This window comes from Sebastes fasciatus, chromosome 6, assembly GCF_043250625.1.
Source record: "Sebastes fasciatus isolate fSebFas1 chromosome 6, fSebFas1.pri, whole genome shotgun sequence".
NCBI lineage: Eukaryota > Metazoa > Chordata > Actinopteri > Perciformes > Sebastidae > Sebastes > Sebastes fasciatus.
In genome coordinates, this window is record NC_133800.1 from 23,172,378 (window position 1) to 23,412,279 (window position 239,902).

Sequence of the window (239,902 nt, forward strand, 5' to 3'; positions counted from 1 at the left end):
TTATAGGGGGATACCATTCATGAACAAAACACATGAAATAATGCATGAGTAATGGACCCAATACACTCGAGCCAGAGGTCGGACGATCTAAACGCACATGCCTTTCCCACATGAAAGCAGAAAAGGAAGAAACCGCTAGCTTTTATCCACAGGCACGAGGCCTGCAGACAGCGAGCATCAACCAAAACAACATGTATTTTATAAAGCAGGGGAACTGCCGGGGGATAATTGCGTCAACATGTATGAGAGGGGATACAGCGTATGTATGATATCCCACAGTGTGGGAGGTGAAAGCAGGGACACTTCAAAAGCCTTTCACGTGAGACACTACGTCTCTGCGTTGCCAGTCTCTCAGGAAAAGACTCTCCTTCTTTGCCAAAGATTGTTAGATCCTCTCCTGCAAAACACCGGATTAGTCACGGTGTGAGTTGAGAAGAGCCATAAAGTCGCTTCCTGGACCTTGAGAAAGGTCTTCACTACTGTAAACCGACGCTCCAAACAGAGGAGTAATCAGCAGAGTACAGTGTGAGCGGCTGGGCAGGCTGCTACTGTCGTCACACCGAGTGGATCCCAGTTCCTATGACTTCCTGAAGGGCCCCTGGGTCTGCAACACAGAGCTGTATTGCACACAACCAGTCATTATTACACTTTTAGCTGCAAACACATCCGTCGGACACACGGTATCTCATATGATGCAATTCATGTGGAGACATAATTTACACACAGCTTTCTTAAGACATCCTGAGGGAATCAGAGGGGAAAATATTGCAGTTTTAAAACCTGGATCCTTTTAGTTTCATGAATGCTGAATGAATACATTTGGAAGCAGGGCCTGAGAGAAAGAGCCTTGTTGCATATTTCTTTCTCTCCCCCACTCAACTATCTGCAACCTGTGACATCTTCACCTCCACTCAGAGGTGACGAGGGCCTCCGTAGCCTCTCCCATGACATCAGAGTGCTATCTGAAGCAGCAGGCAGGCCAGGGGAGGAGAGCGGTGGAGCCCCAGCTGGACCGCATCCACCTCGCCAGGGTGCGGGCCTCATTACTCAGCACAGACACACGTGTGCTGCAGCCGCCGCTGGATTCATCCAACCAACACTGGATTATTCATACTTTAATGAGCTACTGTATTTTACACATTCTGGCCCGTGTATGACTGCGGAACAAGTGGTAACTGATGAGATTTTGCTAGACAGGTCAGAGGTCATGTTGATGTAACTCTAAGTGGGATTTATAATAGTTAAAGGACACTTAACTACGGCCAATTTAGTAAATCCCTTCAAGTATCAGATAACATCTAAATGTTATTGCTTTTCTCTCCCTGCAGTTAATCTTTTGTATGAATGAAGGAACTCAAGTTATTGGTTGTGACCACAGCTCATGCATCTCTGAAGATTGACTGACCGTTTGCTAAACCCCTCCCCAAAACAGCGATTTTCCCATCGTAGCTTAGCAATCATGACACGGTAAAGCTTTAGATTTCTCCACATGCAGAAGTGATGAGTAGGCTATGAGTCTGCAGTACGATACAAAGAGTTTGGAGGGTGGTGTCTTCTGCTTTTTACTTCATGAAAGTATATTGTATACTTTAAGTTATAGTACTTAACCAATAATGTATGTATTACATAAAGAGACTTTCTCCTTTTTCTATTTGACTTGATGATTTATGATGAGATTAAAACAATTAAAAAAAATGTGTTGTTCTCACGTGCCTCTACGGTGAACAGATAATCCAAAACCTTGATGAATTGAAGTAAATTCATATAAAAACATCCTTTTACAAACTCTCACACACTTTAATAGGCTAATCTATCAAAAAGTAAGCACAACTACAAGTCAAGTATTCTTTTCTGTAGGCCTATAAGGCAAGAATACTTAATTATACTTTTCCTAAGTATATCTTGATCAAAAGATTAAGTAAGTAGGCGTATAAGCCAAATATACTTAGACTTTTCTGTATTCTTGTCAGTATGAGCCAAGTATACTTAGACTTTTAAGTATACTTGTCAGTATAAGCCAAGTATATTTTGACTTTTAAGTATTCTTGTCAGTATAAGCCAAGTATACTTTTGTTAAGTATATCTCTGATAAGTATATAAAAGTAAACTGAAAGTATACTCTCATTTTAAGTTTAAAAGGAGTATAGTAATAGCACACTTGAATAAACTTAATTTTGGTAAGGGGTGTGCATGCTTTCACGTAAACTGCAAATGTTAGCATGGCCACCCAACTAGCTTTCTACCTATAGCAGCTAATAATCTAACTTCCATAGCCAAGGAGCATTTAATGCTTCCGTGACAGACAAGAATAATTAATTTTCAGGCGTAATTCATTTATTTAGAGAAATGCTAATTTCTCTGTTGTCTCAGCCATTACTGGGTAATTTTATTTGTTGCATGTAAATATGTGTCTACATTGGTTGAGACTATGCAGCACAGATGCAGTGACACAGAAAGAGGAATAATGCAGAGAGAGGTGATGCAGATCCTGCCTGTGTGGGCTGATCGTGCGTTGATCTGTTGGTAATGCCTCGGGGCTCCAGCAGGGGGATCAAATCGAATACAGATGCGAGTAAAGGCAAGAGCTTCTTCATCCCTCTCCCTCACTATTTACCCTGTATAAGTTAAAATAACGTCCACAAAGCACTATAAAGTTGTAAACACATGTTGTTAAGAATCTCTAATACTTCGTTGTTGTTCATTATGAGAGGAAAAGTGCACATTTTGTACTCTGTATTGTGTTTGAAAGTTTCTGTCTAACTCTATCGGTATTAAAGCTAGCTGTCTGTAGGCACTGTTATATTCATATCTGTCTATGCAGCTGTTTGTTTTATCACTGTTCGAGGTCAATTCATGTGTCAAGTGAGCTAAAAAGTTGAAATGTATTTCAGAAGCGAGACTTTATGCTGTAGTAGAATTAAGAACATTTAGAGACGGTTAAAATATGATTTAAAGGGACTGTTTGTAAGAATCAGAATTGCTTGTTAACAGCGACACCTGTGGCCGTTAAGCAAACGAAAGTCAGCGCCGGGCTCGCGCTTGTGCTTGCTCTACATAGACATGAACGAGCATCGCTCAAAACAGTGAGGCGACACACGTCAGCTAAAACCACAATATCACTCTATATTTCACCTGCTTGGCAGTAATGTTAGCTGACCAGACGAAGGTCTCTCCATGAATCAATGCTGATCCTAGTGTTGGCTTTTCCTGCTTCAGCCTCCCGATCGCGTCGGAGGGAACAGAGAAGACGATGACGTTTCTCTGGCGGTTTTCACTTGACCTCAAGATATGTGAATGAAAATGGGTTCTAAATGGTATATTTCTGGTTTGTTCTTTATTCTATGACAGTTTTCCTAAAACTAAATAAAAAAAATTGCAATATATTACTTTGCTTACAGTATCGCAATATATTGAATCGTTACCTCTGTATCATGATACGTATCGTATCGCCAGATTCGAATCACAGTCCTATAGGCTACTATATGAGAGTGAAGGGTAATGTAAGAGCTCTGTCCGGCTCGGACTAAGTTGCACTAAGTTACAGCAACCCTAGCCAAACTACTGTAGTTATCTGAGATAGTATTACATTCGCCAAACACATTCATGTAATGTTAAAAGTTAAAATACTAATGCTAAAGCATAAATCAAAGTATGTGTGCTAATCATCCAAACAGGGTTACGCTAGAAAGAAATTATAGTCTTGTAATACATTTTTACTTATAATACCTGGGCTAGTTTAACATGCCATGTCATGTTGGTCTTTCACTAATTTGAAAAAGCAACTAATTTGCCTAATCTTCGCAGGTCTTTAGACAGCAGTGGAACTGCAGACAGCAGTGGCCCGGGAACCTTTGTTGGAAACCCAGCTTAAGACAACACTTCAATACAAGAACACTGATCATTAACTGGTAAGGATGCTTACTTTTCGCCTGGGACATGTAGCTTTAGCCTCAGTCTTTTAGCATTATACAATGTATGTAACCATCACATTTATTTTAAAATGAGTGAGCATTGAAACATAAAGTCAGCCGGAGATGACGCTCTAAACTAACTCGGCAACGTTAATTAGCTACAGCTGATCAAATCTGCTAACATCATTTCACGTCATTTTGCTGGCTATAATCAAAAAGCCTGCTTCCGTCTACCTCTGTCCGAAATCAAGGACCCATATTGTTTCAAAAATGACTGAGAATTTTGAGCTGTAAATATGCCACTTTATCATTGTAAACTGACTTATGTGCCATGTGAGAATGTGTGGCAGCGTAAAGCCTGATGAATGAAGGGGGACGGGGCTTAGTGGTCAATTCAGGGTATACTACCCAGTATTAACAGCTTACTTTCAGTATTGGCTCTGCACCGTCCGTTCCATCACATCTAATCTTCATCTAATCTCAAAGGACCTTTGCTATTATACTTCTTTCTTCCAGCATAGCTTTTCCTGGGTGGCACATTCTCTCTAAGATATAATCATTCACAGCAGGCCAGCGCTAGATACAGGCCTGTAATATGTCACCTGTTGCTCACACAGCCAAACATCTATACCAGGCCTGTTGCCCCCCCGACTCTTCCTGTGCCATGTCTTTGATCAATAATTCTGTGGCCATCAATATGTGCTCCAGAGAGGGGCCCATTGTCATCTAATTACAGGCCTGCTACTCTCTGTGACTGAGCCAGTGCCTCGGTGAGGGTGATTAAAAGTCAGCTGGGGCATGCTTTGGTTCTTTCAACTGGAACCAACAGCTTGGAAACACAGCACCGCCAAACAAAGCTTTCCTCAGCACGCTCCGGTCGGGGCTGAAATTTTAAAGACTATTGGGGGTGACGTTTCTCTGTGATGGGGGTTCACAGGAGTTAGAAGTAACGTGATTGAGCATCTGAGTTTGTGATGAAATTGAGAGCACCTGTGACATCTGGAGAGGCCAAAGCTGAATCACACATGAGTTCATCTCCAGAGCGAGAGGAGCGGAACATCCGGACAACAGCTAATAGCATCAGGAGCAGGACGGGCAACCTTATGAGTCAGTGAGGAGCCAAGGCCATTGTTTGTCTTGACTGGGGTGAAGGATAGCATACACAATAGGATCTTGAGAGCTTACATGTGTATACTGTATGCTTGCATATCCATCTGTATGTACAGTATGTACCACCCCCTCCCTTCCTGTGATAACAAAGATCAGTAAAGTTTTATTTGATTTGCAAGCCTACAGCAAATCAGTTCAAGATGGTGCCCGAGGATTTAGCCGGCATCTAGAATCCACAATAAACCCACAGTAGTGGATGGAAGAGGACTTTTCCTGAGGGGACACTCACAGGAAACACCTTCTGCTTTATTATCTTTCCTGCTGTTATCGCTGGCAGCGCCTGCTTGCTCTCTCCTCTCTATTCTAATCTCCATGACCGGCGCGGACTGCACGCCATCACGGCATAATTCCTCTTTCTCAGGGCCCCACTCCCTCATGCATCCTTCTTCCAAGGCCGACCTCCTCCTCATATAACCTTCATTTAAAAGCACAGATCAGATAGCAGAAATGATGACTTCTTTTGAAAAAGTGCAATCACATGTGACCTTGCTCAGCTGCTAGTTAATAAAAAAGCAATGCACTGTATCTACTTGTTAGGGCTCCTTATAATTGCACTTAAATGCAAAAGGGCAAACTCAATAAAGCATCTCTGACTCTCTCATCTCCTCATGTGTTTCTCAGTGATTAAGAATTAGTGCTTTCCTCTCATCTGCAGTAATCATGTTCTCACATCTATCATGATCTGAGGCCCCGGAGCAGATGTTAGTCTGGGGTTGAGTTTAGGTGACAATAGCGCACATATGCAATCATAGCCGCAGCAAGATTTATGATATGGCAAGATGAGCTCATATTAATGCACGAACAAAACCTTAAAACTCCAGATGTGCTCTTATGTGGCTTCATTGAGATATTTAGTCCTGTGAAGAGGCTTTTTATTTTCATTACAGTAAAGTTCAAAGGTTACTGATGTGGCAAAGTTAATTAAGTTAATTAGTTAATATATTTTCTTTTGAAATATATGTTAACGCATCTTGATATAACCTATTCTATTATAGTGGTGACTGCTTAATATGATGTGCTACAAATTTACAATGTACAGATGTATGTGAACACAAGAGACGGAACAATCAAAAGTGAGGGTGAGCTGAATGCAGGTGCATTAAAGGTCTTATTGATAACATTTTTATTTAGACGAATATTTAAAAAACAAAACAAAAAAACATCCACAGAGCTTTTAGAAAGGTGCTGAATAAAAGTTTGACTTTTCCCCCCTAAAAAAAAAATATGATTGTGAAATAATCATTTTAACAAATGTTTGCGGATCCAAAATTAATCTTTTGTTTATTTCTGTGGAAGATATCTGATGTTGGGTTCCCACTTCTAACAAGGCTTGTGAGCCAATAGTATAACGATGTTGTTATCACGTGTTATCTCTGGGTCACCAGTTAGGGTGGAAAAAACGGATAAATGGCTGAGACTGACGATAAGTGCCTGGCAACGACTTGTTGTGAAGTAAATTAAATGCAACAGGGGAGGGAGAATGCGAAATCTAGTGGCTAAATGTTATCAATGTTATCAAATAGCACCTTTAACTCTCTAAATCCCTGTTACTATTGCTTTCCAGCCTCATCCTTCTCTGAACCACCATCTCAACTGACGCTTTTTTGTGTTACATAAAGAAACCTGTGTTACCTATAATAGTTTGCACCTACAGTATAAGACTTGTGCATATATTTAGGATTAGGAGTTTAAAGAGTCCTGCAGCTGAACCCTCCGCTACTTCCTTCATGTCCACAGAGAACGAGCTGGCATAACAGAATTAATCAACAATCAATCCCTGTGAGTCGTAATCCGGTATAAACCAACAATATTTAGCGTCCAGATCCAGCCCGCTGGCTAAAACTGAAACCTGCGGCCAGCGGTCCATAGTGTTAACAAGTCCCACCGCTGTGCCCTGATCCTCCTCAATCATACCCCGGACCTGGAGATGAAGGGGCTTTGTCCGTGCAGCTCTGAAGACACAACACCCTCTGTGCTGATACATGAGCCGCTGTTTCATCCCCACGTCTCATTGTAAATAACAAAAAAGCCAAACTCGAGCTCTTTCCATGGGAAACAAACCTGCTTTGTGTTCCTGAGGCTGTACAGTATATCTACCCTTCTCAAGTGCTGTACGCCTGTCTTCCTCACAGTACTGGACTCCAGGGCCAGTTCTTTTAGAGAGGCCCCATCTACATAGCTGAACATCAAAATTATTGGTTAGGTTTATGGTTCCTGCTCTGCAACGCTCAGGTTTCTGCTCATCTGGTCTGTATAACACACAAGCTGTGAGCCTCAGCTCCAACTTGTGAATCTGTACTGTCTGATTTAGAAGAAACCAAAGAGTGGCTCCACAACTATTACAACGCGTCTCTACATGTAGCATCAGTCGCTGCTGATTCTTTCAATCATTACATCCACCAACAGGAGCATTCAGAGTGACATAAAGGTAGATTATTCTGCATTTATTACTGCTCTGATGAAGTGGCAATAAGACAATAAATTACCAAATCCATTTAAAGGAACATATTGGAATATGGTGAGTGGTGTCAATAAGGGGGAGACTTGAGCTCATCTGATTGGGCTGTGAGCGTACGTCAGACAAAAGTTTGGTCCCACTGATGCTTCAGCGAGGAGTTTTAATGACTACAGTAGATTACGTACACACAAACCCTTAAGCTCAGTTTCCCTGCAGCTGGCTTGTCAGCAGCCCTGCAGTGTCCTGGCACAGTGAAATAGTTCATCTGTCTGACAGCATCACTGTTGGGAGCGGTTTTCAGCAGCCAGCCAAGAAAACATTTCTCAGCTAGAAGGTTGATGAATTATGTCAATGGTGTTTTGAAATTGTTGCTTTTATTTGGATTTTGATCGGAAGCCAGCGGTGCTCTGCATGGTCGATCGGTACGCACAAATAAAACGTTTCCAGGTTTTGGGGTTTGATTTCCCACTGGGGGCCTTCAATCCTCAAATATATGTATTGGTGGTACAGTTAGGTGCTTTGGGCGACAGCATTTAAACCATCAAACAACGGGGTGTTTGCGTAAATCCTGAAGTGTCGAGAGAGACCCATCAGTCCAGCCGGGCGATGACAGTTGGAGTCATCATAGTGACTGTGTCGCCACTGCATCTCACAAAAACCCCAAACAATGGCAGGAAGGGGCTGTGAGTCTTCAGGAGATGAGCCACACACAAACATCTTCGAGCTGGATTCATTAGACTGGCGCTGAGGTTGTGGGGGGGTCCGTCCATTTCCTGTTTTTGCCTCCCAGCTAAGCGGTGACAAGGGCATGCGTGTGCCAACACCACTAATGACTCAAAGGTAGTGAGCCGCTACTAATACAATCATTCAATACTCTATTATGCCCAGAATGGAAGTGGGGCAGACCATGCATCCTTGAGTCTACACGTGTGTATCAGCAACAACATCATCTCATCATTAGTGGTGACCAGAAATGATGCCAGTGACTGTGTGTCTCCGACTATGAACACAAAGCCTCCTAACACAAGAGGACATCCTCCCCATATGGCTGAGGGAGTCTGGCTCCAATACTAATCTGCTCCCACTGTTTATAAAATAAACAGGCCCCCAATGCTAACCTACAGGCTGCCCAGTTTCCCCCCCTCCTGCGCCCTCTACATCGCATCTGGCTGACCTTTGACCTGCACTGTTTGAACTGTTCTTCCTGTCCAGTGTAACATGCATGTGGCATTATGGCAAAATCTGCACTGTAGGCATTTTTCATGCAGCGGAAGAGGGGATTACCAACGCATCCCCAAGGAGGTGGCACATGTGGCAGCCGCCATCCCACACATGAGCACTTATAGCCAGACCTTTGATTATGAATCATAAAAAGGCTTAAGTAGTTAATGAAAAAAAGAAGATTTAACACCTCCATGCTATAAAAGTGCAAATGAGTATGCGTTTAGATAAGGCTCCATTTAGTGGTGTGAAGTTACTTCTAATTACGAAATTGGTGCCCCTTAAAGGCAACAGCATTACCTTTTCAAAACAAGGCTGTTTTCACACAGACACCCCCCACCAGACACCCCCGCCCCTTCTCTCTGGGAGCCCCGAGCCTGCTAGGCCCGTTGATGGTGGAATGAGACGAGATAAGCCCATGGTCGGCCTCCATCAACACATGAGGCTTGCCAAAGCGAGTAGAGTTACAGACAGGCACTCCTCTGGGGGCTCAGTGGGAGTGGGAGCGGGCCGGGACGGGGCTGCTCAGACACGGGAGGCTGCTAATCTGCCCCCGGCCAGCCTGCTGATGCCCACCATCTGTGTCTGTAACTCATCACCCACCGGCCAGGAGCCTCCGCAGGCACACACACAAGTAAACAAACACCCAGAGAGAGCCATTTAACGGCTAATTCTCTACCTGGCTCTGTTAATTACTGATTATCAGTGCCACCCAAAAAGCAGCGGACAAGAGCCGGTGGAGAGAGAGGGGATAATGGGGAGCCAGCGGTGAATGGGGGGCCCAGTAACTTCAGGTTGTTTCATTGTCCTCATTATGGAGGGAATTTGTGAAAAAGAACTCAATCAAGGATATGAAAAAGTTTAATTAACTCCAGTAGGGAATGAAGACCAAGTCAAGTCAACAGAGTATCAGGAAAAATTCAACTTATGCTTCATTTACCTGACAAGACTTCACAGCCGTAATTGCGCCTGCCTCTGGCACTGCTGAGCCAGGGGATGTAGAGGGTTAAGAGGTCAGGAGGATGGGTGCGGGTGGGGGGGCGGGACAACTGATGGAGATTAAATGAAACGCCTAAAACTCCTCAAGGTGTATAACAGACACGCAGGTGTGCAGCACTTACCTCAACATAACCCCCACACACCCGTCGTTTTAGAGCTAAAATATCCTGTAGGCGTAGCAGCGGGCGGGTGATTAGCAGACACAATTACTATGCCTCACTTACCTTTTTACCACTCAACCCGCATGTTTGGATCTCACCTGACAGAGACGGCCTTGTTGCTTCATGTGATTTGAACCCCCTAAAACCACTAAATGGCTGTAGTTTTTAACTTCTGCTAAGGGACTGTAGGAAAATTGTTAGGCAGGGTCAAAAAGGCAGAGGAGGAGATATTGTTTGTTTTTGCTGAAGGGAGGATGACCTAAAATTTTGGGGCATAGAAGTTTTTTACTTTTCCATGCCCCAGATTTGTGTTTTATTTCATCCTTTCCTTATGAGGTAGGCTATAAATCAAAATAGTTAAGAAAACAATCATGTCTCTGTATCAGGGTTTTATTTTCTAGTTGCTAGTAGGACCAATATGTCAGTTTTGAAACAATGGATGTGGATCTTTATAGTTACAGTCACCTTCACTTTATTCGGCATTATTACACGGCTTTGTTGAATACTCGATTCTGATTGGTCAATCATGGCGTTCTACGGTCCGTTGTTTCTTTATAACAGAACGTTGCTATGTATAACAGACTGTTGCTATGGGAGCAGTTCTGACGTTGGACTCTGGCGGACCATTATTGTGTCAAATTATTGATTTCTTAAGAAAGTAGCCGTGTAATGAGTGGGATAATGTACAGCTAGCGGGTCATTGTTGTGAAATAAACCCGTCGAATCGCCCTGCTGTACATTATCCCTTACTTAGCATTATAACAGAACTATGCTATCCTATAATATAATGCACGTTCAACACATCCCATTTTGTAAACGTTTTACAGTGCTGAAGTCCCTCGGCCTGTGCCCCCGAAAACAGAATTACTTATTTTTGCCATCATTTTGGCTATTGCTAATTCCACTCCTGATGTGTGATCTTTAAAAATTATTGTTTCATTAACATATTAAACTTAAATTCGGGGTTGAGTTGAGAAATTATGGGGGAGGAGAGGGTCCAACCAAATGATAATAATAACCCCGAAGAGGGTCAGAGTCAAACATGAAGTTCAGCCCCGAATCATTTTCATACGGTCCCCTAATGCAGGGCGTGTGTGTCCTCTGGGAGTAGCTGGAATGAGAACTGTGATGACATTTAAAGCATGTTGCTAAATGCACCCATGAGGATTTTGGGTTGTTATTCTATGTTAAATTTACCAGCTAAGTATTAACCGTTTATATTAAGTAGACTATAAATGGAAGCAAAATTATACAGTGGAAACAGCATAGGTGCCAAAACTACATCTCCAAGGTACACAGAGCCTTGTGTATTGTGCATGATGGAATAGCTGAGTCTGCAAGCACTGCTCCAGACTTAAATGATGTTATAAATGCCTGCTAATGTTTTAACAGTAGTCTTTGTTTAGGGTGGTCAGACATAGCTGACAGGAGCCAGAGTATGGAGAGTATTTATAAAGCTATGTCTGGAAAGAGCTGTCATGGCAGGGCGAGAGACTGAGGACAAGTACAAAGCTGTAGAGATGATTAGTTTTAGAGGTCTAATGGGGGAAAAGAACACAGTCATCCATAATGCTATGAGAGGATTAGAAAGGTGAGGGCTTTTCCTTTGGCAGAAGAACTTAAGAGGTCCACGCTGAAAGAACAACACAGGGATGATTCAATTATCCACCCTGGCTCTCGCACGGGGATCCCCCCTCTTAATGCCACAAAGACTAATGCTTTCCCTCGGTGCAATAAATAACTTTTTATTCCCACTGCCACGGAAAGTTCACCTGCACGGACGATCACAATGTCTGCCCTCATATTTGTTACTGCGGCCTTTTAATTTGACCTGAGCCAACCTGTCATGCTCCATCAAACGTGGGAATCGGATACCTCAGGAACACAGGCGCCTTTGCTTTGCGTTATGCCATCCACCCCCTCTGCGCCTTAACACACCGAGCTTATGGGAGCAGAGAGAAAGTCACCCGCATCACATGAATCAAGCACTGTGACAGGGGTCCGTTGGGTCCGGGATCACACGGAGGATCACAAGTCTCTCTTTTTACTGCTCCCTCTCCCACATCGGCTAGCTGGGGATGAGAGAGGCGGGATGGCCCTCCAAAGGCATATATTTCCGTTGATGAAGAGATAAATCAGATCATTTCTGGAGTAAGGAAGGGAGCACAGAGAGAGCCTTCTTGGTCGTCGCCCTTTGAGATGTAAATGGCACGGTGGCACTGAAAGAGGGCCAGGTGTCCGATGCAAAGAGGGAAAGCGTGACGGTGCATGCATTCCTTCGGGACCTAGGCAGTTAACTGTTGCTGTGCCTCATGTGGGCAAACATCAACACAGCCCATAATGGTCCATAATGACTTGTTGGAATGACACAATGGGAAAGTATGATTAATAGCTATTGACAGGTATTCTCTTTCATGTGAGATACTACTCATATCTACCAAACCTACCTGCAGTTTGACTGATAATATAAAACTATTGTAAAGACATTGATTCCCAAATCACGTGCGACTTTCTGCCTTCTCTTGTAATCACCGCTCTGAGCCCCTGATGACCAGAGGTCAACAGCTGCAGCTCACGCCTTGCCGGACGATTAGAAACGAGTTAGCAGGCTTTCTGAGGTCATCAAGGTAGCAATTTGCAATGAACTCTTTCAAGCCTTAGGCAAAACCTTCAAATATCCCACACCTTGAGGTGGGGAAAAGAGGCATTTGGCAGTTCAAACAGTGAATTAAGAAAAGAATAGCAACCTGTTATTAGTCGAAACGAGGAGAGAGACAACGAATGACCCTTTTAGGGTGGGAGTTGTTGGAGCTGAAGAAAAAGCCTTGGAGGAGAAAGGTCAAATATTTGTCATGAGTGGATTCACTCCTACAGTGGCTACACTATCTTTTTTTCCATTTGCAGAATACCCAGACAGATATACACCAGACCACGGACTCCCATTTGATAAGATTTTGTACCATGTAGTCCCATCTGAAATGATAGATTTGACAGGGCAGAATTACACTTTGGAGGAAAAGTAAACTGACTGTAGAGTCTAAACTCAATCATTATACTAACAGTGATAGTGAAATTGAACTAATCACCGTGTATTTAAATGGACTCGCATTTATATAGCGCTTTTCTAGTCTTCCGACCACTCAAAGCGCTTTACACTACATGTCAGTATTCACCCATTCACACACTGATGGCAGAGGCTGCTAAGGTGCCAACTTTGTCCATCGGGAGCAAATCTAAATACTCATTCACACACCGATGGCAATGCTTTCGGGAGCAATTTGGGGTTAGGTGTCTTGCTCAAGGACACATCGACATTTGACCTGGAGCAGCCGGGTATCGAACCACCGACCTACCAATTGGTGGACGACCTGCTCTACCCTCTGAGCCACAGCTGCCTGTATTTAGGAAGCTCTAAAACCCCAGAACCCACTTTGGTAACCACTGGGCTACCATACCTCCACTGGTTCTCAAAGTTTTTTAAAGGAAAACTCACACATCTTTGGGAAATAGCCTGAATTGCTTTTTTTTTGCTGAGAGTTCGATGAGAAGATTGATACCACAACGCTAAATATGTATCTCCATGGAGTGAGCAGCCGGTTAGCTTAGCTAAACATAAAGACTGGGAACAGGGGAAACAGCTAATCTGTCAAAAGGTAACACAATCCACCTACCAGCACCACTAAAGCTCACCAACTAAGGCCAAGACATTTTCCAGCACATATCCGATGTTTTTTGAATATATTAAACAACCGAGATAATGTTAACGTGTTTAAAGCATCAGTAGGCGAGATTGGAGCAAATACGATTAAAAAAAGTTGTTTTTATAAAAAGGTCGCTATATCGTGACAGTAGTACATGAAACAGCTAACCTGAAAAAGATCATGTGCCTCAGTGTCCTCCAGTGTTCCTAACGGCATCTGCAAGATTTCACTTACCGTAGGAAAACAATTAGTCAGAGCTGACCTGAGGTCCGCTGTCCAGCTGCCGTCTATGAGAGCCGGCTGTCAATCACTCGCAAACTCCGACCAAACGGTCAAACTAGGCAGCGCTGATCAAATATGAATCAATATTCTGTTACTGTAATACCTATTTTCTCACCTCAAATGTTTTCAGAATCATCTTGTAGTGCACGGTTTAGCTGTAAAATGAGAAAGTTTGTGACGCCACCGCCATTGTGAAATCTGGTGAAGGAACGCCAAGTTCCGGTGACATGACCGGAGCACAGCCAATAGGAACGCTCTCTCAATGACATGACCTGTGATTGGTCAAAGTCTCCCGTCACGGGCTAGATTTTCTAAAGCCTGAAAACAGAGCCATGAGGAGGAGCAGTCTAGTTATCTCTCAGAACACTTGCTGAAAGGTTATTATGGAATTTTTGCCCAATGATGCCAAAAAGGTACTGCCTACTGCCACTTTAAGTGGCGTTTCAGTCTTTGTGCTGAGCTAACTGGCTGCTGGCTGTAGCTGCATATTTACCATACAGACATAAGAGTGATGAAGAGTCAATCTTCTCATCTAACTCTCAGCAATACAACAAATAAGCACATTACCCAAAATGTCAGACTATTCCTTTAAGCCATGGCACCTACGTGTGCAAGACTGTGTGTGTTGTTATAAGAATTTATTTCAACAAACTAACATCACAAATAACATTGACGTAAAATATGTGTCCTTGACCTTGTGACCTTGCATGGTAGCTTGGTCCATCGGTGTGTGTCTGTGTGAATGAGAGGCAAAGCGCTTTCTATAAATCCCTATATAAATAGCTAAGAGCTATTAGGTTATTTTCAGAAATAAAAGAAGCCAGCAGTTTTAACCTATGTTGCTGTGCAGATAAATATTGAATTTAATATAAACAATGAGCAAGAATTGAGTATGCTAACTGCTTAAATGTATTTCTAGAATTGTGTCATGTCATTAATCTTTACTGCCTGTCTAACAGGTTTTAAAACAGTGTTTTTGATTCATTCAGTCATTGCTTACATCCTCTGCTTTGATATGTTTGAAAATGTAATTGATGTGACTCTTGATTCATTTTTTAATGTGGAATATTATGAAAAAATCTACAGTAAAACATAAAATTTAACACATCTTGAGGATGTTCCTTTAGACACCCCAGTGTGCCAAAGTACCATGCAAGTAAACCACAGTTTAACGTTCAAAGTGATGACTCTGGAGCTCTATCTAGTGTTGAAAACAAGACACTTACACAACTAATGGAAATCAATAAAACATGCAACAAAAAATGTTTGAAGATGGCTTTAAACAAAAATTTATTTTGTAAAATTTTAACTCATGATGATGATGTATACTGTCCCAACATATCTTTTATAATCCTAATGTGAATGGTAAAAATAATACCAATCCGTCTTGCAAAAGTTGATCTAAAACATATTGACCTACACTTCAGTTTATTTAGAGATGTCTCCTCTGCAGTTTATGTTACCGCTCAATAAAATACAGCATTACACATTGAAAAATAGATTTCATTACAAAACAAATTGTTATTTTACATGTCGTATCTACACAATGAGCATTAAATTAAAATATAACACCAGCGAAATGTGAGGTGCGTAATATAAGCGACTAAAAAAAAACCTACTGCATACTGGCAAGTGGCTGCTTGAAAATGTGTTATCCTTTTAAACCGCATTGCTTTTTTTATAACTGACCCAACACATGCATTTTTTAGCACAGACTTTTTATATTAATTACATACACAAACACATCTTACACGTGTGCTTATGCTTGTCAAAACTCCCTTTACCTTTTATGGTGATCAAAGTTAGAAAACAGACTTGGACCATCACAAACAATGATTGTCCAATATGTTATATTTCCCAAAGAAATGAGCAAAGTTTTCAAAAGAGAAATGCTACAGATATCCCAACGAAATCTTGATCCTCTTGACTGTACTAACAACTAATACGCCTGGTCACAGGTAGCGGTCGTAGGTCATCTCAAAACAACAGTCTTGATCTGCTTTGGAAATTCTAGCAACATAAACAAAAAAAACAGACCCTTCACACGACAGGATCTGCTTCATTCCAATTGGATATTTGCGCAAAGCCAAGAGGAAGGTCAGCACCAGAAGGTGATTTGCACTCACTTGCTGTCACAGGAAAACACATGCATACATTATACAGAATTGCATTTGGCAAGAGAGACAGCTTTTAGACTGATTAGCTTTTATCAAGGCAGGAATGTGTCTTACAGTGAGGAATGTCCCGTGCTCTCCTCTCTGCTGCTAACGTAACGTGAATTACTGCTGCTCTAAAGTGGCTGGAAGTGCCTGGCGCCAGTCAATATTAGAGTTAAACCACATCAATTCAACAGACTCTGGAAAAAAAAGTAACCATTTGTGCACTACCAAAGCATGCACAAAGCGACAAATGTCATGTTTAAACTGTTCCTTAAATAAATAGCGCTTGTAGGAAAAGACACAGTGTGGTGTGACTCAATCTCGTGGATTCAGGAAGATAATTTTCAAATTTAAGAATATAAAACATGAAATGCACAAGTTTCCTTACAGGAAAAAAAACTGAAGCTCAATGTCAGAATAATACCTCCCAAAGTCCTTAAAAGGAATCCCATCCCTGCTGTGATCTGCTTTACTAACAGGGAATGTAAATGAATGAAACCTCTGCCACGCTGCCCTCTAGTGAACAAAACCCCTAATGAAATATAATGGCTGAAGGAGTTGAAAAACATGGAGTCGTCCACTGCTGCACAGTATTACTAATGAACTCAATGGTGTTGAATTTGAGTGGAAATGTATAGCAAAACAGCATAAGCTATGGCAACTCATTGTTCTTTAAATCCCATTTAAACTGCTCTGAAGAAACGACTTTGCTCCCAATAACTCAGTGACACGTCTCCCTTGCAAACAGAATATTAAGGTCTGAATAAGAGCATGAAGCATCAACAACAGGAGGCAAATCAGCTTCACGTGGAGAAATGGCGTAAGCATCGATGCAATGATGCTTTAGTGTATACAAATAATATCATAGGCATAATGGTGTCTAAAATGAATAAACAGTCCAGTTAGAGTAATAGGCCATGGGCGAGGCTCGCTGGTCATTGGCTGAAGGGTGCTGGTGCTTCGTCCACACACACACACACACACACACACACACACTGGCTGCTATGGAGTTACAGGTATGTATCCTGGTCTGTGCTGCTAAGGCTTTGTGTGGATCGCTGAAGAAGAGATTCTTTGGCAGGGGGAAGCTCTGTAGGAGGCTCTTGCTGCTGGTGAAGTGGGTCTGTTTCAGTCTCTGGCACAGTCTCTGGCTCGGTCTCTGGGACAGTCTCTGGGACAGTCTCTGGCACAGTCTCTGGCACAGTCTCTGGCACAGTCTCTGGGACAGTCTCTGGGACAGTCTCTGGGACAGTCTCCGGCACAGTCTCTGGCGTCTTGCTGGCAACCATAGGTGGAGCCGGTGGATCTGAGGGTGGCGGCGGCGGTGGAGGGTCACTGGGAAGAGAGTACGGATTAGGGATCACCACAATGGGCTGCGATTTCCTTATGCTGCTCCTCTTCTTCTTGCTTTTCTTCTCCTCCTTTCCGTTCTTCAGCAGCGGGGTGGGCTGAGGCACCTCCAGTACGATGGTGGGGTTCTGCTGCAGGTCCTGGCGCCTCGGCGGCTCGGCCAGCATGACGATCCGAGCGCCGTGCATCCTCGGGGGGGATTTGAAATTCAGCTCTCCGCGGTTCTTCTTCCAGCGCTTCAGCTGGGTGTGATTCTCCCTTTCCACGTCTCGCGCCGTCACCGGCACCTCCAGAATCTGCAACAGGAAGAGACGTGTCATGAGGTCACGGCTGGAGTAAACACAGATCATTTTCAAAGGAACAGCGTGGAGAAAAAGACCAGCCATCGCTGGAAAATACAGCATGTTCCTTCCACGTTTGGCCATTGTGTACAAAATGTGATCTTTTTCAGTAAATGCCAAAGGGCCTCAGGGTGGTCATCCACAGTCAAGACAACCCTCCATATAAGAGGCGGTATTGTTAGCCTGGACAGAGACTCACACAAAGCTCGGCAGGGGAACCAGACACTGACCAGCCAGCACTCTGGTCAATTTGTCTCTGTATCACTTCAATTCACGCTCTCAGAGTCTCTGCCGTTTCCTCGGCTGCATATCTGAACACCCACTGTTCATGAGGGACACAAAACTCCACTACATCTTTAAAGGATTATGCCAGTATAATATGACTTCTTGTCACTAACAAAGACTGATCTTTTCTTTCTAGACACTGCAGTAGAAGACCTAAACAAAAATGGGTCTATGTAAGGCAAAATATCATTAAAAAAACAACCTACATTTTTCTGTTTGTCGCATTTTCTAACTAATCGTAACTAATGTTGACTCCGTAGGTAGATTTAGGTTGTTTATAAAAGTGAATAGCCACCCAACCATTGAAAAAAAATATACAAAATATAAAACAAATGCACTTTAACGTGTGACAAGTCATTTGCTGTAAAACCTGCAACAATACAATCTAATTTGGGTTGTAGTTTTCATTAACCGTCATTCCAGCCTTACATGAGCCAAAGGTAAATATTATAAGGTAGGGCTGTGTATTGGCAAGAATCTGGCGTCACGATTCGTATCATGATAGAGGGGTGACGATTCAATATAATTGCGATATTTTGAGATACTGTAAGCAAGGTGTTGTGACTTTTTTAAAACTGTCATAGTATAAAGAACACACCACCATATGCATTAAATCTACTTTCTTAAGCAATCAGAACAGTGGGATCTGCATTTGCATTTATCACAGTCTCTGTAACATCAATCACCATAGCACTACTTTGAAAGGACATATACACTGAGAGGATGCATCTCTTTGCAAATGAAATATAGTATTAACTGAGTTCATGTTTGCATGCAAACTATTAATCAAGAATTTATACAGTGTGTTTGAGAATTAATATAGTATCACAAAACATAATATCATGAAACCATAGGGAAGTATTTTGCATGGCCCGGCCCTTTTGTGACATAAATCTTTTAGTTTTGGGATATATTCAACTAATTTATCTCCTGCAGCTGGCGGAGATTGAGAACTGCATACATGGACAACTAAGCAGGGTGAATGTGTGACTTGTAACACATGCGTTCTGGTTAAAGACTCGTCTCCCTTGTCACTGCACCATGTTGCTGCTGATCTGCCGTTACCTCTCGGACGAGGAAGCCCTCCTGCATGTATCGTGGCTCGATGGCCCTGAGGAGCTCCATGGATTCATACTGGCCCTGGCAGGCCTTCAGCTTCTCCCGGGTCCCCATCATGCACTTCAGCAGCACCAAACCCACACGGAAGATTATCTTCACTCCTGGGAGAGGGAGAAGAGCCGGTGTGAAGACGTTCTACAACATCTGGTACCACTGTAACCACAGCGCTATAATAAGCCATTGTTACCGTCACAGAGGAACATGTCCCAGACGCGCAGCACGGAGGCCCAGGGCAGCGTCCTGGAGAAGGCACACATAAACCATTCAGTCATGTAGAGGATGGGGTCGATCTTGTGTTTCTCCAGATGGCGGAAGGCTAGCGGGGAGACGCGGCGCAGCAGAGCGAACAGGATCTCTCCATCCAACTGTATAGCTTCCTGAAAGAGACACAGGTAGGGAAGCATTAACAGAGAAAACAAAAGCCATTGTACTCTTGTGTTGTCAGGGCTGAGACCTGATACACACGTGGATGTTCACCCATTACAAATAAACCAGCTCAAATGCATCATGTTGCTGTTTGCTTTCACAAGGAAACATTTCATTAGCAAGTCCTGTTTCCATTACATAATAAGAAAACAATGATGTTGAACAGTAAACACCAGGAAAAATGAATTACACAAGAGTGTTGTGTTGTAAGCAATTAAGTGATCAAATTACAAATTGTGGTTTGACAAGATTGACAACACCCAGTAAGTTACAACACTCATGCTCACTCTGCAGCAACAACAATACAGTCCAGTTTTACTGTAAAGCCTAGTTGGTTCATCTGGATTATAGTTATTATAACAGCAGATTAAGTAATATTCTCTCTCTCTATTCATTTCCAACACCTGGTGATGTCATCATGCATGCGTGTATGTGTTTCAGTCTCACCAGGCCGGGACTGTAGTAGCCAGGAAGGTATTTCTCACAAATTTGGACCAATCCCCAGAAGGCATCCTGTGGAAACACATACAGCTGACGTCAGTGGAAGCGTTTATTTTACAGGACTTTTCCGTGTGTTAACATGGGAGGTAGGTTAATACTGGAAATGTTGACTTTGATATAATATATATTCTAACATTCTAACATAATAGAGCACTTTGGATGTGTAGAGCATAACATGTACAGCAGGTGAAAGACAAAAGCATGTTAACATCACCTCATAGACAAGAACTGTGAAGTTACTGTGAGAAACTAAATCCTTACATTACATACATTAGGACACGAGTAAGCAGGGGTGAGAATCATCAGAGAACCCACGATACCATATTATCATGTTACGATCTTATTGCGACTTTAAACATTATGCGATATGCTGAGTATTGCTATAAGATACATCGCGATTTATTACCTTTTTTCAACTGCAAATTATGCAGCTTGTCAACATCTCTTATTTAACAAGATACAGTTTTCACTCTGATCATCTCAGAGGTTTCATTCACATATCTTGAGGTCAGAGGTCAAGGGACCCCTTTGAAAATGGCCACGCCAGTTTTTCCTCGCCAAAATTTGGCGTACCGTTGGAGCGTTATTTAGCGTTCTTCTAGACAAGATTTTTTCTAGTTTCATATGATACTCCAGCTTAAGTATTGAGCCCGCTACAACCTCTGAAAGACAGAATAGCAGCCATCGGATAGTTAAGAGTTTAATAGTTTATATAATAAAACATCGATACTTGACGTCCGTGTATTGATACAATATTGCCACGCAAAATATCGCGTTACTATGCTGTATCCAACCCATACACGCAATTTAGCAGCATCTAAATCCTCTACACTCTGTTAATGTCCATCATATGCCAGTTGGTTAATTCTAACTTGTGCTGATATTCTTTAATGATGCAGTTTGTTTGCATAATTAACAGGATTTCAGAGAACTTCTTTCCCCTTGACATATTAAATCATTTTGCATTTTTTAAGTCCAATAAACTTCTGCATCTTTAGAGCTCTGTTGTTTTCTCATGTGACTTCAAAAACTCACATATTAAAGTGATGATTGGCAGAGATCAGTAGACGACATTTACAAACCTTAACTAAGCTGGGAATGCTAAACCGCTGTGGATTAGAAACCTTACATCTACACCCCCAAAAAGGTCACAATGACTGCAGTCGTAATGTTCTAACTAGTTTTCAGTCTCTGGAGCAGCTCAAGGATTTATCTCCAGATGACATCATCTGTTCAGGCTGTCTCTGTGCTGCTCAGCTTAAAAATAGACTTGTCCAAGATCAGAAATTAAAACAGAGCTGTAAAAAAACATGTGATTTATTTTTTACGGGGTGGATTTCACTTTTAAAAGACCAAACTATTAACAAGCCTTACAACCAATAACTCCACAGCCAACACAGTATTACAAAGCCTACCAACATATGGCGACGGTATACTTGCAGTGAGGAAGGCAAGTTTATATGGTGTTTGTGGTGGAGGGACGTACCTCAGCAGGCATGTGCATGAGCAACACAGCAGCGATGGGAGCCTGAGCCTGGCAGTATCCCTCCTCGGGTCTGTACAGAGTGTAAGCCTTGAGGACGCGGAACAGGTCCTGCTGCCTGCGGAGCGTCAAAACACCAATACAAACAGTCAAATAGATTGTCAAACAGCAGCAACACCAGTGTGTAATGTCACATCATGTCAGACAGCGTACCCGTGTCCTCCCCGTGACACAAACATCTCGTGGAAAGGAAACTGTCGATGGAGGTCTTTCTCAATCACATCTACCCATTTGGGGTCCCCAGGCTGGCTGTCCAGCTCCTGCCGAAACACATGGAGGAGACTGTGAGGGTCTTTTCATTACACAATAACAACATTGAGGGCAAATTTGAACAATTCAGAAAGTGGATAATCTCTCAACACAGAAATACTTTTAAATATTTGTATTCCTTTATCCTGAATAAGAATGAAAGCTGTATTATTAGCTATTAAAAGCACTGATCTAAAACGTGATCAACACATACATCAGGATCCTCAACCAAAGTGGTAACACCGGTGACAAGGCCACAGTTTCGGTAGCAATTTCTAAAGAAATTTAAACATGAAAAGAGCCCAAAATACAGCATAAAAGCCGTGAGGAGGAAGTGAAAGAGAAACCTCTCTGACCTGAAACTTTCCTTGGTTCTGCTCTTTCTTCACCTTCCCACCCGACAGGTAAAGCCATGCGCGGCCTCGGAGGGCAGGAGGGATTCCTTTCTGACACCGCAGCCTCACCTGAGCCACAGAGGAACAAGGGATCATCAAATAAAGCAGGACACAAAGGGAACTATGGTTTGCAACAAGTCAAGTAGGGCTGGTTTACTACACTATAGGCACAGTCAGTGGTAAAAGCACTGGACCACCTGGTATTGGTTCCTTTTTTTGAATACATGTGAAATGCAAATCACTGAGTAACAGCTCACCGTCTGCTGTGAAAAATGCCTATGAAAATATTTACCAAGAGTAACTAGAAAAGACCTGTTACAACTGTCACAAGCCAAATTTCAAGTTTTACAACAACCCTCTCTAATCTGCAGTAAGAATTTTACCCTGGGGGGCCTCACAGCTAAGGTAAAGTACATATCTACTGTAGTAGTCAGGAGGGAAATAGTTTTGGCCAAAGATACCTGGACACTGGACATCAAAATGACTGAAATTCTACCAAGATACTTGCTCACTTCTTTGCTTGGCACTGAATCTGAATGGAGGAGGAATTAAGAGGCCGTAAAGGACCCAAACAGTATGTAGTTTCTGTGTACAGTGGTGCACAACTACATATCTCCTTGGAATACCTCAAGCATAACTTGGGCACAGTGTCCAAGTAGTGGTGCAGCTATAATCTTTCATATTATAGAGTCACAAGCAACTTTTGACACAATAGATTGGCTGAACTGACACTGAAATGTATTCGCCTTGCATAACCATTTCTGGATTCTTTTGTTTTTCTGATATGAAGCCGGCAACACTTCCCCAAGGAAAGTCTGTTGCAACATTATCGTGAACCAAGAGGAGCACAATAAGGGATCAGAAACTCTGACCGTGTCAGGTATTTCACAGCTCAAATACAGCGTTTCTTATTTCCATAAGGTGCTTTTCACTCTAAGAAAGCTGAGTACAGCTATACTTTATGCAAACAAACACCTTTATTACATGGTTTGTCTCACAGGAAGTCACTACAGCCCCACCCTGAATCTGAGACAGCCGATTTGTCACATGGTGTATGGGGAGATGAAGGGATGGGTCGTGTCCTGCCCTGCTGCTGACTCATGGGAATGAGGTGAAGTTGCAGCTCTGTGCCGAATTGCTGAGAGAGTTTCACACAGAACCAGCTAGACAAGTGAAGCTGCAAATAATGTGGCTATAAAAGTCTTGTCCTTGTGCAAATCAAATTATTGGAGCGATGTCGTTCGCCTTGTCTGATCATGTATACAAACCACTCAGGACTGAAAAACTGCTGCCTGGAGACAATGGTGGTAAAGCTGAGATACCGGCTTTAAAAAAATTTTTAGAAAAAATTCAGATCTGGCCTATCCACATTTGGCTAGCACAATACAAAACATACAAACGAGCCACTTGACATGATATGTTATTGAGTTAATGCTCGGTGCTGACCTTATTGAATCTCTTGATCATCCATTTGTCCCAGTGGCTGAGCATGTCCAGCCACTTCACCTCCCTTTGCCTGAGCACCTGTGGAGGCAAATCCTGAGCTCTGGGGAGAAAAGATGGGAAAGATAAATTTCATATTTTTTTAAACCACATGAGACTGAATAACATCAGGAAAAAAAATGTTTATGAGCAGTTGTTGGCATCAGTATGTTGGGAGGGTGTGGCAAAAACAAGTGAACATCCTCAGAAAGGCTATTATCTTCCGCGTGTACCATCAGATCTGCGTGGGTGGCCATGTGCAGTCTACCAACCTTGTTTTGGGGAGACTATAAAAGACACTAAGTCAGATCTAGCCAATTTAACAGCAAAGTCTGTTTAACCTCAAAGAGCTACAGCGAGGATTTGACTGTCTTGTGATGTAATTCAACTTCAAACCATTTACAGGCCAGAAAAATTAGGAACTGCACATGATATTCTCAAGCAGAAAAAGAAAACGTAGGCAAGTCTAAGCTACATGACGAAGGAGGTCTGATGCTTTACTAAAGTATGTAATTATCTCATCAGCACAAGCCTGTAATCTGTAGTCTTCAAAGATAGCTTTTTTTAAACTTGGGACAGCCCTTTTACAGTAAAAAAAAAGTTGTAGGTTATAGGTTATACTCCAGCTTCTAAAGACCTTGATGAGTTACCTTCAAATCCCTGCCAAACAGTGTAAGTTAAACCCTGGGTTTGTGACCACCTATAAAACTAGGAGCCAAGAGAGGCCCCTCTGGTAACGGGGCACCAGAGCTGTGGCTCCAAGTCTGCCAAAACTGCAGAAAACAGGATGCTCCCAGCCAGCCAGTGCTTGGCACAACTTTCACTCCTTCCACCATTTCAGTGCTGTAATGTGGGCTTTGGGCCCCCAGTAAAAAAAGGGAAGAAAGAAAGGCCTTTATAGAAAAGAAAAAACACTGCAACTTGCTTGAGGCAAGTTGCAGGCTATGAATACATTGATTCAAATGAAAAACAAGATAGTGTGCAGCTTTTCCTGCAAAAAAAAAACAGTAGTAAGTAAGAGGAAAAATGGTTTACATGACATAATGAAGAAGAACTATGCTACATGTTGTCTTCATCTACTTGCCAGCTTTTATATTTGTCAGATTGGGGTGAGGCAAACACTGGACATAAAAAGCACTTTGTGCCACGCAGCTGGTTGGGAGCTCTGTTGTGTTGCAGAAGACAACAACACAACTAGTGGTATGTAATCATAACTAGATTGACTGCTACACTATAACCTTGCTCTCAACTTTGGCTCAAGTGGATTTAAAAAAAATCTTGTTTACAGCCCTTATCTAAGTTAGCTGAGAGTACTCTCACGACAAGTCAATAGGGAAATATAAGTTTTACTTCTACCTACTCCTTTTCAGACACTATTACTCTTGTTTGTTATTATTTTGTATCTGTTTTTATTTATTTTTATGTTCGAAATTAAGTCTTTCATTCATTCATTCATTCAAGATAAGTGTGAATTTTCAGCTTTTCCTGCAAAAAACCCCCAGTAGTAAGTAAGAGGAAAATAGTTTAAATGACATAATGAAGAAGAACTATGCTACATGTCTTCATCTGCTTGCCAGCTTTTATATTTGTCAGATTGGGGGTGAGGCAAACACTGGACATAAAAAGCACTTTGTCCCACACAGCTGGTTGAGAGCTCTGTTGTGTTGCAGAAGACTTTGTTTACATTTAATTTATTACTTCTACCCTACGTGCAATTACCTGTTTACATTACATCTATTTTTATATTTCTAGTGTAACACTTCTGTTTATATTTATTTATTACATCTACTTTACCTGTTTTTTTTTGCTTTATACCTGCGTGTGTGTTTTACCTGTTATATGTTTTATCTGCCTCGTTTAGTCTTGTCAAGTATTTGTTTTAAAGCACTGACCAGAAGAAGTGGCAACTGTGAATCTCGTTGTATTTAATACAATGAAAAAAAAGCTTTCTATTCTAAGACAACAACACAGCTAGTGGTATGTAATCACAACTAGATTGACTGCTAAATCTAGTTTACAGCCCTTATTTAAGTTAGCTGAGTAATAATATATTAAACTTATATAGCGCTTTTTAAGGATCTCAAAGACGCTTAAAAATGAGTACTCTCATGACAAGTCAGAGTAGTAAGTGTGCAGCTTTTCCTGCAAAAAAAAAAAAAGTAGTAAGTAAGAGGAAAAATGGTTTAAATGACATAATGAAGAAAGCTACATGTTGTTTTTTAATCTGCTTGCCATCTTTTATATTTGTCAGATTTGGGGTGAGGCAAAACACTGGACATAAAAAGCAAATTGTGCCACGCAGCTGGTTGGGAGCTCTGTTGTGTTGCAGAAGACAACAACACTAAACTAGTGGTATGTAATAATAATAATAATAATAATAATAGTAATAATAATAAAAATAAACTTTATTTGTATAGCACCTTTAAAAACATAGTTACAAAGTGTTTTACATAAGTTAAAATAGTGCAAACATCAAGATAAAAACAATACATAATAAAAACATAGGCCAATCTAGTAGTATGTCATAACTACATTGACTGCTACACTATAAACTCTCAACTTTGGCTCAAGTGGATTAAAAACAGGCTTATTTAAGTTACTTTAGAGTACTCTCATAGCAAACTGAATCACAGTATAGGAACTTACGACGCCTCGGTGTGCTGCTGAGCTCCACCAATGAATCCATATTTATCCGTCTGTCTGTCGCTGGTGAATCCGTTGATCTCTGAGTCTGACCCCAGAGAGCTCTCATCGTCCAGGTGGCTGCTGCTGATCGTCCTGATGCTCCGGGTGTCCACCGACTGACGGCCGTTTTCTATCCTGGCCATGTTAGCTTAGCACAAGAGAGCTAACTAGCTATAGCTAGGACGAGCTAGTTGTTGACAGCAACCCAAAAGTCAAAACTGCTGCTCCGCATATGTTGTCCAACTAAACGCCATGACTTCTCCACGTGAGTTTAACTACTTTAACTACTTTTTCGGTTATATAAATGTTATCTAATGTTCCCCTACAACTGTCAGCTGGCAACTTAGATTTTAGCATAAGCTAAGCTAACGTAAAGTTAGCCTAGAACACAACCCTAAAAGTATTATAAACTATATACTGACCCTACCGTCAACGAGCTAAGGCTGTGCTGTCAGCTGGTAGTTCATAGTTAGACATTAACTAACTATGGTAAGTAGTTTAGGATGTCTTGGTTCGGCTGGTCTGTCATCCAGATTGTGCTGCTGGACAGATTTCTGCCTCGACCCACTAAAAGTCTGCAGTCCTCCAGGCTGGTTGGTTTCTACTTGGTGTCTACAGTTTACCCCCCTAGTGGTCAGGAAGGGAATCTTATGTCTGGAGAAAGAAACTCTTCTACTCTTGTACTCTTCTTTCCTGCACTGCAATTCATGCAAATTGCAAAAACTAGAGCTAATTTCCTAAACCACCAATTCAGTCTGGACTACACTATTCACTGTTGTGTTTAGTCTATATCAATAATTGTAATAATTGTAATAATAAGGTCAATGAAAGCCCTGGGCCATACAGACACTGAACAAACAATACATCTGTGCAATATTAATACACTGAAAGTGAAATACATTTGTCTGTGCAATATATCCTTGATGCAATATATACCTCAAGTGCAACTACCTTTGTTTACATTTTATTTATTACTTCTACTCTACCTATTTTACAAGTGCAATTATCTGTTTACATTACATCTATTTTTATATTTTATACTTCTAGTGTAACACTTCTGTTTATATTTATTTATTACATCTACTTTACCTGTTTTATTTGCTTTATAACTGTGTGTGTTTTACCTGTTATATGTTTTATCTGCCTCGTTTAGTCTTGTCAAGTATTTGTTTTAAAGCACTGACCAGAAGTGGCAACTGTGGATCTCGTTGTATTTAATACAATGACAATAAAGCTTTCTATTCTATTCTATTCTGACCATTTTGCACACAGTGTTGTGCATCAGAGCATGTAGTCTACATTAATCACATTGTTATTAAAGGTCCCATATTATGCTCATTTTCAGGTTCATACTTGTATTTTGTGTTTCTACTAGAACATGTTTACATGCTGTTATGTTAAAAAAAACTTTATTTTCCTCATACTGTCAGCCTGAATATACCTGTATTTACCCTCTGTCTGAAATGCTCCGTTTTAGCACATTTTGACAGAATTGCAACAGAATTGCATTACTAGTCAACAGCTTGGGTCCATGTGTACTTCTTGTCAGCTGATGACATTCACATACACTGCAACCAGAAATAAACTGGGACACATTTAGAATGTTTTACGTTTAAAATTGTGTCAAGGATCTAAATATTGTATATTCGTGACATCACGAATGGGTATAAATCCTAACGGCTTGTTTCAAATGCAGAGTTTCTGAATACGGGCTGTGTGAATTTCCCTGTGGATTGAGTGTTTCGATACTTTCACAGTATTTAGATAGGATTAAAGCCTGCTTTATAATAAAAAAACATGAAAATCTCACTTTTTTATAATATGGGACCTTTAAAGGGACTGTTTGTAAGACAACTTTTACATTTACACGTTATATCACATTAATAAATGTTTCTTAAGGACTAAAAACAGGACTTTTCTACTCTCTCTCCCCTCTTTTTTGAAGAATACTGCTTCTTCTACAAAGCTTCGATGCTTATGTTGAGCAAATGAGGTGCAGCCACAGGAGAGAACAAACCCAGCAGAAAGTATGCCTGTCACTATGTTAACTAGTTTATGATGTCTTGGTTCGGCTGGTCTGTCATCCAGATTGTGCTGCTGGACAGATTTTGCCTCGACCCACTAAAAGTCTGCAGTCTTGGCTGGGTTGGTTGGTTTCTGCTTGGTGTCTAAAGTTTACCCCCCCTAGTGGTCAGGAAGGAAATGTTCATGTCTGGAAAAAAAAAATATGCACTGTATGTAAATTCATGCCTACTAGAGCTAATTTCCTAAACCACCAATTCAGTCTGGACTAAACTATTCACTACATCAATAATTCTGACCATTTTGCACACAGGGTTGTGCATCAGAGCATGTAGCCTACATTAATCACATTGTTATTAACCTTATGCATCATCATGAAGCAACAAAAGGAGATTTTGATTTTTCTACTGAGATACTTGCTCACTTCTTTGCTTGGCATTGTAAAGGACCTAAACAGTATGTAGTTTCTGTGTACAGTGGTGCACAACTATATATCTCCTTGGAATAGCTCAAGCATAACTTGGGCACAGTGTCCAAGTAGCGAGGCAGCAATAAACCTTCATATTATAGTCACAAGCCACTTTTGACAAAATAGATTGGCTGAACTGACACTGAAGTTTATTCGCCTTGCATAACCATTTCTGGATTCTTTTGTTTTTCTGATATGAAGCTGGCACACTTCCCCAAGGAGTCTGTTGCAACGTTATCGTGAACCACAAAACCACAAAAGGAGATTTTGATTTTTTAAATTCCTTTATTTAGCATTATGGGGCTCTACGTGTTGTTACAAGTGACGAAATACTGTATATAATCATGAACAAATTAAGAGCTGAATCAATAGTGTGAAGCCATGCCTGCCAGTGTACAGTATAATTCACTTAGCATTTAAGAAAAAATAACTCTTCACACAAAACTGTAAGAAAAGCTTATTATAATTCTGACAATTGCCATTTAACTAAAAATGACATGACATGACTGGACTGAGTGACAAAACATCCACAAGTAAAATCTTTTCCTTCTTGCGACACGGCTCACTTCTTTCTTCCGCCTCTCTCCTTCAGTGCCAAGTGAATGACTGAACCGTTGTTCATGTTGTAATAAGCCAAGGAGTTGGAATCTTTAATGAAAATGCCCTAAAAAGGAAAAAAAAAAAATACACAATATTATACAATCAGTCGGGTTAAAAAGGTTAAAAGGAATGTTGTGGTTAAAAGAAAATCTTACCTCATACTGTAACTTCTGTTTCCCTGCTGGCATGCCTGTGGCTTCATGGATTTTGACTTTAATAACAGACACCTGTGGAGATATAGTATTTCCGTAAGAATGCAGTCGGTGCACTGGCTTACACTCACTAAAAAATAAGGAAACGATAAGCCAACATTTGCATACCTGATCTGTGAGCGGGACAGTGAAATTCAACACCTGGCCATTCAGCTTCCATTCGGTCTTGTCCTGCATGTTGGGGACCTGTACTTTAACTGCCACGGGACCCTGGAGAGGAAAAAAAAAGGTTGTTAGTCAGTATAATTAAAGACCTGCCAATAAATTTGTCTCTAATGAAAAAAAGTTTGAATCCTGTATTTAGAATTTTGTCTTCATGCAGATCGCAGATTAACTATTGGAAATAAACCATTAACATTTCGCTGCTCTAACAAACCTTATTTCTACGAAGGAACTCCTCCTCTGGCATAAGGTTGTCCTCCGTCTTCATCTTCTTGTTGGCTGGCTCGTCGTCATGAGGTGGAGGTGGGTGGGAGGGTGGGGCAGGAGCAGAGCTTGGGGGTTGTGGTACTGGAGGGGCAGGGACGAATGCTGAAAGAAAAAAGCAGTTATTTCAATTTTAAAATGATAAAGTGAGGAAGGTTCAGTTAATTTCCTAAACATTTTGCATATTTATTATGAATATCAGTGATAGGTGTTTGGAAACCGTCATCTTACAAGTGGGAACAACCATGGGAGGTGGTCTGGGGGCCATGATGTGAGGTGCTGATTGCTGCATGGAGACCACGTTGATGCGGGGAGCGGGAATCATGGGAGGCATTGATGCTATAACCTGTCCTGGTGCAAGGCGCACCACAGGAGTACCGGGCCCTCTTGGAATTACAGGTACGGCAGAGAGGAGAGTGGTGCGCACCGGTGCCATCTGTTCACATAGAACACATTATTAGTTTTTATTATTCAATTTAATTTAATTATCAATTAACTGTTTTTTTAAGTAACTCACATTGTGGGGTAAGCGAGGCACCGACATTGGGGGATTGGGTTTAGGTAAATTCATAGAGGAGGGCATGGGCGGCTGGTGATGATGATCACTGGGCTTGCTTGGGCCAATTTTCTCCTTAGTGTCATCCTCTCCCACCAGTCCTTTGGCCTTGTGAATGGCTTCGATCTGCTCTTGCAGGGTGATGTTGGCCTGTGCTGCCTGTTGGGTACGAGCCATGCTTCCTGAGTGGCCATCCCAAGTCACCTGTTAAACATGGAAATATTAGAATTTCGTTCATCTCAGGGAATCTTTTAACCCTACACCGTGTAATATTATAAACCCATAAGTGTGCTCACCTTCTCCTCTGGCTTCTGGATTTCTTCTTCACCGATCTTTTTACCGATGGCCGTCTCTTCCACACCGAAGATATCGGTACGTCTCTCTGCCAGTTGTTTCAAGCTGCTCTCGATATCCAAGCCAGGAGCGTAGACTTCATCTTCGGTCTGCCTCTCTCTGATGCTGCGGTCCCTTTGCTCCAGCCAGCGCGGATCCAGCAGACCGATGCGCATGTGCTCTTGCATCTTACTGGCTTGGATCTTCTCACCGGTAATTGGTGAGATGAGGTACTCGTCTGGAGTTACAATTGAGGGCGGGGGCTTGGAAGCTGTGAGGAAAAGATAGCATGAGATTAACACACACTATACAAAGTAATAGCTTGTTATGCACTTGGTATTCCCTCTAAGGAAGCATGTGTTACCTTTGGGATCGTAGTCTTTGCGAATGATAACCTGGTCTGGAGTTGGGGGCAGTGGGGGTGGCATAGGGTTGTCTGGTGGCAGTGGAGCCTTCATGCCATCATCGTCGTCATCAGATCCCTGAAGAAAGTAAGAGGAGGTGGCATATAATGAATGATATGTTATTATCAGCACTTATCGTTACTTTATTTCTTTTCAAGCAGAGGGTCAGTAGGCATATGTTTTCAATTGAGTTGGACGGAAAGAGAAAAGGGCTCCTACCTCATCCATGTCCTGCAATTGTGTGTCTTGATCGGGTTGTGAGGGATGGCCTTCGGCTCGAACCTCCCGTTCATCGTCATCATCCTCACTCTCAACCTCCATCTCCACCTCTTCGCTCTCTCCGTACTTCTCGTAGCGCTCTTGGATGAGGATGCGAGCGCCGAGCTCCTCTGGTGTAGTAGGTGGGGGGAAGTGGCCTGGGGAAATAGAGATGCCAATAAAGATAAATTATTCTAGCTACATTTAGGGGCTTACACATTTAAAGATTAGAATAATTGTGGTTATATTACCTTGTTCGTTGGGCTGGAAATCCACCGTCTCGACCACTACAAAGTCATGCCAGTCGATTTGGGCGTAAGCCACCCGTTCTTTCTCCCTTTCCTCCTCCTCCTTCTTTCTCTCACGCTCCTGGAACTTTGCCCACTCAACGCGGTACCTCACCTGATGGTTGTGCAGAAAGACATCTGATTAAAACGGGGAACATGTTATTAAGTGCTTACTCTTACAGGACAGTCACAGTTTAAGGGGATTACCTGGTCCATAACCTCTCTTGGATTCTCAGACTCTCTCTTCAGCTTGGTCAGAAGGCCTTTGGGAGGGATCAGAATCTACGTGTTGTGAGACAAGATACAGTTTAGCATCACTACCCAAACAAAGAATTACAACAATATCAGAGGGGCACAATTTGTCGGGTCACCTTAGTGTACTGCTCAACCAGTTTGGTGAAGTAGTTGAAAAGGCTGTGCTGTGGCCGCAGAAAGTCAAACTGGTAGTTCCTCTGTTCTTTCTGCATGAGCTGAGTGAGAAACTGGCGGCCATTGCGAGCAACAAACTGTGCAGTGAGTTTGACAACATCCAGATCAAATGCTGAGATTGATGGAGGATCTGCAATGAACTCATACTCAGGAGGCGGTTCTTTGGGGATAACAGCCTCTTGAATCACCTGCACCTATTGACGAACAGAAAATATTAGTTATGAACAAATAATAGCAATTGTAAGAAATTAAAAAAACAACAGCCGACTGGATTGCCATGTCTTACTTTTGAAGGAAGCTGAGACTGCAGCATGGCCTGCTGCATAACCTTAGGCACTGCCGAAGATGGTTCCTGTGCTTTGCCTTCCTTAAATTCATTGACCTTGTGGCGGTAGTAGGCATGGTAGGGGTCATTAGGGTTGAGGAAATTAAACTTTGGATTGTTGATCTCATTCTGACGGATTCTTGCTTCAAACTCGGGTCCATTCCTGTTAGATGACAAAGAATTAGTTAAATCATAGACATAAAATCCAGTTAAGATTGCAGCTGTATAAAACATTATACAATTGACACGTGGAGTAACCAACCTGGCGACAAAGCTGGCTGTCTTGTCCACTATGTTTCGGACCTCAGGAGGTGGATAAATGATACCAACGATGGGTTTAGTAGCTGGGGTTTCTTCTTGTGGTGCATCGTTCTGTTGGCAAAATTTACATTTGTTATGCTGTAATATGCAATATATAAAAAATGCAAATCAAGACTATTACTCTTGACTCACTACCAAAACATTAGCTTCAACAGATACTCCCCCACCCCTTGTAGCATCATGCCATGTATATGGGTTTAGTTTTATTTGTAGATGTTTTGAGCCATCTTCTGATAACACCTCTCTAGGGAGGGGGGGGGGACAAAGGAGGACGGTCTGCAGGACAGATAATAATGCACACAGTGCACTTCCATAGACTAAGCTACTGGAGTTACCCTGCACTATACTCAGTTTTAACAGTCTCTTCTGCACTATATTCACTTTTTTTAATAGTCCTGTATCACAGCTGTTACCCTGCACTATATTCAGTTTTAACAGTTTTCTTCATCTCCTTGTATTTTTATATCTGGTTTATTTTTTTGTACTTTGTACTTTGCACTACTAACCTTTTTACTAACATGTTTTGCACTATGAAACTGTGATGCTGGAAACTTGAATTTCCCTCAGGATCATTAAAGTGACTATCTATCTATCTATCTATCTATCTATCTGATGCTTCTGTCACCATCCCAATATAACGTCACAATAGAGGAAAATGGAACTTGTGGCACTCAAAGTATCAATAATATCTGGAAAAACCCAACAGCCTGCCAACAGACTATTACTTTCTACAAAAACAACATCCGGGGTAACTGGGATAGTCCACACAGATTTGGCTGTAACAGTATAGTAGTGATCAGTTTTAACAGTTTTCTTCATCTCCTTGTATTTTATATCTGGTATATTTTTCTGTACTTTGCACTACTAACTTTTCTGCTGCCTTTTTACTAACATGTTTTGCACTATGGAACTGTGATGCTGGAAACTTGAATTTCCCTCGGGATCAATAAAGTTACTATCTATCTATCTATCTATCTAACTGCTTACAGTTAAACCTGTGAATCATCCTGGGTAATGTAACCACACTCGTGTGTCTGGAAAGAAACATTACTGTGGATTTTTTTTACCCAAATGTAAAATTTTAAATTAATTATGCTTTAAAACATGAATGGCTAGCGACAGTAAAAGTTTCAGCAGCTATTTCTAAACATCATGATGCGTTTTATAGTTCATTTGTGAATTGACCCTGAGGCTAACAACAAGCTAACAAGATTTAGCCTTGTGGTTATTATCCTACATAGACGATACCTACTCTAAAATCAACATACATGGAGACATTTCACAGTAATTTAAAGTGTAAGTTAATTGTTTAATAGCTCGTTTCCCCCACAGAGACAGCATGTCAGCTACGTGGCTCTCATTAGGTAACTAGTCACCTTGTTGTTGGGCTCCGGCTGGACGATCTGAACAGGCCCAGGCGGCATGGCGACGTCTTTATTTGGAAATCTGGAAGTAACCTGCAAACACCCGACCAACAAGAAGAGTTTATGTAGTTTAGAAATACCTAATAGACAGCATATTATGCTATAAACATGAATCTATAAGAGCTAAAAGTCTGAATTTGCCGTAGTTGACCACTCACCGCGTCGCGCTTTCGTTGACCCCAATGGAGACACGTTTTACTTCCGGACACACACGCCGCAATGCATTATGGGACTTGAAGTCCGTTTTTGGCTGGTTGCCCAGGGAGATGTAATGCCAACAAGCTAAACACCTACCTAAACTCTCATTGCTGAGAAGTGTAAGTTAGCTTGTCAGACATGAGTCAGTTCTTGGGTCGTCAGGACTGCATCGAGAGCCTCCGAAGAGACGTGGTCGACCTTCAAGGTGCGGTTCTGGACGTGTTTTCCAGAACCGGACCGGTCCGCTTCTCCTCCTGGAAGTACCCGGATAAACTCTCCTGTAATCTGGACATGGTGGCTCTGCTGGAGGAGTATGACTTTGTGGATGGAGAGGACGCCTTCAATCAGCACTCCCACATTGTGTTATTGGAGCTGGTGATTGACAGGTAATTTACCACAACTTACAATGTACTTTTACATTCACATTAATATCACATTAATACATGTTTCTTAAGGACTAAAACAGGACTTGTCTATTCTCTCTCCTCTCTTTGAAGACTACTGCTTCTTCTACAAAGCTTCAGTGCTTATGTTGAGCAAATGAGGTGCAGCCACAGGAGAGAACAAACCCAGCAGAAAGGATGCCTGTCAGTCGGTCTCGTAGTCAGAAGCTATTGGAGTAATTTAGTTCAATTTGCCAACATTAAGGTAAGCAAACTGCTTTATTTAAAGGGACTGTTTGTAAGAATCAGAAATGCTTGTTAACAGCGACACCTGTGGCCGTTAAGTCAACGAAAGTCAGCGTCGGGCTCGCGCTTGTGCTCGCTCTACATAGACATGAACGAGCATCGCTCAAAACAGTGAGGCGACACACATCAGCTAAAACCACAATATCATGCTATATTTCACCTGCTTGGCAGTATTGTTAGCTGACCAGACGAAGGTCTCTCCATGAATCAATGCTGATCCTAGTGTTGGCTTTTCCTGCTTCAGCCTCCCGACCACGGTGGGAGGGAACAGGGGAGACAAGGCACCCGGTCAGAGACAATAAAGTAACTCGTTGCGGAGCCTCGTCACGTGACAAGACACGGGAAACCTCTGCAGCATTTAGTTCTGCACAATCGTCCACTGTACATTCACTAGATATTCTCTGAGCTAAACTAACTCTTCTGTGTGTAGTGTGCGCGCATGCACGTGAGGTGGAGCGAGCTGTGAGTGAAGGCAAGCAGGCAGAGGAGCAGACACTCCGGCCCTGGAGACCAAAGCTACAGTCTCCCCCGCGTACTCCAACCGCGGCCAACACTGTTTTGCAAGATGGGCTTCACTAGATATAACTTTGCGGTGTTGGTGCTTCCGTGTAGTTTGTGTTGGAGTCTTGTCTGAACAGCGTAGCCACAGGCGAGCGTGCATGGGACACCGACCCGGATTGATTTATACGTGGAAGAAGTTACAAACAGTCCCTTTAAGTGAATATCAAAAACATGTACAAAGAATACCAACATATTAACAGAGAATTGATCTCATTACTTTTTATGCTTTCTTTCTTCTTTTAGGGGACCTACAATGACATTAAGAAACAGACAAAAGCAAAGACATCTGACTGTAATGGGACAGAGATGGTGTCATCGGTCTCCCCCCAAATGAGCACAAGCGGAAGTTGCTTTTCTGCCTGGTCCTCAACAAGCTCCTTAATGTTTTTGCCACAGAATCATCATCACAACACCCCATGCCATCCTAAAGTTGACAACCACAATGTAAGCTGCCAGACCATTGAATCATCCCTTGTCCCCTGCAATGCATGCCACCAAGTGCAATCCACTTTGATAAAAACAGGACACGCTTTGGTGGAACTGCTGCAGAGCGAGAGCCTGCCCTCATCTCTGCAGCCACTCTTAGAAGCTGTGGAGGACACCCTGGAGCCGGGACATATGACGGCAGGCGATGTTGCCCAGTGGGCCAGTGAGCAGCTCAGAGACATGCGCCGGCTGGCAAAACATCTTCAGGATGTGCGGGGTACTGTGCAGCCTCTTAAAGATAGACTAGCGGCGGCAGAAGCAGAGCGGGAGAGGTTCAGGTCTCAGCTGGAAAGAACACAGAAAGAGTTCAAGGAAAAGGTGGAGAAACACCAAGTGAACATAGTCCAGCTGGAGTTTTCACTGAGTAAAGCAAAGAGATCAGAGAAAGAAACAGAGCAAAGGCTACAAGAGGAACAACGACAACTCAAGAGAGGTGCAGAAAAGTCACAAATAAATATAATTGGAAATAATTGAGATCACATTTACTACTATGTCTTTAATATTTTTTGTAACAGAATCATTGTGCTTGGAGGAGAGTAATTCCAGACTGAAAGAGAAAGTAGCAGTACAGCAGGATGCATTACAAGCACTTGGTAAGGACATAATATTCACATTTTGCAGAATTGTATGAAATACATTTGTCTTAGTTATACACATAAAATAACCTGATGTGCTGGATGATGGATCAGTTTTATTATGTGATAGAAGGTGAAACCAATGTGCTGCAGGAGAAAGTGAGGACCTTGCACACAGAGGAAGAGGCCTGTTGTAAACTACAGCAAAGGATCCAGCAGTTAGAGAGTCAGATCTTCGAAACTCAACTCCGTCTTGAAAAAGAAAACGCCAAGTACCACAGCGCTTGTCGTCAGCAAGAGGTCAGTGTCATCACTAATGCAGAATTATTTGTTATTTTTAGCTGGAGATCATGACAGTATTCGTTTTTGTGTGTGTGTGTCTGTGTGTGTGTGTTTGTGCGTCTAGTCAATGCAGGCAAAGCAGAAGTCTTTGTTAGAGAGAGTCGACGCTCTCGACGAAGAGTGTGAAGAGCTGCAGAGGCAGCTGGGAGAGAGCGAGGAGAGACAGATCGACCTTCACAATGAGCTGCAACAGATGTCAGAGGAAAAAGAGCAGATGCAGGCTCAGCTCTCTCAGCAGCAGGTACATTGGAGGTCATTTAGTGCAGCATTTCATGATAATACCTTTTTAAATAGTGGCTCATGCTGTGATGCTTCTGTCCAACAGGACCTGTGTCTGGGGCTCCAAAAGGAGAAGCAGACACAGGAAACACATATAGGCGAGCTGAAGAGCAGCGTGACTGAGCTGAGGGAATACGTCCACGCTTTAAGGGAGAGGGAGAGGCTGTTGGTGGCGTTCCCAGAGCTCAGCCCTCTGGTTCAGGCCCAACCACAGAGTAGGCAATTAGTTGATATTTGTCTATGCAATATTAACATCTGACTGACATTACGCTTACTAACTGTTTGATCATAAAACCTGCTCAGTGCTGTTAACACTCCTCTAAGGGCATCAGCTAGCTCCCCATTACCTGGAAAAACAATGTGTGAATCTTGTATCCAGTCATTTATTTCCCATTTGCTTCTTTTTTGAGCGCTGTAGTTGTGTTGTCAGTGTTTACATGTTGTTCATTGCATATTTTCAAGGTACAGGAAATGTGCTTTTGGATATGGAGCGACAATTGCAGGCGAATAACATTCGTATGAAAGTTCTGGAGCAGGAAAACACTACCCTGTACGCCAGCCTTGTGAAACTGAGGGAAAGAGCACAAAACAATGCCACCAGGGTAAGACGGATGAAAATACTGTATGTGAATTGATGTGTTTTACACATGAATAAACTTTAAAGAAAAAATTACATTCAGATGCTACATGTTGGTTTTGTGGATATTAGACTATGTATTTTTATCCACAGGAAGCCTCACCTCAGCAGACATGGAGCCTCTCTCTGCCCAGCACACCAGTAGAAAAGCAACAGAATCACCTGGCACAAATGCAAAGGAGTCCATTGTAAGTTAAATTTGTTTAAAAATGTAGCATTCTGCATCAATTTTTATAAATGATTAAACATCATGCTGTGTTTCCGGTTTGGCCTTATTTCTCCTTTGTACAACAGGCAGAGCAGCAGTGCAACTGGGCTGGGATACGTTAACAGAGGGAGGGAAGCAAAGCGAGGGGAAAGTGGTCTGGAGTCAGCCGGGTCAGAGGATCGTGTGTCCACTGCCTCCGCCTCCCCTGCCTCCCCCCCGTCCCTGCAACTCCATCTTCAAACCCTCCACCTCAACACTGCTGCTAAAAGCCACACAAAAACACGCAGTGGTTTTCTCCTCTCTCACTCCAGAGGCTCGAATCAGAGGAAAAAAACGAAACCCTGAATGCTTAAATGCACTAAAACAGAAGACACTCTTGCAGTTGGAGAGAGAAAGAACACAGCTCTGTTTAAGGATATTTGGCAACAACCACAGGACTCATAAAAGGCACAATCCCTACATTATGTAATAATGTCTTATTGTACATTATAGCACACTAACACTAATGCTTTTGTACTTTTACATTGTCACTGCCTCCACTTATGACAGTGGATTACCACTGTCATTTATTCAACATAACATTTCTCATTATGTTACGTTGAATATATATATAATAAACTGATATATTTATATATATATAAAGAGGACTGTCATTTTGCTGCTTTTTTAATAGGGTGTTGATGTCTATCGCATATTAGGTTTCTGGATATATGATATGCTGTGTGTATCTGAATAGGTGGCCTTAACATCAGATGAGTCACATGGCTCTGAGTAAATAGGCGGTTTGTACAACCTTGAGTGTCACACAAACAATGACACAAAGAGACAGATGTGTTGCTTTTAAGTGCTATCTGACAAGGAGTTTCCATGGAAACGCCAAGTGCTCACAGGATTCACGCTCTGCTGAATCACTACGGACCTTTATTCACACCGTCCAAGCTAATCTGTCAGTTAGTCCTCATTAGTGCTCCGAGATCAGGAGCAGACGTACTGTAGATATATATGTGAGTTAACGCTTCTCGCTTGTCATCTGTGTGTTTGCACTGCACGTCACGAGGTTTACTTTGCAGTGGTAATTTGAGATGTCATGTGCTCAGGTTTGTAATCTGAGTCTAATAGGTGGCCCTAGAGACTGAGCTTGTCAGAGCAAGTCAAACACATCTTCTATTTGTTCTTGTATCTGTTTTCATAAACAAGTATTGGTAACTAACTGCAAACACCTGATTAACATTACTACATCATAGTAAAACTCTGATTTCTCACCAATATTTTATTACCCGAATGACCACCTGACCTATCATTTCATTTACTTAAAAGACAGCTCATGACCCGAGGGGTTAATCCTTAAATTGGGTTAAATATAAAGCTGTGTCACCAAGCATGTAATTAAAGTTCACAAAGCGATTCATTCATATTAACTTTGGCATTTAGTCAAGTTAAGCAGCACAAATGTACTTATATATATGTAACAGACAACGCTGTATAAGAGACGTGTATTCTTGATGTTTCTTGATGGAGACAGAATTGTTTTTGTGTTGGACACATTTAACTTACACTTATTTGAATCAATGTTTATCTGGTTAAAACAATGAAAAGAAGTTTATAGAAGAAAATATCTCTTATTGTTAGAAAATGTTATGTATACAATCAAGAATTGACTAAGCATGTAATTTATATTACCGTGGTCTTTCTAAGCAGCAAGAGGCTTGCTCACAGATTGTACAAAATAATATCACATGCTACATTTTTGACAACATTAAAATAATTTAATTATAGGGCATTTTAGGACATCAATAAATGGTCACACATAAGCAATAATTTGGATTCAATATTTAGCAGCAAGCCATGTGTATAAATGCCTACTAAAGACCAGCACAGATATAATACTAGACATAGTCAAAATTCCCAGATATTTTATGTGTGGGAGCCAAAGTTTGGCATGCCACAACCACTATGGAAAGAACTTAATTTTTTAGTATTTTTATCCTATGTCATTCTTAAAACTCTATGCATAACACATTGTTTGTGTTATATGCTATTTATAGTTTATTTGATTTAATTATCCATTCGTCCAGGTTCCTTGTTGAATGAATTTGAGTTTTTTGTTTTAGTTTTCTTCTTCTTTATGTGAATATTTAGAAGTATAAGTATGTTATTATGTGAGGATGAGACTTTCTGAAACAATTTAGAAATAATTTTCATAATTTATGTATTCTAACTTTTCATAGGATTATATAAATTATTCCACAATTTAGATTTTTGTAAATGTTGCTTCAAAACATTTATTTTTAATTTATAACACAGTCTTTTGCATTTTATACAGACATACACTATAACAGAAGATTTCAGAACTTAATGTGCAAGTACAGAGTACAATACTATACAGAAGAGAATTGGATCATCTATAACTGTGCTTCCTGGCACAAAACAGACAGAGAAAAAAGTGAGAGAACGTTCAGCTTCAGAAAGCACAACGGTATCACCATATACTGTATCTGTCACTGGCCTCGACATCCAAAGCATAACTGTGAAACAGAAAAATACCAGACGATAGTTTTCAGTGTGCAAAGTTGTACAAAATTCTCTAAAATAATGCCAAAATGCCTCCTACTGTACATTCTCTCGCATGTTTGTGTTTTGGTTTAATATTTAGAAAGCATGAAAGTTTTTATCTAACAGACAAAGAAATGTAACAACTAAATCATTAAGACTGATTAACTTTGGGAATCAGTCTGCATTGATTACAGCACGTTTAAGGCCATTGGTTTGTTGTCTACATGCAAACGCAAACTGAAATGAAAAAAACACACAATTCATTGGGATCTTTTAAAGTACATTTACCAGTATGTAATAAAAAATAAAGCCTCACATCACTTATTGACACTGTTGTTTACATGTGTAGGCTGTGGGAATGTTTTCTGTATAATACGAGTGTTATCACATGTTGTGCCTTTCTCTAATCTAGGTCAAACTGCAGACTGGCGACAGGGACTAATGCAAATCTGCTGGGATTACGGAGGCCTCGGAGAGATGAAGCACATCCCGGGTTTAACATAGCAACCAAAGTCTGCACGTCTGCCAATATTCTACCCTGTGTGTGAAGATTCCCAGGAATCAGTAGGTTTGTGCTTGCTTTATATATCCAATAATGTAATTATCTCTCAGATTATCTCAGGAAATCACAGTAAAATAAAAGGTTAATAATCTATGTGCTTTGATTCCTAATCTCATATACCAACAGGGAGAAAGGGTAAAGGACTGCTGTGTGAATGTGCGTGAGAAAAGACGGCACGAGTGCAAGATCAGTGACACAAAAAAGAACAAGGTCATGGGATGAGATTTAGGAGATTAAGTGAAGCACTGAAGTGTTGTCAGCCATTTAAAAGGTGAACACAAATTACTGATACGGAGATAAATAGAGGTACATGCAAAACATATATAACTCAAACACATTCTCATCCCAGCTCGTCACATACGGTTGCTTTGTCACGCCCCTTGTCGTCATTTTAGATTTAGGCAGTAAAAGCACTTAGTTAGGTTTAGGAAAAAAACTACATGGTTGGGTTTAAAACTACTACGACACGAACGAACAGCTGATTGTAACGTGAAAGTGAAACTTAACGCACTGGACACGAACAGGATGAAAGGCTTGTGTTTGTTGGCCCCATTCACCACCCCTCCCATGTGTGTCTTTTTGGTCTTTAAACTATGTCACCACAGCACTTTCTCTGAGCATTTACTGTTGCTAAGGATGGGTTTACATTGTAGTTAACGGAAGCTAAAGGGCGCTAAAGGGTGCCTTGTGCAGCAGTATCAAACGCCAACGGCCGTGACAAAGCATCGGTATTTGACACCCTGGGAATGAGAATAACACACAGAAAAAGGACAATCACAACTCAGAAAAAATTAAAGCTAATAATATCTGTATAAAAGCGATAATAGAAAAATAAATACATATCGTAGAATATGGGATTAAATAATTGCCAGAAGCCACTAAGGGCAGTCTATGAGTACCAAAAGGAGGAGATGGACTAAGAGGATCCAAATGATTAGAGCCTATAGTTTCTCCTGAGGCTTTGGGGAGAAGAACAAAAGAAAAAGGCAAAAATGTAAACTCACAAAAGTGTGTGCATTCCTCAGTTGAGCTAATAAAAACATGCAATTTATGAATGCTTAATGTGCTCAAAATGATATCTTAAAAATGACTATTTTGGTGAATGTTGATTTTCCTTTTTAAAAAAACAAATTATCCACTGAGTATACTTGAAGGTTCTCTATACGGAATTCAGAGCATTTCTATTGCCTCCACACGGCTCTCAACATGGTGCCGAGAGTCAATAGAAATGCTCCCAATCTCGCATCTAGCACCTTTAGCTAAATGTTTGTCACAATGAAAGCACCATATATAACCTATAACAACGTGGATTCTGACAAACTGGCATGGTTGCAAGAAAAGAGCTGGTCTCAAAGGATATAACACAATTTTGATGCTGGGAGTTTGCAGGACAGTAATAAAGCTCTCTACTGTACATTTGAGTATTACAAGATATACAAATAGGCTTCACAACGAGACAGAGAGCGTGCATCCCATCCTGTGGTGTGCTTACATTTGCAGAGCAACGAGTACAGACTGTGGCAGGCCAGTCACACGCTAAAGGGAGTGAGATACAGAGAGAACACTAGTAATAGTCAAGCGTATGAGTGGGAGACAGCAGACAATGCCAGGCAGTAGTAACGACTATGTTTGGTCACACATCATCTCTTTTCTGAGTACTCCTCAGCGGTCGAGGCAGTGGAGGGGCTGGTGTGGTGCGCCGAGGCGTCCACCACTTGTCCGTCGGGCTGGACAGGCTGCACTGTCTCTACCAGGCTGCCGCTGGGTAGCACCACGTACCGGGCGGCCATGTCTTTGGGCTGCAGCTCCCGCATGCCCTCCTTACTGTGCCAGATCCCATAGCCAAAATACACCAAGAGACCTGGGAAAGGGACGGCACGAAATTAAAGTCAGGGCACTCTGTAAACAGGTGAGTTTTGAGAAAAGTGTCTCCACGTGGGATACAAAGCCTTAGTTTGTGAAATGTTAATGGCTTTCATATTTGATTTTCTATGGGCAAAATCAATGTATTTGAGTTATAAAAAAACAATAAACAGGCTGTTATAATAGCTCTGATGTCATTTTATGTTGTACGTTAGCCAACAAGACCAAGAGTCTGCAGCCATTTATGCGGCATAGCAGTGCTTCAAGATAAATGCTAAAGTCAGCATGCTAACATGTTAACAATGACAATGCTAACATGCAGACGTTAAAGGGGAACTACTCCCATTTTCAAAATTCATACATGTTATTCCTATGGTCTAAGACAGTCCAAAAAATATTAGTAAACATGAACAACTCTCTCCAAAATCCCCAAACTAGAGTGCTAAAACTCAAACTTGTGATGTCATAGGGTATAAAGTGTGGAGCTGCTCCATAGACAATGAATTGGTAAAGATGTTACAGATGACACTGAGAGCACCTAGAGGAATGATCTGAGTATATGGGAACATTTTCTGTTTCACAACTGACAACACTACAATAGAATAAAGCTCATTTGGGTATAAAAAAGAAAACAAACACTCTGTGGGTCCACAAAATCATCAGTCTCCCATTCATTGTCTACGGATCAGCTCCAGTCTTTTAACCTATGTCATCACAAGTTTCTTCTCTGGTTTCTGGCTTTGAGAGAGAGTAGCTCATGGTCACATATATTGATTGAACTTTACTAGACCGTGGAAATAATATATTGGAATTCTTACTTTAGGTGGTGTTCCCCTTTAAGCAGGTATTATCTTTACCATGTTCACAATCTTAGTTTAGTGTGCTCGCATGCTTACATTTGCTAATGAGCAGTAAACACAAATTACAACCGAGGCTGATGGGAAAGCAAATTTTGACCTCAGGATGTCAGACCATCTCCAATGTTAATACAGTTCATCCTGAAGGGGACATGAATGTGTGAACTAAATGTCATGGCAATCCATCAAATTGAAATTGAAATAGTCACCAACTTTACATAGTCAATGAAATCCAGTACCAATATGTATTTACTCTTTGGTGTAATATTCATTTCTTGGCTTTAACTCCACCCAAACTGAGCCAAATGAAGAAATCCCATGTTTTTTTTTCTTCAGCTGCCATTAGGGCAGGTAAGTGGCCGTTACTTTCTCCAGGGAAAGGCGTCCTGAGAGAGAGAGAGAGAGCCTAGAACTAAGACCTTGTCAAGTGTAATATTCCACGCGTGTGCATCTTGTTAACTTGCTGCAGTGTGACAGTATTCTTTAAATGGTTTACCGCTCCAGAGAAGCCTTAAGCTAATGCAGCTAATCATGTTTCCCCAGTGATCCCCCTCTTACTGACAGGGCATTAACGCTGTTTGACCACCATCTACATCCTCAGAGGGTTGATGCTGACCAAAGGGAAAACTTTCTCTATTCCCTTATAGTGCAGACGTTTGTTTAATCTCTACTTATGATGTTGATGATGTTTTATGACGGTGCATTCAGACTACGTACTTGGATAACAGCCATTTCAGGTCGGATTAGTTTGCTTTTAAGTAACCAAAATGCAAATCAGCGTTTGTGTAGGGAGGACGTTGAAAACCCAGAGCCTGAGATCAGGTGCCTTCTTACCTACGGCGATCCAAACGGTGAATCGAATCCAGGTTAGGTAGCTGAGCTTCATCATGAGGAACACGTTAATGAGGATACTGGCAGCTGGAGTCAATGGAACCAAAGGTACCTACACAACAATAGCACATCAGTCATACTCCTATCACAGCTAATGTAGTTTTCATAACAATAACAATTGGCTTCAAACAAATGCAACAATTTAATTGATATTAACTGTTGAGCATGATTTAAATGTATGTTGCTGCCAGGACAGTGAGATGAGTCATGGGGGGAAAATATACGTTTATCTGTGAGGACCAAACTGAGTGAAAGACAGCAGTATTCAATCACCATATTACACATACAGTTGTGTAATCATTCTAAAAGAGCTCACCTGGAATGTTTTTCTGTTGGTTTGTGGCTCGTGCATCCATATGAGCGCCAGGCTGACAATATAAGCTAAGCTAAAAATCACCAGCAGCATTGCGAAGCTCCAGACCGGCAGCTGAAGCTGGTGCTTTCCAAATTCTAACACGGCGCAGAAGGAGACTGAGCTCACCATCAGAGCCAGCACGCAGAAGCCCACCACCTCGCCCGGCTCACAGTTCCCAAATAGCTTGCCCAGGTGCGGTTCCCAGAAGGCCTTCAGCTGTCCCACCCCGCGCGGCTCTCTCGACGCCTGCCTCTCCACCAACTGGAGTTTGTCAGAGAAGGACTCGTACTGCTTCAGCTCCCCGCTGTCCTCGTTTATGGTCTGAGACTCTGAGGGGGCGGGAGAAGGCTCGGCGTTGGGGTTGGGAGACGTGGAAGCACTTTCCTTGGAGCTGATTTTGTCGGGCTGGAAGCGCAGGACAATGATACTCGCCGCCACAAAGGTGTATGCCAGGAGGGTGCCGATGGACAAGAACTGGACCAACGCCTCCAGGTCAAAGATGAGAGCCAGGATGGCCATGAGGATCCCAAACACCAGTATAGCAATGACAGGGACTTTGGTGACGGGGTTGACCCGTGCGAAAATGGAGAAGAACAACCCATCCTCCGCCATGGCGTACACAATCCGAGGGAGGGAGAAGAGATTACCTAGCAGCACAGTGTTCATGCCTAGAAATGGGAGCAGATAGTCATTATCAGACCATTAGTCAGATATAGCACTGTGCAGTCAATACTACTACTTATTATATTTACTCTAACAGCCATTTAAATTGTACTTCTCAATTAAAGGTTGACACTCACCACAGATGGAACCGACTGCCACAATGATTCCAGCCCAACTGTAACCCCGGCGGAAGAAAGCATCTGATAGAGCTGAGTTGGGGTCCAGTGTATGCCAGGGTACCATTAGCGTGAGCACCGTGGAGACCAGGATGTAAGCTGCCGCGGCCAGTCCGAGGGAGATCGCAGTGGCGATGGGAATAGCTTTCTGTGGGTTCTTTGCCTCCTCACTTGAGGATGCAATGACATCGAAACCCACAAATGCGTAGAAGCATGTGGCGGAGCCCGCCAGTATTCCAGACATCCCGAAAGGTGCAAAACCTCCTTCTTTCTGGCTCCAATTGGCTGGTTCAGCCAGCATAAAGCCAAATACCAGGATGAAAACAATGACAATCATGCTTACAGTGGAGAAGATATGATTGAGGTAAGAGGACACTTGAACGCCGAAGGAAATGAAGAACGAGGCAACGACTAAAATCCCCGCCGCGAGGAGGTCAGGGTAATGGGCGAGGATGGGCACGTTCCACTGCATAACGTGCGTTTCCGTGTAGTTCTGGATGGCGTGGTTAAAAATGGAGTCCAGATAGCCACTCCAGGCTCGTGCCACGGCAGCGCCGCCAATCATGTTCTCCAGAATCACATTCCAGCCAATGAGAAAGGCCCAGATCTCTCCCACGGAGACATAGGTAAACATGTAGGCAGATCCTGTTTTGGGAATGCGCGCTCCAAACTCTGCGTAACAAAAGGCGGCCAGTAGAGAGGCAAAACCCGCAAAAATGAAGGATATGATAACAGCGGGCCCAACCATGTCTTTAGCCACTGTTCCTGTCAGGACGTAAAGACCAGAGCCCACCATGCCGCCGACTCCCAACAGAGTCAGGTCCAGGGTGGAGAGGCAGCGTTTCAGTGACGTGGCCATCATGTCATCGTCCAGTGTCTTGAGCCGGTTCAGCTTCTGACAAAGGCGCACCGCCGGGCTGCAGCCTCTCGGACAAGCCGCCATAGCTACAGAGTTAGACAGGCCAGCTGGGAAGGATGGTGTTGAAACAGTCACACTGGATCCATTACCTATCTATCACACTGACCTGCAAGACACAGCACAAGCACAATCGGCCTATTGACAAAGGTATGCAGCGACAGGAAATACTGGAACGACGAGGAAAAACTACTGCAGGTGTTTTGGCGTGTTTACTGTGTCTTCTACATTCAAGTCACGTCAAGTAAACAAAGAATAATGGTTGAACTTAAAGGTCCCATATTGTAAAAAGTAAAATTGTCATGTCTGTTATAGTATAAAAGCATATTTAAGTGCTATATAAATACTGTGAAAGTATTGAAACGTTCAATATACGGAGAAATACGCACAACCCATATTCAGAAATTGTGCGTTTTAAACAAGCCGTCAGGATTTCTGTTCATTTGTGATGTGATAAAATCTACAATATTTAGACCATTACACGGTTTTAAACGTAAACATTCTTAATGTGTGCCAGTTTATTTCCGGTTGCAGACTATGTAAATGACATCAGCTGATAGGAAGTAAACATGGACCCAAACTGTTGCCTAGCGAGGCAATTCCGTTGTAATTCCGTTGAAATGAGCTAAAACGGAGCGTTTCAGACAGAGGGTAAAATACAGGTATATTCAGGCAAACAGTATGAGGAAAATAAAGTTGTTGTTTTTTAACATTACAGCATTTAAACATGTTCTAGTAGAAACACAAAATACAAGTATGACCCTGACAATGAGCATAATATGGGACCTTTATAGCAATTCTCATAGCTTGAAAAAAATAAAAATGTTGTAAAGTTTTGGTGATATAATAAAAATAAAACGTTGGTTAAATAGGACCAATAGATAGTAATAATAATAATAATAATAATAATAATAATAATAATAGCAATAATAGCAGTATAGTAAAAAAAAAAAACCAGCATATTTACTTGCAGATAATCATAATAAATAATCCCAAATGAATCCCACAAGACGTTTTAAGATGTAACCATGTCTATCTGGCTGTTTCACCACTAGATTTGTCAAAGCGGCCTGCATGTGTGGCACTGGGCACTCATCGCAGGCTATAGTCTACGTCATCTAAAAAGGCACTGATGTGTAAAATAAAAGCTCAAAAAGACAGGAACGACAGAAGATGTAGATGATGCATTTGTATTTGTTTGACTGCTGCTTTTCATCATCAGACCCTGTTTTCATCCTCTTGGTCTGGGCGGTGCAACATCCGATTCCTGCCCTCGATACCAGGCATATGGCGACAACAGGACGCCTCCGCTAGAATTACGTAACGCTTTTATTCCCCTCTAGAAATAAAAGCCCCGCCATGAACTACCGAGATGCGTTTTACACTACATCATCTCCAGTATATATCCATGACCACATACCGCACCGCAGACGACGACGGGAATAAATAAATGTCAAATTAATAATTTATAACAAAATGGAAACGGGGAAAAAAGAAAGGATCATTATAGTGCATGACTTCATCTCTCCTGGATAAGGCTGCTGGATGCAGTGTTTTAATTCGTGAGTGAGCAGGTGCGATTATAATTTAAATTCCCTTTGTAACCACAAAAAGAAATACTTCAGTATTAACATGAGAAATATACAATAGTTGCTTTACCTTTGTTGTTCAGGGTCTGTCATTTGTGCTGCAGGTCCGGTGCTGCTGCGGGAAGTTGCCTGGTTGGTTCATCGTCTGGTGATGTGATGATGGGGCAGAGCAGAAGGTGCGCCGACGACTAAAAACCAACATGCGCTGCCTGGACGTCTTCTTAAAGGCGCAGTCACCTTTATTACCTCAGAGGGCTTCCCCACTGCGCCCCATTGCCCCACCCATATTATTACAGCAGAATCATGGGGAGATTATCCGGAGCAGAGCAGGTGTTACAGCGAAGTCTGTGACCGCAGAGAGTCATCAACACATTAGGTCACCATTTCTTACGGCTGTCGTCAGAAAATGTGACCCCACTGTACCGATATTTTGCTTCTTTTTTTTTTTTTAGAGTTTTGTAAATATAATCTTTAAATTAAAAATATTAAAGCTGCAGTGGGTAGAAATGGAGCAAATATGATTAAAAAAAGTTATTGACACCCCAAATATATAGGGTTCTTGGGAATATGTTATGATTATGTATGTATGTACACGTTTGTATGGATATGTACAGTATGTATGTGTATATATATATATATATATATGTGTGTATATGCAGGTATATATGTATGTATATATGGATATATTTAACTTATTTTTTTCCCATTATTTAGACATTGTGTACAGCTAAATGCGATCCTGATTTGATTGGGGGTTTTTTTCTTCTCCTTTCCCTCTCTGCTACTGTAGGTGTGTACCTCACGAATAGGCGGGTGGACACAATGTTTATTGTATATGTAGACTTAAAAAAGGAAAAAAAATGGAAACACTCTTTTAAGTACATGCTGCTCATTACATCATGCTACAAACATGTACATTCCTTGTTCATGTAAAGTGTCAACGTCTCCAAATAAAAATGAATTAAAAAAAAACCCAAAACAGTTATTTTTATAAAACGGTCACTATATCCTGACAGTGGTGCATGAAACAGGTAATCTGATTATCAATAGCTGAACAGGTGCATGTTTTAATTGACTATTCATGGACTGATGAGTTGCAGCCTCCCATTGAAATAATTTAACTAAGTCAGTGCTACACAAACACTGCACTGAAAAAGCTTTACAGAACTCGATTATTTTAAATCATTCACAAAAGCCAAAAAACATTTTGAGACCTTTCAAAGATTTGTTTAATGACAACAAATATTCATGTAATGGGAAATCAACACAACATTTTTTTTTAATGCTACCATCCATACTGGTTTTGCTCATATGTATATCATGTCAACAATTCAATTGTTCATTGTTGCTTATTTCTGTGGGGCGGTAAACATTAAATAAAACTGACATATAAAAAGATATCAATGTAAATGTTAAGGGGTTAGCTCAATATCTTATTTGCACCCCTAGTATTAACACAACTAAAACAAATTGAACAGATCAAAAAATATTATACACAATAAAGGAACAACAGTAGCAAAATTTGAGGAAAAAAATGTCCAATACTGTTCAAATAAATAAAAAATAAAGTGTTCAAAACAGAACCAGAACACTGGAACTGACACTTCAGTCAAAGGCATCAGTGAGAGATCATCTCACTGCAGCAAGTTCACAACAGTAGTCCCAGTTACAGCCATCTCTGTGTCCTTAAGCAACATGTTGACCCTCTACTATTGTATTTCTGGCAGAGTCCGCTCCCTCAATACTCTGCTTAAATATGTATATAATTTGTCAACAACTTCCTAATTGAACAATGTGCGACATTGCAGTTAAGTGCTTTACAATCCATGTCGTCACAACCTGTTACTGCTGTTACATCCAGGACTCCAAACGTCTTACTTGTACCCTCGAGAGCCAGCCTTCTCCTGCAGGTTTTGATGGTGAGTATTACACTTATAACAACATATTGTTACATAGAACGATGCCACACGTAGACTGACACATGTTGAATCTCACCATTACTGGAATGTGAGCATACGCAGTCTGTGGCAATTGTATAATTTTATTCCCCTCTTTTTTGTCACAATTAGGCCTCTTTCTCAAATGATTCCTGATTGGGACTCCTTCTGTTGAAGCTTTAGGATCAATTCAAGTAGGTTCATCTGCATTGTCAGCTCCTGAAATAACACATAAAAAAGGTTGGAAGAGCCATTAGTCAGGACATACATCGCCATCTGCTGGACATTTGTCTGCATCACACAAAGTGAATGTTTTCTATGCTACCCTACCATTTGTGGTGTTAGTTAGTATGCAATTTAAACTACAGTGTAGACAAGTGTGGACAACCTGAGGATTAGTGGTGATATAAAATCCAGGGACTCCAGCTTTCTCCAAAGTGTTCTGCTGGTCTATCACTTTTTGATCCATTTCTGCTACAATCTTCCTATCCATCATCCTTTGTTCCTCTCGCACACGTATTTCCACAGCCTGATGACACAACACACAACTATTAGTAAACCAAAAAACAATATAGCAATAAACCATAGCCCTTTTAGTAATCAAAGGTATTGGGACTCCAATGTCTTACCTCTAGCTCTGCTTGTTGATTAGTTTTGAGAATGGCGAGGTTGTGAGACTTGCATGACTGCAGAGCATCTTTGTTCTTCCGTACAATATCTTGTTTGAGTGCTACAAACAAAAATAGGAATAACCAGTCAAGCATCATATTGACATTTTCAACTACAACCTTACACTGAGGGGCCTGTACCAGCAAGCAAATATAGTTATTGATTTAAGACAAGATAAGATATTCCTTTATTAGTCACGCAGTGGGGGAATGTGCAGTGTACAGCAGCAAAGGGGATAGTGCAGAAAACAAGATGCATCAGCTAACACAGTAAAAAAAGAGCTAAACAAAGTGTAACAAAATATGAACCATTTAAATAGAAGGAAGTATAAAAATAGGAGCAGTATATACAGTATTGACAATAAGTAGACTATTAATAAAATTGCACAATTGGAAAATGATATTGCACAGTGAGAATGAATAAATGAATGAAATTCCACCTGAAAATAACAGGTTATTGTCAGTTTTTTTGAGGGGATTCCTGTTTTTAAAGGGACTGTTTGTAACTTTTTTAGCGTATAAATGTACCGGGTCGGGATCCCATGCGCGCGCTCGCATATGTGCGCTTGAATGTGGCCGGAGTCACTGCTCCGCTGCCTGCCTGCCTTCACTAACACACCGCACGCGTTCTCGCGTTCTCGCGTTCTCGCGTTCTCACTCCACCTCTAGACGTGCATGCGCACACTACACACTGCAGGAGAGTTAGTTTAGCTCTGAGAATATCTAGTGAATGTACAGTGGACGTTTGTGAAGAAATAACTGCTGCAGCTCCTCCAGACCAACAGAGATTTCCCGTGACTTGTGAAGGGGCTCCGCAGCGAGAAACATTATCGTCTCTGACCGGGTGCCGGTGTCTCCCTGCGGGCGCTTCAGTCTAGAAGCAGGAAAAGCCAACACTAGGATCAGCATTGATTCATGGAGAGACCTCCGTCTGGTCAGCTAACATTACTGCCAAGCAGGTGAAATATAGAGTGATATTGTGGTTTTAGCTGACGTGTGTCGCCTCACTGTTTTGAGTGATGCTCGTTCATGTCTATTTAGAGCGAGCAAGCGCGAGCCCGACGCTGACTTTCATTGAATTAACGGCCACAGGTGTCGCTGTGAACAAGCATTTCTGAAAGTTACAAATAGTCCCTTTAATCTGCATTTACTCAGGTTAAGGTATGGGCTTGCTTCTTGGAACAGGCCCCTTTCTTTAGCATGTTTTCCTGAGAGAGAGAGAGAGAGAGAGAGAGCAAACCTTGGTGTGTACAGTGCAGCTTTTGCCTCTGGTTGTACAGATTTTTCTCTGTGAGGTGCTGAATATCCAGGAGCCCCTGCACAATGTCATAGACCGTCCCGTCTATGAGAGCTAGAGCCAGGTCACCCAGAGTGCTGTAGGACAGGCGCTGCTGGAAGGAGCTAAAAAACAGAAAAACAGAACAATTATCATATTTAAATCACCCTAAAGCTCAAACTGACAGCCAGGTGTGTGAAGGTAAGCAGCATCACCTGGGTAAATCTTTCACTAAGGTTTGCAGTTCAGATAACAGGTAGTAATGTCTTTCTTGATGCCTTGTAGAATCGCCGCCAATGACTCCTGGATAAACATCCATCTCCTCATCTAATGATGTCCGGTAGTTAACAACCCGCGGTAAAAGCTACTAAAAACCAGCTTAAAGTATGTTTTGTATCTGTGTTTGTTATTTAGCTCATTAGCTACCATTCAACTCCTAGGAAGGACCCCAAAGCTGCTGTCCGTCAAGATGCCTGTCTGTCTGTAGATAGATAAAACTACCAGGCTTTGTTTTGTTTTTAATTTCAAAATGACAGTATCCATAGTAACAGCAGACAACATTAAAAACATTTACTTACAAAAGAAGCATAGCGAAAACATAAACAAACAGCTGTGACAAACATAAAAGGACAACAACATAAAATAATTAAAAATAAACACTAAAAAAAAAAAAAAAAAAAAATAATAATAAAAAAAAGACCACTTAAGAGTATGACAATAATTTCACTTTAAAACTTTAAAGATATTGCATACATGCATTGCTTTTTTGTTTTGTGAGGAAGAAATTGTTGACAGATATAACTCCATTTCTTTCATAAATACAAAGAAATTAGGCTTTTTTGGGGGTAAATTTACACTTGAATTAAAATTAGATTAATAAGAAAAAATGCATTACTGTCTTTATCACTGTAACCATAGCAACCAAATATAATATTTCTATAGTACAGTGCAAAATCTGAAACCAGTTACTGATTATTACTCTCGTATTTTTGTATTATTATTATTTTTTTTGTGTTTTTTTTAAAACTCTATTCTTTCTTTTTATTATTACTATTATTATTATTATTATTATTATTATTATTATTATTATTATTATTATTATTTCTTTTCTTAATTTTATTTCAATTTTGAATGTTGAATTTGTTTTCTCTAGTGTACTTAATGAGTTTGTCTATAAGATCAACTACTTAAAAAATTGGTTTATAAACTATTGTAATTACGAACTGTAAATTGCACATATGAAAACAACCTCGAAAAAAGGAAAAAATAAAGTATAAAAAAAAAATAAAAGTACCAGGCTAGGCTAATTTAACTATATTATAGTTCTTAGAAACCAGGTAGGTTATCTGTTGGTGAATATGCATCTAATGCTGTCCGTCAAGATGCCTGTCTGTAATGGCGCGTGCAGTATAGTGATGGGAATTCCGGCTCTTTTTAGTGAGCCAGATCATTTGACTCAGCTCACCAAGAAGAGCCGGCTCTTTCAGCTCCCAAACGGCTCTTCATTTTTACTACTTCTTCCATTTTTCACTTAAATTATTCAATTTACATGCTGCTTCGTTTCCAATTGTCACTCATCTTGTCTGCTATTCGCGCATCACACTCCTCTCTCTCCTTCTCTCCTCCTCTCCCTCCTGCTCTGTACCTGTAGACCGTCAGAGCACCCCGCACCCCCGCCCCTCCCTGCTTGATGGTATGATCCTTGAGTGTGTTCCAATCCGCGTACTTCCGTACTTACACTTACTATTTTGAGTGCATAAGTGCGTTCACACTGGGAAGTACGGCATGTTGTACTCAAAGCGGTCAGATCGTTGAGTGTGGTACCCTGGACACTTTCCATACTCAATTGTCGGCTACGTAGCGGAAGGGTCGGGACCACGACCACTATTCAAACATACGTAGATAACAGAATAAAACAATACGTAAACATACCGGTGCATTTTCAGCCAACAGGAGGACACTTCGTAGGCGACGACGTTGGAAACGTAATTTTCACTCTGCTTTAATTTTTTTCTTCAACAAAGCAGGCAGATATTTTGGCGGGTAGTGGACGGGTAAAACCTGAAGGAGGCAGCAGTGCGACACAAAGGATGCCAGCTGCAGTAAATCCCCGAAGAAGAAGAAGATATTTTGGCGGGTAGTGAGCCGCGGTCAAATATTGCGATCGTCATTTGCGGTCAGTGCGCCGCAGAGTATTCGATTTGAGACGACCCTACCCCGTTGACATTTACGCACTACTCAAGTGAGTACAGAGTGCACACAGTGCACTACATTGAAGTGTACTTCTGGAAGTACGTGGATTGGAACACACTCCTTGTCTGTCATCACCTGATTGGTCGCACGGACGTCATTAACACAACATTTAGTCACAGTCAGTACATGGAGTGCCCGTGGCGCGGAGAAGATCGTACTATCATTCTGCCTTGAATTCATAAAAAAAAAAAAAAAAACGGCTCTCGGACGGGAGCCGGCTCTTATCGTTCACTTAAAAGAGCCGGCTCTTGGAACCGGCTCGTTCGCGACAAACACATCTCTAGTGCAGTAGCTCAATGTGTTCGCCAGGTGGCGCATTGCATCACAGCAGGGACCTATTACCAGGTATGACATACATCTAGGGCATTATAAATTAGCAGCGTATCTAAAAAAGAAAAAAAAAAAAGGCAATAACTTCAATTATTAACAGAGAGTGAAGGGTGTCAGATAACAATGCTGTTGTGCAGTTTATTCCACCATGTTTATTTCAGATAATGGACATTGTCCCACTACTACAGTGTTCAACCTGCTGCTGCTGGACTGACTGACTGACTGGGCTGCATGCGCGCCTGTGTCGCGCGCTACTCGTGGGCTGTGCGCCGTCACGCGCCATGAAGGTGCCATGAAATGAAGAAAACTCGGAAGGTGAAGAGCACTATTTATAAGAGCGCCTATTGGAACAGGAGGAATTGGGATTAATAGCATACTCGACTAAAAAAAAAATGGCCAAAAACACATCTCTTTATTTCAGAATAGTCGAGGGCAGGAACCTCCCAGCCAAAGACGTGTAAGTAATATCTGAATGGCATGTGCTTCTTATATGTCTTGGAATATATATATATATATATATAGCCTCAACATTGTTTAATAGCTTTCTTATCAGGTTTATTAGATAAGAGAAAAGTTCAGTCTACATTTGCTTATTATTTCTGCTATCTCCTGTAAATTAGGCTAATTGGAGGAATTAGAGGTGAGATCAGGTCTGTCTACTCAACGGGAAATTAAATTAAGCTATAACCAGCGGGGCAAATTGACCATGCTAATAAGTCTCATGCTGTCATATCTTTTTTCTTGTCACCTTTAAGCTCCGGAACCAGTGATCCATACTGCATTGTAAAAGTTGACAATGAAGTTGTGGCCAGGTGAGTTCTCTCTGATTATAAACTGAATAATATGTGCATGAAAATTATATTTTATATATATATATATATCATATATATATTATTATATTGTATATATATATATGATATATATATATATATATATATATATCTATATATATCATATATATAATTATATGATATATATCATATATATGATAAATATATCATATATATATTATTATATATATATAATATACATATATATATGATATGTATATTATATATATATGTATAATATACATATATATAATATATATATATATGTATATATATAATATATATATATAATATAATAATATAGATATTATATATATAGCTATAGTATATCATATATATAATAATATATATAGGCTATAGTTATAGTATATTATATATATAGCTACAGCTGGAGAATATCTATTGTAGTATAAATGTTCACATTTAAATATCTGTCATCATCACAGTTGGGATATTTGCAGTAGGTTAGTTTCCTGGCTGAGCTCCCGCCACTCTGCACATGTAAACCCGGGTGGAGTGTGTATGATCAGGGTGGTGGTGCCCACAGCGTGGCTCCTCCAACACCGAGAACCTGATACTGGTCTGGCCTTTAAAACACCCGCAGGTAACCATGGAGAGGGTGCATCAATTATTGCAGGGGAGCTCCCGGTGTAAGCGAGGAGAATGCTGGGAGCTGGTTCAGAGGTGTTTTCAGTCTGAGTGCAAAAGTACAGATGATTTCATCTTCCAAAGTATCCAAAAAAATATATATTTTCAATAGAAGCTGCAGTATATTTTTTCCAAATAAGTGCTATTTGACAGCAGCCCAGATTTCTTTCGACATTTTGTGTTGTTGTTGTGTGTTAGAACATGGGGTGAATGCACTGGCTATTGTTCCATCTGGCACGTTGGGGAAAACGGCACAATGATTCACTGCAGACACTCACACTAATTATCTAGTACTTGTAGTGTTACTGGCCAACTGACTCCTCGAGTGTGATGTTCATGGAGTGCTGGTAGATTGTGGTGGGAAATAATGGGTCCAGTACACTTTTAGAAACAGAGAGGTTTATTATAATGATACAGGGTTATAATATATATAATTGTCCCTATAAAGTATTCTTTAAACCTATTAACAATATGATATATGATTGGTATTGATACTAAAACATTACTTTTTTTTTGACGCCTTTTCGTTACGGAATATGAATCAGATTTTCTATAAAGCGTTTTTTATTTAAATGGTCTAAAATTGGCAATATAATAATCTAAATCAGGATCTACTCATCAAAGAATAAGAATACAAAACTACGACTCTGACCAGGCATTCAGTGCTGACTTTCATTACTTGACATTTTTTGATACTTGGTGTTATGGACACATTTCCGTCGATATCAAAGAGGTATTGAGCTTCGAAGCACAGCCCTGCATAGGTCATAGGAGAACCCTTTTTGACTTTAAGAGCCCTTATAGAATGATATATCCCGCCCGTTCTCATTCCCAGGGCGTGAAATACAGACGCTTTGTCACAGCATTCGGCGTTAGATACCGATGCACAAGGCACCCTTTTAGAGTCGGTATGAGATACATCAAGCTTTCCATTAACTACAATGTAAACCTATCCGCGTCAATGTTAAACAGTCAGGGAAAGTGCACCAGGAGTATGGTGACGTAGCTTTAAGAGCAAAAACACACATCAGGTTAGTGGGAGTGTAAGTGGATGGGTCCAACAAACACAACACTTTCATCCAGGAGACCGCTGTTCGTGTCCCGTGCGTCACGTTACAATCAGTTGTGCGTTTGTGTCCCGTGTTCACAACATTCAGTGTCATTTTCACTGTAGAAACGTAGTTTTAAGCCCAACTATGTTGTTTTCTCCTAAACCTAACTATAGTGGTTTTATTGCCTGAACCTAAGCACGTGTTTTTGTTTACTTCACAACATTAAGCACGTGTTTACTGCGGCCGCAAAGAGTGACGCCGAGGGGGTCTGACAAAACGTCAGTATATGACGAGTTGGGATGAGAACGCGTTGATATATCCAGAAAAATGACTGAATCCTACCGGGGGACCTGCAATAGTTTTTAAGCAGGAGATTGGAATTTGGTGCAGAGCAGTGATTCCTAACCTTTTTACCATTATTATCCCTTCAAATGAAGCAATGCCTGTTTATGGCAATGCATATGTCGCTAAGTTGTGAGCAGATTCACCAAAGAGGGATTTTTCAGATTGTTTCATGTGAATCATTTTAAGGGCTCAAACAAGTAAAACTATCCAGACCTGAAAGCAGACCCATGTTTTTTCTTATTTCCTCTGTTGTAAATCATCTTGCGATGCCTTGGAGGGTTTCCAAACCTCAGTATTTTTTACATATTACTGGAAACATTATATGTCTTTGCTCAGGCACACTTATGAAGTGGGTAAGTGAGGGCTTATACTGCTGCCACATTTAATTCTGACTCCTGCCATTACTCTACTGGCAGTGTTGTAGTCAAGACCACCTAAACCGAGACCAAGACCAGAGTGTATTGAGACAAGACCAAGACTTTGAGTGGTTGAGACCAGGTCAAGACCAAGACCAGACCAGTGCGAGTCCCACACCGCATGACACACTTACAATAAAATGTGGACCACGCAAACCGTAGGCACTCTGAAAGATCCACATTCCCATAAAAACACCCACAGATGTTTCATGTAACATGAGAAATGTCCTGATAAAATAATCAAACAGCATTGTAGAGGTGAATTGTCTGTGTGGGAATTTTCCTTTGTTTTCTATGAGCTAACAAAGCAAAGGAAATTTTGTAATATCCCCTCAGTTGTGGTCTTGACCGGTCGTAAAATAAAATCCAGATTTCCGAGTAAAAATGCGGTCTATTTCGAGACGAGCCCTTCAAAAGTGGATATTGAGACCGGTCTTGGGATCAAGACCGATCTCGAAGTACTACAACACGATCTACTGGTTTCTATTGTTGCGTACATTCATATGATGTGATTCTGCGTAAGGTCTGGCTAAGCGAGCATGTGAAACGTCTCTTTTCAGGACCGCCACAGTGTGGAAGAACCTCAGTCCTTTCTGGGGTGAAGAGTACACTCTGCACCTCCCGATGGGGTTCCACTCACTCTCCTTTCAAGTCATGGACGAGGACACGATTGGGTAACTTCCAAAGCTGTATCAAAAATGATTCCATATTCAACCGTTACTGTTGACTGACTAGAGTTTGCCAGATGATTTGTAGTCCTCTCCAAGCCATGGCTGTTTGCTTAACTTGCCTGATGAATGAACCAACATGAACCTTGTGTACAGTTTAAATGTTTTGAGGAAAAAAAATCCAAGCCTTGAATAAACAATCATCATCAGGCAGATGGTCGCCCAGATTGAGTGATTAAAGGTTGTTTTTTTTCTCCTCTTCTCGTGACCACCAGTACTCTAATCGGTCTGTCTCATTTAACTCTAGCATGATCAAACAACGTTGGTAGTATTTTCAATAGCTTCTATCTGATAATCTATTCTTTTATCTTTGTTTTTTTCTGCAGTCATGATGATGTTATCGGAAAGATCACTCTGACCAAAGAAGCCATCGGATCTCAAGCTAAAGGTACGACTGAACGAAAATGTAACAGGATGGGTGCATGACAAAAGGTCATAGGTTAAACACACATGGCTTCCCAGGACCGAGTCAAAAGGTCTGAGTGATTGAGTGAGACTCTTTTAGACGGAGACTCTGGGAATGTTTCTCAGTGCTCGCTCACACATTTAATTTGATTTGCTTACATGTATTTGAGAGTCGAGTTGTGCAAACTGCAGGCAATGAAATCAGCATTCACGCTGATACGTGTGTTATTCTGATGGCTCTCCTGGTGCTTGTCTGTATAAATGCTGTTTTTTTCTCTTCATTGTGCATTACTAACCATCCTTTTGTGCGGGAGCCTGCAGTGCTGTGAAATGAGGAGAACAGCCAAAGCATTTCAAATGGCTTCAAACCATTTAATGTCTGGCTCTCTCACAGAGGCTTTCACATTCAAGAAATTAGTCCCACTGTTTACCTCCGCGAGCATTTTCTACACCGTCTTGGCCAGACATACGGCATTTAAAATACGGTACGTAGTGAGGAAGTCCTAGTTTTATTAAACTGCTCAAAGTATTTACCGGGGTATGTTTGCTGCATACTGATGCGTCTCTCCCGAGAGCCACCTGGCGTGGCCTTCACTCGCGTGATTCATCGCTACATGGCGGCGCACTGAGTCAGTTACTCCCTCACAGGAATATTCTCACAGTCTTCGCCTTGACATTGTGCCCTCGCTTACGTATGAATCATGATGTTTCTGAAATACTAAAACATAACACATTGAATGTGACATGACTGGCAAACAATATCACATAATTTACGTGTTGTTCAGACTATCAAGGAGTAGTTTTTTTTTTGACTGTGCATGCCTTTACCTCGTCATGTACTTGCCAGCATTATAGACATTTTGCTATTTTAAAATATGTAGTTACTTAAATACATAAAGATTATCAACTAGTTAACAAATTAGACAATCAAATGTCAGAAAGTAGTATCAAATGCCCAAGGTGATGTTTTCACCCATCAACACTCAAAATCCTAAAAAAATACTCACTATACTATTGAATAAGACTAAGATCCTCACAACTGAGAAGCTGAATCTAGGGAGTGTTTGTCATTTTTTTTGCTTGAAAAATTAATAGATTATCAAAATAGTTGCAGATTATTTTTCCGTCAATCAACTAATAGATTAATTGACTAAAAGTTTCAGCTCTAAATTCATTTCTGCCATAGGATACCTCATTTTTTCTTGTTCAACTCTCTTCATTAAGTCGAGAAGTATTCGAGAAGTCATTAGTGCTGAAGCGATTAGTTGATTATTTAATTTGTCGATACACAGAAAACAGTTAATTGGAAAAATAGCTAACACTTTACAATAAGGTACACAAAAAATGTGAGTAGTTGCTGGGGAACGAATGAAGATTTAAATGCTAGTGAACCATTAGTTAATGAGTAACTCCCAATCACATTTTATAGAGTAGATAATGATTAGTTAATGATTACTTAATTGAAAAAGGAATGAGGCTCTAAATGCTAGTGAACCATTAGTTAATGAGTAACTCTCAATAATTCTTTTAGAATAGGTAATGGTAACTATTCAGTATAATGTCTCACTTTACTTGGGGGACACAAAAAGGGTGAGTAATCATAAATTAATGATGAAGTAATGAGGAACTCCTCAGTAACTACTCAGTATTATGTCTCACTTTACTTTGGGAGGGGACGCAATAACAGTAACTAATGTTAAAGTAATCAGTAATAATGAGTGGTTACTAGTTTTGTGCCGCTCAGCAGCTGATTCAGAGTTAATCAGGAACGACTCATGAAAGTGGTCAGTATGATCGAGTCACATATATTCATGAACTAATCATTACTTAATGATTCATCAATATAAGATCTCTCAGTCTGTTCTCTTGTAACTCTTCATTATCTACTATACAGTCCTCCATTAGGAATTATTAGAGAAGAACTCATTAACGATACATCAAGTCATTCCTGATTCGTTCCTCACTCGTTTTATAATCATTAACTACTCTATAGAATTTGATTGGGAGTTACTCATTAACTAATGGTTCACTAGTAGTAAGATCCTCGTTCGTTCCCCAGTAACTACTCACATTTGTGTACCTTATTGCAAAGTGTTACCGAAAAATAGGATTTTCCTTATTTTCCGTGTTTATTTTTCTCTCTAAAAGCTTCAGTCAGTAACTTTGATCAAATATGAGATAAAATATAAGAATGTTTGCAAATGCCATTAGGCAAGGCAAGGCAGCTTTATTTGTAGAGCACATTTCAGCAACAGGGCAATTCAAAGTGCTTTACATAAACATTCAAGAACATTAAACAACTTGATGTTTTTAGAGTTGACAGGAGTGCTGTTTCAATGAATAATGTCTCTACGGTCAGGACTGGATAGCTGGCTCAACCTGACGAGGGTCGACCCAGATGAAGAAGTCCAGGGAGAGATCCATCTGAGTCTGATGCTACTGAAAGATGCAGAGAAGATCAGCCTGCGATGTCAAGTCATTGAAGCCAGGTAATATAATAAATGTGTGCCTTAAATGTGCCTTGAAAATGTGAGGAGCTCAGATAGAGATAAGAATGGACAACGATGGCTTAAACAATAGAGTAGCAGGCTTGTGACCAGAAGGGTAGGTAGACTCTAAAAGCGTGTGTAAATGTAGTTGCAAGTGGTGAAACTATCATATCAGAAGTTACATCGCTGTAGCTGAGAGTGTCATCGCTGTTTCTGTGCCGAAATCTCACCACCATCACCCCGCAGGCCTCCACACTCCCCTCCTGAGTTATACTGCCACTATCACACCACTCACTGCCCCATCTGTGCGTCTCTACAATCTCTTCCTCTCAGGCAGGGCACTAATGAGCATGTCAATCAGAGCTTGACACTGTTATTCAAACACGCTCCGATGAATGTGAATCAAGTTTGAAGGAATAAGGTCAAGTGGAAAGTTTTTGCTGTTTATTTCCTCGCCAGCTAATTTAATTTGCAGAACAGGCGATAGCAGTTTGTTGAGCATTTTGAGCGTATTGATCAGTTCTGTTGTCTTTTGGCAGAGACTTGGCTCCAAGAGACATCTCCGGGACCTCTGATCCATTTACAAGAGTTATTTTCAACAACCACAGTGCAGAGACCTCGGTGAGCTCTTTGTGCGTGCATGTACAGTATGTATTGGTTTCAGCAGGGCCAGAAGTACATGTTCTGCCCTTGTAATTGATGGTTGTTTGATGGTCTGTCATATTACTTCATATTACTGTACACATGAGAGGTTTTAGGATTTCCTAACACCCCAACCTGCTGGGTTTTAGATCATCAAGAAGACCCGTTTCCCTCACTGGGTAGAGACCCTGGAACTGGAGCTGGACCCAGAGGAGCTGAGAGAGGAGGGGACTGTCACTGTGGAGGTCTGGGACTGGGATATGGTGGGCAAGAATGACTTTCTGGGAAAGGTGAGGATGCCATCATTATGATAATATTGCATATAAAAAAAAGTGCAATTAAATATTATTTAATTGCACTTTTTTTTAATCTGTTCAAAATGTATCTTAAAAGGAGATTTAAGTATTTAATACTCTTATCAACATGGGAGTGGGCAAATACGCTTGCTTTATGCAAATGTATGTATATAAGTATTATTGGAAATCATTAACAACACAAAACAATGACAGATATTGTGCAGAAACCCTCACAAGTACTGCATTTAGCATTCAAAATATGCTGAAATCAAGCCCAACAGGCAACAACAGCTGTCAGTGTGTCACTGTGCTGACTTGACTATGACTTGCCCTAAACTGCATGTGATTATCATAACGTGGGCATGTTTGTAAAGGGGAGACTCGTGGGTACCCATAGAACCCATTTTCATTCACATATCTTGAGGTCAGAGGTCAAGGGACCTTTTTGAAAATAACCATGCCAGTTTTTCCTCGCCAACATTTAGCGGAAGTTTGGAGCGTTATTTAGCCTCTTTCGTGGCAAGCTAGCATGACCTGGTTGGTACCAAAGGATTCCTGAGGTGTTCTCGTTTCATATGATGAAGACTGAGTCCGCTACTACCTAAAAATCGCAAGTTGCTAAATTGTTAATGTGTAAAAGAAATTAGTAGTGTTAAAACGAATTCCCGTTAACGCGTTATCGCGTAAACTTTGACAGCCCTACTATAAAGTTGTTTTTCCTGCCTGATCCTTGTTTGTTCTTTCTTCCCACAGGTTGAAATCCCTTTTGCTTGTTTGCACAAGACACCTCCGTTAGAGGGCTGGTTTCGTCTGCTTCCCTTGGGAAACAATGAGGTTGACGCTGGGTGAGGATTATGGGTGTGTGCTTGTTTGTCCAATGTGGTGACTTTGTGTGTAAGTGAGACAAGCAGTTTGCTTTTGGACATTGTTTAAGACTCAAATTGAGCTGTAATCAGTGTCCTAAAATGCACTCAAGGAAAGTATTTGCTCTCCTCCGTGCTTTCTTTTTTCTACTTTCACTTTCTTAAAAAAGAAAAGAAAAAGAGAAGTAATGTCATTGCAAAAGATATTCCCTCTGGGATTACCTGTTAAAACTACCCCTTTGACAGTTTTCTTGACCTTAAGGACTCCTTAACATTGTTTTTAGAAACGTCATTCTTCCATCGGCAAGCCTGTGATAATATTTTACCAAACATTTATCAGACCTTTCACAGTAATCCATTTGAAATGCTGTGGTACTGCAGGAGACATACTTTTTAGATTGTGAGATAGCGATATGTAAACAGTGCTCTGATGTCACATCAAGGTTTAAACCTCTACATTTGGCAAGGAAGTGTGTAGCAGGCATTCTATGATTGTTGTATTTCAATTAATTCCTGTTATTAAACTTTACCAGAATAACAGTTATAGGAATGACAGGGCCGGCTCAAGCCCTTTTGGTGCCCTAGGCGAAATTCGGATTTGGATTCCCCTGGCGGTGCCGCCCTAGGGTTAGGATTAGGGTTCAACTCCCCAGAACCCTAACCCTGTAAACCGCAACACACATCAGACATCACAATGGTTTTAAGACAAAAATTAAGATTTTTATTTTAATAAATAACTATCTATTGTAACATAAACAAACAATTGGTCCCTGATATTGTTGGCTTAAAAGTGTTAAGTCAGTTTCACTACAATTTACACTTTTATTATCAAATAAGTACATCCAGACAGATGATAAAGTGTGAGAAAGAGAGTTACATGGGTGAAAGATGTATTTCTTTATTTGTTTTGTTCATTTGTTACCTCAATGCAGAAAATGAGGAAGGGCGCCTAACGGCATTTTTAAAAATAATATATTTTGATTTATTTGTTTTTATTCTCCTCTGTTGCCAGCGGCAAGCTGGGAGCGCTGCGTCTGAAAGTGCGTTTGGTGGAGGATCGGATCTTGCCATCTGTGTACTATCAGCCCCTCATTCACCTCCTGGTGGAGTCGGTCATCTCCCCTACAGAGGTCAGCATCACCATATTTCTTCAGCGCTGATATGCATTTGACTCATTATTTCATAAATTCTGTGTTGGCTTTCAGACAACATGAAAACATATTTTTTCAATCTCTTTCCTCCTCTCACTAGGTGGAGGATAGCAGTGCTCTGACCATGTTGGAGGAGGTGAACACGGTTGAGAGCCGGCAGGATGTGGCGATGACCCTGGTGAAGATCTACCTGGGCCAGGGCCTGGTGGTGCCATTCCTGGATTACCTCAACACCCGGGAGGTCAACAACACCAGTAAGATTAAAGGAACAACATCACAACTGTTTAAAATGTTAGATCATTGCCAGTCAGAACCATTTCTAAGCTTTATGTTGTATATGCAGAAAATTTTGCATTTTGTGTACTCCAGCTTGTAGCTTAGAGCCGTGGTTCTCAACCTTTTCGAGTCGCGACCCCCCCAACACCCAGATGCAAACACATTGATTGCTCATAAACTCTCACCATTTCAAAATCCCCACATATAGCGGTAAATTCTCTGTATGCTGGCAAGTGGTTTAATGCTTTTTGGTGTCTAATCATCTGGGAATATGATTACTGTAAGGCCCACAGCTAAACAAGTCGGCGTTTGTGCTGTGAAATGGGGAAGTAAGTATGGCTAAATTAGGGGGTGCTTGTGTAGGTGCGGCGCTGTCCATAGTGCTGAAACGGAGCGATAGAACACATCACGTCACAGTTTCTTACACCTTTTCCTAACATACAGCGACCGAGTGAACTCTGGCGAATGGAGCGTGAAATATTGTTCAGATATACTACGAGCGATGACACTCCCTATTACATTGAGAGAGTGATTTTGATTGTCAGTTACAGTCAGTGTCGATTTGACCAATGAAAATAGGTTGTAAGTGCGTGAAACTTTGCATAAATAGAGCCAGGGCGAGCGGCACATCGCTAAGCCTGTTCGCTGACGCACGGAGCATGTGAAGACATCTTCATTGGGAAAAACAAAAACAGTCACAAACACACTCAATAAAATCTATTCTAAGACAAATTACAGTATATCACTGGTACAGGCGATGTAATGTAAAAAAAAAACATTCCCCAGTCTAAAATATGTTATTTAATTTGTAATATGTTATTTTTTTTTTTTCACCATAACCTTCTGCCGACCCCCAGAAATTATCTCATGACCCCTTTGGGGGTCCCGACCCCCAGGTTGAGAACCACTGGCTTAGAGAGCCTACTCATAATTTCACAAGTCAACAAAGATGACATTTCATAGCTACAGTCTATTTATTATGTATTCTTGTCAGATAGAGAGCTATTATTTTAATTTTTGCACCATTTAAACCTACAAATATTAGCTCAAAACATTTAGCATGTAACAACTGTGATTACATAATACACAGTGTGCGTAAGTCCTGAGTGTATCTCTATTAGTCAGTATTTGTATTAGTCAGAGAGACCTTCTGAGGGTTGCTTCTATTTAAACTCTGAGTTGACATCAAGGTCTCTGATCATCCATGTGCTATGTGTGGGCAGGTCAAGTCTACAGCACTATATTTACTACCCTGCTGCCAATTATTTACTCACCCAACATTCTTTTCCTGGCTCCTCTGTGGTCTGTATTAGTCATGTTTTTTGCCTCCGCACCACATCCCCATTGCTAATTCACACAGAGTTGAGCTCTGGTCTTTGGGTTCTGTTTAGTTGGTGTAGTTTGAGATAATAAGCATAGTGCCTGCGTTTCCATGGCAACTCCACATGATCCGAACGGTAGCTGCTTGATCAGGAATAGATGGCGCAAGCAGCCAGACATTAAAGTTGGGCAACAGGGGTAAAGAAAAGGAACTGTACTCCCACTGGGCTGCAATCAAAACCCTGCATTTCTCTGCACATCCTTATCTTTGAGACCAAAATATGTTACCTGGCAAACCCAGTCCTGTTGCTGTGGATATTTTAGTATCGCCACCTTGAAGGATTTAAGTGATGCAGCAAGGTCAGCCTTCCTTCACACCGGCCTCCAAAGCAGATCAATTCTTGGTCGATAAACATCCATCAAACAGAATAGAAAGAATGAACACTGCAGACCAAACGCCTGAATTGAGGACAGAAACAGACAAAGGATCCACACACTGTATTAATAGCTCTCAGCGAATTTAATGAAGCACTTTCAGAGATTTTCATCAAGCATGATTATGTGCCTGATGAGGGTCTCTGTGAAAGCTTAAATGTTGCTTCATTACACTCATTGGGAGCTTTTAATACAGTGGAGGGATCCTTTTTCTGTTTCTGTTATCAGATACACAACAGATGTCTTTTTTAGGCATGTTTGGGGGATTGTGTGTCTTTATTAGACAGACAACTGTAGAGAAATTACAGGAAATAGGTGGCGAGAGAGATTTAGGGTGGAGTCAGGGAAAATGGGCCAGATAAGGTTGGAGCGTCATAGTCCTTTAAAATTTTACAGTCAATCACAATAACTGATCTTGCATTGTTGCTACAACACTAGTTGACATGTAACAATAGTTTTAATTGGTCTGAGGTTGCTAATGTGAGCGGGGCATAGTGTTACATGAGGCATGTCAGAGAGATCGTATGGTACGTGAGCATGACATAGCAAATGTCACTCATCACTAATAAGGATGATAAAGCAATTATAAGTAAGCTTACAAATAAAGCAAACATGTTTATGAGCAATGTTTTGCAGGCTCTTTCAAATAAAAAAGTTGAAATTAATAAAAACATTTGTTTAAAAAAGTCATTTTTGGTACTGGCCCATTTTAGCTCAACCAGCTAGCTAAATGGGCCATGATTTTTAGCTGAAATTAGCCACATACACGCACACTTTTACACAGTAGTTACACAGAAATTGAGGGTGCAAAACAAGGGTCTATATATGTATCCATGCAAAATCTTCCCAATCTTTTTTAAAATGATGCTTTGCAGACAGTGTGGCAGAGAAGGTAAAAAGAAAGAGAAGCAGAGAGAGGAGAAAAAGTTAACATCAGTTCATTTTTAAATGCATTATTCAATTAAATGTTTGTTCAACTTTTTATTGCATGAAATGTAGGCTATTTATGGTGTTGTTACTATGGCACACCAAAGACAATAGTTAGTGTTAATTTACTGTTAAAATGAAAATGATTTCAGATGAAATTACTGCGTTGTCCTCTTTTTATATTGGCCCATTTTACCTGAACATTGTGTCGTAGCTCAAGAAGAAACCTGCTGATACTCTAACTCATCATTCCAAAACAATTATAGTTTTTTGCATTTTTTAAACAAATCAATGGATCTCATGCATAGCTTATTTGATGGTCTTATAAATCATTTACCCAAAAGTGGTGCATTTTATCTGACTCCACCCGAGAGAATGACCTGCAACAAAGGTTCCTGGCCAGATGCAAACCAGGGACGATGTGGTTCATGGTCAGCGCCAGTGTCCGCTATTAGGAGATGTTATGTTATTATTTACTATAAACATAATCAATCTCTTTTCTGTTTTGCTCTCATAGCTGATCCAAACACGTTATTTCGGTCCAACTCACTCTCCTCCAAGGCCATGGAACAGTTCATGAAGGTGGGTTGGCGTATTTTTATCAGGAATTGAAAGTAATTGATTTTTCTGTCTCTACTGTGAGTGAAAGCATGATCTGACTGTTAATTATTTATTCTTTCTACCTCTATCCCTATCTCTATTAAACAAACACTGAGTTAGTAGTTACACATCTCATGGTCCCGTTGCTGCATCGAACTGTACCCTGTTCACTGTTTGTACTATGCAGATTTACACATTTAGAACACAATCCCTGTAGCATAGATGCAAATGAGATGTCTTCAACATATGGTATTGTTTTGCTGTCAGGCTGTTGGCATGCTGTATCTGCACGAGGTGCTGAAGCCCATCATTAACCGCATCTTTGATGAGAAGAAGTACATTGAGCTGGACCCGTGTAAGATTGACCTGAACCGCACAAGGTAAAACAAACCTGCTGGATCTCACTATGCACTACGACTTTATCATTCTGACCTAGAAATAGTCCAGATCTGCTTCACAGGTGCTTGTCTCAAGCCACAAATGACAAGTGGGGGGTTGTAGGTTCATGTATATAGTTCACAATCTGTGTGCTAAAATGGTCAAATGGAAAAGCTGTCACAGGAGACTGCCCACTTCCTTTACACTTCACCCCTTGAGAGGAAGAACATCAATGTGAGAAAATGAAAAAAAAGGAATGTAAAAAGGGGGAAGGCTGTTGCTTGGCAACTGCTATGAGCCCCCAGAGATGTCTATCTCTCACATAGAGAGAGATCGAGGATCTAATGTGCTCTCCGTCTGCAGTAGATTTGCCTGCCATCACTTTGTTTGTTGTCTCCACTCCTTGTCTATATATCTCTCCGGACATCTTCAATTCAGCACTCAACCTTATAGCATGCTCTCACATGTCATGACATAATCAGGAACAGAAAGAGGTTATCAGGTATATTATAAGAGTAAATTTGACTATATTATTTTGACCATATACATAAAACGACATGCATTGTCTTAGGATTGTGTGTTTCTGACACAGATTCAGTCATTCATGATATCTTTCTTTCTGTCCGAAGACGAATTTCATTTAAGGGTGCCGTGTCAGAGGCAGAGGTGCGGGACAGCAGCGTGGAGATTCTGCACATCTACTTAACCAGCATTATTGAATCAATCGTGGGCTCAGTCGATCAGTGTCCTCCCGTCATGAGGGTGGCCTTCAAACAGCTACACAAGAGAGTAGAGGAGCAATTTGCTGAACCTGAGAATGAGGTCAGTCTAGAGCAAAACACACGGAAGAAAAACAGCTGGACAATTTAAAGCTAGGGTTGGTAATCTTTTTCCAAAAATGGTTTTGTTATATTTGTTGAAATTCACATTACATCCCGACTGCAATCAATAAATCAAATGCTTACAATAGACATTTTTGTTGTTTACATTCAGTATGATCAGTGGGCAGCTCCAGGGTCTGAAAAGGGAAGCCAAAGCAGAAGTGCCTTAAACTTGCATTATTTCTAATAGCCAGCAGGGGGCGACTCCTCTGGTTGCAAAAAGAAGCCTGATTGTATAGAAGTCTATGGGAAAATCACCCCACTTTTCACTTGATTTATTACCTCAGTAAACATTGTAAACATGAGTTTATGGTCTCAATCGCTAGTTTCAAATCTTCTTCAATACAGCATGATGTTCATTTAGTAAATTATGGTCCCATTTAGAGTAAAATAGACCATGAAGTAGGGTACCTTGTCGCTACCACGTTAATTATAACCTTTTTGGTCACCTAGAAATGTCTTATTCAGTGTTCAGTTGTACTTAGCTCCGCCCTTTGGTGTCACTTCTGATTGCAAAAAACCAAGATAGCGATGGCCAAAATGCCAAACTCGCGGCTTCAAAACAGCAGTCCACAAACCAATGGGTGACGTCACGGTGACTATGTCCACTTCTTATATACAGCTAATAGCTCTATATACTGTATATATAGCTGCTCCTAGCTATTTTCATTGGAGTTTGCAACACTGGGCTGGGTTTTTCGGTTGGATACGTTTTAAAATCTAGTGTACTCTTGTTAGTTTCTTAAGATTACCAACCCTAGCTTTATTGTATCTGCAGGGCTTGTATATGTGAGATTTAAACATTACATTACCATTACATGCTATATATTCAGCTACAGCTGTTTACTTCATTTTTACAGGATGTGAAGTATCTGGCCATCAGTGGATTCTTTTTCCTGCGATTTTTCGCTCCTGCAATCCTCACACCTAAACTGTTCCAGCTGAGGGATCAGCACGCCGATACACGTACAAGCAGAACGCTGCTACTGCTGGCCAAGGTACAAATCACAACGCAGACATACTGTACATACAGATACTGCTATGAATAACTTATTCCAGACATCACAACAGTAAAGAGGTGGGTGCAGAGGATGCAAGGCCATATGCTGTCTGCCAACAGTGAGGAAATATGCAAGTGTTAGATATGAAGCAGGAATGCAACATACAATGTTTATACTATATGTGGAGGCAGCAGCAGATAAAGCAGTAAGTCGTTCCTTGCTTTTTCACCTTGTGAAGTAATTAGATAATGCTGTTAAGTCAGCAATATCTGCCCCAAAGTAACTTTTATGTCAGTATAAAAAGTGTACTTCCTGGAGATTTAATTGGTAAACTATAAACATACAATCAATAATACCCTCCAAATACCCTGTTTCCTTTTTTTTAACGCTGTTTTAGTGTCCCAGAGGCTGGAATTAATTTATAGTGTAGAAATTTGTGACAACTCAAGATCATACACAGCACATTTCACAGCGGATTGCTTTACCTTTTACACCAAGTATGCAAGTATGTTTTTTAGTGACATTGTTGGCTATAAACTTTAAACAATATTTAAATACATTATACCCCAATCAAATTGCAAAAGAATGACACCATCGAAAAAAAAACATTTCCTTGTGACTGAAGAGGTTGGCATACCCCGTTTACTAGGGCTGCACTATTTTGAAAAAATATCTAATTGCAATTATTTTAAATAATTTTTCTCATTTTCATTGAAAAATAAAATGACTAAAGGGATAGTTCGGGTGTTTTGAAGTGAGGTTATTTGAGGTACTTATCCATAGTAGGTGTATTACCTACAGTAGACGATGGTCGGTGCGCCCCCAGCTTGGAGAAGCAGACAGGAGTACCGACACCAGAGCAAAGCAATGCAGTGCTGTGGGCGGGGACAGCAGAAAAATGTATTTTAGCCACCTAAAAGAAAGGCCCAAAAAATTATATCCCTTTTAAGTGTACGCTATATTTAGAATTTTTTCAGATGGCGAACTGAACTGAAAGTGAAACGTATCTATACTATTTTTACTGGATTTGAAAAAAGCGTAGATAAGTTTCACTTAGGAGAAGGAAAGGGCTGTCTGACGGCAAGATAAAGCGGTTAAAATATTCTAAATATAGCGTACACTTAAACAGATATACATTTTTTTTTTTAGGTGAGTCTTTCTTTTAGGTGTCTAAAATACGTTTTCTGTCGTCCCCGTCCACAGCACTGTATTGCTTTGCTATGGTGTCGGTACTTCGGTCTGTTTCTCGATGCTGGGGGAGTACCGACCGTCATCTATTGTAAGTAATACACCTACTTTGGATAAGTACCTCATACAACCCCACTTCAAAACACCTGAATTAACCCTTTAAGTTGTGATTTTTGCTGGGATCTGTACCAAACAAAGGTCTTTTCTTAAGTCTGTAGAATATGATGTGTAGGGCAGGACATATCTGCAGCATGACAATATTTAATTAAATTCGTATTTTGACGCACATTGACACGCCTTTAACAAATATTGCGCCTCCTGCGATTTGAAATGTGCAGTAGGCCACATTGCGATTCCAATAAAATTGATTAATTGTGCAGCCCTACTGTATACCTGTGTATACCCTCCACTACACCACTGAGAAAGGCGTCTCGTGGGTAACTGAGAGCTCACCCTGCTTTTGAACAGAAGTGACCCCCGACTGTCGCTAACATGAACACTCTCGATATCATTAAAAATAGGGGTGTCATGGTAGAAGAAAAGTGAAACCTCATGTCTCACACGTGTGGGTTCTGTGGTTGCTGTCCGTGGTGCTGAAGTGCTGTTGCCATGGGTCCTCTACAGAGAAAGGGAACGGGCTATTTTTACCTCTGTGTGCGCTGTGACCAGACTGCGGTTCAAAGCCGAGCATCAGAGAGGGGCGTAGAGAGGGACTTCCTCCTCGCCGTAGGCCAGGTGTGGGCCGGACAAAGGGCCTCACAGCATGCTTGGCCTCCGGGACCCTTTTGATCTCCGACTTTGAGATATGCAGTCACTCGCACTGAGTTCTGTCAGCTACTGGGGATTTGATGTGCTGAGGGTGTGAGTGTTGAGTGTGTCTTTGTGGTCGCCAGGCGTTGCAAAGCGTCGGGAACTTGGGCCTTCAGCTGGGTCACGGAAAGGAGCAGTGGATGGAGCCTCTTCACCCCATCATCCTGCGCAGCGTGGCCTCTGTCAAAGACTTCCTGGACAAGATGATCGACATAGATCATGACATTGGTAAGGCTGACAACAGTGAACACACACCGCTAAACTTAAAAGGAAAGCAGGTCATGCTGTTGAGCTGATCAGCCACTGGCCATCTGCTAGCCTAGCAGCTCCCAGCTGATGTCAGGATTAAGCAAAACAATGCTGTAGTGGTGAAATATTCATAACTTGCTGGAAGAGTAGAAAAGAGATGACATGGTTAACGAGCTGGCAAGGAGCTGGAGTGAGAAGCCGCAGGTGTTTGTGCACGCCACAGTGGTTACCCAACATGTCTGGGCTGCTTTCTTACTGTCATGTGTCAGCGAGGCTGTTGTTGTGAAACTTCTTCCCCCTCTGATATATCGTGTTTCAGCCGCCTCCTGCACATCACGCCCACTCTTTTCTCTTAAAGGCCAGTTTGACATTTAATGCTCTTCAGGTGGATTTGTTGGACAGAAGTGGACGCTTGTTATGCCTCTTTGAAGCTGTCCTTCACGTGGTGATGAAGGAGGCTGAGGTCGCCATCAATGACAAAGTGCTGAAAATGAAGACTTGTACTGTAGTTTGGCAATAAAACACGCTCTGTTTGTGTATTGTCGCAGCACCACCTTGTGTCTATATGGATGAATGTGCCTTTTACATGTGCATTCTCATACATTCTCTGTTTAAAACTCTCATCTTCATCCTGCAGTGTCCGAGGTGCCACAGAGGTGTGTGTTCATGCCCTCAGTCACAGTTAAAGAGGGGTTCCTCCACAAACACAAGGCAGAGGGGCCCCAACTGCTATCCCGCTTTGCCTTTAAGAAACGCTACTTCTGGTTGACGAGTGAGACGCTGTCCTACGCCAAGACGCCCGATTGGCAGGTTGGTACTGAACAAGTATAGGTTATAGCTTTATATTGTTTATATTTATCTACTTTACTATCCAATTTGGCAACCAGCTACTGTTTCAACTTTTTATCATTTGGCTAGGTAGCTAAGTAGTGTTCTTAAATCTGTCTTCTGCTGTGACATCTGGATCAAAACACGAGTAATGTCTGCCAGATAAATGCCTATTTATTCTCCTTGTCTTATATACAATCCAAAAATAGATGAGTAAACTTTGAATCAAAGTCATGTGAAAGTGACTCATCCATTATTAGAAACTGATATTGCCCTATGATGATGAATTAGTCACTGCGTCTACCCACGGACGTTTATCAACTAAAAAGAGGAAACCTTTCAGTCATCCCCAGTTTGCTTTATTGTGTTCGTGTTGATCTCCTTGTGAGAACATCATTAGTGTTATTACCATGTGAAGCCTAACTTTGCGATAATGATCTCCTCTCATTCACCAGCCGGAGACTGAGTGAGAGAGAGAGAGAGGGGAGACGGAGAGGAGAGCAGGCTCCCAGTAAAAAGCTCTCTCTTTGAGCCAGTCTCGGCTTTGTGTGACTGGAATAAAAGGCGAGGGGTAATTGAAGGCTGTGGATATTCATGCTAACATTGCAAATCAGATTGCAGACAATGTCCTGGCCCCTTTCCTCAATGTTGGAGCACTCCAGTCTCGGTGGAGCGAGCTCCCATTGGAAAGTGGCTGATTTACACTTTAAAGTGGCCTTTCCTGCGATGCTGATCTCATCTTCACTTCCTCCTCGCGTCACACGGTTCCTCCTAACCGAATGTGTGTAAAAGATCTCAGTATTAGACACTGCTCCATTCATTTGCTCTGTGATCAAATGTCACTTTTATTTCACTTAAACCTTACAGCTTTAGCCAAAAGCATGATCCATCATCATTACCGGCCTGCATACTTGTGTTAATTGGTGTTGTGGTTTGTGGCTGAATTGTTGCAGGTGCGCTCCTCAATCCCTATTCAGTGCGTGTGTGCCGTGGAGAGGGTGGATGAAAATGCCTTTCAGCAGCAGAACGTAATGCAGGTCATCTCCCAGGACAACGACGGACAGCTGCACACCATGTACATCCAGTGCAAGGTGCGTTAGTACTGACACCAGTCAGCCACCAACAAAGTTCTTGACCTTTTCCTCGAAAATGTTTATTGAGCACATCATTTTATTTTTCCAGTATTTTGTTGACTTTTGGCTGTTTCATGATGAGTTGAGATCAAATGCAATTTTGCTGACAATTTACTGAAAAAATAGAATCATATTTTTCATTTAATTGATAGTTTAAAGGTACAGTGTGTAGCATTTGGCAGCATCTAGTGGTGTGGTTGCAGATTGCAACCAACTGAGTACCCCTACGCTCACTCCTCCCTTTCCAAGACTACGGTAACATGAGCCGCCGAGTGCAAAACTGTGGTAACGCCTTTATACGCCTCGCTCAGATGTCATCCTTACCATAATAACACTACTTTAAGAGCAACAGAAGTCAGACAGCAGCGTTTTGCACTCTGCGGCTCACGTTACCGCAGTTTCACAAGCGTGTCGGAGAACTACGATGGCCTTCAGGTAATGTAAAAACGCAAATGGCTCTCTCTAGAGCCAGTGTTTGGTTTGTTCGTTCTGGGCTACTGTAGAAACATGGCAGAGCAACATGGCGGACTCCATGAAGAGGACCCGTTCCCTATGTAGATATGAAGGGCTCATTCTTATTCATAGTTATGAATATTATGTTCCATTTCTGCTAATAGATTCCCCACACTGTTCCTTTAAGAAGGCATAAATACTGTAAGACACAAAATGTGATTTAATTTAAACTTACTTTAATTATTGGTGGATTATTAGTAAATTACTTTTGGATTGCAACATTTTTCCTGCTTTGATTTCAGTATGACTTTAATAGAGCACCAAATTAATGGTTCATGGTATAATTGTGTCTGTGCAGAACGTCAATGAGCTGAACCAGTGGCTGTCAGCGATCAGAAAAGTCAGCATCTACAATGAGCGCATGCTGCCCTCTTTCCACCCAGGGGCTCATCGCAGTGGCAAGTGGACCTGCTGCCTGCAGGCAGACCGTGCTGGTAATCCTGCTTTTATTACGTCTGATAGCTGCACAAACTTTAAAATCCTTCTATTAGGACTCAGGATTCAGTGCAACTATATAACCTATTTCTGAATTACACCCAAGACGCCCCCAGAAGGATCATCGGGAATTCCAACAGCATCAACGTACTTTATTTGAGTCCTGGTCGACTAACTTGTAGCTGGCTTCAAAGAGCGAATGAGCTCCTGGCGATCCATATTTAATGACTGAAACCTCAATTTGTAGCTGCCATGTTTTTATTGCATCAGCAGAGAACGAGCTCTGAGAATCATAATGCAATTTTCTCTGACGAATTACATGTAGTCGCTGTCTGAAAGCTACATCTGATGAAATTGTTTCATGAGTCATTGTTTATATCAGTGGTTCCCAACCTTTTTCCTTAAGGTACCTCTTTTCTATCATGGAGTAAACTGACGATCTCTGACTAAGTGACATTTTATTCTTTTCTTTATTCATTCAATTACATTTTTATTTCATTTTCTATTCAATGCATAAAACAACTGCACAGAACATCTGATAAAATGTACAATTAACCCAAGTTTATACCTTGAATAATTATCCAAATTTAATTACAGTTTAATTTAGTTTTCTTCAGAGAAATGAAAAAAATGCTGAGATTAAGCCAACTATAGGCTGTATTTTAAAAAAAAGTTGTCTTACAGTACATCACTTAAAATCAAGAAGGACTTGCGACCCCGCCGTGAATCTTTGGCGACCCCTAGTGGGGGTCGGGACCCCCAGGTTGGGAACCATTGGTTTATGTGATGTGTTCTCTGGTTAATATTGGGTTTGGGGGTTTGATTGCCACCAGGGTTGTTTGCATTAAAAATGTACAAACTTGCAGTACAATGAGACCTCCGTGAAATTGTGAAATTGTCAAGTTGAAGGATATGTGCTGTTTACCTGTGTGAGGTTCATGTGTAGAGCAACACTGTTCAATAAAGGTTGTCTCTCAGTTATAGGCTGCAGTAGAACCCACTCAGCTGTGACTCTGGGTGACTGGAGTGACCCGCTGGATCCCGATGTAGAGACGCAGACCATATACAAGCAGCTGCTCCAGGGCAGAGACAAACTCAGGTTGGTGGAGAAAACGCCAAATATCCGCTGCTGCCGTTATAGATTATAATTTACAGTTTTTAATGCACATTTTTTTCTAATATATGTGCATATCATCTGTCACTTCCAATATAAATCCTACTCACTTTACATACAAGTCCAGAACACTTGACTTGTATATAGACATTTTCTTTTCTTTTATTATTTTCTTATTACTTTGTTGTTGGTCATTATTGTTCCCAGCTGTTATTTATATTCTGTGTAAGTGCAGAGCTGCATAAAACTGTAGTCAAAATCCATGTATGTATGTACCTGGATGCAGTTCATATGCTGTACACTAGAGGCCAGTGTTGCAACACAGGACTGCACTGCTCTGCTGCTCCTTGACAATCCAATCCAATGTTTAACCGTCACTCCATGAAAAGACAAAGCAGCTTCGAGAGCAGGGGTTCTCCAACTTTTTTTTCGGGCCAGGGACCCCTTACAGTGAAGAATATCTTCCCGGGACCCCCTCATAATCCTAATAATTAATCGTAATCAACAATCGTAATTAAGCATATGCTAACTACTATTTGTACTCCCCATTGGAACTATTTGTATTGTAAAACTTTCTAACCAAAATAATTCAGACCTGTTTCATAGTGATAAACAGAAACACATTTCAACGTTAATACCACTTATATACCTTTAAACAGAGGTTCATTTTATTCAAATTGCATTTGGACTCATCTTGACAGCATTTATACTTTTCAAGTAATTGATCTTAGTATAGATATATAAAGTATATCGTGTCTAGAGACATACAAGTCTAGAGACAAGCTTTCAGAAAATGAACAGTAACAAGGCTGGCATAGTCCTAATAATATCCAGATATTTAAACTTACCAGTTTAAAGCTGACTTTCAGTAAGTTCTTCAACTTTAAAGTAATTAATGTCTGGCTCCTTATTCAAATCATTGACAGAAGTTATCATAACCGTGTTACAGAACACATCATAAATTGGAATATTTGCATTAGAGTGAGTGAAGTGATTCATGACAGATTGACGTGATGCGTCACAATCATATCAGAGTTTCTATTGGCCCAAAGCTAACGTGGGTGGACACAATATGCTAATTGTATTGGCACAAATGGTCCCCATCTGTAGATATGCACTTGTTAATGATAAAAGCACTGTTTTATTATTTATAATAAATTATTTTGCGGACCCCCTGACAGAGTGACACTTTGAGAATCACTTTTCTAGAGAATAGTCAGTGACCATATGATAAATGTTTCTGACTGATACTGCAGGAAAAAATATTTGGAGATGCCAGACGCTGATCAGACGTCCAGCAATAAAGAAAAGATCAACTCTGAAATCCGCCCAGGTGAGGCTGCAGCTGCTGTATCTAAACTCTGCTTTTTCTGCCGTGGTGGAAGGATTTTTTATTAATGTGTATGGCCTTACGTTGTCACCATGATTATCTATTTCTGTTTGATAGCATTGCACACTTTCTGCCTCACAGATGGTGCAGAATGCAATGTTCAGCTGATGAAGCCAGGTCAGAGCGTTGCTGCTCGGCTGCTGGCGGTGATAGAGGATCTGGAGCAGGCTCACGCCACCTTCCAGCACAGAGAAAAAGAGGACGGCACCGGTGTCATTCTGAATCCCTAGACTCGACACAGACTGGGATCCTCTACTAATGCCTGGAAATGGGGAAGCCCAGCATCCTGTACCAACATGAGCGAGCATCAGATATTCACTCTTTTGATTGTCAGGGAGAAAAAGAAGCCACAGGGTGCAACCTCTTTCAGCTTTTCAGTACAGAGCAGAGGGAATTCTGCCACTTTGAATCTTTTTGTATTCTCTGAGTGCCACCAACTTCAACATCGCCGGGGAGAGATTATGATACTTGCCGATAAAGGGGGGGCGGGCGGGCGAGGGACTTTGAAGCATGATCTGACTTGATATTTTTTTTTATGTAGATAACAAGCAATCTCTTGCATGGCCTGCATCCACTTGTTGTGAAATGTGAAAAGAAGCTTTTATATTTTGAGATACTGTACAGGACCTCAGTCAGGGTCACACACATTTTTATGCAAAAAGCTTGTTGTAGTGTAATCTACAGTACCTGAATGTAAAGTGTTTTCATATTGCTTTTATCAACGTTTTGTATTTTATTGAGGCAATTTATCACCATGGTTGCAATGTAGCAGTGACATTAACGTTATAGGTCAAACCACCATGAGTTCATGAAATGCTGGTGCACACGCCACAGTATAACGCTGCCTGTAAAGTGAGCAAAATGAATATTATTTTAATTGTTGCTTTGGTCCCTTTATACAAAACAATGTGCTTTTGTTTGGTGCTATGGTCAGTCAACTTAAATGTTTGGTTCTGATGTAATTTGCATATTTAAAATGTCCTTACATTTGATGTAGCCATTCCTGAAGTCATAAAGGGTAATATTTACCTGTTAACAATATAATGTCCATACAACCGAGACCATAGAAGAAACAATTATGTGAGATTTCCCATTTGATAAGTTTACATTTTCTTGAGATTTTGGTGCCACAATATTTGGCTCAAAGGTGTCAGGATATGTTTGATATGCCAAATTTGTTTTTAAAAAAATGTAAAAAAGATAAGAAAAAAAAAAGGCAGTCAAACCACACATTTTTCTTATGAGACACAGACTGTACATGGACATGTTGTAAAGCCATTTCCCGTAAAGGGAGTAGTGTTCAGTGTCTAAACAGAGAAGGTAAGTGAGTGTAGTAGAGATCAGATCTGTGATCTCTCAGCTAGCTTCAACAGGCCACCCTGCCTCTGGAGCTGTTTACATTATATTACAGCTACTGTAGTGTCCGTCTTTCTGCTGGAGGAAGAACCGTGGAATATTTATGTGTGGAGTAAACACTCTTCCTGCCTTTAGATGTCACTATAGTACACATGCCAGACATGACAATCAATATACCTACAATCAAGACTAAACTAGAGTAATTATCAGATGTCGCTTGTGAACTTGATATTCCCTGAATGAGGGCTTTTATTCTGAAAAAAAAGAAAAACACTACTGCCTGTACTTTATTTTGCAAATACACCATGATGGTTTGTTACAAGTGGATTGTTACTGTGAACTAAACACAACTGTATTATTCAGTAAACTATTATTTCAGCTAATAAGTCTAGTGTCACATTTTTCAACCCATGAAAACAAAAATAACACATTATAAATGAAAAACATTGTGATGAAGGTTACACAGTTTATAGTCTAAGTATATAGTATATAAGTAATGCAGTGAGGGCCAAAGTGCAAATGTACTATGGAGTATTAGGGCCACATTGAGGGAAAAAAACAGCCGAGATTTCCAGAAAAAAGTCATATTACGAGAAAAAAAAGTTGTAATATTACGAGAATAAAGTCATAACTTTACGAGAAAAAAATAAAATAACGTGTGAAATTACTTTTAGTAAAAAAATAAAATTAATTAATTATAAAGTAAAGTTATGACTTTATTCTCGGAATATTACAACTTTTTTTTAAAAGACTAGTGATGGAGCTGAAGCTTCATGAAGCATTGAAGCTTTTCATGAATTTTTTCGACAGACTATACTTTGACTTTTTTTCATAAAATTTTTCAACATACTATACTATGACTTTTTTTCATGAAATTTTTCAACATACTATACTTTGACTTTTTCATGACATTTTTCGACATACCAAACTATGAAAAAAAAATTTAGACATACTGACTTTTTTTCATTAAAGTTTTCCACATACTATACTATGACTATTTATCATATTTTTTTTCGACATGTTATAACTTTTTTCCTGACATTTTTCGACATACTATACTTTGACTTTTTTTCATAAAATTTTTCGACAGACTATACTATGACTTTTTTCATGACATTTTTCGACATACTATGACTTTTTTTCATGAAATTTTTCGACATGTTATAACTTTTTTCCTGACATTTTTCGACATACTATACTTTGACTTTTTTTCATAAAATTTTTCGACATACTATACTATGACTTTTTTCATGAAATTTTTCGACATACTACACTGACTTTTTTCATGAAATTTTTCGACATACTACACTGACTTTTTTTCATGAAATTTTTCGACATACTATACTATGACTTTCATAAATTTTTGTTATACTACATGCACACATACTAGGAACACCTTTAACTGTGTAGTTTTTGAATAATCCAATGTCTTAGAGTCTGTTCCTGACGACCAAAATAAGCATTTTCACCTCACTTTGATGTGGGATGAAAACCATTTCTTCCATAATTAGCTCATGAGTCTAATATTGGCTGGATTAGTGTCAAGAAAAGATGGAGGCTGGCAGAGCGGGTATAGAGCAGGGAGGAGAGGAAGGGAGTGAGCTTGGCTAGCAAGATGAGTTGCGGGCAAGCTGGTGTCTGGAGAGGCTGGGCAGAGTAGCAAGCAGACGAAGGGGTATTGGACCTGAGGCACAAGGAGAGCAGGATTAATACAAAGTAAAAAACAAAACAAAAAACACAAGGTACAAATGTTGGACTTTTATTTGGGAAAATGTCTACATCCATATAGTAAAAATGTTTGATTTTCAGTATAGCTGAAGTCAGAGATGTCTTGAACACAAATATATCAGTCATTGTCTGGACTTCTGGAAAAATGTGTTTTGATAGCACCTCAAATATCCAGAAATGAACTGTTTAAAAGGTACAAATGTGGGACTTTTATTTTGAAAAATCTTTTGTTACAGTAAAAATGATTTTCTGTCTGTATGTTGTCAGATATGTCCTCAACTCAAATGTATAATTATCAGGATTTATTATTATTATTATTTTTCCCCAGCATTTCCCCTCACAATTTAGTGGTATTTTTTCCCTTTAATTGATAAGGCACACATGTAGTCTTACATGTTTGTACCAATTGTGAATGTAATCCAATTAATCTTATTTCCATACATGCATTTTCTTATATACATTTTGTTAACACCTTATTTTTGAAAAGCAGAGGCCATTTTCTTCAACACAGCTTGTAACAACCCTGAAATAATCCTACCGTGATTCTTCCAGGTGTTCACTTGTCTGTGTTCAATTATGTGGATTCAGCTGGAACAGAGTTAATAGAGCATGTCCAGTCCTTCAGTGTCATATATCAACCTAATCCATCCATTGAAGTTGAGTTTTTCTGCAAAATGTAAGCCTATAGTGGCAATCTAACAACACAAAACACGGTTGATAAACTTTTGTGGCTTCCTCAGCTCCTGATTCCTCCAGCTGGAGCTGCTCACCTGTGACTTCCCCATATAGACTACGTAATTCTGAGCAGTGTTGCCAGATCTCGCGAGAGAAACAAGCAACCAGGTATATAGAACCCAAAACAAGCGACCTTACCTACCTACCACAATATGAGAGAGAGAGAGGCAGCCACCTGATCACTTATATATACTATCACTATATATATGTATGAATTCATTTTTATATTTATTTCAACTTATTCTTTTTAATCTTGCTCTAATTTGATTTGCACCCTGACTGACAGCCAAGCGCACACACTGTATAGTCTCATGATATTGCTCTTAGCCAGTTATGTTGGCTTTTTAAAGTTTTCTTTATTTCTTTTTTATCCATCTATTTATTTTTCATCAATTAATTGTATCCGTTTTTTTCTCTCCATTTTGTTTTATCCATATTTAATTTAATTTTATTATAAGGAAAAAATAAATAAAAATAAAAATAAAATAAAAGTATATATATATATATATATAAATAAAAATGATATATATATATATATATATATCATTTTTATTTATTTTTTCCTTATAATAAAAATAAAATAAAATAAATGTATATATATATATATATATACATATATATATATATATTATTTTATTTTTATTTTTTCCTTATAATAAAATAAAATTATATATATATAACAAAAAAAAATGACCCTCCCTCCAATGATTGCCTATGGATAGAAAAGGGCAAAAGCCCTACGCTATCAACCAGGCTCACAAATTTACGAATTTATTTTGGATTTTGCATTCATTTTTAGCTTGTAACTTTACATTTTTCTTGTTAACTAAACTTAAAGAAGTTGAACATTTAATTTAATTTTTGTATTCCATTTTTTTGCTTGTATCTTTACATTTTTCTCGTCAACTAAACTTAACCACATTGAACATTTAATTTAATTTTTGCATTTTGTTTCATTTCGGCAGAGGGTTTAGGAACCAGAGGTAGGATACTTACCCGAGCTGCTGGGTCAGGGCTGGTTTACTGTGTTGAACAGGAAGCTGATCTCCTGCAGCATGTGGTGAACTGAACGGCCTGCTTTAGTATGCGCCAACCACAGCTCTACACCACAGAACCAACATACAGCAGCCAGTGACAGAAAATGACCATAAAGCAAATTTACTGCCAGTGAGACCTGTTTCTGCTGCACTCCACAGCTCCAGAGAAGCTCATTTATAACCATATAAAGAGGTGTAGCGCACAGAGCTGCCTGAAGAGAAGGAAAGCTAAATGAAGGAGGACACGCCACCGAGTGGGAGGGAAAAGAAGGGGGGAGCCAAGGGGACAAAAGGTCAAACAAACTACCCCTGTCCAGGGCACATTTATTTTTCCACAAGAAACACACAAACATGCAACAAGGTCATCACAATTCAATAAAGACCGATAGATTAAGAAGCCCTTTATAGTTTAATCAATGTCTCTCTATGTCTTGCTTTTAGTGGATCTCAGTTTCTTTGTGAACCATTTTTAAATAGCAATATGTAGACACCGCTTAAGAGGAATCAAACCACAAAAAATATTGATTTGAAAATGTCAATTAAAATGGGCACTTCAAATGTAAAACTAGCTGATGTTTTACATGTCGTCAAAAGAGTGAGGAGAGCAGCCAAACGCTGCCTCGTCCCCCCAAAAAAAAATCAAACGCGAAAGAGGAAAAAACCTTTCTAACTAACTGGATGCAAAACCACAGTGCTAAAATCCCCAGAAGACCTGGGTGATATCTCTAAAGAAGCTATGATGTTTTCATATGCAAAAAAAGCTATGCATTGTCAATAAACTCGCTCACAGTTTGGTTAACATGCACCTCTCGGAGAACATTACTGTATCTTTAAAGAACACGAACCTAGGATTTGTTTAAGACGCACACTCGGCACACATTCACACGCACTCGCACAGACACACAAACACAGTATATCCACACAAAATCATTTAGAGAGAGAGAGAAGTACAGTTCGCAGCTGACAATATGAGTACAACTGTAAATACTTCATATGTTGGGATAAAAGTGACTTCATCCCACTTCTAATCATATGGAAAATAGCATGGAATGAATGTTAATAAGAGTAATACAGCAATGTTATGTAATAGTTCTTTTAGAGACAATCATCATTAAAAAAAAGACATCAAAAATATATGTTTTCTAATACATAGCATGTGAACATCTTCGGATCGCGACCCCTTAAAGAAAACATCCATTGTCATTTAAAACAAACAAAAAAACAATCTGCCTTCTTGCTACACATAAATCATGTATTAGATCTTAAAAATAGTAAATTGCATAAACACCATCTCTCTCTCTTTCTTAAATCAGACGAATACCAAACCGTGTTTTTATTCATCATTTCCATAGAAGTCTGTACACACCTGAAAAGTCTAAAGGGCCTGCAATCGTTCACACTACAAGGCTGACACACGGAAAGGAAAAGTCGAAGAAGCAAACATTTGGATTTCTCTGCTTAAAATGAAACTTCTCTCAACGTGGAAAAATTCCCTGATAGGTTGGAAGCATTCTCTCTTGCTGTCCCGTATTATAAAGGGAGTCAAAAAGGTTGTGAAGGAGAAAAGTTGACATGGAACAAGAACCGTTTTCAGCGCCTGGGTCCAAAAAAATCTAACTTATAGCCTCCTAGGCCCCGTTTCAGAAAGCAGGTTTAACAAACTCTGAGCCTTTTAGCCTCGACTCTGAGTTGATTCATCCTGATGTGGAAAACTCAGTTTTCAGTTCCCGAACGGCTCAGAGTCACGTTACGTCAAAAAATCCACACTAACATGATATTAAGTATGCTAAAACAGTATGAGAGACTTTTTAGTATGTCCGAAACCTTAGTTAGAAACCAATAGAACACGAATTGCATACTATTTCCTTTGAAATATTACAGTATGCAACACTGGACACTAATGGTTGCATAAATATCCCACAGTGCAATGCAACAACGTTCATAATAGATGTTGACGGGACAGCTCTGCAACACCAATAATGCTTCAATTTAACTGCAACAAGTATAAAATTTCACTTTGCTAGGCGTAATATATATTTTAAATGAATTCAGAATTTGATTCTCACAAATCATCGTTTTGGTCACATGAGGTTAGCACGGGTTACCATGGTTACACGTCTCCAATCAGCAAGGAGGCTCTCCGTAAATTACAGTTCATTGCGTCTGAAAAGATACAAAACTACTGTTTACACACACAAAAGTATGTTGAACGATAGTACACCTGTTGAGTATGTTAATGCATAGCATGTGATTCAGACGGAGTCTCAGTTCAACTCTGAGCAACCTGAACATAAAAATCCATCATCAATGGAGCTCTGATACCACGATTCACCATGGCAACAGGTAAATAAAAGGCAGAGGTTCCATTTTTACATAGAGATATTAATGCATGTAAAGCCTATACAGACTGTGCACATTTATCTTTAAAAATAATATAATAACGCTGAATTCAGTGTTGTCCATTAATTCATCTTTTATCAGACTTCCATTTCCTTAATGGATGATAAAGTGGTGGAATCTGACTGTGTATTAGACTGTAGCATACATTACATTTTAAACAGATTTGTTCAGCTTTAATCTGACGAGGACAAAACACAGGAGCCAGCAACTTAAGATGAAAAATATAAAATATATCAATCAGAGACATAAAGACATGATTGTAAGCTCACAATCTGGTCCGGTAATAATGTGTTTGGTGATTTAAAGGTTAAAATACGGTAGATTTTAAATGGTAGACATCTATTTGGATCTTGGCTCAACAGCATTCAGTGAGTTTATTTCAGCTACTTCAACAAATGTAGTCAATTTAAACACAGCCACTGAAATGCTGTTAAAACACGTTCAGACTATACGCAGCCTATTTAAAACTCTCTTTCTAACTCCATTCTGCTGCTGCACCACAAATATTAACATATAATCTACAATATTATAGGAATTATGTTCCATCAGTGCGACCAGTCACATCATTAGTGATAGAGATCATTACTCATTGATCCTCAGGTCATAACTTCATACAGATTTTTTGTATTTAAACTGAGATTACACATTTTAGTGGAACTGTTCTAACAAACTGACAGCTGTCTCAGTCACAACGTTATAAAATGAAGTTGACAAAAAGAAGGACAACTTGAGTAACAAACTAATATCTTTAAATTCCGACGTGAACCTCCGCTAATTAATGCGTTTAGATACGGACTGAATGAATGTCTCTGTTAGAGGGAGGAGACGGAGAGAAACTCAGGGTTTATTGAAGAAAACCTGCCAGCGAGCAGGTTAGGTTCACAGTCAGTTACCATGGTAACTGACCCAGAGTTACCTCTCTTCCTGGAACTGAAAATCCACAGTTTACCTCATCTCAGGCTTAACTAAATCTGACGTTTTACTAATCCCGCTTTCTGAAACAGACCTCTGTGCAGTTAAAGTTTAACACAGAAATATTGAACCCAGGCGCGTCGTTTTCACCTTCAGACTGAACGAAGATTGCTGACTGCATCCCTTCATGTTCTGGACAAGTAGAAAAAAGAGAAATGGCCCATCTTGGGGGGAACGGACATCTTCATGCTGCTAAAGCTCCCCCACCAATAATAAAGACACATTTACTGTATTTCTTGGAGTCCCACAGGGGGGGTCAACTACACAGATTCTACATTAAGGTAACGACAGCAGCATACGCTAAGACTACTTGTAATATAAGACGTCCAAAACATGTCGTACATATTTCAACAGTCCCTGACGTACTGACAAATTCATCTTTGCCAGATTTTATGTATTCATGTTAACATGTGCCTGCGTATAGATATGTGGGCCAGTCGGTATCTTTATATTCTCTATATAGAAGAGTATAAAAATAAATTAAACTTACACCATCGACTCAAATTGAGCTTGAATTTAAAGATATATCACATCTGTTATATATTTTTCAAAGCATCGCAAGCCGGTTTTATAAACATCAACTTAAAAAAAGACAGATTTCGTTGCAGTTTAAGACATTTTTTCCTAAAAATTAAACGACTGATTAAACAAAACCGTTGCCTCAAAGTGCTATGGAAGACTATGATTCTCTCCAAAATTAAGCTCACAGCTGGGCGCCCGCACGATAAACCTAACATCAACACCCCCTCTCATTAAAATTGATCAGATATATTTATGGAGAATTATGCAGCACTGGGTTATCTTTTATCTCAGAGTATAGAAACAAGATCTCCACCAAGGACCTTCAAAAGCCTTTACCTCGCGGGCATAAAATCTGAGGGGGAGAGAAGAGAGCGTAGGAAAAAATAGTTCCCAGCGAACAAGGTTCCTAGAATGAAGCGCTCTGCTGCTGAGGAGGAACGTGGGGGGGCGAGGCCATACATCAGGATCGGGCCTTGCAACTCTGAGTGAGCTCACACTGGGAATGAGATGGTTCTCTGCTCGCTACAAGCAGCGGAGCCCTGTGCGCTGCCCAGCAGCAAACAAGCTCACAAGAGGCTTGTGGATTACAGGCGAGCAGGATGGATCTCCAAGGGAGAACTGTTGGTGTTTGAACGTCCATCTGCGAGAAGCGTGTTCAGCTTTTCCCCCTCAAGGACCTCAAGCCAGCATATTACTGCCTCAGGGCACGCAATCGCACCTCATTTATGGTCAGGATGATGGATCGTGCCGACGCCTGGGTTTGCCTCCAACAGGGAGAAAAGAACGCAGGCTTTATATTCACAGAGGTCAGCGTCATCAGTGTGTCAACGAAACAAATGAGTCTAACCTTGGGAGCGTACAGCAAATCCCGCTTCACAACCGCAGCTTGTCAAGTCGCAACACATCGTAACAAGCATCAACCTGACCGGTAAGATGCTCGCTTCATCTATTTCAACGTTCCCTCTCGTAGACAGTCCACAAGGTTAACCATACAACATACGTTTATTACCAAACACTAATATTTCATAGCCTTTATCTTTCTGGAATCTACTTGGTGCACTACAGAACACACTTCCATTTTATACCACAACTGAGCTAAGGTATCAGAAGTGGGAAATGTCAGAGATGTCCAGTGCACCAAAAAAAGCCCAAATCCTCTCCTTCAAATCACAAAACCAAGTTTCACCACTTACAGGACAATAATTAAATATTAGAGAAAAAGGGGAATGCAAATAATCGATTAATTTGGATTAATCAAAAGACGGAAATTCTCTTAAATTTCTCTTCACAATATCAAGCAACACTATCGACACCTCAAACGATCGCAGATATTCGCCCAACCTTCATTATGCAGCGTTAGTCTGGGCCATGCATTCTGGAGTTCAGCATCTACAAATATGCCTTTGTATAGTTTCGGCCCCTCATCAAGTGCAGAGGAACAGCTTCGGTTTGAATCTAAAAAGGGGTTAAATGCCATTTACCAAGACAGAAATCTCCCCTCGTCTTTACATTCTTCAACCATCTGAGAAAATTTGGCATGAACACAACATGCTCAAGGCATGGATCAAGAGACAGCGGGGGGCGGGGGGGAATCTTAGGTTATACAAATCAAAATATTGACCGTAACCACGTCATTTATTTTGCTTCCGTTGCTCTTGTGCCACCAATTCATCAGGGTGCTTTTGTTTGTGGGGGGGTAAAGAGTTCGCTGGCCCGTCATGCAGCGTCCTGTTCTCTGGGAGACTGCGGGACATGGTGGGTTGTGTTCCTGTGTACCAGCTCAGCCGGCCGTCAGTCCTTCAGGTTGTCCTCGCCGACCCCCTGGGCCGACAGCTCTGTCAGGACGTTGTCCAGGTAGTTGGGGTCGGGGTAGCCGTGGCCGGTCAGGTTGGAGCCGAATTCCGTCTTGTGGTGAACCTCGTTCCACACCACCGTGTCCGACTCGCCTGTGGTGCTGGAGGTGCCGATGGTGAAGATGAGGCGTCGGTCCCAGGCCATGATCAGCAGCTTCAGGACCTGGAGAGACAAAACAGGGTGCAGAAGGAAGTTATCCCTCTGTTGAAAGAACAAAGTATCAATGATGTTAGTCCTTGGGAGACAATAGGCTCGTTGGAGATGAACTGTGCCTCGCCTGGATAGTAGACGAGATCAGGCGGCAGCAGCAGGGGTCAGCTGAGGAAGTCACAGGAAAAGTTTCATCCCGTTAGATCCGATCTGTAGGATGTTTGTAGTTTGCAGACCACGTTCGGATTTATTTATATTTGTTTGTATATGTGGAAATGTGTGTGTATCTGGGATTAGATTCTACCCTTTATTATTTTGATGTCCGCATTGTAAAGCACTTTGTAATGAAATTTGATGAGTGCTGTATAAATAACCTTCACTATTATTATTATTATCAACCACACAAGATGTTTGTTAGCAGATGAAACCTGCATTGCACAACATCAGCCTAACAGCCTACAATCTAGCGTTAAATCTTACAATTATACAGAAAGTTCGGACTTTCTACAACACGTGACGTTTGTTATCAAGACTAAAAGCCAATTAGCTCTTTGATCAGGTGACAGCCAGACATTTCCCATCATGCCCTGGGTCTTGCAGTCGGTGGAGAGCAACTGCGCATCGATCCCGTGAGGTCATCGTTGCCCACGTGTGCATGACGTCAGAGCAAGTCGGGATCAAGTCGGACACAAATCTAACCATTAATGCATTGTGCACCGATCGCCGGTGATCGATCCTGAGCAGGCCTGGCTCATCTCGAAACGAGCCTATTAGCTCGTGTCTCAATTGGGATACTTCCGTTAGTACACTTCCATGTAGAACACTGTGTACGCTATGTACTTACTTGTGTAGTGCGTGAATTTCGACAGGGTAGTGTTGTCTCAAATTGCACCCGGCTGTTGTGCACTCAACGGAAACTCGGTAGATCAGTTGGTGATAATCAGCCACCGACATCACGCCGTATCGGCCGTAATTCAATTCAGATGGACAAATAAACCCAATAATGGCTTCTATTTGACTGCAGTAGAACGGAAGTACGCAAATTGAGACATAAAAATTGGCTTGAAGTTTTAGTTAAGCAGAATCTTAAAAAATACAAGCACAGACTGCAGAAGAAAGATTTCTTTTGCAGCAATGTGCACTGGAGTATGGAGAGCTTTTAGTGTTATATCACTGTTTTCTTACCTTCCTGCCTTTCTCATTGTCAGGGAGGTAGCAGTGTCGGGGGAATCCTCTCGCACTGAACTTCTTCCCGGGGTTGGGGTGCTCATTGGTCTGGTGAAAAACGTCAAGAGCAAAAACAAACGTTACAACTCCTTCTCTTCCAATTACGACTTAATTGGGCAGGAAATGTCAACAGCACCCACAGGACGAGCTTTAATGTTCACGCTGCTTACAATGGCCCTTTGTAAGAATATAATTTGAGAGACATGCTATAGTAAATATCCAATTATCTCTTTAAATATCATATTTTAGAAAGTTGCTCCAATGTGGAAAAAAAAGCTTGATTAAAACTTGGGAGTCCTCTACTGGTCTATATCAACGACCTCATTATTACTCCTAATACTGACTATGTTTCCTGAGCGGAGCTTTCGGGGCAGGGAGAGAGAGGAGAGAGGGATCTTCACTACTCCTTTCCTACAACCGTCTCTAATTATGGCCTATTACTAATACTAATACGTCTCCCTATAGCTCACTTACCTTAATTTCAACCAATACTATTGTCTTTACTATTTTACGCTTACTTAACGTTACGCTTAACTTAATTTGATTTCCTTTTTTATCTAAAGATAAATTTATTATTGAATTAAATTGATTTTTTTTTGTCTCTTATTATTTTATTTTATTTTTATCTATCTACTTTTTTATTATTTTATTTTATTATTATTAATATTATTATTATTATTATTATTATTATTATTATTATTATTATTATTATTATTATTTTCTCTTTCATGTGACCAAGACCAATATGGGCTGGGGGGGTCCTCTTTCTATGTATTTATTTCATGTCACGGACACTCAGTTATGTTCTGCATTTGATATGATGACCTTTGCCATGTCTGCAAAAAAAAAAACAATAAAAAAAAGATTTGAAAAAAAAAAAAAAGGCTTGATTAATCCAGAGGAGCGTCTGAAGGGAGGTAGAGGTAGAACTGGTCACCATCGAAATCTGCTTGGCAACTCTTCCTGCACCCACACCAGATTACACCCCTTCCTTATTATGAGAAATATGGTCACATAATGTTCCTTATTTCTAGTGAGGTTTAATTTAAATTTACTAACAAGTAGCTGCTATTCCAAACTTTTTGGTGTTTTTTTTCTGCCTTTATTAGGCACACTAATTGGGCATTAAAATGTTGCATTTTTGGCACTATATGCCTTCCCTTCTGTTTTTTAACCCGGGAAGTACATGAAGCCCAGTGAGACAGACCAACAAACCAATCTGATTAGAAAGCAGCAGAACGATACTGAATTTATACATCTCATTCATCCATAAAGTCCATTACAGAGTTGCACATAAGGATGTTTAGAGTGTGGAGCGAGCAGCGAGAGGAAGAAGAGAGTGCTGCTGTGCTGACCTGAGTGGTCAGGTCACCCCCCGTATTCTCTGTCCCCTGGGACACTAAGCCTGTTCCTCTGGTGGAAAAAGGTCAGTTTATTGACTCTATTAAAGCTCCTCTCAGCAGTCAGGATGAAATACGCAACCTTTTCATCTCACCAACACCAACCCATACTCAGGCTGCAAAAACATGCTCTACTCTCCACTGCAAATGTGATGTACATTCAAAATGACCTTCATTGGATTGGTTTTACTTTTAAGAATCTATTTATTAATTTCATATATAGTATATATACTAAATAGTGCTGTCAAAGTTGAACGCGTTAACACAAATTCGTATTAACCACTAACCATTTAGCCACTAATTTCTTTAACGCATTAAGGCAACTTGCGATTTTTAGGTTGTAGTGGGCTAGAGTGAAGATACTGGCATCATATGAAACTAGAAAACCTAAAGAATCCAATGTCATACTAGCTTGCGAAGGAGGCTACATAACGCTCCAAATTTACACTAAATTTTGGTGAGGAAAAACTGTCATGTCCATTTTTAAAGGGGTCCCTTGACCTCTGACCTCAAGATATGTGAATGAAAATGGGTTCTATGGGTACCCACGAGTCTCCCCTTTACAGACATGCCCACTTTATGATAATCACATGCAGTTTGGGGCAAGTCATAGTCAAGTCAGCACACTGACACACTGACAGCTGTTGTTGCCTGTTGGGCTTCAGTTTGCAATGTTATGATGCTAAATGCAGTACCTGTGACGGTTTCTGGACAATATTTGTCATTGTTTTGTGTTGTTAATTGATTTCCAATAATAAATATATACATATATTTGCATAAAGCAAGCTTATTTGTCCACTACCATGTTGACAAGAGTATTAAATACTTGACAAATCTCCCTTTAAGGTACATTTGAACAGATACAAAAATGTGTGATTAATTTTGTATTAAATATTTTAATTGACAGCCCTAATTTACATATACATATTTTTTGTTGCAGTAGCTGCTCCTAATTTCTCTGGCTTCTCTAGCTGTGAGGGTTTCTGGACAATATTTGTCACTGCTTTGTACTACGAAAACTGCAAATTAATAAATGATGGTAAAGAGTATATCTCTGCCCATCTACAACCACTGTGTGCTCTCTAAGAAAGCTGTTTCCTCGGTGACTTACACCAACACACCTCTCCTTCCTGCACTGAGAACCGTCCGTCAAGCTAAAGCGGATAAGCAGCAGTTGTAGAAAGGGCACAGATTTAGAGAGGAGAGACAGTGGATCAGGGCACAAAAGCAGCATGGAGGATTTAGTGAAGTGACACAGTTCTGACCTGGATCCCGGCAGGAATGTCGTAGACGATGCGGATGGTCTTGGAGTCTAGGTAGCCGGGCAGGCAGTGGGGGATGACGTGGTACTCCATCTTCCCAGGAGGCTGGGTGCCTGTTTTCTCCCCATAGATGGTTTTGCATGTTGGACACTGAAGACTGCCATCCTTGTTTGAAGAAAATAAATATAATGGCATGACATTAATAACACAATAAGATGATATTCACAGGTATTTCTTAGTGTCATGTTGCTTTAAAGGGTCAGTTCACCTAAATTAAAAAGACATTTTATTAACTTCACCTCAAGTGGTGTGTAGCCGTGCAGATTGTTTTTATGCTAAATGCAGTACCTGAGGGTTTCTGTACAATATTTGTCATTGTTTTGTGTTGTTAATTATTTTCCAATAATAAATCTATACATACATTTGCATAAAGCAAGAATATTTGTCCACTCCCCCAGAGTATTAAATACGTGACAAATCTCCCTTTAAGGTACATTTTGAACAGATCTAAAAATGTGTGATTAATTTGCAATTAATCACAATTAATTATGGACAATCATGCAATTAAATATTTTAATAGATCCCTCGTAATAATGCCTACATGTATTGTCCCTGTCAAATAAATTAATAAATTAATAATAATAATAATAATAATAATAATAATAATAATATGTCAATGCTGCCCCCAAGTGGCCAAAACAATCAATTAATACCGCCTTAGAGTGAAAGCAGAAATCTCAAAGATGGCTGAAAAAACTATTTACATAGCTAGATACCACCAGAGGTAAGTGAGAAAATATGAATTTTGCTATTTGCATGATTTAGCCTTTTAATATTAATTGACAAATGTCTTTGATGCCATTAGACAAACTGTTGCTGTTAATGTTAACATTGATTAAATCTGCTTGTATTTTCCTCTTCTGCATTAGCAAAGCAGTACATTTGTATTTCATGCAAGCAAACTGAACTGTCCTGAGCAGAATGAATAATGATTTTACAAAGTACTGTGCTGTCAAGACTGATATATGACTGATCTGATCAGACTGTGTGAGATCCCCATCTGTGTACAACAATATTGAAGCCTGATCATCTGCCAGTGTCATGCAATCCGGTAAGACATCGTGAGTTTATAATTTGAGCCTAGAGTGACATCACAACAACGTCTGGCTCACAAGCTTTTACCCACCTTATTGCCATTGTTGTACATGGCCACCAGGCACAGCAGATGGTACATGTGCCCACACTTGCCAAGTTTGCCCACCAGCTCTGGCTTGATGCCTTTGTGCTGCAGGATGCCTTCATAGCCTGACGACATGACCAGCCTCTCCATGCAGATGGTACAGTCCTGGAATAGCCAAAGCAAAATACTTCAGCTGCCATTCGACATGTCTGTAGATTTATGAGACTTTCACACTCGGTTAGGACATCAAACGGTCACAGAGTGCGTCTCTTGGTGGGGCACAAAACCTTTAAAGTCATCTGTGTCTTTTTCTCACCTCATCTGGCACCACTTTAATCTTCTCTGTGTATCTTCGCACCACATCCTCTGGGTTTTTGCCTTGTCATAGAAGAAAACACAAGAGAGAGGAGATGACCATTGAGGAAAACCTAATCTTGACACTTACTTAGACCCACACATACCACAAGTAAATATGAAAAAAAGGGCAAGATGCTTGTCATTTGAACACAGGAGAATAACCGCTAGATCTCGATGGACAAACTTTCATCAGTCTCAGCGGCCGCTCTGGCCTGAGCGTGACTGCAGTGAATGTAGTATACATGTCTGTGATGTTGAAGGGGAGGTCACCTTCAAACTGGCACATAACAACCCAACCATCCCCACACTCTCTGATAATCCCCGTGTGCAACCAGGCTAGCATGGCTGAGAGCACACCCACGGCTTACACCCCTAATACGCTTACAGGCAACCTCTTTTCGCCCGGAGCCTTTGTTTGTTCATTTGAGGGACAGCCAGCGAACAGAGGGAGGGGGAGCGGTGGAGAGAGACAGACTGAGCGAAAAAAAAAAAGGTACATGGGTAGGGAAGACAGAGGAGGCAGAGAGCTGTGAAGAGAGGGAGGAGAGAAAACAGAAAAAAGGAGGAGAAAGACAGAAGAGACTCAATTATGCATTTTGTTTTTTTTAATGCTATTGCTATTTGATGGCTTCATTAGCTGGATCAAAAGCCCCTCTGACCTTTTTCTGTACAGAAAGCAGACGGAAGGATAAGCCTAAATCTCCCTGCATGAGAAAAAAACACATCTCCATTCTCCTCACAGCCCTCCAGTCTCTCGGAGTTCACACTCAGACGGCACAAACAGGTTGCACATTTGGCTGCTGCCTCATTCCTCAATCTATACTGGTGACACATTTTAAAAAGGTCCACAATTTCCTAATAGTTTCCAAAGATTTTTCCCGGAAAGAACTATGTAATTTGGAACTAATTATAAGGGGGAAAAAGAGACAAAATGCTAGCAGCATTAGGACTGTGTATTGGTAATAATCTGGCGATACTATACGTATCATGATACTAGAGTAACAATTCAGTATATTGCGATACTGTAAGCGAGACATTGGAAAACTGTCATTGACAGTCAGAAATACACTATTTTAGAATAGGCAAAAATAACACACGCATGCAAAACAATGCATGGTTTTCGCCCCAGACTGCATGTGATTATCATAAAGTGGGCATGTCTGTAAAGGGGAGACTCGTGGGTACCCATAGAACCCATTTTCATTGACATATCTTGAGGTCAGAGGTCAAGGGACCCCTATGAATATGGCCATGCCATTTTTTCCTTGGCAAGATTTAGTGTAACTCAGGAGCGTAACTTAGCCTCCTTAGCGACAAGCTATTATGACATGGTTTTCCTAGTTTCATATGATGCCAGTAACTTAACTCTAACTTTAAAACTGAGCTTGCTACAACCTCCGAAAGATCGATTAGCGGCCGGGCCCGGCAGCAGGCTTTTTAAGAGGTTAATTAAAACTTGATACAGTGTTTTGGAACATCGATACGATATCGCACAACATATTATCGCAATACTCATGTTTATTTTCTTACACCCCAAAGCAGCATGGCTTCAGGGTATGGCAATGTCGGTCTGCCGTGTTAGCATGCTGACGTTAACATTCAGCTCAAACCATCGCTGTGCCTAGGTAATGTTAAAGCCTCACATAGCTGCTATGGCTGTAAACTCTTCGTCTTCTTGGAGTTAGTTGTGTTGAGTTCATCAGAAGTTATTGATTTTCAGAGGAGATTCCAAGAAGCTCTAAATATGTGGTCATTATTCATTCATCATTGGAATTGGAGACATAATCCTTTGCAGGAATCTTGCTATAAATTTACAGTCACATATCGTTTCCTTCCTAGTGAATTATTGGAAACTATGGGACCTGTAAAACAAAGCGTTGCTGCATCATCATCTGCTCTGAAGGGTTGAAGAGGACAACCGCGGTGCAGGGATGGAAACCCAACAGCCTCACTGATCAATTAGGACAAAGACTCCCTTGGGAGGCTGGCGGTTTCCACGGCTTCCATCGACCAGCACTTATTCAAGCACAAAGCCGTCCTACTAAACACCAGATCCTCTCTCAGACCAGCTCAGTACAACAGCGCCTCGTTAATTACTTTCCTTTCCTCTGTCAATCTGCATGTTGTGTAACACCTATAAAATTGTTACAGTAACACTTTCACAGCATTTGCTCGTAAATCTCAACTATCAATCATCATTACATTTTATAGGAGCTTTCTGAAAGGTAAAGGACTGCTTTCCTAACTAATCATCAGTGAACTCGGGTGATGTTAGATTTATTGTAACAGAGCTTAAATGAGAGGCATTTAAAGAACAATTATGATCACAATAAAAAACAAAAACAGCTTTGGTTTTGTTTGCATGCTAAACAACAGAAATCAGCTGATATGGAAACAGTCTGCAAAGCCTGACAGGACAGAGAAAGTCTGCTGGCTATCAGTGGTTGGTCTATTCCTCAACTCAGAGCATTTCGAATGTATTCACTAACACACAATATACTGTATAAAAACACAACAGTAGTATTTACACTTCTTTGGTCACTCCTTGATTCCCTCCATCAGTGTTCATTTCGTTAACGAAAAACTGTGACGAAATATGTTCGTCAACAACCTTTTTTTCCATGACTAAAACGAAACGATGAAGAGATGGCACCGCCGGCATTAAAAACTAACGGTGACAATATCAAACATGCAATATCGTTGACGAAAAAAGACGAGACTGAAGTGTAGTTTAAAAACATAAAAACTTTACCAAAATCTCTCTTTATTTTTGTCACCTTCCACCTTCTCTTCCCGTCTCTCTGTCACTCTCTCTGTCTCAAACACACACACAACGCGCTGCAGCGGTGGCGCTTAGTCCATTTATGTCCTTCTTGTCTGACACCTCAATCCTGACAATTGTGCTACTATAATGCATAAAGTTGGCGGTTTGCGGGTCGGGTTCGGGTGGTTCGGTAACGCATATTTTCACATGTTGGGGCGGATTGGCTCTCACAACGGACCAGTGGGTGCGACTGACGCATCATTAATGAACGCAGTCAGGAGGACTCAGTAACTGTCTGTAAAGTTGCATTCTGAATCATTCAACCTGCGTTTTTCTGAAAATTTATTTTTCATGTGAAATAAATTTGACTAAAATAATTTAATATTTTCAATATAATCTGATGACTAAACAGGACTAAGATTAAATAAAAATAAAAAATAGCTGACAAAATTCAGAAAGAAAAAGATTTTGACTAAAATCTAATGACTTTTCGGTGACTGGACTAAAACGTTTTGAGTTGTCGTTGACTAAAACTATGGAGGATAAAAATGACTGAAAGGTGACTAAAACTAATAAGCATTTAAGACTAAATCTAAAATAGCTGCCAAAATGAACACTGCCCTCCATCTTACCTCTCCTCAGGTGCTTTTTCTTGGTTTTGCGACGCATGCCATTGATCCCTGGCACAGGCTTCATGTCGCTCTTGTTGATGGGTGGTGGGTGCAGTATGGGCTTGGGGGCCCGAGTCAGGCAAACCGGCAGACCTGCAGCGCACATCAGGATACCTGTCATACCTGATACATATGGACACACACACACACACACACATACACACACAAATACACACACAGAAGAGTGGAAAAAAACACTGATTGTAAATGTCTTTCAAGATCAATAAGAGTTTGACCATAAGAGTTTTTAGTTGTTTTCTAAGCAGATACTGTGAATGTTGACTAACCTGCTAGTGCTGGGTGGACCGGTCCAGATCCAGTCAGGTTCTTTACTGGGAGGGCAGGAACTCTACATAAGGAAAGAAAAAAACTTTTTAGACTTTTTGAAGTACCTCATGGCCACATAATGTGACTAGCTCCCATTCTACAGGGTCATACTACCACCTCTAGTGGCAATTTGGAGACATCAAGATGTACAGAAAACACTGATCATCTCCTCTGTGCGACTATGGGGCACTTCATGATGTTCCAGTCCATTCTTGTTCCTCTTTAAAAAGCAAAATCTCTATTTCACACGTTCTTTAAATGGCCCAGTGACCTCTAAATTGGACGGTAAATTGTCCCTGATCTGGCACCACTGCTTGTTGTGCCACAGCTGAGAAAAGTGAGAACGGCAGCTCGGTCTGCGCTGCATGCCACAAAAAACACTCAAGTTAAAATGTCACATGTGCTTCACCACAGAGACAGAGACAACTGCGATGGGATGAGACAGCTTGACTCATGTACAAAGCACTGCAGCAGAGCCTGATTCAGGATGACATTTGGAGAGGCTGGAGTTCACGGCGAACACAGACGACAAAGACAGTTGACTTGCGCACTCTTCCAGATCTGTGGAGCAGAGCGGAAAAAAAGCTCTTGAGGCATTAATATGAGCGTACAAGTCAGTGAGTCTCTTTTCAGAGGGCCGAGGCCTCGATTCAACCAGCATCACACAGAGAGGGCCACAGAGCAGCAGAGCTCGGGAACAAGTTTCCTTTCCTCTGGCTAAAAGTGTGTGACAAGCCAACTCAAGTAACAATAATCAAAGTTAAGTTATTTGATGGAAATGTTGGGTTCATTAAAACTTCAATTTCATCAATATCTTGTATAAATCACATTACAATTCAGCAAAGAAGCAACAAGAATGATTGGATGTGAGGCAGCCCCAGAGCATCAAGTCAAATCCAGCTTCAGAATAGAGTCACCTCATTTAAACCTGATCATTTCTTACATCCAGAAGCTACTTTGTGTGGTATTTCTAGGTTTTTATAGCATCTTTCAAATCTTTCTGTAAATTAGTGCAGTCTCTGTTTCCGCCAATCATTGTGTCTTTGGGTTGCTGTTTAAATGAAAAAGTTAATAAGCTCTGATGAACTTTATGTACAGTACACTATACTGGGCACCAGGAGCAGACAGACTGTTAGCGACTATCTGGTGAACATAGTGGAGCATTTAGCAGCTTAAAAGGTAAGTTTGGTATTTTTCAACCTGGACCCTATTTTCCCATATTTTTCATGTGCCTCTGTGTCCTCCGGTGCTCCTAACGGCATCTGCAAGATTTCACAGACCAGAGGAAAACAAGCAGTAAGAGCTGATCTGAGGTCCGCTGTCCATGAGAGCTGGCTGTCAATCACTCGCGAACTCCGACCAAACGGTCAAACTAGGCAGAGCTGATCAAATATGAACCAATATTATGTTACTGTAATGTCTATTTTCTCGCCTCAAATGTTTTCAGAATCATCTTGTAGTGCACGGTTTAGCTGTAAAATGAGAAAGTTTGTGACGCCGCCACCATTGTGAAATCTGGTTAAAGAACACCAAGTTCCGGTCACATGACTGGAGCACAGCCAATAGGAACGCTCTCTCAATGAAATTACCTGTGATTGGTCAAAGTCTCCCGTCACGGGCTAGTTTTTTCAAAGCCTGAAAACAGAGCCATGAGGAGGAGCAGAAGTCTAGTTTTCTCTCAGAACACTTGAATTACAAATATGCTGAAAGGTTATTATAGAATTTTTGCCCAATGATGCCAAACATATACTGCCTAATGCTGCTTTAAGGAGATGGTCTTAGATACATTCTGACCAGATCTTGATAAAAGTTACATGAAATGAACAGGTGTAAATGGGGCACTACTCTCTAAGCCACTTGTTGGTTATTTCAATTTATCAACCACACACACACACACACACACACACACACACACTACTGCGCACATACTTCTAAATCTCTCTGCTCTTTGACCATGAAGCGAGCGACTGAGATCTCTGGCCCTGCAGCTCTCAGGCGTTTCACAAATCCGCATCAAGAGACTGCTTTGATATTAGCGAGAGCCTCTGTTCCTGTGCCAGGAGAAGCCCTTCAATAAGCTGAGTGCAATAACAGAAAGGGATGCGGGGCCTGGCTGAGGCTGATGTGTCCTACTGCATCTCTAGTATTGCACACTGTGTCTCACACCAGTGGACCAGAGACCAGGATCGGCTGACTCCTGTCGTGTGCAAGAATGATGTGAGTCGAAATAAATTAAAGTTATTTCATTGATTTTCAGATGCGATAAGCACCTTGTGGCTGAATGTCAAATTCAGGGGTGTGAAACCGAGACAGGTTTGACTTTAGGTGCTGGAATATAGTTTCAAGCAAAGACTACAGTGGGTGATTTTGCACCTTCAACCACAGCGGAGGAATTAACGGGTGAACTAACCTACTGCAGTCGCTGCTTATAACTAACCAGTCGAAACTTCACGGCACTCGGTTGCCCTTCACTCAGTGAAAGCACCAGTATGAGAGCTATTCTGTTTGTTTTCACTGCTAAGGAAAATGTTTAAAAGGTGCAGTGTGTAGGATTTGGCCGACGCGAAAACGTGAATGGCCCTATCTAGCAGTGTTTGGTTTGTCTGCTCTGGGCTACAGTAGAAACATGGCGGCCGACTCATTCTAAAGAAACGGAAAAACACTGGTTCTTATTTTCAGGTGATTTAACACTACAGAAGACATACTTATTAATATTATATTCTTTTTCTACCAATAGACCCCCCTAAATCGGGGGTCTCCAACCTTTTTCCCTCTTAGAGCTAATTTGACAAAATGAAAGTGTCCTTGAGCTACTCATAGCACCCAGTTGTACATCTCCAATAGCAGACATCATTTCTGTCTTTCTTTTATAGTCCTTTAGTAACGTTTCAGCCACCGCAGTCATCGCCTCTATTACAATCCTGCCACAGATGAAGGGCTTTTTGTGTTTCGTTAAGATGACCACTTCAGACCACTAAACGAAGCCTCTGCTGCTGTGTTGGCCCTCTAAACAGACACTGTTGTTTTCAACTCAATGTTACATCTTTTACCAACTGACATGCTTGCACCACAAATGAGACATACAAATGTGTCATTCACACTCGTGAAAAAAATACTCTGTTAGCCATTCCTCAAAAAAACTTTTAATGGCCTGGCTATTTTTTGCGGTCATTGTCAAATCTTGTGAGCTCTTCGTAGTCTGCTAACATCGCATAATGTTACGGCGTCACTGATGTAACAAAACGTGAAAGCAACGTAACTCGTTTAATTAACAGCTGATTGACAAAAATAATTTTGTGTCAGAAGGTATGGAGGACAGAACCTGCCAAAATCCAAAATAAATCAATCAATAAATCAATAAATCTATAAATAAATATGTCATTAAATATAGTAAAAATAATATTACAAATAAATGTAGCTATTAATTAATTGATAAAATGTGACATATATTGATATTTCTGTTTTAATTTGCTTCTTTATTTATTTATCTTAAAATTAATTCCTTTATTTATTTACGATTGTTTAATTTTCCCTTTTATTTATTTATGTATTTATTTTTAAATGTATTTATTTGTTTTTGCATTTATTTATTTATTTTGTATTACAGAAATAAATAAGTTTGGGGAAATAAATAAGGGGTGGAATGCAAAGGGGAAAATTGTGCATAAATAAATAAATACATAAATGCATAAATAGATACACACATTTAAAATAAATAAGGGAATTTATACAAAGATAAATGAATAAAGAAGCAAATTAAAACACAAATATCAATTTAGATCACATTTGATCAATTAATTAATGGCTATATTTATTTTTAATATTATTTTTTCTGCATTTAATGACATTTATTTATTTATCTATCGAGTCATCATCATATTTATTTATTCATTTATTTTTGATTTTGGCAGGTTCCATCCTCCATAAGAAGGAGGCAAGATATTTGTGAATTTGATTGGATATAAATTTAAAAATGTTTTACAAAGTGCCTTTGTGTTATCAAATTTCTGTCAATATTCTTTGAAGCTTTAGTGAGCCACTTAGAAACGGATAGGGAGATACTGGTAGCTCGTACGCTGCTTGTTAGAGACCCCTGCCCTAAATGCTACACACTGTTCCCTTAAGGTAAAGGAAGTGACAAACACATTATCAAACATGAATATGAAAAGTAGAGTGATTCTTTAGTGATTCTAAAGCAGAATCTGATACTCTGATAAAACCAACTTAAGTCCTGCCCAGAGGGAGAGTTCCTCCGTCATTTAAACATGCACTTAAGCCTAAATTAAATCAAAACACACCATGAACAAGACGCCCCCCCTTATGGGTGCATGTATAATTTGGCTTGTTCAGCGAGAGCGCTGCGATCAAACAAATAATTTTCATTAGGAGAAGAAATGAGACGGCAGACCATAAGAGCCCTTAACACCATCTCATTGTGTGCCGTCTGCACAAACCACACACCCCTACAAGCAGACAGTACGGACGATCTGTCAAGGATCCATAGCATAACATTAATTAGGAATGCTTTTCATCTTTATTGCTTTCCAATTCTGGCAAAAATCTCAGCATCAGCCTGGAGAGTGTATTGCATAATAAATATGCAATGTGGATGAAACAGCTGCACGCCGTGTGATTGCACAACCACAAAAAACCCACCGGCAGCAGCTACTGATGATCATTATCTGCTAGACCGAAAGAAACAAGCTAACACACTTATCTACAGTGTTTATAGAGACAGATAGATCCACATCTTGCAAGCAATTTCCCATTGTGGTGTACTACATTATTTCTGTAAAGCGTGTGGTTACAGATCTATGCACTGCAGACATTGCTGTTATACAAGGCTGCGTCCGATACCAGCCAGTCAACCTGTAGCCTGTGTGCAGCAGCTGCCACCCGTCATGTCTTTCTGCGCACTGCTGAGCTCTTTTCCCTTGACTTGTTTTTTTTTTTTTTTTTAGCAATGAGCACCTCTGGAGGCGCTGCTGACCCGGTCTGTCCTGGCTATGCCTGGAGCGCTGGGGTTTAAGACACATGCCACCTCCTCACACTCCACTGACAATCCCTAATGCTGGCTGATTTCAAGGGTACTTATCCATAGTCAGTGTATTAACTTCAGGCGATGACGGTCGGCGCCCCCAGTTTGGAGAAGCAGACAGGAGTTATAGTGCGGAAGCAAAGCAATGTACTGCTGTGGATGGGGCCGGCAGCAAAACATATTTTAGACACCTAAAAGAACGACTCACCTGAATAAAAAAAAATCAATATCAGTTTAAGTGTATGCTGTATTTAGAATATTTTCTCTGCTGTACCTTGCCGTCAGACAGCCCTTTCTGATGGGTAACTGTAGCCGTTGTACCAATCTATGCTCTCGCTAAAGCCACCAGACTCCATTGACAAAAACTGCAATTTTAACTCACAGAACACCGGGGAGTTGTTGGTCTACCGCTGCATCAATCGGTTAATTTGTTTGTGCTATTGTGTGACTTTGGTGAATCCAAACTAACTTAAGTCACATAATAACACAAACAAACTAATTGATCGAGGCAGCGGTCAACCAGAAACCCACCTGCTTCTGCAAGGTAAAAATACTATTTTTTTCCAATGGAGTCTGGTTGCTTTGGGGAGCATAGATAACGGCTTCAGTTCCTCGCCGGAAACATAGACTGTGTAACTGTCTCACAGTAAGGTAAACTAGCAAAAATATTCTAAATATAGCATACACTTAAACTGCTAGATATTTTTTTAGGTGGGTCTTTCTTTTAGGCGGCTAAAATACATTTTGCTGCCGGCCCCGTCCACAGCAGTACATTGCTTTACTCCTGTGCTGGTACTCCTGTCGTCTTCTCCAAACCGGGGTCTACTGTAGGTAATACACTGACTATGGATAAGTACCTCATACAACCCCACTTCAAAACACCAGAACTATCCCTTTAACTCTTCCCTCTTGCTGCTTAATCCTCTCCCACCATCCCCATTGGGAGTGCATCAAAATCCATTGTCATTACTAATCTCTCTCTATGCTAGAGTCAATGCAGAGAGTATCCAATGATCCTGAACAATAGGCTGCGTTGGCTCGTGCTCTCATCTTACAAGCCATTATAGCTCATCGTCAGTGTAAACAAGAGCAGACCTTTGACCTTTCCACCACAACACAGACAAGGTACCTTCAGCGAATCAGACTGAACCTCGTCACCTCCGCATTTCTTTCGCCCTGCCAACTCTAATTCTTCTCTTCCTGTGTTCACTTCTTCGCTCCCTTCTGTCCATCGAGCCTGACTACACTCAAACCTTTGCTAGAGGACAGTAGTGTGCTGCTGAAGAATTTCCAGTTCCTATTGCAGTATTTCACGTGCTGTAATTTCTGACCTAAAACCGATGCAATTACGTGATAAATCCAGCCCACTGCATGCCCAGCCCATTAACACCACATTATTTATGGCCCCTGTCAGGTCAGGGCACGAGGGTCGCTGTCCTTCTTCTGTCTCTTGCTCAGTATCATCCTTCCTTTCCTGGGGGAATCTCCAGCCTGCCTTGAGGACTTAATCAGATTGAGAGCGATGTGATTCCCCAAATAGAGAGGCCACATTAGGCCTAGTTAGGAAAGTGCTGACGGAGGACTAATATCTCCTCATCTGTTTATTATGCACCATAAAGACAGTGAGAGGGGGGTTGGAGAGAGAGAGCTCCAGGAGTGTTTAATTGCATATTGATGTGAGTAGCGGGAGGCAAGCCCTACCCCTGCTACACTGGGGGGGGGGTGGGGTTTACAACGTGGGTAATGCACTTTCCAATGCACCTGAAATGCCCTGAGAATAAGCAATAATGACACCAAGGATTTCCAAATTGCATCAGTTTAGTCCAGATGAGCTCTCATGATTTATTCATTAATTTCAATATTAATTTTATCTTGTGGTGAGCGCCAGAGCAGAGCGGTGCGGCAGCCCGCCGAGGGATAATGATCTCTGCACTCCACACGCAGCCCTCCGGCCAACACTCAGACGAGCAGTCTTAACACGAGCAGAGTGGAACTCGTAAACACAGCCAATGGCAGCATACAAACGCAGCCACAAAGCAGCGCATGTCTCAACCCAGTTAAATACCAAATGTGCACGAACAAAGTGCACAAGAGGAAGTGGTTTGGCAGACAAAAAAAAAAAAAGACGTGAGAAAAATCCCCAGAGATCTTGCAACATTTCTTTCCGCATTCATTCTACTCAAATGTGTTTCTTCATCTTTCAAACAGACAGATAATTCAATATAATCACTTCTCATCACTCCATGTAATCATTAATCTTTATAGCTTCTAACATGTGACATTTTGCTGCTTTTCTAATGAAAAATTGCAGCCCAATACTTTTATGTTTTACAGTAAAATCAAGAGTAAGTAAGAAAGAAGGGGCTGGGGTCGAAAAGTCAAAAACTGACTTCCTAATGTCTTTTCCTAACCACTTTTCTTTGACTTTGAATGGAAAACGTCATGAGGTCAAGGAAAGATGTGAAGGAGAATTCAAGGAGGAGACTGCACTTACACTAGGCTCCGTAATTATGATGCGACGGCGGCGGATGTTAGTGATGCGAGTGGTGAAACTACAATATTCCAAAGATGGACTACAAAAGGTGCTGCTTCCCCCCCGTGTGTTCTTAAATAGCTCTTTCACGGACCGGCTGCTTCAACCGCGGTGTGGGAAAGCGACATACCACAGGTCCTTCTGCTGCTGTAACACTTTACATCAACATACTGTATAATAAAGGATTATCTGACCTAACGTGGACAACCGGTGAAATATTACATCATTACCACGGTTGGAATTGAAATGAAAAAAGGAATATATGATAAATGTTGAGTTAATTGTGCGAGTTATAGAGAAGGGGTAGGACCATGTGTAGGTTGTACTTCTTCCTACTCCTTTTAAAGACATGTAATATTTATTTATGTTGACTATTTGTTAATTGACAGTTTGCTATATGTTTACTGTTCATTTCATTTGTTATTCTTGGTATTCTCATTAGTATATGAGAAAATAATATGCAAGATAAACATATTGTTTGTTTTCATGAAGGGCAGAGTGGTGCGTCGCTTTCAATGTTGCAACCGCAAGGAATTGTGGGGCTGCATTATCTCCTTTCCTTTGGTAAAGAGTGGTCCAGTGTATCCTATGCTAAAGGAGATAAGAATGGAAGCATTGAAGCACCTTTCCTTAGCATTTAGAGCATTCGAACAGCTCTTATCATGGCTGCTACTGAGATAATTCTGGGTCATTTCACTCCGTTAGGAACCTTCCTAAGCAAAAAAGACTTTTCGACCGCAGCCCTGGCCGTTTCCTGTGTTTGGCACATGCAACAGAAGTGTTAAGTGTGTGCTAAATAATTCAAAAAAATCTATAGTAGCATGCATCTGTCTTTACTATACATGACCTTGTTTCACAGGTCTTCAGTTTATAACATTTGAAGGCGGCCGGGTGGTGATATAGAGGGCTGTGTCACCCCAGTAATAAGATAAACTCATGTGTTTACACAAACCAGCAGATGGTGCCACTTCTAATATTTGTGCAGGCAAGACCGATGCATGAAGCAACAACCCCCCCCCGTTTTATAGCTGACAACCAGTGGCTTCTTCAGACAATAAAAAATCAATATTTGAACATCTTCAATGATACCAGGGTCATAAAAACACACTTTTGCACAGATGAAATCAATCCTATGTAAGAGTATTTTTTGAAATGTAAATGTATGGTAGAAATACAGATAGAGTATGGCTGTTAGTGTGTGTAAAGCAGCAACATAAACTCATGTAAACAAGCCACAGCGTGCCAAATACCTTCCTCACACCCAGCAACAGTTATATTAGGGTGTGGGTGTGCGAAAAACACATCTGATGTTTTACATTCTGTGTGGGTTCCTCTGTTATCTGTCTGTAGCACGCTCGTGGGAATGCGCAAGTGAATTCACATTTCAGTTTGTGTGTGTATGTTTGAGCTCTCATGTCCTGCTGCGTGTATGTTAACCACACTCATCCTGTATGTCGAGCCACTCGCCTGGGAACCGACGCACTCCACCTCACCCCCCATGTCGCTTCCTCCCTCTCGCTCTCTCCAACCCGCAAAAAAAACCTTTTGTGCTGCGAGGTGAAAAACTCAGATTTCATCCACAACTCCACGCTCACCTGAGCTTTCACTGAATTCTTAAAATACAGACGAAACGTCCCCGAATAGGTCATCCCATGCTGGTTTTCTCCATCACATGTACTTTTGCACAGATCAATTTCCACCTGCTCGCTGTGTAAAACAAGGTCAAGGCCTGCTATGATGAGCAAAAACCTCATGCACGTTTCCTTTCAGTGACACAGAATTAGGCCACAGAAAGTGAAAGCATGTGTGCCTGATGGGTGAAGGACGGTATTATTCAAACATGCGGTAAGTGTGTCTCTCCCCATGAGCGGAGAGAACAAAATGGAATCAAATTAGATCAGGAGAGGGTTTATTTTAGTAAAAGAAAGCAGGATAGGGGACTGAAGTATCGGTTACAACGCTAGGCACACTTCTTTTTCCTCGGCTCCTTTCGCTGAATCGCTCTGAGGTCAGAGCGCTCAGCTGAAGCTCCCATTTTTCCTTGATCCATTATTCATTCTTCCCCAGTGGAGCTCTGCCTCCATGGCAAATAGGTTTCCACAGCCACACCAGAGCCCCGCTTTACATGCCTGACCGTGCACACACACCATAACCATAAAACACAGACGCGGCTACACACAAAGATCAAGATATTCCACATACAGCGTCAGATTTTTCACATCCCATGACACAACAACCACAGCGTAGAGTGATAGTGACAAATTAGTTCAAAGCGGAGGCAACAGAACGATCCAGAAGAGCTGCAGTATTTCACGCCTATTGGGGCCAACATAAGCTCATTATGGAGCAGCAACCATGGCAGACACACATGTGAAAGAAAGGGGGTTCTTCCTCGCTAAAATCAGCTGGACCCAAGGCTTTTTCTGCCGATCCATTGATCAGCATGTTAATGCGAGTGGTCATAAATCAGCAGAGAGAGAGAGGTTGAGAAAGTCAGAAAATGACAGAGTACAATACACCAGACACATGCAGGCTGGAGCTTTGTGAAGCAGACAAGCAGAAACAGAGATTGTCTCTTTGCTTTTTATATCCGCCCATTGCCTCAGCTGAACTGTAAATTCAACCGAATCAGAGCATTATGCACGCATTATAAGAACAGACAGGCTACTACAGACTCCAGAAAATCCAAATTAGAAAATAAGGGGAATGAGTGATTGTGTTTGCAGACATCATTACCCTGGTGGGATGGCTCCTCTGGCAGTGCCCATGGAAATGCGCTGGGTGCCCGGCCGGTTCAGGTTGTTCTGTCCGTTGATGGTGAGAGCGTGGTGGCCGTGGACGGATGAAAGAGATGGCATCACGGGGGAACAGGGGAAGTTGGCAGAGGACAGCGGCAACTGCACCTGTTCAGCTTTGGCTTGCCCGCCGCCCATACTTATGTTGATGTTGTTGGGGCCGGAGGAAGAGGATGTTGGCGACCAGAGGGAGGTTCCAGCGAAGGTGTTGCTCTGCCGCACTACAGCGAGGGTTCCTGCAGCGCCTGGGTTGCCCGCTGTCCCTCCGTAATGTTTGCGCCGCTGAGAGGCCAGGATAGCATTAGAGGCGGCTCTCGTGCTGTTGACAAGGATGCACTGCTGGCAGGAGCAGGGCTGCCCGGAGCTGGCGCCCACGGGCCACGACTGCGACTTGGGGATGGAACCCATGATGAGCGGATAGGCCAGGTCCATGCGTCTCCGCAGGCGTCGTTTGCGCTGGCTCTGCCGATTGGTCTGACACATGCTGTTGAAGTCGATGAGGTAGCAGAAGCCCAGAGAGGTCAGGTCAAGCCAGGGGTGCTGCTTCTCGTAGGCGTTCTGGATGGTCACGCAGATCTCCATGTCGTACGGCGTCCACGAGCCGTTGTCGTTCTCCCACTCCCACACCACACCTTTCCCCGGGGCGGACGACGGCTCGTAGAAGTTCCTCTGCACTGGTCTCATGGTGCCTAAAAGCACAGGACAGAGGAGAGGGGGAACAGGAGGTCAATCACAAAATAAATGTGTTATTGTCAGCTACTAAATGTGCAGAATAAACATCATTGCATTTTTTTAAGTGCAGATTGTCTGTGTTCTGCATCTTTGACACCTCTGATGACATTACAGATTCAAGTCAATGAATTTTTCCACAGAAAATGGTTCTCATTTTGAAAGCTACTCATTAAAAGAGTCATTAAAAGTTTACTCCAGCAATTTAGTATATCACTTCCATAAAGTTGGGGACTTGCAGGAGACAAAGGAATGGACTTTTAGTCTGTAATGTGGGTCAAGCAGTGGTTTAATGTAACAAAGTAATAATACTTGTTACAGTACTTTAAGTATCTTAGTATTTATAGTATTGAAGTGTGTTTTGGGAGTATCTGTACTTTACTTGAATTTTTATACTTCTGTCAACTTTCACTTTTACTCCACTACATTTCCTCAATAAAATGTGTACTTTAACTCGAATACATTTCCCCTAAGCATCTTCGTTACTCGTTACTATTGCAAGCAAACAGGTTTGGTGAATCAGTGGTCCTAACTTGCAAGTTACATCATTCACGTGATGGGCAAGTGGTTTAGGTTTTAGGTTGTGGGGACCTTGTTTTTTAAGTGTAATATAGCCTCCATTTTTAAGATGGTGTGCATGTTAAAAGGAATAATAAGGGCATGGTCACACATGCGCGGATGCAAGTGAGTGACCATAGCCTGTCACGGTGACTTTCGAACTGAAAGTTCACCAAGGTGAACTTCATAAACTTCCTAAATCTCAAAATTCGGTCTTACTTGCAATTTTATAAACAGCATTTACTTATACTTTTACTTTCAATACTGAAGTACATTTAATATCAGAAAATTACTTTTGATACTTAAGTCCAGTAAATATCAAACAGTAAGACTTTTACTCAATTAATATTCTAATAGGTGACTTTAACTTCAACTAAAGTCCTTTTCTGGTTAGATATCTGAGTCCTTACCGCAGCGGCCCGGGTTTCGAATCCAACCTGCGGCCCCTTGCTGCATGTCATCCCCTCTGTCTATCCCCTTTCATAACCATCACTCTGACTATCATTAAAGGCAGGAAAGCCCAAAAAATAATCTTAAAAAGAAAGATAGAAAATGAGATGATTCTAATTTGACAAGTAAAAATACCAGATCTTTTCTGGGTAAAGCTTTACATATGCAAAACATTGCTTGCTTTTCACCAGTCCATGACATTGAAACGCTGTTAACTTGTGCTGAGAATTTGCCGTTATGTTTAACAATTAATGAAGTACATGAATAATTTTGTAAACGACAACTACAGAAAAATAGCCTGCAGAGGCAAGATGCAGTTTTCACGCTGCTTCAGTTTCAAGCTCATCAAGTGGGCTAACAAGTGTTGAGACGGCAACTTGACCAACTGATGGTGATGAGGTGTAACACTTCGCTACCTGCCTGAGGCTAATGTGGTTGCAAACTGTAGCATTAAGTCAGTGGCTCAAGATACAAACATGAACAAGCTGGGGTGCACACGCTAGTAAACATCCCTCACCTCTAGAAGCTCCGACTGTGTATTAAACTGCATGAACACAGACATCATACCCACAATCCCATGCTGTCTCAGTCTGTGGTCTACTGTTCTGTACGGCGACAGGAAGGAGGGGGACGCGTAGCCAGGAGCTTTGTACCTCTGTCCCTCTGCTGATGGCTACTCAGCTCCCACCTCCATTATAACACAATTACTGTAGTCACATGGGAAATCAGGGCACCTTAGCCTATCCATCTCCCCGCCGCACGTCGGCAAGGGTATCCAGGCACTCCGACCTCCTCCTTTCCCCACCTAATTTAACGGGTAAATGCACACTCCCCTGCCAGGGAGGACCGGGGTGATAATGGAGGGACGGGAGTGCGTGCAGAGGATGAATGGAAGTGGGAATGAGCAGAGGGGTAGGTGGGTAGCGGTAACCCCTCATCCGGCAGCCTGGTGCTGGCTCCGGAGAATAAAAATGCATCAGCAGAATCAGCGAGTCTGACCTTGAGTCTCTGCTGCAGACTGCTGCTAAAGGACTCGGCTTGACGGCTAATTTCATTTGGAGCGGCTGAAAATCACACACACACACACACACACACTCACACTCACAGATGACTGCACAGTGAGCCAGCTGCCTGTGTCTCTCACGTCTTCACTCAGTCAGCCATGCACAACTTTTTCCGCCGTGCCTGCTCACAGCTTGCTTGATTGCTTGATTTTTTTTTTGCATTTCCTCTGAGGATGACAATGAAAATAATAATGATTTCCCTTAATTTCAGAATATAACGCTCATTGATTCCCTAAAAGTCAGTAATTTTCTCTGTACTTTCAGCGTAGCGGTGGAGGGCTACAGCCACACGTCTGAACACTTTATCACCGCGGCTCCTAAGGGATGAATTAGGTTCGTCACTTTCAGCATGGCTGCGTGTTTCTGGCCGCGATCGATGGCGGCTCAGCTCTACACAGTCTTGCTCAGTGGCAAGTTTAACACAAGCTTCATAAATGTTTCAACATGTGGATCAATTTAAAAAAAAATTGTACAAACAACTTTGGTGAGGAGAGATAAACGGTATCTCTATTTGAAAGCCTATTAGTACTGCTAATTGTTCATGAGAGGTCTGATGGAGCCTGATGCATGAAATGTGCTCAGCTGAAAGATTTTCTATAAACAGTTCAGTGGGCTTGGAGGGATGGCTGTTTGGCAGTCAGATTTCTTCACTGTAGTTAAAGTGAGGCGAGGACGGAGCTTTGCTCAGCATTCACAGACCTACCCCTGGTTTGTGACTCCCATGTATTACATTTGAGTCACAGAGCTAAGCACCCAATTTCCCCAAAAAATAAATACCCGGCGATTTTTTAAACCTAGAAGGTCATTTAACAGGACTTACTGCTGTTCTGAAAGTATTTCCAGAATCCTCAAACACTCCTCTAACTATCTGGATAAATAAAAATACATCTGTTGCACAATAAAAAAGTTTCTCAAGATTTTTAAAGATCAACAAATATTAATTTTCAGAAAATCAGATCCTCAGCTCTGTAACTCGAATGTAAGACATGCAGAGCACAAACTGGGGCATTTATTTCTGCACAAACGTCCACTAGATATTCTTAGAGCTAAACTAACTCTTCTGCAGTGTGTAGTGTTTGCGCATGCACGTGAGAGTGGAGCGAGCTGAGTGAATGCAAGCAGGCAGGCAGAGGAGCAGAGTACTGCAGAGACTCCCGCCCTGGAGACCAAAGCTACGGTCTCCCCCGCGTCCTCCGACCGTGGCCAACACTGTTTAACAGACGTGCTTCACTAAATATAACTTTGCGATTTTGGTGCTTCCGTGTAGTTTGTGTTGGAGTCTGAGCTGAACAGCGTAGCCACACGCGAGTGCGCATATGCGAGCGCGCATGGGACACCACCCGGGGGTGATTTATACGTGTAAGAAGTAACAGTCCCTTTAAATATTTGCATTCTTATGCAGGGACTGTATAGGTTGCTGAGCAGGGACCTTGAGAGGAAAGAGCAGAGGCCACGTCAACACAGGAGTCCTGGGGCCTCATGTGGGAAGTTTTACTCAAAACATACAGCCTGACACTCTGCACACTGCCTCCCATTCTGCTGTAATTTACTGCTGTACCTGCGTCTTCCAAAAAGCAGGGCCTGAGATGTTGATTTTCTCCCTGTGACCCTTTACGCTCTTCCTAGCAGGAAACTAAGCGAGAGTGGCCACTTCCTGTTTGACCCTATGTGCCTTTTGCTGCCATCTTTCCTGCCCTCCCTTCACTTCCTTTCGTCCTCTCTCACACGATGTCCTCCAGCTATCCTTGCCCAACGCCAGCGCGGTTCCCCTCGGGTGAGCTGTAGCTGTGTGATGAACAGCCGCGTCAGGCTTCGCAGTGGGACTCTAACCCCACCGTCACACAGGGCCAGGTGGGTTCAGGGTGAGCTTGGCTGCCCTCTCGCATCTTAGCTGGGGGTAAAACTTCCTGCAGTCTGTTCGCCATATGAGGCCGAGGCAGCATCCATCCTTGATAGTTTTGTTTTCCTCTGGAAGTCTGAATCACTCTTTTAAATGGAAGGATATGCAACATTACATTGTAACTTCCTTGACTGTCCTCAGAGGCCCGCTGAACGGAAAGATAGCAGATTGGAAACTGATGCTTTGTAGTTCATTTTGGTGGATGCTTTTATCAGAACTGTTAACCAATGCAAATAATGCACATACTGTATTTTTTAAAGATATACAGTGTGATTTAACTTCAAAGCAGAACCCCAGACTCCTTTAATAAGCCCCAGAAAAATTATTTTCCACATTTTTGCTATTATTATCTACTCTTGTGCGCTGCATTTAAATAATCAAATAACTGATATGAAAATAGGAGTGAAATTCTGGCATCGACATGGAGGGACCAAATCTACTTCTCTCTAGCTAGAACTCATCAAGGGAGTAAAACTGCTTCACTCCACACAGTGAGCAATAAATCCTATCTAAATCTGTCACTGGGGTTATTGATGTGTGTGTTCCACTCACACACACACCTCTGTGGTCGCACAGGAAAGCGTGATGAAACACCCTTAATGGAAAGTGACGGAAAGTGACGTGCACCTGATATGTTACCACACAGGTAATACGTGAACAGCTGCTGCAAAATGCATGAGATCCAGGCTTTGTTGTCACAGAAACACTGAGGAAAGGTTTTTGTTGTCATGGAAGCCGTCCCTGGGGCTGGGAGTAGTGAGAGGAGGACGGGGAGGAGGGAGGGGAGGGGATGCCCGTATGTGAACGTTCCTACTATTCCTTTCCCTGAGCACAGCGCCATCAGAGTCAACTCCTCCTCCGCTCGCTCATCTCATCTGCTGCTGACGCCAGCTTTCCCCCTCGCTCTCCACCGTCTCTCCTGGCTCCTCACCAACACCGTCTCCCTGAGCCATTCTTCACATTTTCCACTCTGTCACTCACTGCACCCCATCCTGCTCTCACACGACGCTCGACACTTGGACAGAGAGCAAAAATCTGCGTCATTGAATTAGGGCCCACATCACCTTGTAGTTAATGCTCTTCCCCGGTGCTGCTGCAGCTGCTGCGGGAGGAACGGCAGACGAGAAGTGCCCGGATCGAGCTCTATAATATATCCTTATAATTGGCAAGCCTCATCAATTTCCCCGGGGCTGCGTTGAGCCTATTAAAACATAGTGCTGCATTTTTTCCTTTTAACTACAGAAGAAGAAAGGCCAGTAACAGGTCCAGCATCATACGGCTCAATGCTGTCTGAGAGGTATTTAAAGATAGCTAATCTATTGTCTCCGCTGGAGAACGGGCAGACCTCTGACAGAGAAGAGACGCTGCATATACAGAACAGAAAGAAATGTATAAACTGTCAAAAAATAGTGAAAATTACCCACTGCAAGTGTGCAAAGTCCATTTTTTTGTTCTGTGGTATAGTTTTCTCACAGACAGTCAAAGAGCTGACATGAGGTCCCGTTTCCTCAGTGTGCAAGAACAATAAACTTTAGAAAATTTACATCTCCAGTAAATTTTGAGCGACAAATTAGGTGAAACAACAGAAAATGTAAAGGCTTCTTTCAAGACTCACTAATTTGCAACAATTTTCACCAATCACACAAAGAGAGATTCATCACAGCAGAGACAGGAACATTAATCTCTACTTGAGTTATAGCCACAGAGAAGCAGCCACCGCTTGTTGCTTGTGTGAAACACCCCTCTCTTCTCGGTGGCTTTTTGTTATGTGAACGACGAGGCAGATTATAAGATTATACCACAGCGTTGTTCTCACCCTACTCTCACTTTTACTTTACATAAACAGAGAAGTCCTCCTTCTCTGAAGACCTGTTGAAAGTTATTCTTGGAAGCAAAGAAAATTGCTACCGTGCTGAGACAGGTGAAGGAGAAAGAGTACGACTGAAATAGCAGCAAGGCTGTATGAATGGCTAACGTTGGTCTGTTGGTCAGTCGGACAATCAGTCCACAACTTGGACCATAGACTGTATAAAAAGATGCGTCTCCACTTCCTTCCATTGTACAGAAGTGAATCCAAAATATCCCGGATACAGCAGCTGTCATCTTGAAATTTGATGTCATTTGGAGCAAGAGTCTGTGCAGTAGTGATTATGCGGTGGAGCCACAGTCTCAATGTCCCGCCCACACACTCAACCGAACCAATCGTGAGCCGAGCACGGCCGCAGCTTGTGAGCAAGAGAGAATTGGAGCTGCCAAACATGACATATCACCCCCTTTTTATAGCATCAAGTCACTAATTAAAACCAAACTTAATAGAAAAATAATCACTTCGATATACATCGGCGTGATGTATGGAGGGGATAGGGATTGACGCATTAATGCAAGTTGACATTTTTAGGCTGTAGCGGACTCAGTTTTAAAGCTAGAAGGATACTGGTATCATATGAAACTAGAAAAACCTAAGGAATCCATTGGTACCAACCATGTCATAGTAGCTTGTAGCGAAAGAGGTTCAAATAACGCTCCAAACTTGCACTAAATTTTGGCGAGGAAAAACTGGCAGGGCCATTTTTCAGAGGGGTTTCTTGACCTCTGACCTCAAGATATGTGAATGAAAATGGGTTCTATGGGTACCCACGAGTCTCCCCTTTACAGACATGCCCACTTTATGATAATCATGCAGTTTGGGGCAAGTCATAGTCAAGTCAGCACACTGACACACTGACAGCTGTTGTTGTCTGTTGAGCTTGAGTTTGCCCTGTTACGATTTGAAAACATGTTTTATGCTAAAAGCAGTACCTGTGAGGGTTTCTGGACAATATTTGTCATTGTTTTGTGTCGTCAATTAATTTCCAATAATAAATATATACATACATTTGCATAAAGCAAACATATTTTCCCACTCCCATGTAGATAAGAGTATTAAATACTTGACAAATCTCCCTTTAAGGTACATTTTGAACATTAAAAATGTGTGATAAATCGTGATGAACTATGGACAATGTGATTAATTGCAATTAAATATTTTAATAGATTGACAGCCCTACTTTAAACTCATCTAAAATGAATCTGTTACTCAAACTTGACTGCCAGGATTAGGTTTCATTGTTTCACTGCTAACTTAAACAAGACGCCCCCACTAGTGCAGCCCCCTGCTCGGTTTTAATGCAGGGCTATTTTCAGTCTGAATCCCCGCTAAGTCTTGTTGAAGATTTTCTTAGCATTATAAAGCCATCTTTGCTGCACATCCTCCCCAGCTTCATAACACAGGCTTCCTCATAAGCCCTCCTCTGTCAAAACATGATTTGGCGCCGCACAAGTTTCAGATTTTTCCGTCAGCGGAAGTTGTTCTTCGTTTCATTTAACAGTTAAATCAACTTTTGTTCAAACAAAAGACCTACAAAGCTGTAAGCAGCACAGCATCAGAGCGGGCACCGACGACCGTGAATTATCATCATACAGCCTTCATAATATCCTACATATGAATAGTGAGCACATGATGAATATGCTAATCAATTCTACAGTATGGGGGAAATAAAATAATTGAAGCGCGTTTGATGTTTTCACATAAACCCCAGAGCACAGCTTGAAATAAAAAAAAAAGGACTTTCATCTCCCAAAAAGGCCTTCACAAACAATACACCCAAGCTAGCTATTACAGATGGTGAAGAGACAGAATACTGCGGAGCGGTTCAAAATGCATCACAGACTGAGAGAAAACATCTGGCTCAAAAAGATCTGATAAGAAGTGAACTTTTCATTTTAACGCTTGTACTGCGGAGGCTGTGGATGTAAAAACTCTCCTGCTCAAAAGGCCTTGTCATACCTGTACATCAAAGTCGGCGAGATCTGTAAGAGTATTATCTGCTCATTAACAAATACCCAGAGATCAGAGACCATAATAATGAGGATGACAGTCTGGCGTTAAGCTGGTTTAACAGCATTATACGTTACAATATCGCAGCTCCCCTGCTCCTCTCTCACAGAATCACACATTAAAGCTCATTTTCTATACTGAGATGACACTTTCGTTTTCCCAGAATGCAGTTCTTTATAATGAGCTGCACTAGTGAATAGCGACTTGGATTCCCTTAAGCGTCCTCGGCCTCTTTGTCGACAAACGTGATGGATGAACAAAAGCGGGGGAGCTGGTCGGGAGGCAAGGGGAGACACTGATGGAGGAGGGAGGAAAGGAGAGAGGAGGAAGGAAAGGAAAGAAAGAGAAAAGGGGATTGGAAAGAAGGTCAATGAGGGTAGAGGAAAGGATAAATGAAAGGAGGGAAGAAGGAAAGGAGAAAGATGGAGGGGGTAGATAGGGGGATGGAGAAGGGCCAAGCAAAGGGGAGGAAGGAGAAAATGAAGGAGAAGAAACGCTACGTGAGTAAGGAAGGAGGGAGTAGATACAGAAGGAAGCATGTGATGAGTGGAGGTTTTCTGCCAAATAACAATAAAAAAAGAGGATGTCTCACTTCTGCCCGAGCTTAGAAAGTGAACACTGCAGTAAAACAGGCCCCGCTAATACAATTTTGCTGCCAGCAAGACAAAGTGGTGAGGAAAAGTGGCTTAACTCCCACTGCAACCGTCCTCATCCTCAGCCCCCTTCAACTCTCCAAACTCTCCAAACTCTCCCACAGCCTGGCCCGGGGAGCTGGCCAGTTACCGGGCTCTTGTGCAGAGTTTGCAGTTACTGGGGTAACAAAAAAAAAAAGACAGAGAGGATAAAAAAAAAATCTCAAGAAAATGAAGTTATAGTCCTGTCTACCTGCCAGCTCCTGTACCGCAGTGAAACAACAGACCCTGAAACAACCTTCTGACTCTGAATGTCGTGACCGTCCTCAGCTGAGGAGCTTCAGCTCTGCCAAGGATGCTCTCTGACTCATTATGTGTGTGTGTGTGTTAGCAGTTCGTGCACATGGGACTGTGTGTGTGTGTGTGTGTGTGTGTGTGTGTGTGTGTGAGAGAACACCAGAAGAGGTACATGCTGAAGAGGTGAGTGTGCCTATGTGTGTTTCGCCGCATCCACTTCACACCACTTCAGCCTCATCACGTCCAGCAGGAACCTCGTTAGCGTGTCAGCGCCGTGCCATGCCGTCACCAAGGCAAGGGAGTAGGAGGCACAGCTCCAGGCACAGTTATAACACACACACACACACACACACACACACAAAACACAAAAACCTGCAGCCTTGGCTACACATGACACAGGCCAGCACTGCCAAGGAGCGGTGTCAGGGTTACAGTGAAACAGGTTCCTTGTTAGCAGAGAGGAGTCACTTTCACACATGGAAAACGAAATCCTGCGATGTTAATTTCTCCAGTAAAGACAGCAGATCTGGCTCGCAGTCTGACAAAACTGAAAACGGCGACAGCTTATTTGGTCGATGCAGCTTTTGACAACATTTCAACGTTTCCTTCTTAGGTATGACATTTTGCTAATTTTCTGGGATTCCTGCCTGCTTATCCCTCCGTGCACTACAGAGGCTTTTTATTTTATCACAACATTTCTTCCCATCCCCGACAGCTGCCAACTGATGACTTCTTATGCCTGGGTGCTACAGAGCTTTCTTATTCTGGCATCAGTCCAATTTGAACAACAGACAACAACAGCTGTCAGTGTGTCAGTGTGCTGACTTGACTATGACTTGCCCCAAACTGCATGATTATCATAAAGTGGGCATGTCTGTAAAGGGGAGACTCGTGGGTACCCATAGAACCCATTTTCATTCACATATCTTGAGGTCAGAGGTCAAGATCCCGTTTGAATTGCGTCATGAATCACACATATGGCTGCACAATTAATTGGAATTTTATCAAAACAACGACAATTTTTAAATCGCAGGATGAGGAAGAAATCGCAATATTTGTTAAAAGGTGAAATGTGTGTCAAAATACCATTTAAAATTAAATATTGTGGTGCTGCAGAGATGTCCTGCCCTACACATCATATTCTACAGACTTAAGAAAACATCTTTGTTTGGTACAGATCCCCGCAAAAATCACACCATAATTATTTTATTATGTTTTTCAATGAAAATTAGAATAATGGTGTAAAAATAATCATACTCTATAATATCGCAAATCATATCGCAATCGCAATATCAGTAAGAATAAACGCAATTCGATTTTTTTTCAAAATCGTGCAGCCCTACCCACACATGATGTTTTTCAATTTAAAAGATAATTTTGAAAGTCGCAGTTTGTCGTGAAACTGTTGAAGTATCAGACTGTGAAAACATGTAATTAGAAAGACGACGCACCCAAAAGTCACATAAGTGACGTCTCTCTCTGATAAAAAGACCAGGAGTCGCTGGATAAAACACATCAGGTAAGATAACATTACATTTGTGCGTGGTCATAGCTATGTGACCTCGCTCGCTAGTGTTGGTGACGTATATTGTACGAGACGAGAGATGTAGTTCACTGAGCAGTTTCACACAAAAACTACATGATACTACAACAAACCTATGACAAACTGACACTTTCTTGACTTGCAAAAATTATTATTTGATAATATCACAAAGTCGGCCACAATACGGTTTCGATCTGATTCAATTCAGGGACCTGCGATTGATATGAGAAGATATCATACGCCCATTTAACACATCAGTTACATTTATATTAACTCACAAAAAGCAACTAAAATATGATTTGACAGTCTTATTACTGGGCTCTGTAGGAGAGAGGTGCGCTTGGACTGAAATGGTGACACGTACTTGACATGGGAATTTCAAAATAAATGCGCATCTTAGTTAAGTTGATGATATGTATCGATAATTTCATTTTGCATCAATGATATTGGATTGATTGATCACTGAATCGATATATATAGATTTATTTTTTAGAAAGTGATTGTGATTTATGTGTATTTGCCATATCGCATCATATATCAACATAATGTGATGTCAATATTAATATTATGATGTTTGCAAGTGATTCCCGACACATCACGGAGCCATACAGCTGACCTTACACCGCAGACTGCATCGTTTAATACAAGAGAAAGTGACACACACACATGTACAAACCCCAACCTGGTGCAGTATTCATCTGCGGCAACACGATATTTCATGTCAGCCGTCAGACCAGCACGACAGACTGTACATCAGTGAAACCATTTTGCCTGCTCAGCGGAAAGCTGATTGATGGGCGTACCACGTCCGAGGAGACGTTGAGGAATAGCTCACGTGGTTCTTCATGAGATGACCTCTGCCACACATGTACATGCAACGCTAACTGCTACACGACTGGACCATGAATCAGTCACACTCGATGAGGTGTACTGCACCGTCACTGAACACAAACTGCAAATGACGGCAGCATGAGGTCGGATTCTATAAAGAGGGAGACCTTCTCAGCGTGGTCACCACCTCATCTCTTATTGTGTACATTTCTGACTCACTTCAATACAGCCTGTAGGTGGTTGCGTGGATATTCTATACTCTAAACTATAGGGCTTAGATCTTATAGAATCTTCAGGAAAAAAACAACAGAAATACCCAGAAATATAAAAACAAAAATACCTATTTCTACCAAATGACATCATAACATCAAGGCTGTTCGTGGGAGGCACCTAGAGGGGAAAAAAACTGCTCAGAATATTACATTTGACAAATAAAAGGAGTCTGACTCATTGAGATGAACAGCATGCATTAAATGAGTTTGCTGAGACAGGCTTTTATAACCCACTCCATGGCTGTCAGACACAGTCAGGTCTTATCAGAGGAAACGTCTGACTACATTACAGCAAATTGTCTCTGTGCCAGACTAAACTGGTCAGCTTTGATCAGCAGTAAAGTGGACACGGTGTGAGAGAGGTCAGAGGGCATCAGACCACCCTGCAGGGAGAGAAATGTTTAATCTAGGGCTGTCAATCGATTAAAATATTTAACCACGATTAATTGCAGGATTGTCCATAGTTAATCGTGATTAATCGCACATTTGTATCTGTTCAAAATGTACCTTAAAGGGAGATTTCTCAAGTATTTAATACTCTTATCAACATGGGGTTGGGCAAATATGCTGCTTTATGCACATGTATGTATATATTTATTATTTGAAATCAATTAATGACAAAAAACAATGACAAATATTGTCCAGAAACCCTCACAGGTACTGCATTTAGCATAAAAATATGCTCAAATCATAACATGGCAAACTCAAGCCCAACAGGAAACAACAGCTGTCAGTGTGTCAGTGTGCTGAGTTGACTATGACTTGCCCCAAACTGCATGTGATTATCATAAAGTGGGCATGTCTTTAAAGGGGAGACTCGTGGGTACCCATAGAACCCATTTTTATTCACATATCTTGAGGTCAGAGGTCAAGGGACCCCTTTGAAAATGGTCATGCCATCTTTTCCTCGCCAAAATGTAGCATTAGTTTGGAGCGTTATTTAGCCCCCTTCGCCACAAGCTAGTATGACATGGTTGGTACCAATGGATTCCTTAGGTTGTGTAGTTTCATATGATGCCCGTATCTTCACTCTAGCTTTAAAACAAAGCCTGCTTCAACCTAAAAATTGCAAGTTGCGTTAATGTGTTAAAGAAATTAGTTAAAACAAATATGCGTTAACGTCAAAGTTAATGTGTTATTATCACGTTAACTTTGACAGCCCTAGTTTTATCCATATTATAACAAACACAACTTCTCCTTAAGTATGTTCCACTTTCCCAAGGAGTTTTTATTATTAGGCCCAGACCTTTTCCCTGCTGACTCACAAGTGTAATCACATCTCCTCTGTGTTCAGACTACAAACTTAATGCAGAGACATTCATTTATTTTAGTATTAATAGCTCATCTTAATAGCTCAATTATGTTTTACTGCCGTATTTGTATAATGTGCACTTTTCCTAAATTTGACTATTAAGTCTATTAAGAGGAACAGAGGATATTCAGGGAAGCGACTCGTGCTTGTTGAGGCTAAATGTCAGGGGCTGGAATAAAATCAGGGTCATGTCCTCGTTGGAAAGTTGCTGTTGGATCGCTAAAAGCTTTTATCGAGCTTAAAGCCTGAACATGAGTCTGATGGGCTTTATCGAAGCCTGCAGAGGTGTAACGGCGGTACATTGACTTTGAGGGTCAAAGCCTGTAGAGAAATTCATTTCACAGATCCACTTTTCACAAGTCATCAGTTCTGCTGCGGTGAAGAGAGGTGAAAGAGAGCTGCTGAAATATGAATGATATTGTTATGGGAAACCATGTATTGAAGGTAGATTCTTAATTTTTGTCACTCTGATATTGTATGATAATGAAAGGTTGTTTTGCGGTGTAGAATCAGTTCAAGCGGATGATTTCATGCTCTCGAGGCTCGAATAGCTGCAAGGAACATACATAATGTATATGGAACTACGGTGAATAAATCATTAATGATTTTCTGGGAAGGCTTAATTACTCTAGAACAGATGAGGGTCAACTTTGAAATTCAATTTATGTTGCACTCATAGGATGGTGGGGCTTAAAGTGATTCACCACCCAAAAGACACTTGCTAAGAGCAACCTCAAAGATCTGAAGATCAGCTGGAGGCAATAGATTTAAAGGAATAGGAAAGTATGCGTCATTGCAGCTCAATATAAAGATCATATTTCCTGTTTTCAACATACATTTTTGTTCTTTAATGATTCCGCTCTAAGCATCAAGTTCTCTGATGAAAGTATCACTGGCAAGTGTGAAGCTCTTTTTTGATTAATTGGTTCAAGACTTCCATGTGAAGTAGTAAATAATTACCCTTAAACAACGTACATTTCAACTTAAAATCCACTGTTGAAGTGGCTTTCATTCCATTTTTGTAGTGACAAATGTCTTTCTGACTGAATGCACCCATACAAAGGACAGAACAGAGTAGAAGCAATTACCATTGAAGTCAGATAAAAATTCACCTTGAGGCCCCAGCGATATAAATCCTTAGAGAGTTTGCAAGCTCTCATTAATAATGAAATATCTGAAAAAGTGATGGTGTGAGAGGTGAGCAGCTCCTCTGAGGAGCAACAGTGGAGGTTGGAGGGGCCTCTGCCAGGAGCACCTGGTAAATATTATTCACCTCACAGGCTACTGCAGGACGTTCCTCATGCTGACCAGTCTCAGGACTTGGACTCTCACCAGGAAACATGATTTAGAAGCACTTACAGGTGACACAGACAAAGGAGGAGAGGAGAGGAGGGTGAGAGTGAGAGACTCGCATTGATATTCTGCAGAGCGCCCGGGCTGCAAACAATCAAAATAAGTGATTGTTTTTGTATGGCTGTGAAGTAGGAGCTTGAGGGAATGTGAACTTGTTATGTGCATGCGTGTGTTGTCCCATGCCGTGTCGCAGTAATTCCTTCGCCCTCTCGTTTCCATTAGACTGAACAGTCGCTGACTACGCATTCAGAACACACAAGAAGCTCCATACAAAACCACAGAACAAACAACTGCAACAAACCATGAGCTTTAATACATGTCCTGGCTATATCATTATTGACACAACAGCTGCGGTTATTATCGGACCATTAACTGAATTACAGTACGGCTGACTTTATGGCTGCAACTGATGATTATATTCATTATTAGTAGGCTAATTATTCTTTCGATGAGTTAATTGTTTAAATGTTTTCTGACCTTAAAACGTCAGAAAACTGTGAAAATGGCCATTACAAGTTCCAACAGCACAAGGTTTAATCCTCAAATGGCTTCTTTTGTCCTACTAACAGTCAAAAGCCCAAAGATATTCAATACACAATGATATAATTACTCATAACTAAGGTGGAACTAGTGAATGTTTGCAAGTTTTATTGGATATATAACTTAAATTACTGTTTTTATTTTTAAAAAAATTATTTAAAATTAGGCTTGCGCGGTAGTCGGTGTTACACGTTGTTCTGGCATACACCAATTACATTACTTGTCCATTCACTCTATCTTCAAAACTGAGCCCTAAAAATTACGAGTTGTGTTAATGCGTTATAGAAATTAGTGGCTTTAAAATGAATTTGCATTGACGCGTTAACTTTGACAGTCCTAGTTCATTTTAAATGGCCCTATGCGGAATAGATACAGTTGTATTGTAGACGGAGAGTATAGTTTGTGAAAAAACATATGTAATGAAAGGATATCTAACAGAATTTGCACCAAGTGACTTGGTTGTCCACTGCTTACTGTTTGAGCAACGGGCTCATAGCAGAGATGTGACTTCTGCCTGTGTGTTCAGACTTTAGGAAGATCTTTTTTGGCCATTACAGTGGCTTACACTGGAACAATGACGACTCTCCTACCACTAAGATGCTTTCGAGAAACCCATCCCAGTTTCGGCTTTGGCGATTTGTCATGGTGCCGCCGCGCTAAAGTGGGCTAAGGGTGAATTTATTTTTGTAAAATGAGTGAAAATTCTGAGACCAAAACAAAAAGTCCCGCGATGTGTTGCTGCGTTTCACGGAGAATGATCAAGGGAGCTCTGAGCTTGGCTTGCTGCGACCGCTGGCAGCCCAATATGCGTCAGTGCAGCTCTGGTCTCAGTCAAACGATGCTTTCTGTAAATGTAAGACCACAGCACCACACACTACGGTAGATCAAAGACACCCCATTTGTAATAGCAGGAACTCTTTCCCTTATTATGATATGACAGCTACCACATCTGGTTTGTATACTGAAGAGCCCGTGTCCTATACAGCTTTGTAAAGTCATTTTTTCCAACACAAGAGATGGTTCAACATTCATCCCCCCCCCCCCAAGTAAATCACATTGGTGTGAGAGGAGTTTGAGAATACTTTGAGAATTTGATCCAACATCCTAGACAGTAAGAAGCATTTCAAAAAAAGATCGTCAATACATGTAACCAGGAGATGGAGGATAGTTTAAGGATAATGCATAATGCATAAAGCATTCCTATTCTAGCAGCAGCGAGCTGATGGGCTGAGGCAGACGACAGCCTACGATCTGACCGACCTCCCAGACCGGCCTGATAAGCAAGCGGCGCAGAGCTGCTTCCCTGATAAAAGACTACGATATCCACTTTAGAAGTTAAAAGTGGTGACTCGCTGGATCAGAAGTTAAAAGGAGATATGGAGAGACGCTTCTGCTACCGACGCCGGAGGCTGCCAGAAGCTGCAGAGCCTGCTCATCACTGTAACGCAATAAGGATGTGGACGGAGCAGACCAAAGCACTACAACCCTGGGAACAAAGGTGGCTCTGAAGAGGGAACAGCAGCCTGACTGATGCTTTACAAGGATAAAACAAAGTATTAAATGCTGAAATAATTATTTGATCAACGAATGCACAGAAGATTAATTCCCAAAACTGTTGATTTATCAAGAAAAATAGCCAAATATTTGTTCTTACAAGCTTCTAAAATGTGAGGATTTGCTCCTTTTGTCTGTTTGATAGACTGTAAATGGAATATCTTTGGGTTTTGGACTGTAATTCAAACAAAACAAGTCATTTCAAGATCTCAAATAGGCTCTGGAAAATTGAGGTGAGCATTTTTCACTAATTTCTCAAAGACTAAATTTTGAAAATCTGAAAAAAGAATTGAACGGTTGAACAATATTTTTTAGTTGCAGCACTAAGTAAGTAACATTTTGCTGCTGCTTGTTTTTTAGCTCCAGACATTTTGGTCATTATTTGAGTAGCAGTAGTAAAATGTGCTTCACATCTTAAGAACTGCTCAAATTTGCTTGATTTCCTACATTTTGTGTCAGTATGAACAAAGAATCTTATGTATTATTTATTTCGTTGCTGGTCCGACCATGTAAATGACTTTGGACTCCGGTAGTTTGTGACTGGCACCTGCCTCTGTTCTTTATATTCTATAAACAAAATATTAAGTCAGGTAATTGACAAAAATATGGCTTCTTAATACTGTGTGTCAATCGATTAAATATATAATCGTGATTAATCGCATGATCGTCCATAGTTAATCGTGATTGAACGCAAATTAATCGCAAAATTTTTATCTGTTCAAAATGTACCTTTAAGGGAGGTTTGTCACAGATGTAATACTCTTATCAACATGAGAGTGGGCAAATATGCTTGCTTTATGCAAATGTATGTATATATTTATTATTGGAAATCAATTAACAACACAAAACAATGACAAATATTGTCCAGTAACCCTCACAGGTACTGCATTTAGCATAATAAAATATGCTTAAATCATAACATGGCAAACTGAAGCCCAACAGGCAACAACAGCTGTCAGTGTGTCAGTGTGCTGACTTGACTATGACTTCCCCCAAACTGCATGTGATTATCATAAAGTGGGCATGCCTGTAAAGGGGAGACTCGTGGGTACCCATAGAACCCATTTTCATTCACATATCTTGAGGTCAGAGGTCAAGGGACCCCTTTGAAAATGGACATGAACGTTTTTTCTCGCCAAAATTTAGTGTAAGTTTGGAGCGTTAATTATGGAGCCTCCTTCTACATAAGCTAGTATGATGGTTTGTACCAATGGATTCCTTAGGTTTGCTAGTTTCATATGATGCCAGTATCTTCACTCTAGCTTTAAAAAAGAGCCCGCTACAACCTAAAAATCGCAAGTTGCGTTAAAGAAATTTGTGGCGTTAAAATGAATTTGTATTATTATCGCGTTAACACCGACTGCCCTACTTCTTAATTAAAATAAGCACACTTTGAGGCCCTGGATGGGAGACTTCACAGCAACGAGACAAAAGCTGTATATGTGTGCGAGTGAAAGAGCAGGGGAATGTGCACAGCTGAGGGTCTTTTCAGTGTTATTATCCCTCCCTCCACCCTGACTGTCACTTTCCATCAGGAAAACGCTCCACCTCTCCCTCTGTTCCCATTCTCTCCTCACCTCTGTCAGCCCCCCCTCCTCCTTCCTCTCCACAGCGCCACTCCGATCCCTTTCCTGCTGACATCCAAGTGGAATTCAGCCAGCTGGTTGGGGCTATAATGGACCCCTGTGTACAATGACACCTTAGCACCACTTTGATACTGCTAAGGACCTTCACTGACTAATTATGCTAATTACAAAAAGGCTCTAGGAGAAAAAGAACTTGGTCATTATATGTCATGTCTTTTATCTTTAGTCCAGATGAGTGAGGATGAGGTCGGCAGGTGACTTGTTGAGTATCTAAAGATAACTATATACAGTATACTGTACATGCTACCTCTTCGGGTCTACATCAAGTATAATTGCAAACAGCAGTCCAACAACAAAAGAGTATAGAAGCAAAGAGACGAAACTCTGGTGCTTTCTTAACAACAGTGCTGCCGCCATCTGAAAACGCCAAAGAGTCTGTAGCCATGGATGTATAAAGAGACGTGAGGTAAATCAACTTCCCAGTACGAACGCTTAAATATCCATCATTTAAATCATTAGGTCCTAAAAGCTGTAAAATTCACTAATAGTCGAATCCAGAGTTATTTTCCTCGACATAATGAAAAATCAGACCCACGGGGCTGCACCGCCATGCACGTTCATATGACATATCCAGTTCTGCCGGCTTCCTGCTAGCTGTATGCAGCTGTAATAATGGACATATTGGCTGTAATTCATCACTTTTATCATCTTATAATACACCATGGGCTGTGTGCTGTAAGCCTGTACCTCCTCTGTGAAGTAGACGGGCAAAAAGTTTTATAAATAAATTAGTAACTAAGCAAATAAGTAAGGGAAAATGTACAGCAAGTCGGTCATTGTTGTGAAATAAACCCGGACAGGGTGATGTGAGACCTCCAAATCAGGGTGCTGCATCGCCCTGTCGGAGTTTATTTCACAACAATGGCCCGCTATCTGTACATTATCCCACTTATTACACGGCTACTTACTTAAGAAATCAATAATTTGACACAAAAGAGTCCGACATCAGAACTGCGTCCATAGCAACGGTCTGCTATGAAATAACAGATCGTGGAACGCTGTAATTGACCAATCAGAATCGAGCATTCAACAAAAACGCTGACGTTGCAATAGTAGAAACAATTGACTTTCACTTCTTATCAATATACGTTCTTTGCCTACAATGTCTCTAAGCCATAGAAAAACATACACCATGCTAAATAACTCAGTGTGTCAGGAAACATCACAGAGCTGCTGATATGTGCTCATGTGCTCCACTTGTAGACACATATAAAAGCGCCTGGCTCTGTCTCATTTGTAATCCTAGTTCTTGTTTCTCTTCTAAATGTACACTTTAGTGCCTTCAGGCTCCACTCTTTGCTCATTCTGCTTTCTTCTGACGCATGTGGGATTTCACAGTCAGAGCTGATGCATACAGCACCTGACCTTTAGCACGTACATAGCGGGAATCCTTTTTACAGCTTCCTCCCACAGACCACCAAAACAGTTCCCACACACATTTACTACATACTAAACTGCATTAAAGAAGAAAAACCTGAAGCGCCGCCCTCTTCGACAAACTGCAGCATTAGCTACAAATGCTCTGCAAGTTTCCAGGCAGTATCCAAACCACAACCACAGCAGCAACTGTTGTTTGTCAGCTTAACACAAAACAGGCCTGAGAACATGACCATCTCTTCTTTGTTTTCTGGTGCTTTTCAATGTAATTAGTCAGGGAGGGCTGTTTGGCCGAGGGGAATGGGCCAGAGGAGTAGAGGTTCTCACGCATGTGGAACCAAAACAAACAAATCTCTGCTCCGGCAACAGCCGCTGATAGGCGTTATCTCTCTAGTCACACATGGGCCATCTCACAACAGTGAGCACCGAGCAACTGTAATGCCCCTTGCAACTCCAGGAACACAAACAACAGCATAAGACATAAATTACACTCTAAATGCTGTCTCTTTGATTTTAAGTTGAACTGAAATTTTGTTTGATGTACGGAAGGATAAACTATAATAATACTGCAGCTATTAATTTTTTCCATTTTTCAAATGAGGATGAAAGCTTTGCTTCAAGCCTTCGGATGGGTGTTTCCCTTGGCAGCGGTTGACAGATCTGCGGGCCGCCGCTGCTAGGACACGCAAAGTCAACGTCTGGTGCGCTACTACATGTCACGTTATATATAGGCGTATACTGTATATATAGCCTACCAAAAGCAATCAAAGACATGTTTCCCCTTTTACAACAAGCCCACATAGCATTGACTATCAACCATAAATAGTTACGTTTAAACTTGCAATAACTGTTTGTTTAAGGGACATATTATCACCTTTTAAGTTAATATGACAGACTTGTTAACATACAGGTTCTTATTTATACATCCAGCAGATAAGGAAGAACATCAGCAGCCATTTGGAGGGGTGTTTGTGTCCACCTGATGAATGTAAGTCCAATATTTACTCTCTTTATGGGTCCGTTTTGTTCTCCACCAACTGCTGAGGCAAATATCTGGCTCTTTAACTGCTACGCTTTGTTCACTAGCTGGTCGCTAACTGTGTCTGTCTGCTGTTTGGTGCTGAGCAGGTAGCGTACGGTCAGAGCTTTTTTTAATGCAAAAAAATCTGTCAACATTTAAAAGGACTCATCGTATTGTTAAGTTTGTTTTCCACTCTGCAAGTAGAAGCTTACAAGCCATGCAGAATGGAAGCTATTTAGCCTAACTTGTGAACGTTAGCACCGTCTCCCACTAGATGTTACGTTGCATGAAGGTCCATAGACTGTATATAAGAAGTAGACACGTGGACCGTGACGTCACCCATTGGTTTGTGGACTTTTGAAGCCTCGAGTTCGGCATTTTGGCCGTCGCCATCTTGGTTTCTGGGCGTCGCCAGCTTGGCTATTTGCAACCAGAAGTGACACGAGAGACACGAGAGGGCGGAGCTAAGTACAATCAAACGCTGAATCAAAATTTTTAGGCCAGCAAAGAGGTTATGATCAACTTTCATGAATTGAAAACACACTGCGAAAGGGTTCAAGTTGTAAGACGAAAACGCGGCCAACTCCCTCTATATTACAGTTCCAACATCCTCGGTTGCTAACCAGCTTTTAAGAGTATTTACTGCTAATGCCTATGTTTAATCTTATTTTTTTATATATTCTTATTGTTGTTGTGTGCTTAATATATCCCTTGCTGCTGTAACTCAGAAATCATAAAAACATTTAATTTTATATAATTTTAATTTAACTAAATTTTTTAGCCAAATCAGTTTACAAGTCACAACAAACACAAGGATATACACTGATTTCTTAGCAAAATGTAGCTTAATTTTAGCTCAACTTTAAAGATGAAATGCTTTTAGATAATATAACGTAAAGGTAAAACACAATTTGCCACGGTTGGAAATGCTATTGAGAAACGGATTGGGTTTCTTGCATTACCTTGTACCTTTTCAACGTGCTTTAATAACAACTAACAACAAAAGTAAATTCCTCTCGCAGTGATATGACTATAGCACCACAACAGTAAACAACATAATACATGTCTTCATTTAAGAAATAATATTCAAGTTTTGAATGGTGTTGATGTTACATTACTGATTTTCATGAATGCACACTTGCAGGGCTCTTTGCTTTGTGCCACCTCTCCATCATAAGAGAAAAATACAGAAGAGGTAAATGCTTAAAAGCCAGGCAGCAGAAGCAATAGCTGCAGTGTGAAATCCATCAGACAGGCCACAAGTGTTGGTATATGATGGAGATGGCAGATAAGCCCATGTGTTTTGCTATGGGAGTGGGTGTAGTGAAAGGGGATCAGTCCACAGCAGTGTTTAGAGGTTCAAACACCCCTCTGGGGAGGAGAACGGATCGATCCTCCCTGGCTGGGAGCCAATCCTCTCCCTGCCTTCAGCCAGATATTCATCCACACTATATATAAGCCTTTTAGCCTTCAGTCATACTGTATATATAAAGCACTGGGGTTTAGGACTTCGCCACAGACTGGTGTTCTTCACCAGTAGTTGTATTATGGACGCCGTACCCTGTTTTTTTGAATGCCAACTAAATACAGATGTGTTTAGGCTGCTCTGCACAGAGAGGGGCCCTGCCGCATCGCCTGTGGTGCCTTGCGTTGTCGTCATGATGCTCTGATTAGAGGGAGCCATGGAGATAAACTATAGCTGCTGTCTCATTAGTCGGAGTAACTCTGCCTGGTTCCCACCCACAGGAGCTCCTCCCAAACCCACAGGAGGAGCAGGGCACCCCCACACAGCCTGCAGGGACAGGACACAAACACCACAGCTGGCAGAGTGCACCATCATCAGCAAACTCACAGATGTACAGAAGCAAGGACATATACACACACACACAGGGGACACCGAGCACACTCGACTCTCTTCCCAGCTCTTGCCAAAAAAACAGCCTCAGAGGACGAGATCACTGGCTCCGCGACAAAATGGGGTTTCCCCACAGGGACACTCCATGAGCAAGTGGCTGCGGGTGACCTGCTGCGCTGCAAATATAGCAAACATCCAATGCGAAACAGATGCATCAAAATCCACATTAAAACAAACTCGCTGAGGCCGTGTTGTAAGCAGCGGCACAACAACATCGCTACAGCCTGGGAGCTAGGCCTCATGGGAGCTTGGATCGATGGCTGCGGCCTGGTAGAGGTCTGCCCATGTTTGGGGACAGGAACGGAGCGTGCAGAGGAGGTGGAGGGAGGAGGCAGCGGGTGACCGGGGCTGCTGTCCGTCAGGCAATGCTGTGACAGGTTTATCCCAGCCGAGGGGGAAGGTAACACACCGAACGGCACAATGAGGACCGATAAACGTCAGGCCCAGCCCCAGCACCGTGGTAATGGCTGACAAACGGCTCGGTGGCTCATCTCGGATCCAGTCAACCCCAGACACACGTGCTGCTCTGTGTTATATCCTATCAGAGGGGAAGACACCGACAAGAACAGCAGAAATCCAGCCAGGCAGCTCCTTAAACAACAACCCTCCTGACAGCGATGCAGAAATACTGCCGGGTTCATATTCAGCAATTCAAACAGTAAAGAACAACATAAACAATAGAAAAACGCTAATACATCAAATGCTATATATTAGGGTTATCAAAGTTAACACGATAATAACGCATTAACACAAAGTAACGCCACTAATTTCTTTAACACATTGATTTTTAGGTTGTAACGGGCTCAGTTTTAAAGCCAGAGTGAAGATACTGCCATCATATCAAAGAGTATTATATTCCTGACAAATCTCCCTTTAAGGTACTTTTCGAACAGATAAAAAATATGCAATTAATTTACGATTAATCGCGATTAACTATGGACAATCATGTGATTAATCGCGATTCAATATATTAATCAATTTACCGCCCTACTATATTTACACTATTTGCTGTATATAGACAATACATTAAGTGGTCAATCAATATATTTATATAGACAAATCCGGGGAAATACCGGAAGTAACCAAATCGCCATTACTGTGGTGGCATCTCCCAACAATACGCACATGATTTAATGCAAACTGTCCTAAGAAGTTTTCTATTTTCTATTTTTACCTTTACTTTCTATGTAACGTTATTTTTGACAACAATGTCTAGTAGCTTGGGAAGAACCTGAGCAGTCGTTAGCTGCCTAACGTGAGCCTGACATGGTGAAACAAGCAACGCCAGCTAAGTTAACACTGCTTAACTAGTGCAGCTAACATTAGTGGGCTAAAGGCACCGTCCAGGGGCTGCGGTGGACCCACAGGATAAATTAATGTTTCCAATTATGTAATCCATCAAATCACACTTCAGGATATTCTCTTACGAATTCCTAAATTCTTAAGAAGACAAAAAAAAAATATTTATAAAAACAGCGTATGCAAAAGCTGCAGAAATAAAGAAGATATCGGCAAATGAATCAGCTATCGGCTTTTTCCTTCTCCAAACTATCATTATAACAACCTCTACTAGAAACACACACAGTGTAACAAGACAGCACATACATGACTACAACTTATTACAGTTGCGGGTATCTTTTTTGCAGTTTTTAACAATTTAGAAAAACATTTCATTACATTTTGACTGTTTTTTTCCCCCATAATCAGACTTTTACAAATTCAAGCTATATCTTATTATTCTGTATTCTCAATAACACTGCCAACTAAATCCACAAATTAATGAAAGGTGACATTGTGCAGATTCAGGCACAGTGAGGTCACCTTCTGTATAACCCTTTTGTATCTCCCTGTGCCTCACTGATGTTACATAACACCATCAGATATGAGACTTATCTCTGACTTACTACAGTGAGAGTTTTACTCATGATGGAATATTGTTTTTTTTTATAGTGGACACGACCTGTACCTCCATAAAGCACCTAACAAAGAAGTCACAATCAGTACCTTGATTTATAACTGAGTCTAACACGGTGATATGTAGCTGAATCAGACGTGAAGAATAATTCAGGCAGCTGAGATTTGTCCAAGGCCGCTTCTAACAGATGTCTAAAACCTCCCCCATATCTTCGCTTCAAACACCGGGACAGCAGGTAGGTGAATGCACACACACAGAGTGTGTTGAGCCTTGGTGGAGCACAGCACAAAAACATCTGGTCTTATTTCAAAAGGTAGCAGGCATCAGAGAGAATTAGAGTCAAACAAAGGCTGTGGTGGGTGGATTTCACTCTAAAGCGAAATATTATTACACATATTATTATACTACTCTGAGCATGTTATGGCCAGAGGTCGATCGCTCACTCTAGATAATGTTGGTCACATGCTCTCCTACAAAACACACATTTAACGTAAAAACTTTGTGGTTGACAAAGCAACAGTTTACACATAGAGGGCTATTGCTTCAATGTCTACTATTTAACCAGATTTGTCCATAAACTGTATATTCTTTCCATCATGTGAAGTGAAACAAATTGATGTGAACTGAGGGTTAAAGAGCATGATCTCTTATGCAGTGATTGTGTACACCAACGGCACTATTGGGATTGCCATTCTTACATCCGAACGCCAACACATTTGACGAAAAACAATCAGCCGAGAAGAGCGAGGAACGTCGCGCCGAGCTACATCACTCATTTGCCTGATGGATGCACACAGCCCCTCCAACATGGTGACCTTTGGGAAGGTCACGGCTTTCCAGCAGTCGCATAAAGACGCTCCTGAATGAATAAATCATTGCTACGCTTGTCGTCTATGTGTCCTGTTTGTTGCAACGCCTCTAAACTCAACCTGTGGCTCATCTGCACGAGTCCCAAAGCAGACGGGGTGTTCGGGACTCATTTATTCCCCTGAAAGTTACATAAGATTTGTGTAGCAACCGCATCGAGGCTGGCTCTGTTGTATCGGTCCCAAATGTGAAAATGTGACATCATTTGTGGTAAGGACAGGCAAACGTAATTCATTCGTTTACCCATTTCTGACGTCAGAACTGCTGGGTAAACATCCCCCTTGATGTGTTGACATCATCTGTTCTTTCCTTGACACCCCCATCTGTGACATCTGTGTGCGTACAGACAGGAAACTGCCACGTCTCTTACCTGTGTCCTGTCGAAACTGGTGCATGGACTGCAGGTCGATGATGTAAGCAGTGAGCTGGGCATCCACCTGCCCCAGAACTACAGTTCCTCGGGCATCCCCCTTCAGTACGTTCTCAATATGGTGGCAAACCGCTGCACTGTAGGGCCTCCAGCGCCCGTGTTCATTCAGCCACTCCCAGACCACGACCCTGGCCAGGTTCTGAGGTGGGTACCCCATCCCGTTGCCTGGCACCAGCAACCCCGATCCTGGACGAGCCATCTCCTTCGTGGTGTCTGAGCTTTCGGCTGCTGGCTATGTCCCGGAGAGACAGAACAGCACTGCAACCCTGTCAGTCAACTGACACACTGGAACATTTTCATCAGCACCAAACGGGAAAAAAAAGAAGCTTGAATCAGCTATTAGTATGGCACTCCTCAATTATCTCATGCTGCTTTCACGCGAGCAGCTCTGCCGGAGTCATCGTCTACAGGTGCTTTGTGACTGCTGGCTCTTTGATCAGCCTCTGTCCTCCTGTGTCTTGTCGTGTTTGAAGTGGCAGACGTTGATGCTGATGATGAGATTTGCAGCTGTGGCAGTCTCAGTTCTCCACAGCCGACCACAGCAGATCATCAGCAGGTAGACAGGAGATGCTCTCTAAAAACAAAAGAGGAGCAGAAACACACTGTTAAATCAAATGCTGTGATTTATCACACCAGTTTATTTCTTAACAGTCAGGAAAACAAGCAGTTCTGTGCTATAGTCCCATTAGTGGCCTTTACTGTACCTCTAGGCAATTCTGTTTACTTAAAAAGCAGTGACAAAAAAATTGCATTTGAGCTGTTTCAGCAGCAGAATAATTGTGATTGTCATCAGATTTGTGTAAGAGGGGACAGAGAGCAGTGTGCATGTAAACAGCCAGATGCTATCATAATCCTAGCAGGCAGAATATCACTCAGACATGTTCCACATGAGAAAGCTGTTCAGGTGCAGTGAATGCAAAAAGCATCGTCTCTGTTGCTTCTAGGATTTATCACTAATGTTTTTTTCGTGGCATGCACAACAACACAGCACATGATTGATTGTGGCGACACAGACCTGTAGGCTAGCAGTTTTGGTGCCACACATCTGTCAGGTAGAAGCTGCATTTCACAGGAAAATCAAAAGAAAAAAAACAAAAATCGAGGTGCAAATCTCGACACGCACCTGCCTTTTCACATATGGGGGTTTGCACGTTTTCCTGTTATCCTTAAAAAACTGAGATCTTCCTCTTCAAACCCACCTCCTGTAGCTCCAGTGATCCAGTGTTATTGCAGAGAAAAAGCGTCGTTTTATTCCCGTGAATGTGCTGTAAACCCACAGACTCCTCCAGCAGCTTGTTGGTCGGCTGTGTTAAAGTGAATGCATGCCCCAGTTGCTCGGTTTCCAGTGTGAGAGGAGCGGAGGAACCGATCCGCCGGAGACGCGCATCTCTGCCCGCAACACCAAACAGCGTCACATGGCTTTCACATTCACATTCACATGGTAAACACGCACTTCATGCAGCCCGCAAATTACGCACAAATGTCATCCAGGCGCACCTGTATGGATAGCCGCTGAAAATCAGCCAAAAGTGTCAATTTCATCAAAAACTAAATGATACAACTTCCGGTATCTGGTTTCAAAATAAAGCCCCTGCTGACACTGTGATTTCACTGAGAACAGAGTGATGCATACTACAGTAGAGGGACTACTACTACTATGGTAGCCTACTAACATAAACAAGAGGAAGAAAACAAAAACAAAACATGTATTCAGACATTTTAACCATCTTTTATTACACAAATAGCAAACATTATATATATATATAATATCAATATCATGTGCAATACTACTTTTTACATTCTATTGTGCAATATCACTGTTCATTGTGTGCAATATTAATGTTCATCATGTGCAATATTACTTGTTTTTCTGTTTGTTAGCTTACTTTATCTTTTTTATTTTACTTATCTTATCTTATTTACTCATTTCACTAAATGTATCTTACTTAATTGTTATTCTATTAGACACTGGTGCTAGAAATAGTACTTTTTTATTTGATACACTTGTATTTTATACACTTGAACTTGTTGCACAAGAATTTCCTTCGGGATTAATAAAGTTATTGTTATAGTATATATATATATATATAGTTACAGGAGCAGCATTTATCTCTTCTCGAATCAGTATGGCTGTCAATCGATTAAAATATTTAATCGCGGTTAATTGCATGATTGTCCATAGTTAATCGTGATTGATCGCAAATTAATCGCACATTTTTTATCTGTTAAAAATGTACCTTTAAGGGAGGTTTGTCACACGGGAGTGGGCAAATATGCTTGCTTTATGCAAATGTATGTATATATTTATTATTGGAAATCAATTAACAACACAAAACAATGACAAATATTGTCCAGAAACCTCACAGGTACTGCATTTAGCATAAAAAAACTACACTCAAATCATAACATGGCAAACTGCAGCCCAACAGGCAACAACAGCTGACAGTGTGTCAGTGTGCTGACTTGACTATGACTTGCCCCAAACTGCATCTGATTATCATAAAGTGGTCATGTCTGTAAAGGGAGACTCGTGGGTACCCATAGAACCCATTTTCATTCACATATCTTGAGGTCAGAGGTCAAGGGATCCCTTTGAAAATGGCCATGTTCTGGCTTGTAGTCTTAAAATTGCCGCTGATCATTATTTTGTATGCAGATTATTTGGTTGGATTGTTTTCCTGGAGTGCTGACCTTTAGCGTCTTTTCAGTGTAAGGACACTTTTTCCTGAATTTGAAAGAGAGGTCAAATGTCTGAATCAATATTGTATACACATTTCATGGATGATTGTTATAGGCTACTGTTGCTTGTGATAACACATTTTGCAGATATTTCACACATGTCTAACCGATGTCAAGGTCTGCCTGTTCAAGGCTTACTGTATATGTAACAGATGAACAGGTTCATGCAAAATCCAGCTAAATGGTACAACAGTCACACCTGCTGCCTAAATTATGTAACTGCAATGGGTAGAAAAAACAAGGATTTTTTGGCAATCCTCAGCTGACGGAAGGACCCCTGGGATAACATCTCTTCCTTCCTGGCCTTCGCTGGGTATATAGATTGTTTTATATAATAAAGGGCGTTGCCCCCCAGTTACCTCAACACGAAAACATAAATTTCCTGTACTTATGCATGACACTGACGCAGAGGTTCAGTTTCAGCTACACCACCCAGGAAAAAGTGGTTTCTCTCCGGGTGTTGTCTTTAATTACACAAACCGGTTTAAATGGGATTAATCATTTATGTAATGTCAGATCAGCGTTAACAACATATTTTATTGTCAAATCTGGATCTCTTCATCATCCTTTTCGTTATATAAAAAAGTAGCATTTAATCTACAGGTTTTTGTGCATCTATGCAAAACATTATTTCTATGTATAGCTCTAGACTTGTTTCAAAATTGCACAAGATACATGCTAATTGCATGTAATTGCACTAACTGCATTACAAAAATCCAGGGTATGCTTTTAATTTGGGTTAATCAAACTCAGTTGCCAGATTCATATCTCATACCACTCTGCACATGACAGACACAAAATCAAAGGGACCCCCCTCAGTGCATTGACCTTTGGGCAAGAAAGAAAAATAGGTGAAGTGGCAAAACTGGAAGAGACCACGATGGGGAAGACTCATCCACTTCCAACCTACCAGTGGCATCAATTATTTAGAAAAGACTGCCATCGTGTGGCCTTTTGATGTTAGTAAAACTTCAACAGGAAACTCATCTCTACAGAGGTAAAACTGACCATTGGTGGCGACTGCAGCAGCAACAGCAGCACCTGTTTCAATGTACTGCATATCAGCAGGGGCAGCTGCATCTGTTGCAGCAGGTACATGATGGAAAAAAAAATTATATTGTAGAAAAAGATTAAAATTTTTGTCTCTGCATTGCTTAGTGCAACAATTGTATAAGCTGGTTTGCAATAAACTTTAAATCATTTTAGGTTTATTTAGAAAAATATTCTAAACAAGTCCTTACGCAAGTAGTAAAGTAGAAGTAGTAAATTAGAGGTATAACTGAGGAGACAATTGAGAACAGCATTAAACCTTTATTTTCCCCAAATACTATACAACATGGGGTGAGGAGGGTATAAACCACGTGTTGTTTCATTTATACGATAATGAATCTTTGTCAGTGTGTTTTAAAACAAAACTGCATCATAATGTTTTGTTTTTAGTAACCGATCCCTCCCACATGCACACACACTAAATACAATTCAGTGGAAAATGTTTAATAGTGAGTAAAATACATTGAAATCCCTTCAAATCAAGCAACACGTTTTATTACATTCAAATATGCAAACATAGAATATAACTGTTATTTGTTCCTTTTTCAGTCAAAATGGAATTATTTGATTTTTAATACATATTGCTTCTATACAAATATACATTGGGATGTACAAGACCACAGGATATTTGAACAGTGTTATCCGATCCTACATCATTCATGGACATATTCCTGTGAGATAACATTATTGGCTTGACCTTGAAATGACATTGAATGATATTATGCACATCATTAATAGAGAGTCCAAGTGGAATATGTTTGTTAGCACAGTTTTATCAGTCAGTCAAACAAAAACTGTTGGTGGTATGAAGCTCACAGGATGACATATATGAAGAGAGCCATGATGGCAGCGCTGATCAAACCACAGATGGGAACCGTGACGAACCAGGCGATGAAGATGTTCCTGAACAGACGCCAGTCAACTGATTTCCTGGAGCGCAGCCATCCCACGGCCACCACGGATCCCACCTGTGTTCGCATGATATGAAAGTCAGTTGTGACCATTTAGTTTGCTTAAATATACAATACTTTTGTAACACATGCTCAAAGCTGAACCTAAATTTGATTATCATATTCATCTACTTAGGTGGAAGTTTCATTACCTTGCAGTGGGTTGTGCTGACAGGAAGACCAATATTGGATGCCACAACAACTGTGAGTGCTGAAGCCAGCTCAATGCTGAACCCACTAAATTGGAAGAAAATATGTTAATATCAGTGGGCAACTCCGAGGTCTGAAAAGTGAAGCCAATGCGGAAGTGCCTTAAACTTGCATTCTTTCTAATAGCCAGATTCAATCGCTAGTTTCAAGTCTTCTTCAGTACAGCATGATGTTCATTTAGTAAATTATGGTCCCATTTAGAGTTGACTAGACCACAAAGCAGGGAATGCTTCAGGGCGTGGCTACCTTGTGATTGACAGGTCGCTACCACGGCGTTGTCCGGTCTGGGAGTTGTTTGCGTTTTCATCTTATAACTCTAACCCTTTCGCAGTGTGTTTTCAGTTTATGAAAGTTAATCATAACCTTTTGGTCGCCTAAAAATGTCTTATTCAGTGCTCGGTTGTACTTAGCTCCACCCTGTCACTTCTGGTTGCAAAAAACCAAGATGACGACGGCCAAAATGCCAAACTTGAGACTTCAAAATGGCAGTCCACAAACCAACGGGTGACGTCACGGTAATTATTTCCACTTCTTATATACAGTATATGGTCAGTATGCTTTTACTATCAGATATATCAGAATTTGAGTTGTTGTAGGATATAACTGTGTGGCATACCTGGAGGGTGTAATGGGTGTAAGATCTCTGCCCATGGTCTGCATCACTCTTCGTCCCCATACCCAGAGTCCAGCGCAGATGCCCACTCCGCCGTAAAGAAGCAACCAAATGGGCGTCGGTTGGTTGGACACCACGGAGCCGCTCTCATACAGAAGCCAGAGTGCCACCAGTGGACCAATCGCATTGCTAGTGATAAAAAACGGCTTAGTAACTACTCTGAATGAATGAACAGCGCGTACATATATTCCTCAGGAGAAAACCACCCTCGCCTACCTGACGTCGTTCCCTCCGTGAGCAAAGGAGCCGAAGCATGCTGTGAGTATCTGCAGGAACTGGAAAAGTAAGGAGACGGCCGGTTGGTCGACCTCCAGCTCATCTTCTTCCAGAGCGTCGTCCTTGCCAGCTTCAGTTTGAGTCGCGGTCTCTTCCTGGACTGTACTCCCGTTGGTCTCTGTTGAGGTGTAGCTGCTGCTACTGCCCACCCTCGGCCTTCCCTGCAGCCCTCCATCCAGGTCCTTGTATTTAGGATCTCCTTGAATGCCATAAATCGCCATGGTGTAGGAGGTGTAGCTGTTGTTCCTCCTGATGGGCCGCTCCTCTGTATCACTGTCGCCAATGCAGTCGCCAACTTTAGCCACGTGAAGCTTGTGTAGCAGGTCTTTGTACAGGCCCGAATCTTTGTGGATCGTGTGGGAGCGTCCACTGTGAGGATCAGTGATCATCATGGGGCCAAAATTGCCATTCAGACCTATGAAAACAAAGTTTATTGTAATTCAATCGGTGAACTTTGTCAGAATTACTTGGTTATATATACAGTATATATATATCATTTGGTTATATCAGTGGGCAACTCCGGTTCTGAAAAGAGAAGCCAATGCTGAAGTGCGTTAAACTTGCATTCTTTCTAATATCCAGCAGGGGGCGACTCCTCCGGTTGCAAAAAGAAGTCTGATTGTATAGAAGTCTATGAGGAAATGAGCCTACTTCTCACTTGATTTATTACCTCAGTAAACATTGTAAACATGAGTTTATGGTCTCAATCTCTAGTTTCAAGTCTTCTTCAATACAGCATGATGTTCATTTAGTAAATGATGGTCCCATTTAGAGTCAAATAGACCATAAAGCAGGGGATGCTTCAGGGCGTGGCTACCTTGCGATAGACAGGTCGCTACCACGGCGTTGTCCGGTCTGGGAGTTGTCCATGTTTTCATCTTACAACTTTAAGCCTTTCACAGTGTGTTTTCAGCTCATGAAAGTTAATGATGTAGGTCATGATTGGTAGCCTGAAAATGTCTTATTCAACATTGGTTGTACTTGGCTCCACCCTCCCACTTGTGGTTGCATATAACCAAGATGGCGATGGACAAAAACTAAGATGGCGACGGCCAAAATGCTGAACTCGAGGCTTCAACAAAGCACTTCTTATATACAGTCTATGGGTTATATAACCACCGAGGTCAAATATGTTGAGATTTACAAAGTCAGATAAAGCATAAATTAGGTAATTAATTAATTAATTTCTCACCATTACTGATATCCAAGTCTTTGGTTTCCATGTCATTGTTGTCCAAATCTGCTTCCTCTGAGCCTCCAAGTTTGAAAGCCACCTTCTGAGTGTCTGCTGGAGGAGTCTGGGGTTCACGAGGAGTTGAGGGCTGCTCTGCCGGCGCAGGTTTGCTGGGGTTCTTCTCCATTAGTGGAGTTTCACAGGGAGCATCCGCTGTTTCTCCTGAAGTACATTATAGTGTTCAACTGAGATCAAGTATGTCATTTTAGGCAAGGTTTATATAAGCTTGTTTGTGTAAAACTCCATGATTTAAAGAGGACCTATTATGCTTTTGTGCTTTTCCCCTTTCCTTTAGTGTGTTATATAGTTTTTTGTGCATGTAAAAGGTCTGCAAAGTTACAAAGTCCATGCCAAAGAGAGTTACTCTCCCCCACAGAAACGCCTTGCTTGAAGTCCTGCCTTTTCTTCGTAACATGGTGATGTCACCAAGTAACAAATTTGTATAATACCTGCCTAGCGACTAGTTTAGCACACCCTCAAACAAAGCTAGTTAGAGCGGAGCTGCAGTGGAGTCCGAAGAGTTTCACAACAGTGGGCCACATGTTCTAGTAGAAACCCACGATAGGCCCTCTTTAAATCATTTATTGTGTGTATACAATAAGCATAAAATGTGTTTTCATTCAAAATGCATTTGTGAGTGGAAGTCTGATAAGATTTACTCACGTTTGATTTTCTTCTTGAGGTACGGACAGACAACGAACCAAACGGCCAAAGCTGTGACCAAGGCACAGCCCAGTGCAATGCACAGTGTACCCCACCACGGCACCCTGTCAAAACCCAACACTGTGCACACGAGACAGGGACATGAGAGAGAACGCTGTCTCAGATAAGGAGAAACAGAAACTTAACTGCTTCTTTCATTCATTCACAACTGAAAAAGCTGCTCCTTTCAAAATAGTGAGAAAAGAAACTGTTAATACTTACATGTTCCTATACTGTTCAGCCTACTTTTAGAAACATTGGGCCATCTAATAGTTCTCTGACGTATGGTATCATGTAATAGTTCCAAGAAAATAAAAGTGATAATTTTTCCAAAGTAACCACACCTCTTCTTGTCACGGGTTGTGGTTTCAATGGCCTGCGCTGTATGCTCTTACAGACAACAGTATCAGCAACATTACACACTCCTCCAACCAGATAGTGTTCAAAAGACCAGTCGTGCTGCCAAGTGATAATATGCCCACTATACTAACACAGAATAGCTAAACTGCCGTTACTGTAGCTGTTAGATTTAGATGGCTTAAGGCAGGTTAGTATGACAATTTTGAATTTTTCCTCACAAACACAACTTACCTGTTAACAACAAATAAAAAGCCGCACAGTAAAAGCAGTGGCTTTCATTACCAACATGGATGTGAAGCCACAAACATTGTTGATTGACACAAAATGATGGTCTTCTCTGTATCTCTGTGTCAGAAAATAAAACGTTGGCTGGAACATGTGTGCAGTATCAGTGTGAGAAGTGCACTCTGCTGTGTTATGCTGTAATTTTGCATAGCAGGAGTTATGGTGTGTTATATCTCTTGACCAACACACACCAGGGCAGTTGACTTCTCGATAAGTTCAATCCTGCAAATGAAACAAAAAGGAGTGGAAATCGTCCATTTAATAGTTGTATCTTTCTCAAATTCCCATTCAACTGGTTTTACTTTATTCCTGTTGTGTTTGGTGGCTTTTAGTCTTCTGCAATCAAGTCCTAATTAGTGTCTTAAATCTAAATATCAGATAGAAACATCAGGTAGACGCAGCTTTGGTTGATGAAATAATGTCCAAAGTGACCAAAACAATCTGAAATCTTTTAAATTACATGGTTCCTCATTGTTTTGTCACCTACTTCATCCTAAGAAGACTGTCGTCAACTCTCCTCTGTGTCTCCTGTGACATTTATTCAGACCACATCTCGCTCCAGGGATTTCAACAGCTGCTGTGTGAGTCAAAAGAAGCACGGTGTGTGGTAGTGTGTGGTAGTGTGTGGATGTGGTACTCACTTGGTGCTCCTGTGAACATGATGGAGAAGAGGTTGACGCCCACAGTGATGGCGTAGAAGATGGGAAGAGCTCTGAGACCGTTGGGTACGGGGTCAGCCTGCGGAGATCAGTAGATGAGCGTAGCTGAGTGGTTAGCAGTTCCAACAAAGAGACATTTCCTGCTCTAAACTACCTTTGGCTGGGAACCACTGGACTAAACTACCTAACAGTATGTAACAGTATGTATATGCAGATTGAGCACTGAAAATATAATAATGTATACAATAATATCAGTCACAGGAGCCAGTTTTCTGCAGAATGAGTACTTTTATTTATAATACTTTAAATACATTTTGATAATAGTACCAATGTATTGTACTTTTATGCAAGTATCATTTTGAATGCAGGACTTTTCCTTGTAATGGAGTATTTTCATATTGTGATACTAGTACTTTAACTTACGTTAAGGGATCTTAAAGGAACAGTGAGTAACATTTTGGTTGATCTATTAACAAAAATTAAATATAGTATTCATAACTATGTTTTCATTAGAGCATAATCACCTGAAACTAAGAATCGTTGTGTTTTTGTTAGCTTTATAGGGAGCGGGTCCTCTTCACGGAGTCCGCCCTGTTGCTCCGCCATGTTTCTACAGTAGCCCAGAATCGACAAACCAAACACTGGCTCTAGAGAGAGCCTTTCGCATTTTTTACGTTACCTGAAGGCCACCATAGTTCTCTACACACTTGTGAAACTGCGGTAACGTGAGCCACAGAGTGCAAAACCGTTGTACCACCAGCCGCCGTCTGACTTCTGTTGCTCGTAAAGTTGTATTATTATGGTAAGGCATTGCCACAGTTACCGCAATCTTGGAAAGGGAGGAGTAATTAAAGGGGTACTCAGTTGGTTGCAATCTGCAACCACATCACTAGATGCCGCCAAATCCTACACACTGTCCCTTTAACACTTCCTCCACCACTGATGACTTCAAATTACACTTATCAACCATGTACTCTTGTTAGCGTTAGGCTTACCTTGTTCAGAATGAATCTGCGAACAAAATAGAAGAGAATCCCTGACATGATGCCCGACAGCAAAGGAGACAGGAACCAGGATGCCACTTTGGATAGCAACAGACATTTGAAAGAATTTTAATTAATTAGCTTTTAGTGACGCTTGTATTTCAGATTTAACAGAAACATGTTTTAAAGAGGACCTATTATTCTTTGTGCTTTTTTCCCTTTCCTTTAGTGTGTTATATAGTTTTTTTGTGTGTGTAAAAGGTCTGCAAAGTTACAAAGCCCAAAGTCCTCCCCAACAGAAAACACTGCTCCAGAAATGCCTGAAAAGCCTTGATTGAAGTCCCACCTTTTCTTCCGTAACATGGTGATGTCACCAAGTAACACATTTGCATTATACCTAGTTAGCGGCTAGTTTGGCCCTCAAACAAAGCTAGTGAGAGTGGAGCTGGAGCGGAGTCTGAAGAGTTTGGTTTGGTTGACCAATCACAACAGAGACAGAGACAGAGGATGAAATAAAGCGCTTTTTGAACATTAAACTATGTAAACATATTCTAGTAGAAACCCAAAATACAAGTATGAACCTGAAAATAAGCAGCTCCTCTTTAAAATGTAGGGAACAACAACAACAACATAGATTCACCAATGCGCAGTAGCTCCATCCATTTGACCCCTTGGTGACCTCTGGCTACCATGGAGAAGCCAATTGTGGCTCCAACAATACAGTGGGTTCCAGAAATGGGGAGCTTCAGGAATGACGCAGCCAGCTGCCACACAGCAGAGCCTGTAGGTCAAAAACATGAGGAAGGCCTGTTCTAACAATCAGAAAATTCACTAGTCAAATATCTTCTTTACTTCATTTTCATTGCATCATTCCAGCAAGTTAAAAAAGGAATTTCTATGTCACATACGTACCAAACATTGCACTGATCGATCCTGCCATCAGGACGTGTTCAGAGCCGTTGTACATCTCGACGTCAATGATCCCTTTTCGGATGGTCTCGCTGACTTTGGCCCCCAGCAGCACGGAGCCCACCGTCTCAAAGATGGAGGCCAGGATGCAGGCCTGACGCAAGGTGACCACTCCGGAGCCCACCGCCGTACCGAAGGAGTTGGCCACATCGTTGGCCCCCACAGAGAAAGCCAGGATGAAGGCAATGATGAAGCCTATCACCAACAGCCACAAGTAGCCCGTCATGGTAGTTTGAGCGGCCAGAGCCACGGTAGTGGCAGCAGCCAGGGTTGCTAGTGTAGTTGTATCCATCACTACTCTTAAATTAATTTAATTAAAACAATCAGAGTCTAAAATAAAAAGCCAATTTATTATGGTTTGATGGTGACTTATGAGGTAATATGTGTTTATAAATAAATTTCTACCACAAAATGGATTAAAGAACCCCTTAGTTCAGTTCTAATAGTGCTAAAAGGGAAGAAATCTAAACGTATTGCTAGCTAGGTATGTAGGGTTTGTCTGTAGGCTTCATCATAATATGACAGGGTATAGAGACGGGAGAGACGTCCATTGTGACAGCGAGCCTCTGATGACTGCAAAAACACATAAATACACAAGTTAGAGGTTAATACTTCTCATGTACTGGTTAACACACAAAGTTGCGTTACATATTAACAAGCCTAAAACTAGCTGACGAGACCAAACAGCGTGCATCATTTTGTTCTGCGGGCATGATTTACTGTGCTGTGGCAGAGGGAAGTGGTTATGATAGAGTGTTTTATATCAGTCATTACTGGGGTGGGCCACATTAAAGTATGGCATCAAATTGCTATAGAGCATAACATTACTGTAGAGTTATCTGTCTGAGCAGGAGGCTATGGAAAGCTGAGTCAATCATAACATGAGATAAAGTATATAATGGAATTATTTTCATGACAAAAACAGGAAGAAGGCTTTCATAAATGATGCAACATACAGCATTCGTTTCCCCCAGATACTAAAGAATACTCATTATAAGGGTTGTTAGTGTGAATTTGCTACCCAGTGTTATTATTATGGTCATTATTTTCCATAGGGACTCATGTTGGACATATGTCTGTAGGCCTACAACAGTGCTTAAAGGGGAGTTTTAGCGCTCTAGTTTTGGGATTTGGGAGAGAGTTGTTCATGCTTACTAATATTTTTTTTAACTTTTTTGGACCATAGGAATAACATGTATGAATTTTGAAAATGAGCGTAGTTACCCTTTAACATCACTGGGGTATTTTAAAGGATTTTCTACAATTTTGGACCAACAAAAGCTATTATTTTAATGAAATAAATTAAGGCTGTCAAAGTTCACAACACAAATTTGTTTTAACACCACTAATTTCTTTAACGCATTAACGCAACTTGTGATTTTTAGGTTGTAGCGGGTTTAGTTTTAAAGCTAGAGAGAAGATACTGGTATCATATGAAACTATAACACCTAAGGAGTCCATTGGTACCAACCATGTCATACTAGCTTGTCAGGAAGGAGGCTCCAAAATTAACGCTCCGAGCTTGTGCTAAATTTTGGCGAGGAAAAAACAGGCATGGCCATTTACAAAGGGGTCCCTTGACCTCTGACCTCATATTATGTGAATGAAAATGGGTTCTATGGGTACCCACAAGTCTCCCCTTTACAGACATGCCCACTTTATGATAATCACATGCAGTTTGGGGCAAGTCATAGTCAAGTCAGCACACTGACACACTGACAGCTGTTGTTGCCTGTTGGGCTTCAGTTTGCCATGTTATGATTTGAGCATATTTTTTATGCTAAATCCAGTACCTGTGACGGTTTCTTGACAATATGTGTCATTGTTTTGTGTTGTTAATTGATTTCCAGGAACAGATATTGTATATAGATACATATGCATAAAGCAGCATATTTGCCCACTCCCATGTTGATAAGAGTATTAAATACAAATCTTCCTTTAAAGTCCATTTTGAACAGATAAAAAAATATGCAGACCTACGGAACGTTTCAGCTCATTGTTTTGGTTTTACAAACTACAAATGTATTGTTTTGGTTCACTCTCACTGGTGTCATTAATCCAAAGCTCAAAATAAACCCACTATACGCTAACTGCACAGCACAAAACAGCAGAAAGACAAAGTTAGCATCTAGTGTGTAATAAATATATATACTGTACATACATTTGCATAAAGCAGCATATTTGCCAACTCCCATGTTGATAAGAGTATTAAATGACAAATCTCCCTTTAAGGTACATTTTGAACAAATAAAAAATGTGATTAATCGTGATTAACTATGGACAATAAATATATGTAATGATAAATTACAAAAAATATATGCAATGATTAATTACAAAAAATATATGCAATGATTAATTACAAAAAATATATGCAATGATTTACTACAATAAATATATGTAATGGTTTATTACAATAAATATATGGAATGATTCATTACAATAAATATATGCAATGATTTACTACAATAAATATATGTAATGGTTTATTACAATAAATATATGTAATGGTTTATTACAATAAATATATGGAATGATTCATTACAATAAATATATGCAATGATTAAATACATATATTTATTTAGATAGATTTAATTAGTAATGAACACATTTGACTTAAAGACTAAATGTGTCATTGTAGCAACTAAATGTGTCCGTGTAGCAACATTCAACAGGTTCACCTCTAAAATTCCAGTTGCGTAGTAAAAACGCAAATAAATCCGCTTAAAATTTGAAAAAAGCTGTGAATAATTGGCTTATTTTAGAAAACAGAGGTATGTTAATCTCCTAATTCAAATGGAGCCACAACACAGAAAAGAAAAAGGAAATAGAGTGAAATACTTACATGTGAGACCAAAGTGGAAGTTTTGCTCTGCGTGTTTTGGCTCTGACAGCTCTGGTTGGTCCTCCTGTGTGCTGTGAGGTGAGAGAGAAGCAGCCTGGTAATAAAGTGAGAGGATGTGGTCAGAGGAGGTTTATATATTGAGCTGGTGGAGAACACGCCTCTCCAGTCCAGTCATGAGACCACTGCTGCCCTAAAGCTAATGTTTAGCTTGTTTGTTGGCAGAGAGGAATAATTATTATGTTGCTTCGCTGCATATGAACCTCAAAAATCCCCCAAATTATCTTTTTTTCCTCAGCACCAAGGAGACACACAAATGTTTATTGTTTTGCCTAAATATATCTTCTTGTTCTCTCCAAGGAAACATATTTCAGGCTACAGTGTGTTTATGGTAATCATTGCAGTTTATTATTGTAGCTTAATATTCCCATAATATTCCTGGATACTATGTATAGTTTGACTTATTTCATGTAGATATAAATAATAAAGACAAATGCGCATGTGCAGCTTTTAGACTAATGACCAAAATCTACCAATTAGCAGCAGATCTTTTTTTTTTAATGCTTTCTTTATTGAACACATGCTCGTTTACAGATGTAAAAAACAGATACAATTGAAAAAAAGACAAAAAACAAAACAAAAATAATTACATATACAGTACACTTCATAATCAATAAAATAATCATAATATATTGATTTAATAAAGGACTTACTGACTTTTTTGTTTTTAACACTGGGTAAGATGGTGCTATATTGTTTGAATTATTGCAGGAAAGTTGGCATGGTTCCTGACCTTTTTTTTGTTATGAATATGACATTTTTCCAAAAATAACAAATTATTGTATGATATACAGAATGTTAATGTTCAATCTTATCTTGACTAAAATATACATCAAACATAGTAATTTTAACATTCATCTTAAGTTTATTTTGTAGAAAATTGGCAATCCAGAACATTTTTGTATACAGTATATACAGTGAAATAAAAAAAGATGGGAATTCACACTTATAATCAATATCCAGCTTATGTAATATATTGAAAGACACTTCCTTAAGTTTGTTATTGATACAGTATTTTTCACAAATTTTCCAAGCTTTCTCCCATTGTATATCCTCAAATACAAAACATCTGGATGAAGGGACAGAAACATGAGTGTGTTCCTAATTTTTTGGTTAGATCACTTCTCTTGCAGTACCAGGGTTTTGTAGAAGTATAAGGACACTTTCTGGAACAGCATCGAAAACAACAGCATACTCCTTTGGTTTTACAGGCATTTTGAATTATCAAGAAATTCTTTATAAGATAATAAATAACCATTTTTATTGAGTAATTATGAGGAGCTGATCTGATGCATTAAAAACACCACAAGTGATGATCTTTTAATTTAAATGACAACATGGCCTCCACTCTGGTGTCACCTACTGGCCAAACCTGATATTACAAGGGTATACAAATTTGAGTCTCTCCAGTTTTCATCCATCCAACAACTTTGTGTTGAAGTTTGTAATATGAATTGCAGCCTGGGATTGTTGTTGAGGCTATACACATGTATAAAAGGTCCTATTCTCTTTGTCCACCTCTCTTTACATGGATATCAATGTTAAAGAATCCCCTCCACAGAAGACTTGAAACTTGACTTGGACTTGCAAAACATGACTTGTGAGCATCTCTGCTTTTCACTTAATGAACGTATATACTTTGTATACTTATACTTCTTAGCCAACGATTTATGTATTACATATAGAGACTTGCTCCTTTTGCTATTTGACTTGATGATTCGTGATGAGATTTAAAAAATATATAAAATGTGTTGTTCTCGCATGCCTCTACGGTGAACACTTAATCCAAAAAGTAAGCACAACTACAAGCCAAGCACTCTTTTCTGTAGGCCTATTAGGCAAGAATACTTAATTATACTTTTATTAAGTATATATTGATCAAAAGATTAATTAAGTAGGCCTATAAGCCAAGTATACTTAGACTTTTCTGTATACTTGTCAGTATAAGCCAAGTATACTTAGACTTTTCTGTATACTTGTCAGTATAAGCCAAGTATACTTAGTCTTTTAAGTATACTTGTCAGTATGAGCCAAGTATACTTAGGTATACTTTTGTTAAGTATATCTCTGATAAGTACATAAAAAGTAAACTGAAAGCATACTCTCTTATTTTAAGTTCAAAAGAAGTATACTAATAGCACACTAGAATAAACTGGATTTTGGTAAGGGGAGTGGTGTGTGTAGTTAAGCAGAACGTGAAGCAACGGTCTCAAACAATGTTACTGATCAACCTGTTATTCACCAGTCACTCTACTGAGAAACTCTGTCAGGCCGCCGTCACCGTCAGCAGAATCAACTCTTTTCTGACCTGCTACACTGCCTCCAAATCTGCTGATGAGTTCCTCTTCATTACTCATTTATTTAATGGCCGTTGGATGATGTCAACCCGTGCACACAAACGCTACCTGTGTGGAATATTTTGACCTCTCCAAAAGCATGTGACAAGTTCAAAATGGACGTGAGTCACAACGTTACTGAACAGAAATGTGTATGGAAGCAGTCGGCACACTTTTAACCTGCACCGCACAGGGCCGGCTTAAGGCATAGGTCATATAGGCGGTTGCCTAGGGCGCCACCTTCTGGATGGGCGCTGTTCGCCCTCTAAAAAAAATAATAATAGATTTTCTAAAGCCTGAAAACAGAGCCATGAGGAGGTGCAGAAGTCTAGTTTTCTCTCAGAGCACTTGAATTACAATATGCTGAAAGGTTATTATGGATTTTTTGTCCAATGATGCCAAAAACGTTCTGCCTACTGCAGGTTTAAATATATATAAACACTGTTTCCATGTTTTGTTCTATGTTTAAAAGAACAACAAACACATAAAGTTTAGTTTTTAATTTAAAATAGAGAGATTTTTAGATATTTGCAGAGACTTCACACCCGATTCTTTCAGCATTGTTTTCTAATTGAATTGTATTTTTCCATTTCTAAGAGTTTTGTTTTTTTCCCACTGAGCAACCTTATCCTGAAAGAGAAATTGGTGTGACGTTATGTCAACTAACTACGTTGTAATGTTTGTAAGGGTTTGTTGTCTATTAAGATATCCCAGTTGAGGTTACATTAAAACTGCATTAACAGCAATTCCACACAAAAACTAGGAATAAATCTGTATTAACAGGCGCATTTAATATCATATTCACCTTTAGGTTGAATACAGCTGCCAGTTAAGGATTGTGAACTCCCAATCCAACAGTCATTATTTAAACAATTATCCCAGATTGCTATCTTTGATCATTTATATATGAAGAGGTTGAACAAGAACCTTGGAAATGAATCATACACTCCCTCCACAACAGAGACACAGTCCTTCCATGCAATCATGTTCTCAAGAGATTAGAGCCGCAATTTAAATTATTTACTAAATGCTTCGTGCCGTGTTGACAGTGATCTAACGTTTGACAGAACAGACAATATGCACGAACTTTCCCAGAGAGCTCGGCCAATTTTCTGTACCGTGATGCGTCCTTAATTACCACTGCCGCAGTCAAATTGAGTTAAATGTTGTTTTCTGTCATGTTTGAGGTATTCAGAATCACAATTATCTTTTATTGTCGCCTCAAACAACAATGTGCATTTGTTTTGCAGCAGCTTGAGAAGCTTTTTCTCTTAAGATTCTCATGGCCATGTTGAACTCCCACTTTCACCTCAGTTGTACTAAACAACAGCGCCCAATAGCTGAACACATTTCATTTATTTTATACAACAAACTTGTATAACTGTGGTTTAGTTGGTGCATCAAATACAGAGTGTCTATATCTATAAACAGATATTTAATCCTGAAATTAACTTTAAGAACCGTCAAACTTAAAATGGTGCAAAAATAATTACTAATATAGACTCACTCCTCGCAGCATTATATCAAACATTATGTTGTTTAGCAATGACAGACATTTAGAGTTGACATTTTTATCCACATGTGTCAAATAAGATGTTAAGAGGATTATGAATTAAGAGTGATGTAAAAACCTGTGATGGAGTTGTCTCCTAGTGGTACGCTTAGCAAAAACAAAACCAAACCAAAAGAAGGATGAGATAATAGTCGTTATAATTAGTAATAACCTCTTAAATAAATTTAAAAGAAATAAAGAAAATAATAATAATAATTGTATTATTATTATTATTATTATTAATAATAATAATAATTATTATTATTATAATAATGATAATAAAATTAACAACTAGGTGGCAATAATAAGGAAGGAATTAAAAATAAATAAATGAGTAATTAGATATTTAGAAGTGTCAGTAAGAACAATAGCAATAATAACAATAATAAAAGTAAAAGCTAGGTGTTAATAATAAGGAAGGAATTAAAAATAAATGAGTAGTTACATAATTAGAAGTGTCAATAACAACAATAACAATAATACCAATAACAATAATAATACAAGTAATAACTAGGTGGTAATAATAAGAAAGGAATTAAAAATGAATAAATAAATAAATGAGTAGTTAGATATTTAGAAGTGTCAATAACAACAACAATAATAATAATAATAATAATAATAATAATAATAATAATAATAATAATAATAATAATAAAAGTAATAACTAGGTGGTAATAATAAGAAAGGAATTAAAAATGAATAAATAAATAAATGAGTAGTTAGATATTTAGAAGTGTCAATAACAACAACAATAATAATAATAATAATAATAATAATAATAATAATAATAATAATAATAATAATAATAAAAGTAATAACTAGGTGGTAATAATAAGTAAGGAATTAAAAATAGATAAATAAATGAGAAGTTAGATATTTAGCAGCGTCAGCTATTGTAGTGTGGAGGGCCCTGGCAGGGCTTGAGAACTGTCTATTAAGGTGTGTGGTGTTGGGAGCACTGGTGTCACTGGCAGCGGGGGGAGGTTGTGACTGGGTGGAGGATATGTCCACGTGTGTTTGTATGTTCAATGGTTTGTTTTAAACAGGTAGGTGAGTGATATTGATGAATGGGTGTGAAATGAGTCTATTTGGTTGTCTTTTAATGCTATTTGTCTTCCTGTTGAAATGTACTCAGATACTCTCCTTAGTTTCTAAAGGTCTCTCTGTCGAGCGAGATCTCCCACTCAATGAGTTGACCTGCACAGCTGTTGTCTGTGCTCTTCGTCATGCAACATGAGACCATTTGTCATCGACAATGTCGGCTGTTTGAGGTTTACCTGAACGCCTCTAGGTGGCATCAATGGCCCTGTTCAGGTTACGCTGGATAATGAATATACTCCATGTGGAAATACCAGTTTCAACACTTAATGAGGAGAAGTATAACCAGCAGTTTGGTCGCTATTTGCTCCAATGAAAAGACTCACTGCAAGATCTGTTTGATGTTAACTTTATGTGACTGCACCGTGGATCTGAAGAGGTTTTGTGCAGATGTCTTAACTCAAACCATCCAATGATACCCTTTTAATGGTTTACCTTAACTATTTTAATGTAAAAACACATTAAATTCACCTTTTATCCCTCATTCTCCTTCCTGATTTATAACTTCCTTCTCAAGGTGTTTTAACTTGTCAGAACATTTAGGTTATTCCCCACTCCTTCAAAATTGACCTACTCTGTAATTTCAAAGACAGAATTCATCTTTGGATTTTTCTTTTATCTTATCATATTTAAAGTTAGACAAGATAGAACATGCAAATAAGTAACCGAAGAGCTCGGCTGGTTCTCATGCTCAGGCCTATATTAGCCCAACCCTTCCTTCCCCTCTTCCCTCCCTCCTATCCCTTGCCAAACAGGATCTGTAGGATCTCACAGAGTCATTTTCTCAGGAGACAGGAATGTCAGAACACAAGGTTCCCAGTGCCTGCTGGGACATGCACCCTACATTCCCTCAAACTTACGGGAAAAAAAGTCCCGAATGTGTTGCTCATGCATCCATTTAATTTCCACTCAGTGTGTGGCAATAGCAAATGTAACTGGTATGTATGCCCCGGACGTGCTGTAGACGCACACTGACTCACTGCAGAAATTAGGTTGTCTGGTTCACCACCCAGCCCAGTTCTTTCAAGGTGTCCGTCAGTTCACGACCTTCAACTTTATAAGTTTTATCATGTGACACCTTTAGCTTCTCTTTATGAAGAAATTCCAACAAAAATCAAGTTTTCATTTGTTATCCAATGGTTTTGCGCCCGTCCTCATTTTCTACAATGAGGTAACAAATGAACAAATAAATAAAGAAAGTACACTAAATGCACTTTTCACCCCTGTAGTGAAACTGACCATTGAACACTTTAAGCCAACAATATCAGGGACCAGTTGTTTATTTATATTATAATAAATACAATTATTTACGAAAACAAAAATCTTAATTTTGGTCTTAAAACCATTGTGATGTCTGATGTGTGTTGCAGTTTAGAAATCCGAATTTCGCCTAGGGCACCAAAAGGGCCAGAGCCGGCCCTGCTTCTTCAAATGAAAGCACGCAAGGCTATTGAAGGATTTGTTTTTGAAATTTTTATTTTTTCAAAGTCTTTTTAAAAATCTCTTTTGTGTACAGCTGATAAGCACAATATCATACAGCAGACAGGCTAGCCATTTTGACTATAAGGCACCCAGGTGTTATCAGAACATAAATATAATACAGTGAAATTGTGGCATTAAAAGAACGACACAAAATCCAAGAAATGTTAAGGATTATTTGGCTGATTTTTCAATCATCCCACATCACCATCTACACAGTATCTCAGGTATTCAAGCAGAGGACAGAAATGTAACATAACCCGGAAACAACCCAAATTATTGCTACATTCATCTGCATCAATGTGTCTTAAATTCGGACACACAAAGAGGTCCAAAGTGACTGCATCTGTTTAGCTCGCCCTCGCAACACTAGCGCCGGCGTTTTCATTGCTTGACAAGCGAAGCTGCACGCAGTGAAATGTTAAAAGTCACAGTTTTCTTCCCGTGTCAGAGGTCGTTTCTGCTTTTAATTGACAGACCAGCGGCTGGAAGTCTGCGATGACCTGCTGGTGGACTCTTTGTGGGACTGATTGGGGCTGTGTCTGTAGGTGGGGGAGTGAGTGACGCTTGGGCTGCTGGGAGGCGTGGAGGAACAGGAGGAAGACTTGGTTTTAATCTGCTGCCACTTGTCCCCCAGAGCCTTGGCGAAGTGGTCATCGACGGACACGCTGATGGAGAGCTGCTGGGAGCGAGCTCTCTGGTAGCTCTCCCCGAGGCTCCTCTGGAAATGCTCGTCGACGACGTGGTCGTAGTTGCATTTGGAAATCACTGGAAGAGAAAGGATATGATTAACAGAAGTCAAACACACACCTCAGGAGGTGAGTCAGGGAAAGTGAGCGGATATCATGATACGTGTGTGACGATTAGGGAGTGATCGTCTGGTGGGTGAGCTCATTCAGTGTGAGACTGACCTGATGAGGGGCCCCTGTGGACATCAGATCGGCAGGAGGGGTTTCTTGATGAGGAAACACAAGTGATCACAGAGGGACGCATCTAGGGGAAAAAAAGAAAGATGGGCCATTAATTCTAAATCTTCATCCCATTACAAGGAAATAGTGTACAAAGTTCAATTTGAAAACAAAATCATTTGGAAACCTATTAAACTGGTTGGGTTTGCCCATGAAAGTCAGAGCGCTTCCAGTGTAGTGGCACATGCAGGTCAAAGAAAGAGCAGTCTGTTTGGTCTTGTTGATAGAATTCTTCCTTCCATTGCTCACATTTTCTTCCCGAATCCGGCTGGATTGCATAGCTCGGACAAGCTTAGGCCTGTATGTGCTCTTGGAGGAAGAATGCCTGTGCAGTTGGATTGGCTGACTACAGATGGGATATGTACCACTGCTGTAGGTAGCCTGGAGCTATATGGCAGATAGACTACAAAGGGACAGACAGCATTGCCACTTTTCTGTAAGTTACGGCAGCCCAACCTTCCTGACCTTTGAGAAAAGCACATTGAGAACACAAGCGGCACTTGATTTTTTTGGTGAATTACCTGGATTTGAGTGGGAGTAGAGCTTTTAGTCTTCTCTTCTGTGCTTTCAGGGTCTTTCCTTGGTTTCTTGATGAGGGCGAGTGGTTCATCCATGACTGGTGCGTAGTACACATGGGAGGGCAGATGGCCGGTTGGGCTGGGTGTTGGACTCCAGGTAGATGTGGGACTCTGCGGCCTGTTGAACGCCGCTGGCGCTGCTCTCTGGGCTGGTTTACCAATGCTTCTGCTCAGTGCCCGCTCTCGCCTGAAACATTAATTCTTCATCAGATTTCACATCTTTTTGACACCAATTGTATTCAACAAATCCTAATTTTAATATTGATTTATTATCGTAAACATGAATAAACCAGTTGCACTGACCTTTCCTCCAATGTCAGACCTCTCTCGTGGCTGCGCTTGCGTTTGACTGGATGCACGGTTGGGGCTCGTGCCCGGTCATTTGCGATATGTCTGTATCTGTCTTCGCTCCTGAGGTGGGGCTGACCTGGAAAACAGAATGAAAGTGACAAATTAGAATAAAAAGGTGTTCTGGGTTTGGCTTATTTGCCAGAACAAAATCTAGAAAAAACAAACGATCATTTACTGGCACCGATGACTTTACGTCAACGGTGAGTGCCACTCAGCGATGAGTAACTGCTTGTTATGATCGAGGACATCGACCTGTATGACTACTATTCGTGGGAAAACATTTTTTTTTCTTTTGCCGCCACCGTTAATTGTAAACTCCGTTAAGTCGCAGAACTCGATCTACCTGATCAGCAAGGGTTACAACACTCCACAGCTGATTCAGTGCTAACGGTAAATGTTGTTTTTCTGCATAATGTTGGCAATCAGCCCCATCGCTCTGCCAAATGGCACAATCAACAGGCTTTTGTTAGGATGGGGTGCCACTCATCTAACAGCTTTTTAACCTGTTAGGACCCTGGTTTGGGCGGCACCCGTTTGTGAACGGGCAATCAAAGTGAGCTCACACTGGATGTTTGCAATTGCACAAGTTGAAACACATCAACAAGAAGCTTGTGATGTCATTGATGCATTGAATATATCCAGATTACAAGTTCAAACCACAAAACGATTTTGGGTGTTTTTATAAAAGGTAGGCACATCACTTATTAAATTTAACCCAACCTACATCCATTTGCTCTTGGGTCTCTTGACTCACATCTTCAAAACTCATGCATACAGTCAAATCAAAAAGCATTATAATTAAAATGTATAATTAGACAGTGGCCCATTGTTTGACTGTATGCTCAGTTAACACTTTAAAATCCACACTGATGTGGAAGCAGGAGTCTCCTTCAAAGCTCCTTCAACTATATTCAAATCAATCATTCAGGGCTTTCAACGACATCTATTGAAACCAAACAATGAGGTGATTATGTGTTCTGAATTGTAAGACAATGAAAGTTGTCTTCACACCCTAAGTGCTCGCTCCAATCCGCATTTCCTACTGACTGAACACTCAGACACTGTGAGCTACTCCCATTGTAGAGGGGAGGGGGGGCAGGTATAACCACACCTATGCTGATTTTCTAATGCCTCGGGCATGGATATTTATTCCTTGTTAGCATTGGGAATAAGCGTCCTGACCTTCTGTTTTGCTGTGTTTACAGAAACACAGCATAGTAACACAATTAACAGTTCAGTCTTGAGGGCCTTGAGAGCCAATAAGTATTAATAGGGATTCCTTTAGTCTTCATTTTCATCCGATTTCTCACATGAAACACGCTTATCTTTTCTTTATGACGAACAAGCTATATTATATAATACAAAAAAAGCACATTTCACATTTAAAAAGTTGAATGTAAGTGTATATCTTCAATGTGACTGTCATCAATGTCTTTATAATTGATATCTACATAAATATCATGCAAAGAAAAAAAAAACTTAACTGTAATGGACACATGTATTTTATAAGGGTTTGAAATGACACAAGATCTAAACATATATAACAAAAATAGTTTTAAAATGTTATAGCATAGTCACAGCAGAGACTTGATTCCACTGAAATAAAAGTATTTTCTCTCATCAAGCAACATGAGGCAATAAAAGAAAAAGCTGTATTCATGCTTACCTTCTAAAATGTACACCTTGAAGCCACTGCTCATCCGGGTAATGTATTGGAAGTTAGCCACGGCCATGGCTCCTTGTCTTTGTCCAAGTGTGAAGCCAAACACAGAAGAACACCTCGACTGCTGGAGCTCAGAGGAAACAATGAGCCTCAGTTGGAGATTGTATTGGAGAGGTAATGAGATGCTGGGCTCTGTGCTCAGCCAGGTAAAGTATCAGGTGAGTGCAGATAGGTGCAGTGGCTTCCCTGTGACTCCCTCTTTGCGCTCAGATTGGCTGCCGTCGGGGCCAATCAAAGGGCCCCGTTCACTCAGGGTTGTTGTTGTCCTGGAGGCGGAATGAGCTCACAGGTAGGCCAGTCTCACAGGTAGAAAGTGGAGTTGCTAAATGTCACAGTACCACAGAATCCACACTGATTAGAGAAGCTTCTGCTTTGTTCAACACTTTCTTTTTGCACAAGGTCATGAATCATTTTTTTCACACAACTTTTTAGTTTTCTCCCCGAGCCATGAAGAAAGTGAAGTGTGCCCTTTTGTTTCCCTCCATGGAATCACCACCTGTCCCACTCCCCTCCCACCCTCCCTCCCTAATCTGCAATCTCACCAAACTGCATTTTTCCGAGCTCTTAGCCCACCGGAGCTCCAGTCATTCCACTGACCTGCCCATACACGCACGCAGCTGTACTGTGAGCCTGCCTCACCAGTAATCCAAAGGCTTTTGTTGACGGCCAGACAAAGACTCCTAAATCCTGAAAATGACGCTGCCATGAGAACAATCTCACACGAGCATACTGAGGAGTTCGGCCACACGTAGAAAGTCTTCAGAGGCCGCTCACTCAGATACTGCGCGGCAAGCTGACAAAAATCATTAAGAGTGTAATTAATATGTTGATATATGACATGTGCAAACTCATCAATCACGTGAATATGATTGATATGTTTGCACATTAATGCAATGACAATCAATAACAATTATCCTCTGTTCTGCCTTGCTACTGGCGGATATATGTCAATCCTTTTAATACTGATTATTGTCTTAACAGGGTGATAGCAGCTGCTAAAGAAGATTGATTCAAAAATGAAAAGGGCTGCACATATAAAGGGCCTGCTGTGAATACATGCATGACATGTGTTGAGCTCAATTTAAGCTCAACAGTGCCCCTCGAAGTCATAACCTGCAATAACATGCCCTTAAAAACATGATATTGTAGGGTGTTGCATACACATTTTTGAAAAAGGAAATGAAGAATAGCAACGTGTTGTTTACCATATTTCATAGCCTACTAGTCTTGAAAAACACGTTTGCTCTCTGACACATTCCCCGCAGTGTAAACAATTTTGAAATGCAGTTTTGTAGCATTCATTCATTCCTTATGTCTGCACCTCACACAACTTCCGTAGTAACAACATTTTTTGCATGCAATATAAATATGTTAATTTTGTGTCTTTTAAAACGGTGTGTTTGAATATATCTGCATACAGGTGTCCCTAAACAGTCTTGGAATTGCATACATTGGGTATCACTGTAAAGCTGAGACTCTTGTGGATTCAATGAGCTCAATTGTATTCATGTGTGATGATGTTAGTCCACATAGGAGCCATTTCATTGTAGTGAGACTATTTTTTTAAACTTGACCTCACTGTATAAAATGACCTGTGGTGACCTCTAGGATAGTCACAGTCTCATGAACCTTTACAGCCACAAACTAGAGACCTAGAGCATTGAAAATGAGGGGGTTTCTGAGCAGTTTCCAGAACAGAAGTGCTCCATATGCAATCGCTAAACCGCATGGCTTTTTCTATGGTGTCTTAATGTGGTATTTTGGAGGGATTAATGATCATTTTGATCAATTCTCAAGTGGTAAAAAAGGTGAAATTTAGCACCAAATCTGTACAACAAATGCAATCAACCCCAAAATTGCTGCAACAACTTATGAGACATAATAGAGCATGGGAATGGTCATCACATATATCATCATGTTCTACGACCTTATACACTCTCACAATTTATTTCAATTAATTAATTAATGATTAGATCCCAGTTTTCAGATGATGTAGGGGAGAGCAGGGTTGTTTGGGACGCTTTTGTATCAACACAACAAATAACCTTCCATTAGTCGCGGACTACTTGAACAGTAATGAAAATAATTTGATCCCTGAACAGATACAGGTGTCTGCTAACAATTTATCAATTTTTTTAGAGCCCAACCCAAAGGCACACTGTGTACTAGGTATTAGGAGTGCATTTTCGAAAACGTCTGCCTCCCCGGGACGGTTGGGACACCTTGTTCTGGGCTAAAAAAAATTGAAATTGAAATTGAAAAAATTGCAGTATAAATTTGAAAACCGTATATCTACAACGACACTTGTTCAAACATTTCTTTGAAAAAAAGAAAATATTTGTAAAATTATTGTATTTTCATAAATTACTGAGATATGCAATTTGTGAAAAAAAGGGTTTCTGACTGGCTGCCACTTGAGTAAACATTCACTCAGTGACTTCACAGTTTAAGACAAAGACCTTTGTCTTGTTTTGGTCTGCTTTTTGTTGATTTGTAACAAGGTAGGAACAATAAACAATACTGCCCCAACCGTCTCAGGGAGAGCAGACACACCTTGCAGACTCCCTTAGCCTACCAACCAAAACTCAGACTAGCTAACACATATAGAATCAGCAGATAAAATAGCTTTCCCACAATAGGTTGGACATAACTAAAAACAATATGGTAAAGAAAAATAACAATAGCCAAAAATGTACTGCTGTATATTTCAAAACTGTGAGTAAAATGTGAGGAATAGCCAGAAGGTTTCCACTTTGAGCTTGAAAGTGAAGAGGGTGTGGCTGAGTATGAGCGTGGTGAATGGCATAGTTGCTTTCTAACTACTCTAGCTACTGTTGACCTGCAATCCCCCCTAGAGATAGTGTATTTAGTTTCACTACACAGGAAGTAGTTATCCACTCTGTCCCAGCTGTTAACGCAATCCTCAAGATAAAGTAATACTCCCATATGAGAAATTGAAATCCCTCCAGTGGATCTTCTTCGTATTAGAAGACACTGTAACATGTATGTGAACAAGGTGTTGCTCAAAATGAACATCAGTACTCTTTAAAAATTCATTACATAGTAGTACATTAATTCCTAAAAATGATTTATTAAATGGGGACTGAAGGTACTAGGTATGAACAAGACAAAACATAGGCCATATATTGATATTGTTAATCATATAGTAAATAATGATAAGAATCATTATATTTTTGTAATATCATAATACTTGAACTTGCTTTATAGAGTTGTTGCTGCTCTTTGACTGAGGTGTCCCATTACTGTATACTGTATGCACAGCAGTCAATACTGAGGCATGTTCAGAAATAAATGAACCCTTTGGTGAAATGGCAGCAATTATGAACTGAACATAAAATGTGAGGGGTTTAACAATCAATCAATAAATCAATCACTAAATTGATAAACTGATAATAAATCAGTTTAATAAAAAAAAAGTCTTGTCAAAGCATATTTAAATTAACACTTATTTAGTTGTGCAGAAAAGGTCATTAAACATCTAATTTTAAGCACCAATATTCTACAAGCCCTGCACTAAATGCATTTTCATTATTTTCATTATTTTGTCAGCATAACAGGCTATAATATCTGTCTACTGATTAATGTAAGAAATGCACTCAGTAAGGTGTACCTGTGTCCACTGTGGACATGGTTCAGTGCAGTTTCCATAGTAGAGGCCTGGCTGGGACTCCCTGGGGCTCTGTGTTGATCACTGACTCTGGGTGTCACCAACAGATGGCGCATCTCTCACTGAAAATCAAAAGTAACACACTGTCAGCGGCCTGAAAGACAGTCAGTAAGTGTGCCGCTGCTGCATTATTGAACACAACAGGATGCAACCTCGCATCAACAGCCATAAGCATCCCGTGGAGTCAACAGCAAGCTCATCATGTCTGACAGTGAGCTACGCCCCTGACACCCCGCTCTCATCAGCACCACCATCATATCCCAACCACAGAGCTGCGTCAAGTCAGACACACACAGACTGGACCATACAGGAAATGTTATAATTTTCCAGTTAATAGCATAAAAGACTTAAAACATTGGCAAGATATTTGAGGGATTTCAGCTGCCACTCTTTTAAATACTTCGATTTAGGGATTAAAATTAATCTGTTGATTATTTTTCATTTAAATTATTAACTATTTGGTCAAAAAATAGAAAAAAAAATAATCAAAAGATGACTTATTCAAGGTGCTTGTTCTTGTTTTGTACAACCAATATGCCCCAAACCCAAATATTCCATTTACAATAAGCATAATAGGTCCTCTTTGAAGCTGCAGTGGGTAGAAATGGAGCAAATATGATTAAAAAAAAAGTTATTTTCTATAAAACGGTCAATATATCCTGACAGTAGTGCATGAGACAGGTAATCTGAAAAAAATCATGTGCCTCTGTGTCCTCCGATGCTCCTAATGGCATCTGCAAGATTTCAAAGTCCGGAAGAAAACAACCAATTAGAGGGGAGCTGTGAGCCTTGCCGTCTCTGAGCCGCTGTCAATCACTCGCGAACTCTCCATGAATCACTGCTGATCCTAGTGTTGGCTTTTCCTGCCTTCGAAAAGCGGGTCGGTGCCGGGGCTGAAGCAGGAAGAGAAACGTTATCGCCTCCGGACGCAGCCGGAGAGAGACACCGGCACCCGGTCAGAGAGAAACGTTACCGTCTCTGACTGGGTGCCGGTGATAACGTTTCTCGCTGCGGAGCCCCGTCACTTCACAAGACACGGAAAACCTCTGTTGGTGTGGAGGAGCTGCAGCATTTATTTCTGCACAAACGTCCACTGTACATTCACTAGATATTCTCAGAGCTAAACTAACTCTTCTGCAGTGTGTAGTGAGACAGCGAGAACGCGCGCGGTGTCTGAAGGCAAACAGGCAGAGGGGGAGAGACTTCAGCCACACGCGAGCGCGCATATGCGAGCGCACGTGTCCCGACCCGGTACATTTATACGCTTAAAAAGTTACAAACAGTCCCTTTAAGTGAATATTAAAAAAACATGTAAAAATAATACCAACATATTAAAGGGACTGTTTGTAAGAATCAGAAATTGGTTGTAACAGTGACACCTGTGGCCGTTAAGTCAACGTTAACTGCAAATTTCCCCACTGCGGGACTAATAAAGGAATATCTTATCTTGTCTTATTTCCCTATTTGCAATAAAAACGTGTTACTACAATTAATAATGTTTTTGTTTTTTTATTAAATTAGATTGTCAAAAAGCATTTTCTTCTGAGAATCCTCAGACTGTAAATTCTATAAGAATAATAATTAAGACTTTTACTTTGAAAGCAACACCAGGAAGTCGTGTCATGCACACTTCCCACCTTGACTCTCTTGCACCCTTGCAGGCTCCTCTCTCTCCCTCAGGATGACTGGGAGTGACGCAGGGCAGACGGAACGAACTAGGGCTCGAGGGTAGGCTAAGGACAGGCAGGACGGCGGTGATGATGCAGGAAGGATTGTAGTTTTCATCTCACAGGTTCAATGCCCGCCTGCACAGAGGACATGAGAGGCAACTATTACATGTAGGCTTTCCTGTGAGAGATAACAGCCTTATTATAATAATAGCTAATAATAAGGCATCATCATCACCTCATCCTTTGGGGCGGATCAGTTTGGATACACTCCCAGGTAGGCTTTCATTATGACAAAACTACAGTGGTTGCTTTGATATGTGGGTTTATTAACACAATATATAAATATATATAAATGTGAAAAAGGTTTATTTCGTTTGATTCAGCCCTTTTTCTTTATTATCAAGAGGCTGTGTGATTGTTGCACCTCAGCTAATTCCTCAAGCTACACCAGTCACGATTCCTTATAGGCTATACTACTGTGATCAGGTATGAAAATCCGCAGCTAATTGATGATACTAAAGACTTTTTTCTCTTTAGGTGACATCTTCTCTGTGCATGGGAAAGTAGCCTAGTCATTCTTCCTGAGCACCAAGTTGCATCCAGTTGGAGGATATTTCCGTCATTTTTTAGAAAGTCTCCATCATGAACTACCTGCGTCGACGACTCTCGGACAGCAATTTCATGTCCAACCTGCCCAATGGCTACATGACGGATCTCCAACGCCCAGACGCGCCGCAGCAGCCGCAGCAGCAGCCGCAAAGCCCCGCAGTGTCGCCTGGGCCGACGGAGAGGCGCCAGTCCGCCAGCCAGCCGCAGCAACCACCGCAGCAGCAGCCTCAGCAGCCGCAGCAGCAATCTGGAGGAGGAGGAGGCTCTAGCTTCTTCTCATCCATCTCCAATGCTGTCAAACAGACCACAGCTGCAGCGGCTGCGACCTTATCCGAGGCAGCAGACCGAGCTGGAGTCTCCAGCAGTGCCAAGGTGCTCCTGGTCATCGACGACCAGCAGACCGACTGGTAAGAGCAGTGCGCATTGGCCTCGTCTAGACGAAAAAAAATGTGTGCCTGCCAGACCAGACCGTGGGTTGCAGCAGTGTGGCCTAAGTCTATAACAGCTGGAAGGTCATATGATTCACCTCGCATGCTGTGCGATATATATCACGTATAACAGACCTGAAACACCTTGCAGAAGTCATGTGTTTGATAGTGCCCGTGGCAAAAAGGTGCAACAGATTACAAGGCAGAGAAGCCATTTTCATTTGACGATCAGCTATTGCTCCTGTATGCATTCTGACATTAAAATGCTTAATTATAGGCCAAGTGCACCGGGTATGATGATGCAGGTGTTTTCAAGTCGAGTGGATGCAAGAGAAAATTGTGCACAAGGAAGTATGCATTATGCATGCTCATTGGTGCTTTGCTGCACAAGGCAAAAGGGATAAAACACTGCGCTCTTGTCCCAAAATGACACCCTAGGTGATAATAAACCAATGCAGATCTGTCCATCATCCTGGCAGGCCCCTGTGGTTCTCCCACTGTCACAACAGGCAGATAATATGGATATTTATAAGTCATAGGGTGCATGTACAAGGCAAGGACCAGTATTTATGTCCTCATGTCCAATTCATATCTTTACCTTTTTGTTTAAGTTGCAGCAGCTACAGTAAAAACTGTGTGTATCTATGGAAAACTACTACACCCATTTTCAAAATTCATACATATTATTCCTATGGTCTAAAACAGTCCAAACAATATTAGTAAACATGAACAACTGTCTCCCAAATCCAAAAACTAGAGTGCTAAAACTCAAACTTGTGATGTCATATGGTATAAAGTGTGGAGCCGCTCAATAGACAATGATTGAGGAGAGATGTTATAGATGACACTGAGAGCACCCAGAGGAATGATCTGAGTATATGGGGACATTTTCTGTTTCACAACTGAGAACACTACAATAGAATAAAGCTCATTTAGGTGTAAAAAAAAGAAAACAAACAATCTGTGGGTCCACAAAATCAGTCTCCCATTTATTGTCTATGGAGCAGCTCCACACTTTATACCCTATGACATCTCCAGTTTGAGACTCACTTCTCTGGTTTCTGGCTTTGAGAGAGAGTAGCTCATGTTCACAAATATTGATTGAACTTTCCTAGGTTATGGAAATAACATATTGGACTTCTTAATTTGGGTGGCGATCCCCTTTAATTCATGTATTTCACATCACTTTTTCATCGAGCAGGAATATTCTCCGAGTTCTGAGATGCTCTGCAAATGCTGGGGGAAATGTCAGCTGTCAATTACTGTGCAGGAGAAATTTGCTAAATGAAATTCGTATTTTGTGTCTGGATACAATTGGATTGAAATCCTCATTTCACATGCAGGGTAAAGGTCTTCAGAGGAAGAAAAGTCCACGGTGAATTTGACATCAAGGTAGAACAGGTAGGTTTTACGCATACTATTACTTATTTTTCATAACTATTTGCTTCACCCTGTGTTAGTGTCCACCTTTAGTCCTTACTAGGAGGACAGGGAACTTGTAAAATAAAGACCTTAGTGACTGGACTAGCTGAAATAAACCAGTCCAGCTTTACTGAACCCCGTAACCAAACTGTGAACTTTTGTTGGAGGGATGTTACTTCACTTTGATCCCATTTTGGTTTCACGTCTTTATTTTGGGAGGCATCTCTTAGTCCCTTGGTGAGTCATTTTGCTGGGTAAACCTTACTAATATGTCAACTTGCATTTTAGGGTGCACTGATCAACAACAGGCAACATTAAATGATTTATGGTTTCTTCAATAAATAACATGAAACATCCAGCACAATGGGAGCTATTACTGTGCTCACAGAGAGCCCTTAGAATGATAAATGTCCCAGGGTATTGACAGGAGAGAGGGCTGCTGCATTCATTCCCACGCTGCCCTCTTGACATCTGATTAAGAGAAACACATTTTATTTGGCACCTGCCTCCACAAAGCCACTCTGATTAATGCAAAGTTTAATTGTAGTCTCTTTTATGGACAAATCAGTTGTTTGTACAGCCTAACAACTGACCATTAATCATTTTGGTGTACTCTTATAAGGATATTTATTACTACATGTGTGTCAGAGGCTATTTATGCTCGAATCTACCCAACAGCACTTTGAGGACACCATGAAAGTTTTTGAAATATTTTCCGCTGCCTGAGACATTTTTCCTCCCTTCCTATTTTTGTCCCTCTACTTCATGTTCCGCTGGCGTTTCCATTATTTCCCCTGTGGCCCCTTAAACAGGAAGAACACACGTCAGATGAAGTCTGCCATTTTATAATTGTACCCTTTTGTTTAACCTGGCTCATGTAGAACAGGTGATCATTCACTGTCCTGCTGCTGTGATGGTGTTGAACTGACCTCGATGTCGTCCTTTTAGGCAGAATTCACCGAAATCAGCCTGGTAGTCAATTCCATGGGCACCTACAACGTGGACATAGAAGCGATCAGGAATGGGCATAAGGTTACTAAGTAAGTACTCTGCAAAAATGTCTCTAGTTAAGAAGTTTACTAATCCGTTGAAATCTGCTGAAATTCCCTGAATGGAAGTGCCTCAGTTTGTCTTGCGATGCAGTTTAATATTTTGCTAATGTCCTCTGTCCCAGATCCTTTAAGCCAGACTTTGTGCTGATCAGACAGCACGCCTTCAGCATGGACAAGAACGGAGACCACCGAAACATAGTGATTGGACTGCAGTATGCTGGACTGCCGAGTGTTAACTCTCTGCACTCTCTCTACAATTTCTGTGACAAGCCATGGGTGGTAAGTATTATTTGATTAATTCATTTGAAAACACATTGAATTCACCTGCATGGACATATAAAACTTAAATTTGGGATTACAAATGCTCCATCCTTGTGTCCATTTTAGTTCGCTCAGATGATTAGAGTGGCCAAGCAACTGGGCCCTGAGGAGTTCCCACTGATAGAGCAGGTTTACTATCCAAACCACAAGGAAATGGTGAGTTCTTTGCCATCTGCTCTCCTTCTCTCTCTCCTCCCCCTTCCCACTTGTGCTGATAATGGGTATGCCTTAATGCTGAAGCCTTAAAGAGACACACACTAACAGGTCATCCCTCTGCACGGTGCGGGTCACATTTCAGGAGGGAAATAATTAACTTCCATGTCAATATTCCATCTCATGCAGCAGCTGAGACCAATCAAATTTTCTGGGGAGTGTCTTGTTCTTTTTCCTCCGTTCTGGGTAGAGGCAGAGATTTTGATTATTCGTCTGCCAAGAAGTCAGTGACAGTTACAGTAGGCTGAGTCTGTTGCTGCAGAGCAGGCGTCTCCACCCCTGCAGTCACAGGCTGACAGTATTGGGCTGGCTTTCAAGCCATCAATATGAATCAGAATCTCTTGCAGAAAGGATGGGTGCTGTGTGTCACTTCTATTTGGTTGAAATGCATTGAAAGTTGGTGTTTTATTAATTCGATTTAGGGATGCATCGATTGTGAAGTTTCAGGGCCGATACCAATTTAATATTTAAAATAACAATTTTGTTTTTGTTGTTATTTAGTACTCTTTTGTGCCAGGGAAACAAAGACATTTTCATTATAAAAAAACCAAACTGAGCTACTGTATATAGTCTAAAGTCATTAAGCATTTCATTGCACTACCTTTGAATGAGCACAAATTCAATCATACAAATTTATGAAAAAACCTTTAATATAACGTTCTTTCACATGAAAAAGATTCTTTTATTTTCTCTCTTTTAATAATTAACAAAACTTTTAGCCAGCACAAAACTGATGCGACATAACAGATAAAAACAACAAGTCAACAAGGGGAATATTGCCGATACCGATGTTAGGCCGATAAATTGGTGCATCCCTAATTATAGTGCTATGATGAAGTTATTATGATAAATGTGATAATGCTCTTGTTACAGATTACCTCCCCTGGCTTCCCCGTAGTGGTAAAGATGGGCCATGCTCACTCAGGAATGGGAAAGGTAGTACTGAAGTACTCAATTCAATGTGAACACAATATTTCTGGGACCGATATAAGCCAGTGTATTTATATTTTGACCTTTGCTACTCCAGGTGAAAGTAGACAATCAATATGATTTTCAAGATATTGCGAGTGTCGTGGCACTGACCAAGACTTACGCCACATCTGAGCCCTTCATCGATGCTAAGTATGACGTCCGCATCCAGAAGATTGGCAGCCATTACAAAGCTTATATGTGAGTGTAAGACTACTACCAAAGAGCCAACACACCGTCGGTACATTATTGCACCCGATTTGACTGTGATCAGGCCATTAAATAGGCATTATCAGTCGTTATAAGCACCATATATGTGGGTCATTAGGGGCCTATTACACCTACTACGTTGTAAAAGTGAAAGTGAAACTTAAAAGCAAAACGTTCTAACATGTTGTAAAACTGAATGAAACATCACGTTTTGAACACGAACAAAAAGGCTTCTTTAGGTTTAGGCAACAAAACTACAAATTCTTCAGGTTTAGGCAACAAAAAAACACTTGGTGAAGTTTAGGGAAAAACATTGTGTTTTAGGTTAAAGTAACTACAAACACAAAGACAACTACACATTCTTGGTTTCCCACAGGATGCAAACTCCGTTCTCTTTGGTGAAAACCCTGTGTTTTGTGTCCCATCTATCGTCCCCGACCTCCACCCCTTATGGAGTTTCACACTATCTATACTACAGCGCCTGACCTCCGCTTCTGCCCGTCATAATTGCTACGGTCGCTAGAGGCTGCTGTCGTGTTCTTTTATACCTTCTTTCAGAGATGATAAAACCTAGTGGGTGCAGTCGGCCGCTATTGACCCACATCAATGGGGCTTATAGCGACTGATAACGTCTATTTAATAGCCTGACAACAGTCTAATTGGCTGATTATTATAACAAATGAAAGTGGTTAAACATCAAAATAATTTTTAAATTGTAATGAACAGGAGGACATCAATTTCTGGCAACTGGAAAACCAACACTGGCTCGTCTATGCTGGAGCAGGTGGCCATGTCAGACAAGTAAGAGCTCATAAATGCAGAGGAGATGAGACTGTCAATCATGTAATGTCTCACTGTGCTATTATAGCTCTATTTAACACGTTATTACAGGTACAGACTGTGGGTGGACTCTTGCGCTGACATCTTTGGAGGGTTGGATATCTGTGCTGTGGAGGCTCTGCATGGTAAAGATGGCAAGGACTACATTATAGAGGTACTAAAAGGCAGTGTATTGATATCAGGGGAATATTTGTTTGTGATCATATAAGGGAAATCCATTAAATCCATCACATGTGGGTTTTTAGGTTGACGACTGTTCGATGCCGCTGATTGGGGACCAGCAGGACGAGGATCGCATTCAGATTGCAGAGCTGGTGATTTCTAAGATGAATCAGGCCGTTCCACGCACTGTAAGCTCTTCCACAACCGGGCAGCCAACACAGGTGCTCAAACCACAGATACTGTTTTTTTTGCTCCAGTAGTCTCTCAATTGTCTTTATTTTTATTAGTAATATATGTCAAGTCAGGTCTGTTTTTATTTAGGGTGCATAGATACACACAAGGTTTCTCAGAATATCTTACTTTAAAAGAGGACATACTGTATACTGCTCCATACATCATACAGATACAGGCTATATCTGTCTAAACAGATGATTAAATAAACAGTGAAATACATACAGTACATGTGTATGTGGTGCCTGTCCATGCAAGGCTTTAAATAACAAACCAATGACCCATGAATGAGCAGTTAATGAGTGTAAAATGTGTGGTATGTGGTTGACCTTTTTGATATAGTGAGAATTCTAACAATACCACTTTGACCAAACTCAAGACAATTGGTGAAACCATTGCAAAAGACAGCATGGTAAAGACCCTGGACAAAAATCGTAGAAAGACATTTTGATAATTTAAAAATATTATTGATTCAAAGGATATAAACACCAATATTTTAGCAGTCTGACTCTGTGAAATTGTAGACATCAAAATGTAGGGTAATGTATGAAAATACATGTTTACAGTATGTCTGACTGGAACAATACTTTTTCACAGTCTCACAGTATTTTCCGGTGCATTGAGTGAGCTGACATATACATCTGAGGTATCAGAAAAACGGTTTCAAGGATAGATGTCAAGCTTAATGGGTAAATATAATTGAGTGTCATCAGCGTAGAAGTGGAGATGTATCTCATATTCATGGGTAATACAAACAAGAGGCCAATCACAGATCCTTTTAAAAAATTTTCTCTAAATATTATTTTCTATCATTCGCTAATTTTCTTTCCTTTCTCGTCCGATGCACATTAAGGGGAAAAACAGCCATGCTGCTTTTATCCAAGGTGCTTGGGAGATTGCGCTACTGTCGCGCCTGCGTTACTAAGCAACCGAAACCTGCGTGCTACGATGACGATGATGAAGTTGCAGTAATTTAGCAGTAAGCCTCACTGACTAAACTAAACATAGTCAAAACAAAGACAAATTGATTTCCAGCACCAAAATCCCTCAGCAGATTTCCTGCTAGATTTCTCTCAGTCAAGTTGGCTGACCTTTCAACTGGATGTTGTGCCGTCCTCGGACAGAAAGGGTGAAGCAAGTAACATTGTCAGTGGGACAGATCACTGTCCCACTGACAATGGGACAGTGATCTGTAAAGCTGTAAATTCTTCTCCATATATTTACCGTAGACTGATATTTTAGGAAGAAAGAAAAGATATTTGCCGGCTGTGATTGGTTATTCCTCGTTACATGACATGTGGTGCGCACTGCAGCATTGAAGAACAAAAGTTGAACTATCTTTATCTTGGGGCGCAGCCATCGCACCCTGAAAAATAGGCGCTTAGGAGCGCTTGGGAATACTTGCGTGTCACGACAGTGTCTACATTGACAACAATAGATTTGAGCACGCAAAAAATGCGGCATGTGAACAGCCCCTTACTTTCTGCCCTTTGGACTCCCATGTGTTTTGCAGAGAACAGTGTCTCCTCAGCCTGTCTCACAGCCCAAAGTACCACAGGCTCAACAGCGCCCGTCACCTCAGGGTAAGAACTCGACCTTTTCACATGAACAAAAAACTAAGTTAAATGATACCATTTGTTTCTGTTTAGACATCATGTCTATTTCCAAGTCTTGGCAAAGATATTAGGAAAGTATTTGCATTTGATCGTTGCTTTCGTTTTTCTCCCATAGGTGGTCCTCAGCAAAGTCCCCCACCTCAGCAGCGTCCACAGCCTCAAGGCCAACCTCCTGCACAGGCCCAGCAATCTGCTGCCAACCCTGCTACTGGTGACACCAGTGCCCAAGTTAAGGCTAACCAAGGACCTGCAGCCCAGCCACGGCCACCAGGTCAGGGAGCTCCTCAAGGCCAGAGGCCTCCTTCTGGTCAGGGCTCTCCTCAGCGAAGCCAGGGAGGTTCACCTCAAACTCAGAGGCAACAGTCGGTCCCTACCCAGAAACCTCCTCAGCAGAGGCCTGCCCACCCCCCTAGGCAGCAGTCACAGGGGTCGGCACAGCAACAGAGGGCTCCCGGCCAGCAAGGTCGCCCTGGAGGACCCACCACCCAGCAGCCCCGACCTGCTGCTCAAGGCCAAGGGGGCCCAGGAGGGCGACCCCCGCTGCAGCAAAAGCCTCAGCCCCCACAGAAGCCCAGTCAGGACAACCCGGCTATGGGCGGCTCTCCACAACTAAAGTAAGTAACTGTATATGAGAAATGATCTGGGATCAGTTTCCTCTCATTTTACATAAAGTGAACCTTACAGCTGATCCTTTCTTACTATTTGCCTGAGATATGCATGCCACGTGACAAATCTATTCATGCTCTTTATTTACAAATGATCCACTTGAATGTGCATGATTTATTGATTCTTACATTTTCAATCCTTCAGCAGCAGTTTCACAAAACACAACATTGCAGATTGTGATACATTAAGACAACAAGCTGAAGCTGGCTTGTAGTTGTTCATAACCATAATCAATCTATCACATCTGTCACAATACAGTATGTCCATAATGTCCATATTCTAAGACACAGGTGATCAAGTTCTGTAAATCCAACTTATAGAAATAAGTGAATAACTATTTATATAGTGAATTACACTGTAATGTTCAACTTTTAGAAATAAAAAAACAACAACATTTATTTAATATCAAACTTGATAGATGATATGCTTTCATATAAAAGCATTCATTTATGACAGAAATATACATTTTGCCATCTAGATTTTAATCACTCTTGATAAAACTATAAAAATATGCAATATTATTGTCATATCATGTAAATTAAGTTCAAATTATCTTTTTTCTGATTCACATTCAGTCACAAAATTTAAAGTGGGACAAGAAAAATAGAAAATATTTCAGTTAATGTTGCATATAATTCAAATAATAGCCTGATGAATGATGCAAAACTTTGTGTTGCAGAAAAAAAATGATAAAGCTAAACTCAAAAACAGACCATTTACTTCCACTGACAACTTTAATAACTAATTTTGATTTAGTCAGTCGCCACAAAGAAATCTGTATTACTTCAACCTTAGAGGTCAATACATTCTCCTGCTTATTGCTTTCATGGGCAAATGACTCGCTTGACCCTGATTTGGGATTATATTAATCAGATTGCATTACGTTCTCTTGACATAAAACACTTGACATCTATTGCTGATATAGCCAATTATATCTTTGCATCCCGAAAGGTCATTCACTATATCATATCAAAGCTAACTTGAAATGATAAGGTGATACTGAATGACCATAGAAAATGAATGGAATGCGCTTTTATCATCTTTTACTGAGCCTTTTCTCTCCTGCCTCTCTCTCTTGTCTTGCTGTGCTCCATGTCTTTTCATTCCATGGGTTTGCTGCATGACTTTAATAGCCTCTTCCTTTCCTCTATTGCCATTTTCCTCTCTTTATAGCAAGTCCCAGTCTCTTACAAATACCTTCAACATTCCAGAAACCCCAGCGCCACGAGCCAGCCTTAGCCAGGACGAGGTGAAGGCTGAAACCATTCGCAATCTACGCAAATCTTTTGCCAGTCTCTTCTCAGACTGAGATGGCATAAGCCCCCCCTTCCTCTCCTCCTACTGACAGAAAGCTGGACAGGCAAACTGAAGGACAGATACCCCCAACGAACAAAGACCAACAGGATTCACGTACATTGACCCCAATACGAAAATGTACACACTTGACTCCCACTGCCTAATAGTCTTTTAAAACGAACAAAAAGTAGAACACACGGTAAATTTAGGCACCGATATCTGAAACATTCCTTGCCTCGCCTCAAGCTTAAGTACGTCATCTACTAATTGTGTCGCACAAATTAAACACTAAAAAAAAGCCTGTATATGCATGAACTCACAAAAATAGGAAACAATACTGCTCCCACTTGTTTGTTGGTGCTGTAAAAGTCATTGTGATCTTTATGTTTGAATTTTGGTTGGTTAGCCGACCAACCAAATGAATTAAGGGACTGTACAAAAATGATTGGGGTGGGGAGGAGTGCGAAATCTAATAGTTTATTTTATAAAAAGAAAATACTGCCCTCCTCAGTGTTTTTCAATGTCTCAGAATAATATATTTATGGCTAACACAACAAAGTAGTAAAAATACAGCCACTGTCTATTTTTGAATGTAGAGCTCACAAAATAAACAGTTATTATATTCTTAGCATATGGCAAAACGCACCTCCATGGCACACATTAAAACTGTATTTTTGATTTACTAACTATTTTATCTATTTTTATATAATTAATCACACATAAACAACATAAAATAGAAATATGCGGTAAGATAAAAGACCATCCCCAGCAAAAATCTAAGTTACAAAACCCTCCCCTAGGGCTGGGCAATATATTGATATTATTTCGATACCGTGACATGAGACTAGATATTGTCTTAGATTTAGGATATCGTACTATGGTTTGTTGTCTTTTACTGGTTTTAAAGTCTGCATTAGAGTAAAGCGATATAATTTTCTCTCCACACTGTTCTAGCTGATCTATTATTTGCCTTTACCCAATTAGTCATTATATCCACATTATTAATGATTATTTATCAAAAATCTCATTGTGTAAATATTTTGTAGAAGCACCAATGGTCAACTCTACAACATCAGCGCAATATCGAGGTATTTGGTCAAAAATATCGTGATATTTGCTTTTCTCAATATCGCCCAGCCCTACCCTCCCCCTTTTCTGACCGCCCTGCCCCTAATCATTTTTGTACAGTCCCTAACTCAGCACAGCTGCACACATAGGATGTCCAGTGTTAGCTCGAGCTGTTGACCGCTCATGGTGATGTCTTAGCTGCATGTCAACAGGAGGCAATGGTCGCATTTTCCAACCCCTGACATTGGCGCTTGTAACCGTGTCGTCACATGTAGTTGAATTAGTAAAGTAACCTAGTAGGTGTTGTGAGTACGTTGTTGCTGCCACTTTTCTTCCCGTTTTTTTGTCGCACAAAAACAAGAACAAAAACCCCGAAGGCTCTCCACCTTTGAAAGCATGCCTTACACAGACAAGGACGTCAGATCAAATGGAGCTGTCTCAGGGATGTCCAATTGATTGTGACACTTGTGTGTGGCTGAGGGTCTTCCATTACACTTTTATTGTGGATGTTTACTATTAACAAAGGAAAAGCATGCATTTTAATGAGGTAGAATGTTTCTATTGTTTCAGACGCATTTGCACACAGAGTATACTGCAAAATTATACTTGAATACAGAGACACTGACTGGTGTACGAAGTTTATATTTTCAGGGTTATTCATCTGCCACTTGACAAAGCAACAACTCGGTGTTCCCAACCTGGGGTGTTGCTGCGTGTGTGACAGGTGTGGGTTCAGTAGGATACAGCACAGGCAAGGTTTGCAACTGTTCAGGTACAGCTAGCGAAAAATTAGATTATTTATAGACAGTTTCATTTTATATTTTCTTGATTTCAAAGCAATGTAATGAAAACACTCTGACTGTAAACCAGCTTAGTGGATGTACAGTAAGTTAATGGATTATGTCAGGTTGATTTTAGGGTTCAGCACAGGGGTCGCCAACCTTTTTTCCTCTGAGGGCTAATTTGACCAAATGAAAGTGGCCGAAAGCTACTCATATAGCACCCAGTTGTACATCTCCAATAACAGACGTAATTTCTGTCTTACTTTTATGGTCCTTTAATAATGTTTCAGCCACCGCAGTCATCACCTCTATTACAATCCCGCCATAAACAAAGGGCTTTTTGCGTTTCGTTAGGATGTGCGCCGCAAAACGAAGCCTCTGTTGCTGCGTTGGCCTTCTTCGTCAGTGTGGTAAACAGAGACTGTTGTATTTTAAACATTGTTTTCAGCTCCTTTACCATCTCTGTTCGTAGACTGCTACCAGCCGGAAAGGCCCATGAAAAGTCGCTGTGGACTTTGGTGAAGTGGCGCTCCACGTCTTTTTACCGTCTGACGCTCGCACCACAAATGAGAAGCACACATTTGTCATTCACATTTGTGAAAAAAAACTCTATTACCCATTCCTCATAAAAATGGTATATTTTTAGTAGGGCTGATTAAAATATTTAATCACGATTAATCGCAAATTAATCGCGCATTTTATATCTGTTCAAAATGTACCTTAAAGGGAGATTTGTCAAGTATTTAATACTCTTATCAACATGGGAGTGGGCAAATATGCTTGCTTTATGCAAATGTATGTATATATTTATTATTGGAAATCAATTAATAACACAAAATGACAAATATTGTCCAGAAACCCTCACAGGTACTGCATTTAGCATAAAGAAAATATGCTCAAATCATAACATGGTAAACAGGGAACAACAGCTGTTAGTGGGACTATGACTTGCTCCAAACTGCATGTTATTATCATAAGGTGAGCATGTCTTTAAAGGGCAGACTCATGGGTACCCATAGAGCCCATTTTCATTCACATATCTTGAGGTCAGAGGTCAAGGAACCCCTTTGAAAATGGCCAAGTTTGGAGCGTGATTTAACCTCTTTCGCGACAAGCTAGTATCACACCAATGTACCATTTGGTACCAATGGATTCCTTAGGTATTCTAGTTTCATATGATACCAGTGTCTTCACTCTAGCTTCAAAACTGAGCCCACTACAACCTCCGAAATATCGATTGCGTTCATGCTTTAAAGAAATTAGTGGCGTTAAAACGAATTTGCGTTAACATGTTATTATCGCGTTAACTTTGACAGCCCTAATTTTAGCCTTTTATTATTGGCCTGGCTATAACATCAATGTTACGGCGTCACCAATGTAACCAAAGTTGAAAGCAGTGTAACGCGTTTAAACGACAGCTGATTGGCAAATATTCATTTTGTGTCAGAAGGGGGCGCGAAGTCTCTGAATTTGATTGGATAGAAATTGAAACAGGTTTAAAACGTGACTTTGTGTTATGAAATGTATGTAGATAGTCTTTGGACCTTTAGCAAGCCACTGGTTGGAGACCCCTGGTTTAGCAGTTAGTCAAAGCATTGATTTGTGATTTTGCACTTACGTCTGTATCATACAATGCAGCAGATTTTCTGCTTCCATATATGCCTCCCGCTTTTCAACGGGTTCTTAGTCTGTAAAAAGAGGCTATACAATAAAGAAATAATGTAAAGGTATAGGAATGTCGACTTTGGGATGCACCCATGCAGTAGATTTAGTACTTCCTGCAACCCCCCTCCCTCGCACTGACAACCCTTTCTTTGATCACTACTGAAAAACAGGCACTAAAAATGTCTTCCAGAAAGGAGTGCTTTCCATTCGAATGTCGACGTAGTATGGCAATACCACGCTTTTTTAGAGAAGACCCAATAGCCAAAAGTATAAATAAAGGAGTCCTGGTTCCCCTGCTGATTCTTCATGCTGCCTGTGTTTTGTGTAGCCACAGTGACCCCTTGTGCTCAATGGTGCATAAATGTTGTTCCGTAACTGGTCAAACCAAATAGATGTGTTGTACAGAGCTCGGAGTGATGCAGATTGTCACCTTTATCCCCTGCTGCTATTTGTGCTTGTTGATATTATGTGTGTCTCTAAACTTTTTATCTCATAAATTTGTGTATTTCTTTTATTTATTTTGTAAGTGCTTAATTTTTTTCTCTATGAGGCAGGACTATCTGGAGTTGTAAGTTTATGCATTAGTGATTCAGGGCTTCATTTTTAAATTTTACAGTGACTCAGTGTCAGCATGTGCCCAACGCCAAGAGAATCAGTAAGAGCAGCTTTGTGTAATTGTTACGCTGAGTGTGTAATTTATGAAAATGAGCCATCACGATTAGCACGGATGGTTAACTTTGAAAAATGTCACACTGTCGCTCAGAGGCCTGTCGGCCATATTACACATACCATTTGCCACGGCACCTCCTGAGACTGACAGCAATGCAATGAAGTAGTTTTATGTATTTATGTTTTTGATATTCACAGATTTCTTTGTAAGAGTTTACATTATTTATGGTGGATGTATCTGACTGTGAATGTACATTGTTTTATTCTTGTTTTATTGTTTTCTAAATGCATCGTATAATCATTGTGAAAAGATTAAATCCTTACAAATTTGAGTGGAACCGATTGTCAGTTGATGCCTGCCAGATTTAAATGTATCATAAATGTAAGTGGAAGAATCAAAAAGCTGAGGATATTAAAGATACTACATAATGTAAATCATGGTGGATTATTGAATTAAATGTAAAAGAAATATTTGATGTTATATGCAATGTAGCTATATTATGTGAAAATGAGTATGTTATTAAAACATGCAGATGCCTAATAAAGTCTATGACCAACAATGTCTGTTTTATTTGTTATTGACTGAATATAGAACAGTAACACGGTACAAGTTTTACTTTATTATGTCTGAACATTAAGCATGTCTGTCCATCTTGGAAGAGAGATTCCTCCTCCGTTAGTCTTCCTGAAGTTTCTCCCGTTTGCAACGTGAAATGTATTTTTTTCCTTATCCAAGTTGAGGGTCAAACAATAGAGAGCGATTAGACTGTTGTCAGGCTATTAAATAGGCGTTATCAGTCACTATAAGCCCCATAGATGTGGGTCAATAGGGGCCTATTATACCCACTAGTAGGTTTTTATCATTTATCCGCATGGTAGATCACCGAAAGAAGGTATAAAAGCCTAAAGAAGTTGTATTTTAGTTCCCTAAACCTAAAGAAGTTGCAGTTGTGTTACCTAAACCTAAAGAAGTTGTAGTTTTATTCTCTAAACCTAAAGAAGTTGTAGTTTTGTTCCCTAAGCCTAAAGAAGTTGTAGTCTTGTTGCCTAAACCTAGAAAAGTTGTAGTCTTGTTGCCTAAACCTAGAGAAGATGTAGTCTTGTTCCTTAAACCTAAAGAAGTTGTAGTTTTGTTGCCTATACCTAAATAAGTATTTTTGTTTGTGTTCAAAACGTGATGTTTCATTCAGTTTTACATGTTAGAACATGTTGCTTTTAAGTTTTGCTTTCACTTTTACAACGTAGTAGACTGGTAGGCCCCTACTGACCCACATGTATGGTGCTTATAGTGACCAATGACACCTATTTAATGGCCTGTTAACAGAAGTTAAACAGGTAGGAGTTGTGCTTGATGTGCTCATTTCTTTATGTATCACTGATTGTTGTAGGTAATTTTGCTATTAGTGCTTTGTATGGTAAACAGCTAGTATCTCAGAAATATATCTAAGTGTGAAGTTAGGAAGGAGCCGAAAAAGTCTCTAAATCCTTTTTATGAAGCCATAAAACATGCTATGAAATGCATGTTGCAAACTGTAAAGTGAGCACACTTTGCTCAGCTGAACAGTGTGTGAGCTGTAATAGCAGTTTTACTAATGTGACCACAAGGTGGAGTGGGCCTGCAGTCTGACTACCACAGCCTTCAATTCTGCACGAGATTAAACAGGTTATGTAATTCATTTTACACTGGTGTAATGTGCGTACCCTTTTATGTCTCTGTCTGATTGATCAGAAGAACTATTCATTACATTACACTCATTTGGCAAATGCTTTTTGATGAAAGCAACTCACAATATGGGCATTCACATTTGATAGGAGCATGAGTATATATCAAAACCTGGAAGTGCATCCCTCTCAAACAACCTAGTAAAAACATGTTCTGTGATATGTGATATTATGTTGGTGGGACAAGAGTTTTATTGGAGTTTTGTCTTCTACTGTGTTATAAATCGCTACGAGGTCTCCTTTTCATTGTGTCTTCTGAGACGTACATTTTATTAATATGATTCTGAGTCATAATCACACAGAAAACACAAATACCAATGTGTGCATAATCCTATTAAACAAAACTAATCTGGCACGTATGAACTAACGGCTCCCTGAATACTACTCATCATAGTTCAGCCTACCTATTCTTCTCAGAATAATGGCCTAATTCATAGTGTTTGAGGGAAAACACATGTATTATGTTCCAATGGACTTTCATTAGGGCTGCAAATCTGAATGCAGCAGCTGCAGTTGAGAGACAGAGTAATAGTATTATGCATCCCCCCAATCAAAAGAATGACTGTGTTTCATTGTACAAATCAATGAGTGCATCTACAGCTGAAACAAATACATTAAAATTGAGATATTTTACTTTCCCATGCTCATCCAACTTTAAAATGACTTGCTCTGTCTTAATATTTTGCCGGTTGGTTTTATGCAGTGAGGGGTAGAGAGCTCGATTTTAATCACAAAATGGATCAATTTCTTTTTCCCTTGAAAGTTTTCATTGCAGACAAAAGTGTCCGGAGTGCAAAATCCAATTTGCAGGCAGGATGTTATACGGCACGCTCGCTCACGAAAGGTCAGTGTGGTTTTAAAAGCTCTGTCTGCCTGCTTGCACTTCTTATCTAGCTGCCCAGCGGGCCATACCATTCTCTCCAGTCCTCCTCACAAATCTACGTTTGGTTAGCGGTTCAGATGCTCATCTGATCAGGAAAGATATGAATTCATGTTGAACATGTTCTGGAAGATAATTACATTCTACTTATTTTGACATCTAAAATTTGTGAGCGGGCATCATTCACACATACCGCTTCACATTTTGAGCCTACACTAGCAAAAGGAGTGACTTTGGTATCCTGAATGGGGCAGGGCTGGCTTAAGGTATAGGCCACATAGGTAGTCGCCTAGGGCGCCACCTTCCGGGGGGCGCTGGTCGCCCTAAAGACAAATTAAATTAAATTAAAAGAATAAATGCCAGTGGGCGCCCTTCCTCATTTTCTGCATTGAGGTAACAAATGAACAAATAAATAAATAAAGAAAGAAATACAATTTTCCTTCCTGTAACTCTCGTTGTAGTGAAACTGACTAAACACTTTTAAGCCAACGATATCAGGAACCAATTGTTTATTCATATTTTATTACACAGCTTTGTTGAATACTCGATTCTGATTGGTCAATCACGGTGTTCTATGATCTGTAATGTCTTTTTAGCAGACCGTTGCTATGTATAACAGACCGTTGCTATGGGCGCAGTTCTGATGTTGGACTCTGGAGGATCGTTTTTGTGTCAAATTATTGATTTCTTAAGTAAGTAGCCATGTACTAAGTGGGATAATGTACAGCTAGCGAGTCATTGTTGTGAAATAAACCCCTTCAGGGCGATGCAAGACCCTGTCGGAGTTTATTTCACAACAATGATCGTCTCGCTGTACATTATCCCTTACATGATACATACAGTTATTTATGAAAATAAAAATCTTTTTCAAAAATCTTTTTGTCTTAAAACCATTGTGATGTCTGATGTGTGTTGCGGTTTACGGGGCTAGGTTTAGGGTTCTGGGGGGTTGAACCCTAGGGGTGGGGGCTCCAAATCCGAGATTCGCCTGAGGCACCAAAAGGGCTAGAGCCGGCCCTGGATAGAGGACAGAGAGATCACTATCTGGCAAACTACGGCATCCATTCACAACAAAACAACAGAAATTGTGATTTTCTCCCACAGTCACACTTGAGATGTTGTGTAGTCATTCTAATACAACTCCTATTACTCCTATGCAGGTCACAAACGAGGGATTCAAGGGTATCGCCAGCAATAGTCTTGTTCTGTTACGGGAGGGGCACTCACGACTTCTTCGCTGAGATATTTCTAGAGCTGACCCATTTAAACAGCACGGAGAAAGCTGCGAGCACAGGTGCATCTGGATGGCTGGATCAGGAGGCGTAATCACATACATTAAGTGTCAAAACTGATTTGCACATGTAATGTGATGGGTGGTAGGGCTGGGCAATATGCATGGTGGAATGTAACTAAGTGTATTTACTCAAGTACTGTACTCAAGTACAATTTTCAGATACTTGTACTTTACTTGAGTATTTCCATTTTATGCTAATTTATACTTCTACTCTATTACATTTCAGAGGTAAATATTGTACTTTTTACCTCACTATATTTATTTGATAACTTAAGTTACTTTGCAGATTTAGATTTATTTTATCCTATCATGCTGAATTAAGCTATTCAGTATATAACATTTTTAAAATGAGCTCCACTTTTACCACCTGCAACATTAAAGTGATGAACACATAAATGGATCAATAATTATAATCCAATAATATAATATATATTATTCTGAAATTAACCATTCTGCATAATGAATACTTTCACTTTTGGTACTTTAAGTATACTTTGATGCTAATACTTTTGTACTTTTACTTAAGTAAAGTTTTGAATGCATGACTTTTACTTCTAGCAGAGTATTTGTACACTGTGGTATTACTACTTTTACTTAAGTAAAAGATCTGAGTACTTCTTCCACCACTGGCAATATGACGATATGTATTGTCAAAACGATATAAAAATCCTAAATATTTTTCTACATCATTTCTATTGCTATAAAGGCTAGGCCTATATGTATTTCTTTTTCTCTATAAATCCACTAAAAACTTTTATGTTCATTTTGCAATCAAGGTCCTAAAGTGAGTAAATACTCAATACTTTTCATTAGGGATGCTCCGATCCAACTTTTTCAGTCCCGATACTGATAGCGATACCTGGGCTTTGGGTATCGGCAGATACCGAATACCAATCTCATACCAGTGTATAAATAATAAAATGTATGCCTCACTGTGTGGAAGTGACTGGGATCATTCTTTTATGAGTAAGGCACCAACATTGCTTTCCTAACAATGTAAAACAAAATGTAACAAATAAATATATAGATATAAATTTACTGAATTGTTATTTATTATCAAAATAATAAATTGTGTACCAGCAACTTGGTAAAAATATTCAAAATTAACAGGAATTACAATTTCAGTGTAAACCTTTTTAATGCAGCAACAAATTGCTCGAAATTTAAACAGGAATTCAAATTCCATTATATAATATATATAGTATATAAACGTATTATACGTATAGTATATGGACTGAATTGATTAGATTGGCTCCATAGTCATCGATATCCGATCAAGCTATTTGAGTCTTAAGTATTTAATTCACACAGGAGTATACAAAATAGGCTTTACCATGAGATTATTTCATATCGACAATTTACTGAATTACATGCTATATCGTAATATATATCGTTATCGAGATATGGAAGGACCTATATCATGATCGAAGATTTTGGCCATATCACCAAACCTGAATGGGTGGATGTGCAAACTACGCAGGATTTGAATGGGAACGATTCCAGGCACCAGGGTCACATTTGTTTCATTCATTTCGAATACTCGAACATAGTATGTAACCAAGTGTTCTCAATCATTCCTTTATGAGGGAAGAAGAAAAGCTAATGTCAGCCCACAATTCATTATTATTTAGAAATCAGATGGTTGTCTTTGAATGGGAAACAAGTGTCTGTTACGGCTATTATACATGGCCTACAGCCTCGCACAATTAGTGCGACTCAGTACTGCTTTGCATTGTGCTGCTGCGGGATGGAGAGCGAGAGATATCCATATTTAGAAGGCCCTCATTGATTCTTCCTAACCGAGGCACAAAAGATTTGTTTGTCCCGTGTTGAATAGCGAGGACCTTATAATGACAGCCCTGCAATATAAAACCTCCCGCTGACCTCGATCACAGTTTGAAAACTCTCTAAATGTAATATAACTGTGTCGTTACATAACAATATCACGGTGACAATGCACAAATAATTCACACCATCAAGGAGGCCTCGCGAAGAAAACAGCACCCGCCGAGAAGCCCCGTCTCTTCGTTCCAAGTGTGTTTCCCCTTTAATAAACTCGCACACATGACTGAGTGAGCCAAAATGGCAGATGATGAAGGATGAGAGAGGAGTGTGGAGTAAAGATTTAATTAAGACTCACCATGGGATGTCTTACTGTGACTCCAGAGACCGGGACAGAGGAGTTTGTGTTTGCTCAGTGCAGCTGTGAATAATATCTACACTATTCTTGCTTTGACCTACATGTACTGAGAGGAGGATGTGCCCACATGAGTCTTTATTCTCGTCTTATTTTTACCGTGAATCTGCCAGAGGGTGGGGGGGGTGTCCTTATGGTAAACCTTATGTTAACTTTAAATTGTCAATCTCTGCTGGAGTTAATCTGGGCCAGAAGAGACATCGACGCCGCACGCTTCCCACCAAAACGTGCACATCGATACGAAGCTGCACTGCTCAATCCCTCCTGCGGCGCATTTGCAGATTGCCGGAGGTTTACAGGCAATTTTCACCTCCCTTCATCTCGTCCCCGTGACGTAGATTTTTATGGTCTCCATGGAAGGCTCCCATCAGCACTTTACTTCATTCCCCTTTGAAATCAATTCAGTCTCTTTTGCTCCTACTCAGTGTGGGTTGCCATGGATACCGCTCCCAAATGGTTTGGCTTGCACATGAATTTGTTTATGAGTGTTACTCGGAGTGGATTGGAATGTTCTTTTTGTGTGTGCAGTCAAAGCAAACAGGATTTGCTAAATAAGCATGGGAAAATTACATTTAAATGGTTATTCTATTTCATTTTATTTTAAAGGGGAACTATGCCCATTTTCAAAATTCATACATGTTATTCCTATGGTCCAAAACAGTCCGAAAAATATTTGTAAACAAGAACAACTCTCTCCCAAATCCCAAAACTTAGGTGCTAAAACTCAAACTTGTGATGTCATAGGGTATAAAGTATGGAACTGCTCCATAGACAAGATTCATGACGGCGCAGCATCAGCATTTTTTGCGTCACGCCTCATAAGCCATATCATAAAAACTATGTGGGGAGCATCTGGACAAGCCGACGCATGGCACGAGGGAGGGGGGGTGAGAACGAGGGTGCTGTAATTTATCAACACAATGTTCACGTCTTTTTTGTAAAATAATTAGTGTATAATAATAACTGTTTGTCTGAACTTTTTTTGTTTGTGAACAATTATAATTAATGTAACATTATTTAAAAGTTGTCTGAATCTTCTCTTTTGATTTATAGAATATGATTTTACAGGACAACATTTCCAGAATAATTAAATGTTCAGATGAAGGGAGTGATATGTGTAAATAATAAAATAATCATTAAACTAGTAATAATAATGGTCCAAAATGATGTAAAATTGCATAGTTTTAAGTCAAAAACCTTCAAATTTTCTTGGGGTAGGAGCCAATATCATAACAAGTATCTTTTATTCACTGTAGAAATTCAGAATGTGTCTCTTTATCCTGCTGCATAATATGTAGGAGCGTCCTGACTGGGACACTGCTCCTAAAACCTGAATGGTACTCTACTATAGGCTACAAATAACACAGGAAAACACTCTAACTATTAACACTATATACAAACACACCACCTTAGCCCTGTAATGTTCCAGTTGAGTATTATATGCCTACTACAGAAGATGCATAGCCCAAGTATAATAATATAGCAATAAAATCACAGCTGGTTATGACTGACAAAGTATAACATGCTTAAAGAAATAATAAATAAAAAGGAATAAGTTGCAACAGATTTGCTGATACCAGCAGATACACACATCAACATGTGAATAAGAGAGTGCTGGCACTTATTGTTTTCCACTTCAAGCACTGACTACAATAGAATAAAGCTCATTTGGGTATAAAAAAGAAGAAATCAAACATTCTGTGAGTCTCCCACCATTGATTGTCTATGGAGCAGCTCAAGAATTTATACCCCATGACATCACAAGTTTGAGACTTACTTCTCTGGTTTCTGGCTTTGAGAGAGAGTAGCTCATGTTCACACATATGGATTGAACTTAACTAGGCCATGGGAATAACATATTGGAATTCTTAATTTAGGTGGTGTTCACCTTTAAGTCTCAAGATGCAGAGCAACCTGTTTGGTCGAGGTTTAGAATGAAACCTTTGCAAACATTTGCCACCTTTGCAACACACAGTATCAGAGGACGCTAGTAAGAGGGTCTCCTGTAACTCAAGTGCACTCTAGAAAAGCCTAAAAATCCTCTGAATATAATCTGGTCTGATCCACCAGGAATCAAAGCTACGCCAGCGTGGATTCTTCGGTTCCCGGTTGAGCCATCCAAATACTTGACTGCAGCTAAATCCTTGGAGAAACACGTGGTCCAACACTCTATATGGACCGCCACAACTGTAAATCATGGTGCAAGAAAGTTGGACGGAGAGGATTGAGTGGTTTAATTCGTTGAGGACTTAATCAGGGTTTGGAATTAAGGGAAGACTGGCTGCATCTCCCACCGAGTCTTCAGATTCACAGCTGCTGCTGCATTTCACTCTTCTCTGAGTCCACTGAATCAGAGTGTCTACATATTTTATACAAGAAGGCATGGAAAGGTCCTGTTATATCTGAAGGAACCACCCACATTCAGACAGATGTCTATCTAAGAGGTCTAATTCTGTCTGTGTGAAATATTCACCACTGCGGGGACCATCCCAGCTTCCCTGGGGATTCCTTGTGAAAAGCTGAAATGTGTTTGCCTTAACATCGCTGCCTAATGTGTTTTCCTTGTTTCCTCTGACATATCATTACAGTCCACAATGACTAAAGCTGAGAGTTGCTTTGTATTAGCCTGCCACGCTGGCTATTTTGGGCTGGACTTTGTAGGCTAAGCAATGGGGCCTGGCTGTGTGTGTATCTCTGCAACTCTTACGTAATTCCCTCCGACGAGAACACAGAAATCAGAAAGAAAGTTTGCAGAGAGTCACTTTATCTTACACTGATTTAATTGGAGGCAGCTGGAGAACTGAAGGTTGTTTACTGTGCCAGCATGAGCGCGGACAAAATGTAAGAACAAATGTCCAGATTCTTCCTTATGGCTCATTATGGCTGATATGTCAGAGCAGCGTGGAGGCTTGTTTGAGCCGGAGTGAAGCAGTGTTCTGCTTTAATGTTGCTGCTTTGTGGTGGTATAAGCCTGATTGATCCCTGTCAGAGGGTCCTCTAATCAACAGAGAGCCATTGATTTTCCTCTCCACAGAGCCTACAAAGGTGCCTAAGACACCTGCTAGCAGCCAGCTGACAGACACTTATGCCTGCTAACCAACAGCTGACACAAACCGATGCCAATGCGCTGTGTTGGAGAGGGTGAGTCACACATGCTCGGATAGATCCCACTCTCGGGGATGCTGGATGCCACACAATGTGAGATCCACTGTACTGTCATTCTGAATCATATCTCATACACGTGGTGTGTCACAGATGGAGTTAGCTATGGTGTTTTGTAACCACGATTGCAGGCAGGAAAAGTATAGATAATAGAAAAAAACCTGGTGATCATCTACTGAGTGCAAGCAGTGTCTTTCTTGCAACAAAATGAGCTCTGTCAAAGCTAAGTATCATTGCGATCTTCAGCCCCATCAGCACAGTTTGTCTGTAGTGATTTCTATCTGCTGTGAGAGTGCTTCAGTAAGCAGTTTTTCCAGCGGCGGTCACATGCTCCCGGCTGGGGCTTGCAGCCAGCTGTCCCCATCATCAATTCAGACAATGCAGAAGGCTGTGGCGAGGTGAGATTCTGGGGCAGATGTGTGTGGCACAGGGCAAAGCTAGGGAAGGCACAACAGAACTGATCTCTAATCTTGCAAGATTGCAAACAGCAAAGGCGATGTGTTGTATAAAGGAAGATTTCCATGGAGTAAAAGAGTTTTTTTTCAAAGGAGCAACTCTTGGCCACACAAGTCAACAGGCCATCACACTAGAGCAACAGTTTGATGCTTTTTTTTTGTCATACCAACACATTCTCATCCCAACTCGTCACATACTGCCGCTTTGTCACACCCTTGGTGTTATTTTTGGCATCAAAACCACTAGTTACCCTTGGGCGTCACTGCAGGATAAGGCTACAAAACCACTATAGATAGGTTTAGAAAAGAACTACATGGTTGGGCTTAAGACTACTACTTTTGCACAGTGAAAATGACAATGAATATTGTGAACATGGGTCACGTAACGAACAGCGGTTTCCTGGATGAAAGTCTTGTGTAGAATATGACAATAGAATAGAAATAATTTTTTTTTACTTTTGTACAGCACTGTTTAGGCGGAATTTTTACTGGCACCTGGTAGTTGCTTTCAGACCAAAATAGCGGAAGCGTAGCTCTGCTGCTGGGCGCTGATGTTGTAATGGAACGAACAATTGGCTTTCACTTCTTGGCAATATACAATCTTTGGTGAAGAGGACCCGCTCCCTATGTAGATAAGAAGGGCTAATTATAAGCTAATGACAACACAATTCTTAGTTTCAGGTGATTGTACATAGTTATGAATATTATATTCCATTTCTGCTAATAGATCCCCCAAAAAGTTACACACTGTTTCTTTAATCAATTAATCAAGAAAATAAGTGATGTAGAGTGACCAGATCCCAACAAACCAAATGTGGGACAAAGAGTATATTTGTGTGGGACAATGTGGGACACGTTACCAAGGCTGAGAGCTAGTTTACAATTTTGATATAATATCTATATAACTTAAATAACATTTCTATTCTGACCCTTATCTTGTAACATCTCTATGCTTTGCCCGAAAGCATCCATAGATCGGCACATCTCCTTTTGAGCCGCACGTTTCTCTTGAGACTCACATGAACTGTGTCGCTTCATGTCGTATTACTCCGTGTGAAATTGAAAAATAACTGTCAAATTTCACAAAAAAACTCTTGAGAATCACCTTCCACCGGCTTATAAACACGTATAAGTAGTTTCACAGTCTTTGTTGTAGCTGCTCTTCCTTTCCTTTGTGGTAGTTTCCATCATATTCCGCCTAAATCTGCATAGCTCGTGACTTTGCAGTGACTCGCAATTTTCCCCGTTGGGCATAGACGGTGAAATGTTAACCTGCACTTGACCCACTAGTGCACAGTTTGACAGCAAACACAGCCCCGTGATGACAGCCTCCCCTGCTTTCTTCACAGCCATTGGATAAAAGCCAGATTTAAAAAAAAAAAAAAAAAAAAGCTTCTGTCCTGCAGTGCAGTTTGACTTTTGAAAACTAGAGCCAATGAAAATGTGGGACACCGTCTCAATATGTGGGACGTGGGATAGAAATGCTGCGCAGTCCCTCATAAAGTGGGACACCGAGTCACCTATAAAGTGAAGGTGGTTAATGGATAATCAGAATCAGAATCGTTTTTATTGCCAGGGGTGTAAGAGGTATACACTAGGAATTTGCTTTGGTTTTGTTGGTGCAGGTAAGCAGTATAATAATAAAAGAATAAAATAAGAATTAAAAAATTGAAATTCTACCAATATACAATATACAAAATAAGCTATAAACAAAATAAACATGATATTAACAGATAGTGAAACCATATAAGGCTGCAAATAATGCAGCCTTATATGACACATCTACTTCCATCACAAGAAAATAGGCTACAAAAATCACAGTTTACTGGCACAAGACTGTATTTTTTCACCACCATGTATAACGCAACAGTGTGGGAGAAGGTTGCACTAGAAATGACCAGTCAAAGTGTAGGAGAGGCCCAATTTTGCAGGCTTTTTTAAGTCTGTCTGCAAACTTTCTAAAAATGTAAATGCCAGGATGGCTTTGCCTCATGATGATTACACTTTTACACTGCAGGAAGAGCAAACAAACAAGCAGCAGTTCCGGCAGTTCAGGCATGCTGTCCTCAGGGCTCCATGTACTGAGATGAACGGAGAGAGACCGCATTGCTGCTCCGAGACTGATCACCCACCAACACCCCCAACCATCCCTCCTCCTCCTCATAAAAGCACGCACAACCACGCCTCCAGAGGCACGCACACAAGCGCAGACACACCTCCTCCTTTACCCCCTCCATCACACACACACAAACACACGCACAAATCCGAGAGTGAGCAGCAGCATCGCTGGGTGAAGTGGACAACATGTAAAAGGCAGCATGAAGGACGAGGGCTCGTTCTCTGGAGGCGCACAGCAGCAGCAGGCAGCAGCAGGAGCGGTAGTGGTGTCGCTGTCGGAGAGCAGGCTGCAGCTTCACCATGTCCACCGCATCACATCTCCTCACTGGCGATACGGTAAGTAAAAAGGCCCCCTCGATCTCTCGCAGAAATCTGTCATTTCCAAACTTAGTCGAACTCGTCATCAGCTGGTTTGAACCCACTGCTTCTGTCTCTCTTTCCCCCGCATATGATGTCATTTGATGCTCAAAGGCATTAGGTCAGGCACCACTAAAGGATGGAGGGCCGATCGTGCCGCAGCACCAAAATAAAAGGGGGTGTCGAAGTGCGTGCAGAGCAAGTATTTGGTAATGCTTCAAGGCTGAATGCGCCTCGATTTTGGCCCCATGTGGAGGCTTCAAGCGAATACACACTGTTAAGAATTTCCCAGTAAAATAACAGTAAAGAACTGGCAGCAGGGTTGCCTTTATGTCACTGTAAAATTAACATTATTATACAGTAGCTGGAATTTACAGCTTTGTACTGTTAATGAAAAATACAGTTTTTTTTTTTTTTAGTAATTTCACAGTATTTTACAGTTAATTTACTGTTTAAAGATACATTATATAGCTGTTTTTCACCTTCCTTTTACATTATCTTACTGATTTGTTTTAATGAACTATTTATTTTTTACATACATTTTAATAAACATTATTTTTTGCCTAGATGAATAGACTTAGCAGGTTACAGACATAGGAATAGTCACACTAAACTTGTTGACACTTTTCCCAAAATGTCTGTCTATAGCTGGCTACAAGCACAGAATCCAAACCATAACAACATGTGAGTGAAGAACAGAGCTAATTCACTGATTTTCAAATCATGTACAATGTACAAGCCTCACATGTGCAGATCAGGTCCCAGAATTCAAGAAATACTGCATGAAACTGTTACTGATGATACTTTAGACAGTTGATCAGCAGTAAAGTGTTGTTTTTTAAGAATGCATTATAGTTCAGTTAAAAAACGGCCTATGAGCGTAATTTAACAGGTTTTTCTTTTGTATTAACAGTAAAGCACTGTTTTTAGCAATAACAGGTTAATACTGTTGAAATCCTGCTGTAAATTAACAGCAATTGTTTACAGTGTACGCATCACATTTGTTATTGTCTGGGAAAAGCCTTGCAAAATGGCAGACTATATGTACAAGTTTTTAGCTTTAGTTTTTGTTTATAGCTTATTTTGTATATTGTATATTGGTAGAAATTAAAAAATGTTATTCTAACGTTTTGAATCTATTCTTTTGTTATTATACTGTTTGACTTGCACCAACAAAACTAAAGCAAATTCCTATAGTGTATACCTCTTACACCTGGCAATAAACACGATTCTGATTCTGATTTAGTTACAAACTGAAATGAGCCCCAATTAAACTAGTAAAAACACAACATCATGCAACAAAAAATATAGCACAGTCTCTAAGGTATTATCATTGGTGCATCCTTTCGATAAGGTCAATATAAAGTCACACTCACAGTATAGATGGATCTTTTGCACCACACAGACAATATTAAAGCAATTCATATTGAGTGAAACTGTGCCCTTCGGTGTGCAACTCCAGGAGTGCTTCATGGTTCCTTTTGCTGTGTGCTGTAGCCATGGAGACAGTATGTGGCATGTGGTTTTATACTTGTGCAAGAAAGTGTAGTCCCTCTCTATTGAAGAGCAGCCTTTTAGACCATGAGGATGAGGATGAGTAGAGGGAGGAATGCAGGCATTTAGTTAGCCTAACCTTCTTGTCTTGTGCTCTAATTTTAAAAACAAATGTGCTGTTAACACTTAACTTCAGAAACAAGCCTAATATTTCCACAGGGACTTAAAAGTTTGTCTGTGATGGTCAGTAGTGATGTCATCAGTGACCTATTGTAGACCTACATTATTAATTATGATATTTGATTAATCCCTTGTGGCATTTATATACTGAAGCATCCCTATTGGGAGTTGTACAGCAGCTATTTCCACAGCATCCTAAACCCATTCATATCTTCTTTAACAATTACAACGTGATGGAGAGCAATTGTTCACATCCACTAAAGTATTAAAGCTGGGTAGCAGTTTGAGACATAGACTGAATGTTCATCCTTCACATCTTGCACCTTATTATGTCTATTTTTTTTATGCTGTGTAATAAAATGAAGTCTCATGAAGGCCCTGCATTTTGCTGACACGTCACCTCATTCATTCAAACCTAGAAGAAAAAGGAAGATGATGGATTTAAGGAACTTTTTTTTACCCCATCTAGTGGCATATAGTTTAACTTCCATCTCATCATCATTTACATATTCTTCACTGATGGGATATTAATAATGAATTCATTCCTGCTATATTGGCACAAGTGACACAGAAGTAGTCCCTGATATTATTCATGCAGTGTTATAATGACATTCAGCCATCATATTAGACATTAGTGGCGGTTAGACCCAACGGTGATAGAACCGCTGGTAATAGCACAGTATGTAACCTGTATTTATAAGAGCAGCAGACTTTTGGGATTATACTTTTTACAGGATTTGTAAAGATGGGGAAATTTGCTCTTAAACTACGATGCAGTTCCTTACTACATTGTTATACTATTGTTGGATGTAGCAAGTCAAATTGAGACCTTGAACTACTCGTGCAGCTGAAACACTAGCACTATCACATGAATACAAACATATTTACTACTACTTCATGTAATTGGACAAAATTCGTAATAAATATAAGCAAAAAAGCTGATAATGTATGTAAAATTTATTAAATTTAGGTGATCCATCTTGCCAAAAACTAATCTGTGATCTGGTATTAATTTGCAATGTTTTGACTCCCATTCATGCAAATCTAGAAACAGTCTTTTAAAATTAAATACATCATCCTTGTATGCAACTGTAGCTGCTGTGTTTATTTATATTCAGAGCAGCAAAATACACACACAGCAGGTATCATTTAATATGTCCTTGAAAGAAAGAATTATAAGGTACCAAACAAAGCAGTGAATACCAGTGTTGGTTTGTCTGTCGCGGTTGGTCATGTGTGAAAGGACGTGATATTTAGGTATGTTGTGGAGACATGACAGGGGGATGGCTGGTCAGTCCTCTCTCCTCACAACGAACAGATGGTAACTCAGGGTTAGCTCGTGGGTGGGTGCCAACAAGGAAGCCCATGTGTGTGTGACACATAAATCCATTGTTGAAACGGAATTGTTTTGACCATTAAAATATTCAAAGGCCTTAAAAGATACTCTGGATGTTCAAGCTGAGATTGATAGCAGTTGTCTGTATGTTATTTATTTATAAGATGTGAATAATTCAAACAGTGGAAAACGGAAATGCTTTGTTGCAATGCATTTCTTTTAATTTTAAAAACAATGATACTAAAACTCAACTAACTTTTTATTGTAATATTGTTTTGTCTCTAATATGTACTGTAATTGGTTATAGGTTACAGGATCTAATGGTAAACCAAGATGTGCTGCAGTAATGCAATACAATTAATATAAATTTGTTATAGTTTAAAATAACTAATATTATTGTCTCCTACCATGTTTATTGATTAATCTTTTGAAAAAGTTTTTACGTAAAATGAAAAATAAATACTTTTTACCAGCAATTTGGCAAGTTATGTTTTGCATTTACTTTTAATAAAGATACCTTCTAGTTAGCAGTACAAGATAATGTGAATAGCTTGTTTTAGCATACATTGTCTCCAGTAAGTCTAATTAAAGGTCGTGTCTCGTCAGTTTTTGTGGTTTGATTGCATACATACTGCCCCCTCAAATATGCTAAAAAAATTTCAATATAATGAATGGTTGTCACGTTGCTCAGATTTAATGTTATGTTGTGGCTGTCTGCACGAAAGTAACTTGGTTAGTAAATGAGCAACTACATGTGTTAAATTTATACACAATCATCATTGCAGGCGTCTGTGGTCAGGTTGTTGTTGAACAGATTCAAAAAAATGATTTAAAATGTATTCGGGGATTTGGTTCACAGACTAATCAAACGTAAACTGAACTTACTATTGCTGTAAACAATTTACTGGCATTTACAGCATTTAAATTGCATTGAAGTGCATTTGTTTTCTTCTCTCTCTTCCTTTCCCCAGGCTGTGTTGATCTTGAAACACACTGAATGGAGAGCGTTGAGGTCCCTTTAAGATGACACGAACGCATCCTCCTGATATACTGGCATCGACTCTATATCGGGACTTTACTCTAAATCCCATCACTGACCGCTCCTTTTCTCTCCACTCCTCCCGACAGTGCGACTCAAAAATGATCGACAAACCAGAAATCATCAACAAAAGACACTGTCGCAGCTTTGACTTCATTGAGTCACTGGATGACCCGCAGTCCCTCTCTTCCTCAATGGAGTACCCTTACAAGAGGGCAGAGCATCAGACATTAAGCAAAGATCTAATGTGGAATGGACTCGATCAACCGGGGCACCTTCGTTTTTCGTCTCCCGATCTGTTCAACACCAGGCAGTTCCAGCAGCATACCAGCACCCAGGATAAACCCAGTCATCTTACATGGTCAGACTCTAAAAAGAGAACAAGATCTAGAAGCGCTCCAAGAATTAAGTCCACCCTCACTCCTGTGCCCATCTCAGTGTCTCCTCCAGGAGCCAGGAAGGGGAGGGATGTGCCGCAGGCTGCGACGGATACCTTGAGGACTTCTGAAACACATCGAGAACCCTACCCCTCAAACAGAGCATTTTTGAATGAGGTGCATCCTATCAAACTGCAGCATCAGCCTCCCCTCTATGTCTCAGACTGTTTTGAGGAGGATAAACCAGACAAACCAGCCATAACCCCTCACGTCAGGTGCCGTGTGGACATTAAGCCAGATGCTGCTGTACTGCAGCACACATCTAGGCAGGCTCCCAATGTACGGACTGATCATCTTTGGCAGAGATACTCCCAAGCCAGTAGCAGTAGAGGTTTGTATGTACCTCGACAGATTGTCTCCTCACCAACGCCCACTCCAAGCGAATGCTACAGTGGAGATTTTAGACAAGGATACCACTATACCACCAGCATGTCTCCCATCTCATACCAGCACCTAGACATGCACAGAATGCCATCACCAACAGCACCATATCTGAGTCAAGAACAAAGAGCGTACTCAAATCCTAACATACCAACCAAGTTTTTCTACACAGAGGACCCTGTTCGGTATCCAGTCCATCCCTATTCTAGAGCATACTTTCAGGATGACCGGTCCAGCCTAACCAGCCATGGTAGTACAATGACTAGTCAGTATGATCCAAGGACTCGATGGGTGCACACCCTTCCTGTCAGGTCGTATTATACAGAAAACCTTCCCAACAGAGAGCCAGCACACTCCGTATATAGTAGGCCTTACTCTACCAGTGAGGCAGGATCATACTTTTCTCAAACTCCACTGTCTAGACCTTACTATGGAGAGGACAGCCGGTTCAATCCATACCATATGAGTAACTCAAGGTTGTTTTATTCCAAACCAGGCTCCCCTGAGGAGCAGTACTTTCCACCAAAGCCATACCATACGGAGGGCCGTCGTCGCCCTCGAATGTCGCAGGCCTTTTCAGATGACTGGTATCGCTCAAGTATATCTGGTTATTCTAACCAGTCCTCTCACCTGCACACACCACCAAGAGTAAGGCAAGACACCAGTATACCCCCGTGGTTTACTAACAGCTGCTCGGAGACAAGTAGACTAGGAGCAGAGGTCAGAAACCACTCCAAGTCTTGGGACAATATTCTGTATCCACGGCATGACAGAGAGCAATCAGTGCCTCGCGGACGAAGCTACGAGAACCTGTTCCATCAAGCGAAGCAAGCGGCGTCCTCTGATGTTACATCTCAACCTGTCATACTTAACCTCTCGAGTTCACCAAGACGCTACGCCGCCCTTTCGCTCTCTGAAAGCTCGTTGGAGAAGGGCTCAAGCAATCCGTGGAGGAATACCAAGAGCGGGCACTGGTTTGTAACTCCTGAGATCACAATAACAGATAATGACATTTGCGCAGGCAACAGCAAGCGGCGTGATGTGCACACCGTCAGCTGGGATATGTTGGACGGTGAAAAGACGCCATCTCCGAGAGTAATGCATCACAAGCAGCCACAAAGTACATCAGTCGACATAACCAAAGAGAGGAAACACAACAACTTCTCCCTCCAGCAGAGTCTAGAGCAACTGGACGAACTCTTGGCTGATTTGGTCGTTGATTACAAACCGCCAACTGGCAGAAAGTCAAGTGAAGGCCTTTTAGACCAACTGAAACAACTGATTACTGAAGATGATGACAAAGACAGAGGATCTTCTGGACTTGAAAACTTAGGATGTCTGAACACACAGCTCCCGTCCTCTAAATCCAGTCCTGACACAATCAAAGACCCTGATAGTGGGTTTGATGCTTTACATAGGAGCACAGAAGAATGTTCTCCAGACCACAGCACAGACGAAGACGACACCATGGTGTGCGCTAACAAGAAGTGCAACCGGATTGAGAGTATGTTCAACGCCTGCTTGTACTTCAAATCATGTCACAGTTGCTACACCTTTTACTGCTCACGAAACTGTCGCAGGGACGCCTGGGAGATCCACAAAGAGACCTGTCTTTACGGCCGTGTGAACAGCGTGTGTCGACACAGTCTTAAGTTCTGCAGAGAGAATTCAGAGATCCACAAAGCATTCTCCCGCGTTGCTAAAGCTGGTTATCTCTCCAGAGGGAGAGGTGTTCTCTTTCTGGGTTTCGCTAATCCGGAGACAGCTGACAACTTCCTCCAAGTTGGGCTGGAGAGCCTCCTCATGTCTCCCACATACCTGTCTCTCAGAGAGCTGGACGGCTTCAAGGACAACCTAGGCGAATACTGCAAGGAGCTGCAGCAGGCAGGCAACGAGTACGACCCCAATGAATGTTTCCTTCTGAATGTATCAGTAGCTGTTGGTGAACTAGTGCCTAACAGACCTTCCCCGAGGGTCCAAGCGCCAACAGTTCGAAAATATGCAAAGGTGTCTTTGGCCTCCTCAAGCCCTGACAAAAAGGTACTCAGGAAGGATAGTGAAATGGAAACTCTCATCCTCACCCCGCCTCCAGGCACACCGGACATTGACAAGGAGGGGGAGGAGGGGAGGAAAGCCAGAGAGGTGTGCTTTGTCAATATCCAGCGCGAGCTCAGGACCAGGGGAGTCTTCCTACGTCACGAGTACCCCAAAATCTATAATCAGCTGTGTGAGTTCGTGGAGAGCAACAAAGGGTTCACTCCGACTACGATTTACCCGATAGATAAGAGAACAGGGAAACAGTTTATGTGCATGATCATGGCTGCGTCCGAGCCAAGAACACTGGACTGGGTGGGTACCCCTCATCTCTTGGATGATATTATATAGTACAGCACTAATGATAATGATGTCAGTTACACTAAATGTACATACTGTAAATACATGGTGTGCTTTAGCAAATTGATATGGAAATATGTGTATATACTGTATGTGACCAATCTCTCTTTCTGTCTCTCTCTTTCTCTTATTTCTCTCTGTCGCCACACACACACGCACACACACTTTTAAAGGTTGCCCTATGTTGTTTTTGGCTTGTTTTGATCCTGTTGCACTCAGAAGAGTTAATAGCCTGCATGTAGACTAGGCACAAGTTATCCAGGTGTTTAAGATGTGAACATGTATGGTCTGTGCAGTTTCTGCAGACAGTGTATGAAGCACACAATATTTATGAAGTCTGATTGCCACCCCATAATTGTAGGCAGCACAGCCAGGTCTCATATTGTAACATTCATCCATTATTGATTTCTCCAACAAATGTCATATCAGAAATGTATATTATACCTTGTTACAGTGGTTGTAATATTACAACTGATTATTAGTACTTAAGTATTATTTCCTAAGTATACTGTAGTTGTGTGGGTACTTTTTTATTATTGCCATATTAATTATTGTTTGATAGACAAAGAAGTACAATCAAACCACCTATTTGTTTCCCACTTCGTTAAGACTTTTAGTTGAAACTCATTTCATCTCGTGATAAGACTTGATGTCATTCTCGTATTTTAACTTGCTTTGTTTGAAAGTGGCCTTCAGTCGAGAAAAAAAAAGCATTTGACACGAAGCAATGTATAGGTTTAGCTATTTCTAAAGGCTTGACAGCTCTTGACTTAGGTTGTTTGAACTACCATTGTAAATGAATAATTATTTTGCTCAAAGCATGCTATTTATATTCAGGTATTTTAATATGGATATTGCTTATAATTAAATTTATTATGTTAATGAGATACCATTTGATGCTTAGAAATGTAAGAGGTATATATATTGAATATTAGATCATTTGAACATCATGACCATGAGACCTTACTGTAACTAATACCACAGTATGTTCTTAAACAATATGCAATAAAAGAGCAACCTTAATATCTATATTGTTAAATCCTATTTTATTATTAATATTGAATAATTCCCTGGAGCCAAGAGCTGCAAAGACTTTGTTTGCACTAAAACATACATTATGAAATAAGAATGTTCCTAACACAGCTGCAGCACTGAACCCAGATGTGATGATATGCCTGCTTCCATTGCCATTGTTGACTAATCTAAGGTTGCTCTTTTACTTGATTATATATATATATATATATATATCTTTGTGCAAGACCTTCCTCAACTTTCTATTTTGTGATGTTTATAACCCATATATAAATATATAATAAATGGAATTTAACGAGTGACCTTGTGGATTTGCATTTCTCTTCCAGAGTACTCTTATAAGGCATTTACAAGGTAAAATAAGACAGTTCCAATCAATAGGATTGATATACACATTGATCAACATGTTCGAAGACATCAACTGCCTGTCCCTTTCGCTCTTCAGCTAGGATGATTAAGATTTCATACATTGTTTTATGACACATATAAATGGATTATGTACATTGCATACGAATTAAGAATAACTATTTATTTAGATTTATATTAAGTGCAAAAACTATAACATAACACAAAATACCAATAGGTTGAAATTTTTCAAATTGTATATTGACATATGTCATATTGACACTGACAGACTGCCTATATGTAGGTAGTCTGTCAGTGTCAATACAAGTTTATGAAGTGAAAAAATGTAAATATTTTGTTAGGGCTACTATGTATGATGCCTGCATCATCTTTTACAGTAAATACAGATGTAAGACTTACAGTTCCTCTTTATCTTGTTTCATTGACCATTTTGTTGAGGAACTGGTTTGAGTTTCAAATTGGCTGATGCCTCATCCTTTATTTCTTTTTTTTTTTTTACTATAAATGTGCTACAACATGTCTGATTTGTGTTACTGTAACAGGTTGCTTACTTACTTATTTTCCTGAAATGTCTTTCTTCTTTGTTGTTAGACCACCACCTAGTGGAAGAAGACAGATATTACACTCCCTTCAAAATCTCAAAATGGAAAATGTGATGGCTTTTTCTTTTGCCTGTTATTATTGTACTACATTGTAATATTACAGTGCTGTCAGGGGATGAAGTTCAGGTAAATGTCCTGCTTTAGTGGCCTTTTGGATTTGGATACTAAGAAAGCACACCTCAGTCAAAGTGTCAGGGGTCAAGAGTCAAATCCATTCAATTATGGACAAGCCTGTTGACTGGCGTTTGTATATTCTCATTACCTGCAAATGTATAATTAATGTGACTTACCTGTAAACTATAAATTCTTGTCAGTCAGTTGCATTCAAATGCATTAATAATATGTATGCATATAGTGAAGCATTAATGGATAGGTTCACAATGTTCAAGTCTGTTTCAAAACAAGGTTCCCACATGAACATATACATCAATGTTAATCTGAAGCTAATATGAGGTTTCAACAGACTGAGTTTATTAATTTAAGTTGATTTATTCCAAAATTACAGTCTGTTTAGTTTAAAATTCCCTCTCAGTGTATCTCCAGACAGCAGGGGTGGAGCAGCCACTTTAAAAGCGTGAGTGTTCCAGGGTGAGATGTGAGCACTGCAACATCCCCCACCCAACCTTATGCAAATAAGGTGTTGAATAACACGCTAAAATGTCCTCATCATTAACTATAAGATAAGGACAAAACTTAAAACAAATTGAATTTGACTGCAACATTAACGTCGTCCCCACTCATTGAGGTTGATGCTGATGTGATTGCCTATCCAAGACAAGCAGAACACAGCAGTTTTTTAAACAAGTTTTTAAGCTCACACAAACAGCTTTAAAATACATAAATGAACACATACAGTACATAGCATTAATGCAAGAACAAAATGAATGTACTAATATAAAATGGAATGATTGGTATCATAGACTGCAAGCTTCCTTTCTGTTTCTTTCCAAAGCAAAGAGCAAGCCCATGTTACTATAACTCCACTTACATGACTACTTGTCTTGAAAAAGGGGTCCATCAGCTTCTGCCTTTTCCTCTTGTGCATTTTCCTCGTATCTTCGTAACAAAAAGAACAATGAAAACATTAACAATGTAAAACTCATTGGATGTCACTAGCAAACTATCGCTTACACTAGCACATACTATCAAGTAGCCAACATTGGTCTGCTAATTTAGCTATATAATATCAGCTACAGTGGTGGACTGTATCTAACGTTATACTGTACTTAAGTACAAATTTGAGGTATTTGTACTTTGTTTAAGTATTTTTATGCAACTTTATACTTCTACTACACTACATTGAAGTGGTAAATATTGTACTTTCTACTCCTGACAGCTTTAGTTACTTTACAGATCACAGTTTTTCATCCCTTTCATGTCCAGTGAAAACCTTGTTGAGAAATGTCTCTTCCTTTAATTAAATAAACTATTTAAAACCGTCTTAGATCGACTGGAAAATGCACTGTAACAAAGATGAAAACAGGCTGTTTTTCTGATGAAAAGTTGACTTGATGGTTTCTGATGACAAATTTAACTCTCATAGAATATGATGCATTGCTGTAGGTTAAACTACCCAACAGTATATAAAGTAGTTAACATTAGCCCGACCTTAGACATCTACAGCAGTAAAATGCAACACACACATTAATGCAGCAGTAATATTAATCCAGAAACATCAGATATAATAGGAAAACACTAACAGGAAACATTTTAAGATAAGATAAGATAAGATAAGATAAGATATGCCTTTATCAGTCCCGGAGTGGGGAAATTTGCAGTGTACAGCAGCAAAGGGGATAGTGCAAACAACAAGATGCATCAGCTAACACAGTAAAAAAACATTTAAATAGAAGGAAGTATAGAAATAGGAGCAGTATATACAGCATTGACAATAAACAGACTATTAACCAAATGCACAAGTGGAAAATGAATGCACAGTGAGAATGAAATGAACTTCCACCTGAAAATATTGCACAGTATGAATTACACCTGAGTAGTAATAATGATAATGATATTGCACAGTCATTATACAGTACAGTGCAGTTATTGTCAGTATTTGGTGTGTAAGTGTAAGTGGTCTACTGGGAGCAGTGCTGGTTGTGGAGTCTGACAGCTGCAGGAAGGAAGGACCTGCGATAGCGCTCCTTCACACACTTTGGGTGGAGCATCCTGTTGCTGAAGGAGCTCTCTAGTGCTGAGATGGTGTCCTGCATGGGGTGGGAGTCATTCTCCATCATGGATGACAGCTTAGCCATCATCCTCCTCTCTCCCACCACCTCCACTGGGTCGAGGGGGCATCCCAGGACAGAGCTGGCCTTCCTGTTCACTCTGTCTAGTCTCTTCCTCTTCCCAGCAGACCACTCAATAAAAAATGTCTGATGCCACCACAGTGTCATAAAAGGTCTTCAGGAGAGCCCCCTGCACTCCAAAAGACCTCAGTCTCCTGAGCAGGTAGAGTCTGCTCTGGCCTTTCCTGTAAAGTGCCGTTGAATTGACCGTCCAGTCCAGTTCATTGTTCAGGTGAACACCCAGGTACTCACTGCTGAATGAGTACTTTTTAAGCACATTTTACTGATAATACTTAGCCTACCTACTTTTACTCAAGTAAGATTTGAATGCAGTACTTTGTCTAGTAGTGGAGATGAGTATTGTGACATTATATTAGTACTGTATCTGAATCCTTTTGTCACCACTGGTCCGCTAATGTTAACGTTAAGCTATCTAGCACAACAACAACAGCATATTTCACTTTATGTTGACTGACTAATGTTAGCTGAGAATTACATAACAAGACAAAGTTACTGATTAAATGTCTACATTACTAACTTAACAGCCGTTTCATACCTCTGGTTTATGTATTTGTCATCACAGCTACAGACAGCTAGCATCAACTTGAAGTCCAGTTTCTGACCGTTTTTCTGGCGCGAATTTCAAATGTCCACTCTGCGTCTCGTGGTGGGTGGGACAAACGGCTGTGATTGGCTGGATGACCTGTCAATCAATCTAACTTGACCAATAGCCTTTCATGTGTAGAGAATCTTCTGTATCACTGTTTTTTTGTTTTTTTTACAGATTTTAGTTTTGTTTCATCTCAGGAAAGAAGTGTGAGGGGGGATAAATCATCTGTGAAAGTGCGGGTGTTGCACCTGCCAGACAGTGTTTCTTTGCTGAGCTGTGGTGGAGGGATAGAGGGAATTTTGAACTAAAAACTAAAAAGTAACTTTGGAAGATACCCACTTTATTTGTCATCATTTGTCATCATTTGAAGAACCGTTTTTTGTTTACATTTTCATTTTTATTAATTATTGTTGTAGGTCTATGGTACAACGGTATGATGGAGTATTAGGGCCACATTGAAGAAAAAAAAAAAAATCGGAGATTTCGAGAATAAAGTCGTAATATTTGGAAAATAAAGTCATAGGTTTACAAGAAAAAAAAGTCGTAATATTACGATAATAAAGTCAAAGGTTTACGAGAAAAAAGTTGTAGTATTATGAGAATAAAGTCATAATTTTATAAAGTAGTAATTTTACGTGTTATTTTCTTTTTTTTCACGTTAAGTTCTGACTTTATTCTGGAAATCTCAGATGTTTTTTCCCCTCAATGTGACCTTAATACTCCGTAGTACATTTGCACTTTGGCCCTCACTGCATTAGACTTATATACTATATACTTAGACTATAAACTGTGTTACCTTCACCACAATGCTCAAATGTTTTGCGGCTCCAGACATTTTCTTTTTTTTCTTTGCCTAAAATGGCTCTTTTGAGAGTAAAGGTTGCTGACCCCTGGTCTAACTCATAGTGAGATAATCTTTAGAATCTGTTTTTGCATGGAACAATAATTATTGTGGATCTTGTCCCCCATAACTTACATTGGGTGAGCATTAGGAAGAGATATCTTTATGGCCAGTATGAACAGGATAAATAATTACAGCTAGCCAAGCCAATTTCAATGTTCATATGGGCACCTGACGATTGATTTAAGACAGACTTGAAAAGATGTGAACCTTTTCTTTAACCTGCTTGAATCTTTTACTGTAATGATCTCATCTTGGCTCTCTGCAACAGCTAAATCCAGCAGAGTATGCCATCTTTATACAGAACATTTGAAAGCACATCACGATGGCACTGCACCGCACACAGAAATAAGAAACTAAAATACAGTAAAAGAGTAAAATTATGATGTGGACACAAACAAGCAAAACAGGAAGAGTTCACAAATCATAAGGCATTATAACAAATTAGATTTGAGGCAGACGTAGGCTAAAATCCAGAGAGAGCAAAAGCTGCTGTTCTTTCCAGTGTTTCATTATGGAATGTGGCCCATGCTCTGCTTCATCTCAGAAGCATTTATTTCATTGTTTGACAGCTCTGAGTGGTTGGCAGAATCATACTGTATGGCTCAGTTTTCAATATTATGTGTCTTATACTGTTTTATTTTGCCAGCAGAGATACAAGTGGTACTGCAATATTAGTACACCATTTTAAAAAAAAGAAAAGAAATATATATATATATATTATTTAAAATAAATAAATAAATACAAAAAAATTATATAATAAAATAAAATTACATATATATCATTTTATTTTTATTATATTATATTAATAAAATTATATACATATAATTTTATTTTTACAATATTCATTTATTTATTATTATTATTATTTTTTTTTAAAACACATTTTTCACAAATATGTAAATGAAATAAAACATTAATTCAGTGCCACAAAATTACTTCTGTGACACGGGGCAAAGTGACATTTTGGAGAGAATATGAAGAAAAGAACACTGCTATATAACCATGATGATGACAAAAAAATACAATTTTAATTTCATCTAGTGTGTACACTAATCTACTCTAAAGCCCTGGGGAACAGTTAGCAGAAAAACTTGAATTGATGATAACAACAGAAATGAAAACTTAGTTTTAGATATTAGCCAGTAAGGTAGGACAGTGTGAAGATCATTGGCCAACCTGTGACAGCCTCCTTTCAAGCAGCTCACAACAAGAGTATGCTCATACTTGCCAACAGCATCTCTTCTGATCCCTCGCATGTTTTAAAAGGGGAATATCAACTTCTGCCCTCCAAGAGGCGATTTAGAGTCCCTACATTTAACCGCATCTGGCTAAAGAACGCTTTTGTCCACCAGTCCATCTTGTTGCTAAATAATAACTAATGTGCTGCTAAAGACATGTTAATCCAGAGGACAGATGGTCATTTTATAATGGGTTATGTATGAATAATTGATGTATTTTGTTTTTTGTCTGATGGATCTTACTTCACTGTGTCTCAATGGTAACAGTATGTCTATTGTATGTGTACTTTTTCTCTGAGCTGCCTATGGATGCAAAATGAATTTCAGTGCAAACTAACAATAAAGTTGTATCGTATGGTATGGTATGGTATGGTATGGTATGGTATGGTATGGTATGGTATCGTGTGAATCAGAAAGTTACAAAAGGTTGGGTTATAGTGTGTAGTTTTTATTATTATTATTTTTATTTTTATTATTATTATTAATATTATTATTATTATTATTATTATTATTATTATCATTAATATTATTATTATTATTATTATGTTATTATTATTAATAATAAACATAATAATAATAATAATAAAAACGGTTGAAGGATTTGTCAAAAAATTGCACCAAATTATGATGTTACAGAGATAAAATGATGTGTAGGGCCTGTTATGTTTTCTGTGTTAGTGGGAGAGCTTCCTTTAACAAGCCTCTGCGCATGCGTGTTGCGCAGGTCTCCTCGTGATGACAGCAGATGACAGCACTGCTCTCCTGCAGTAGCCAGTCTGAGTGTGAGACGGCTAACAGCTAACCTCCAGCAAACACTTCCTCTGATCCGATAAATATCACCATCCGCTGTGTTTAGAGAAACACTGAAGAACCAGGACGCTCTAATAACGTTTGGTAAGTTGTTGTATTTATGTCAGCATTGTTTTGGCGATCAGGATTTGGTCACACGGGAGCTTGCAGCCCAAAGCTAAGCTAAGCTAACGCAGCTAACTAGCTCACTAGCTAGCTAGCTTGACGAGTTTAACTTGGTTAACGTTAGCAGCATGCTAACTGCTAGGTGCTAGGCAGATCTCCAGGCTGCTGTCTGTGCTCCTTCTCAAATCACTGCAAACACACAAGATAAGTCTTGACTGAATGTTGCTAACATCTGTGTGTGTCTTGGGTTAGTGTTTCCTTCATAGCATTTAGCTCATCTAACGTTAGTTAACGTGGTTTATTTGATGTGTTTCTAAGCTAGTCTGATGGTAATCTAAGCCAAGGTAAACCTAGCAAACCTTTTAACAGACATTAACTTAACACATCTCCATTTGTTGGCTAACGTAGGAAGTTACACCATCAAATCAAGGACACTTGCAGTGTGGTATTGCAATATTAGTACACCATTTAAAAAAATATATATTTATTTTTATTTTATTTATTTATTTTTTAACATTTTTTTAAAAACACATTTTTCACAAATATGAAAATGAAATAAAACATTAATTCAGTGCCACAAAATTACTTCTGTGACACAGGGCAAAGGGACATTTTGGAGAGAGTATGAAGAAAAGAACACTGCTATATAACCATGATGATGATGACAAAAAATGCAGTTATTTATTTCTTCTAGTGTGTACACTAATCTACTTTAAAACCATGGGCAACAATTAGCAGAAACATTTAAATTGAGGATATCAACAGAAATGAAAACTTAGTTTTAGATATTATCCAGTAAGGTAAGACAATGTATGAATCAGAAAGTCACAAAAGGTTGGGTTATAGTGTGTAGATTATTATTATTATTATTATTATTATTAATAATAATAATAATAATAATAATATATATATTATATTATTATATATATATTATTATTATTAATAATAATAATAATAATAATAATAATAATAATAATAATAACAATTTAATTATAATAATAATAAATACTTATAATAATAAAAACAAAAACTGTTGAAGGATTTGTCAGAAATTGCATAGCTTGTTTTGTGTCAAATATTTCCACACCCAGCCATTGAGCCTGTGAAGAGGAATGTCTAGCTAAAGTTGTAGCCTAATAACAAACAGTATTTGTACCGATTGAGGCTTGTAAAGGCCGTGGGATATAACACGAGTACTGCCATTTAACATAATTAATGTTTAAACACTGGATATTACCCTTCACTCTTTGTAGCATAGAGGTAGTAATCTACCCATGTAGTCCAATATTACTGTTGTGATTAGACGAAAATAAGTATTTTTATTAAGTTAAAATGCTAAACATCTACTGGTTACCACTTGTAATGTTTTGCTGCTTTTCTCTGTTTTATATCCTCAAATTGAATAATTGTGTTTTTACTGTTAGCCAGACAAAATATGTTAATAAAAGACCGGAGGGCTCAGTGAAAATGATGGAAAATAATAATTTTACAACCAAATATACAGTCATGACCTCCCTCTTTGACAATAACTACTGACCCTGAATTATCCTAGTTCTTTATCCGCTCACTACAAAAGGACCAATATTATTACCCCGTGCCAAATGCCACCTTACACAGCAAATCAAGCCTTTAATAGCCTCAGAAGTCAGTTTCAGTCACTCACTTTGTTGTGTGATGAAGTCTCAATCAGCTCCGATTGGCTCTGTCAACATGACTTTCTTCTGTAGTGATTGCCTAGAAATGGGGTCAGTTGACTGTATGGTTTGAGAGAGGAATGACTTTTAAGTACAAGTGTGACCAAGGGATCACATGCTTGTTGCTTTGGAACTGGACTTTTCTAATAATTCTTACGCTCATTCATTAATTAAAAGTATGTTTATCTGTATTTGGCAGGATGCACAATACTGAAAGTTTTGCACATAACCGACAACAGGTCATTTCAGCTGATGCAGATGGTAATATTAACATTCTTCATACAGTGCAATACCACCATGTGTCTCCTTTATGTGTGTTACAGTCACTGCTTCATTAGTTCCTGTCCTGATGTATTACTAAACTATATACAATTTTGGACAATGACATTGAACTGCAGAGCAGGTAGTGTGTGTGTATTTGTGTATGCGTTTGTGCTGTTTGCTTCAATTTGTCATGACAGCTGATGGCTGATGTGCGTCTTAAAGATTTGGATTTGGGTAAAAGTAGGGCTGTCAAAATATGCTGAAATCCTAACATGGCAAACTCAAGCCCAAAAGGCAACAACAGCTGTCAGGGTGCTGACTTGACTATGACTTGCCCCACACTGCATGTGATTATCATAAAGTGGGCATGTGTGTGAAGGGGAGACTCGTGGGTACCCATAGAACCCATTTTCATTCACATATCTTGAGGTCAGAGGTCAAGGGACCCCTTTGAAAATGATCATGCCAGTTTTTCCTCACCAAAATTTACCAGAAGTTCGGAACATTATTTAACCTCCTTTGCGACAAGCTATGATGACATGGTGGTGACAGGGTTGGATATGATCCTAGTATCTTCACTCTAGCTTTAAAACTGAGCCCGCTACAACCCAAAAATCACAAGTTGCGTCAATGTGTTAAAGAAATTAGTGGCGTTAAATGGCGTTATTGTGTTATTATGTCTGTCTTTTCATATTGCACACTGCAAATCCAGTGTTTTCATATTTCTTTGAAGCCATTTCACTCTATAATCTATAGATTGAATGTCTTGAGCAACAGGACATGGTTCAAGCCACCTTCATGGGTCCGCCGGAGGGCCTGAAAGCTAGGCTGAACTTGGTCTATCCTGACTGAGACCAAAACTAATGGCGCTCCTCATCTACTGGTGAAATCCAAAGCTCCTTAATAGTAGGAAGTTGCCCTCAAGACAGCAGATGAAGTGACAGCCCCTGACTGTGGTAAACTGAGTTAAGTTCCAGTCTACAGTACAAGTCGTAACATTAAACTTTATCAGCGCATGACGGATGACTGGTAAACAGTGATCCATGTTAACACTGTTTATCCATAACGCCCTGTGATTAACTACATAACCAAGCTGATGCAGTGGAGTGTATTCAGGAATTACAGCTTAAACACTGTTTTCTCTAGCGAATATGGAGGAGTCACATGAAACGGGTCTTATCCAATTCTATTTGATGTGGAAACATGGATTTAGGAAGGCTCTGCCTCTGAATTAGGACACGTCTTATGTGTGCATTTCTCTTTTTGCCACCACTACAGCTTGTTGTGTAAGAGCCAGGTAGACATTGTCAAACAGTCCTTTGGGTCAGTGGTGGTCGTAAGATTAGAGAAGATCGATCCCCAGACTGGCAGGATAAATCTGGCTGGGGGCAGTGAGAGAACCGAACTAACCACCTCTAGGAATCAGACCAAATACTCAATGCCAGTTTTCATTTCTTGACAGTTTTTGATGGTATGGAAACATTTCAGTCATCACTCAAAGTATTGAGGTTCACCACGCCCGAATGGTGGGAAAGGTCACTGTTAAACCTCACAGATACTTGGTGGTATACAGTATCTGCTTGCTGAGCAGTGTAAGAAATTATCTGAAAGGGAAGTGTGAAGAGGATGTTGGCTGAAACATGAATACCTTTTGTAGAAAGTGAAATCCTTTGAATATCTATAAAAAGCTCCATTTGTTCCACTGGTCGGTCTGTATATGTGTGTGTGTGTGTGTGTGGGAGAAGTGGGCTGTGTGCCAAACACCTTCATTCTGGTGCTGCTGTGATATTTACTTCATAAAGTAGTGTTGTTTTATGCTTCGCATTTTAAAAATAGTTTTGAGCTTTTCAACTTTGTCATTGGATAACTTAAGTGGTTGGACCTGCCTTGGCATTTTAAATCCTCTGTTTGGTCTTTGCCCTGCCTCTTGTTGTTATAATGATAGTGCTTACACGGATGTTAGTATGGTTGAACGATTGGTCCTCTTGTCACTCATGTTAACAGTATTCAGTGGCTGTCCTGCCACAACTACGATCGCTCTCACACAACTCAGAAGGTTGCAGATTATGCCTTTCCTCACGCCGTCTGTTGTTTGGTTTCTCTTCTGCTTTAGAGTTCCTCAGTGCTCTCCACGACTGACTCACCAGGTGGCTTTATGCTGTGGATTGTGTTGGAGCTGACGGGCACAGGAGGCCATGACAAATGGCAGTTAACCTCCCTGCTAGCTGCTTAATAGCCTAGTTGTTTTTTCACTTCCTTGCAAGTATGTGAGGAATGTGCTTGTTCAAGAACATGAGTGTATACGTGAAAATAGCGCCGCTGAGTACTCATAAGCCAGTTACCTGTCAGTTCATTCAGATGTAAAATGGAAACAAAATAAACCCACGAAAATAAATGTCTTATTTGCCTTTTATACATCCAGATCTATTCATCTAGAAAGGTCCTGAATGTAGATCACTTTACAGTAACTTAAAGCCTCAACCAAGTGGTTGGTTATAGCGTAGCTGCCTTCTGTAAGTTTTCAAGTAATACAGTACAGGCAACTACTTTGATAATTGTTGATTATTCCCCATTTTTAAAGCCATAAAGCCAAATTTCCAGCCTTTCAAAATGTGAATATTTGCTGGTTTCTTAGCCTTCATGATGGCAGTAATCTTTTTGAGTTTTGGACTGTTGGTCGCACCAAAAAGAAGTGTGAAGACCTTGGGCTCTGGGAAATTGTGATGGGCATTTTTTTCGCTAATTTCTGACATTTTATAGACTAAACAATTAGTCGATTAATAGAGAAAATAATCTGTTCAATGATGAAAATAATCAGTAGTAGTTGCAGTCCAAGTTAAAACCCAACTCATCTCACCACCACTCACTTCATACCCTTATGACCTTTTAAAGCAGGTCTACACATTTCCAGATTGGGCCACAACTAATAGTTATTTTGGTAAAATTTTACTTTAAAGGGGAACTACACCCATTTTCAAAATTCACATATGTTATTCCTATGGTCTGAGATAGTCCAAAAAATATTCGTAAACATGAACAACTTAAAAAATCCCAAATCCAAAAACTAGAGCGCTAAAACTCAAACTTGTGATGTCATAGGGTATAAAGACTGGAGCTGCTCCATAGACAATAAATGGGAGGCTGATTGTGTGGGCCCACAGATTATTTGTTTTCTTTTTATACCCAAATGAGCTTTATTTTATTGTAGTGTTGTCAGTTATGAAACAGAAAATGTTCCCGTATATTCAAATCATTCCCATGGGTGCTCTCAGTGATCTACTCTGTCACAACTGACAACACTACAATAAAATTAAGCTCATTTGGGTATAAAAAGAAAACAAACAATCTGTGGGCCCACACAATCAGCCTCCCAATTCATCGTCTATGGAGCAGCTCCACACTTTATACCCTATGACATCACAGGTTTGAGTTTTAGCACTCTAGTTTTTGGATTTGGGAGAAAGTTGTTCATGTTTATGAATATTTTTTGGATTGTCTTAAACATGTATGAATTTTGAAAATGGATGTAGTTCCTCTTTAAGTCCTACTATTTAGCTTTTACAATATACTGTTTATATATATATATATATATATTTATATATATATAGAAAAAGAAAAAATATTACCAGAGTGGAAAATATTTGGTGAGAAACCAGCAGATGGAGAGCCAGCATTTAAGCTAGTACAGCAGTAGTGAAATGTTTGTTGAACATATTTCCAGATGAAATGATGATTAAAAGCTTCACACATATTTAATGTGTTCACTAGGATTTAATTTCATCAAAATAGATTTTAGGGGGGAGAGAGGCAGGGAATTTGTTTTTTCAAGGATTGGATAATTTTCCAAAACTGGGATGCATTGGCAGAGGTATATGCAAGCAAGGACAAGTAGAAGTCAGATTTGGCTTTTCTGCCTGAAATTCTGCTAGCTAGTCAGTCAGATGATTGGTAGTTTTGGCTGCCTTCCATGTTGCATCTCTGACAGTAAGAGCTTTGGAAATGTTTGGGGAGAACAAGGATCAGAACAGTTTTTTACTCAATTTTTCATAGGGAGCGTGTTTATTAAGTATGGTGTTAAAAGTTGTATAAGCAAAAGCAAACCGAACTAATTTATAATGGAGTGAAATGATGTTTGATGAAAAACTGTTATTTGATGTTTTGTTCCTGATAACTGACTGAATGATTCATTTCTTGTGAGGTTATTTTTTTGTTGATTGATTGCTGCACGCAGCCGGCCATCATGTTTCTCACGTGACCAGGAGCAGCTGTGTTTTTCCTCCCCAAACCACAAATTAACAAACTGAATATTTCTTTGTATTAGAGTGGTATTTAACTAAAATTGGTCTTTAAACTTGACTTTTTTTAATGTAGAAAAACAATCTATTACAGTAATTGGAGATCAGTAATCACTGTTTATTCTTGGTTTTGCCAAGGGAGTTCAATGTGGAGGCTATCAGTGTGTTCAATGTGATCATTATGGGTTTAAATCTGCATAACCAATCTGATTTGTCAGACACATCCACTCTAACGTTGTGGTTGTCTGTTAGCTTGTGAACAATGCCAGTGCCTCGCAGTGATTCCCACTCTGAGGCAGTTCTCTCCAGTCTGGTTCCATTCTCCTCCCAGAGCCATAACTCCACAGTTAAATCTGTCTTTGCTATGTTTGCATCCAGCCACAAAGGGGCTTTTGTGCAAACGGATTCACCAAGAAATCATTCAAATTTCATGCACTCAGCTTGGTTTGTATGTCTTGGCCGAGTGTATCTGGAAAAGGGGAGAGGGATTTGCATATTCGGCTGTGTAGCGTCTCCTGGAGCTTGTGAAAAGCGTGCTTTTGTTGTTGTTGTCGCTGGGCCAGTGTGTGAAGCACATGGAATGCAAATGATCACTTCCCTTGCATGACGCGAGCATCATGTGTGAGGTGGCGTTGAGCCAGGCCTCTACAGAAAAGGGAACAATTTCCTGCTTCTCCTCTAAATACAGTTACTTTAAGATGCAGCATAGCTCCAATAATGAATCCTGATACTATTTGCAAAAAACAAAATTAAGGATATGGTAAGGTAAGTTAAACTACTATATAGTAAATGTCCACCAAAAGTTCAGAATGCGAACTTTCTTTGGTTCATTGGAGTGTTTGTTTGCTTGTTTTACTATCATTTTTACTATCGTTTTACTATTTGCTCACCAGCCTTGTTAGAAGTGGGAACCAAACGTCAGATATCATTCACAGAGAAAACCAAAACATTCATTTTGAACCCGCCAACATTTTTTAAATGATTAATTCACAATCATAATTTTTTTCAGGAAAAGCCATACTTTTATTTGGCATCTTTCTAAAAGCTCTGTGGATGTATCGTTTTTTTTAAAATTTCTTTTAAGTAAATTATATATTATATATAATATATATATAATATAAATATATTATTATAATATATAATAAATAGTATTTTTTTTTTATCAATAACACCTTTAAAGGGGTACTTCAGCAATTTAACAATTCACTTCCATAAAGTTAGGAACTTGCAGGAGACAAATAAAAAAGGATGGAAGTTTGTAGCAGTGGATGCTGTGATATCCTGCCCGAGTTAGAATAGTGGAAAAAAAATATTCATCACAATTTCTCAAGTCTTCTTCAAATGTCTTGTTTTGTCAGACCAACAATCCAAAACCCAAAGATACTCAATCTACAATGACATAAAACAGAGAAAAGCAATGAATCCCCTCACTGGAGAAGCTGGAGCCAGATTGTTGTGGTTTTTTTGGGTGTTTTTCTTAATAAATGACTTAAACAATAATTGATCAATCAATCAAAATTGTTGAGATTAAAATTTTGAGGATTGACTAATCAATTAATTGACTAATCGTTTCCCTTGTCCCTTGTGTGCTCCAGCCATTTACCTCTCTGCCTGTGTGAGCTGGTGAAGATGGTGAAGCCAGACATCCACACTCTGGCCCACCACCTGAAGCAGGAGCGGCTGTACGTGGCGTCGGAGAAGCAGCTGATCCAGAGGCTCAACAGCGATGTGCTGAAGACGGCCGAGAGGCTGTACCGGGCCGCGTGGATCGCCAAGCAGCAGAGGATCAACCTTGATCGTCTCATTCTCACCAGGTCAGACCTTCCGTCATGATCCACTCTGGCCTTTAAAAAGGGAAATATGCTTATTTGCAGATGGATTTTAATGTCATGTCTGTACGGAGATGTAGCCTGGGCCTGGTTAGCCTAGCTTAGCATCAATTTTGGAGTCAGGTTGCTCACATCTAAACAGAAAAATACTACCTTACAGCCAAAACACTGTAAAATCTACACTGTAAATAAAAATCGTAAAATTCTCTGCACTCATATTTTCGGATGCATTTTTTGCTATTGTATGTAATGAGAATTTCAACAAATATAACAAAAATGTTTCTAAAATCTTGACCACCCTACCTTTTAAAATACTGGTAAATGCAAAAAAATCTCCTTCATTTGAGTTTCTCAGTACTTACTAAGTTCAAATGCTAAAACATGTGTTGAGCATGTGATTTGAGTATGTGATGAGCATTTCTAAATGTAAAATCTATTGTGCTGGCACAAATGCTAAGATAACAACCCAAGAACAAGTTAGACACTGTATGGTGTCCTTGTGTACACTTGGCCCTGTCACTGCAGTTTAGATCAGTTGTCAGTTGGAGCCTGCTGAGCCAGAGCATCCCCTTGATCTTTGACCATGTGATCTGATGCTTGTTCTTGCTTGTCTAAAGGTGGATATGTGTCAGTCAGAACTAGTTTGGATGATGTGTCATCTACCACTTAGAGGTGTGGTGAGACCTGGCTGTCACAGTGAGAGGGAAATACAGTATATAACGATAGTAGTTGTTGGTACAAGAGCTATTAGTAATGAAACAACTGTGTTCTACAGTGCGGAGGCCTCTCCGGCTGAATGCTGCCAACATGCCAAAATGCTGGAGGACACCCAGTTTGTCGACGGCTACAAGACTCTGGGCTTCCAGGAGAACATCTACGGCGAGTTCTTGGCCAGGTTAAGGGAGAACCCCAGACTGGTGGCTTCCTGTCTTGTGGCAGGGGAGAGGCTGAACCAGGAGCACAACCAGGCGGTCACCCATACAGTCTTCACCTCGCTTTACGGCAACTGTATCATGCAGGAGGATGAGAGCTACCTGCTACAGGTCAGTAGCGCTACCTGTCTCTAGTGTTACACATTTGCAAAAGAATTGAATAGCCTCTCAGTAAGATGTTTTTATCTGGTGCAACTACCAGGTGTTGCGATACCTGGTGGAGTTCGAGCTGAAGGAGAGCGACAACCCTCGCCGCCTCCTGCGCCGAGGAACCTGTGCCTTCAGCATCCTTTTCAAGCTCTTCTCCGAGGGCCTGTACTCGGCCAAGCTCTTCCTCACCGCCACCCTCCACGAACCCATTATGCAGTTGCTGGTGGAAGACGAAGACCACCTGGAGACGGACCCGGCCAAGGTGACGGAGCGCCTCACTCCGGCCCAACAGGAGCGCTTCGGAGAGAAAGGCTCCGAGGACTACAAACAGAGGGTGCAGGCGGCCGTGGAGGCCAACGAAGCCAAGCTGGTAGCTCTGGTCAACAAGTTCATCGGCTACCTGAAGCAGAACACCTACTGCTTCCCCCACAGCCTGCGCTGGATCGTGTCGCAGATGTACAAGACTTTGTCGTGCGTGGAGCGTCTTGAGGTGGGCGAGGTGCGCATCATGTGCACAGACCTGCTGCTGACCTGCTTCATCTGCCCGGCTATAGTCAACCCAGAGCAGTACGGCATCATCTCAGACGCCCCCATCAATGAAGTCGCCCGCTTCAATCTAATGCAGGTTAGCGGCACAGCATGTTTACACATCACACATGTGGGAATCTTTCTATAGTACAGTGTTGATTGATATTTTTTGTTACACAGGTGGGGCAGCTTTTGCAGCAGCTCGCCATGACCGATGACGATGCAGACCCAAGGCGGAAAAACAGTTTGTCCAAGTTTGATAAGGTGTGTGAACCGTTGTGATGTTTAGTCCATTCCAGCCAAAGCACAACATATTCTTCCTTGTATTAATGTACCGTTCTTCATCTCTTGTCTGCAGAGTTGCGTAGCCGCCTTTCTGGATGTGGTGATTGGAGGAAGAGCAGTCGAGACCCCACCCATGTCCTCAATGAACCTTCTGGAAGGCCTCAGTAGGACTGCGGTCTATCTTACACATAATCAGCTGCTCGTGCTGGTAGGCTCGTTTTACAATTGATATCCAAATGTACTATTTATGGAGGATAGAAGCTGCCAAAAAAAATTATGATAAAAAGAGATTTTTATAAAACGGTCACTATATCCTGACAGTGGTGCATGAGATAGGTAATCTGTGAAGAAAATCCTGTTCCTCTGTGTCCTCCTAGTGCTCATAATGGCATCAGAGCTGAGGAGTCTCTACAGCAGCTGTCAATCACTACTCGCGAAACTCTGTAACTCAGATCAAACGGTCAAACTAGGCAGTGCTGATCAATTATGAATCAGTATTCTGTTACTGTAATGACTATTTCTCACATCAAATACTTTCATAAATATATTTTACTGTGTTTAGCTGTAAAATTAGAAAGTTTGTGACTTTCTCAAAGACCGTTTGATCGGAGTTCACGAGCTGTGATTGACAGCTGCTGTAGAGACTGCTCGGCTCTGATTGGTTGTTTTCCTTCGGACACAGAGGAACATGATTTTTCTCAGATTACCTGTGTCCTGCACTACTGTCAGGATATAGTGACAGTTTCATAAAAATAACTTTTTTTTTCTCATATTTGCTCAAAGTTACCGACTGCAGCTTTAATAGATGAGTGACAAACACTGTTCTTTTAAGTAACGTGTCAGTTATACAATATGCAGTGTACAGCATATCTATCAATACATTATGACGTTTATGTCAGGACTTAAGGCAGCTCAAGTGCCTTCTGGTTTATTTGTGTATAAAACTTGTGTGTGGCTTTTATGTTGATTCTTTGATTCTTCATTCATTGCAAAATACCGTTTATCACTGAACCCTAATTAAGCCGTGTGTTATCCAGATTTAGTACCAGCAACCGTTTAGGTTCACACAGACTTTGGCAAGTGCAGACTTGTCTTTTCACGCCCTTCCTGTTGACTAATAATTGATTTACTGTGATGGTGTTTTTTCACTTCCTGCATAGGTGGACTTTGTGCGTAACGTGGTGGCAGGGGACCACCTTCGGGAGGAGGAGCACATGGCTTTGGAAACCCTGGTCGCCAACGTGCCCCAGTCTCGAACTGTGAAGAGCAACAGTCTGGAGCTCACTCCCTCCAACACCCCGCAGCTCTCCCCGGCCACCACTCCTGCCAACAAGAAGAACAGGCTCCCCATAGGTACCTTCGCCTCTGTCTCCCCGCCACTTTTTACAATAGATGTATCGACGTGCTCAAAGTGATGCAACCTCTTGTAATTCCCTGACGTGAGGATCTAAAGGATGTTTTGCTTCATAGGAATATCACGATTCGAAACAAGAACTAGGAGATACAAGTGTAATATTTTTTGCCTAATGAGAAGCAAAATAAACAAGTGGAGTTGAGTGGCGATGACTAGTGAAAGGCCCGTGTTTTTATAGGGAGCTAATGAGCTTCTTCTCAGCTTGTTATGAAGATAATTAGCATGGCCTGGATTGAGGCTCAATTACAGAAATGACAACCAATTAAATTACCAAATATAAATGAACTAATTTTAATTGGAATGGATGGAAAAGATGCATGGACTACCTTCATTAGCATTCTCAAGACAAATGATGCCGCAGCAACACCCCCTTAATTAGAAACGAACCACTTGTGCTCTGAAATATGACGTTTTATACGCACAATCTTGACTTGGAAATACTTAAAAAAATGTCTATGTATTTTTTCTCCAACTCCCTACCTTGTCCTTCTCCTTTCCTCCTGTGCTGCCATTGAATGACCAGGACAACACTTAGCCGCTATAACATCCTGGGACCCCACAGCCGCTCACATTCCATTAGTAACCCCTTTCGGTGGGTAGCCCGTCGGTTGTGGTCGAGCTGGAGAGATAACTTAACCCATCTAACTGTTGTTTCACAAAGTTGCGTGTTAGATAATACTCATCTAGTCCACGCTTCTAACTGCACAGTAACCCCCCACCCGCCGCCTCGCCACTGTTGCCTAGCACCGCCGTTGTCCATGTGCTCTCACCATGCTTGCTTTGCCTCGCACAGCGCTTTGGTTCATTAGTAGAGCTGAAATGTTTTCCCACTCATTTTTGTTTTCCCCTTTTTGCTTCCTCAATCAGCAGAATATGGTTTTTCATTACCAGGTAGAGTGGGGGGGGGGGGGGGAAATCTATCTGTGCCTGAGTTGTGATCAAAATAAGAGACACTAGTGCAGTTACGTCCTACGATGATGGTGGCTCTGTGATGGCGTGGTTGTGTTCTTAGTAGCTCATGTGGCATCCACTCATCTCAGAGAAAGTAAGGGAAAAATGAATTATAGAGACAATTTCAAGAGTGGTTTTATTGGCTCTTTGTGTTTGTAAATGAATTGTGTAGCGTTTCATTTTCAAATCTCTTAAATATTGAGTAGCAGTAGTAGTGAGTAGCAGTCATCCCATGTGAATCCAGAACTTCAGCGAACTTGTATAGTACCTAGTAAGGATGCACCGATACGACTTTTTCAGTCCAGATACCAATAGCGATACCTAGGCTTTGGGTATCAGTTGTCTAAGTACCGATTGATACCAGGGTTTAATAAATAAGCTGTATGCCTCACAAGGCAACATCAGACTTGCCTTAAACATTGCTTTCCTAACTTTGTAAAACAAAATGTAACAAATAAATACATAGATATAGATTTACTGAATTGTTATTTATTATCAAAATAATAAATTGTACACCAGCAACACATTGATCAAAACGTTTCTAATTTAAATATATAGTATATAAACATTGATTTGGATAAATCAGCCCATTGTCACCGATACCTGATCAGCTATTTGAGTCATTTATCAGCCTGATATCTGTTATTGGTATCGGTACATCCCTAGTACCTGGTTTATGAAATATATCCAGTGGATGGAGCTAAAGAGTCAGTGCTGTGTGTTACAGACACAGAAACATTGAGCTGAAATATGTCAGACTCGTCTTTAGAGTGGTATGAAAGTCATGTGCTGCTTAATTGTTTCATTATGCCATTTTTAAACCCGGAAACATTGTGAAAGCAAGTCGGTTGGTATTTCGACACACACAGAATGTCATGATTCAGCACCAACTTATATGAAGAGTGAACATGTTAATATTTATATACAGTGTTTTAGAACTTTTCTATACTAGCGTTGCTTATAGGGCTGCAACTGTTATTTTCATTGTTGATTAATCTGTTGATTATTTTCTTGATTAATCGATTAGTTGTTTGGTCTATAAAATGTCAATCAGTGTTTCCCAAAGCCCAGTATGACATCCTTAAATGTCTTGTTTTGTCCACAACTCAAAGATATTCAGTTTCCTGTCATGGAAGAGTAAAGAAACCAGAAAATATTCACATTTAAGAAACTGGAATCAGAGAATTTCTTAAAAAAATATTATCAATTATCAAGATAGGTGATTGATTTAATAGTTGACAACTAATTGATGAATCCATTAATCATTGCAGCTCTAGTTTCTAAAATAATTTTTGTTCAAATAATATGGTGGATTTAGCGTCTTTTTCTCTTCTAGAGAAATCATGAGCAAAGCTGTCTGTGTGCTATTGTGTGTCTGTTTTCAGACTAACCAGTGAACTCTGTACAGTAGGAATACCTTTTTCAGATTTAAAAAAAAAAAAAGCTTAGCCTTTATTAATAACTAACCACCATCTAACATCTGAATATGAGAGATGATCCATCTTTAATGCCACACCAGTGTATATAAGCTACATAAGGGAATAATTGAAAATCATTCAAAGGGTATTTTTTTTTTTACATTTTCTTTGTAAAGCTGATAAAACCATTTGAAGCTCACTCTCATAACTTATGGAGAGCATTGGTGTGACATACCAGATGAGAGTCTTTAGTTTCAAGCTTTAGGCTAGAGCTGTTTGGTTGTTTGCTGAATCATAACGGTGGTTCTCCTGCTAATTCCCTCCAACCAGCAGCTGCTCGCAGCCGCAGCCGTACCAACATCGCCCAGGAGGGGGAGGCAGAGGCCAGCTCCCAGGAGTCCCTGCAGGAGCTGTTGCCAGAGGAGGTGCTGGTGGTTTCACTAGGAACCGGTCCTCAGTCTGTCCCTGGGATGATGTCAGAGAATGAGGTAATGGGACTTGAATTAATGTGCTCATTTGCAGGAGAGATGATGATGTGATAAATTCAACGTCATATTTTTTTCCTGTCACTGAGCAAGACTCCATAAAGTCATGCGTTTTTGCAGTGCTCTGTGTGCTTGCAATGCTTTGGAATTGATAAGAAACTTGTTTTATCATGTATAACGAATTCCCTGACCTGAACTTTGAATGAGATGATGCCTCGAGCAAGAATGACTCACAGCAGAACAAGTTAGCAACTAAACATGAGTGATATTTTTATATCTCTGCTGCTCTCTAGGTGTTGAACCTGCAGATGGCTGATGGGGCCCAGGGCGACGGCCACGCTGATGATACTAAGCTGCATGGGAAACCAGACAAAACCCTGCGCTTCTCTCTCTGCAGTGACAACTTGGAAGGCATCTCAGAGGGTCAGTCGGAAGCTAAAACATGACAAAACATATTGCTGCTGTGCTTTTCTTTTATATCTCAGAGTAATATCAGAAAACTTGGAAAATAAAAAGTGTTTCTGGTTTGGGGGAAGCGCATCATTGTGATTATGAATCGGACCTCCATCTGCTTTTTTGTCATGGTTATATGGGCAAAAACAAGCAAAAACACGTACCGACAAGAGAGAAAGAGAGTGATGCTTTGTTTTTACTGTACATGTATGTTCTCATTTATTATTTTTTTTCCCCCCCAGGTCCGTCCAATCGTTCCAACTCTGTGTCATCTCTGGACCTGGAGGGAGAGTCTGTTTCTGAGCTGGGAGCCGGACCGTCAGGGAGCAACGGAGTGGAGGCTCTACAGCTTCTGGAGCATGAACAGGGTATGTGTGAAAACTGCTAAAAGACTAAGCTGGAACTATAAATATATATTTTTCAGATAAAAACAAACAGATGAAAGATATTGATGAGCGGGCCCTTGTTTAAACATGCTGTGTCTCCTTCAGCCACCACTCAGGACAACCTGGATGACAAACTGCGCAAGTTTGAGATCAGAGACATGATGGGTCTGACGGACGATCGGGACATCTCCGAGACGGTCAGCGAGACCTGGAGCACCGACGTGCTCGGCAGCGACTTTGACCCCAACATGGATGAAGATCGGCTGCAGGAAATAGCAGGTGGGGCTTTCTTACCTGTATTTGTACACATTGAATCTCTGCATCAGTTAGCAAACTGATTGAACTACACACAGCCTGTGGGGGTCATTGCACATTTTACGATGCACACACGGATCATACACGCTGGCTGTTGATTAAGTAGATTCAGGGAAATGTCATCACCCTGTGGTATGTGGGTGAAATAGCATCAAAAGGCAGGTCTTCAGTTTAGCTCAGGTTCTATGAAGAAATGCACCACATCTCATATGGCACTGCTCAGGATAGTTTTCTGTGAGATTTAAAACAAATGATTTGAATTGCACATCAGCATTTAAGTACACATAAGTACATTTGTTACCTTCTTGAGCTGTCAGTAATGATAGGCCAGTGTTTCTAGTTTTTGTGCACATGGTTTAATACAATATTATATATTTTGTATTTAGCTACATGTATGGAATTTGTCTTTTTGTTTTCCAAATTCAATGCTTTATTGCTGTAATGCAATCACCTGCCTCACCACCAAATCTTAAAAAACACTGAATCGATACATCGATATTGATTCAATGATCAACGATTCAATATCATCGATACAAAGTGAAAACATTGATGCAATATAGTCATTGAATAATATTAATTGAGAATGAAGCAAAAAATACAAATTTTGTTCTATTTGTCTGTTTTCATTCTATTGCCACTGACTCTTAGATTTTTACTGCATATGCAATTATCTAATGAAGTGGATGCATAAACATTTGAAATGGACTCTAGGGGCAAAACAAGTTATTTTCTACGTGTCTCTGGAGGTACATCCTGAAGTAAGCTTGCATTATCACAGTGGCAGTAGCTAATAAGTGCATGCATAATCATAATATGCTGATCTACTGTATAAGATAAACATCTTTAGTAGAGAGTGGAGGGTAAGTTGAGCCAAAACTATGACTGTAAAAAAAAAACGGGTTCATCTAATGTTAAAGCAGCTGCAGACAGAATATTCTTCCATCTTCCTGCCTCCTCTGCCTCAGTCTTATTCTTCACAGCCTTCCCCCTGCCCATCTCTCTCTCCGTCTGTCTCTCTGACATTCACTCGGTCCCTGCAGTCTTATTGACCTTGGTTCCTTCTCATTTGCATCCACCATTTTTCATTCTTCGGAATATGGCGTTGGGGGACTTTTCCATCATTAAGTGAATTTACAGCGATTTCCTTATGTGTTTTCTCCAAGGGATTGGGTTATGAGATGCACATTAAATATCCATTAATACCTCATTATCCCACTGATAAGATTACCATGATAATGAGGCAGAAATTCTAATTGTTTCACTTCTTGTTGTGCCACTCATTTAATCATCCACCTGAAAGACAAGTACTCTGCGCCCCTACCTTGAAGACTGTAAACACGGACAGCGGGATGGAGCTCTCCCGCCGCCAGCGAGAGCCCTGCCCCCGCCAACATCGGCACACACACTGTTGCCTGGGCGCTGGCATGCATGTGCGCTCATGGCGCGCGTGTGCCATGAAGTGGAAGCGTGACATACCAGGGGGTGCGGTTACCACAGGTCGACTTTTTGGTCTTGAGCCTTGGCTGCTCACTCCCACTCACACCTGCTAGCTCCTCGCATTCTTCCGCCTTGTTAAGCCACGGCTTCCCAAATGGAGACGGGGGGACGGCGTGCTGAGGACTTTGCGGGAGGGTGGGCGAAGCGGTAATTTGGTTGTGAGTAATGCTTGGCTTAATCAACAGCTCAAAGTCATGGCCCTGGAGGCCGGGGCAGGGTGAGATATTACCATTAACCTCTGACCTTTTGGCACAGTGGTATATGCGCCTGTGGGTCCCAGCATGAAATGCAGGCGACCTCCAACTCTCTCTGTGTGTCTCTGTATGCAAAGCTCACCGTCTCTGAAGCCCCATCCGCACACCATTATTCTTTAGAGAGGGTTTTCCTGGTGTTTTTGCTTATCTCAGGCCATTTCACAGTGTTGTTTGAAAGTCAGACCTGAAGGCATACTGTAAATGTGACAGAACAGGTTTTAATTAAGATATAACATGAAAGCAATACATCCGGTACCATGTAGTACTGAAACAGTTCGCTGAATTGATGCGTGGATCGAAAGAAAATACATTTTTGGAAGAAAAAAAACGAATGGATTAATCATTTCATGGTGATTTAATCATTCATCAGGCAAAAATACCAAACATTTGCTACTCGCGATGTCACGAGATCCTGCGAGAATTGAGAATGACACGCGAAAATCTATTTTGTCAGGCTTCAAGCAATGTGTTTGTGTCCGACTCACCAGGGTGTGAGACCCAGTGAGACCATGGATGTATTAAGAGAACTGGACACAGCGTTGGAGGTGGGGCCCCGTTCATTCCTATGAGAGTTGCTCTGTGACGCATGATGCCAGAATGGCTCGACTTCCGAGTGGAAAAGTACTCGGATCTTCCGGCGATCTTCCGCATCCATTGGGCCCATAGAGCAGGCGCAGTAGCGTCCACTCAGTCACATGGCTCGGTCACAGGGTCACAGCCGTCACGGCTTGCTACCTCCAGCTCCCAGTCCTTGCTCCAGCCTCGGTCTGGGGCTCCTTCACATGAACTGAAGAAGGGAAATGGATTCGGCTATTAGTGCATTTTTACAACCTTTATATAAGGGCTATTCAAGTGTTCGTACTGGGAAGATGATTTACTGCAAAAAAAAATATCTGCTGAGTTACAGATGTCTCTTTCCCAATGTAAGTCTATGGGGGAAAGTTTTTTTGAGCCCAATGGCATCACATGACGGACACGGAAGTTGTAGTACCACCGTTTGGCCACCAATACCGCCGATGTATTCGCCTTCAATTAGTTTCGTGTTTGTTAGTTTGATTGACGGATGGTTCATCCAATCACCTGCCCAGTATTTTTTTGAAAGTGCCTGCCCTTTTCCAAACAGTTTACAATGACTGCTTGTCAGATAGTTCTGTGACACAAACCAGGGTCCGGTTAAGCCCTAGTACCATGTACAATTTTATATGGTGTTAAATGAAGCACTAAGTATGAACATTCATGTAACTAAAAAATGTCAACCTTGTGTCAAAGGCATACTTTCTGTAGTGGTGTTCACATGTTGCTCATATTTAAAGTCTGAATAATTTATTAGCACTAATTACAGAATATGAATCAACACCAGTGCCTTAACAACACATAAAGCTTGGTAAAGTACAAAAAGGTGCCTTCAAGATGACTTTGCGACTCTAGAGGTGACTTCTCACTTTTCCAGACAATAAAAAAGCTGCTTCATGCTGTGGACGGAGGTTAACTCTTTGTCTCTCTCTCTCTCTCTCTCTCTCTCTCTCTCTCTCTCCGTGCTCTCAGGGGCAGCAGCGGAGAACATGCTCGGCAGCCTGCTGTGTCTCCCTGGCTCGGGTTCAGTGCTGCTGGACCCCTACGGCTCCACCATCTCGGAGACCACGAGCGAGGCCTGGAGCGTGGAGGTCCTTCCTAGCGACTCAGGTAGGGAGCCAGGTTCGTTCTGTTTATTGTCTGGATTCTTGCACTTCATCTCCATGACAGTCTCAAATGTGTGCATATTTATGTTCGATATAGCGGGGGGGGGTTGGGGGAGACCAGGTGCGGTTGCATGGCATTCCATACCAAAAATGTGTGCGTGCATCTGTCATCATATTTGTGTGCACTAGCCTGTCTTTCAGGGCGGATCTGCGTGTGCCAGTAAAAGGCAGCTCAGGGTTTCCTTAGAGGGACCACCAGGTGTGTTTGCACCTGTGGCGGAGCGGTAGGGAGGGAAGCACAAGGACAGCAGCTGTCCTCAGTCACTTTACATGGTGTCAGTTTTTTCATGTGGCTCGGCTGGTGTTTACATATTGTATTGTTATGACAATCGGACCAATCCAAATGCATGTATAATCAAATCATAGAATGCAATTTCTTTGTCTGTTCCTGCAAATTGAACATACAGTCCTAACCTTTTATTAATGAGAAATTATGTGCTTAACTCCCCCTTTTGAAAAGCAGTGTTTTGTGAAAATCAGTAGAGTGCTTTATTAACAGCGTTAAGTGTTTCTTTGAAAAGCCTGAGCCTCATGTTAATTGAAGTAGTACAGCATTCCAATATGTGCGGCGCCGAAATGACATGCATGAGTGTCTTGATTGCTTTTTGTTCCGTTTGCTGCCCCCTGTTCTGCTCGGTAATAGCGCGATCGGAGGCTCGCTTCGAGTGGAGCGCTTGTTTCATGGCTAGGCAGCAGAAAACTACACTCCGAAGAGCACTTCACCAGCACATTATTACTAACGAGCATGCAAATGAGTACTGCTGTTAGTATGGAGCCTCTGGGTTGGACCCAACAGCTCCGCTGGGTAGCCGGAGAATTGGCCGCACTAGCTTTATGGTTTGGTTTGGCAGTTATAAGACATGGTAATGTATGCTTTGTTTGATTTCATGCATATGTGCACACTTGGTTTCCCAATGATCATAACAGAGGGGGGAGAATGACCATCATCTGTTGCAAACTGCCAACAAGTTTCTTTTCAATTTATCCACACTTCAAGTGGGGAAAAGTACACATTTTTGTCTCAGATGTCTTTTTGTTTTTCGAAAGAGATGATTTTGATATATATTTCTTTTCCTTTTGGGTCCACTACCAGAAGCCCCGGACCTGAAACAGGAGGAGCGTCTGCAGGAGCTGGAGAGCTGCTCAGGGGTCGGCAGCACCTCCGATGACACCGAGGTCAGAGAGGTCAGCTCGAGACCCAGCACGCCAGGCCTCAGTGTTGTCTCAGGTATAAATCTAACCTACTCTCTCCCGTACATCTACTTTTTCTGCCCTAGGTTTTCTCTCTCTGAAACAATCTGTTCTATTTTGATCCTTTCATTGAAAAAGTAAAGTTTTAAAATTATTTTTAAAACTGTTGTGTCTCACCCTCCTTGAGTCTGTGTAGAGCGGTCATGTTGCTGGAATTGTTGTTAACCAGTAGGGGTGGGGAAAAAAATCGATACAGCATAGTATCGCAATATCTTGCGTGGCAAAATAATGCTCCAAATTTACACTGAATTTTGGAAAGGAAAAACTGGCATAGCCATTTTCAAAGGGGTTTTAATGTATGTGAATGAAAACTGAGATGAACAGAGTGTATCTTATTAGATAAAACAGATCAAGCTGCATAATTTGCAGTTGAAAAAAGGTAATAAATTGCAATATACCACAATATATCTTATCGCAATACTCAGTATATCGCAAAATGTTTAAAATCACAATATGGTATCGTGGGGCCTCTGGTGATTCCCACCCGTATTAACCAGTGTCACGGGGTCAATGTGAATTATTCTGTATGACACGCAGGTTATTGCTGGTTGTCTTTTCCGTGGGCTCAGGTGGACGTGCTATGTTGACACGCATGAGGTAGTATCCCAGATTAAGAAGCCAGCGGTGATGTTCGCGGCTCAGCTCACAGGAAAACGTCCCGCGGGATCCGGCCCGATGGATAGTCTGCATCTGATGATCACTCTTATCTGCGTCTCTCCCCTAACCCATGGGAGCTTACGCTACCAATTTGGAGTTCCCAGTGGGCTCCCATCTGAGACAGAGCATGCAGTATAGTAAAGAGAAAAATATCCTCTTTTGTTTGAGAAGCATTGAACATGCAGGTTCTGCTTTTTGAAGTATTTTACTGTAGAGGTGATATTTTGTCCTGAATGTCAACACAACTGTTTTTGTGTTGTTGTTTTTTTTCCCTGCTGCAGGCATCAGCGCAACATCAGAAGACATCCCCAACAAGATTGAGGACCTGCGGTCGGAGTGCAGCTCAGACTTTGGAGGGAAGGACTCGGTGACCAGTCCAGATGGGGAGGAGTCAGGCCACGGTAGGAGAGTGTCACATCCCCGCCAGGCTTGCTAAACCATCAGTCCACTGTCTATCTGATCTAAAACATCATCAGCCAGAGCGATCAATCCCTGTCACTTCCACAGCTGCCACCATGCTAAATCACTCAGTTCTCAGCAACTGTAATAAAAGTTATATTGTAGAGTTAAATATTCTTTGCTCGCCTGTCTGGGGAATCATCAGGCTATTATCTTTTTAACTCAGCGATTTTTAAAAATAACACCGATGTGCGTTTGTGCATAACTGCTTCATTTAGTAAATTCTCTTAATTGTCTCGTATCCTCTTGTGTGTCCACAGGAGCGCCCCATCTGACATCTCCGCCCTCGCAGACCGATTCCTTACTGGCCATGTTCGATCCCCTCTCCTCCGCTGAAGGTAATTTGCACTCCCAGAATGCTCTGCAGCCAATCAGAGCCGGAAACGAGCATCATTAAATCCCTGCCCTAATGTCGCGGGCTCTCAGAACAGCTTGAGCTCTGTGTGGAATTAACCAAAAGAGCGCTTGTGCCCCCTCACACACACACACACACACACGCTCTTACCCCAATTACTGGTCATATCCTAATTTCATTTAGTATCCCAAATTATTCTCCGCAGTCTTTGTTCCCGTGCGTTTTGTTTTGTAGCGCAGGTGGAATTAGTGTGAGAGGAGGAATGGTCGTGGCTTTGTGTGTCTGTGGCAAGGTGAAGGGATGACAGGTTGAGAGACCTCACCCCGGGCTCTTTGGCACTGTCCCCTCGTCCCACTGTGCTCATGGCACGGGGCTGCCATTGGAAGCTTTTCAGGAGAGAGAGTCTACCCTTGGAACAGGTGGCCTACCTATACCTAGGGCTCATCTCCCACTAACATCTCTCTTTAGCACTCTCCCCCACTTTTGAGGTGTTTTTTTCTTTAGAAACAAGTGAGATTTTGTGGTACAGAGCAACACTTCCTCTCAGTAAACCTACTTGTAGATTTTAATTAGTATATTTAAAAACAGTTAAACACAAATATCTACTTAGGGAAGTATTTGAGGAGAATGTGCTGTGAGCTGGTAAGTAAGTAACTTATAGATTAAAGCGAATACAAATATACAAAGTGCACAGGGATGTTTATATTACCCATTTTCAAATTTTCTCACCCTTTTTATTTCTCTTTTATTACCTCAGGCTCCTCCACTGGAACAATAGTGAGGCCCAAAGTGCACTACGCCAGGCCCCCTCACCCTCCCCCCGACCCTCCCATCCCCGAAGCCAGCGCCCTGGGCCCGGAGACGCGCCACTCTCTCTTCACGCCCCACTGCCTGGCCCAGACCGAGCTAGAGCACACCAAGCAGCGCCACTCCTTCCCCGACAGGCTGGTCCGCAGCCGCAGCTCTGACATCGTGTGCCCGGGCCGCAGGCCCACAAGTGACCCCGGCCTTAACCGGCGGGTGGCGGTTGAAGAGCGCGACCCCGCTAGCGCCTTCGCCTTAGGACCGTCCTCGTCCCCCAGCAAGGACTCCCTGAAAGGAGAGGTAACCAGCTGTAGTTGTGTTTTTACTAATGCTACTGCGGAACAGTTTTAAAGAGGACCCATTATGCTTATTTCCAGGTTCATACTTGTATTTTGAGTTTCAACTAGAACATGTTTACGTGCTTTAATGTTCAAAAAAACGCTTCACTTTTGTCATACCGGCTGTGCTGCAGCACGTCTTTTCACCCTCTGTCTGAAACGCTCTGTTTGAGCTCCTGCCCCGCCCACAAAAAAGCAGAGTCTGCTCTGATTGGTCAGCTGACCGACTCTGTTGGCATTGGTCAACCGAACCAAACTCTTCAGACTCTGCTCAAGCTCCACTCTAACTAGATTTGTATGAAGGCGTGCCAAACTGGCCGCTAGGTAGGTATTATGTAAATGTGTTACTTGGTGACATCACCAGGTTACAGAAGAAAAGGTGGTACTTCCATCGAGGTGTTTCAGGCATTTCAGGAGCAGTGTTTCTGTAGGGGAGAGTAACTCCCTTTGACTCGGACTTTGGGCTTTGTAACTTTGCAGACCTTTTACATGCACAAAAAACTATATAACACACTGAAGGAAAGGGAAAAAGCATGATAGGTCCTCTTTAAAGTAATCAGTTTCTTTTGTAGTGATTGTTGAGTGTAATAATGTAACTGTTAGTGTCTCAGTGTATCTTATCTTATCTTATTTACATGCAAAGGTGGAGGACAGGAAAGACAGTGACGACGAGAAGTCTGATCGCAACAGGCCGTGGTGGAAGAAACGTTTTGTGTCGGCCATTCCCAAAGGTAAGGAAAAAAAACACCTGGTCATTTTAAGCACGCCCTCTTTTCTAAAACTGAAAAATGAACTTTTATACATTTTAAAAAGCGATCTGTTTGATTGTGGTGCTCCTTTTTGTTTTTCTGTTACGGGTAAATAAAGTTCTCTTAATCACAACCGACAGGAAATATCGCACTTTAAAGAGCGGAGCGAAAACCAATTCATAATGCCAGAAAGAGAATGATGATCCATGTTGTCCACTCCATTGCTGATGCTCCAGTTGGAAAATCATGTTTCTTGTTGTTTTGAAGTTACCTCAGAGACTTGTCCGGTCCTTTTTTCCTCTCGCGTCTCACTGGCTGCAGATTTATATAGACTTTTCAAAGCTAATCAGTCATCAGAGGAGCTTTAGCTGTGTAGATTGTATGGCTGTAGCCCTCCCAGCAGTGCTGTCAGCCAGCGGCTAATGGTCATTAGATAGACCTTTCTGTCATCAGCACTGATAGATGACACATCTCCTGTTGCAGTTCTCCTCCACCACCATCTCTCATGCATCTGTCTGGGAAATAATGAGCTGTGCCCACACAGAATGACTGCTTATTACTCTTTGAGATAATGATGTTTCTTAAGTAAACATTAAATTCATAAAATGGAGGACTGTGTGCACATGGGAAAAAGTAAAGAGCCGTGAAGCCACCAATCTCCAGCCAAACCTTCTGCAGAATCCATTGTGTTTGTCCTGTCGCTCTGCATGGTGACGCGCAGTCCGGCAGAGCGGCAGCCCCGTGTGTGAAAGGCCAACCCGTGTCTGTTGTGTCCCTCACAGTGCTGTATTGGACGGCTGAGAGTGATGTCCCAGGTAACACTTCCACGCTGTTGTCATCGAGCTAGCTTTACTGCCGGAGCCAGCGGCTGCGTGCCCATGCTGCTTTGTAGATGTCAGCCTCTAGAGCTGTAGAGCTGTGATGTGACATGGTTGTAGCCTGAGTTCACACGCCCCCACACTCCTCATCCATGCATCCGTTTCATCACCCCTTTCTTTTTTTTTTTGTTGCCATTTGACTGTATGGAGAATACAGAATATCAATGTAGATACTCTACACAATGTTTCCTGTGTATGTCCTCAAATTATAGACCCAGAGTCTCTCTTGTTTGTCCTGTTTGCACTTTCCTGTTACAGCTGCAGTTAACTATTCTGCAGTAAAGTCAGTCAAAAAGAGAGTTGTACCATATCGCCGAAGCGTTTCAGAGATGGAGCCAATGGCTCACGGCTACGGTTAGCAGAAGGCTATTAGCAACATTTTCTTTCCATCTCTGAAACACTTCGCCGTTATTGTAGCTCGCTCGAATCACAGCTTGTCATCTCAAATGTATGGAATATCGTTTTTGGAACCCAACAACAGCAAGATGATATTTTAGATGTGTAATTTTAGCCAACTACTCTAAAGGTGCTTCCTGTCTGCCTCCAGTCTTTCCTTTGTTTTGCCTCCATCTAAAACCGTGACGTAACCATGACGTCGGCTGTAAAAAGGGTCTATAGTGACTGTTTCATAAAAATAACTTTATATCATATTTGCTCAAAGCTCCAAAGATTTATACGCCCTCAATTTGTCATTACAGCGCTGTCGCTGGCCACCAGCCCGCTGGTTGGACAGCTGGCTACTTAGCTAGCTTGTTAATTCCGCCATGCTGTCAAGCAACGCTGGTTACAGAAAATGAGCCCAACAGCAGGCTGGTGGTCTAACGGTCCCCCCGCTTCACTCCTCGCCGCTAGGAGACTACTTCGCAGGCGTTAGCTGGCTAGCTTGTCAGTCTCCGGACAAGCTAGCTAGTTAGCTCCACCCGAAGTAACGTTAGTCTGTCAGCGGCGTTAGGGTCAGTTAATCTAGTCCCGTTGGTTAATGTTAACTTTCTTAACTAACACTCTCGGTCCTGGAGAGTGAGTGACTGAACATATTGAGAGAAACTCGTATTTTCTTCAGCCATTGTTGAAAAAACAGCCGACAAAACTTGCTAGCCAGAATGAACTAACGTGGTCAGAGAATTATTTTGCCTCCACTTAACGCTTCGCCCACAAAATATGTTCACTAACAGAAAAGGGGTAAATATGCTGACAGTAGTGCATGAGACAGATAATATGTGGAAATAAATCATGTTCCTCCTCCTCCTCCTTGTGCTCCTAATGGCATCTGTAAGTTTTCACCGCGCCTGAAAACAACCAATCAGAGCCGAGCTGTCTCTAAAGCAGCTGTCAATCACTGCTCGCAAAGCTTGCTGACTCCGATCAAACGGTGAAACTAGGCATCTTGCACATGCTATTAGGAGCACAATTTTTTTTCAGATTACCTGTCTCATGCACTACTGTCAGGATATAGTTACCGTTTTATAAATATAACTTTTTTTTTTTTCATTATATTTGTTAAGTTACTGACTGCAGCTTTAATAGGATCAGCATCAGTGGGCTTATTTACATCTATACGGACTGGACTTTTTATAATGTGGACTTTTGTGATATTCTGCTATGACCCAATGGTTTAATTCACCATTTCAATATTGTTTTGCTTTTCTCCTTGTAAAGTTCTACACTAGGCTTTTTTTTTTTTGATAATGTATGATACCATACATCCTACATTGAGACTTTAAGTCTCAATACAAACCATGAAAAAAAATACCAAAGATTGACCAAAGCGGCTGTCAGCAGGCGACTCATGATCAGCTTGTCACCCGGCGATAGTGAAAGTGGTGTCGGTGCACTAATCACACGTCTCTCCTCTACAGCTCCGATAGCTGCGTTTCGGAAAAGGGACAAGCACGAGAAAGACGACATCCCCCCGGAGCGCGTCCCACAAGGTCTGTCCTGGTTTGGTTTAATCACACTCCTAATTAGGGGGACAAAATATGGATATATATCTACTGTGGTGGCTTTCATTTTAATGCATCTCGTGCGTTGGCGGGTTTATCAGACGACCCGTTGCCCAGACAGAGCTCTCAAGCGCAGGCGGCTGAAGACATACTGGACAAGTATAGGAACATCAAGAGGATCAGCCCGGGTGATGGAGCCACAGGTGGAGCTTCTTATGATGGTACAGGAGGTCAGGAAAAACACTCTCTATATATGGATATTACACACACTTGCAATAGATAAATTGAATAATTTGCCTATTTTTTGTACATGTCGACAGATCTTTGTGCTGAGGACAGCGTGCATGACTCCCCTAGAGATGACACCCTGCAGAACATTTCCACAGATGACCTCCCAGACTCGGCCAGCCAGACGGCTCAGCAGCATGAATCCAAGTTCTCATTCAGGTCAGAAAACCACAGACTAATAGACTTATGGCATATGAGATGTATTTCTCTCCATCATAACAATGAGTACTAACAGTTAGTTTGTACATGGTGCTTTGTACTTGATGTCTTTGAGCTTGGTACTTGTGAGACGACTGAACGCATCTTGTTTGAAGCATTGAGTGTTCAATGTAAAGTTTATCAGCCTATTTTATCTGTAGTTTGGGATTTATCCTATAATTATTATTACTGTCAATGTGTACTTTATTTATTATTAATTATTTTAATTTTAATTTGTTTGTTTTTTTAGTTTTTTTTCCTTTTTGCATCTGCAGTGGGTGAGGTGGGAGGGGCCTTTGGGGGAAAAATACCAAAATAAGAATGGACAATCATTTACGTTTGTGCTTTATTTGTATGTTTCTGTTACTTCCAATAATTCATTATGGAAAAAAAAAAAAGAAAACCACATAACCCACTTTACACTTTCTAGTTTTCATAGCAGATATTCTTAGCATTCTTTTCTGTGTGTGTCTTCCAGTGATGCAAAGAAGAAGTTGAGGTTGGCATTGTGTTCTGCAGACTCGGTGGCTCTGCCCATCATGGCTCCTGTGACCACACGAAATGGGCTGCCTGACCACATGGAGTCTGAAGGTAGGCGGCCGTGGTGCATTCTGGTGCTAAATCTATCCCCAATTCAGACTTTGATTCTCACAAACCGTCGTTTTGGTCACATGAGGATAGCACAGGTTACCATGGTTACACGTCTCCAACCGGCAAGGATGCTCTCAGGAAGTGACGACGTAAATTACTGCTCAGTGTGTCAGAAAAGATGCATACTACTGTTTATTCAATCAAAAGTGTGTTGAACGATAGTACACATATTGAGTATGTAGTGCATCGCTGAAAAGAGGTGCTGCAGCACAGCCGATATGAGAAAAATAAAGCGTTTTTTGAACATTAAAGCATGTAAACATGTTGTAGTAGAAACCCAAAATACAAGTATAAACCTGGAAATAAGCATAATAGGTCCTCTTGTTAAAGTGGGTACCATCTACTAGACTTTAGGTATCTTTGTCACACCTCTCCATGGGGAGCAGGGTACAAGCCCTTAATGTTGGCAAGCATCCAACCTGCTGAAAGTGTCCTTAAGCAAGACACCAAATCTGTACCACCACCTTCACCTTCTGACTCTTCTTCCGAGGTTTGGGGCAAGGTTGAAAGAGTGGGGGATGTTAAGAGAGAATTCCCATATGGCGTCAGTGAAATAGCCCTTTATTAAACCATCCTGCATATTAGAAATACTCGTGTCACCACATAGATTTAATATTGGTCCAACATTTTATCAGAAAGATACAAGTATTCTGATGCTGCACAGCCGGGTACCACCTTCATATCAGGACAATAGCAGGCACAATCAAGTGACATCCTGTGAAACGGTCAACAGTAAACCATGAGACTACATCTCTTGTGGCCATCAGTCACATTGTCATGCAGAGGCAGCAGGTTGATCAGATTATACAGCAGCCAGCCGTTCCTTTGTGAGCGGTGAGCGGCGAGCAGCGTTGTCTAATGCTGTCTCCCTATCGTCCCCTCTCTCACTCTCTCTCTCAGACAATGAGATCGTCTGCTTCCTGAAGATCCAGCTAGCGGAGGCCATCAACCTTCAGGATAAGAACCAGATGGCCCAGATCCAGGAGACCACGCGCTGCGTCAGCCGCTTCGACGCACGCACCTGCAGGAAGCTGCTGGCTGCCATCGCGGAGGATTACAGGTAACCGTGGAGGATGCAAGCTCTTTCTTTTATCTTTTCTTTGTTCAATGCATAAAGTGATGTTTTAGCCGGCAATACAGTGGCAATAATAGAATACAAATGTCCATGTGTGTGTTTCCTTTAGAAAGCGGGCGCCATACATAGCTTATCTAACCAGGTGTCGTCAGGGCCTGCAGACCTCTCAGGCTCACCTGGAGAGGCTCCTCCAGAGGGTGCTGAGGGACAAGGAGGTGGCTAACCGCTACTTCACCACCGTGTGTGTTCGGCTCCTTCTCGAACACATGGAGTCCAAGATGCTCGACTTCATTAAAGGTATCGCTTAGGGCTGTCAATCTATTCAAATATTTAATCGTGATTAATTGCATGATTGTCTATAGTTAATCGCGATTAATCACACATTGTTTATCGGTTCAAAATCTACCTTAAAGGGAGATTTGTCAAGTATTTAATAGTCATGAATCAACATGAGTGGACAAATATGCTTGCTTTAGGCAAATGTATGTATATATTTATTATTGGAAATCAATTAACAACACAAAACAATGACAAATATTGTCCAGTAAGTCTGTAGACAACATCACCTCCAAGCTCAACTTGACTCACTTAAAAACAATCCACAGTAGAGGTTGCAGCCCCGTCCTGTGCTGGCGTCACATCTCCTGTTTCTCTGCTCCCCTCCAGCGTTCCAGGGGTGCACGGCGTCAGATGACAAGACGGCAGCAGTGGAGGATTTCCTGCGCTACTTGTACGGCGCCATGGCCCGTGATGTTATTTGGCAGTACGCTAGTGAGGACCAGCTGCAGGACGCCCAGATGGCCATCGAGCGCAGCGTCATGAACCGCATCTTCAAACTGGCCTTCTACCCCAACCTCGATGGAGATATTCTCAGAGACCAGTGAGTAGCTGGAACGTAACACACAGTCTCACTCAGCAGTTTATTTATCTATTTGATGAAGATTTAAAACCTAAAAACGCGATGGCTCACGTTTCTGCAGTCTTGGAAAGAGAGGGGTACTCAGTTGGTTGCAATCTGCAACCACACCACTAGATGCCGCCAAAACCTACACACTGTACCTTTAATCAATCAGTAGAAAACCAGAGAGGATGTTCAAAGAATAAAGTTTAATTTGCTTAATATTTAGATTGATATGTTGCACTGTTGGATTGTGCAGAATATGCACTCTGTTGTCATTTACCGAGTTGTTTTGTCTCACGCAGGCTTTTAAACGAACATATCCAGCGGCTCACAAAAGTCGTGACGGCCAATCATAAAGCTCTTCAAGTCCCAGAGGTATCTTTTTGCTGACATCACCTCCATGTATTTGTGGGGAAAGGAAGCGACTTCAAAAAAGTGTTTGTCATTGTTTGAGTTTTTTTGTTCTGGTTGCAGGTTTACCTGAAGGAGGCTCCCTGGCCCTCTGCACAGTCCGAGATCAGGACCATCAACGCGTACAAGACGCCACGGGACAAAGTCCAGTGCATACTGCGCATGTGCTCCACCATCATGAACCTCCTCAGCCTGGCCAACGAAGACTCCGTCCCCGGAGCGGACGACTTTGTCCCTGTGCTGGTCTTTGTCCTCATCAGGGTGAGTCTGTTCTTACTACAACACACTTTATTGACAGCGCAGTCAGTAAGCTGTATTTTTTTTAAACAAACTCTTTCTTCTAACCTTCAGTATTAATCACTTTTTATAAATGAAGACTAAGAATAATCATCAGAAAATTATTTCCCAAATGCCTGCATTGTAACTGCAAGGCATCATAAAGCCTGCTTATCTGCTAACCTGTGTGGATATATTTTACATATTTATGATTGTAATCCGCACGGCGTTGCGTGAGCTTCTCTCGGCGGCTAATGTGGGCCCATCCCTACATCTCCTCCCCTCCAGGCAAACCCGCCCTGCCTGCTGTCCACCGTTCAGTACATCAATAATTTCTATGCCAGCCGGCTGAGTGGGGAGGAGTGCTATTGGTGGATGCAGTTCACCGCGGCGGTGGAATTCATTAAGACCATCGACGATCGCAAGTGAAGCAGAACAGCCACCTGTATGGGCAGACTGCGGGGGAAGGAGCCGGGAGACTGGGAGACTTCCCAACCAACTGCTCCCTCTGCACAGCTTATAAAACCTGGCCCTCAGCCGGCTCTCTATTTGTATAGCTTGTACATAGCCAGAGACGTTGAAAGAGTACAAAATATATATTACTGTATGTATGTGGACAAATCCAGGTTTTAGCCGTGCTGAAAAAAAAAAACGGCCTTGGGGGAAAAATTTGGCGAGATGTTAACCTGATTTTCCTTTTTGTCTCTTCAATCATCACGTTTGGGGTCTGTATTAGGAATTTTATATATATACACACACACAATTACCAGTATGACATTAAATCAACATAAAAGATAATCCTATATAAAGGGACCAGACTTCCTTGATGTGATCTTTTTATTCCCCCCCTGAGTGAGAGGGACGGGCCTCCAATTAAATTACAATATAATGTTCATTAAATGCATTGTAACGTGGGGATTTACAGTGCGTGGGACTCATAAACACAGATCAATTCACAATACTACTCATAAGTGTATCAAACAAGTAGGGCAGCTTATTTTCATGAATTGTTTACTTCATCTTATTCCCAAAAAAACAAGTGGACAATTTGGACATTGAGGGCCCACCACATATTTATATGAAATAAAAATGTATTTATTTCTGTAGTTCTATTTAATGCTTTTGTTTAATTTTAAAAGAAATGCATATCATGCCCATTCAGGATGTCTGAGGCGAGTGGTGTGATTATAATAAACTTGCTAGAAAAGCTGGAGTTATAGGAAGGCACCTTAGTGCTGGGGGATTATGATACAGGGTCAACTCATGCACAGTAGTAGTGGTGGCATTTATGGAAATATTGAAAAATTGTGCCTTTGATGTGGGGCGCTCTGTACAGGTAGTTATTTTTGGCTATTATTTTTTAACCCCGCGTAGGCATTATCCCCACTCTACCCACACACACACTCCAATGGGCCAACTATGTGGCAGTGTTCCCGCCCTCGCTGCAGGAACATCTCCACATCACTGATTGTCACGGCTCAGTCCCTTTAATAATGCACTTGAATTTGAACAAATATTCCCCTTTGCTATTCTGGATCCTACCTCACAGTTGAAACCAATGAGATTATATGACTGTCCTGCATTGGTTGTCAACAGAGTACTGGATCATTTTTTTGCACTGGTAAGAAATAGTGAAACAGCGAGGGGATGGGAGGGTTTTGACCTGCTGTGTTGTGTTCACATCACAATTAATTAATCAAGCCTTTGTTAGCGAACAAAGACGTTTTTTTTTTAGTTTCTAAACCTGAGATGCCACATGTGTCCGCAAGGGCAGACCATTGGATATTAGCTCTCTACCTCCTCATAAGTTCAAGAAAAGGGACTCGTGTTTATGTGCACTTAATATTTCTTTTCTCCCCAATTTGGCGTTTTTGCTGTGATATCCCAGTTGTCATTGTATCTTTCCAAATATAGTACGAGCATGTCTTTTAATTATCCAGAAAAATGACTAAAACTCCTCTCTTGAAATCCTCTGCTTAATTTTTGTGCACAGACGTGTATTATAGATTTCGATAACTTGTCCCTGACAGCACAATACACACAGTAGGATAGAAGAGCAAATAATCAACACTGTTGACTTGTTACTGATTCTTTTTTTTTCTTTTTTTTCAGTTTACGCTAAAAGTGGTCGGTGTAGTACATATGTGAGTGTGGTTTTTAATCTAGTGAGTGCGCGTGAGATGACGGTGCGACTGGTTGACCCTCTGCCTCCTCTTGCGTGACGTCACTGAATGGTCTGTGCGTCCTCGATCGTGATAAACAGTAGAGTAGGGTTCTGCCACGGGCCAGTAATTGAACCTGCAAGAGGACGCAAAGCTTCTCTTTGTGTTCGTGATACTTGCATATCAGAACTCGATGATTTATTTTGCACAAAACGGATGTGTTTGCCTGAGAAAATTGACAGGGAGCAGTGCATTTTTATGCTGGCCTTTACAGTCGTTTAACATATTGTGATTAGAGTAATGTTTGAGTTGAGCGCCTGACTGTTACTCTTCCAAGCTTCCACGTTTATAAGCAGCATCACAAATGCATTTTTTATATCCGGCGTCTACAGTAGCACCAGATTCGTATGTGCAGTCCTCGCAGGGTCCCCGGTAATAAATTTGATGAGAAAACCATGCACTGGAAAATCAAGTTGCAGGTTGCATCTATACTAATTAGGTTTATGTGATGTCACTTTAATTGGAAATGCATACTGCACAAATCTGATGAAATTATTTGGACCTGGCTTGTGTTTCCTCGGATAGCTCGGTCACAGCAGCAGCAGCAGCTACAGATGACCACCCCCCCCCCCCCCAGCAAAGCGCCGATCAAAACACCAGATTATTTACACAAATATGCATATGACTGTGTGAATTTTTAGCTCTGATTGTATGCAAACCACAGGGCAGCGGGGGTGTCAAGTGAACCGCGGTCTGTTCTTCAAAGCTTTACTGCTCTGCTCCCTGTACAATTGAGTTGAAAAGCTGAGCAGAGTTTAAAAAAAACAAAACATCTTACATCTAATTTTACATTTAATTGTAAGCTTGCACAATTATGACATGCGGGGAAAAAGCCGGTTTGTCTTTACTGTGATTAATGCATTATGTAATTCTTTAAAAACAATAAAAGAAGCAGAAGTTTTTCCTTTTTTTTTATTCTTCTTCTTGAGATACATTTTCACTGCAGGGGGGGGCGGAGGATGTCCTGTACTGTACGCCTATACTGTACACAATGGTGTTTCATTATTCTGAGGCTTCTCGGGACAGTTGTAGGTACATCTGGCTGACGGTTCACACAATAGAAGAGATGGTGGGGTAAATTTATGCGTGGAATATAATTGTTAGTGGGGGCAGTGGAGCAGCAGCAGCATCCAATCTAGCAGCCACAAATAGCAACCTCTCAGCAAACATTTCATTACTGCTGACAAGTGTACGGTGGATTGTAATTGGAGATATCCCCTCATCTAAAAGCCCTCCTTACTCCACCGATTGCCTTCTCTAATACTCGTCTTTTTTTTTTTTTTCATCATAAACTTCTTCGCGGGGTGCTTTGTGTCCCCCGATGATATCTCGCAATTGTTAATTTAAATTCAGATTTTGGTGTGTGAAGTTAATTAGTTGCATAAGCCAATGGGCTAGATAGGCCA

At 40.7% G+C, this 239,902-nt stretch overlaps 12 protein-coding genes and 2 long non-coding RNA genes across 43 annotated transcripts; 6 read left to right on the plus strand and 8 right to left on the minus strand.

Annotated features, from left to right (window-relative positions):
- Positions 1 to 15,176: 15,176 nt before the first annotated feature.
- On the minus strand, positions 15,177 to 27,067 carry LOC141769477 (TBC1 domain family member 10A-like). Of its 4 annotated transcripts, none has more exons than XM_074638568.1 (10): positions 26,400 to 27,067; positions 23,718 to 23,817; positions 22,233 to 22,340; positions 21,781 to 21,887; positions 21,571 to 21,685; positions 20,031 to 20,096; positions 19,345 to 19,534; positions 19,104 to 19,258; positions 17,265 to 17,708; positions 15,177 to 17,197 (listed from the first exon to the last, which is right to left on the minus strand). In XM_074638568.1, the coding sequence occupies exons 1-10, from the start codon at positions 26,579 to 26,581 to the stop codon at positions 16,943 to 16,945; spliced, it is 1,722 nt and encodes a 573-aa protein (XP_074494669.1). In that variant the 5' UTR covers positions 26,582 to 27,067; the 3' UTR covers positions 15,177 to 16,942. The 4 variants fall into 4 exon arrangements, with proteins under 4 accessions (XP_074494669.1, XP_074494670.1, XP_074494668.1 ...); XM_074638569.1 differs by having other exon boundaries at positions 15,177 to 17,209; positions 17,277 to 17,708; positions 26,400 to 27,026; XM_074638567.1 differs by having other exon boundaries at positions 15,177 to 17,209; positions 26,400 to 27,022.
- A 2,277-nt stretch (positions 27,068 to 29,344) lies between these two features.
- On the minus strand, positions 29,345 to 34,802 carry sf3a1 (splicing factor 3a, subunit 1). The gene is made up of 16 exons (XM_074638572.1): positions 34,663 to 34,802; positions 34,457 to 34,537; positions 33,022 to 33,131; positions 32,721 to 32,922; positions 32,377 to 32,628; positions 32,213 to 32,287; positions 31,970 to 32,120; positions 31,680 to 31,876; positions 31,421 to 31,538; positions 31,020 to 31,327; positions 30,685 to 30,927; positions 30,399 to 30,603; positions 30,118 to 30,272; positions 29,850 to 29,951; positions 29,685 to 29,756; positions 29,345 to 29,593 (listed from the first exon to the last, which is right to left on the minus strand). Exons 2-16 carry the CDS (start codon positions 34,502 to 34,504, stop codon positions 29,492 to 29,494), a joined length of 2,340 nt encoding a protein of 779 aa, XP_074494673.1. The 5' UTR covers positions 34,505 to 34,537; positions 34,663 to 34,802; the 3' UTR covers positions 29,345 to 29,491.
- A 38-nt stretch (positions 34,803 to 34,840) lies between these two features.
- ccdc157 (coiled-coil domain containing 157) lies at positions 34,841 to 39,108 on the plus strand. 6 transcript variants are annotated; one of them, XM_074638573.1, is made up of 10 exons: positions 34,841 to 35,088; positions 35,200 to 35,350; positions 36,196 to 36,871; positions 36,954 to 37,031; positions 37,144 to 37,313; positions 37,420 to 37,596; positions 37,681 to 37,849; positions 38,097 to 38,236; positions 38,365 to 38,459; positions 38,566 to 39,108. In XM_074638573.1, exons 1-10 carry the CDS (start codon positions 34,841 to 34,843, stop codon positions 38,822 to 38,824), a joined length of 2,163 nt encoding a protein of 720 aa, XP_074494674.1. In that variant the 3' UTR covers positions 38,825 to 39,108. The 6 variants fall into 6 exon arrangements, 5 of the variants coding, with proteins under 5 accessions (XP_074494674.1, XP_074494675.1, XP_074494676.1 ...); XM_074638574.1 differs by having other exon boundaries at positions 37,147 to 37,313; XM_074638576.1 differs by lacking the exons at positions 34,841 to 35,088; positions 35,200 to 35,350 and having other exon boundaries at positions 36,738 to 36,871; positions 37,128 to 37,313.
- A 1,639-nt stretch (positions 39,109 to 40,747) lies between these two features.
- Positions 40,748 to 49,111, minus strand: slc7a4 (solute carrier family 7 member 4). The gene is made up of 5 exons (XM_074638578.1): positions 48,975 to 49,111; positions 46,361 to 47,424; positions 45,522 to 46,228; positions 45,149 to 45,257; positions 40,748 to 43,455 (listed from the first exon to the last, which is right to left on the minus strand). Exons 2-5 carry the CDS (start codon positions 47,340 to 47,342, stop codon positions 43,235 to 43,237), a joined length of 2,019 nt encoding a protein of 672 aa, XP_074494679.1. The 5' UTR covers positions 47,343 to 47,424; positions 48,975 to 49,111; the 3' UTR covers positions 40,748 to 43,234.
- A 996-nt stretch (positions 49,112 to 50,107) lies between these two features.
- dgcr6 (DiGeorge syndrome critical region gene 6) lies at positions 50,108 to 53,248 on the minus strand. The gene is made up of 5 exons (XM_074638580.1): positions 53,001 to 53,248; positions 52,750 to 52,910; positions 51,471 to 51,571; positions 51,230 to 51,370; positions 50,108 to 51,060 (listed from the first exon to the last, which is right to left on the minus strand). The coding sequence occupies exons 1-5, from the start codon at positions 53,102 to 53,104 to the stop codon at positions 50,983 to 50,985; spliced, it is 585 nt and encodes a 194-aa protein (XP_074494681.1). The 5' UTR covers positions 53,105 to 53,248; the 3' UTR covers positions 50,108 to 50,982.
- A 2,243-nt stretch (positions 53,249 to 55,491) lies between these two features.
- Positions 55,492 to 80,453, plus strand: rasal1 (RAS protein activator like 1). Its single transcript, XM_074638582.1, has 21 exons — positions 55,492 to 55,825; positions 56,124 to 56,180; positions 59,220 to 59,333; positions 59,714 to 59,775; positions 62,152 to 62,281; positions 62,821 to 62,902; positions 63,073 to 63,213; positions 63,973 to 64,064; positions 65,095 to 65,212; positions 65,334 to 65,487; positions 68,709 to 68,773; positions 69,059 to 69,171; positions 69,799 to 69,991; positions 70,911 to 71,048; positions 73,133 to 73,277; positions 73,936 to 74,108; positions 75,080 to 75,217; positions 76,071 to 76,206; positions 77,186 to 77,306; positions 78,578 to 78,654; positions 78,793 to 80,453. Exons 1-21 carry the CDS (start codon positions 55,761 to 55,763, stop codon positions 78,939 to 78,941), a joined length of 2,463 nt encoding a protein of 820 aa, XP_074494683.1. The 5' UTR covers positions 55,492 to 55,760; the 3' UTR covers positions 78,942 to 80,453.
- LOC141769490 (uncharacterized) lies at positions 64,905 to 67,379 on the minus strand. The gene is made up of 3 exons (XR_012594303.1): positions 66,784 to 67,379; positions 65,331 to 65,450; positions 64,905 to 65,204 (listed from the first exon to the last, which is right to left on the minus strand). It is a non-coding gene; the product is annotated as an uncharacterized LOC141769490 (long non-coding RNA).
- A 3,410-nt stretch (positions 80,454 to 83,863) lies between the features above and the next one.
- On the minus strand, positions 83,864 to 136,680 carry dtx1 (deltex 1, E3 ubiquitin ligase). Of its 3 annotated transcripts, none has more exons than XM_074638588.1 (10): positions 136,302 to 136,680; positions 135,043 to 135,676; positions 108,961 to 109,708; positions 98,614 to 98,675; positions 98,288 to 98,449; positions 94,851 to 94,912; positions 94,541 to 94,699; positions 93,358 to 93,519; positions 90,651 to 90,740; positions 83,864 to 89,477 (listed from the first exon to the last, which is right to left on the minus strand). In XM_074638588.1, the coding sequence occupies exons 2-10, from the start codon at positions 135,299 to 135,301 to the stop codon at positions 89,253 to 89,255; spliced, it is 1,929 nt and encodes a 642-aa protein (XP_074494689.1). In that variant the 5' UTR covers positions 135,302 to 135,676; positions 136,302 to 136,680; the 3' UTR covers positions 83,864 to 89,252. The 3 variants fall into 3 exon arrangements, with proteins under 3 accessions (XP_074494689.1, XP_074494688.1, XP_074494687.1); XM_074638587.1 differs by having other exon boundaries at positions 136,226 to 136,680; XM_074638586.1 differs by having other exon boundaries at positions 136,118 to 136,680.
- On the plus strand, positions 121,662 to 177,402 carry LOC141769489 (uncharacterized). The gene is made up of 3 exons (XR_012594302.1): positions 121,662 to 121,725; positions 126,707 to 126,811; positions 177,287 to 177,402. It is a non-coding gene; the product is annotated as an uncharacterized LOC141769489 (long non-coding RNA).
- Positions 139,320 to 149,189, minus strand: slc20a1a (solute carrier family 20 member 1a). The gene is made up of 11 exons (XM_074638589.1): positions 149,035 to 149,189; positions 146,136 to 146,765; positions 145,864 to 146,004; positions 145,236 to 145,321; positions 144,223 to 144,319; positions 142,898 to 143,017; positions 142,193 to 142,396; positions 140,941 to 141,415; positions 140,668 to 140,853; positions 139,994 to 140,078; positions 139,320 to 139,859 (listed from the first exon to the last, which is right to left on the minus strand). The coding sequence occupies exons 2-11, from the start codon at positions 146,482 to 146,484 to the stop codon at positions 139,704 to 139,706; spliced, it is 1,899 nt and encodes a 632-aa protein (XP_074494690.1). The 5' UTR covers positions 146,485 to 146,765; positions 149,035 to 149,189; the 3' UTR covers positions 139,320 to 139,703.
- vgll4l (vestigial like 4 like) lies at positions 155,536 to 159,460 on the minus strand. The gene is made up of 5 exons (XM_074638590.1): positions 159,120 to 159,460; positions 157,406 to 157,529; positions 157,046 to 157,289; positions 156,468 to 156,549; positions 155,536 to 156,324 (listed from the first exon to the last, which is right to left on the minus strand). The coding sequence occupies exons 1-5, from the start codon at positions 159,184 to 159,186 to the stop codon at positions 156,023 to 156,025; spliced, it is 819 nt and encodes a 272-aa protein (XP_074494691.1). The 5' UTR covers positions 159,187 to 159,460; the 3' UTR covers positions 155,536 to 156,022.
- Positions 164,663 to 175,447, plus strand: syn1 (synapsin I). Of its 3 annotated transcripts, none has more exons than XM_074638583.1 (14): positions 164,663 to 164,808; positions 165,072 to 165,550; positions 166,915 to 166,972; positions 167,942 to 168,033; positions 168,168 to 168,324; positions 168,433 to 168,522; positions 169,453 to 169,515; positions 169,607 to 169,749; positions 170,485 to 170,559; positions 170,650 to 170,752; positions 170,844 to 170,981; positions 172,505 to 172,574; positions 172,723 to 173,221; positions 174,447 to 175,447. In XM_074638583.1, the coding sequence occupies exons 2-14, from the start codon at positions 165,177 to 165,179 to the stop codon at positions 174,580 to 174,582; spliced, it is 1,998 nt and encodes a 665-aa protein (XP_074494684.1). In that variant the 5' UTR covers positions 164,663 to 164,808; positions 165,072 to 165,176; the 3' UTR covers positions 174,583 to 175,447. The 3 variants fall into 3 exon arrangements, with proteins under 3 accessions (XP_074494684.1, XP_074494686.1, XP_074494685.1); XM_074638585.1 differs by having other exon boundaries at positions 174,485 to 175,447; XM_074638584.1 differs by having other exon boundaries at positions 170,844 to 170,948.
- A 13,242-nt stretch (positions 177,403 to 190,644) lies between the features above and the next one.
- unm_hu7912 (un-named hu7912) lies at positions 190,645 to 199,530 on the plus strand. Its single transcript, XM_074638581.1, has 2 exons — positions 190,645 to 190,917; positions 194,920 to 199,530. Exon 2 carries the CDS (start codon positions 194,972 to 194,974, stop codon positions 198,188 to 198,190), a length of 3,219 nt encoding a protein of 1,072 aa, XP_074494682.1. The 5' UTR covers positions 190,645 to 190,917; positions 194,920 to 194,971; the 3' UTR covers positions 198,191 to 199,530.
- A 6,424-nt stretch (positions 199,531 to 205,954) lies between these two features.
- gapvd1 (GTPase activating protein and VPS9 domains 1) lies at positions 205,955 to 239,398 on the plus strand. Of its 18 annotated transcripts, none has more exons than XM_074638592.1 (29): positions 205,962 to 206,133; positions 214,003 to 214,221; positions 215,012 to 215,279; positions 215,371 to 215,943; positions 216,027 to 216,110; positions 216,205 to 216,339; positions 217,292 to 217,484; positions 218,069 to 218,137; positions 220,245 to 220,402; positions 220,693 to 220,822; positions 221,095 to 221,220; positions 221,344 to 221,517; positions 224,850 to 224,999; positions 226,137 to 226,271; positions 227,233 to 227,352; positions 227,671 to 227,748; positions 228,523 to 228,869; positions 229,551 to 229,638; positions 230,439 to 230,471; positions 232,391 to 232,462; positions 232,576 to 232,704; positions 232,795 to 232,921; positions 233,439 to 233,551; positions 234,512 to 234,671; positions 234,796 to 234,983; positions 235,353 to 235,566; positions 235,890 to 235,962; positions 236,062 to 236,259; positions 236,563 to 239,398. In XM_074638592.1, the coding sequence occupies exons 2-29, from the start codon at positions 214,037 to 214,039 to the stop codon at positions 236,701 to 236,703; spliced, it is 4,461 nt and encodes a 1,486-aa protein (XP_074494693.1). In that variant the 5' UTR covers positions 205,962 to 206,133; positions 214,003 to 214,036; the 3' UTR covers positions 236,704 to 239,398. The 18 variants fall into 18 exon arrangements, with proteins under 18 accessions (XP_074494712.1, XP_074494693.1, XP_074494695.1 ...); XM_074638594.1 differs by having other exon boundaries at positions 232,576 to 232,695; XM_074638595.1 differs by having other exon boundaries at positions 224,850 to 224,987.
- Positions 239,399 to 239,902: the final 504 nt, after the last annotated feature.

What these genes read in the sequence shown, in the direction of transcription:
- vgll4l (XM_074638590.1), bottom strand. Translation starts at nt 159,186, where the DNA reads ATGGCCGTGGCTAACTTCCAATACATTACCCGGATGAGCAGTGGCTTC. An exon ending in GGTCTGACATTGGAGGAAAG is followed by an intron (nt 157,290 to 157,405) that starts GTCAGTGCAACT and finishes TTAATGTTTCAG; the next exon opens with GCGAGAGCGGGCACTGAGCA. An exon ending in CCACAGGGGCCCCTCATCAG is followed by an intron (nt 156,325 to 156,467) that starts GTCAGTCTCACA and finishes TTTCTCTTCCAG; the next exon opens with TGATTTCCAAATGCAACTAC.
- slc20a1a (XM_074638589.1), bottom strand. Translation starts at nt 146,484, where the DNA reads ATGGATACAACTACACTAGCAACCCTGGCTGCTGCCACTACCGTGGCT. An exon ending in CATGTTCACAGGAGCACCAA is followed by an intron (nt 143,018 to 144,222) that starts GTGAGTACCACA and finishes TCGTGTGCACAG; the next exon opens with TGTTGGGTTTTGACAGGGTG. An exon ending in AGACTTGGATATCAGTAATG is followed by an intron (nt 141,416 to 142,192) that starts GTGAGAAATTAA and finishes TTGTTTTCATAG; the next exon opens with GTCTGAATGGCAATTTTGGC.
- dgcr6 (XM_074638580.1), bottom strand. Translation starts at nt 53,104, where the DNA reads ATGGATGTTTATCCAGGAGTCATTGGCGGCGATTCTACAAGGCATCAA. An exon ending in GCTGCACTGTACACACCAAG is followed by an intron (nt 51,572 to 52,749) that starts GTTTGCTCTCTC and finishes TTTTGTTTGTAG; the next exon opens with CACTCAAACAAGATATTGTA. An exon ending in ATATCACCACTAATCCTCAG is followed by an intron (nt 51,061 to 51,229) that starts GTTGTCCACACT and finishes GTGTTATTTCAG; the next exon opens with GAGCTGACAATGCAGATGAA.
- syn1 (XM_074638583.1), top strand. Translation starts at nt 165,177, where the DNA reads ATGAACTACCTGCGTCGACGACTCTCGGACAGCAATTTCATGTCCAAC. An exon ending in ATCCAAACCACAAGGAAATG is followed by an intron (nt 168,523 to 169,452) that starts GTGAGTTCTTTG and finishes CTCTTGTTACAG; the next exon opens with ATTACCTCCCCTGGCTTCCC. An exon ending in ACAGCGCCCGTCACCTCAGG is followed by an intron (nt 172,575 to 172,722) that starts GTAAGAACTCGA and finishes TTTCTCCCATAG; the next exon opens with GTGGTCCTCAGCAAAGTCCC.
- rasal1 (XM_074638582.1), top strand. Translation starts at nt 55,761, where the DNA reads ATGGCCAAAAACACATCTCTTTATTTCAGAATAGTCGAGGGCAGGAAC. An exon ending in AACAATGAGGTTGACGCTGG is followed by an intron (nt 64,065 to 65,094) that starts GTGAGGATTATG and finishes CTCTGTTGCCAG; the next exon opens with CGGCAAGCTGGGAGCGCTGC. An exon ending in CCTGCAGGCAGACCGTGCTG is followed by an intron (nt 76,207 to 77,185) that starts GTAATCCTGCTT and finishes GTTGTCTCTCAG; the next exon opens with TTATAGGCTGCAGTAGAACC.
- dtx1 (XM_074638588.1), bottom strand. Translation starts at nt 135,301, where the DNA reads ATGGCTCGTCCAGGATCGGGGTTGCTGGTGCCAGGCAACGGGATGGGG. An exon ending in CCAGTTTCGACAGGACACAG is followed by an intron (nt 109,709 to 135,042) that starts GTAAGAGACGTG and finishes CTGTGCTTTTAG; the next exon opens with GCACCATGAGACCAGTGCAG. An exon ending in TGTACAACAATGGCAATAAG is followed by an intron (nt 93,520 to 94,540) that starts GTGGGTAAAAGC and finishes TCTTCAAACAAG; the next exon opens with GATGGCAGTCTTCAGTGTCC.
- unm_hu7912 (XM_074638581.1), top strand. Translation starts at nt 194,972, where the DNA reads ATGACACGAACGCATCCTCCTGATATACTGGCATCGACTCTATATCGG.
- gapvd1 (XM_074638592.1), top strand. Translation starts at nt 214,037, where the DNA reads ATGGTGAAGCCAGACATCCACACTCTGGCCCACCACCTGAAGCAGGAG. An exon ending in GCTTCTGGAGCATGAACAGG is followed by an intron (nt 221,221 to 221,343) that starts GTATGTGTGAAA and finishes TGTCTCCTTCAG; the next exon opens with CCACCACTCAGGACAACCTG. An exon ending in GGAGATATTCTCAGAGACCA is followed by an intron (nt 235,567 to 235,889) that starts GTGAGTAGCTGG and finishes TGTCTCACGCAG; the next exon opens with GCTTTTAAACGAACATATCC.
- LOC141769477 (XM_074638567.1), bottom strand. Translation starts at nt 26,581, where the DNA reads ATGGCCAGGATAGAAAACGGCCGTCAGTCGGTGGACACCCGGAGCATC. An exon ending in AGAACCAAGGAAAGTTTCAG is followed by an intron (nt 21,888 to 22,232) that starts GTCAGAGAGGTT and finishes GTGTTTCGGCAG; the next exon opens with GAGCTGGACAGCCAGCCTGG. An exon ending in AGGGCTTCCTCGTCCGAGAG is followed by an intron (nt 17,709 to 19,103) that starts GTAACGGCAGAT and finishes TTCCTGTTGCAG; the next exon opens with ATTCTGGAGGTGCCGGTGAC.
- ccdc157 (XM_074638573.1), top strand. Translation starts at nt 34,841, where the DNA reads ATGAGTCAGTTCTTGGGTCGTCAGGACTGCATCGAGAGCCTCCGAAGA. An exon ending in TTGGAGCTGGTGATTGACAG is followed by an intron (nt 35,089 to 35,199) that starts GTAATTTACCAC and finishes CTCTCTTTGAAG; the next exon opens with ACTACTGCTTCTTCTACAAA. An exon ending in GGATGCATTACAAGCACTTG is followed by an intron (nt 37,032 to 37,143) that starts GTAAGGACATAA and finishes ATTATGTGATAG; the next exon opens with AAGGTGAAACCAATGTGCTG.
- slc7a4 (XM_074638578.1), bottom strand. Translation starts at nt 47,342, where the DNA reads ATGGCGGCTTGTCCGAGAGGCTGCAGCCCGGCGGTGCGCCTTTGTCAG. An exon ending in GGCAGTCGGTTCCATCTGTG is followed by an intron (nt 46,229 to 46,360) that starts GTGAGTGTCAAC and finishes TCCCATTTCTAG; the next exon opens with GCATGAACACTGTGCTGCTA. An exon ending in CCAACAGAAAAACATTCCAG is followed by an intron (nt 45,258 to 45,521) that starts GTGAGCTCTTTT and finishes ATTGTTGTGTAG; the next exon opens with GTACCTTTGGTTCCATTGAC.
- sf3a1 (XM_074638572.1), bottom strand. Translation starts at nt 34,504, where the DNA reads ATGCCGCCTGGGCCTGTTCAGATCGTCCAGCCGGAGCCCAACAACAAG. An exon ending in AGCCGGAGCCCAACAACAAG is followed by an intron (nt 33,132 to 34,456) that starts GTGACTAGTTAC and finishes TTTTGCCAACAG; the next exon opens with AACGATGCACCACAAGAAGA. An exon ending in CTGTCCCGCTCACAGATCAG is followed by an intron (nt 29,757 to 29,849) that starts GTATGCAAATGT and finishes ATATCTCCACAG; the next exon opens with GTGTCTGTTATTAAAGTCAA.